The sequence below is a fragment of the Ixodes scapularis genome, unplaced genomic scaffold (assembly GCF_016920785.2).
Source record: "Ixodes scapularis isolate PalLabHiFi unplaced genomic scaffold, ASM1692078v2 PGA_scaffold1__304_contigs__length_218370807, whole genome shotgun sequence".
NCBI classification, from domain to species: Eukaryota; Metazoa; Arthropoda; class Arachnida; order Ixodida; family Ixodidae; genus Ixodes; species Ixodes scapularis.
The window spans coordinates 145,065,542-145,301,511 of record NW_024609846.1 but is presented as its reverse complement, the minus strand read 5'-3'; the positions used below and the strand labels follow the sequence as shown (position 1 = coordinate 145,301,511).

General features: G+C 47.3%; 8 protein-coding genes, 1 long non-coding RNA gene and 4 pseudogenes across 11 annotated transcripts; 4 read left to right on the top strand and 9 right to left on the bottom strand.

Annotated features, from left to right (window-relative positions):
- The first annotated feature begins 22,091 nt into the window (after window positions 1–22,091).
- LOC115315326 lies at window positions 22,092–26,388 on the top strand. Its single transcript, XM_040220775.3, has 2 exons — window positions 22,092–23,615; window positions 25,877–26,388. The coding sequence occupies exons 1-2, from the start codon at window positions 22,344–22,346 to the stop codon at window positions 26,234–26,236; spliced, it is 1,632 nt and encodes a 543-aa protein (XP_040076709.1). The 5' UTR covers window positions 22,092–22,343; the 3' UTR covers window positions 26,237–26,388.
- Window positions 26,389–40,068: 13,680 nt separating this feature from the next.
- LOC8031379 lies at window positions 40,069–42,800 on the top strand. The gene is made up of 3 exons (XM_040210090.2): window positions 40,069–40,222; window positions 40,311–40,366; window positions 42,377–42,800. Exons 1-3 carry the CDS (start codon window positions 40,129–40,131, stop codon window positions 42,524–42,526), a joined length of 300 nt encoding a protein of 99 aa, XP_040066024.1. The 5' UTR covers window positions 40,069–40,128; the 3' UTR covers window positions 42,527–42,800.
- A 4,908-nt stretch (window positions 42,801–47,708) lies between these two features.
- LOC120836335 (P2X purinoceptor 4) lies at window positions 47,709–109,969 on the bottom strand. The gene is made up of 11 exons (XM_040220777.3): window positions 109,669–109,969; window positions 97,724–97,907; window positions 95,944–96,015; window positions 92,549–92,633; window positions 79,402–79,504; window positions 79,220–79,309; window positions 68,907–69,048; window positions 63,834–63,964; window positions 58,068–58,215; window positions 56,573–56,674; window positions 47,709–50,318 (listed from the first exon to the last, which is right to left on the bottom strand). Exons 1-11 carry the CDS (start codon window positions 109,806–109,808, stop codon window positions 50,292–50,294), a joined length of 1,224 nt encoding a protein of 407 aa, XP_040076711.1. The 5' UTR covers window positions 109,809–109,969; the 3' UTR covers window positions 47,709–50,291.
- Window positions 109,970–111,170: 1,201 nt separating this feature from the next.
- LOC121048405 lies at window positions 111,171–112,871 on the top strand (annotated as a pseudogene).
- Window positions 112,872–113,359: 488 nt separating this feature from the next.
- Window positions 113,360–115,458, bottom strand: LOC120836023. The gene is made up of 2 exons (XM_040220778.3): window positions 115,092–115,458; window positions 113,360–114,589 (listed from the first exon to the last, which is right to left on the bottom strand). The coding sequence occupies exons 1-2, from the start codon at window positions 115,346–115,348 to the stop codon at window positions 113,992–113,994; spliced, it is 855 nt and encodes a 284-aa protein (XP_040076712.1). The 5' UTR covers window positions 115,349–115,458; the 3' UTR covers window positions 113,360–113,991.
- Window positions 115,459–124,058: 8,600 nt separating this feature from the next.
- LOC121836162 lies at window positions 124,059–124,992 on the top strand (the record flags this gene model as incomplete). Its single annotated transcript, XM_042290969.1, has 2 exons — window positions 124,059–124,141; window positions 124,392–124,992. Coding segments are annotated over 2 exons (684 nt in total), but the record flags the coding sequence as incomplete, so codon positions are not given.
- Window positions 124,427–128,165, bottom strand: LOC115318424. The gene is made up of 2 exons (XM_042290968.1): window positions 127,127–128,165; window positions 124,427–126,750 (listed from the first exon to the last, which is right to left on the bottom strand). The coding sequence occupies exon 2, from the start codon at window positions 126,531–126,533 to the stop codon at window positions 125,619–125,621; it is 915 nt and encodes a 304-aa protein (XP_042146902.1). The 5' UTR covers window positions 126,534–126,750; window positions 127,127–128,165; the 3' UTR covers window positions 124,427–125,618.
- A 5,904-nt stretch (window positions 128,166–134,069) lies between these two features.
- LOC121048399 lies at window positions 134,070–134,836 on the bottom strand. Its single transcript, XM_042290362.1, has 3 exons — window positions 134,581–134,836; window positions 134,174–134,281; window positions 134,070–134,082 (listed from the first exon to the last, which is right to left on the bottom strand). The coding sequence occupies exons 1-3, from the start codon at window positions 134,808–134,810 to the stop codon at window positions 134,070–134,072; spliced, it is 351 nt and encodes a 116-aa protein (XP_042146296.1). The 5' UTR covers window positions 134,811–134,836.
- Window positions 134,837–170,286: 35,450 nt separating this feature from the next.
- Window positions 170,287–173,527, bottom strand: LOC121836163. Its single transcript, XR_006077811.1, has 3 exons — window positions 173,458–173,527; window positions 172,490–172,693; window positions 170,287–170,374 (listed from the first exon to the last, which is right to left on the bottom strand). It is a non-coding gene; the product is annotated as an uncharacterized LOC121836163 (long non-coding RNA).
- A 1,089-nt stretch (window positions 173,528–174,616) lies between these two features.
- LOC8031375 lies at window positions 174,617–185,853 on the bottom strand. Of its 3 annotated transcripts, XM_040220780.3 has the most exons (5): window positions 177,266–177,377; window positions 177,118–177,175; window positions 176,901–176,986; window positions 176,574–176,835; window positions 174,617–174,768 (listed from the first exon to the last, which is right to left on the bottom strand). In XM_040220780.3, the coding sequence occupies exons 1-5, from the start codon at window positions 177,275–177,277 to the stop codon at window positions 174,758–174,760; spliced, it is 429 nt and encodes a 142-aa protein (XP_040076714.1). In that variant the 5' UTR covers window positions 177,278–177,377; the 3' UTR covers window positions 174,617–174,757. The 3 variants fall into 3 exon arrangements, 2 of the variants coding, with proteins under 2 accessions (XP_040076714.1, XP_040076713.1); XR_005717768.3 differs by lacking the exons at window positions 177,118–177,175; window positions 177,266–177,377 and adding an exon at window positions 185,624–185,853; XM_040220779.3 differs by having other exon boundaries at window positions 177,118–177,377.
- An 8,383-nt stretch (window positions 185,854–194,236) lies between these two features.
- LOC121046503 lies at window positions 194,237–195,863 on the bottom strand (annotated as a pseudogene).
- An 8,094-nt stretch (window positions 195,864–203,957) lies between these two features.
- Window positions 203,958–206,977, bottom strand: LOC121046504 (annotated as a pseudogene).
- Window positions 206,978–207,485: 508 nt separating this feature from the next.
- On the bottom strand, window positions 207,486–210,488 carry LOC115318422 (annotated as a pseudogene).
- Window positions 210,489–235,970: the final 25,482 nt, after the last annotated feature.

Sequence of the window (235,970 nt, the reverse complement as noted above, 5' to 3'; positions counted from 1 at the left end):
CGCGCGCGCGGAGCCCAAAATTGCGGTCTTGGATTGGAGCATGGCAACGATGCGCACGCGCAACGTGGAGCAGGCCAGTTTAACGCAAACGCACAGCGCTTGCGTTTGCTTCTATACGCAGTTACAAGTCAAGAAGGTAGGAGAAGCTCCTCCCACAAGTGTGATGCGCCCGTGTCAAATCTCTCCGCAGTCGAAAGAAGAGTTCACTTGAAACACTCCTTTTTCCGCTTCAATGGATTCCAACTTGTCTCCGATCCCACTTTTTAAGAAAGCGACCTTTGTATTCATCGGAGAGGGAACCGAGCCTCTGAAAGCAGCCTTTGTATCCATCGGGGGGAAGCTAATCCCCGAAAGTCGTATTTGTTTCCGTCGGTGGGGGAGAACTCTAATCTCCCTCTCGTGGCTTCCACAATGCTAACTCAAAGTCGAAAGATAAAGCAAATATGTACAGAAAGGCAAGACCCTCCTCGCGCGTTGGCCGCGACGTCAAGGAAATGGTGGGACGCCATTGGATGCGGAGGTGGCGAAGGGATATCTGACTCCCTTTGACGGGCATTTGCCGCTACCTTCTTAACCTGTAACTGACTTGCGGGAACTATAGACCTTTTCCACAAGGGCGCCGCCATCTTGAATTGACGTCACTTCCAGTATGGGCGAAAACGTAACTTTGCCGTTGCCACGCCAATAGAAGACATTTAGGATATAAGCCTAACCGTCACACATTCTCGTTTTGGCTCGCCTCTATTTTTTTACTAGTTACAGGTTGAAACGTTTTACTTTTTTTTCGTCGCCCATACTGGAAGTGACGACAATTCAAGATGGCGGCGCCCTTGCGGAAAAGGTCTATACACGTTTGCAAGTCCGGTCTCAGGGCGCCGCCATCTTCCTCAGTGGGGTGCGCTCTCGGGAGCGGCCATAATCCGATTACGACGCCTTAGCAAGGCTTCGTAATCGGATTATGGCTCGTCCAAGCGCACCCCAGACAGGCAAGATGGCAGCGCCCTGAAGCCGGACTTGCAAACGTGTATAGGGGGCGCTTTGAAAAACGCGCGTAGCGCCGCTAGCGGAGGGGTTGGCGTTTGACAGTGAGGCGCGCTCAGCAGCCTGCGGCGCCTTTTCGCGTGCGAAGCTGTGGCGGCGGAAGCGCGCACGGACGAAACTTTTGCTTTTTGAGCCGATAAATTGAGGGTGACATTGCATAAGTGCTAGGAGAGATTTAAGAAGGGCATTTAGCTGTTCTCCGCTTCTTATACCCTAGTTACACGGGCGCTTTGAACTGTCGTTGAGTTCAATCACAGTTACCGGCCCCAACTGTGATTGAACTGAACTGAACTGAGATGGTGCTACACGGCTCTCTAGAACCCAGTTGAAGCTAAAACGAAACTAGTTATTGTGCCACGTGATCAGTCTAATTGTTAAAGTAATCTACTCGGAGAAACATATTTTATTTACTATAAGTATATCGTACATTATGTTCAATACTTTGTTGCTTTTTAGCGGCGTTTACATCAGTACAAAAGCAGATTCAGGGCTAAGTTGCGTATATTTTAGGCTAGGTGGAGCTAGCTACCACCCGCTACGATGGGTGCACCTATTACTATCTGTCCATTCACACAGCTGGTCCCGCCGCCATCTTCGCTCGTTTGGTGGCTTGCCGGCTAGCCGGTGTAGGACGCCGATCTCACTACCCCTCCGCTCCGACTACGGTAGTGGTTTTGGCGTACGCCAAAATCAATACCGTAGTCATTTCGGCGTACGCCATTGTCAATACCGTAGTCTTTTTCGCTTACCCCAAACACACTACCCTGACGCCAAATTCAATACCTTGAATTGCCTTGAATAACGTCGGCTGAGCAGGAGTTGAGCTCCGCATTTCGCTAAAACTGGCGGAAGTAACTTTCTGCAGCATAACACCCTGATTGTTTGTTGTTGTTTGTATGAGCGGCGAAACGCGCGCGGCAGGCGTTAATTAATTGTGATTAGCGTTGATACGGCTGACGGCGCGCAGAGCTGAAGGGCACAAGCAAGGAAGCTTGGAGTGATTCTGTGTCTATGTGATTTGACATCGCTTCTTTCTGGTTCTTCGATCATGGTGCAAATGCAGGTTCCCGACTCCCGAGCGATTCGAAGGCAAGAGTGGTAGCCTGTCCGCTGGTCTTTCAATCGCATCCACTGTCGTCATTTTGGGCACAGCGGAAGAAAATAAGACGTTCGCTATTTTAAATAGCGTGCGATCGGCCTGTCTAGGTTCTGGCGACACCGTTTCGGGCTGTAGATGAGAAAATTTAGCCACTACAGTACGACTGCTAGCCTGGGGTCTGTGCCTCACAACAGATCGAAACGGGTAGGGGTGGGGATCCCTGGCAGGGGGACCTTTCGCCGTACGAGCTGCGGTGCGCCAACACACTCGACCTCCGATACCCCCTTGGGTCACAGCGCTTGCTGAAAGAAGTTTGGATCGTTTTACGCAGATTTTGCAGTGCGTACGAGACGCGCAACAGCTACGTACTACGTCCTAGATGCCCAAACTGAGGCTCGCTACTTGTGCGCGGCTGTCGTGATCTGCAGCTGGGAACAGTATGCTCGCCATGAAAACGTTGCAGTGAGAAGTACGGAAAAGGAATACTATAAAAGTATAGTATCTAAAACTGGCTTACATTGTCACTGAACATATGGAAATAAAACTGATTAGGAATGCCGATCAAATGGGTGGGAATGTTATATAATGTGCTCAAGTTATGTGTGGCGTCACGTCGGCACAGGAATTCAAACTGGTTGCCCCCACCCCCGCTCCTAAATTCTTCCAATGCTGCTGGCAGCTTTTTATATATATATATATATATATATTGTAACTTTAAAGGCCCCAACAGGAGCATTACATAAGGAGTGTGTGTGTGTGTGTGTGTGGGGGGGGGGGGGGGGGAAGTACATGAAAAATACAAAAAATCAACACATGAACAGACAGGTGGCTGACACCTACAGTGCTGGTAAGTAATATAAACAGTGAGAACAATTGTGTGTGAAATAAAACTGGTACATAAATACAATAGCAAAAAGAGTAATCGAAGCATTGCGGAACAAGACGGGGTCACCTATGGCCAGGCCCAACCAGGGTAATCACCGACTCACACCAAGCATACCGGAGCTTCCAGTCGAGCTTGGTGTCCTGAAAAGTGCTGCAGCTGCTCAAAAACAAAAGACCCCCAAAGGAGCCCATAGAATTTGAATGGGTACCTGCCCCCTCCGTGGTAGAGGGCAACAAACTTCCTCACCAGCAGGCCCGTGCACTGACTTACCGGGCCACAGCCGTGGAAGAGGTGCAGGACCAACCCATGGTCACCTAATAGGAAATTCTAGTCGCATTCTACTGCAAAGAAAGGCCAAGACTGCCAGCCTCGCATTCTAAGTTAACGCTGGAGGAACAGGTAGCGTATAGGAAAATTCAGTCCGGGTCCTTCCCCCACCCCCTTTTACTCAGTCGCATATGTTCCCCACTCAATACAGTGGGAACTGCCCAGTGTGCCAAGAGATAGGAGCCCTCCGCCACAACATACGTGAGTGTAAATTCAATCAAGACCACCCACCACCCACACCCTTTCCCCTGTAGAGTGATGAACTTGCTGTCCAGCCCCGCCCTGGAGGATCAGCTTCAATTGGTCAACAGGGGCCAGGCAGATAAGGCAGCATATAGGATCTCGTGAAAAGGGAAGCCCTTTCTTCCGGCACAGACCACCGTGCTGAAATGCTCAGAATAAAAGTTTATTCTCTCTCTCTCTTTGATTGGTTGAAGTAGTTTGCGATCCGAGATACGTGACATGGGTGATTTAGTCGAGACGATGCTCTTCAAGGAGGAAGTACGAGTGAGTTATGAAGCATTGGATTATAATGGAAAACTTTATGAAATGGGGTTAAGCATGATATATCTTGTGGCGCGACTTATACAGCGGGCATTTCAGTGCAGAGACACTAGTTCTTCGGTAATGGTCATTAAGAATCGACCTGGCCGTGCGATTTTGAACTGACTCAAGACGGTTAATGGGATAAATTTGATGAGCATTCCAAATTGCTGCTGCATACTCCAACTTTGGTCCAACGTAAGTCTCGTATGCCATTTTCCGGAGATGAGATGGTGGCGTCTTCAGATTTCTTTTGATGTACCCTAGAGTGCGCAAAGCCTCTGCTGAGTCTGTTTCAATGTGGTTATTCCAGGTTAAGTCATTAGGTAGTGTTGCACCAAAATATTTATAGATGGAGGCAGGCAGAGATGATTAGTCCAGAGCCAATGGAATACGAAAAATATGATGTTACATGTTTCCAAGTAAAGCGAAGTAATTTACATTTTGACATGTTTAATGACATTAGCCATTTGGAGCACCAGGCATGAATCGGATCAAGGTCACTCGGAAGATTCAAATGGTCATCAGACAAAGTAATTTTGCAATATAGGACACAATCGTAAGCGAAGAGACAGACTACAATTGATAAGTCGTTAATAAAAATAAGAAACAGTATTGGACCTAGTAATGCCCCCTGTGGAACCCCAGATATAACGTTAGTAATATCTGACATATGGTTGTTAGCCACAGTGAACTGAGTGCGAGAAAAGAGAAAGTCACGAATCCAAGAAAGGACCAAAGGGTCGATACCCAGGATAGAAAGTTTTGAAATTAGATGACGATGGGGAACTCTTTCGAATGCCTTCGAGAAGTCAAGGAGTACAGCATCGGTTTGGCCCTGCGAGTCAAGGTTAGTGATTAACTTGTGTTTGAATTCAAAGAGTTGCGTCTCGCATGAAAAACCTCTACGAAATCCATGTTGATGATTGTAAAAAATATGATTGGCTTCTAAATATGATATGAGATGGTAGTTTGAGTCCAGCACACGATCACCGCTTTTAAAGACCGGAATGACCTTCCCCAGCTTCCAGTCCAATGGTATACTCCGTTCCACCTTAAGTCCGACTGGACGTCGGGAAAAAATCGCGTGACCTTTCGGTTGGCCAGAGCGACGCAGGGAGCTCAAGGTCACATGACACTCTCTCAACGCTGAATTGGCTGGGATAGCTCCTAGCGTTTGCTGCGCTCGGACTGAAGGTGAAACGGAGTATAGGCAATCCTGCTGTGATGACTAAGAAAATATGAATCTGAGGAATTCACAGATATTACTTTGGTGTTGCTAAGAACTTTGGGGCTAATATTGTCTGGACCAGAAGATGATGAGAGTTTTAACCCTTCTATAAGTCAAAGCATTCTGGAAGCAGAAATGTTAGTGTCAATGGGGGCCATGGGCTCAAAACCAGAGCAAGGCAAACTTGGTATATGCTCAATGCTTTCGTTTGATAGTATGGAAGAGAAATACTTATTTAAAGCGGTAGTGCAATGTAGCTCACACGGCGTTTACATTTTCATTCTTTAGTCGGAGAGAATCAGTATTATCTCTGGGTGAAAATACCTTCCAGAACTTCTGGGGGTTACTTAGCAGAATTCTTGCAGGTCCAAGGAAAATAACTTCTTTTTCGTCAACTTTACGCTCTGTACAAGGTTTGAGACATGAAAAATAATCGTCCCAGACTTTGTTATTATTTACTCTTTTAGCTCTTTTATACATGCGCTTCTTTTTGTTATTTATAATGATCGTAAAGTTTTATTGTACCAGCGGTTATGCCCGTCGCTGTTTACAATAACATTCGGAACAAATTAACTGCTGAGTTAGATTATTAAGTTTGTTCTTAAATAGTAACCAGTTTTCTTCCACCGATCTTGAACAAAGGTTTTCGACATACGACTGATAGAACGATGACACGTTCCAATTTATGGGGACGTAGTGATCACCTTTGTTATAGCTCACGAATTGTTTGAACAGTTGGGCTCAGCGTCGGCACAGGGATAAATAACTCGATGATCAAGATGCCGTGGTCACTTAAGCCAGCAACACAGTTGACAGTTTTTATTATTTCTGGTGTGCTTGTAAGGGACCGTACGGTCAAGAATATTGTCGCCACAGGTGGGTTGTTAAACAACTGGGGTGAGGTTAAAATTCAAACATGAAAAACTCTCGCACAGCATTCGAGCTGCTCGTGGTAAGATGAACCCAGTCAATGTTTGGAAAATTTAAGTCGTCAAAGATAGCAAAGTCTCCTTTTGGGTAAAGACTCTAAATGTCGAGCAGTATGGTGCGCAAAGTGTCGCAGTGCTCAGAACCATTGTTCGGTGCCCGATAATACGATGGGCAGATCAAACTATAAGGGGTACTTTATTTGAACTTTTCCCCACAGCCCGGTGTTTACTACCAGAGCATAACAAAGAAATTGAACCTAGTCATCAGTCGTGGGCACGTTAACAGCAGAAAGTAACAGTGTTACAGTTACAGTTACCTAGGGGGGAAAAGTAACACTGTTACAGTGACAGTCACCGGCTTCAAAAAGTAAAATGTTACAGTTACTGCAAAAAGAGTAACGCCGTTACTTTCTCGTCACAGTACAAAAATTGGACTTAAGAAATCACAAACCAAAACAATATTATTTTATTTGTTACACTCTACAGTAAGAAGAAAGGTAAACTGAGAAATTAGAAAAATTTAAACCCAAAGGGTGTTTCTTTTTTTTGTGTGATTCGCCATTTCAGCATTTTGATGTGCATAATTTATTTGCAATAATTGCAATGCTTTTGATGAGCGACATCGAAGATGACGCTCCAAAGGCCGCTTTTTATATGACCAAAGTGCTGGTAAGAGCGAAGCACTCGTATCCAGACCATGCATGACAAGCAGTCTTGGGCAGTAACTAGCTACTAGTAATGCGTTACTGGTAACTAGTTACTTTTTGGTACCAAGTTATTCTTTACTGTTGGTAACTTGTAACTGTAAGACTGTTTCTTTTGTATTGGGTAACTGTAACTATAACTCCACGCATTAAACAAACAAAAAATTGTCTGGTTTAGCACACGACTGAGAATTGAGTCAGCACGAAACCGGGAGATAAAGGAAGCAGCACCCACAGTGGTAGGGGCGGCGAACAATGTCCGTTTCACTGACTTTGTCTCACTCTTCTCATGTGGGGACCATCTGCAGGTGTCGGTGCTTGTGCAATATGTCTCAGAGTGTTCCGACTGGGCTGTGTCTGCACCCCCCTCTCTCTTCGCCTTTGTAGGATGTGCGCTGTCATTTTTACACCCAGTGGGTCACCGTCTCCTCTTCCCTATTAGTTTTCAAAAAAGCGGTCCCCACATTGCGCAGAAAGCCGGCACTTGTTTCACTTATTTGTTCTCTTCAGAGCTGCTCGACTAAACACGAAGGCAGGTTCAAATGAAATTGCCTTTTTCGTTGATAACCTCAAGAAACACCTCAATGGTTGGACACTTTGTTGTGGAACCACAGATGACTTTTTGGACAGAGACCCCGCAGTGGTCGTCATACATTCTCGTTGAGCACCAGAAGGCCTCACTTTGTCTCCTTTCCTTTATATTCTTTCGAAACTGTTTGACCCGCTACGTTCAGGCCTGCTTCCGAGTATATCCCGGGAGGTAATTATGCGATCATCCGTGTCCTCAGTCATTTCGGAGTCAAAAATAAACAAAAACATTAACTGATGTGGGCCAATGACAATTTTGAAAAACAGTTTATTCTAAGTTATAGTCATATGCAAATAGTGGATTTTGAGTTTGAAGCGAAACATTTTGGCCAAATATTTTCAATTTGAATATTGAAAAGTTTTCCCATGCCTTTCACTGCATTATATGCTTAGACGAAAACCCAGCTAAAATCGTGAAGGTTGTTCTACTTGTTCATTTATAAGGTAAGTTTAACTATCAAATATTTATGAACTGTGACCTCAGAAGGTCTGATGTCATGAAATGGCAGGTAAACGACGGATCTGATATAAAATGAATCTTATAGAGACAGCAAATCATACCCAATTGAGTGAATTTGCAAATCTTGCCATATAAAATATTCTTTCTTTAATCTCGAGTTAAAAAGTGAAAGACGTTTACAACTCCCTGTAATGCCGAATTAGAGCGCAGCTCTTGAGGAGGAGGAGGGATGTAGTGAGGGGAAGGTATACCCCTCCTCCCCACTCACCTCCTTATCCTCCTCCTCCCCTCATTCTTGAATCTCCTCTGGGGGGGGGGGAGGGTCATGTGACCTCAGGGGGGGGGGGTCTCGGAGGGGGTCACGTGACCTCGGGAAGGTGGGGGGGGGGGTCACGTGACCTGGGGGGGGGGGGTCACATGCAGCCCTAGTGGTTAGTCCATGCTAAGGTGTGAGGAAATCTAACATGCTGAGCTTGTATCCATTTAGCCAAAAAACCAATTACTTTTATCTAATTGGAGACGTTTGGCTAACAGCTAGGAGGGAGAGAGAGACAAATTTTATTTACAATGATGCTTCGTCCGCATTATCTGCATCTCATTAGCGGTCAAAAAGATGCTGGTAGTGAGGCCGCGGCAGCATGGTCCCTGCGACGTTGAGAATGCGTGACACTAATTGGGGCCCTAGTGTCAGTTGTGCTTCCCGGCCGGTGGGGTGATCCAGCTCTTCCAGCTGACAGATGTGGAAGGCATGAGGAGGAAGGGGGTGAGGTATTATGAAGATGATTGTGCACGGGTACAGATCGGTAAGGGTAGGCATGCACTAGTTATTAGGCACATATTCCAAAAGCGCCGCAAAGCAATATTTAGTTGACATTTAAGCCATTGCACGGTGCAGGCACATAGCCAGGATTTTGTTTCGGGTGGCGCCCGCCCATGACTGAATTCTGTATGAGGGGGAGGGGTGAGAGGTGGTCCCAGCAAAATGGAAGATTTCGGGGGGAGCCTGGGCACCATGGGTCTCTCTGCTGGCTACGTGCCACGGTGTATACATGAGTAAATCGTAGTGCTGCAGGGGGGAGGGGGTATTATTGTGTTGCGAGACTTGAAAAGTTTAAATTTGGTATACAAATCACTCCTTTTTATTATTCCGTATACACTGTGAAAACATTTCCTTGCCATTTGCATACTGTTTGGTATACACATCTAATACATTTGGTTAGAATATTTCTTAGTATAGTAGATCCCCAGCTAAAATTCCCATTAGATCCAATTGGAATTTTAACTGGTTTTAACCAGAATCGATTGGTTTTAGTGGGTTCCAATCAGCACATTGGCCAATAGGTCTCATCAATTGGAATTTAATAATTCGGAGGCATCCGGTTTAGAAAAGCTCGTTTTAGCGAACGCCGTGTTACCGACCCCGGTTTATCGAATCCCTTGAGAACCCAGTTTAGAGAAGATGGCGATGAGCTTCCCCTTAGCAAATTCGGCTGCCATTTGGCACGGATAAATTGGTTGTCTGAAAACCCAACTGGTACCAATTTTAAATTCCAATTGGAATCTAATGGGAATCGGGATGTCATATGCAAATTAACCTTCAGCACCAGCATCTTCTTTGCCAAGCATATTTTGTCCCTTCATCAGGGAAAGCAACCTACTGGTGCGATAGTTTTGTTTAACCGTGTCTTTCATCTATTCTGGGTTCAGGCAGCCGAAGTGAAAACAACCTGGGTCCAAACATTTCGTTGAACGCCGTTTCATCGAACGCCGTTTCATCGAAGCCGTTTCATCGAACACCGTTTCATCGAACGCCGTTTCATCGAACACCGTTTCATCGAAGCCGTTTCATTGAACGCCCTTTCATCGAACGCCGTTACAGCCTGTAATATTTTTGTAATTTATTTTAATTTTTATACACAACGTCATCTAATTCTCCCTTTTTTATATCACAGGGTGCAGTGACGAGATAAGTTCCATCGTGAACATATCCTGCTTCGAGAAGAAAGCCTCCATAAAACAATGACCCCACTCCAAGTCACATAAAACAATTAAAAATGAGACAAAAAAAAAAAAAGAAACAGTGTTGTAAATAAAACTCGTTGCCAAAAATGTAAATGCAGACACCCGTGAAATAAAAAGGAACGCAGGGCCGAGGCGGCCTGCTAAAAAGGGATGCAGTCTCACATGCCGAAGAGAGGCGATGCGGCGGGCGCCGGCGGAACCCAAGGGCGGGAACGCCCGGAGGAAGGAGGACACGTCTACTAGCTTCGGGGTCCAACAACATACTCCTTATTTAGAAGGGAAACAACCCGGGGGCATGGGCCCGATGGGTGTATACTAGCGCCGCCTGGCCACGAGTATCGGTGTGGCGGTTAGTGGTGCCATTTAGTTAGTGTGGCGAGAAATATTAAAATGGAAAAATTTAAATACTACAAACAGAAAGCACGATGTGCTTTCTGGGAAGCGGGTAGTGTTTTATTGTCTGACAGCGTGTACGTGTAACCTTGGGTTATGTGAGGATCCGAAAGGGTTCTTGTCTTCTTTGGTGACAGAGTACAACCAGGGCTTTACTATTGTCTGGTGCGGGTTGGCCTTCCTAAGAAGGGTTCTTGTCTTCTTCGGTGACAGAGTACAACCAGGGCTTTACTATTGTCTGGTGCGGGTTGGCCTTCCTGAGAAAGCGCCCTGAATATCATTCATAGGCCAAAGGGCCGGTGATAAAGTTAACAGTGAAGGGGAGGTGATTCCAGTCCAGGTGTAGCCCGGAACAATGTTGGCTGAAACTTTGTGCAGCTTTTGTCTCTGTATAGTTTGAAAACTAAAAAAAAAAAAAAAAAAAAAGAAGCAGAAACGTTCAATTTGAGCATAAAGCTGATAATCAGAGTATCGTTATGTTTTATTTTGTGTGCTCTCCTGGCAGAGTAGCGTTATGTCATAAGCATGTTGCCCTGGCAGTTAAATGATTTCCGTGAATAAACCTTCAACTAAACGTAAATGTGCAAACGAGCTAGCTGGTGTGAATTGCACATTACTGAAACCCCCAGACTGCCGGTAAAAAAATGACACAAAAACCTAAAAGTGTTTTAAGTGTCGGTCCTTTACCTCCAGTGCCATGTTTTCTGTCGTGTACACGAGTAAAACTTTTTAGTAAGTCGCATACCCATTTGTTTTTATTTCTTTTTAATGGTTTTTATTTCTAGTAGTTTGACTCCACCTTAAACACAGTTTCACAAGTGACTACTTTAGTCTTAACAAATGTAAGGTAAAACCTCTATAAAGCACTGTTATGCCCCAAAAATCGATACAGAGAAATTCGATCATGAAACGGCCCTTAGCGATTCGATGAAACGGCGTTCGATGAAATGTCCATTCAATCGATGAAACGGCGTTCAATGAAATGTCCGCTACCGAAAACAACCGCATCTCCACGTGGTGAACGATGTTGATTGGGGCGAAGCTCTGGTGGTGCTTGTCTGCGTAGACGCTGAGCCGCAGCATGCCGAGCCTTTCGTTAGTTTTCATCCATGTCACGCTGCGGTCAAATGCTCAAATGATATAACCACGTTCCATACCACACATTCTTTTTCTGACATGGATGAAAACGAACGAAAGGCTCGGCAGGCTGCGGCTCAGCGTCTACGCAGACAAGCACCACCAGAGCTTCGCCCCATCAACATCATTCACCACGTGGAGATGCGGTTGTTTTTTGCCGTACACGAGCACGGGAGCATGTGCTCTCGTGCTCGTGAGCACGAGCACCCGACGCCGGACATCGGATGGGAATCCCGGAGAAAAGCTCACCGGAGAAAAGCTCACCGGAGAAAAGCTCACCGGAGATAAGCTCACCGGAGAAAAGCTCACCGCAAAACCGGCGGATGCGGAGGAAAGCTCACCGACTTTTTTTTTTCTTTTCATATGGAAGCTGTTGAATCATGCGTAACATATATCAATTTATTATCATTGAAGTTCGTCAGCTTCGTCAAAAAGAAAATGTCCTTTTTTGTATTATTTGCCAAGCTTATTAAGTATATTGCTCTCAAATTAATAATGGCGGGCCAGTGTTTTCTGCGGCTTACTCTCTAGGCAACTAAAGCCTAACTGACAATTTTATGAACTTGAATAACATGAAAAAGTTCGAAAACGTATGTCTCCCTAAAACCTCAAAATCAAAACTGTAAACACCGAAAATCCGAAAGTGCATGCGCAACAGCGCGGTGCCTCAAATTCTCCTTGAAGTTTTTATTAACCTATGAAAACAGGATAAAACAGTCAGTAGGATATCGAGGCTTCTTTCTTCCGCGGACATGCACGTTTTTTAGCCGTTCGTGCTGGTGTTTCCGCACGTTGCCTTTGTGTGATAGTGCCCTTCTAAGGTGAGCCACTCATGACTTTCAGAGCTGCACACTGGCACCGTTGTTACTCGTGACCTATATAAGAAATAGTCTTCTATAAGGTAGAGAATAGAGCGAGTTGGTAAACGTTATACATGATGAAAAACGCTCAAACGACGACGACGGAGTGAAGACAACAAACACGACAGGACGAAGCTACTCTCGCAACTAAAGTTTTCTTGGTGAAATTAACAGAAAGAAAACAGCGTAGCCGACACTGATTGCATCAAAAAACATCTACTTTACTATTAGGCACTACAGAATATTTAGTGCTGGAACGGTTCACACACCGCTATTCATATTAGTAGCTCACAAAGAACAAACCTCTTTATCCGACAGAGCTACCGACGGCACATCCTCAGTTGTCAATAAATTGTTGTCATTTTACCGGTGTACGATGTTTTGATATAATTTTTGCGGCTTTATTAATATACAGAATGGGGGATTACTAATTTCTGAGGAATTAGTAAATATGCCCAATGACCTTCAAGAATATTACAAGAAAGAGGACATTTTTTAATGAGGTGGCGAATGCGAATTGTGTTAAATTGCCACGTTTGACGCACAATCCGCTAAGTCAAAAAAAAAAATTGGTGAGCTTTTTTCCGCATCTGCCGGTTTTGCGGTGAGCTTTTCTCCGGTGAGCTTATCTCCGGTGAGCTTATCTCCGGTGAGCTTTTCTCCGGTGAGCTTTTCTCCGCCGCCCATCGGATGGACATACGGACATGGCTAGCCCCAGCTTCGCCCCCCAAAAAAAGAAAAAGCGCGCTGTCCCACAAGCCCGCTGGCGGGACAGCGACCTTGGTCGGAAAAGCGTTATCTGTCCCCGCCTAAATGGAGACATCTGGTCACTTTATTGAAGGCTAAACATAAAACAGCGCAAAACAACGAGGACTAGCTCCACAGGACTAGTGCAGCGTTCGTCCTGTGGTGTTTGTTCCTTTCCTTAGTCCTCTTTGTTTTGCGCTGTTGTACCTACATGACGTTTAACCAATCATAAACCTGAAATTTTTTGATCTACTGTAGTTGCCCTTGCAATTGCTTGAGCTCCTGTACCATCTGCTCAGCCTGTGAGTTGCCGGTGATGAGGTGCGCTGCTGACTCAGATGATATTCATGCAATAGATCATGGTAACCTAAAGCAGCTCCGTTGCCCAAACAAACCTTTATTAACACTTCAATTGTGTCTAACAAAGACCATAAATCCTTGATTACTACGCTCGACGACATATGCTATCCCAGCCTTTAGGTGTATAACAACTTGAAATGCTTTTCATCGCTGAACCAGTAAAGCCTATGCGAATTTCATTCCAGGATGTTGGCCATTCTCACTGTCAGTGTTTTTAGCTTGGCTTTCTGGTTGTTTGGCATTGAGTATGGGATCCAGACATAATGGTCCCGGACCTTATGATCCCAGACAATATGGTCCCGGACAAAATGGTTCCCAAGTGCCGCACAAAATGGTCCCATGTTAAAGTGACCAGACGTCCCGATTTAGGCGGGACAGGTCCCGCTTTTCCGGCCTTTGTCCCGCTGTCCCGCCAGCGTGCTTGTGGGACGCCGTTTTGTCCCGCTTTTGCTCCCCGAACCGCGGATAGATGAAAGATGCGTTTAAACGAAAGGATCGCACCGGTGAGAGAGTACTTTCTCTGATCAAGAAACAAGATATGCTCGACAGAGAAGATGCTGAAGGTTAACTGGCGTATGACATGTGAACAGTACTGTGGACATAGTACACAAAAATAAATACATTAACATTAAAGAAATATTCCAACCAATTTATTAGATATGTGCAAGCCAAACAGTATGCAAATTACAAGAAAAAGAAATTCACACGGTGTATACGAAATAATGAAAGGGTGTGATTTGTTACTGAAATTTAAACTTTTCAAGTCTTGCAACACAATAATCCCCCCCCCCCCCCCCGATATGCGTCCCGCTTTGGGGCCCGAGGAATATGGTCACTTTATCCCATGTTGTTTTCACTGCATTTTTCTTTTTTTTTTCTTGCTTTTCACAGGTTTGTAGATTGCATGTATTTATTTTTGGTAAACACTTGTGGGTTATTTTAAAGTTACTTTTTAATTGCTTGGTCTTCACAGGTTTATGTTATTAAATGTATTCGCAAAATACTTATATTGCGAGCCGTTTGTCAATCTAGAGTTTATATTTTTCACGCATAATTTTCGCCATTTGTTCTACTTTTCGTGTGTTCAACTTGAGTTTCAACCAGTCTACCGAGAAATGCAACAGCAACTTCAAACAATCTGCATACAGTACAAACAATTGAGCCGTATCACGAAAGGCGTGGGCCAAGTGCCGTTTCAAGATCGTAGACCTTTTGGACTGGATTGGGCTTTTATAGCGCAAGGGCTGCTGAGGCCAAACAGCATCAAAGAAGGGTAGACCTTTTGTGGGAACGTAATAAAACATGTCATGTGTTCAAAAGCATGTTTATTATTTTCCATTCATATTTTCTAACATTGCATCAAAACATGCGGTATCTGCACGGTAGATTGCCTTTATTCCCCCTATGACAAATCGACATGTGACGAATAGACCGTTAAAAGTAATCGCTGCAGATATCAGTGACATTTTAGACAGTGCGTCAAATGTGTCGGAAATTTTACTCGGGACCATTTTGTCCAGGTTTGCACTTGGGACCATATTGTTTGGGATCATATTGTCCGGGATGATATTGTCCGGGACCATATTGTCCGGGACCATTTTGCCCGGGACCATATTGTCTGGGACCATATTGTCCTACACCCATATATGATATATTTTCCCCAATTCCTGGCCTTTAGATATATAGCTTCTGGCACAGGCTTTCATGGCGATGATTCTGAGGTATACGGAGTGCACCAGAGTCAGCGACCCAGACCGTGGATCCATTGGTATCACAACACATGATCCCTGCATTAAACAACATCATGTCACCAACACACTGATCTCACCAGCTATTGTGCACATGCTTGGTGACGCCATAACTGCTCACAGGGGACAGACGGCCGTGCACAAGACAGGTGGTGTCGTTTCGTGTACTGCACGCACAGGCCCACAGCGGGGTTATCGCGCGTGCAGGGGACTGCAGTTCTCAGAATGAATAGCGGCAGCAGCAGCGTAACAAAACTCTTGAATAGGTCAAAAATATCCTCTCTGGGGCCTCCGACATTTCTACTCTGAACTGCCTCAGACACGTGCGAAAGGGTGAAATTCTATGTGGTCTTTTCTGCCAGCTTCTGGAACATAATTAGAGTCTCCTGCAGGTCAAGAATAGCAAGAGAAGTCTCTGTCCCTCTCTCTCGACATTGGCGGAGCGAACACTGGAGAGAAGCAAACAACCTATCATGACAAGTAGAGGTGGTTTCCTCTTCTCCACTCTTGTGCTATTCTTGACCTGCAACAGACTATAGCGCCCTTGTCAACGCTTGCAACATGAGCAGAACTGTGGGAGGGTTGGGCTCATCCTTGCCCGCAGGAAAGGCAGTCTGCTCAAAATGTCTGCGTTCAGATTCTTCAACGCACAGCTACCTGCAGGCAACACTGAATTTGCCTGCTGGCACCTGTCAGCATCATGGATCGTCTTGATCAGCTCGAGGCAAGGATGCCGAAAACCTCGTCCTCGAAGTTTTCGTGCAGCATGGACTCTGACAAACACTGTTTCAAGAGTCCGCAAAGAAAAAAAGGTCCAAAGCACCTAGGAAGAGGGTTCCTGTTCAAGCTGAGTCAGCCGCAGACACTGCAGTCGCTGACCAACGTGACTGTCAGCTCGGTTTCTCGGCTGCACACGGACATCATCGCCTGGTTTCACCAGATAGATTTCAGGTTCCAGACGTTTAAAGTTGCACCAGGTGAGGCCATCCCATTGATTGTATCCAAGCTACCATCTAAGGACTCCATGTAGATTATGTACCACCTCAAGACCGGCCAAGCTAACAATGTAGGAGCAAATGAAGAAAGCTTTCCGTCGTCGTTACAACCTGGACAACGAAGCTGAGGCAAAACAAAAGATGTTCAGCACAAGTCAGCACTCGGGAGAGTCCTGCACCGACTCCGCCTTCCATTTACTGGAGCTCATCCACGAGTGCAGCTACCCAGAGACGAAGGTGGAGAAATGCAAGGTTATCCTGGCCACACTCTTCCACAAAGCACGAAAGCATGCTTCGACAGGCGCTTCGCTTCGTTGAATGAGTTGCTGGACTCTTTCCTTTGCTTTGACCAGGTTGTCTTCAGCCAACCAAAGACACCGGTTTTGGCTCTCGCTGCAGAGCGAGTGCAAGCTGCGCAGGGACAAAGAAAGCACACTCCGTCCTGCTCTTGAAGCAGGGCCGGCCACCGCCTCATCGGAACGCTGACGACAGCAATCGTCACCAGCACCCTTCTGCAACAGAGAAGCAAAAGAAGCAGATGCGTCGCTTCGGCATGTGTCAAAAACTTCGCGGGACTTTCAATGTTCTTCGTCCCAATACCCTGAAGTTTGCCCGCTCCGTCTCATTTGTAAGAGACGTGGCCACTTTGTCACGTGATGCCGGCAAGAGCTAACCCAAGAATTTCTGGAATGGCAACGGCACTTTCGAGTCTGTTGCATTGTTGACGGAGAAAAGTGAAAACCTGATGCCCCTACCGCCTGGAAGGTGTCATTAGTAGTTTGTTACATCACCTCTGGTGCTGCAGTGGGCATCAAGACAATTAAGCTCAGCAATGCGGACACTGACCCCATTTTCCGTTGATCAAGCCTTTTTTTGTCAGGGGACTTCTGTCTCAGAACCTTGGAAAGTTGTCAACCCTCAGCACCAACGTTGGTGTCAGATTTGACAGCGGTACGCAGCTCGGAAGTTGACCTCCAGACAAATCAAGCTTGCTCAAGAAAAGCAAGAAAGCGACTTTGACAGTGGCACATGTATGTTCTTTTTAAGGACTAGCTCGTGTTGTAGGAGAGCCCACTCATCAGAGTCAAGGCAACACTATGATTTACTGGCCCTCGCCAAATCATGAGCCGGCTCTCTCCCGTGAACTACGAGCTTGAACTCGTGGACGGTACTGGCCGCAATGTAGTGCATGTGGAGAAACTTAAGCCGGTCGTCAAATTTGTGCAGCCTCTACCTGGGGACTGAACTTTGTAAACTTTATAAGTTTTTTTTCTCATTTATCACGTCGTATGTACATCATTATTTAATCATGTGCATACTGCTCAACGCAGTATTTGTTTAATGTTCGTTGCATGGCAGCGTGATATCAGGTCGACACTTAAAACCCTTGGCACGTGACGAGCTGCAAGAGACATCGCTCTGAAGCGGCTCGTGCAAGCGCTCATGATCGAAATAAAAGAAGTAGTTTTGGCATGGTAGTTGATGACGTTGACATGTCTTTCCTGAGCATGGTGCCCATTTATCTTGATGACCGATCCAGATCGTCACAACAGCGTTACCCAGGTAGAATTCCACGAAGGGTTTTCCTGCTAGGACTGTCTCCTTGCAGAGCTGAAAAATTGCCGCGGCAGCCGAAATTTTTAAGAGCATCCTTTTCACTCTGTGACGTCCTTTGATGGTGTTTATGGTGAGCATATCTGCTGTCTCCACTGTCACACACAGCTAGTGGAATGCCTTGTGGCTGGGGCCTCTGCCGTGTTCTGCGTGGGGGTGGGTTGGGGCACAGCGAGTTATCTTCCCCTCTGATTATTCATTGTTTCCATACGTGTATATGTGTTATCTTGAACTTACGACTACAGTTTGTTTATGTTTATACCTACTGTTTATGTTTATACCTACTCAGCGGCGGGCTAGCAGGTGCACATGCGCAAGGGTATTAACCTTTCTGTCTAGCCTCGCACGCCGCTGAGTGGGCAAACTTTCTCGTGCAAATAAAAATTATTATTATTATTATTATTAGTGAGGTTCACTGTTGAAAAAATAGTGCCTCCAAGCACGCTCACCACAAAATTTGTTACAGCCCGCATCAGATTTACCGCCAGTTTTTCAACAGCGTTCAGTGTTGTGTCGGCTCGATTATGCCTTAGCTTTGGAGCATCCGGAGTTCTGCCTCCACTGCGGTACACATTGCAAATGGAACAGGGCTAGCCTTCAAAAAACGCAGTGCTGCATCTTTTTTCAGATCCAGGTTCACCGAGAGTTCTTTGTGCCTGCTCATCCCTGGGTCAAGAACTTCCTCATGTGTCAGCAACGCGTCATCTAGGGTCTTGCAGTAGAGTGCGACTAGTATTTCCTTCTAAGTCACCATGGGTTGGTCCTGCACCTCTTCCATGGCTGTGGCCCTGTAAGTCAGCGCGCAGGCCTGCTGGTGAGCAAGTTTGTTGCCCTCTACCACGGAGTGGGCAGGTACCCATTTAAATTCTATGGGCTCCTTTGGGGGTCTTTTGTTTTTGAGCACCTGCAGCGCTTTTCAGGGCACCGAGCCCGACTGGAAGCTCCGGTATGCTTGGTGTGAGTCGGTGATTACCCTGGTTCTGCCCGGCAATAGGTAACCCAGTCTTGTTCCGCAATGCTTCGATTACTCTTTTAGCAAGTGTATATATGTACCAGTTTTATTTCACACACAATTGTTCTCACTGTTTATATTACTCACCAGCCCTGTAGGTATCAGCCACCTGTCTGTTCATATGTTGATCTTGTATTTTTCATGTACTCCTCCTCCTCCCCCCCCCCGCTCCTTATGTAATGCCCCTGTTGGGACCTTTGAAATTGCAATAATAATAATAATAATAATAAAAAAAAACTGTTAGTAACATTGGAAGAATTTAGGAGCGGGGGTGGGGCCAACAAGTTTGAATTCCTGTGCCGATGCAACTTCACACATAACTTGAGCACATTATATAACATTCCCACCCATCTGATCGACATTCCTAATAAGTTTTATTTCCATATGCTCAGTGACAATGTAAGCCAGTTTTAGATACTATACTTTTATAGTATTACTTTTCCGTACTTCTCACTGCAACGTTTTCATGGCGAGCGTACTGTTTCCCAGATCACGAGAGCCGCGCACAAGTAGCGAGCCTCAGCTTGGGCATCTAGGACATAGTACGTAGTTGTTGTGCGTCTCGTACGCACTGCAAAATCTGCGTAAAACGATCCAAACTTCTTTCAGCAAGCGCTGTGACCCAAGGGGGTATCGGAGGTCGAGTGTGTTGGCGCACCGCAGGTCGTACGGCGAAAGGTCCCGCTGCCAGGGATCCCCACCCCCACCCCTTTCCATCTGTTGTGAGGCGCAGACCCCAAGCTAGCAGTCGTACTGTAGTGGCTGAATTTTCTCATCTACAGCCTGAAACGGTGTCGCCAAAACCTAGACAGGCCGATCGCACGCTATTTAAAATAGTGAGCGTCTTATTTTCTTCCGCTGTGCCCAAAATGACGACAGTGCATGCGATTGAAAGACCAGCGGACAGGCTACCACTCTTGCCTTCGAATCGTTCGGGAGTCGGGCGACCTGCATTTGCACGATGACTGAAGAAACAGAAAGAAGCGACGTCAAATCACATCGACACAGAATCACTCCAAGCTTCCTTGCTTGTGGCCTTTAGCTTTGTGCGCCGTCAGCCGTATCAACGCTAATCAAAATTAACAACGCCTGCCGCGCGCGTTCTGCTGCTCATACAAACAACAACAAACAATCAGGGTACTTTGCCACTTTGCTGCAGAAAGTTGCTTCCGCCAGTTTTAGCGAAATGCGGAGCTCAATCCCTGCTCAACCGACGTTATTCAAGGTATTGAATTTGGCGTAAGGATAGTGTGTTTGGGGTATGCGAAAAAGACTACGGTATTGGCTATGGCGTACGCCGAAACGACTACGGTATTGATTTTGGCGTACGCCATAACGACTACCGTAGTCGAAGCGGAGGGGTAGTGAGATCGGCGTCCTACACCGGGATCGTTTTAGCGGCAGCTCGGACGCCTAAAGCTATTCCTTCCCGGATATTTTGCTGCTGCGATTCTTTTTAGACGCCTCCCCCTGCATTCCGAAACAGTAAGTACCTCGGAAACGATGGACGGCGGCAGCGGTCCCGCGGACAGGCGCCATTTTACCTCAGTTGGGGAAGTCCGTTCAGTTGAACTGAGGTAGGGGAGCTCAGTTGAACTCAACTGTCATTAGCGGCTCAATGACAGTTGGCGCCGCCGTGTAACTCCGGCCGATCGCGATTGAGTCAACTGTCGTTGACTCAATGGCAGTTGAAAGCTCCCGTGTAACTAGGGTATTATATATTGAGTTTGAGTCGTTATTAGGGGTAGTTTCTTTAGTTGCGGTCGGAAAAGGGGTTTCAGCAATTTTCCGAAAAGCAAGACGGCCGCCACCGTAATTGCTCTCAGTGGGAAATTTGTTTCGCTCGTCGCTGTAAACGGAGGACTGCTGGGACGATGATATTTGGAGGCGAGTGAGATGTTCACTAAGTTTGTGAACTAAGTGGTCCAAGTTTTATCAAGACAGCAGGTGTGAAAGTTATGGTTCGAACGAATAAAGGAATAAAGCTGTCAGGAATATCCAATATTGGATCCAAAATGTTGTGTTATATCCGGGCTGTTCGAAGTGCAGATTTAGACATACAGATTCTTGGACATGACAGTAAGTTGACACAACAGTTATAATACCAAAAATAAGTGGCATAGGGAAACCAGGCTGAATTTGATTTGGGCGGCCTAACTAAATAAAAAAAAAACGGTTTTGACCGTGAAAGTGCTGTGAAGAGAATCGTCGTGGGAGATGGAGACTTTACAGGTAGGAAGGAACTAGTGCACTGTTCCTTCCAATTGAAACAACTTTACGAAAGTTGGCTTCAGAGCCGAGAAAACCAAGTTGCCGGCCAACACATGGTTTGGCCGTCAAAGGCTTTTGCGGTCAGCTGATGTGTAGCAATTTGGTTGTGCGAGGTGCTGATTTTCGTCACACAGGTACTTGGACAAGCGTAACTTGACAAAACACTTATTGTACCTACAAGAGGTGGCATAGTTTAACCAGGTGAAAATATTTTTGGGCGGCGTAACTAAATGGGAACTGGTTTTGACCGTCAAAGGCTGTCAAGAGAATTCCACTCATCATGGCCGGGGAGCGCACACTTTACAGGTAGGAAGGGACCACCGGACGGTACTTCCAGTTCGAACAACTTTGCGATAGGTGGCTCTAAAGCCGAGAAAAAAAAAATTGCTGTCTGCAAGACTCGGGGTGTCAGCTTTTCCACATCCAAAAGGAGGCTGCTAAAAAAAGAAAGCACACCACATAAACTTCCATACTCAAACATCGATTGCCCATTGATTCCAAGTTTCATTGTAGTTTTCCTTAGATTTATATTTGTCGCTTTTTGTACCTTCCGAATCTTTCATCATGAAGTACAGACAGCGTGCCATACTGGTCCGGAAATATCATCGACACGTACGACGGGGACGAAACTTCCTTGGAGGGAATTCCTTCAACGAAATTCGCACTGCATACCCGCGAGTGTGGGATGGCATTTCAGTTCGAGCTGAGATATCTAGGCGGTACTGGTACGAAAACAAACGCAGAGCGAAAGCGGCAGTATAGAATATGTCAGCCGTGCCGACACGATCGGGAGACCAAACTTCTCGCGTCCTACGGCGCGGGTCCATCGTTGTCGCTGTCCCACAAAACATAGGCGAGGTGAAAAACTGTTAAACTTTGTCCCCACGAGATACGAGGCATAAATATTGACGCAGCACAGGCAGTACTTCATGCTGTGAACCCAGCGCAACCGCACAGCTCCGACTTCAATGCGTACCAATGTACGCGGCGTGGTTTCGTTTCGCTGGGACTCTCACTGCCTACCTTCGGTAACGGCCGCCCGGCGGCGCGCCGGTCGCGTCGCACGGAGTGTATACCGGCTGCAGCACGACGCTGGGACAGTGAAGAGTGTTGTTTGTGTTGCATTGTCATTGTTTACATCCTGTCTACTCGCTGTTATCAAGCCGATAGCAGTTTCCCTGTTGACGTCACTAGTCGTGGCGTTCTCTATATATCTGTGTTCGAAGCAATAAAGGGGGCGTTGTCCCATACTGGCTACCACCGGAGCGTGTCATACTCGCGTCGCGCCTGGCCGAACGGCGGATGGCAGCTAAGGCGTAACAGTGGCGACGAGCTGAACTCACTCAACGGGCACGACAAGCAAGGACAGCCCAAGAATGGCAACTGCGGCCACGGCGTTTCAAGTTCCCTTCTTCCACGACGCAGAAGATAAGTGGGAAACTTATGTTGTTCGAGTTGAAGCCTACTTTGAAGGAAATGCTATTACCGAAGATAAGAGGAAGCGCGCACTGTTGGTAGCCGCGCTCGGCTCCAGGCCGATTGGAATACTGTGCGGAATATGCGCGCCTCGAAGGGTCAACGAACTGACGTACAAGGAAGTTGTCGGCATCCTGGGTCGACACTACGCGCCCAAGCCTAACGAAATAGCTGAAAGCTACAAGTTTTTCAATCGGCAACAGCGGGAAGGCGAGTCGGTGCAAGACTTCATCGTGGAACTGAGGAAAATTGCGGAAAATTGCAATTTCGGAGACAGCTTGGACCGCATGCTGCGGGATCGCATTGTTTGCGGAGTGCGAAACCAGACAGTCCAACGTCAACTACTGGCAAGGCGAGACCTGACTTTGGCAGAGGCAGAAGATTTAGCTACCGCGGCAGAGGTAGCCACAAAGGAGGTAAAGAACATGGAAAGCCAGGAGGTGAAAAATGAAGCGGAGCTACACAGAATAGCCGGAAAGTCCCGAAAACAGCCAGACCTGGGAAGGAGGTACAATACAAGAAAAGAAGAATGCGAGCGAAGCGGAAGCAGTTCACATGCACGGGACGCGTGTCGGCACAGATTCGCCAGATGTTTCCGATGCGGCAGACAAGGCCATTTCGCGAAGAAATGTGGGGCGCATAATGACGTTGCAACTCCAGGACGACCAATCTCGACGATTGCAGCTGCGACGGTGTCAGAGGGAGAGGACCTGGACTTGGCATCAGTATACACAGTACAACCTCGAACACGGGCAAGTTTTGAACCGCCGGTCCGAAAGCAGATCTTCTGGGGGGGAGTACGACTGACCATGGAAGTCGACACGGGCTCTCCTGTTTGTGTTATTCCCCGTGAAGTGTACAATGAGCACAAGGACCATTGGCCGGCGCTGTCGGCAACCAAGCTGAGTCTCCGATGCTACTTGGGACAGCTGCCCATCCTCGGGGAGCTACACATGAGGGCGACCGTCCATGACGTCACGGTGCCGGCTTCGCTCGTGGTTGTGAACTGCCCCGGACCAAGCCTGTGTGGTCGAGACGTAATCGGCAAACTGAACTTACTGGACCCTCTGGTGTCAAGCGTGGTTGCAGGCTCAACGAGAGAGCTGGAAGACCTGCTGTTGCAGTTTCAGGACCTGTTCGAGCCAGGCCTGGGAACCATCAAGGGGCCACCGGTACGTTTTCATTTGAGGGAGGGAGCGGTGCCGAAGTTTATGAAGGCACGACCTGTTCCATACGCGCTTCGCGACAAAGTGTCAGAGGAGCTGGATCGGTTGGTAGAGGCCGGAGTCATCTCACCTGTAAGCCATTCGGAGTGGGCAGCACCGATTGTACCGGTGCAGAAAAAGAACGGCTCGATACGCCTGTGCGGCGATTTTAAGTTGACAGCGAACATGGCGTGCAACACAGAGCAGTATCCGCTACCTAACATAGCTGATATGTTTGCGTCGTTGCGGGGCGGTTCTTTATTTAGCACCTTAGACCTTAGGTATGCTTACAGCCAGGTGGCATTGGATGAAGAGTCGAAGGAATTAACAGTCATCAACACCCATCGTGGCCTTTACAGCTTCAATCGCCTTCCGTTTGGAGTTGCTTCCGCGCCGGCGATTTTTCAGAGGAAGATGGAGAGCATGCTCGCAGATCTGGAAGGCGTGCAAGTGTACCTGGACGACGTCCTGGTAGCGGAACAACCGGGAACCGACAACCTGAGCAGGGTGCTGCAACGCTTCCGGGACATGGGTGTCAAGCTTCGGCGATCAAAATGCCAATTTAGGAAGCCGGACATCACTTACCTGGGCCACCAGATCGACAAGGAAGGACTACATCCAATCGAGAAAAACTTGGAGGCCATCCGAGATGCACCGACACCGTCAAATGTAAGCGAACTTCGCTCCTTCCTTGGGCTTCTGACGTATTATCACCGATTCTTGCCCAATATGTAGACGCTGCTAGCACCGTTATACGAGCTGCTCGGCAAGGATCAAAGGTGGAATTGGGGACCAAGGCAAGATAAGGCCGCCAAACAGGCCAAGGCCGCGCTGCTGACATCACCGGTCCTGAATTTTTTGACCCTGAGAAGCCACTGCGACTGGAATGTGACGCGTCCCCAACAGGAGTGGGCGCCGTCCTATCGCACAAGATCCGGGGTGTCGATACACCGATAGCTTTTCGGTCAAGAACATTGACCTCCGCCGAAAAGAACTATTCGCAACTAGAAAAGGAGGCACTTGCGTTGATCTTTGGCGTAATCAAGTTCCGTGATTATTTACTGGGACGCCAATTCGTATTAGTCACGGACCATCAACCACTTGTGGGTCTGCTTCGAGAAGACCGGCCTGTCCCGCTACTGGCATCTGGACGGATTCAAAGGTGGGCTCTGCTACTCAGCGATTTTCGGTACAAAATAGAATTTCGACCCGGCAAACAAAACGGAAACGCTGACGCGCTGAGTCGATTGCCACTTCCACGGCAAGGACCACCAGTGGAAGAAGACCTCCCGGAATTTGTGCTGACGTTGCACCGCGTAGACGAAGCATTTATGTCCGCGCAGCGGCTAGAAGACTTGATGAAAACAGACGATACGTTGTTGCAGGTCATCAAGTACGTGCAGAACGGCTGGCCTGCTAGCCTTCTGAAGAACCAGACAGAGGTACAGCCTTATTTTTCCCGGAAGCTCGAGCTGTCTACGTGCCGTGGGTTACTTTACTGGGGCCGGCGCCTCGTGATTCCGACACGGGCCCGCCCGGACATCCTGAAGCTGCTGCACGAATCTCACCAGGGGGTATCAGCCATGAAGAGAAATGCGCGGTCGTTGTTTTGGTGGCCGGGACTGGACCGGGAGGTGGAACAACTGAGCGGAAATTGTAACGAGTGCGTACAAGCCGCCCCAATGCCGTCTGCGTGCTCACCGGTGAATTGGCCAGAAACAAAAGAAAGATGGTCGAGAGTGCACATCGATTTTGCAGGACCAGTTGAGGGAAGGATGTTGCTGATAGTCGTCGATTCCCATTCCAAATGGATTGAAGCTTGCATCATGCGATCAACAACGGCAGAGGCGACTGTGAATCAACTCCGAGAACTGTTCAGCAGGTTCGGTCTGCCCAGAACAATCGTTTCTGATAATGGACCTCAGTTCATTAGTCAGCATTTAGAAGATTTTGTGAAAAGAAACAATGTGTGTCACCTCCGCTGTGCGCCCTATCATCCTCAGTCTAACGGGTTGGCTGAACAGGCAGTCAGGACGATAAAGTTCGGCCTCGCTAAGTTAACTGGGGGAGATTTGGGAAAAAGGCTGGCGCAGCTTCTGATAAATTATCGTCGGACGCCTTTAGCGTGTGGCAAGTCCCCAGGGGAAATACTTCTCGGGTACCGCATTCGTTCGCGCCTGGACATGAGTGTACCGTTCCGGCCTGCGTTATTGTCCGACGATGTGCAGGTTCAAGGAGACTCCTGGGACCTTGGAGCACCGGTGTGGGTCCGCAACTTCGGCCAAGGTGAAAGATGGTCACCGGGGACCGTCCAGAACAAGCTCGGGTCAAGGATGCTGGTCATCGAGACTCCGGAGGGAACAGTCCGTCGACACATGGACCAGGTCCGCGGCAGACAAGGTCCGACTGAAAGTCTGGGTGGCCCTAAAAACGGTTCGGACAACGTCGGGCCGCCAGTGACACTAGGACAGCCGGACAGCCAGGGGCCACCGTGCGAGCAAGACGCGCCAGCCCCCGACGGTCAAGACCAACCAGCCTTACGACGCTCAACGCGGACACGGAAACCGATCGATCGTTTGCAATATTAAGAGGAGAAGAAATGTTGCATTGTCATTGTTTACATCCTGTCTACTCGCTGTTATCAAGCCGATAGCAGTTTCCCTGTTGACGTCACTAGTCGTGGCGTTCTCTATATATCTGTGTTCGAAGCAATAAAGGGGGCGTTGTCCCATACTGGCTACCACCGGAGCGTGTCATACTCGCGTCGCGCCTGGCCGAACGGCGGATGGCAGCTAAGGCGTAACAGTCTGCATTCGGAAACGACATTTGGCGAGCCATGATCGCGAGCAGTTCCGCCGTGCCCGCCGAGCAGGAGAATCGGGGGACCCTCACTAGAGCGCTTTTCGTTTCCGCCGCGGGAGGGCGAGCGACAAGCTGGAGACGCAGACTTACGCCACCCGGTATGAAGAGTTTCTGGCCGGTTCTTTCTTTCATGCAATTCCAATTTCTACTGTAAAATTGAGTAAGCACCGGCAGTGCCCCAAAGCGTCTTTTGAAACGTGGTCTTGAGCTGAACTGACAGCGTTTCAAAACTGCGACACCGATCCGAACGGCCTCCATAACAATCGGTGGAATAAAATTTTTCAACGCTGTTTATTTGCCTACCGCCTGCTTTGTGATCGCTTCATTCCCGAAAACGTCCTGGGGATTTCTTAATCAATTCAGGTGTCTGGTAGCGGCTGTTTCCAAGTTCCAAGCATCAACAATTACGATTAGAGTGGTCGTTTTATCGCTTAGCTCTTTTAATCTTCGCTTTCCTGGATTATTTTTATTATACTTTATCAGCGGGTGAGTAGGCGTGCCAGTTTATTTCGCTAACAGTAATGTGAACTGGTTTCTCGGCGGCTCTTAATTCCAATACCAGTTTGAACGTTCACGAGATCTGTGACCATTTCGACAATCGTTTTCCGTAATTACGCAGAAAAAACCTCAATAAAAATATTTCAGTTGCATGCCAGCCCTAATTACTGTTAAATAACGTTTTCCAAGCTTTATTAGAGTAATACGTTATTGACAGGGAACTAGCTCTGCCGTCGAAGCTATTTGTGTTGTGTTGCCGGCCCGAAATTCACTCAGCTAGCGATAAGGGCAACACACGTTGTCCAACACAAGTTGCTGCTGTTTTTGTTGCCGAAAGCTGTCATACCGAGGCAACATTTTAGTTGTCGTCCACGTTGTGCTACTGTTGCCGCGATGTGACGTACAGGTTTGTCGGACTACACGGGGAGCGAGCAACAAGTTGCCTGACTGTCAGACAACTTGTTGTGTTGTTGTTGCCGTCGTGTTGCCTCAGTGTTACAGGGCCTTAAGGAATTCAAACGAGTAAACAAGGATCACCATGGAAGTGAGTGTACAATTTTTTTTCGATGTACGTCGAACATCGAACATCTCTACTACTCACTGCAAAAGAAGTCGTCTACTGAAGAAGGTGGACGAGGTTGAATTTAGTTAAATTCCAATTACAATCAGGCATTTCCATAGATAGTTTTCTTTCTATTCTTGAGTATTACCTCCAGTCGACAGTTGTAAAATATGAAGAAAAAATGTATATACAAAAAGGGGGAGTGTGCATAGGGTCATCTGTTGCACCGGCATTAGCTGAAATTTACCTGAGCTCCTTGGATTGTGTTTTGTCTGATAGGTTGCAAGAGTCGTCAGAAATGTGTATTGTTAAAAGATATCTTGATGACATATTGCTTTGCTCTTTTCGCGAAGGTCTTTTAAATAGCCTAGAAGCGTTGGTTACAACAACAGCATCTGAGCTTCAGTTCACGGTGGAAAGACCCAAGAATGCAGTCCTCTGGTTTTTAGATTTGTTAATTCATATTAAAAAAGGGCTGTACTGTGCTATCAAAATTAAGATGCCACTCAAAAACTACAAAGAAGGAGGTAGTTGAATCATTAACCAGGAATGCAATAGAAAGGTCTTCTATTCATTTCATGACCCAATCGTTGGAAAGACAGTGAAAAAGATTAAACAAAGCCGGTTATGAAGATTAGTTCACCAAAAGACAATTGTGTCTACAAATCGCAGACAAAAGCGAAGGAGAACAGAAATCAAAGAGCAAGTCTGTTGCAATCCCGTATTACCATAAAATATCGCATAAAAAAAGTTAATGTGCCAACAATGGGCTCAACTGTGCGTCTCCTTTGAGGGTGCGGCTTGTTTTTCGCTCAATGAAGCAACAAGAAGCGGGCGTTTGGCAAACTAAATATGTGTAGGGCTCAAAGTGATAAAAATTTTATTGTGGTTCACCGGTACCACACAGGATTATTGAAATTTAGGGGCAAATATACAATAATGGGGTTAGGTGATTAAGCCACGTCTTACTACGTTGGCATACGCACGTACACTATCTGGCATGTTGGATGCCAAGAAAAGTGCCCTGGTTTTTCTTCTATATCGCTCGAGAATGCTTAGGGTATTGTACATTCGTGGGGAATCAGATAAAAGCTCGTCCACACAGTTGCGTTTGACTGCGTTAAGACTGCTTGCATCGAACTGTTGCTATGGCGACCCTTACGACGAGGCAACGGGGAGGCACTGTGCTGCATGACGCAACGCAGCGCAACGCAACGCGGTCGACGGAGCTGTAAGAACGAGCTTTCATCGAAAACGCAAGCAGCACATTTGGTCACGAAGCAGCTCAATCGAAACCGAAACTGAGTGGCCAACTACGTAGCTCCCAGAGTGCATTGCCTGGCATTTCGCCGCGATGGGGCGCTTCGAATTTTGGAGGAAGTCTATCGTTGAGAGCAAAAGATGCGCTCATTGGTCTTTTAGGTTCAATAAAAACAAACAAGCGAAATGCAAAGTCACTACGACGCAGTTAAAAAAATATTTCAAAAAGGCGTCTTTAAAAGGATACTGAACTGAAATGTCGAGCTCACAAAACATGGCTGGACGGATAGTCGGGACACTCCAAAACCCCAAAACATCACTGGTACAGCGATATCTCTAACAGATCGCCGTATTTTTGGAAAAGAAGTGCGCGATTGCACACGGCCGACGAGGCCGACGAAACAAGGAAAATCACGAATCCCATTCCCTCTCCTGCTCGCTACGTTCCGTCTAGCTGGTGAACCGAAGCGAGGAGGAGAGAAGCGGGTCGCTTCCCCTCAACAACGCTTCTGCGGCCTAATTTTGCGAAATCCGAATTTCGGTTCAGTGTCCCTTTAACTTGGAAAGCCTTCGAGTGGGTAACAGAAAACGTGCGGACTCCACCAGTATAGTGGGAGGTGCGCGCTTTATGCTTAGACAGTTTTTAGGTTCATAGCCCCGAGAGCGAACACAAGCGTCGCTGCGGTCGCCGCGCCCTGATTGGGTGAGGTGTACCGTGACGTCAAGGGGAGGACTCCGCTCCGCGAAATCTCTTCGGCTCGCTTCCCAGCACCGGTTTCCTGGTTTGGCGTTGTGTGCCGCAAGCTCTTCGAGGAGCTGGACTTCCTTTTCCCCGGTGTACAAAATGTTGAGTTAGGCCGATATTGACGTGCTTCCGTACAATTTATAAGCCTGCTTGTCCCTTTTACATTTTAAAATTGGGTTACAAATCCCGAAAGCTATTGGCGGAGGCAATTCCGCCGATGAGCCTCCCCGTCCGTCCACACGACACAAGGCAATCTTGCGAGGGGTCGGTGAAGCGGTGGCGCAAGTGTTTCAGACGCTGGGATTCTGTTCCTTGCATGTTCATGATTTAGGACGATATTACATCCCGCTTTCAGGGCATTTGAAGTGGCATTTATATCATGGGCCTTTGGGTGGTCGGCAAATTAGCTCGCGACTCCGACTCTGCGCTGCCGCTCTGCATACGCTGGTTCGCAGATGTTTTAAAGGCCCTGCGTCTGATGATCTTTAAGGCCGGTTCTCACATGCAGCGAAGCGCTCATGTAGCGCTGCTCACGTGTCGTCAGCTACTTATCGTCTGCCACGAGCAACAGTTTTGACGGTGTGATACAAAGCTGGTGAACGCTACCGTCAGCACGCGCTTAGCGCGAGGTCAGCGCTATGCTTGTAGCGCTCCGCTGCATGTGTGAAGAACAGGGTTGTTTTACATAATTGTAGCTTTTTCGTGAAATAAATATATAGTTTATACATGCACGTATGCCGGAATATTTCTTAGAAGATGCACAATTACTGGAAATTAGTTTGTATGGAAGCAGCAAGAACGGCCGAATTGACCTCAGTTGCCAGTATGATATGTATTGAACTGCCCTAAATATGCACAGCAATAGTGCCGTAATTTGGAATGTTTATAATTTCTTTTTGACATTCTTTATTCCAGCCTTGGGTATTCGGAAAATACATCGGTTAGTCTGAATTGTTATTGCCAATTAAAAGATGCACTGCTGCAGGTCCCCAAAAGCTTCCTTAGCCTCCAAACTCCCTGCAGCAGTGGACTCTCTGACAACAGAGGAAAACAGGAGTAAAAGCCAGCATTCGAACGTCTGTCCAGTGGTAGATGCAGCACTAGTAGCAGTAAATGTGGAACCTGTGAAGGGTGACAGTCTGCGTGAGAAAATTAAGCTTCTGGTATTTTAGCTTCAGGACAAGTCGATTTAAGTAAAATCTCAAGTTTAGGGCTTAAGGGACTAATAACGAGCTAGACACCTTCGCTTACGTTTGCTACACATTACTTGGGGGTTGATATAAACAAGTCCACAGATACCACCCGTGTGGTCCATTCAAATACTATCCGAATCCAGCAAAGGTCAAATGCGAGCAATGCATATAATAAATGTCGCATAACATAACAGCGCACAACTAGAGAAACACTCGCAAACTCAGACACACCATAGTTGTGCGCTGTTACGTTATTCGACATGAACTACCAACTCGCCCAGTCAGCAGTCTTATCAGTATATAATAAATGTTCCTTTTTTTTTACTTTGCCCTTGCACTTGGGCTCTCTTGTGATTCTCTCCCCAAGGCCCAGACTGTATTTAGCATGTTGCTCGAGCAGCATGCAGCTTTTCTGCTTCGGCTATCTTGTTTAAAAACAGAGATACAAAAGAACTAGTATACATAACCTGCCAATTCATTCACACCATCAGCAGCATTGATTGTGCGAAATGTAAATCTATAGTGATGATCCTGCAATTGTAGCCGTATTTCTTTATTTTCATATACCAACTGTGATTCATGCGTTGCCTGCCCTGTCAACCATGCTTAAAATGTTGGTTGAGGTTTCAACTGTAGCTACAGGCCATACATCGATAAAGGCACATGTAAAAATTTACACTTCCTACGAAAAACACGCCAAAACAAGATTAAATAGAAACGAGCGCGCCGTCAGCTAGCGTCGTCACAGCCTCCACAGGGCGAGCGGGGCGAGTCGGGGAAAAATTCTCTCCTCGCCGTGACGTCACCCCAGTTCGCCATAAGGGGGCGCCACGCGAACTTCTCGGGGCTAAAAGCCTGCAAACTTTTTTGGGCTCATGTTTATAATCTGTAGGGCTCGGACCGGGCTCAGGGTCATATTAGGGAGTTTTAGTCGACCGTGTTTCCCCCTCCGCTAACCCTCCGCTACGAAGAAACCGCCACTGCGCCTGCGCACCGATGACCTTGGCTGAGAGTTCCGGGTAGCGGAGGGGCTTAGCGGAGAGGGAAACACGGTCTACTAAAACTCAATATTAAAGGGATACTTCAACGAAATTTGAAATATAGCCGTCGTGTTCAAAAATAGGTTGAATATGATCCACAATATCCGTAAATGACAATCGCACGTTTGTGTTTTGAGCCTGATGGCTGTATTTTTCGTTATAAACCATGGAGAATAGAAGGGTAGGAGAGGGCATGAGGTCAGCCGCGTAGCTTCCACAAGCCATGCCCTCTTGACGCCTCGCCTCTTTCTCATTTTCCTCCTCACTCTCCTCACTTATCAGCCCAACGTGACCACATCACGTGGCCGTAGCTAGCCTTCGTCTAGCCTTTCATCTGATAAAACCTACCGGACGGAGCGCCGGCAAGCCTGCAAGGAATCCTCCTACAATCAACCATCCATCTCGCACGTGACATGTCACGCGCACCAATCGCCAGAGAGATCTGCGGTCACGCTGGGCACAATATCGTTTAAACTTTTTATGACTAGGCTTCACCGTTATTGCAACGTGCCCCCTCCTAGTACTCCTAACCTCCTTGTTATAAACGGCCCACTCTGGCAAGCGCTTGAAGAGCAGCCAGCGGAGAGCTCATGATATCGGACGCAATCGTGACGCAGTTCGTCTCGGGACGAACAAAGCTGCGGCGAGGCTGACGTCGAGAGGATGTCCAAGTCGTTCTACCACCGAAGCGGCGGCTTTTGTACGAATTTCGAGTGACAAGTTAACCTTTTATAATCTTGTAGAGGGACAATAGCGACTTCTGGGACACACAAAAGAGATTCTCAGGAAGAGGGGAGTTTCTCCTTCCTCTCTTCTCTCGTTGGAGCCGGAGGCGAGACAGTTATCATCACTAGCTGTCAAGGTTCCTAGACGGGCATTACAAACGAGGCGTTAGCGACATCCACCAGGTGCTCTTTGCTAATTGTATAGTTCGTTTTAAAATTCCTTTTTGTGTCTTTTTCAACAGGAGATGGGTGTGCCTGATGGGTGTAGGAACAAATGGTCCGGAACTAATCTAGGAGATGGGTGTAGGAACAAACATGGTCCCGGAACCATTAGTTCCGGGTCCATTTGTTCCGGATCCATTCATTCCGGGAACATTTGTTCCGGGACCATTTGTTCCGTTACCCATGTCTGATGTGGTACTGCTCCCTTGAACACGAAAAGACCAAGAAATGAGCGCCAAAAGTTCGTTGTAGTACCCCTTAAAAAAAATTGTCGGGCTCGAGTCGGGTTTGGGCAGTGCCTCTTCCGTGCCGGGTCCGGCCGGGCCTAGAAATTAAATATTCTGTCGGGTTTGTGCCGGGCCCGGATCGCGTCTCTACCGGGCCGGGTAGAGACGCGACCCGAACCTGACGTCAGAGCTCGACTTTGAGTCAAGTTTGAGCCGAGCGTTGACGCAATCGTCGTATCCACTCTGTGCCCAACGTTGGTCTTATCTGATGGCGCCAACTCATTCAGCACTACGGCTCTGTTGTCTAGGAGCAGACTTGGACGTAGTTCAACTACTCTACTCAAACTACTTTAGTTTAACTACTTTTTTGAGTAACTTGGTAACTTTCAATTACAACTTGATTTGGGTAATTAGTAGTTTAACTTAACTACTTTTTTCAGGTAACTTCTACTCAAATTACTAACTACTTTCGAAATTATATAGTCCTAATTTTGTCCATCACGAAAGTTTGAGCGCAGAAATGAATAAGACGCCGGCAGATGAAGTGGCATTCCCGAACAAGGGGCCCCTTGTTCGGGGAGGCGTCCTTGGGCCAAGGTGGCGACGAGCAGCCAAAACATAACACCGGCACACACGAACGCAGGAAGAAATGCTTAACAAACCTTGGTCAGGTATTGACCTAATCCGGTAATGCACGCAGGCGCCGCGTTTCCAGCTGCAACCGTAAAAGACGGGGACCCGAGAGTTGTTGTTTTCGTGTTGTCTGTCTTTAGTGAGTTCTGACTCAAGCGGTAGGTTCCACGGGAAGGCCACTGGAATGACCTCGCAGCTGGGCGCCTGTTCCCATGGTCGCCTTGTCGTCAGCGCATAAGCCTTTGCAAAGCCGGACTCCCCCGCTCACAAGCCCTGGTACGGATAATCTGTTCATGGTAGCGCGTTCCCTCTTCCAGCTGCAACCGTATACGAGCGACGATGCTTGTTCACGTAATCCTTTGCGTCCTTCCGACCATCCATGCCTGGGAGACCTCCTCTTTGTTAAAAACGATTTACTTAATTGTCAGGCGTGTCAGGCACGTCAGAATATTGTAGTCGGCGGCGAGTATTGCGAGTTACACTTGGGAGATCCTTTTGTTGGACCTGGCGTCAGCGGCGAAGTATACTTCGGTTCATCTTCTGTTAAACCAGAACAATTTTTTTTTCTGCAGTAGCGTAGCACTAGCACTACACCGGGACGCGGAGTCGTCCGGATGATCTCATCGTCGTGGCGCGAGACTTGAACCCTTGACGGTCTGGTGCACTTGCTCTGCGTACTCTCAGAACGACGTCGGAATAAAGAGGGGCCAGTCATAACAATCTCAACTTGACGAAGAAAAAAGAAAAAAAGGAGGAAAGTTTGTTATAAAAGACCCTTTACCCGAGGCAAACCTCACATGTTTCGTCATGGGCACCTAAGATGCCGACACTCGCTTACCCGACCCTGCACAGCCTGTTTCTCAAATTCAACGCTGCCGTTCCACCCAGCCCGTCGGTGGAACGTCTATTTAGCTTGCCTGGGGACGTCTTTAGAAGGAAAAGGGGAAAACTCTCATATCAAGAACTTTGAAGAACTGCGAGCGAATAAACTATTTTGGCGAAAACGCAAGCCAGAAATAGACTGCATTTATTTTAGGCTCGCAGGGTTTTTCATTGATCAGAACTGTTGTTCATTTTGCTACCACAATAATATTAAAAAGTAACTTCGAAAGTAACTTCAAAGTAACTCGCTACTTTTTACAGTAGTTAGTAGTTTACTCAATTACTATTACAAATGCGTAATTTCTACTCTACTCCAATTACTTTTGGCGTCGATACTCAGTAACTTAACTTAACTATTTGTACATGTCTGTCTAGGAGGTGTTGCGCTGCGGCGCGGTCGAATGCGGGCGTGCTCAGTTGCCGCTCAGCCGTCGCCGGTTGTTCTTCGCTCTGGGCTTCCGTAGTAGCGGTGCGTCGATTGTGATGAGTGTGTTTCGTTAAAACGATGGATGCGGCTGCCTTGAGTAGTATGGATGTTGTTCTTTCCACGAGTGATATGGGTGACAGTATCCAAGGGTACTATGACAGGCAGAGTTAAAAAAGGGCTGAAAAAAATTACAGGAAGATCCATTGCTGGATTCTTACGTAATGCATTAGCATGACCCTTAGAAAACGCTACACACGCCACCTTTTGGGAAACGCTGACACTGACCCCGTAACGAGGCCAAAAAGTGGCAGCAAAAAATAGAGGAAGCAAAAGAGAAAGCCAGAACAGAAAAGTTAAGGGGTCAGCTTTACCGTTTCTCAAAGGGGGACATGTGTGCCGTTTCCCAAGGGTCATGCTAACGCATTCCCTAAGAATCCACCAATAAATATTCCCTGTAAAATTTTTTATCTGTTCCCAGTCTCGTTTTTTTTTTTGTTTTTTTTTTTTTTCTGTGTTTTTGGGGTAAAGTTGGTCCGAACTTCGTAGCATTTTTGTTCAGAAGTTCAAACTCCGTTGAACTTTTTAGCTTCGCAGGTTCGAAAGTTCAGAAATTGTCAATTTCTTGACGCGAACAATTAATTCTTTTTTTTTTTTTCTATTGTAATAAGTTTGAAACGTTCTGAATTTTTCGAATCAATTTGTTTCAGCCTTTGAACCTGAGGTTAAAAAAATTAAAGACGTTTACGATTCTCTGTAATGCGAAATTAGAGCGTAGCTCTTGAGGAGGAGAAAGGGGGGGGGGGGGGGGGGGGGGGTTACGGAGGGGAGAATATATGTCCCCGCTCCCCCTCCGTACACTCCCCTCCCATTTAGCGAGAAATTTTCGCTAAATTTCCCGCTAAATAGGCCCTTTCCGAAATTCAGTGCCATCTGGTGGCTGAAATGGCGGTGTAACTTTTGCCGTATTAATTTCGGCAGTGAACCTGTAGCCTGCAGTATTTTATCGGGCACCGTCCCTTTCGCAAGTCAGAACGAGAATGTGCTCCCCAATCCCCCCCCCCCCCCCCCCCCCCCTTCACTGTACAGTTCTTTCTCAAACATCTCTTTCAGTGTCGTTGGCCGCAAAGATGCAACCAGTCAGAACGAAGCGCCAACCCAGAGAGACGCCTTGATAATGTTCTATATATCAAGGGGCTTTGAAATCGATTCTGTGATACTAACAGATTGACTGGGCCCGAGCTATAGAAATGACGGCTTACGCAGCTCTTGCATTCAATTCCTGCTTCGCATCGTGCTAACGTCTGGAATGTAAACAGAAGGCCGTAAACGGTTTGATAATTGGGCTAGTTGGTATTTAAACATCTAAACGGTATTACCGCACACGTAGAGAGAAGATACAGGAAAGAGCGCTTTTTCCTGTATCTTCTCTCTACGTGTGTGCTAATATCGTTTAGAAGGCCGCCATTAGTACATATGCCCATTTTTCAGACGATGATGATAGTGATCAAATGGCCAGACTGAATTTCGGAAAGGGTTTATTAAGCGAAAATTTCCCCGCTGAATTCAGCGGGGAAATATTCACGCTAAAATTATCGAGTAGTTTACCAAAAGTTTCCCGCTAAATTATGGGAAAATAAATTTTCCCATAATAACGTCACGTGTGACGTCATTTTGGGAAAAGTCCCATAATGCAACGCGCGATTATGCCGACGCCGCTCAACCCGGAAACGGGCGCCTAAGAGCTGGGCTCTAAAAAATTGGTGACATTTCTAGCAGTGGTGTAGCCAGGAATTTTTCTCGGAGGGGCTCTGTTCTATTATCGCGTGTAGTAGCCGATGTACTGTACGATTCACGGATACAACCACAATCGTTCCTTTAAAAAAAAAAAAAAAAAAAAAAGTTTTGGGGTTTGGGGGGGGAAAGGGGGTTGATTCCCAAAAACCACCTCCCTGCCAACGACACTGATTTCCAGTCTCCTTCACCAAGTCGCAAGACAAATACTGCTTGACCTCATCCAAGAAGACAGTTATGACGCCGTGCTTCAGAATGTGTTGCCTGACTCATATCTAAAACAAACAAAGCAGTTTTTGTGAGAAAAAAAATTATTAAAAGGACATTGAACTTCCCGAAAACATTTTTCTAAGTATCTAAATAAAATTAAAAAACACAAATGCAAAAAAAAAAAAAAAAATATATATATATATATATATATATGCGCAGCATTTGCGCTGTGAGGCACATTTCCCGAAACCGAAAGCAACTTGAATTTCGAGGTTGATTTCTCGACATTGAGAATTGCAAGAAGCGAAAGTATGCATGAGAGTTGGCTAGGAAACATCATAATCTAAACTCCGAGACACGAATAAATGAAATAACAGACAATACTACGCGAAATTTTAGACACAGCTGTGTGTATTCGCAAGGAAACAGCAATATAGCCGTCCATACGGACAGGTAAAAAAATGAAAAAAGACATGGCGCTGCAAAGTCTTGACGGAAGTTTGACAGACAGATTGACCTCCAACGCCACAACAACAGCAGACACCCGCCGCCAAGCCATCCGACATGATAAGTAAGCCCCGCCAAGCTTGGTTTCGGTTTCGCTTCTAATTAAAAATGTGTCTCTTTGCATAGATATTAGGCAAAAGAGAAAAAAAAGTGTTTGAAAAGCTTTTTTTTTTTTAGGGTATTTATTTTATTTTTAGTGCAATATTTACGCCGTGAGAAAGATTTTGATTTCGGAGCGAAACGCAAACTCAAACAAGTTTCTTTTCCTAAAAAAATTATTTTAAACGCCCTGTGGTGCTGTGAAACTCCCTATAATAACACTATCACGTTGAAATGGGAATTAGGAGATAAAAATTAACCATTAAAAAAAGTGGTTTCAATTCGTTTAAAAACAATAAACCTGATTTTTATATATTTTGGACAGGAAAAATAGCCTTATTTCCTCCCTGCCATCGGATCAGAGCAACGAACCAGCAAATTAGATTCAGAGCAGGTAGGTGCCTGACACTCGTCGTGGCTGTAACTTTCGCTGTTTGCCAAGTCGTTATGGTGAAACGGAGTTAAACTTTAGAAAGTGGCTCATTCGTCTAGCATATTTGGACACTGCAGCCCGTCAACTGATCACTCTCCTTGAAGCTGGGGGCAAGCATCGGCATATGATCCGCGAATTCAAGTGGGCGACGTGCGTGATTTTCGTGTTTTCGTCGAGCCCATACATGAAGCTTGGAGCATGACTGCTTCGTTCAAGAAGAACAATAAAAAGAAATAATCATTTTCTGTCCTTACGGTTAGCGCTGCAGTGAGCATTGATTTACATCAAACACAAACCTGTAAGGACTATATTAGTGAAAAGAATGAGTGTGCAGGCGAGCTGTAATGCAGAAAAGAAAAAAAAAATAGCCGAAGGAACATACACAGAAGGGAACGTCTACAAAATTCAGGACGATCCTGAATTTTTCATAACAGTTCTATCGATGACCCGAATTATATGTAAACTCGAATACTAATAAATAATCGAAAGTCTAATCGAACTATTCAGATAATTATTTTATTCGAATACAAAACTCGGTTTCTCGCACATTCCTAACAACGTTGATTCCTAATTTCTCTAGCTTTCCCTAGAGTCAGGGACCATACTACCTTGTGCTACGTTGTCAAGGCTAGCGTTGCTTTCGTACTGCTCCAACCACCAGCTACCACCAACACGTCTGCTTCTCACAAGAGAGACTGGTCGCTGCATGCGGGGCTGAAGCGCTGGAAGTTTCGCTGCCCTTGACAATTGACCCCGTAAGTGACTACGTCACAACATTGCGTCTGGATCCAAACAAACCGTTGCCAGGGGCGTTGCTATGGACTAATGCATGGAGACTCCACATGACGCTAGATTTTTGCTTACAAGTAAGTAAATAATTTTCTGTAAGCAACCTAGCTTCTTGATATCTAATTATGAAGAAGTTCTTGTCGTCTCACTGTCGTACTGCAGCAATCAAAGCCATTTCTGAAATATTACACTCCGCTTTGCTTTGGTAGCAGACGACACGATAGATTTGCTGGCCTCTGTTGCAGCGGGCGTCTTCGTTGAATTGCGTCGGTAGACGAGCGATAAAAACAAGTGCATCGCCATTGCCGTAAAAGTTTCCGTGATGTGCGTGTTTTTTGTTTTTTTTTTCTGTGAAGGACCCAGCTTCGTTCAGAGGGGTGTTAATGCCGTAAAATCAAACCACGTCATGCAGATCAGTTACGGCGACGACCTGAAGTGCATTACCGGCGTAGTGTAGGCCAGTATGAGAAACAAATCGTAAGCCGTCGAGGTAAGTCGTTCATTATTATTATTATTATTGAGGTTGTCAGGTTATTAAAGAATTGCATGTCTATCGTGATTTCACATGCAGTAACCATCGCAGCGATGGTTACAACCAGGTACGAAGCACCCTCGCACTGCGCGAGTCCGCAAACAAAATGTGGGATCTCAACCGATCGCCTGAAGTGATTTTCTCACGTGTGCAATGCGATCTATTAGCAGACGATCATCTCGATTGACGCCCGGACTTTTGATAGACCATATTTTGCATCGCACCCCACTGTGAATTCTTATAAGTGTCTGAAACTCGTTATATTTCAAACAAATGCAATATCAGAATATTGTCTTCCTTCACACGATTCAAACGAAGGCGCCGGTTTGGCCAGCCAGCGTGTGGCAGACGGCATACTTCTTGCATTCGTCGTCTGCTGCAGGCACCTTGAGGACCGGAAGTTGTACTCGTAAATATTTTAGAAACAAGCGATTACCGGCACACTTCTGTCAAAACATATATGACATTCAAGCTTTCTATATCTGTTATTTTTAGAAGTTTAAATTCTACTCCTGATTTTTGATCAGTCGGGTTTTCGTAGCGAAACCTAAACACATGTATTTGTCCATAACAACGACCCTAGCAACGGTTTGTTTGGACCCATGACGTCACACTTACGGAGTCAGCCAACGTAGCCGCCAATACAAAACGAAACCGAAACAAGAAAATAACAAATTTATTACGTACCTCCAACGTATTAATGCATTGACAATTATGCATCTATAACCTATTTTGTCATTTGTAGTTTAGTCTTCAAACAAAGATAACTCTGATTTCTTCTCCTCACTCGGCTACCCTCGATCCAGGAAGCTAATCGACCGCAACATCATCACGCACTCAAAAATGGCGCAAGGCAAGTTGAAAAAGAAGTCGGCTGGCCCGAAAAAGGCGAAGAAGAATGCGGGCGCGCGTTCTTCGCTCAAAGGAGTCTCCAAAGGTACGTCCACGATCGCGGGGCATTCGCCGTCTTTCGAGAATCTGTCGGGGGCATTCCGTGCCGTGTTACAGCTTCTGTGCATTTCCAGCTCGGTCCGTCCCCAAGAAAGCGAAGGCAGTTACCGCCAAACAACAGGTGAAAGTGGTAAGCGTCTTCACCTTTCCCATTCTCTGTGTGCGCCGTGCGCACCTTTATGCATCTTCCTTCCCGAACCGATGAAAATGGCGCACGAAATTCTGTTTTCTGGAGCGTGTAGTGCGCATCTTCGGCGCGTATCACGTGGTGATGCTAGTCGAGACAAAAAGAAAAATGGCGGGAAATGTGGGTTGCCGGCTGGCGGGCAGGGAGGAACAGTTGGCCTCGTTCGCGCCACGCGTGTCCCATACGCTGGAATGGACCGGGTTGGCGTTTTGGCGCGCTCTTTGTGTTTGGGAATCACAAAGGACGCCGAGGTTTAGCGGCGGTTGACGTTGATGAGCGGGAGGCGTCCATTGTGAACTCGCTTTGTAGAGTAGGGACGCCATTTTTTGTTGGAGGGCACGCAGCCACAGCCGCCAAAAGTATCTTTGAAACGCCTAAAGCCAAGTGTACCAAAATAATAAAAGAGAAAAATAAATTTTTATTGGACAGTTATCTCGGGCAGCACGCTTTAAAAAATTTACAAGGAGCGATTAATACCGGTCATTTTATAATAAATGTTGTATAAACGGTTTGTCATCTTTTTCACGTGACAAATTCAGTGACTCACTGAATTCAGTCACTCACTCTTTACCACTTGTAGAGTGGTAAAGAAATAATCGCTTGCGAATAAATAATATTTGATTGACAGAAATAAGAATCTGAACCAAGGGTTTGCTCATTGTGAAGTATGTTTGGATGCCATATGTGCTTGTACCATGATGGAACTTAACCCGAGACTGGGGTAGAAACAGAAACTTAAAAGTAGAAGGGACAGAGACAAGTGAAGAAGAGAACGTCTCAAACGCAGCTAAAAGATTTATTTAGTCCCACATCCTTACATACTCAACCACAAGGTCACCCAAACACTTATAGTTATAATGCACTCCATCAGCATAAGGATTTTCTCAGGAAGCCTCGCACACATCATGGGTTGCACTACGAAAATTATTTATAGACCGTACTTAAAGGGAAGCTACGGAGCTTCTTGAAAAAAAAATGAGTTAGAAGTGAATTCTAGTGTGTATTTACCCCGTGCACCCGAATACCCAAACCATTTGCTGCGCAGGTATTATTGTTAAGCGCAAGAAAACGCGAAAGACAGTCGCTGTATGTGACGTCGTCAACGGATCTTTTGGCTGCCCAAGGCTAGGCAGGCCTTGGGCAGCCAAATGGCATTCCATCCCGCCCAGCTTCAGTCCTCTTTTGAAATTGCTCTTATGGCTCTCCAGCACGTCACAATCAAACATAATTGTGATATCTGTTATTCAGGAAGTCACATTTTCAAGCAGTAACGGTTGCCAATTGCGCCCGATCTGCACGACGCACAAAGACGGTGCCACCCGCGAGATGATCGTTTTTAACCCATCGCCAGCTACATTTCCGCTTACAGCAATATTGTCTCCAGCTTAACCATTTCTAACAAAAATTTGATGAAGCGGTTAGAAAACTGGGTGAATCTTGGCGGTCTTAGAAGTGAGGGGTGCTCAAACCCTGTACCCAACGTCATGAATGCCAGGACGGCATCTAGAACGAACCCAACCGGCGTGTTTGCTAAGTCTTAAAAAGTGGATCTTCGATTTCCGCCTCATGACTATGTTTAGAAGCTTTAGTATGGCGGTGTCGGAGCAGTGGATGTGGCGGGCACCTGTCTTGCTACGAGTCGCTCTACGGCTGGGCAGTCCGTGGAAGCTTTGGCAGCTGGGAGTAGAGATGCTGAGACAACGACACTCGCATTTGCTCATACTTTTTCCTGGGACTTTAAGCCCCAGCCTCTGGGATTGCGACATCTGTGCTGCGACACACCGACTTTTGCGACTCGTTTGCGTCCGCTTTTGATGTATGGGCGAGATGGAATGCCAAACAGACCAGTGGAAAACGCATTCTTGGCACTGTAACGCTAGCGTGATCTTTGGATATTCCCGTCTTTGGCACACACGAAAGAGGGTTGGTGTCTGGCGCTTGCTTGCCTTTCAGGCTCTGGAGAAGAACATCCGGAAGAACATCGAGACTGAGCTCCGGGCACGGGCGACCGACGAGGGCAAGCCAATGGCGACCTCGGCGGGCACGAGCAGCGGCGCCGCCGCCAAGAAGCGCGGCAAGAAGGGCGCAAAGTCCAAAAAGTGAATGGCTTCGCCACTTGCGGGGCACAGCCCTCGTCTGTTTCTTTCCCCATCTCGGCATTGCACCTTCTTCGTTGTAACTCTGATCGCACTCGCAGTACTCATCGAGTCTGCCACCAGCCCTTTACTTCTTAACGAAACTCAGTTGGCAAAATAAGAAATACATATGCCACCGAGAAAGTCAGTCACATTGCATTATACCATCGAACGAATCACCGGGCTCAAAGTGCCCACATGAAACTTGTACCTGGCGAAATAAATTGAGCACTTGCTGTTTATCACTTGTGCACTACTCTCTTCGTCTTCTGCGGCCGGGGTTCTGAAGCTGTTCGATTTCGAGGGATATCCTTCCTTGAATGAAACCAAGGGGCCCCTTACTGTCCCGGTTTGTAGACCCCTGCAGTAAAGTAGAGCACGAGTCTACAGACCTCGTAAACAATAATACCAGGGAGTGTTTAGCTCATGGTTGTTTATGCTTCAATGTGTAATCCAGATCTGCCATGGCCTTTGAGATTTTTCCCGCACTGGCTGTGCTCCTCGGGCACCTCGGTAGTGCTTGCAACCAAACCAAATAAATACAAAGAAATAGCCGCAAATTATCATTACCACCATTATCGTTGATCTACAGAACTTGGGAGCAGCGCCAAATGTGCTCCCCCCCTCTCGCCGCAACACAGGCCTTTGGCAGGGAAGAAGCTGATAAAATTTTGAAGGTTAATTTTTTTTAGAAGCGTGAAAGGTGTAAAACAAATGCCCACAATGTTGTTTTCAAAGAAACTGTGCGTCTAATCATTTCAATCAAAATCGGGAAGGAGAGTCAAAATATACGTTCACACTAAATAGTGATAGTGATTTATTTCGGCTCGGGAGAGCCGCAGCTCAGCAGAAAGGCAATTTTTAATGTGAAAGATTCATTGGCTAAGTCGGCATTTCGTGAAGCCTCGATTAAAGTGTGGCCACAAGGTTCGACCCGATTGGTTGACAAGTTGGAGAACAGTGAGGTGCTCAACGCCAATTGGTCACTCAACCCCTGGTCACATGACCAGGGGTTGAGTGAGGAGGAGAAAGAGGAGTGGGTTAGAAGGTTCTGGGAGATCACCAGGTTTATCATTTTAAGTGTAGACATGCCATGCATTAAATTATTCAGTGAAGAGCGCCGTGAACGTAGGCGTCTGGCTGAACAGGCTAGACGTGCTGCTAAACAATGATGAAAACGTTTGTGATGCTAGAATGTTTCACCGATGCAACACAACTGCTTAGCGATTTGCTGCACATTTTTCCTTCCAGCTTGCTCCACCTCCCCTTCTATCCCACTGCAGCCACAGCAAGCCATCCAACTTCTCTTTACGGCGGCTAGTCAAGCTTCTCTCTTTAGGGATGCAGCTTGGCCGATGTATATCTAAGAGCCTTGGAGTTCCTTTTCCTGTGAAAATAATTTTTGCTGCTATTGGCCACACCAGTGGTTCTATATCGAGAAATGCACATTTCTCTAGACCGAGTGCGAACGAACCCGTCCTGGGATTAATGTAGAAGTGCAGCGCAGAAGTTTATGTGCATAGTAATGTAATGCCCGTGCTATAGTAAGCTACAGTTCAAGAAGGTAGGACAAGGGAAAGGGAGGCTGGGGAGGAGGAACCAGACGGAACACTGGATGAAAGGGGGAAACCATTCTCCAGCATTCCATCTGCTTTCTCCTCCTTGGCCTTTCTTTCCCTCACCATACCTTCTTGAGCTGCAACATACTATGGGAAGTGTCTGGCATATAGTGATCATGCATTGATGGGTGGTTCAGATCTTATAAAATAGTGCTTAAACTGGAAGTACACTTTACTTCGGGACAGATGGTCGAGGAAGTTTGGGACCTTGGGGGAACCCTTGAGGGTACTCTACAGAACTCCAGGGAACAGAGTCCGGGAATCCACAGACCATAATGCACTGGCAGCGTAAAATCTGACCTGCGACGCAGTTCTTGCTTCGGGAACAGCCTAGCACAAAAACAGTGCAAGCCCAAGAACGATGTCACGGTGTCAAGCGCAGCAGTTTTTTGCAGGTCAATAGACCTATTACAAAACATACAGCGCCGCAATCGCAGGGAATTTTGGGAACCCTCGGTACAGATCACGCGCTTTCCCGTTGCGCGACTGTGCGCACGTCCCGGCAGCTACCGCCAGCAGCCGTTGCAGCCATCCCGCCCACCCCCCGAGTTGTACGTCGTTGGCGGCGTACCGTATCTGCGGCAACGTAAAGGCATCGCGACAGGTGAACTTAATTGAATACATTATTCGTCGTAACTTACCTTCACGTACTGAAGTGTCACCGAGTCCACTTACTTTGTGCCGCAACCGTGGCAGGTTTCGACCAGTTTCGACAAAGCATTGGTGCAGCAGACGACAGAGCCGGTACAAAGGGGGATGAGAAAGGGGCAGCCGTTGGCTCGTCGCTAGCCAGACTCTGCTGCTCATAAGTTGTTGCCGTGGTAACCTGCACCTGCTCACGTGGTAGCGGGAGGAGGGGCGTACCAAGGGCTCCTATTATTCGTTGCGCGTGTGCTTTTGGGATTTTTGCAAAGGGTCTATTGCGCGACCCTAGGATTCAGCCATTGAGAAATGCTGCCACGATTGAAAACAAATGTCGATCAAGTCATCTGGCAGTGCTGTCAGCTGTACAACGTGCAACTATGAGGGGGTAGAAGGGAAAGATGCATCTCTCACTTCACACGGCGGGCAAGAGCGGTTGTACAGTTAGTGTCTCGGCGTGCGTGTAATCTGAAAGTCAACACCAGCGCCAGAACTGCTCTTTGCGCTGCATCCGTGATTGTGAACCCTTTCTTTCGACCGCATGCTGACCCACCCTGCAGAGGAAGGGTGGCAATGCTGCTCCCATTTAAATTGTGTACCTTCACCCCATATGCCGATCGATGGGATTGCTGTTGACCGTGCACCATCCCTTCTAGACTACTGTAGAGCAGCTCGGACCGTTCCCTGGCATTCCTGGCTCCCACGTGTTCGCTCATTCCCGCTCCCCTCCCACTTGATCTGACGGAACATTCAGCATCACTCGCTTTGTCAGAATCGTCTTCCATTTCGGGGAGGAAACCAACAGAGAGAAAGATTGGCATTGAACGAGAGTGTAGCGAGCTTTGGTAAAGCATTCACTTGCTCGGTCGGCGTCTCGTGGTTTTAAATGCGTTGGCAGTTATTGCCCCGGTGCATGCAGCCTTCTCTCGTTTGGACGACACGTGCTGTGGTTTGGACTGGACCGGTTTTGAGAGGCTGCAGTGCGGTTTCTGCAGTGCTCTTTCCCTCCGTTTGTTCGCTCGTTACGTCTACTTTCTCTCGCTCTTGCAGGGAATGCGACAGGTGCAACGACACGAGGCATGGTTCACTACGCATGCACTGTCGTGCGTCTCCCAATCACTTGGAAGTGCACACTCAAGCTTGGTCGTCGTGTCGTCTGCTAGCTCGCGCCCACTTTGAAAGTGTGCTCGCGTTAAAGGATTAATGCAACTACACATATCCGAGTGGTACACACGATCTAAAAAGGTTCGAAAAGCTTTCTGCTCGTCATACTCCAACGCAAGATCTACATTTCGCAAACACAGAGCAAACAGTACGCAGACCGTAGGTGGCGATTGAGGGTAGCTGTGGTAGCTGCATCCGAAACTTCCAGTGCCCGGAAGAACAGACTGGCTCTCGGAAGACAACATTATGCAAACGGTTGCGAGGTCAAAATTCCCATCCTTCGCCGAGTCGGAACCCCCGCGCTGACTGCCTACGCGTTTCGTCGAGAATCGGTGTAGCAACAACGGCGATTTATGCACAGAGTTCATATAATGTTCAAGAGGAAAAGGTCCCATGCAATGCGGCCACTTTGGAACAGCGGGGTATGGACGTGGACATCCCGGTGGGACGAGATTGCTGGCGATGCTTTAACAAAGCAGCAGGAAAAAATCACTGGCAAGGTGTTTACCTAGTGTTTCTCTCGCTGCAAGGCATGGAGCTGGGCTAGTTGATAGAGCATTATTGAAAAAAAAAAAAAAAAAAAAAAAAAACGGTGCACAAGACGAAAGACAAGTTAATAAGTACACGCACGCAATGCTGACCGGCAACTGAAAATTTTACTTGTGCACGATACAGCATAGTACAGCAAGTGCAGAAGTAAAATTTTCAGTTGTCAGACAGCTCTTTCTGTACTTCTTCAACTTGTCTTTCATTATTTGCACTGTTTTTATCACTTCAATAGTGCTCAACCAACCCGCCCAACTCCACACCTTGTTGCAGTATTTTTTTTCTACGTCAATCACTTTTATCTGTTCTTCCAATCAAGCCCATCGGGACATGTTAATGAGATTAAGATTTTAGCATGGCACAGAACTAAGACTGCCAGAGAAATTTGCAAGGCTTTTTGTATTGCCAGCTATAAAGCAGGCATGTGCATTGGTGCACGTCGGTAGTCCTGGTGGGCAACGAGGTGGAATTTGTTAATTGTATCTGCATTACGTTATTGGGTTGTTTTCGGTTCTGTCTTTTTCAGTATCATGTTTGCTTGCTGTATCATACAGAAGTAGAATTTTTAGTTGTCAGTCAGTGCTGTGTGTGTGTACTACAAATTGTCTTCAGTCTTTTGCACCAGTTATTCAGTCCAATGTTTTTCTTGCTTTATTTTGTATAAAAACACCGGCTTCACACATTGTATAAAATAAAGTTAAGCACTTGAGCAACTTCAACTTGTCACAGCAAAACGAACACGTCTAACCTACTGTCTGCTTTTTTTCTCCACTTTTTCATCGCTCTTTCCAACTTCTTGTCTCGCAATCACCGATGTCCGCTTTGGCACGTTCTGTTCCTTCCTTACCCCCCCCACCCCTTGGTTTATGGGTACCTGACAAGCATTAGTTCCCACTGGCAGGTTACATTGGAGTTCTGTCAGGGTTGCCTTGGTCAGAAAGTGTTAACTACAAACATAAAACATTTAAATTACTAGAGCTCTATGTATTGTGCAACTTGGCATGTACATTTAGTAACCCATGAAGATTCCATATAAAAAATAATGCAACTTTATTTTTGTCTAATAACCTTTGTAAGACCTTTAAATTAAAATTGTGTTTGTGGCACTTTAATTCCCTTTGTCCTATTGGCCACAAATACTGCTAAGATGCTTCAAGACAGAGAAACAGATTCACAATATTTGAACGAAGGAAATGTTTAATTGTCAGACAACTTATACAAAGCTTGTAAACAGCGTATAAAAAGGAACGAGCAATTTGTACAGGTGACTCGGCGTCTGTCAAGTGCACATCACAGACAACTCTTAGCATTCGCAGACTAGTGTAGGTTCATCAGTCACCATTTTCTTTTCTGTTTGGAATGAGTGGCATAGCACAAAGGAATGGGTCGGCAAATATCCCCCTTGGGTCTAACCTCTCCTAAGCACCGCAGGCTCTTCACACTGCACATCACTGCCCTTGAAGAGCTGTCCCATGATTTGGAAACAGCTCAATGATCATGATACGCCCCGAAGAGCCTGGTAAACAGATAAATGTCACAAAAGTATGCCTCCTGGGTATACCAGACATCGAAAGGCATCTCGCACAGTTCCAATCAGTGTCAAGTTTTATGAAAATGCTTATCATTTGCTGCTGAATGGACATTGATACTATGTAGATATGTTATCCGTTAGCCGCTCCCAGCGTACACACACTCTTGCAATTGTGCAAAAAAGTTATTGTTCAAGCTCTCACATGCTCTCACTTTGTCCTTGTAGAGCTGAAGCGGAATAATGGGCATCTCATAGTATAGAGTACTGTTTAATCTTGACCAACTGGAAACTTTGATCTCGACCAATTGGAACTTGCAGTTAAGTATCACATGCGGAGCCCACTTCCCCAACGCAGTAGACACTGATGACGATCTGGTGCACCCTTCACTGCAAAGTCTTTACGCATTCCGGATCCTTCAAAAGCCGAAAAATGATTGGCCATGTGTCCAGCTGAAGCTCAAGTTATGAGTATGAACTGTTAGTTTCAAAAGATGGTGCAGCCATGTCCGCTTATGTGCAGCAGACCAGCTCGGAAAGATGGGCTCGGAATTTCGTTGGAGTTAGATCGGGCAGGTACGTAATAATATATGCTGTTTAGATAAAATGGTATATCATGCTACTCAACCAAACAGATATTAAAAATAAATCCCTGCTTGAGGCTACAACAGATTCGATTTGAATAAGTGCAACTTAAAAGCTTATAGCATGCTTAATACAATGGAAAACTTGGACTAAATATTGATTATGGCACACCCATATTAAATGCAAGATAAGAATCGAACACCTTGATTAGCATGTACAGAAAGTAGCTTGTAGATAAGCTCATGATCCGAAGTGTGACTTCAAGAGAGCGGAAGGGTAGACCGGGCATCTACAGGGTGATTCAAGGAGACGACAGGCTCTTTAAATCGACCGCAAAATTAGGTTTCTTAACCTATCGCGCTACGACTTTGTGCAGCGTTGCCCACAGATGGTGCATTTTTTTTGTAAAATTTGCAAAGAGCGAACTTACCTGACGAGAAAGTAAAGAAAGAAAAAGGCTTAGCTCCTATGGAAACGCAGCGACGCCACCGGTCTTCAAACAACATGGCGCCGTTCCGCACGGGAGACAAGAGATGGTGCAACGAACGCCGCCAACGAACGAGCATACGGCGCCGAGAGCCGGCGTCTTAGCAGACAATCTTGTCGACTCAAAAGCGGCGCGCGTTCCGCAGGCGGCGACAGTCGCAGAAACAAAAACATGCGCGGTAACAACAAGGAACTGCAGTTCCTTGTCTGCTAAAAACGTTTGTTGGAAGCAGTTGGTGTCGCGACCGCTTGCGCCATCTCTTGTGTCCCATGCGAAACGGCGCCGTGTTGTTTGAAGACCGGTGGCGTCACTGCGTTTCCATAGGAGCTAAGTCTTTCTTTCTTTACTTTTTCCTCAGGTAAGTTCGCTCTTTGCAAATTTCACCAAAAAAAATGCACCATCTGTGGGCAACGCTGCACACAGTCGTAGCGCGATAGGTTAAGAAACCGAATTTTGCAGTCAATTTAAAGAGCCTGGCGTCTCCTTGAATCACCCTGTAGTAACAAATACTAGCACAAAAATAGCATGTTCTGCTAATCAATCGAAAAGCTGTTGCAATTAAATCCCTGCGTAACATGTCATCAAGTCTGCATTTGAAGAAATGCAATCCAAAAACTTGCAGCATGGTTGACAAGACTTGACTAAATCTTATAAAGACCTCACTAAATATTATTATGACACACCCATGTTTGGTTCAACATAAAAAGAGCATCAAACATCTTGATTACCTTCTACCTAGAGGCCAAAGATCTATGTGCTAGAAAACTGATCCCAAGTGTCGGAGCTAGCGCCAAAAGTTCTGTGATCAGCACTCTGCAGACATTATTTTAGTGTCTTGTAAACCGAGGAGAACTTGGATTTCGATGGCCATTGATGGAGGAAAAATAATGCTAGACAAAAGCAATGTATGCTTCGTAAAATAATCTCTTCTTGTTATAATGTTCCAAATCCCATTGCTAGGTGCTCGCTGACAGCGCTTACCACAGAACTTTGGAGACTAGCGAAAACTGCCGAAGACAAAACTTTCTGTGCCTGGACATGGGGCATCTGCTTGCCTTGCCAAGCTAGACTTAACAGGAATTGCAGTGGGACTAGCAAGCCGAGGGTCATGGGCGTGCACTCCTTGAAGAGACTGGCCGACCAGCCGACCCCTGGAGAGCAGTCATGGTACGGACTGGTTTGAAAAGTTCTGCAGCAAAGATAAAATACAAAAGATTAGCAGGAGAATGTATGATGTACACTAGGAAAGTCGAGAGTTTCTTGAAATATTGCGAGTTATTGGTCCAACAAGGGACAAACCAGAGCACTAAACTATTTGCTCGCACCTCCTTGTTTAATTTGCTTCAGACGGGGCAATTTTCCCAGCAATTTCGGTTTTGCTGGCGAATTGTTCCCTGGCGAATTGTTCCCTGGCTTTCCCTAGATCCTCGCGCTGCAACACAGATTGCTGGGATAGAGTCCGGCTTGAAACGGGCGAGCAACTCAGACGTTTGAAGTGGCAGCAGACAACTAGAGACTCAATATTTTCACGTGACTCCACTGTGGTGGCAATGATGACAACTAAAGATGGGGTTTAACTTGGTTCTGGTTTGAAATGGATCATTTCAGGAATAAATCATTCCAGGATGTTGAGTTACTATTCTCAACGCCATTTAAAAAGATCAAAACATGTTTATACCATGTAACTCTGTCTAAAAAAAGCAAGAAAACTCAAATTGAATAACGATGATCGCAAAACGTAGCAATTCAGTTGCTGCGTGTGAATGCGGAGGCACCATGTTGCTGGTGTAGTAATGTCAAGTTGCTGGGAGCAATTGCTCCATCTGAAGCGGGCCTTAGGGAGGAGAAGGTGTAGCTCATGTGCAGCCGACTTAGGACCGCTAGTCAGAAGCATGCAATGTTTTGCACAGGCGCTGTCTTTTCTGCGCCGGTGGAGGGTTGTGCAAGCGACTAAATGTGCCTAATGTGAATTGTATCCCCGACGTAAAAAGCTGCATTTGCCAGCACCTAATTAGTTCAGAATCTGCAAAGGCTTCAAATGCTAGTAGCAAGTAGCTCGAAGAAAGGTTCTGCCGTGCATTTCACATTCTTTTGCTTAAAGTGTACTGTAGTGCACATGTACAGCTGAAGGTAGCTCCTCCAGATTCTCTTGGTTTGGCAGCCAATTTGCATTTCATGTCAAGGCACTGGCTCTTTACAGTTGACCCTCGACAATTCAAAGTTGCTCTATTCGAGCTTTCGGTTAGTTCGAAGCATGGGGCATGCTTATTTCGAAAGATGCTTTCTGTGTGCTTCAGAAGACCGCTAACTTCGGAAAAATGAAAAAGCCTCGCGATTACGCTAAGCGATCTTAAATGGCAACCATGCGGTTTAAGCGAGGCTTGTCTTTCTGGGGTCGAGTGGCACCACTTGCAGCCATCACTTGACACCAGCTAATACATGGGACTCTACGGGAAAAGGAGAAAAAGTGCCATTTCTCCCGTTTCTAAGCTGCTGTTGGCACCAAATCTTTCTGGTTTCAAGAAGCCTGTCGAATAGCTTGTGTACAAACATTAAAACTGACAGCCCTCACAGTTCTAACAAATAAACGTTCTGTGGTCGAGCGTGACTCCGCAGGGTGAAAAATTTAGTACGGCTCATTGAGGGCAGAGTTACCTAGAGTTATCGGGGAGTCAGTGGCAGTTTCGATGAGTTGGGTTTAGCAGATGGTAAGCTTGAAGGCTTTACTATGCAGAATTCGCTCAATCCTGGAAAGCCGCTGTCAACATGAAAGTTTTTCGACATTCATCAGCTACTGGGCTTCCCCAAGGATAGTCCTCTTGATGGCAAGTTCCTTTGTTTACTCCACGACGAGAGCAAGCTTGCCAGCTCCACCGCAGGTGCTCTGGCACGTACCATTTCTTGAATGTGCATTCAAACGCTTGACAGATACCGATTTGATCTCCAAACACCCGATATAATGATTGCAGCACGTCGTAAAATACTCGACTTCGCTGAACCGCCTACAAGCTTCAAAGTTCCTACTTTTGCGCGTTTCTCCCATAGCCTCGCATGTATTGCCTAATGTCAAGTAACGGCCGCTGGTGGTGCCACCTCGTCTGGGTCGTGGTCGTGGGTCTGGGTTGTGGGTCGTCTGGGTCGTGGGGCTGGGTCGTGGCTCTCGATCCACGACCCAGCCTACTACGATAGAGATCAGTTGTGCGTGCAGAGCATTGAGGTAGGAAGCTTCTGAAGGCGACACAATGCCAAGAACGGGTCTCCGATTGGTGCATTTTACAGTACCCTAAAATGCGGTCCCTCGATTTCCGCCCGACAGCAATGTAGAGGTGTCCCATTGTCGCCGGCAACGGCCCTGGCGGTGTCGCGGCGGTAAAGATAGATGGGGCAGACGCCCCGTTTTGCCGCAGGTCGGCTCGACGGTCCACGGAAACTTTGGCAGCCGGGAGTTGGGACTATGCGACAATGCTCGCGTTCGGCGGTACCCTTTACCGAGACTTCTAGTGCCAACCAGCCAGGATCGCGACGTCCGGCAGCGTGACACTCTGGTTTTTGCAGCGTCGTCTGTTACCACCTCGGGACCGCTTTCGACGTGCAGGGGAGACGAACCCCCGCGCGCCGGTTGAAGACACGTTGCAGGCACCATAGCCACGGATGTTATGAAAGCGATCGGCAGCTTGGTCACACGGGGCACATAGCCAGGGAAGCTGCACCGGAGAAGTTACCCAGTCGAAAATGTTTCGTCCATCAAATGTACAGACGTTGGTGAATGTGCCGCTGTCTGTTGTTTGCCTTTGGACAGTGAAACTGTGCAAGTGGTTAGGCCCAGGGACCGCCGCGTCGCGTTACGTGCCGAGCGCCGCCGACGCAGAAACTGCGTTCCGCGTCATAGCAGAGGCGAGGAAAACTCAACAAATGCTTCGGAGCGACTACTTAATCTACAAAAGACATGGTTTGAGTGTGTCTTTTACAGCGCAGCTCTTAAAGGGACACTGACACCCCCCAAAATATTTTTTCCATTTTTTGCCAGGCGCTTCATTATGGTGTCGGAGGAGTACCCAATTAATATTTTGCAACAGAGTAGCGTATTTTTTTAATAAAGCCAAAAGACGCAACTGCTCGAAACCGAAACCGAAACCCGACGGAGGTCGGAGAAGTGGAGAGAAGAGAGCGAGTGGCGGAAGTCACGTGGCTACACCCGACCGTTTTTTTTTCTCCTTCCCGGTAGCAGACGACAAGCGGCGTATGGGAACTGTTCGCCGTGGGATTCTTTTGCAGTTATGTATGTTCCGCTCGTTGTTCTGTACTCCAAGATGAGTTGTTTTGTACATTGAGGAGTTGGAGATGAGTAGTGAGTGCCCGTGGTGAATTTTGATCGGCTCTGAAAAGAATACACCCAAGATGTTGCGTGAAGAGCTGGCTCACATGTCCCGCGTCCGAAACAGAAGTGGCATTGTGCGGCAGAGTTTCCGAAAGATCAACGGGATCGGGACCAATGGCTGGCTGCAATTCCTGTAGACCATTTACGGGCACCTCGGAAAGCGGACGCTACCTGATTTATATGCTCCTTGCATTTTGTGGAAAGTGATTACATTGAGTTCGCAGGTGTGAAAAAGGAAATCCCATACCATTTAATTCAGCGAGGTGCCGTCCACAACATTTGTTTCTTATATTTTTTTTTTGCTTGTTTCTTCAGTAATAATTGTAAAAAAAAAAAAGATACATAGACATAATAAAATATTTAAAAAAAAAAAAGAAAAAAGGTTTCACGGGGAATCGAACTCGGTCCCACCGCGTGTGAAGGGGACGTCTATCCCACTGAGCTACAGGAGCATATCGAAACTGGGGTATCTCTTTCCTTAGTAATAATTCAGCTGATAAACTAAGTTGGAAAGTTTGCTGCCGATTTTCCTCTAGCAAAAGCACTCCCAGGTCGAAGTCGGGATGCACCACGCATTGGCGACACACCTAGTAAAGAAATCGTACGCGTGCATATTCAACTCGAAGTAGACACGTTGCGCTTGACGTTTGCGCGAGCGATGTCTTCAGCCACAAGAAGGGAGCGACGGCTCGGCGACGTCTTCGTGCAAATCGGCTTGGTGGTCGGGCGTGTCGTACGGGATGAATACCAATTCTTTTGATCAGTCCCAAATTTCTTTTTTAACGGTAGACAGAATTCGCCGGTACCGCGAACGACAGTTCTGAAATAGAGGTCCCACGCCCGTCGTCCGCTGCCATTGCGTCCCTGCGAGTCCCACGATAGGCGAAACGACGCACGCACAGAATGTTTCCGGTTGTCTGTGAAACTTTTTTTTCAATCAACGTATTTGCAGCTTTTTAGAAGCCACAAAAAATGGGTTTCATATTTTTTTCTATTTTTAATATTGAGTGTGTGCCTTCAGTGACCCACGACTTTTTATTAAATTTGGTGGTCGCATCGATACCTTAGAAAACGGCCCGTGACCGCGGAAAAGAGAGTGAGCGAGACTCGAACCGGCCAGTTCTTGATCGGCGGTTTTCGGGCGGAAAGAAACCGAATTTCGAGCCGCAAATTCTGTTCTGGGTAGTTGAGCTCTCATATGTCACGTACAACTAAAAACCTCGGCGAGCATAAATACCCTGTCAGTGTCCCTTTAAGCACCCGTTTCCGGCTTGAGCGGTGTCGCCATCGGCATAATTGCACTTTGCATTATAGAACCTCCCCATAATAACGTCACACGGCACCTTAATTTTGCAGGAATATTTCCCCGCTAAATTTGGCAAGGAAATTTTCCCGCTAAATGTAGCAGGTAAAATTTCCCGCTAAATATAGAGGAAAAAATTTCTTTCTAAATTAAGCGAAAACTTTTCCCCGCTATATCTAGCGGGAAAATTAAGTGAAAAAAATTTCCCTGCTAAATTTAGCGGAAAAATTTCCCTGCTAAATTAAGCAGACAAATTTCCCCACTAAATTTAGCAAAAAAAAAAAAAAAAATTCCCCGCTAAATTTAGCAAAAAAATAAACCCACAAAATAATTTTTTTTGCCAAATTTCCCTGCTGAATTTAGCGGAAAAAATTCCCCGCTAAATATAGCAGGGAAATTTTCCCGCTAAATGTCGCAGAAAAAATTCATGCTAAAGTTCGCGGAAAAATTTTCCCGCTAGTTTTGCGGAAGAAATTTTTCGCCAAATTTAGCGGATAAATTTCCCAGCTAAATTTAGCGGAAGAAATTCCCTACTAAATATAGTGGGGAAATTTTCCCACTAAATTTATCAGAAAAAATTCCCTGCTAAATTTAACGGAAAAATTTCCCTGCTAAATTTGACGGGAAAATTTCCCCACTAAATTTGGGGTAAAAATTTTCACGCTAAATTTAGCGGAAGAAAAGTTTTACCTGAAAAAATTCTCCGCTAAATTTAGCGAAAATTTCAAGCTAAATACGTAGGTGGGGAGCAGAAGCGGGGGAGGAGGGGCATACCCTCCCCTCCTCCTCCTCAAAAGCTGCGCTCTAATTCGACGTTACAATGAATTGTAAATGTCTTTCTTTTTAATTCAAAGTTTGCCTGATCTGAAGTGTTTTGCTGTTCCCAAGAGTTACAAATTATCAAGAGTCAACTGTACATCCTTGGCTTTATTGCTAAGGTGAAATAGACCGTGTAAAGCTATTACCTCATACTCGCGGCTCTCTTAGAAGTGCTAATATGAGGGAGGTGTGCATTTCTCCATAAAATGCACTTTTCAAGTCGATTTGTGCCAGACATGACGGTCCCAAAGGAAAGGAAAAGGGAGTGGCAGGAAAGTTGCCTCGTTTTGAGCAGCTCGCGCATACCTCGGCAAACCTCCCTCATGAGGGCCCTCACTCACCCTCATCTCCACAGATGAGCTGAAGGTGAGTGAGGGCCACGAGGACCGTGAGCGCGTGAGGGGTATGAGGGCCGTGGGGGTGGTGAGGGCCATGAGTGTGAGGGCCATAAGTGCGTGAGGGCGGTGAGTAAGAAAGGGGCGTGAGGGCCATGACTGCATGAGGGGCGTCGGGGCGGTGAGTGCGTGAGGGGCGTGGGGGCCATGAGTGCGTGAGGGCCATGAAGGTCGTGAGAGCCACGAGTGCGTGAGGGCGGCAAGTGCTGAGGGCCACGAGTTCGTGAGGGCAGTGAGTGCGTGAGGGCCATGAGTGCGTGTGGGACGTGAGGGCGGTGAGTGGCGCGAGGGGCTAGAAGGCCACGAGTGCGTGAGGGAGAGTGAAGGGCTGAAGGTGAATGTGACTGAGGATGAGGGTGAGTTAGGTGCAAAAGGTGAGCGTAGCTGTGAGGGTGAGGGTGAGTGAGAGGCTTAGGTAAGTGTGGCTGTTAGGGTGAGGGTGAGTGAGGGTGACCTAAAATGCCGACCTCTGGTTCCACGTTCAGATGTCGCCCCGCCCAAACGTAACCAACGCTCACGCTTGCTCTCACTTCTTTCAGCCGACTCACCTCATAGTATTCGTCGCTGCACACAAACTTGTACTTCTTTGCTTTGTAGAGTTTCCTGCGCTTGAGGCAGTGGACCACAACCAGGTCGCACACCACCATGGCCTGGGAAAGGGAAAGCACCAAACAAACCGGACGTTGAGTCTCGCAGCAAATACCGCGGCAGTTTGATTTTATTCCGTACCTCCCCAACCAGTCTGCACTAGGTGTACATCACCTCATTTGGTTTACGAGTTCAGCTTACGCTCTGTGTAGACATTTTCGTGCCACGTCATCGAGGCTAGCGTCGCCTCCACGGTGCCGCAGCCCTGCACCAGCACTGCACGAGCGTGTCTTGGGCTTCGTTCTCCTTTACTCTTCTGGTGCAAAGGAGACGCCAAACAGAGCCACAAACTTGCATGGATAGCACCGACAGCGTCGAAGCACCGTGGAAACTCCGTTGCGCTTGACAATGTGGCACATAACAGACGCTGAGCATAGCCCACAACACATACCGCAAATACACAGCCCCGCACTTCTCTGTGTGGGCGTAGATCGATGCAGATAGAACGAGCTATAGACAAAACGCAAACTGTGCGGAGATGCTGCGTGCATTTCTTCCATTCTTTTCACTTTTTCGTTCCAAGCTTGCCTACGTGCACCGTAAACTGGATTGCATGCCTCATTATTAGAGTGGTGCATGGGCTGCACAGATATGCCTGCAAAGAGGATACAAGGTCCACGGCTCCGCTTAACTACAAGACGCGCACAATTTTAGTGACATTCCATTCGCGTGGAGAGGCTGCTGCTATGCAAGCGGAGAGTTCGAGATTAAATGTTTGTGGGGATTCCTCTGGTCTCCTTTCCCCGATGGCTGTGATAACGGCCGCGGGTCGGAACGCTCGGCCTCCTTCGCCGTGAGCTCCGACTTGTTCGTGAGGCGGAGGGCCGCCTGGCTTGGGGGGCTCTCCTCTCACTCTCTCACCGGGGGAACCTCTTTCCGTCCCCCCGCTCGGATGCAAATCACTGCCGACAGGCGAGGAGGTTCTTTCCTTTTTTTTTTTTTTGTGCTGCTGCGCCTGTCATCGTATGGGGCTTCGGGCTCGTCAAGCCCCCACTGGAGTCTTTTTCCCTTCTGTTCCTCCAATTCATTTGGAAAATAAAGTTATTATTAATGGTCGCACAATGCTCGGCTCGTTTTCAAAAAGCAGTAAAATAAAAGAAGTCTGTACCTCGAAGAGAACAAACAGATGCTTCAGAGAAGACGGGGAGTGGTGAAACGGCGTGGGCGAGCGAATGTACTGGATGTGAATGTCGAGTTTCACTCTTGCTCGTGCACTAGCTTTGACGGGGCTTTCTTTCAGAAATGCTACGGACGAAGACGTTCGTGCTGCCAAGGCACGAAGTGCACGCCAAGTTCGTCTGTGCAACATCATCGTGAAGCAACGCTACCTTCCGTGTTACCAGTGCCTTTGTTGCGACAGTGCGGAAAAGAGCTTGCTTTGCTCGGTTCACTCACCACAACCATCAGGCCCAGGCCAGAGCCCATGTTGATGGCGATGGGGATGGGGCTCGCCTTGCCTGCCCGGCCTTGGACCAACATGACGAAGGTGATGCCGTATGCCTTCACCAGGGTGCGTGTTGTCTCGTCGTAGTACTTGGGGTATCTGCAGCAGCCGGAAATGTGCGTGCAACAGCTGTCCTTGTCAGTTGCCTCCTTCCTTACAATCCTGCTATTTTTAACTATTTCTCGATATACACCTTTTAAATATACACCAACTCATGTTTACAAACAAACCGGAGCGCCCCTAGCGGACGCCGCCGGCGCCGCGCATGCGCGATGGGGGTGTGGGCAAAAAGCTCGCCGTCGCCCATAAACAAACCATTGAAATGCAATGTTGTCGGCGTCAGTGTGAGTCCCCCTGCCCTTTTTCGGCCTACTTACCAACCTTCAAACTTAAGTCTTTTGAGGCCTGCACTTACTTCGTATAGCAAGTACCGGGCCAACATTTAATCTACGGCCGGCGTCGTCTAAGAGAGCAGACAACAAGCAGAAACGTTTGAAAGAGCAGACGACCGTTCGAACGATCAGGCGGCCGTTTGAGCTTGAAGACGCACTGAACGTAGTCCACAGGTTGTCCGCACAACTTGACAGTTTTCTGGCGTTCATGTTGGAACAAAACAAATAAATTTGATGACCACAAGTGTCCGTGAATTCAACCCAAAGTGCTTCCCGCCCAAGCAATCGTTGTCCGAAGGCCTTTTTACGGCACATATCCAGATTCTCGGACGAACCGAGCACCTGAAAACTGACCTTCAAACCTTTCTCGACACTTTTGGTACGGCCCCAGTCGCGGCGTTTCGACGAGAAGGCAGGTTTTTGTCTGGTTCCTTTCAAAACAACGCAGGAATACACGTCTGGCATGGGGACTTCTGCCCACAGCCCCAGACCGGAAGTGCGACCGACGCGCCACCACCGCGCCGTGACGTCACAGAGATGAGTTGGTGCATATGCTGGATCCCGAAAATAGCGTGCAGCTCCATCGAAGGAGACGACACGAGAGCATTGACCCTTACGAATAGTACTCGTGCGAAGGAGGCAGCTTCCAAAGTCTAGCAGACGTGCCTTCGACACCGCTGCACGAACGTTTAAGATGAAGCTGAACCGTCCATATGACTGTCCGTCCATCCCTTTGTCAGATAAGGTGAATCCTCCGATAGTTCGCTTTTGCCAACACTTGCTGTTGTAGGCAGGGTGTCAGACCGGTCATTATTTCGGTTCGGGTTAGGGTTCAGTAGCATTGTATTTTGTTCCGGTTCGGTTTAGGGTAGCGCACATAATATCACTCCGGTTACTGGTTTTAGTAAGTTCGAACCGGTTCCTAACTCCACCTTCGAATATTGACCTAGCACTTCCAGCAGCCTTTTGTGAGCACGAGATATTTGCAATAGACCAATCCCAGAACTACTCCCTCTTCAGGCAGATCTGAAAACCCAGCACAGTGACGTGCGCAAAAGACATCATTAATGTGGCAAGGCTATTACTTGCAATATACTGTTCTTAAGTGAACTACATATAAGCGATCGGCTTTCCTTTTTTATGGTGTCTTTTGCACACGCAACTGTACAGTATTTCAAACACTGCCAGAAGAGGGCGTAATTTCGGGATGGGTCTATAGACCTTTCCAAAAAAAGAGCTTGTGGTCGGTGCCATCTTTAGTGCTCGTGCGTATAGTGTGTGCTTCGCTCGCTTTCTGAAGCTACGAACACGCACATGCTGGGCTGAGAAAATTGCACGCTGGCCGACCAACTCACCGGCCAGCTTGCCACTCTCAACTAGCTCCCCAAAGCGTTCGCTTAGGTTAGCCAATGGCTCACATACTGGCAAACATTGTGTCGACCTTGCCTTACAAGGAAGCCGCCCACCGTGTTCTACATGAATAGTTCTACTCCCTAGCTTCCCAACGAACACAAACATGTGCAGAAGGTATTAGTCTCTAAAAATAGCAAAACATTAAAACGCACCAAAGATGGCAACAACCCTGAGGTGCCCCGTCTCAACTGGGCACCCCTCTCCAGAGGGTGTCGGTGGCTTCTTCGCACGCCAGACAGACAACTATCGGTAGTCAACAAGTTGGCTTGCGAAAATAGAATTTAAAACCATAGAAGATCGTTCAAATTCGTGACAGCCATCCGCGAGGTGCCTCTCACAAAACGGTTTGAAAGACACAGCAAGTTGGGCAGCATTCGCCGGGAGTCTGCTGCTTGCGAATGGCCGAAATAATTTTGCACAAAGGTTACGAGGTCGCCCGTGCGGAGACGACATAAACAATGTTAAAAAAAAAAACATTTGCGTCGTACCTAAACAAATTTTAGAAGTTATTCGGGCCAAGCGTCTTTGTTTTGGCACGGGTTAAAACATTTCGCTCGTATAATAAATTGTGACTACATCTTGACAGCGCTTCGGGTTCCGGTGGAAAAACGCTGTCCTAAAGATCTCGTGGCGATGCTTTGTCTTCTCATTTTTACTTTTTATCGCAAACAACGCTCTAGGCATATGACCCGGTCTGAAGGACTCAGAACCAGTTACACAGCATAAATTATTAGTGTTAAGTGCATGGTAATATTATATAACAGTACTCACATTTGGAAGTGTCAGTTACCAAACAAAATTCCAGTAAAGCCACAACAGCGAACAACGTTTCTCGAATGCTCAGTTGAAGATGATAAAAGAGGACTTTAAAGAAAAATGAAAAAGTGGTTGAACAAGCGGCATGCAGGCCCTTGCTAGTCTGACAAACCTACAAAAAATATATACAAAGGAACATTTTCTTCTCCCTCCCCCTCCTCCCCTCCTCCGCCGGCCTCCTTCCAAGGTGCGGCACGTCGGCGAATCATTGCCAGTAACGTTGCATCCGACGACCCGTGTTTTTTTTTTTTGTTAGGTAACATTTTGAACACGTTGAAGAAAAGATTGTTTTTCATTAAAATGGACCACAGCCGGCCCTACAAACTAGGGTGCCTCCATGTGCGCTTTGCTTAGGGTAGTGGCATTTCGCCATTTTGTCCCACACGTTTATTGTTTGTTCAGAAGCGCATGAAAGAGTGTGTTCCTGGATGCGTTTGTGGCACTGACTGTGCTATGGAGACATTCTGTTTTCGTCGATTCCTTTGTATTTTACCCGTGAGCGCGTGCTGTCAGCATCGGGTACTGCAAAGGGTGGCATCACCCTAAACAGAAGGACATTGAGGCAACCCAGAAGGACATTGAGGCACCCTACTACAAACTATACTGCCGATGCAGCGGAGTACTTGTCCCACCTTCCTTCAGCGTGTCGCTGCACTCAAGCGGAAGGTCACGTGGTGCGCTCTCAGTGCTTGATTGGCTAAATGGCTCATAGACTGCAACTGCGGTCCATCTTGAGGTCAAACATTTGCGGACGCGTAGGCCTCCGTGCCTAGAGTGGCGCAAGCCACTCCGACACTTGGACATTTTGCGGCCAAGCCCAAGGGGTGCTTTGAAATTGCCGCGCTGCTACCGCGCAGCCAGGGTCAATCCAAGAAACAAAGTAAAGTTGAAGCTCTCCATGTGCCTAAGTAGAGGTGGAAACTAAGCGAGCTCACTGACCACGCGGTCTCTTTGTGTCTCTGCTTTTGATGATGATGCATTTTTTATTACACATGCAATAAATGCGAAATGTAAAAATATCTGAGAGTATGTAGGATCAGTCTTGGCAATAGTATAAGAAAGAAATACGCCCGCAACCAATTATTGACAGAATTGGCCCTGAACAACTTTCATTGAACCGGTAACCACCACATCAGATTATGGTTGCGTCACGGTTCGGGTTCAATATGAAGTGTTCGATTTCGGTTTCATGCTTTGAATTTTCCAGATAATTACTAGCAGTGTTGTGCCCATTCCCAAATATAAGTAAGGAAATTCCATGTATTCGTTAGTTTGTCAAAAAGTAGTGTATTACTGAGATCTGTTATTCTTGTGCATATATAACAATACTGTTACTTTGCAAGACCAACAAAGATCTGTTTTTCCACTGCACCAGGAAACACTGAGAAACAGATCAGCAATCCATGGACTCGCTTGCCACTGCATCGTGCTGCCAGATCGCATTACAGTTGCAGAAGCCACAGGGGAAAGGACGTTGAGGTCACAAAACAACCAGTTTCGGCTGGCTTGCAGTTTTCCCACTTGGTGCCATCCATACTTCGGCAAACCTCACTCATGAGGGCCCTCACTCACCCTCGTCTTCACAGGTGAAATGAGGGTGAGTGAGTTTCTGAACCAGGAAAATTCATGAGTGTAAGGGTGAGTGAGGGCCGTGAGGACCGTGAGTGTGTGAGGGCGGTGAATGCGTGAGGGGTGCGAGGGCCATGAGTGCGTGAGGGGTCCGAGTGCGTGAGGGCAGTGAGGGCGTGAGGGGTGTAAGGGCCATGAGTGCGTAAGGGGCTTGAGGGGTATGAGTGCGTGAGGGCGGTGAGTGCGTAAGGCCCGCTTTAGACGGAGCAGCTTTCTCAGCAATTTTGGTGTTGCTGGCGGATTGTTCCCTACCTTTCCCTAGATTGACACAAATTGCTGAGATCGGGTCCGGCTCGAAAGAAGCGAGCAACTCTGAGCAATTCGTAGACTTTTGAAGCGGCTGCAGGCTAAACAGGGACGTGATATTTTCATGTGATACCTCGTGCCGGTGATGATGACAACTAAAGACTTGGTTCTGGTTTGAAATTAATCGTTTTTGGAAATAACCCGTTTCAGACAGATGAGTTAGTATTCTCAACGAGATTTAAATGCATAAAAACATGTTTATATTGCGCAATTGTGTGTCTAAATAGTGCCAAAAAAAAATGTCATGATGATGATGCCAAATTCCAGCAATTGGTTGCTGCGTGTGAACGCGGGCGGCTCGTGTTGCTGGTGTTGCGACGTCAAGTTGCTGGGCAAAACTGCCCCGTCCGAAGTGGGCTTGAATGTGTGAGGGGTATGAGTGCGTAAGGGGTGTGAGGGCCATGAGTGGCATGAGGGAGGTGAGTGAGCGAGGGGCATAAGGGCCGTGAGGGCGTGAGGGGTACGAGTGCGTGAGGGCCGTGAGTGTGTGAGGGCCACGAGTGCGTGAAGGGAATGAGGGCCGTGAGGTTCAGTGAGGGTGAGTGAAGGGCTGCAGGTGTGACTGTGAGGATGAAAGTGAGTAAGGGGCTGAAGGTCAGTGTAGTTGTGAGGGTGAGTGAGGAGCTTAGGTGAGTATGGCTGTGAGGGTGAGTGAGGGCGACCTAAAATGCCGACCTCTGGTGCCATCTCTTTTGCTGCAGTTGCAAATACTATAATAGTATACATTTCACCTTATGTGTGAGCAAAGCCGAAACTACAAGCACAAGTATGCTGCCCTGAACAATGCTTGTACTGCACGAGCGTGCGTGGTTAGCAGGGACACTGAAAGTCTGGAACTCACTCTTGTAGCTTCAGCTATGGTCACACCTAAATTTAAACAGAGTACAAGAAAACTAATCCAGGCTTGTGGGCCATTCGTAGCCGGCAAGTTTCACCCCCCGACTCGAAGCTCACACTTCTGCGGAGCCACTAGTGTTGTAGCCTGGTCACGGCAATAAGCTCGTCCTACTGCAACCATATCTCAGCCACGATCAGGTATGTGCATTTGGGAGCTAGCATCCGGCCATTACTCCAACCAAAGAGCAAGTTAATGTTGATTTTCAACAGCTATGGGCCTTCATTCATTGTGCGATTCTAAGACGTGTCTATCAATGAGCTTGCCTGAAGTTCCAGCCTTTCGCCAGGACAGCATTGGGATCGTCCAGCCTGCTGAAGGTGTACTTAGGTATGCAGTACTTGGCGTCGAAGTCCAGGTTGCAGTCCCAGTTGATAAGGAGCTGAATGACTCCTCCCTGCAGTCAGAAAAGTCCACCCCCGATTTCAAGAAGCGGAAACTTCGGTGCGTGAACTATCTTATTGGCGGATGAATCTAGAATACATTTTTTTTTATTTTATCGATTGTACCAACTGCCCTTTCTGCACTAGAAGCAATGCAAAGTTGAAGGAACAGCATATAGTGACTCTGAATGCAGCAACATTACCTCGGATGGCGTGCGCTTGGCAGATACTGCCAAGGGTACGAAAATGCCTGGCGAGAAGGTGCCTGTATTTAAGATGGCTCTAGCAAACTCGCACAGAGGCTCAGTATTAACAAAAACACACAATGTCACCCGCGATAAATCGCGGCGGGATAGTTTCAGAAAGCAACTTATGCCGTCCCTTGAAATTCAAGATAATTTAACTCCAGACAATCATACAAACTTTTCAATGTAAATTCTTAGAACACATTCCATCAGCTAGAAAATGAAACATCTCTACAGTCAAAGACGTTCATAACGAAGTCTGCGGGACCGGCAGAATATTTCGCAGTACAGGTAACTTTGTTGTACTAATAGTGGAAAGTGAAAAATCGATCGCGCGAAACCGAATTTGTGCTGTTGCATATTGAAATACCTGCGCGGCATTAGAGTTGTTTTAGGAAACAGTATAGCACAAAACGTAAGCATGAGTGGCATCAGAAACAAGGTCTTAAAGGAAAATAGTGACCGAGGTCTGCTATCGCATCGGTGCATGTGGGGCGAAAGCTTGAGCCGGAAAATTCAGGCATCTTGGTCGCGATTACCACTTCTTTTTTTTTTTTTCCTTCTATATGAAGATTGTACTGGGGCACGTTTGTGTATTCCCCACTGCATGACGCAATTTAGATACGCCAGGCTAGCGGTCATACTGCTAGTGGTCATACCGCCAGTATCGCCACTGGCAAAACTTGTCACTCACAGCAGAGACACCAGGCTGCTCGCCGACTGTGTAAATGCTGTGTGCCGCGGAGTAATTTCCCGCATTCCAAACTTCCACAAAACAAACTTGACAGACTTACCAAAACATGAATTGCAATATTCCCCAAACCACCGAAATCGACCCCCGATCACGCAGCGAATGAAAGTCGCTTGCCGACTGGTTAAATTTGGCCTTCTTTAAATAGGGCGGCGGCTTGCGTCGCCACGTGTCTTTCGGAGGAGGCTCTCGAAGCGTTAGCGCTCATGGCCTCCGAGATTCTCGGCACGCAAAGCTTTCCTCCAGTCATTCCGTTCAAAGGGAGAGGCTGACATATACAGTAAAACCTCGTTAATTCAACCCCCGCTAATTCGGATAATTTGAACTGCCGATCCGGTCCTGTCAAACGTGTGTATTAGTGAATGGCACCAAACGCTCATTCATTCGGAGGGAACGCGGTGCGCTACGGTTAATTCAGACGAATTTGGCAGGTGGCACTAGCTACCGTCCGTTCCAAAGGGTATGACCGCTATTCATTCGAGGTGCACACGTGGTTTTTTTCGGTTTTCCCATGATTCTTCGCTCTTCCGGTTCTCCGTGTTTCGCACCAGTTTTCCTCGACATTGCCAGGCGTCAGCGCGCTGCTCTCCTGGCATGGAATCGGCAGAAGCATAGCTGAAATAGAAAAAGAGTAGCACAAGCGATCGACGACCGGAGCGGAAAAATCGCAACACGCGGTGCTATTGTTCCCGAGCGCGCCGATAGCGAGAGTGACAGTCACGTTTCATGCCTCAACGCGGGGTGAAAGCAGCCATCCTAAAGCCCGCATTTTAACAGCTATCTTATATCTCATTTTGTCGCCGGCCACCCCCGCATTGAAACATGCAACGTGACTGGCTCTCTCGCTATCGGCACGCTTGGGAAAAATAGCGCTGGGTGTCGCAATTTTGCCGCTCCGATCATTGGTCAGTTGTGCCTCTCGTTTTCCGTTGCAGCTGTACCAGGCCAAGAATTTAGCGACGAAAGTGGAAATAGTGAGGGCCTTGAAGGACGGCTCCTCTCGACAACAAGTGATGGAAAGTTACGACGTCAAAAGAAGCACTTTGGCCACATACATGAAAATTGAGGCCGAGATCCTACAGGCTTTCGAGAGCGAGAAGTTCAACGCGAAAAGAAAGCGGCTGTGAAAGGTGGTGTACCCGAAAGTAGAAGAGGCCTTGCTGTGCTAAATCGTCAGCGCACGGGATGTGTAGCTCTCTGACAGTGCGAGTGCGGTGGAGCACTCGACCGCGCTAAGGAAAGTTGCCGTCTCCGCCCAAGTGTCGTCCAGAAAGCAGGTGGCAATAACAGATTTCTTCTCAAAATAAAGGTATGTCACAGGGAAACGTTTTCGCACAGTTTTCTTTGTCCTTTCGGTATTTCGACTTTCAGATAATTCAGACATGTTTGCCCATCCCATGAGACCCGAATTAACGAGGTTTTACTGTATAAAATAAAATTGCTCGCAGCTGTTTTTGTTGTGGTGGCGCTAGGTACAGGGCCGCAAATCATCATCATCGGGTTTGCTTGGCTAGCTCTTCAGGTAATAGAAATGCGCTCGTTTGCCCTAATTACACTCGTTGCTTTTCAGTGCAATGCACATTAATGTTTTCAAGGAAGTGGCGGAAGCTGTGTGTTGCGCTCTTCACGTGTTACAGTGCGGCTCGCAACTTCCCTTCCTTCCGCCCCTCCTCACCCGCCTACCTCCCAGTCACACGAGCACTCCCCGAAAAAGCGAAATGGAACGCGTTTTAAATCGAAAAACAGGTTGCGGTTTGTTAGTATTGTGCTACTGCTACCTTACGTACAGTTGCACTGCCTTGCTTGCTATTGGAATGAGCCCTTGCTATTGGAATGATACGCAATGTGACATGTGGCAACGGAATTGCAAATGTATAAAAGACTTTTCTTTACTAAGGTAGCAAATTAGGGCAGTAGGTAAACATTGTACATGATGGGTGTTTACTGAGCTGTGTGCCCTCAGCATGTAGAGGACTTACGTTCACCTTCATATCCTTGGGGGCACGCATCGTTTTCTCCGAAATGTGGCCGCACGCACAATCTGACTGAAATACCTTTGTGCCTTCTAGATTATTCTACTAATACGCGATCGGCAGCACCCCCATTCTCCTGTGCAACAGAGGAGGGGAGAAAAAATGTTACCACGCTGTTACCCCTTCCCCCCCCTGCCCCCTGCCCCCCCCCCCGCCCCCGCCCCCGCCCCCCCATTCACTAGACACTATTCACAAAGTAAAATATTTTCTTTAAGTTAGATAAAGCAAACTTTAGAAGATGTTTAGAATACAGCATTGACCCGGGTTTACTGTTTCAGGGAGTATGGTCCCAGCACCTGATCAGTACATCAATTTGTTCTCCGAGTTACTTTGTTCAGTGACTCATCAAAAGCAACCACCGGATATGGCACGTTAGAGAGGCTTGCCAGTAACTTGTCTTGAAAGTAGGGGGCGATACCACGACATATTGTATATCCCACTTTGTCTTTTCCAAGCTGAATTTTTCTGGCAGTCTCACACATGGGGAACATCAAAGGAAACAGCGAGGCAGACGCTTCCGCTGAACGGAAAGACCCATGAGTTGTTATAGTGTTCAAGCACCACATGATCCCCGGCCTTTGTAACTTCCTTCTTCAATAAAAAGCCACCACCCACGTCTTCACAGAGGGGCTAAGAGCTTCCGTGGCAGTGGTTAGACGCATTGCCGGAGCCCTACAAGCACTATTGTTACCACCGGACAAAAAACACCCGTTGCTGTCGCGGAAGGCAAGTCCGCATTTGTCGCAGTTTTGAAAAATACGACTGAGCTCTGGGAAACGCTTTGCAGGTATTTCATAGCAGTGTGATGTTTCTTACCCTCAAGATGAGTAGCAATCGCCCTATTTCCCATGTTGCTCAGGGAGAACTTCTTGCAGCACATTGCGCAGTGAGCACTATTTGGATCATTTGGAATGGGCCGAATCCAACTCGCATTCGCGCATATGTCCAGGTTTGTCCAGTTGAGATTGAAGGAGCACTTTCTCGACAGCGACATAGTCACTTTCACATACCTCCACTTTAGGAAAATAACAAGATAGAAAGCGCAACCCACAGCCACAAACGCACGTGGCAGAGCTCGTAGAGTACAGGCGTCCAGGTTGCGTTTACGGGGAGACGCGAAAGCACCATATCGACCATATCTGACAAACGAATGGATCGCTAGGCGCGCGCCTCTCAGAGGGTAGATGAATGAACAACGGTTGTTCTTTTTCGAGTAAGTGGTGACTCGCACCACCTAGTATCCGCTAGAGCAACTGTCTCTCCTCGTACTAGAGCAACACCACCTGACTAGAGTCACGAACTAAACAAAACTGCCGCTGCTACTCTGCTTCACTAGTAACTGTGAATAACTCTTTAGCCGCCATACTTTAGCGTTGCTACCCTAAAGTGTAGCTTATTTAGTGGCTTTAGAGTGTACTAAAACAACGACGAGTCGCCAGTTTCGCACGTGCTCTCGTGTGAAGCATAGCGCGTGGAAGGGGTCGCGACGCCGCACTTGACTGCGCTCGTGGCTATGCCTGCTTGTGCCTGCCGCTTCTAGCGTAAGCGGGCGAGCATGGGATAAATTCCCTGACTCTGCAATCTGTTTGGAAATTTTCCTGACAATTCCCTGACTTTTCCAGGTGTCTTAAAATTCCCTGACAATTCCCGGTTTTCCCAGTCGCTAGACACCCTGCATGAAGGCTTTTATACAAATATATTGCATCTCGCTTGCATCTTCTTGAACTCAAAGTAGAGCAACTGCATCATTTCCAAAGTCTCCTATTGCTATGCCACGACTAAAGCTAGGATGTCGAACCGCCAGATGTCCTCTGCTGCTACGACCTTCCCCCGTGGCTTTGTATGCGGCGCAACCAACACCAACACGAGTAAGCAAGATCCGTGGAGGGTACCCAGATAAAGCTGTCGCTTTAAAAGCACACGTCACCTTCACTGCCACTTCTTCAAAGTTGACCCCAGCCTCCTCGACAATGTCGCCCAGCCTGAACACCGGGCACAGCGGGTCGCTGTCCGCGTTGTAACGACAGTACTTGAGGTAAGTGCTGTTGTCACTGGCTTGAATGTTGCTCCTGCATTGCAAGCAAAAAGAGAAGCGCATGAATTATTATCGAGCGGCGGAAAAAAAAAAAAAAATTACACTTGCACACCTTCGCAAATATTTGGGCTCGCTAACACAATGCATTTTCATGGGGTCACTTCAGTTTATAAGGATTATGTTTGAGAGAAATTAATACCGCGTACAAACTACAAGTTCAAGATCTTAAACCAGGATGAATTGTTCCACTTATCAAAAGATATGACCAACTCGAAGAGAGACAATTTCTTTGTTTCAGTTGTCTAGAGCCTACACTTACGAGAAATTCTACTCCATGTACAATACACTCGCGATAATTCAAACTCAAATACTTTGTATTTCTGATTAATTCAAACCAATTTAAAAATTTCGGTTGTCCCGTTATGTTTTCAATGTATTCAGAAGCCGCTTGATTCGAGCGGTGTTTTCGTGTAAATCATGCGTTTTGTTCTCGCAGCTTTGTTGAATGTGCTTTTTTCCTAGCACCGGTGCACTGCAGATAGGCAACACCCACGGAGTTTGCTTCCGCGGGTGTTGCTTCTCCGCAGAGCACCGGTGCTCGGTGAGAAGCACGCTCAATGGGGCTCAAGCGGGGCACCGTGAGCTATGGAAATGGGCACCATGCAAAAATTTCCATAGTAACATGCGTGGACACCGTGACGTGGTGGCATAGCACGAGTCCACTTTGCAGTGTCCATGCAAGTTGCTATAAAAACTGCTGCGCGGTGCCCGTTTTCATATATGTAGCCTGCATAAAAGTTCACATTACACCCTCTTGGGCCAATGAACAAACTTCATTTTGTTTCGAGTTGTCATGTGGTGTCTAAGCGATCCGCGATAAACAACATTTTCGAGAAGTAAATAAACTTATGAAATACATTTCACAAATATTTCATGTGTGGCGTAGCTGCTTATAATCAGTAGCCTATGTAGAGGAAATTATAAAATATATGCTTTGTATGTGTAGCCATTCATATGGCAAATTATAATTTTATCTTGCATCATAGGATTAGGATTAAGATTTTAATGGCACAGCGGCAACGGTGGCCATAATGCGCCAAACAAAATGTGTTTTAAAGATCAAATGAAACAGATGCTAGGCTACAGAAACTTTTTATAACTGGTGTAGATATCCAGTTTTGTTAATAAAATCAAAAACTCGTCTGAGTGGTACTAAGGCATTGTCTCCAAGTAAAAACATAGGATGAAAGGGAAGATGGTTTCTAAAGAGTTCAGGAAAACATGATACGCGCAATTGATGATAAAACCTACATTCCCATAGAATGTGTAAAACTGTAAGTAATTCCCCACAATGGGCACAAACTGCAACATCTTCGCCACTTAGAAGGTATGTATGTGTCAAACGTGAATGGCCGATTCTCAAGCGGCAAAGCAGAACCTCAAGGTGGCGGTTCTTGTGGAATGAACTTTCCCAGATGCCTATCATGGGTTTAATCACGTGGAGTTTATGATTGGTTTCAGCGTCCCATTCTAGCTGCCAAGTCTTTAAAAGAGATTTCTTTAGAAGTGGTTTAAAGTCCTGGTAGGGCAGGCCAAAAGATACTATTGAGTGTGTGGCAGATGCAGCCAGGCGATCTGCATTCTCATTTCCTGAGATTCCTACGTGACTCGGTACCCAGCAAAATTTGATAGTGCATCCAAGGCGAAGAGCTCTGTTTACTTTAATAAGAACATGTTGTGTAAGTATAATATTCTTTGTAGAAACTCTGGAAGAAATAGCAGATAAGACACTTTGCGAATCGACAAAAATGACTGCATTCAATACATTGTTGTCCAGAATATGTTCAATGGCTAATAAAATACCATAGAGCTCTGCGGTGAAGATGCTTGCCATTGAGTCAAGCTGCACAGCTCTTCCAAAGTTACTAGAATAAACTGCACAACCAACGTGACTTAGAGATTTCGACCCGTCGGTATAGTACTTGTTGCAACCTCTAGATATCCTTTCTTGCAAAGATATAAACTCTTTCTGAAGAAACTGTGGAGCAACGATCTTCTTACTGTATTTGGTGAAAGACCAGTCACAACATACGGGTAGCTCGTTCCAAGGGGCAATTCTCTCTATAGATTTTAGCAAGTTAACACCACTTGTGGAAGGGACAGGGAGGTTGAGAGAGCTACAGATACTTTGAACTCGAAAGCCTAGGGGGCGCACAATTGTTGGCTTGTTTTCAAACAATTTACAGAACTGAGGGGTGTGTAAAATACTATAAGCAGGATTTTTGGGATCCGAGAGGACTTTGTAATAATAACACAGGCTCAAGTACTGTCGCCGTTTTCCAAGAGACATTTGATGTGTGTCCACATACAAGCTTAATACGGGTGATGTGCGAAATGCCCCAGTGGCAAGCGGGAGCCCAAGGTGATGAACCGGATCCAACATCCTTAGTGTGGAAGGTCATGCTGAACCATAAACGATCGCTCCATAATCCAGGCGTGACCGAACTAAAGCATTGTACAACCGTAGAAGGCATCGCCTGTCAGACCCCCAAGATACATGTGACAGAACCTTAAGGATGTTAGAGGATTGCAAGCACTTCTGCTTTATTTCCTTTAAATGAGACTTAAATGTAAGCTTTTTATCAAAGATCATGCCTTAACATTTATGTTCGTGCTTCACCGATATTTCTGTGTTATTCAATTGTAAGATTGGATCCAAAGATAGACCTTGTCGCAGGGAAAAGGGCACACACACAGTTTTCTCTGGGGAAAATTTAAAACCATTTTCATTTGCCCACTTGCTCATCCTATTTATCGTGAGCTGCAATTGCCGTTCACAATTAGAGAGGTTGCAAGACGAAAAAGATATTTGCACATCGTCCACGTAAAGAGAGTAAGAAACGGATGATCGTATAACTTGAGCCAGACTGTTTATCTTAACTGCAAATAAAGTGGCACTTAAGACTCCGCCCTGGGGGACACCATTTTCTTGTAAGAAGACACTGGATAAAGTCGAGCCTAATCGAACTTGAAATGTATGTTCACTTAAATAGTTCTGTAAGCAACGGAGCATGCGGCCATGCACTCCACAGTTGCACAGATCTCGAAGGATACCATACCTCCATGTAGTGTCGTATGCCTTCTCTAAATCAAAAAACACGGACACACAATGCTGCCGGTGAACAAAGGCTTCGCGTATGACGGTCTCAAGTCGGACCAGATGGTCCATAGTCGACCGTCCAACCCGAAAGCCACACTGGTTAGTATCGAAAAAGTTTTTCTCCTCCAAAAAAAACATAAGGTGGCGATTTATAAGCCTTTCATAAGTTTTCCCCAAGCAGCTTGTAAGTGCTATGGGGCGGTAGCTTGTAGCCAGAGAGGGATCTTTTCCAGGCTTCAGCAAAGGTATAACGTGGGCACATCTCCAAGTATGCGGAAAAGCAGCAGCTTCCCAAAGGTAATTGAAAAAGGATAGCAGGTGGTACAAGGATTCATGAGAGAGGTGTTTGAGCATCTCGTAGTGAACTCTGTCTGGCCCAGGTGCAGACTGCTTTTTTAAGCTGAGAGCAACTTCAAGTTCACACATTGTGAATGGTTTGTTGTACGTAACAGAGTTAAAGCCTGACATAGTGAATTTCTGTTTTTCAGCGGTAGACCAGAACTTCACAAACTCCGTACTGTAATCGGAAGAGCTACAAACACGCTGAAAATGTTCTGCGAGGACGTCTGCTTGCCCTGTTAGAGATGCTGAGATCGAAGGAAAAAGTGGAATCCTGAAAGCATGGTACTGCCCGCAAACTTCTTTGAGACAATCCCATACTTCTTTAGCCGTGACAAAACTATTTAAGGATGAAACATACTTTGTCCAAGAAGCCCACTTTGCCCGTTTTCGCGTCCATCGAGCTTGTGCTGTTTTTTTCCTAAACTCGATCAAGTTACGGAAAGTTGGATACCGCCGAAAAGTTCCCCACGCCTTGTTCTGGCTTTTCCGAGTGGAAGTACATTCCTCATTCCACCAGGGCTTGCACCTCCGGGGAAGATTTCCTGAAGTCTGCGGAATTGAAGCGGAAGCAGCATTTATAATGCATTCTGTAACGTAAAGCGTCGCATCCTCGGGAGTCATATGAAGAAACAGGGAGGGATCAAGTGCTGCTTCTAAACCAAAAATAGACCAGTCGGCCTCTTCCAACTTCCATCGCGGAAATCGAGTTGGTATTGATGAAACTGGTAAAACACTCTAAAATTATGGGTAGATGGTCGCTGCCAAAAGGATTGTCTAAAACATTCCATGAAAAGCATGGAAGTAGAGATGGCAATGATAGCGATAGGTCGATTGATGTAAAAGTATTGTGGGCAGCACTAAAAAATGTTGGTTCTTTCTTATTTAGCAAGCAGATTCCAGTTGATAATAAAAGTCGTTCAACAACTCCACCTCAGGAGTCCTGACGAGAGCTTCCCCACAAAGGATGGTGGGCGTTAAAATCACTAAGGATTAAAAAAGGTTTGGGGAGTTGGTTGATGAGTGCTTGGAGTTCATGAAGATGCAGCGGAACATTAGGTGGTAAGTAGAGTGACACTAGAATGATGAGGCAGTCAAGAAGGATGCAAACTGCAACTGCCTCAAGTGAAGTTTGTAAAGGAACTTTGGCACATGCCACTCCACTCTGAACCACTGTTGCTACACCACCCGAAGGGCTTGAGGAATGGCGGTCCTTCCTAAAAACTTGATGATGACGCAAAACCTGCGTGTGCAAGTCAGTCAGGTAAGTCTCCTGTAGGCAAATAGCAACAGGGCGGAGCTCATCAAAAAATGAATTGATGTCATCTATGTTACGTAGAAGGCCGCGACAGTTCCACTGCATAATACCTATATGCTTAGCCAGTGCGAAGTAAATATAAAAACCGGTAAAAAGTTAAATGAGATGACTATGGGTTAAAACCTATCTTCTTGCGCGGTGCGTTTTTATTCTTTACAGCCCCTTTCTGCTGGCCAGTGGAGTCACTGGTGGCAGAAAGGGAGGTGTCAGATCCCGCAAGGAGACATTCCTCGCCAGGCTTGGGTCCACTCTCGTCCATAGGCTCCTCAGGGGGAGCCGGGGGGAGACCCGCTGGGGTCGGCAGCCTTAACGGCTCACTGGCTCTCTGCTGGGTCAAGACACGGGGTTGTCCCCGGCCTTTGGGAGGCAGGGAGGCAGGGGTGGCGGGGGGTGCCGTCCCTCGCTTCAGGGTGGACGTTGAAGGAACAGCGTCCACCGTGTGGTTGGGGCGCAGTGCAGCTGGCACCGCTCCCGTGGGTTTTAGATGGGACACTGACGGGAGACACTCTCCTTCTGGAGGAGTCTGTGTTCCCGCCGACGCCATCATAGGCCGTGCGGGTACCCTGCGCACGACCTCGGCATATCCTCCTTTTGATAAAAAGGAAAAACATTTTTTTGCCTCATGGTAGGAGATGTTTTTTTTGGTTTTCAGAGCCAATATTTCTTTTTCTTCTTTCCATTTCGGACAAGAGCGTGAGTAAGCTGGATGACGACCTTCACAGTTGACACATCTTGGATCGTTCTCGCAACAGTCAGCGACATGCTCTTTACTGGAGCACTTCGCGCAAGTATCACTTCCTCGGCAGCTCCGTGACCCATGGCCGAACCTTTGGCACTTAAAGCACCGCTGAGGGTTCGGCACATGGGGGCGAACACGGCACTGGATGTAGCCTGCCTTTATGGTCTCTGGAAGTGTAGTGGCGTCAAAAGTCAGTATAACATGTCTTGTTTTTCGCTCCACACCCTCACGACGAAGGGTGATGCGTCGAGCAGCTACTACTCTTTGGTCTGAAAGGCCTTCGACAAGTTCCTCGTCAGGTGAGTCCATTAGGTCGTCCTCTGAAATAACTCCTTGAACTGTATTAAGCTTATGGTGTGGAGTAACATTTACTTTATAGTCAGACACAGCATTGAGAGAAAGAAGGGCCTCACTTTGCTTTTTGGTGTTGATCTCAACTAGAAGGTCACCGGACGCCATCTTTTTTGCAGAGTAATCCTTTCCAACGATTCCTTCCAGTACCTTGGCGACCAGGAAAGGGGACAGTTTAGAAAGTGGTCTTTCCTCTTCAGAATGCGAGACAAGAAATTTTGGAAATTTTTCATGTATAATGGATGTTTTGAGAGTGACTTGAGCTTCGGTGCGACCTCTTTTCAGAGGCCGATCAAGAAAGTTTTTGTTGCGCAGACCCATATGAGATGGGAGGAAAATTCAGTGCCTGGGTGCACCGCCCACCACGGAGCCCTACAAGGGGGTAGGTAATGTGCCATAGCAAGAAGGGCTTGGCTGACACAATTAATCTACCAGTGCTGCCCGGGCACTACACCCTAGTGTGGTTGCAAGGACAGGACCTGTTTCCACTCAAGGTTGGCCCTTGCCGCCTAAGAAGGTGAAAAGGGAAGGAAGAGAGTGTAGACGAAAAGAGAAAGAGGTGGGAGGAAAAGTGAAAGACGAAAGAAGAGGGTTGAAGAGGCGACTGACTGAATCATCCTGGTCGGGCCAAGCCAGGACACCCGTCTACGAGAAGCAGGGGCCGAAGCGGTGTATTGCCTCGCCCGGGGGGCCCCGAAGGGTCCGAACATACCCCACGCTGAGCTCAACCACCAGGGTCCCCTTTTCCCCGGACACGGGTTAAGCCACGCACAGCCAGGCGTGGGTGGGTAAACCCACATAGCTCGGGATTCGCGGTGGCGCCAGTCACCAAGCACCTACCAAAGTAGGTGCCCCCTGCGTGCGGGTATGGTGGCCCATGTGGCTGGGGTCCGTGGTGACGCTACTCACCAAGAACTTAGCACCTAAGGTGCAGGCGCCCCCTGCGGGGCTCGGGGTACGTGGAGACGCCACTCTCCAAACACCTGCTTTCACAGGTGCCCCCTGCGGGGATCTTGCATCATATTTATATGACGTTTTGATAAATAGAACTTCAGATAATTCAAACGAAATTTGTGGCTTCCTGGAGTTTGCAATAATGAGAGTCTACTGTACCTCAAACTTCCACTTTGCGTTGAAACACACAACGCCCGTTGTAAGGGCATCACATGTGCAATTTCATCTCCCAACTTGAATAGTCCTCCAGCCCCAAATGCCATTCAATTGAATCTGTCATTTAAAGGGGCCACACCACATGAACAGATTTGAATCTAACACTAATGGCAGCTTCTGGCCACGAGCTAGAAGAGCAGGCATTCAAGCATTTTTGGGGTACAATCTGACGAGGCTCATTTCACAGGTGAGGCAAGGAGGAGAGCTGACTTGGCTTTTCATCATCTCTTTTGGTAAAAGTTAACACACCGAAATGCCTAAAATCATAATAAATTCCTCTTCTGTGTTCTTTGGCTATTTGGGATTTAGTGGAGTCACTATTAACAACCTGGACAGTTATTAATGCTGTAGTTAACCCCACCCCCCCCCCCACACTTTTGTGAAACTTTCTGGCCTCATCCTGGCTACGCAGCAATTCAGTTTCCCCACTAAATTTGACAGAAAAATAGATGACACATGACTTGACGTCATGAGACCTACAAACAAATTCAGGTTCCAGGCAAAATTTAGCGAAAAATTTATGTCATGTGACTATGCGTCTATTCAGCTTTTCCGCTGAATTCAGCGGAAAAACTAATGTCACGCAACCTATGCATCAAATCAATTTCCCCGCTAAATTTGGCATAACAAAAATTAATGTCACGTGACCCAACGTCACGAGTCCAACAGGTTCACCACGAAATTGAGAGGAAAATTTATGTCACATGTCCTATGCAGCAATTCAGGTTCCCCGCTATATTTACCGGAAAAATTGATGTCATGACGTATGCACCAATTCGATTTCCCCGCTAAATTTGGCGGGAAAACTGAATTCATTAAATAAAATTTTTACTCACAATTTTTGTCGTAGTATTCATGGTTCAACCAACAATAGTGGTTTACGTGGCCATATTTCATTGTCCCTTTAATTAGAAGCTGGAGCACTGCTCAAAGTAATAGCACCACAAGTCAAAGTGCCGCGTAGAAAGGTCCCGAAATTCGCTAAAAAAAATTTAAATGACCAGCGTCGAAAGCTAAGTGCAACTTAAAAATAATGGCACATAGAACACACCAAGCACCGAAAAAAAAAAAAAAGTCAAAACTAAGCACTGCCATTAAGAATGACGCCAAAATCACCGCTGTCGCTACGCTAATTCTTGGTGAAATGCGTTGTCATTTAGCGCAAGAGTTTGTTGTCTTCGGAGAGCCAGTCTGTTCTCACGGGTGTCGGCGGTTTCGGATGTAGCCAAAAGAGCTCTCCCCGACCGCCGCCACTATCCGTATACTGTTATCTTCCAAGAGCCAACCTTTCCTCCCGAATGTCGGCGGTTTCGTGCAAGCGTCGTCGTCGCCACGCCTCGAATTTACGTTGTCAAACAAGTCGTGCATACTGGGAAAACGAAACGTCATGCCTAGCCACGGTGCCGTAACAAGAGAAGTGTGCGTCAATGGTGGCACGTCCCTGGAAGCGTGCGACGAGACCCTTTCCCTCTTATGCAAGAGGGAAAATGGACGTAACGGGTGAACAAACAGAATGAAAGAGCAAAGCGGGAACTGCGCCGTGTCCTCACGAAACTAGTCTAGTCCAAACCACGACCATTCAGACGAAAGTCGGCTGCATGCACCGGAGCAATACCGTATTTACTCGCACAATGAACGCACTCGCGTAATGAACGCACCCCCCAAGTCGGCTCTAAAAATCTCGACTTTTTTTTTCACTCGCGTAATAAACGCACCCCCGAACTCGGACGTCAAAATTTTGACCACCTCCCCCCACGCGCGCGAAATGAACGCACTTTCTATCCTGGTGCAGCGAGGTCGCGAATGCATGGGCAGCGTGGGCGAACAAAACGCCTTGCAAAAGGCGTTAAAAAAATTCGCAAAGATTCAACGGGAGCAAGAAAAAAAAACATGGAGAGTAGCTTTTCTTTTTTGCGCAGCGCAGTCTGGACTTTGGGCTCGCGCGCCGCCGCGCGCAAGGAGGTAAGAAAGAGAAGCGGAGAAGCGCTCTAAGCGAACAAAACAGCTTGCAAAAAGCAGCAAAAAAAAAGGAACTAAGAAAAAACAAAAAAAAAAGAGGAGCTTTTTTTTTTTTTTCTTTTTCTTTTTTGCACAGCGCAGTTTGGTTACCGGCGGTCGCGCGCCGCGCGCAAGAGGAGCGGAGAAGCCCTCCAAGCAAACAAAACAGCTTGCGAAAGGCGGCAAAAAAAAAACAAAAAAAAAAACACACACACACGGAAATGAGAAACAAACAAAAAAAAAAGGAGCTTTTTTTTTTTTTTTTTGTGCACAGCGCAGTTTGGTTACGGGGGTCGAGCGCCGCGCGCAAGGAGATAAGAAAGATAAACGGGAGCTCTCGCCTAAGCAACGCCTAAGCAAACAAAACAGCTTGTGAAAGGCAAAAAAAAACAACCAAAAAACTAAAAAAAAAAAGGAGTTTTTTTTTTTTTTTTGCACAGCTTAGTTTCGTTACCGGGTCGGGCGCCGCGCGCAAAAAGATAAGAAGTTGGATTTTTCAGGGTAAAAGGTCCGTTCATTATGCGAGTAAATACGGACACAAAAATTTTACTTCGCGTAATGAACGCCCCCCTCAACTTTGCATCGATTTTTCGGAAAAAAAAGTGCGTTCATTCTGCGAGTAAATACGGTAAATGCCAACACATTTAAGAGCAGTGGTGCCATGAAACTGCCGACGACAGCCACTGCCACTCAGCAAGTCAAAAAAATAATTTGAATTTTTTTTTCCTAAATTAGCTGAGAGATGCAGCAGCACTGTTCCTTCAATTGTGCTTCTCATCTCAAAGATGCGGTGCATTTGTCCGACACTCAGAGAAAAGCTAAAGGTCTTCTGCAGCCATTGCAGTTCTCGCACCGACGAACCTTATTCTCCATTACGACTACTGTGAGTGAGCAAGACTAGTACCTACGCGAAATTGATCAACTTGTATGTAGTAGCAGTCATTTATGACTGGTAGACTCATATTTCATTTGTGAAATGGGAATTCACTATTGCGACCACGGCAACATGTCGAAACCATAAGGAAAGGGCCAGGATTGTAGTTCGCTCTCTTAAACTGATATTATCTTATAAAGGTGTGTGACCCTAATACCATTCTAGTACAAGCCACCAACATTGTTTTGTAACTTGCCTTCTGACGTGGAAAAGAGGAAACTCTATGTAGTTTTTGACAAGCACAGTGAAGTTGCGGACATCTCCGAACAGGGCTTGTCCATTTTTCCTGCAACGTGGCAAAAGAAGAAAAAAGATAAATGTGAGACAGCCCAGCAAAACGTGATGAAACAATGATGGAGAAGTTGAGCAGGGTCTCACAGAGGTCCGTAATTCTGCTCCACGGGGCACCAGCCTGCAATCTCGCACACATGCAGGGTCTGGTTGGGCGGAGGTGCAGGCACACACCTCCCGGTCAACACCCCTGCATCGTCCAGGAGTGGAAAAGACCGGTCATTTGAAGCAACGATAAAGCTGAGTAAAAGGTAATTGTGTCGTGCGTTTGTTTAGACAGCAGGAAGTTAGCGCAAAACCCTGAGCAAGTGCCCGCTCAAAACTTGGAGATGATCACACAGAACTGGGAGGTGAGCACTCCTTAGGTCAACAATATGTCAAGATATGTTCGCTGTGCGTTTTCTGAATGTAACAAAATTGAAGGGTGCGCACCGAGGGCGTTTAAAAAGGGCAGGACCCGGCATGACGTCGTGCCCGGTGACGCCGGAAAAGGAACTCAATCCTAGACTGCCTTGCGCACTGACGCACTGTCATCCAAGCTACCATCATCTGCTCGCCGCTCGGTCGCCGGCGTTAGGCTTAGACTATCATGCTCTGTGCCTGCGGTCCGCTTCGTCCGCTCGCTGTCGTGACTGGCTTTTCGATACAGTCGGCGCACCAAAGTAGGTTTCAATGCGAAACTGCACTCTTATCACAGCGGAGGGAAACAAACACCTTCTGGAAGCAGGGCTTGTACGGCTTTCTCAACCCGCGGTGTCAATTCCGGCATTCGCGCGTATGACGACCGACACGCTCGCTCTCCAAAGCCGCACTACGACGACTCGCTCTAGACAACGCTCCCGGCGCGGTGTCGAGAGCGTCCACTACACGCCGACTTCCTACTGGTCAGGCAAGTGTTGGTCTCCAAGTCTCGCCTGTTCGATACCGATTCAATGGACATCGCCATGAAATTATGGGGCAAACAACCGTGTTGCCACGGCAATGCTATGGAAACACAGATGTTTGCCCCCATAGTTTCATGGCGGCATCCATAAACTGGGTTTCCTAATCACGACGAAAATTACCCGAGACTGTGGTACAAAATGGGGAACTTATCAAAAGAAAGAAGAGGCAGGAAAGGATAGCCTCAATAATCGAGAGAATAAGGAGACATTTCGTGGCCAAGCCTACTGTCATTACACTTCGCTCCACATATGGAGAATACAAACGCCACGCTTTGGCCAATATAACCTTCTTGATGGGTACTTATTGTGGAATGGGCGAATGCTCGGTAGTTCATAGAGGTCAGTCCCAATGGACATCTAGTGTCACTGCCGTAAATTATACTTTTTTTTGTCAGTGCAGAGTGGCTGCTAGCCTGCGGTCTTTGCAGAGGTCATCAAAAGAAAAGATATCAGCTGGATCTACTTTCTTACATTTATTAATTAAACCCTAAAGATGTTGATTCGTAAGTACTATTACGGCGAAGTACCGCGTCTGCAATTTATAAACAGTGTCTAAAATGACCATGTGACACCTGTGGGCAGCATGAGCAACAAAACGTCACGGTAGCTATGCAAAAAGGTTGAACAAATAGTATTCAGCTTTAATTTTCAAATAATAAATTGGGAGTGATAAATACATTGAGGTCAGCGTTCTTGTACGAGGAGTGACCAATAACTATTGCCTTGCAGGCTCTAACTTTTTTATTCAGGTATGGAATTGTAAGATGTTACATTCGGATGAAAGCTTGGGATCTGCTCCTTCCCAGGAGCACATAACATTTCAATACATAGTCCTGACCGGCGGCGGTGCACTGCAGCTATAGGCACACTAAGCATGCCATCGTAGATGATTCAGGGCAGCCACTGACAAGACCAACTGCAGCTGGAGGAGCAACAGTTCCAAGATTTTTTAACTCGTTCCCCTTACAGACCGGACCTCGCGCCATCAGACTCTTGGCTGTTTTCCAAGATAAAGGAACATCTGAAGGGTACACAGTTTGCGTGATGAGGTTACCGATGCAGTGCGCCGTTGGTGTCAATAGCCGCACTCAATCATCTATGACGGCATGTGGAGGGTAGTGCACCGATAGCAAAGTGTGTAGCTGCCGGTGGGGGCTGCTACAGTATAGACCACTTACAACGTAACCGCTTATAGTGCAGGACCGGGTATAACGCGGCTTTTTTAAACCACCGGTTCGCCTCCCATAGAACTCCATGTATTTAACATACCGCTTAAAATGCAGGTGCGCGAAGGGAAATACCGGTTATAGTGAGGTTTTTGGAACAGCCCAGCGACCGCGCCGACTGACCGACGCAGACAGCACGCTTCCCTGTGCGACACTAGATAACGGCGCGAGCCGCAGCGGTACTCGCGGGGCAAGGAGGTTGCTCGAAGAAGCGGGAGAAGCGAAGAGAGAGGCTTCAGTTGCCATAACGACGGAGGGACGCACGCACGTGTCGTTCTCGTGCGTGCATCCCTCCGCTGCGTTGGAAACAAACAACCGCAACGACAGACCTATCGCAGGTCTAGGAGAAGTGTTTGCGCGCGTTGCATGCCGGTCGCGGGCCGACTGCTTCTATCCGCGAACATGGCGTCGGTTGTGATCGTCAACGCAGAAGGCGTGGTGAAGCTCATCGTTCCGCGTAAAAGCGCTATCCTTGACTGTGAATTTTCGTTGTGTGTCGCTATGATAACCCAGCACGTACTTGAAGGGAAGATCCACCTACTCGTGCGGCGATGTCGTGGCGGCACTCTCAAGACGGCAGAAACGTCCGTGTCGTCGTGTTCGTTTACTTCGACTACAGTGGTGCTTTCTAGGCATTTGTGTTTTCGAACATCGCCCGGATTTCTTATTTGGAGCATTTCATGCCTGTGGTCAAGTTGAAGGTATTACTGGCGCGTACCGTATAAAGGATGCGAATTTTCACGAGTTTTCGTCGCCGGAAAAAAGTGATTAGCGTTAGCAATCCTGAACGCTCGCAATGTTTGTCCGCAACCCGCGACGCCGTTAAAAAGCTGCGCCAGGCAAAAGTCGCTCATTTCTTTCAAAATCTGTGACACACTTGAGAGAGAAGTGTACTAGTCTGGTGAAATAAAGACTTTCCTCAAACTAAGCCTTATTTTTCATCTAACATAAAATAAATTCTTTTAGAAAGGTAAGTTGCCTCATGGCATGTATTTTGGCCTGAAAAATTGATGTTTTGGTTATAGCGCGGTACCGCTTATAGTGCAGATTTTCGCGACTCCCGCGACATACGTTATATGCGGTCTACATTGTATATTGAAAAGTTATGTGCTCCTGGGAAAGAGGAGATTCCAAACTTTAATTCAAATGTGACATCTTTCAATTCCATCACTGAATAAAAAAGTTACAGCCTGAAAGGCAAAACTTGTTGATCACCCCTCGTGTTAGGTGTACGCTACGACGTCACGGGATCGTGATACAGTCTCGGTTCCAAGCACACCTGGGTCTTCTGTCGATTGGTGACCATCATAACCACGCTGCTCTTCCTGCCGCGGCTTGCATTCGTAGTGAAATGCGGTTGTGGAACTCGATTGTGGATTAGAATTATAATAACACAAAGTTGAGCAATAAAAAATTTAAAGCCCAAGAGGACTCAAACTTAGAACTTTGCGAAATCAGTAGCAAGAAGGGACGCGCACGAGTGATCTGTTGACTATCAGCACATTCGTTTTGGACCTTTTATTTTCGTGGGTGTCCCTAAGACATTGTAGTTCTTCCACGACCGGCTTTGTAATCACAAGTTTTCTATTAAATTTCCTTTACCACGATCTTCCCCAATAGTAACTTGACATGCCCCTCAAGTATGCAAAGACAATTCATTAACTTATATTTCCAGGCTTCTCACCCATGCTCTGCGAGCTTATCAGCAAGCTCGTCGTTTGACGATTGTATTGAAACGCGGCTCGACCAATCAGAGTTGCAAGCGATTGTTTCAAACTCTCCTCTGTAGCCCAACATGCGGTAGCTAAAACAACGTACGGTGTCGGCGTACAACTCGAAACCTCAAGGTTACACCGCGGTGTAATAGGCGACGCCAGAGCTCAATGAGGTCGGCCATCTTACCATTATCTGAGCATAATATCAAACATCAAATGTCATCCGTTGACTCGCGTGCGCCACGTCCTTATGGTGCCGCTGTTGGAGCAATATCTGACACTGACTCTGCCCATCTCAGTCCTGTCTATGTCGCCATTTTGTGCAGACGACAACATTACCTACTGGTTAACTACCGCGACACAGTATTTGTAGAATTGAGGGGGAAGCTCCCTAAGAAACAAAAATTGTTTTGACGCTAGTAAATTAATCTGGATGATTATTTATTTATTTGACATACTATTAGACCAAGTTTGTGGGAGCCTCTGGCTCCCTTTCCCTGATCCGGCCTTCGGGCCGCGCGACGTTGGAAGCCACTTGGCTTCCGACCGGAGCGTACCTTATCGTGGCAAGGAGAGGCAGCCATCTTGGTTGTCTACTCTCGCCACCCCTCCGTCCGCGTCCCTCCCGCTGGGGGGGACGTAGGGAACTTCTCTTTGGCGGGCTCGCCTGCCCCTCCGGGGACGAGGCTGGAGCCGCCAGGGAGAGAAGGAGAGAGAGAGCGGGTCCTCTGGCCGCTCGGAGAAGGGACTGTTCTGCTGGACTTGAAACTGTTCGGACGTGCGGCCACGCACTCTGCTGCCCCACCTCCGTCCAGGCTCTCGGGAAAGTGCGGCAAGGTAAGGACAACCTCCCCCTTGCCGTTACTAGTCTTTATATCTTTGTATTTATCCGGACAAATAAACCCCGGGTGTCCCTCTATTCTGTGTGTCCGTGTACTCCCTTCGTGAGTCCCGGCTAGCGGGTGCAGCCAGCAGTCGAACCCGTCGTAGAGGTGACTCTGATCCGCAGCGGGGTGGTGGTTTCGCGGTCGGCCTCCTATCCGGACGCCTCGCACCCCTTTGAGACCTCCACATTCTGGCGCCCAACGTGGCACCACGGCACCTATCGTTGTCATGGTTTAGCGTAAACTTTGTGGTTGCCCCGCTGTTAGGGTTTCTTGAGCCATGTCCGCGGATCAGCCCGATTTCGGAGCTTTGATCATGTTGGCGGACGTGGCTACGGGAGGGCAGCCCCTGGCCGCCCCACTCCCACCCGACGGCTACCCGGCCACCGGCTCTGTCGGCGGCCGCTGGTTTGCGCCGCCCTTGGCCAGCGGACTCTCCCGTGAAGTATGCACCTTGGCTGAGGACCCCCTGACCCCGTCTCCTTTTAGAGACCCCGGCCAGGCGCGGCCAACGCCCGGCGCTCCTTCCACCCTGGAGGGGAACGCCGTTGGCGAGGTGAGCAGACCACCCAGTGGTTATAGCGCTCAGTCTCTTCATCCGCGCGACTCGGTGTCCCAACGGGCCGATGTCCCGCATGATGACGCTACGCGGGTCTCCCCTTTGCGAGAGAGCATCCGCGCGCGCGACGCCCCGCGCGGAGACCGGCATTTCGTCGTCCCTAATTACGACGGCTCCGCAGTGGATAGCGGGGAGGTGGACAAAGGCCGCTGGCCCCGCTTCGCCGCGAGCGTGTCTGCTGCCGCGAGGAACAGGTGTCCTCGGTCGGCTCCCCCTCCCTCCTGGTGTAGGGTTTCAGGTCGCAGACATGTACCGGTCCCCCAACGTCTCTGCATTGCAGGTCCGTTAGTTTATAGACAAGGCGGGAGCATGTCCCTTTAACTCGGTACGGGCCCGACCATTTTGGCGCCAGCGCTGCTGAGAAGGCCTTGCTTGCATCGCTAAGCACGTGCGCGCGCCTCAGCACGAGGTCGCCCACCTGATAGCGGACGTCTCGATGCGAGCGGTCGTACTGGGCCTTTTGGCTAGCTCTTGCCGCTTCCAGATTTCGGTGGGCTTTAGAGAAGACCTCCGTTATCCGCGACTGGAGCTGCCGTGTGTAATCAGCATAGGCTGGCCGCGCGTCGTTCACCCCATCACTCGCCGCCAACACGCAGTCCATGGGGTTCGGGAGCTCTCGCCCGGAGGTAAGCATGGCAGGGGTAAAACTCGTTGATCGGTTGACCGTGGATCGCAGAGCAAACCCAATCTCAGGGAGATAGGTGTCCCAATCTTTGTGTCGCTCCGCATAAGCCGCAAGCATTGGCTTGAGGTTGCGGTTGACACGCTCGGTCACATTCGGCTGGGGGTGGTACGTCGTGGTCCTATTGTGCTTAATGCCAAGGGCTGCACAGGTGTCCACGAATACCTTTGCCGTGAAGACGCTGGCGTTGTCAGTTATCAAAGCCTGGGGATACCCAAAGCGCGAGAACACTTCCAGTAGCTTATCTAGGATCACTCGAGCCGTCAGCGTTCGGAGAGGAAATAGTTCCACCCATTTGCTGAAGTAGTCCGTGACAACCAGCAGGTACTGATGACCCCTCGGGCTCCTTGGAAAAGGGCCGACGATGTCGCAAGCCACAAGAGACCAGGTTTGCTGGCTTTTGATGGGCTGCAACAAGCCGGGGGGTTTGCCGCCTCGTGGCTTGAGGCTTTGGCACAGGTGGCAGGAGCGGGCGTATCTGAGAACGTCCCTCTTCATATTCGGCCAGGTAGCAGAGTGACACAACTTTCGGTAAGTCTTAGGGCCACTCGAGTGCCCGGCCAAGGGGGTGTCGTGATAGAAGCACAACAGGGCGCCTCTCAGCCCGCGGGGTACCACCACCTTGAACGGATCAGATGTCTCATTCTCACATGGTATATACCGCAAAAGAAGCCCGTCAGCATCAAGCAGGAACGAATCCAACGCGCCAACCACACCACCAATGGCGTTCCGGCGCTCGGCGTTTTCAGCAGTACCAGCTGATCGCCCGGCGGCCGCGGCGCCCGATTCCGACGAGTCCGACTCCTTCATGAGTTTGTCGATAACTTCTCGACAATACGAATCGTTCCGCTGTGCTTCTCGTAGCTCTTGTTTGCCAAAGGGGATCCCCACGCCGCCTATAGGGTCGACGAGGTTCACGGTCGCGTCTGCGGAACACGGGGGGGCCGATGTTCCGTTGGACGGGGCTGTGCGTGGCTCGGACGCAATCACATTCTTGGTTTGGCTTTCCGACTCGGAAGGGCTCGCGCACGCAACGGGGGCCCGAGACAAAGCGTCGGCCACCACGTTCGTGCTCCCTTTCCGGTAGCGCACCACATAGTCGTAGCGCTGTAACGTCAGCGCCCACCTCGCCAGGCGACCTGCAGGCTCTCGAAGGCGGGTTAGCCACCTTAGAGCGGCATGGTCGGTCTCAATGACGAAGGTAGTCCCGTCAACAAACATGTCGAACTTACGGAGAGCAAACACCATGGCTAGGCACTCTCGTTCGGTCACGCTGTATCGGGTCTCGGAGGGCGTCAACGATCGGCTGGCAAACGCAACCGGTCGGAGCGCGCCTTCGTGCTCCTGGAGCAAGGGGAGATCGCCAAATCAGTTCCCGGCGACTTCAGTTTGTGTACGCAGGGTGCCATTTAATTCTGTTAGTGGCACTGCGTGGCCTGCCTCCCGAGGACCCTTCCGCTCTGCAGTTGGGCCGGTTAATGTACGCACACTGTCCGAGGCCAGCTATTGGCACTGGGGATCCGACGGCGAACCACGTTCTCGGCAAGCGATTGCTTTTCCTTTGTTGACAGCGTTTTCGACCGAGAACAGAGGTGCCGGTCCACGCGATTTCCCCTATCCACGGGCCGGGAAGAAGCGCCCACGGCCAAGTTGCGAAAATCAGCCAGAGGATGCCCCACCGGCTTCTCTATGCCTGTTTTTCGCCGCCGCGCGGTTTCGCGCCCCACTTTCACCACGCGGGAGGAAGAAGGGGGAACAGAGGGTAAGTTCTTTCTGCGCACGACGTGGGAAGATGCCCCGATGTCCGCCTCTGAAGTCGGTTCCTTCACCTTCACCTCCTCCTCCTCCTCCTCCTCCTCCTCCTCCTCCTCCTCCTCCTCCTCCTCCTCCTCCTCCTCCTCCCAACGTCTTGCGGGGGAGATTGGGGAAAAGAGAGGAAGTGGTCCAGAACTGTTGCGGCCCCGACTTTTGGGGGGGAGAGGAGGTGGGGTACCCGGGGCTATCGAGCACAAGAAATGACAGAGGACCCGCTGAGTTCTCAGTCTTTCTCTTGCAAGATGAGCGAGCAGCAGCCCGGCACCCAGCCCCGAGCCTCTGAGAGCGGCCCTTCCCGGGAAACGCGTTTTCCTGAACAGGGACCAAGGAGAACCGCGAGGCGAAGGCGTTTTTCCGGCCACGGGCCGCAACGGCGATTCAGGACCTGCCCGGGCCAACACCACCTGTCGGTTGACTGTGGTGGCTATGGGGGCCACCGGGACCGGGTCCGCGGGCCGCCAGGACGAGCGGCTCTTGAGGGGGATGCATTGCCAAGGGCGCGACGAGACGGGGCCTGCCCGGGCCGCCGCCACCCTCCGGTTGACTGCGGCGGTTATGGGGGCCACCAGCACCGGGCTCACGGCCTCACCGGACCGGCAGGTTCCCTCGGGGCTCCATCGGCGGCTGCGGCCGCGGCGGCCAGGAGCGACGCCGCTCTCGGGGCCTGCCCGGGCCGCCGCCACCTTTCGGTCGACTGCGGCCGTCATGGGGGCCACCAGCACCGGGCTCGCGGGCAGACCGGACCGGCGGGTCACCTCGGGGCTCCATCGGCGGCGGCTGCGGCGGCCGTGGACGACGCGGCTCCGGGATCGGCGGCCGGGGCGCCCACCACCGGTGGCGGCGAGCGAAGGTCGGTGCGCCACGTCGCGACGTGGACTTCTCAGAAAGGCACGGAGCCGCCTCGCTGTTATGTCTCGTGGCATAAGTGGTCGCAGCAGCGGCGCCCGCGGCCAGGGGCACCATCAAGGACGGTGCTGCCAGTGTTTTTGGGCCGCACTATGGACGAGGAGGACCGGGAGGCTCAGGGCGTCTGTTTTGCCCCGGATCCCGGTGCCGTGTACTGCGGCGTTTGCGGCACGTTGCGCCTCCACGAGGTGCATGAGGCGTGCCGCTACCACCGCGACCGGGTCCGGGGAACCACGCCGAGCGCCAACCCCACCCCGACCGACCTGATCGCCGCCCTCGACCAGCCCGGCGCCGTGGAGGCGGTGCTGGCCTACATGACCCAGAGGCCAGGGTTCGCGGCGGCCGTGCTGGAGGGGAGCCTGCTGCAGCTCCCGGTGACGCCGGCAATGCCGGCAGAGACCGGGGACGCCTCGTCGGCAGGGGCGTCCTCGTCAACGGCGACGTCCACACCGACCAGCGGGGACCTCGGCTGCGACGACGGCGGTGAGTACGCCGACCTCCCGTCGGGTGACGAACTGATGCTGTTTTAGGCAGGAGGCGGCGTATGGGAACTCTGAGGGATGACGGGGTTGGCGATTGTTTATCTTTTTGAATGTATTTTTTTGTGTTTTTGCTTTTGTTTCATACATTTTGGGGGTATGAGAGCCGGCAACCCTTTCTTTCCCTAAAGGGGGGCCAACAGTTTTAAGGAGGGGGGAATGTGGGAGCCTCTGGCTCCCTTTCCCTGATCCGGCCTTCGGGCCGCGGGCGCGACGTCGGAAGCCACTTGGTTTCCGACCGGAGCGTACCTTATCGTGGCAAGGAGAGGCAGTCATCTTGGTTGTCTACTCTCGCCACTCCTCCGTCCGCGTCCCTCCCGCTGGGGGGGACGTAGGGAACTTCCCTTTGACGGGGCTGGAGCCGCCAGGGAGAGAAGGAGAAAGAGAGCGGGTCCTCTGGCCGCTCGGAGAAGGGACTGTTCTGCTGGACTTGAAAATGTTCGGACGTGCGGCCACGCACTCTGCTGCCCCACCTCCGTCCAGGCTCTCGGGAAAGTGCGGCAAGGTAAGGACAACCTCCCCCTTGCCGTTACTAGTCTTTATATCTTTGTATTTATCCGGACAAATAAACCCCGGGTGTCCCTCTATTCTGTGTGTCCGTGTACTCCCTTCGTGAGTCCCGGCTAGCGGGTGCAGCCAGCAGTCGAACCCGTCGTAGCGGTGACTCTGATCCGCTGCGGGGTGGTGGTTTCGCGGTCGGCCTCCTATCCGGATGCCTCGCACCCCTTTGAGACCTCCACAAGTTAAGAACTTCATTTTATAAGAGAGCAGTTTTGTTTCAGTGGTGGCCAATTTTAAAGACTGCTGTAAGAAGGCAAGTCTTGTATTAGCCTTTTTTAACGATATTGGTTACATGCACATTCCATCGAAGATCACTGGTAATAGTAACACCAAGGTATTTGTAACTCTCAACTCGTTCCAAAAGAACACCATCAGGACAGTAAGGGTATACTATTGGTTTTAGCTTGTGTGTGATGGACATACAGACCGTTTTTCCTATATTAAGTGACATTTGCCATTTCCTGCACCATTCCTGAATTTTATGTAGAGAGGCGCTTATTAGATTTATTTGGTCAGACGCAGTTATGACATTGGTGTTCAAAATACAATCATCTGCAAAGAGCCTAGCTTGCACAGGTATGTTTTTTATAAGATCATTTATGAAAATCAGAAAAAGTAGGGGCCTGAGAACTGAGCCTTGCGGTACCCCAGAGTAAATGGCAGAAGGGTCCGAGTTGCAATCTTTAATACTTACACATTGCTTTCTATCGGAAAGAAGTCCCTCGATCCATCCTAGCAGTGTTTGATTCTTTAACATAGGACTTAGTTTGCACATTAATTTTGTATGGTTCACTTTATCAAAGGCATTCTTAAAATCTAGGAAAATGATGTCGATCTGCCCTCTACTGTCTAGTATTTTAGAAAAGAGATGTACTACTTTCGTTAGTTGCGTAAAAGTGGACAGCCCCCTTCGTAATCCATAATGGCCACAGTTAAGTAAGCCGTGCTCAGCTAGAAATATATGAATATGCTTGGAGATGATGTTTTCTAGTATCTTAAAGCAGGTTGTTGCTAGGGAAATTGGTTGATAATTTGATGCACTGCACGGGTCTCCATCCTTAAATGACCTTACTGAATCTCCAGTTGCTTGGAACTGACGAGCTATCGAGCGATTTTTTGAAAATGAGATATAGGTACTTCGACGACCATTCAGCATACCTTTTCAATAACGAAATTGATATTTGGTCACGTCCTCCTGCCTTAGTTAGATCGATATCAATTTCGTATTTCCAGGGGTGAGACAGGTGAAACAGGTTTTGGAGCAATTTTTGGAGCAGAAAAATCTGGATTTTGGAGCAGCTTAGGAGCACAAAATTCTCGTTTTGGAGCAGCAGTTTATACATTTTGGAGCAACTTCGAAGCACAAAAGTCTACAGTCTGGAGCAGAAAATGTTAGAGAAGCTTATCAGCAACTTACATCATAAGAAATCTGATTAAGTCACATAAATCAGATTTTTTCTTTATTAATCGTTATTTTTGTCCACCCTGGTTACAATAAGTCGTCAGCGCCCATACGCACCAAGATAAAATATAAAAGCAAAAAAAAAGGAAAAGGCAAAACGCGAGTTTCTCGCGCATAGATGAGAACAGGAAACACAGGCTTTGCTGCAAAGTTAGGTGGGCACCAGTTACCTCAAGCTTATACGAACTTCTGCCAAAAAGTGCAATTGTAGTGCAAAACTTTTTAAAGAGGTGATTCAAGAGCATGAACAGGGAAGCATGGTTTACTACAACCAGACATCGATCGGGCGCTCGTAGAAAGCACGTGCCGATAGAAAAATACTCCCCACAAAAGTGATTCACAAGGTAAATAGTGAATTAGTAGAAAAACTATGAGCGCCACATGCACGTTAAATACGGGTGTGTGACCGATTGATTCGATTGCTCACGCACTGGAAGCACGTGTGTGATAACCGAAAGTACTCACGGCGACGGCGCCGTTCATTTTGCTGAGATTACGGACACGAATGAACAATTACACAATGGAGGCGCTCAATAGCACTTTTAAGCAAAGGTTTGCTCTCAAAACGAAAGAAATACTTAGGTTTGCTCATCTTGATAGACTGTGCGTCGTACCTGCCGCGGCCAGACAGCGAGACCGCGTGACAGCGCACCGTTACCATGCAGTCACAAATGACAGCGGAAAGTAGTAGGAAAATCGTGAAAAAACCTCTCATAGGTATAGGAGGGTACAACAGCTGAAATCTTCGAATCCGGTGGTTGCTTGCGCCACCCTGTAGTACCCGTGCCGTGTTTTTACTATGACGAGATTGAATGTTGCCAACCAAGCTATAGTTTCCCGCTAAATCTAGCATCGCCCCCAACATTTTTTTTTTTTTTTAGTTTTTGAGTTACTTTGGCGCAGTGTGGCGCGATTTCGACCGATTTCGCATTTTTGGCGCAATTAGGCACAGAAAATTTGGTTTGTACCATAATGGCGCAATAGGCGCAGATGTCACACCCCTGTATTTCGATAACGACATGTGACAAAAATCCTTCCTCGGATAGTTTCACATCAGCAATTGGTGGTATCGTGGTGAACTCATTGAATTCGGGTACCTTGCCATCATCGCAAGAAAATACTGTGGAAAAAAAAGCTATTAAACGCGTTTGCTATGTCGACCTACAACCTGGACATTTACTAGAAGTTTAGACACTGCAGATTTTTGTGGTGAAAGGTGCTTCCAAAACCTTTTTGGAGAATGCTTGAGAAACCCTGTCATGGTTACATTAAAAAAGTGGTACTACTTGGCCTTCTGTATCACCGTCTTCAGATCTTTACTCAAACATCAACTTATCACGTACTGACGCACCCTGCAAACTGCGAAATCGATTTCCACACCGCGAAACTTTGTTTTTGATGCATTTTCTCTGCTAATCCACAGATTCTTACTGTGGTTTCTTCTCACTTTTTCCAGGAAATACTGAGTATTGCAGCGTGTAACTATCTTTTTAAATGTCAACCATAATTGATCAACTTTTGCTTTAGATCCCAGACTAATCTGCTGGAAGGCGTCGTATGAAGCGAAATGAATGAATCTGGGTTATATAATAAAGAACAAGGATTCCAAAAAAACGTATAGCCCTGAATTTCGCAAAAAAAATTTTCACGACCCCTTTAACGTGCACTATGCAGTAGTGATATGCGACCGCAAGCCGGCACGAGGCTCATCTAGACTGCAACGGGCACGGGTAGGGATTGAACCCAGAATCTCTGGGTTCTGCAGCGCAAGCTTCAGCTCCATGTGCTCCGAGCTGTGGCACGCTAATAAACACAGTCGGCCACCGATGAGTGAGGCAGACCAGTGTTTTGCGAGAGTCAAAATGTACATGGCACACTCACCATTCCCAAGCAGGAGGGCTTCTCCGGGTGTGCAGGACGTAGTGTCATTCACCGATTTACAGTGTGCCTGTTTGACGTTCGGGTCCTGGGAAATTGTTTTCATTTGTAGAAAGATGCGTACTCACTTACTTTGTTTCAGCACAAGTTGGCAGAAAGGGGGAACTACTGCCACAATGAGCCAATCAGAGGGCTGGAGTGATACAAGTGACAACATGCCAATGGAATGTGCTCCTGTGGAGAGCAGCCACTGCGTGCTGTGCTGCAACTTTTGTCTTCTGCAAAGTTATCTTGAAACAACCTATACATTCCTTGCACGTGATGTCGCGCTAGGGAGGGACGGGGGGAACCTACACCATGTAGGTGGTTGACTTCGCATTGCGCGTACGTGCCTACCAAAGCGTAGAATGCCGCCAACTGCTCGGAGATGGGATGTTTCTTCCGTCTCGTAGCTCCTTGCACAGCATCGAAGACAGAGAGCACAATCTTTACGCTTGCCAAAAGCATAGAAAGGCCTTCACGTGTGATCCACAGGAAAATGTGGTCACGGCCAAAGCCGGAAATGCAGCTTTAACTTTGAGTTTTGACACGGCGTGGCGCCACCTTCGCGTAGGGCTTGGTGTGCATTCATGTAAACGTTGCCGCGTTGGCTTCCTTCGAAGGATGATTCGAGTCGATGCGCTGAAGTTGTATTCATGTAAACGTGGCTTATGTTCGATATAAGCTTATACCAGCATATTTGCTCACTTCCTATTCATTTACTTTTTTAGCTGGGTAGCTCTGCTCCATACCAAATCAGCAATATTAATCAAGAGTTCATAAGAATATGCCCTATATTGAACAGAGACAGGGAACACTGTACTCTACACCAATAACTTTTCTTACTGGCATATTTGTTCATCTCACAACCAAAACGGCTCACCAACATCACAAAACGAGACTTTTGGCCACCTGAGCAATCTTCTCCAGTATCGAGCCCACTCATAAACGAGTCGTTTTGCCCCTGGTTGGGAAAGGTCAGAAAATGTTGCCGACAATAGATGTCTAGTCCAGCGATCAAAGCTTTGGTCTAGCTGTGACTTGTGTTCGTTGAATGTACGTGTCCTCCCCAAAAAATTTAGTTTTTTTCCACCGGAACAATAAACTATGCATCGCCAAACGCTCATTCTCTGCTCAAATGTAGCTCTAGCAGCTGAAGCTAGATGCCAAAGTTTCAGAACTGTTTTCTCAGTCAAAAGCCATAGGTAAGGTTCCGTGTTTTTGTATAAACCAGAAAAACACTCGCCGGTAAACTTTTCGTCCATTTGGATTGATCAGATAAATTCCGAATTTATCTGATCACACAGATAAAACAAATAAAAGACGGTATTTTACAATCAAGTTTGATCAGTGCAAAAGGGTCAATGGTCCTGGGAAGATTCCACGACAGTTATCTTTCAAATCTAGGACCATTGTCAAGAGGTCTTACACTTATCTCGTCAAGGTTCATTCAGGACAATGTTTCATTGTACCGTGCGCTTGTGAGAAATCAAAATACGGCTTATCGCACCTAAAAATAAAGTGGACATTGTGGGGAGCTCCAACCCCGTTAAAACATTGCCGCAGCCGTTCGAGCAAGATGAGCAAGATGCCAAAGTTTCAGCACCAACCGTTATCTTATTCAAAAGTAATAAGCGATTTTCTGAAAATTTCAATGGAAGGATGGTGGCTGACGGAGCTCTCAAATACATGCTCTATGGCGCAAGAAACCGAAAACGGGCGAAAAAGGGCCCCATTTTTCCACTGAAAATTTCAAAAATCATTTATAACTTTTGAATAAGGTAACGGTTGGTGCTGAAACTTTGGCATCTTCCTCGAGCGGCTGGTGCTATGTTCTGACAAAGTTTGAGCTCTCCGCGACGTCTAGTTTATTTTTGCAGCGCGAAAAGCCAGGTTTGAATTTCTCACAAATACCCAGTACTTTTGGGTCATGACAATAGCCACTGTTTTGGTTTCCAGTTTGGACCATACTATTTGTGCTTTGAGAGGAAGGAGAGGTTGTATTGTAACAGTGAAAGCTATGGACTATATAGAGATGGCATAAAATGGGGAAGAGGGGCAGTTGATCTTCTCTATTAAATCCTTTACCACCCCACATCGCGCGGCTGCGGGGTAGGTTTATGAAATGAAATGGGATGAATACGAGCTTCCCAGCGACCACCTCCGGGAGTTTTTTTATTTTATGGTGTCGACGTTTATCAAAGCAAAAATTGTGCGCAACTTTTCTCGCGGGCCAAATTAGTATTGGCAATGGCATCAACATCAAATCCAAGTAAAAAAATAATTGATACAAGTGCTTTTTTTTTTTATTATCTAGCATAGATTTACACTCGGATATTATTTACTTTTAATAGGAAACAATGCGAAATTAAACTCTGAATTTCAGGGAATTGGGAATTGAACAAAAACAAACTCTGATAAACTTTGAATCTATGGCAAAAAATAAGCTCAGAAAAACACTCTCTGAATTTGACAAAGGAACAATCTCAGAAAACATGAAATTCTATACTAAGTTACAGGTCAAGAAGGTAGCGGTAAATTCCCCTCAAAGGGATTCAGATATTCCTCTGCCACCTCCGCATACAATAGCATACCATCGTTTCCGTGACGTCGCGGCCAACGCGGGAGGAGGGTCTTGCCTTCCTGTAAATATTTGCCTTATCTTTTGACTTTAATTTAGCGTTGTGGAAGCCACGAGAGGGAGACGAGTTTTTCCCCCTCCGATGGACACAAATCCGACTTTCGGGGGTTAGGTTCCCCCTCTGATGGATACAAAGGCTACTTTCATGGGATCGGTTCCCTGTCCGCTGAATACAAAGGCCGCTTCCTTAAAAAGTGGGTGTCAGAGACAAACCGGCATCACTCTGTAGCCAATATCTATCCATTGAAGTGCAACAAGGGGCGTCTCCAGTGAACTATTCTTTCGACTGCGGAGGGATTTGAAATGGGCACATCACGCTTGTGAAAGGAACTTCGCTTACCTTCTTGACTTGTAACCGACTATAGTTATACGTGATTTTCTCAAAATTTTAATGGGAAAATGGGTCCAGTTTATGCCAGTTTTGGGTAACTGGCGCTATTCAGCTCCATGTATTCGAGATTTCCATCGGCCGCCCATTCTTACCTAGAAGTTATTTATAACTTTTGAATAAGATAATGATTAGTTCTGAAACTCGGGCATCTGGTTCGAAACGCTAGGAAGAGCGTTCGGTGACGCATAGTTTATGTTTCCGGTGAAAAAAAACTATGTAAATCTATTTCTTATGGGACATCTATGTCTGGTGTGAGCAGTGCAGATAAAGACAACAGGAAGCTTGCGCATGTGTAAAGTAAGAGCTAACTTCTCTTTTTTTTCTCACCTCGGGGCACGTCTTCATATGTTGGTTCGGGGTGATGATCAGATTGGTGGTGACGAAAAACTGCCCGCTTTCCTATCAAAGTGAAAAAATGACATGTCAGACACTTATCAAAGACAGGTGTAGAGCGGTCGCTTGCCGGATGAAATCTAATCTGTACTCGCCTCAGGAGGAACAACGATGTCAGCAATGTCATCATCATCATCATAATGCCTTTATTTGTGCCAATTAACAACCAACAAAGGTCTACAATGTGGCACAGTGAAAAAAAACAAATTGCACAACTCTAAAACATGCTCAACTGATAAAACTAGCATGCAACAAAACACGACAGTACATTTTTAGCGACGGAAAATAATCTCATCTAATTTTCTACTGAGATTTACGTAGCTATCAAAAATATCAAACTTTTCATGCCCAAGATTGTTTACACTTGTCTGCATTCTTGTTGTTGGTGATGTCATGTGTTGATCGTGGGGATAAAAAGTGAGAGCTGTCCTATTTGAGCGAGTCGGTACGTTAAAGTTCACTGTGAACAAAAGTGTTGAGTCAATGTCCCCGTGAACTATTTTATACAAGAAGGCAACATTGCGCGATAATCTTCTGAGGGATAGACACTGTAGGCCAAATTTGTCGAGCAGGAGTTCATAGTTGTAAAAATGCCTTCAGCCAAGGTATTTGTCATAGATTATGAGCACAAAACGTCTCTGAACTGACTCTATTTTAGCTGCATCACATAGTGTCAGTGAATTCCACACCACAGAGCCAAAGTCTAGTCTCGATTTGATAATAGAACAAAATAAACGAACGAAACAAGCATAGTTTGCAAACTTTCTAGTTAACCGAGTAATCATTCCAAGTAATCTAAATGCAGAACAGGCAATATGGGCGACATGGCAGCCAAAGGATAGAGTAGTGTCAAAGTACACTCCTAGATCACGAAGCGATGATACTCTTAAAATGCACTTATCAATTGAGTAGGAATAGTGTATAATTTCATGTTTTTTACTGAAAGGCATGACCTTAGTTTTTTCTGGATTGATGATTAAGCAATTTTCCCGACACCAGTCTAAAATATGCGATGCGTCACTCTGAAGAAGGTCACAGTTGTCGATCAAACTAATACTTAAAAAGAGCTTGATGTTGTCTGCGAATAACAGCACGTTTGAGTTTACTACGCAAGTAGATATCTCATTGATAAAGATCAAAAACAATAGTGGACCCAAATTGGAGCCCCGTGGTACTCCCGATGACGGATAAAAAGGATCAGAGAAGTTATTTAAAATGCGTACGACACAATGACGGTCAGTCAGGTAGCTTTCAAGCCATAATAAAAGCACAGGAGAAACGCCATTACGTGACAATTTGTGCAGCAGCAAAGCGTGGTTCACCTTGTCAAAGGCTTTCGAGAGGTCAAAATAAACGACGTCAACTTGACCGCGATTACAAACAAAAGGCACTGAATAATGAAGGAAGGTACAGAGGTTTGTCTCGACTGAGCGCCCCTTGATAAAACCGTGCTGAAAAGAACTGATACAGCGCTTGAAATAAAAGGACAGACGGGTGTGCATCACTATCTCAAATATTTTTGAAAAAGAACATAGCAATGATACAGGGCGATAGTTCCCAACTTGCGAAGTATCCCTTGTATTATGAATAGGAACAACAATAGACTCTTTCCACAGAGATGGAAATATACCCTTACTCAATGAAATATTAAATATATGCTCTAAGATAGGCGCAGAAAGATTCGAGCAACCAATGAAATCTAATCTGTACTCGCCTCAGGAGGAACAACGATGTCAGCGATGTCCCAGACCTTCTTGTAAACAGACTTGTCGGACAGGAACGGGTAGAAATCGTCGTCGGACAAATTCTGCGTGGACAGCACCCCTTTTACCTTGGTGGTGGTGGCAGTGTTGAAGGAACTGAATTGCTGGTAGCCCTTCTTGTAAACAATCACGTAACTGCGGGAGAAAAAAAAAAAAAAAAGAGCAGCCACGTTGACAATTTGGAAGTAGTAGGGGGTAGAGCACTGCACGGGCCCGGACCAGCCCAAAAACCTGAGCCTGGCCCAACCCGCGGGCCAGGCTCGGGCCAGGTAGTACGCATTTTCTCGGGCCCGAGCCGGGCTTGGCATGAACAAAATATTTTTCGGGCCGTGGGCCGTGGCTGGGCAGTCGTGTGCTGCAAATTCTGAATTGTTGATAACAAAAAGATTGCTCAATGAAATGAAAACAAACAAGTGAAATGCAAAATCACTACAACAATGCCCCCCCCCCCCCCCCTCCCCTTCCTCTCCCCCCCTTCAAAAAAAGACGTCTTGCATTTCGAAAGCATTCATGTGGATAAAAGGAAACATATGGATTCCTCAAGCATAGTGGGAAGTGCAGTAAAAAAAAAACGAGGGCACTCCAGTCGCAGCGTACAACATAACTGGCTTTTCCCTCTGCTTTCCAAAAAAAAAAAGAAGAAAAAACGCGAGCTTGACTTTGCACTTTGTGCAGGGGGCCTTACTATGTCACCAAAGATAAGCTGACTACCATAGACAGTTTTATGCTCATACAGCCTTTTGGAGAAGCACTAGCGTGATTCCGATTGCTTCTTCACAAAAACATGTAGAGAGGAAAGTTATCTGTGAAACGAATTGAACAACGAAAGAAATGCATAAATAAAATATTTCCCACTTTTTTTTTTTCTCAAGATCGCTTATGAAGCACACATTTCGCCCCTATTCTTAAAAATACATAGTGGTCTAAATCAAAATATTTATCCTGTCAAAAAAAGAAAAAAAAAGCTTGGTTTAAGTTTAGACGAAATTTATATCAAAGATGCTCGCTTTATTCTTAGAAAGTTTTTACGTTAAAGCCTACAAGCTTTTTTGGGCTCATGTATAGGGTGACCCAAGTCTAGGGTTGTAAAGTACCTAGGTACAAGTAACTGGAAATCGGTATTTAGGTACTTTCGTTGTACCTGAGGTACAAACCTGGGTACTTTAATTTCTCGGTATCTGTATTTGTATCTTAGGTACATTTTCCAGTAACTTGTAACAAAGTGAAGCTACTTTTTACAGGTACTTTTCTATTCACTTCGTAAAAATGGTAGAAACTATAAATCTTGAAGTATTAACACATTACCATGTGCCGTGATTAACGTTGAGTTGGGTACGACATCAGAGGCACTGACTTGACTCTTTAAGCAAGTACCTAGGTGCGTACCTAAGTACCTTTTTGTATGAGTAACTGTAACTGTATCTTAGGTACATTTTTAAGTAACTTTTACCAAATACGATATAGCTTCGCCAATACTGGAAACTCCTTCGAAAACCTATGGGAGCGGCGGCGAACGTGATAGTGGCGCCTCTAGCGGACCCTGAGTCTACGGAAGCGGACAACGCAATGAAAAAGTATAGGCTCCGTGACGTCTTCGAGCTTTGCGAGCCCCGTTTCTTCACCCCAACAGCTGAAACAATTCATTACGGTCAGTCCGCTTGCAAAGCGGAATCCACTGATCGCAACTGCAACGACAAACAAATAACAATGCGCGCATGAACGAAGATAGAGCAGTTTATTTAGAGGTCTCAAACGCCGCTCAGGGGGATCACACGCGTTTAAAACGCATCTGGGAAGCGGAAAAAAGGCGTTTAGCCACTCGTACTACGTCGTAAGAAGTTACTGTTTATCCGTTACAAACTGCATTGTCACAATTTCTTACCTGAATAGGTGATTATTAAATCGTGCGCAAACAATATGTTAAAATTACCAGAGCAAGCGCACCAGCCTCTGCAGCATTACAAAAACAAAAAGTAACGAGAAAAATGACCATGCAAACACTTTCCTAACTTTGCAGAAAAGATGGGGTCTCCATCCCAGACGAAAATGAAAAGAAATGGAGAACAGTTGCGAACAGCGGCCGGCAATTGCAACGAAGAAGTTAGGAGACGATACAAAAATACAAATCACCCAGCAAAAACCTCCTCCAACGACGACGATCGCACGGGGCGCCTGTTGAAAATTAGCAGGTGATGCTCGCCCTCGGTGTTGAGTCTACAACGAGCAAAGCGGAAAATACACGACAAAACTATAAAAAAAAAGAGCTTAACTTCTTTTTTTTTCAGCTGCACGTTACACGTTTGTTTATTTGCTTTCGCGGCGTTGGTAGGAACTAAAAACAAAAGAGCTGCAATCCGCTCCCTGCTAGCAGTGTGTGACCTTTTTTGCTTTCCCTTTTCTTTTCCCAGTGACTTTGGGAGGTTGTTTGTTTGCTCGCTTAGTGCAGCAGTTCAAAAGTACATTCCAGTATTCTTGTTGGCGTACATGTCCAGTCAATCTTTGCACACCGTGCCTTTGTTTTGAGTCTCAATCACCGGCCTCAAGTGTGTTTTCAGCTGAACTTTTGTTTGGTGAAATATTCGTCTGTTGAGGCGTCAGTGGCGATTTTGAAGCCAAACTTGGAAGGCTGTTCCAGTTTAATTTGAAGTAACTTAATTACTCACGTTTGTTCGGACTTCGGGAAGCGGAAGAAGAATTTTCCACCACACATGAAAAACTGGAGATGGCAGGCACGTGGCACGACTGCCATCTCCAAGTATGCGCTAATGTATGCCCGAAGGCGGCCGGTTGATCAACCAACGATGACTCATAGCAGACGTGACCGCATACTCAAATAAAATCCAAAAAGAAATGTATAACGAGCTTACACTCCTTAATATATTTATTAAGTATCAAAAAGTACATATAAAGATTTCGGATCAGAAACCCAATCGAAGGCGAACATAGGAGGTTATCATAGACGGCAGTGGAAAAACAACAACAACAACAACAACAACAACAACAACAACAACAACAACAACAACGTTGCAGACAGCCCTCCAAATGTCCAGGCATAGCGTAGCAGACGAACCGGTGGTAGTAAGCGACGAAGCAAAGGAAAGTAAAAACTAAGCCAAACAAGGCAAAGCAAAATATGCGATGGTTCGAACGTCAAGTAAGCGCAAGAAAGAAAAAAGCAAGCAAAAAACATAAACGCAGGAGGAAGAACGACCGCGGCGGCGTAGCGTCGCCTCAAACATAAAAAGAAAGTAGACTATGAAAAGGAGGTGCACGATCGTCCATCGGCTGTTCTTTTTTGTAACTAGGCTTTTATTAGTTTCCGTAATAGCGTCAGATTTGCATGTGCACAATCGTCTTTTTCCAGAGCATACTGACATCGCAGTAGGGTACGTCGTTCGAAATTGCCCTTTGCTTCTTTATCCGGAGACGATCGGGATATAGCCAGCTCGCTATTCGACGAAACGGTTTTAAGCAATGCAATCATGAGAAATTGAAATTGCAACAACAAAAAGAACTGATCGATATGCACAATAAAGTTGAAACGTAGCAATGTTCTAAAACATTTCTTACATTACCCTTTTCAAAGAAACAGGGCGAAGGTACATTCGTGTCTTGCCTGGCAGACATAAGTTCTTAGTCTTCTGGCGGAATGTTTCTTCGAGAGAGCCCCATAATTGCACCCTACAAGCTGTAACATCTTTCCCTCGCGAAGAAAATGCCCTTGACTCATGAGGTGGAACCTACTTTTTAACATTCAAAGCAGCGAATAACCATGACAATTGTTTTTCATTGCTCACCTCGCACAGAGATAGGCAAAACCAATGCATTGTGGAGAATTTGTCTGCTAGCGGAGACTCCGAGCTCGCCAGGGGCGCTGCGATCACTTTTCGTCCGTGATCCGCGGGAGTTGCCAGTATTGGCTTACATGGTATTTGCTTTTACAACCCTGCCCAAGTCATCAGGCTCGATCTAAAATGGACCGTAAAAATCGACGCCTGAAAGTAGCAATCTAAACTTTTCGTCAAAGGTGTATTTCACAGGTCGGTTTTTAAGTCTAAAATTACAAAGTGTAGCTCTCTTTCTGTAACAAATAGGGTCAAGAAACTTGCCAGGGTCTACGGCGGGCGGCAGCGCAGACGACCAAGTCCAGTAGCGGGGCGTGTTTGGCGTTCGTATTGATAGATGGCGCTATCTCCTTATCGCAACGGCTCGCGACCACCGTAATTTATTAAAATGAACATAATCTTTTCGAAATGTACCTTTAGTTAAAAAATAAATGCGGACAATAAAAGCAAAACTTAAAGGGGCCCTGCGATCATATTTAAGCGTCTACCTTTTTTGCGGTTTCCATGTCTCTTCGGGTTCGGGCAAGTTAGCAGGCACGGAGAGAGTAACTAAATATCAGTGCGTCAAATTTTAACCGGACGACGTGGAAACCTCCTCTACCTACGGGGGCGGCCTGCGGTGCCGAAAGCGCGCAATATGTGACGACATCGTGATGTTTTAGGTCCTGGCCTTACTACTGGTCAGAGCCGCTAAGAGCTTCTTTTTAGTCAAAATACAAAATATAAGTGGCATGAGTCGTTTCAATTATTTGTAGCTTTTATTCAGTATTTTAGATCACAAAAGAAACAAATGCAGTTTATAAAGTACGGAAACAAGAAATGATCCGTCGACATACCCGCCACCAGGCGGTGGTTGATTGATTGATTGATTATTAGGTGTTTAATGGCGCAAAAAGCAACATAGGCCATGCTGCGCCAAAGAGATAATTAAAAGACTCTATAGTAGAAGGAAGGAATTACTATGCAATGCACTATGCAGAGGATCTATAACTGGTGCAGGTAGCCAGTTTTTTTAAGAAAATCTAAAATGTGATCAAAAGGAACTAAAGGTTCATCTCCCAGTAAGAAGACTGGATGAAATGGAAGATATCCAGAAAGTAAAGGAAAACTCGTCCGGCGTTCCTGATAAAAAAATTTGCAGTGCCATAGAATATGCAGTATAGTTAGCGATTCACCGCAATGCTCACAGACTGGGGTGTCCTCACCACAAAGAAGATGTCGATGGGTGATACGTGAATGTCCAATTCTCAAGCGACACATTAAGACTTCATGGCGACGGTCTCTATGGTGCGAACTCTCCCATAACTCCAAACGTGGTTTGATAACATGTAGCTTATTATTTATTTCTTTGTCCCAGTCTTGCTGCCAGGCATAATAAACTGCTTTTTTGAGAACCGGTTTAAAATCTTCTTGAGGCAGCTGAACCGGTGTTTCCAGAGCATCCTTAACGGAGGCTGCTAGCCTATCCGCCTTTTCATTACCTGAAATTCCCACATGGCTTGGTACCCAGCATAGCTTGATATTGTATCCCATTTGGGAAGCCAGGTTTAACTCTACCTCTACTTGTTGCAACGAGCCGATTCTTAGCATCATTGAGGGAACAGAGAGAAAGGATAGCACTCTGGGAGTCCACAAACAAAATAGCTTTCCTGATGTTGTTGCCTATATATATATTCAATAACCATAAGCACACCATAAAGTTCTGCAGTAAAAATGCTGGCAACAGAGTGAAGCCGCCGAGCTTTTACAAAGTGTTCTGAATATACAGCTGAACCGACAAAGTGTGGAGTTTTTGCACCATCAGTGAAGAATTGTGCATAGTCCTTATACTTAGCTTGCAAGGCCATAAACTCTTGCTGAAGAACTAGTGGTGCAACAGATCGCTTATTGTAATTCGCTAGCGACCAGTCACAGGTATAGTGAACCGCCTTCCAAGGAGCAATGCTTCAAACTCTCGTCATCAAGCTACGCTCAGGGAGCGCAAGTTGCAGGGATGTAGACATGCATTGAATGCGGAGGCATAAAGGCCGTCCTATACTTGGCTTGTTCTCAAAAAGACGTGAAAAAGGAGATACCTGCAAGCAGCGATAGGATGGGTGTTCAGGATCAGATTTGACTTTATAACTATAGCATAGGCTGAGGAACTGTCTTCGCTTTTCTAGTGGCATTTGGTGCGTCTCTGCATACAAACTCGGAACAGGCGACGTTCGGAAGGCCCCCGTGGCAAGTCGAAGCCCAAGGTGATGCACAGGATCCAGCATTTTTAAAGATGACGGTCGTGCCGAGCCATATACAACTGCACCATAATCGAGACGGGAACGAACCAGCGAGTTGTAGAGTCGCAGGAGGCATCTCCTGTCAGAACCCCAGGAGACGTGTGCAAGTACCTTGAGAACATTGGCAGATTTAAGACACTTTCGCTTCAGTTCCTTTAGATGGGGCTGAAAAGTGAGCTTCTTATCAAAAATAACACCCAAAAACTTGTGTTCATGCCTAACGGTTATGTCAGTGCCATTCATCTGCAAGCTGGGATCTAGCGACAACCCCCGACGTAATGAAAAAGGCACGCACACTGTTTTTTCTGGTGCAAACCGAAAACCATTTTCATCAGCCCACTTACTCATCCTATTTATTGCTATCTGCAATTGGCGCTCACAAATTGACAAGTTGCATGAGGAGAAAGCAATCTGGACATCGTCTACGTACAATGAATAAAAAACTGATGATGGTATAACTGCAGCGAGGCTGTTGATCTTAATTGCGAACAAGGTAACACTCAAGACACCTCCCTATGGGACTCCGTTTTCCTGTGTAAAAACATTCGAGAGCGTGGATCCCAGGCGGACCTGAAAACAACGGTCTGTCAAGAAGTCCTTTATGCAACGCAGCATGCGACCTCGAACACCGCACCTATACAGGTCCTGAAGTATTCCATACCGCCATGCCGTATCATAAGCTTTCTGTAAATCAAAAAAGACAGAAAGGCAATGCTGCCGGTTCACAAAAGCCTCACGAACAAAAGTCTCTAACCGGACAAGGTGATCCAAGGTTGAGCGACCTCTTCTAAAACCACACTGGTTTTTATCGAAAATTTTCTTTTGTTCTAGAATGTATACTAGCCTTCTGTTTATAAGCCGTTCATAAGTTTTTCCTAGACAACTAGTCAAAGCGATAGGCCGATAACTTGCTGGTAGGGAAGGGTCTTTGCCAGGCTTCAAGATGGGAATGATGTGTGCTTGCTTCCAGCACTGTGGAAAACAAGAAGCTGCCCATAAATGATTAAAGAAAGACAACAAATTCATCAAGGATTCAGCCGACAAGTGCCTCAGCAGTTCATAATGAATCATATCTGGGCCAGGTGCTGACTGCTTCCTTACTGCAAGGGCTATTTCAAGTTCATACATTGTGAACGGCCGGTTGCAACCAGTATCACTTCCAGAAAAATCAATTGGCTGTTTTTCTGCCAAAGACCTGAACTTTTTAAATTTAGTACTGTAATTTGAAGAACTGGAGACCTCTCGAAAATGATCAGCAAGAATGTCAGCCTGATCTTTTAGTGATGGGGATGATGAAGGAAAAAGGGGAATACTGAAGGAGTGGTAAGTACCCCGAATTTTCCGAACACGATCCCATACCTCTTTTGCAGGAACAAAACTGTTCAGAGAGGATACATATTTTACCCATGAGGTCCTCTTGGCTTGTTTTCGTGTCCAACGAGCTTTTGCTTTGCACTGTTTGAATTTAATCTTGTTCTGAACAGTCGGGTACCGCCGAAACCTTCCCCAAGCCTTATTCTGAGCTTTTATGGTGGTCGTACAGTCCTTGTTCCACCAAGGCTTGCATTTCTTGGGAATATTTCCAGAGGTTCGGGGAACTGACAGAGAAGCAGCATTTATAATTTTTTCAGTAAGGTAAAGAGTCGCTTCCTCAGGAGACATAGCTAAAAAAAACAGCGGGATCGACGGCTGCCTCCAGAGAAAATAAAGACCAGTCGGCTTTATCTAATTTCCACTTGGGAGCACAAGCTCGAAGAGAAGGAAGGGATACTGAACTTTCTAAAATTACAGGAAAATGGTCACTACCAAAAGGATTTTCTAAAACCTTCCAAGAAAAACAAGGAAGTAAAGCAGGTGATGATATGGAAAGATCAATGGAAGTAAAAGTATTATGAGGTGCACTAAAAAAAGTCGGTTGTCTCTTGTTTAAAAGGTAAAGGCCAGATGACAGTAAAAAACGTTCTATGACACCACCACGGGAGTCTTGACGACCACTGCCCCACATGGGGTGGTGTGCATTAAAATCTCCTAAGATTAAAAAAGGTTGCGGGAGTTGGCCCACAAGTCCTTGCAGGTCATGTACATGCACTGGAAGGTTTGATGGAAGGTAAAGCGAGACAATTGTAATTAGGCGGTCAAGCAGAACACGAACAGCTACTGCCTCTAAGTGGGTCGCAAGAGGGACAGGAGCACAGGCAATACCACTCTGCACAACCACAGCTACTCCACCAGAAGAGCTGTTGCAAGAAACACGGTCCTTTCTAAAAACCTGATGTCGCCGTAGTACCTGTGTATGTGTTTCATTAAGATGAGTCTCCTGTAAACAGATGGCAACAGGCTGGAGCTCATCGAGAAAAAAGTTGACATCATCAATATTTCGTAAAAGACCGCGGCAGTTCCACTGCATTATACCTATATTTTTAACCATTTAAAACAAAATAAGTATAACATACAAATTCTACTAAAAAGCTATATTGCTTACGATTTAAAATCTATTTTTACACGCGGTGCACTTTGTTTTTTGGGGGGGTTATTCTGCCTCCGATTAGAGTCACCGGAGGCAGAGGGGGTGGACTCTGATCTTGAGAGGAGAGCCTCCTCATCAGATCTCGACCCACCCTCATCCATGGGCTCGTCTGCAGTTGCTGGCAGCTGGCCCTTGGAGGTCGACTGCTTTGGCACTTCCCCAGGCTTCCTCTGGGGAGCAGAGGTGTGGGGAGGTAGGCCCCGACCCCGAGAGGTCGAAGCAGCTGGTTGAGCAGGAGACGTCATCTCCTGTTCTGGGGTGGATGCTGGCAAGGCAGCATTCACCTTGCGGTTCGGAGGCGGTGCCACCGGCGCCGCTCCCGGGGGTTTCGAGGGGGACCGTGATGGGAGATGCAGGTCGTCCGGAGACGTCTGCGTTCCCATCGAAACCATTGGCCGAGCTGGTCCCCTCCGCACGGCCTCGGCATAAGTGCCTTTTGAAACAAAGGCAAAATGCTTCTTTGCCTCAGTATACGTGATGTTTTCAGTGACTTTTAATGTAACAACTTCTTTCTCGTCTTTCCACACAGGGCAAGAGCGGGAGTATGCCGGGTGGTTGCCACCACAGTTTGCGCAATGGGGCTCATTATTGCACGCATCTGTGACGTGCTCCTTGCTGGAGCACTTTGCACAGGTGTCCCTTCCCCGACAGTTCCGTGACCCATGGCCTAACCTCTGGCACTTAAAGCACCGTTGAGGGTTCGGCACATAAGGTCGGACACGGCACTGAAGGTAACCTGCTTTTACAGTCTGTGGCAGAGTGGTTGAATCGAAAGTCAAAATGATGTGTTTTGTCTTCCGTTCCACACCATCACGGCGGATAGTGATTCGTCGTGCATCTGTAACTCCTTGACTAGAGAGGCCCTCAATTATCTCTGGCTCAGGTGAGTCAAGCAAGTCATCCTCAGAAATGACTCCTTGAACACTGTTCAGTTTGCGGTGAGGACTGACGCTTACCTTGTAGTCCGAGACAAGGTTGAGTTTGAGAAGGGCATCACTCTGCTGCTTTGTGTTGACCTCGACAAGGAGATCATCAGAAGCCATCTTTTTTGCACTGTAATTGGAGCCAATAACACCTTCAAGAACTTTGGAGACCAGAAAGGGAGAAAGTTTGCCAAGTGGCTTGTCACCTTCCGAGTGCATTACAAGGAATTTCGGGAATTTCTGCAGTACGAAAGATTCTTTCATCATGTTCAGTGCTTCGGTGCGGCCCCTTTTGGGGGGCTGATCAAAAGGTTTAAGTTTGGAACCCATATGAAGGGGGAGGGTTTTCGGAAACTGTGGTGCACCGCCCACCACCGAGCCCAACAAGGGAATAGGTAACGCTCCATAACAAGAATGGCTTGGCTGAAGACGTTACTCTATTAGTGCTGCCCAGTTTCTATAACCAAGTGTGGTTCTAGACAAGGTGTCTGTCGCCACCCAGGGTTAGCCCTTGCCGCCAAAAGAGTTGAAAAAGGAAAGAAGAGAAATGAGAAGAGTGAAAAGAAGGAGAAGACAAGGGTGAAGGAAGGGAGGGGATAGTAGAAGTGGCGACTAGACTGAATCATCCTGGCCGGGCCTTACCAGGACTCCCGTCTATGAGAAGCGGGGGCCGAAGTGGTGTATTGCCTCGCCCGGGGGGCCCCGAAGGGTCCAAACCTACCCCGGGCTTGGCTCAACCACCAGGATGCCCTTTTCCCCAGACACGGGAAAGCCACGCACAGCCATACGTGGGCGGGCGAACCCGCATGGCTCGGGGTCCGTGGAGACGCCACTCTCCAAACACCTGCTTTCACAGGTGCCCCCTGCGGGGCCACCAGGCGGTGAAATAGGCGGCGCATACTAGAAAGGTGTAGTGGGGGATCAGGCACATACAAGCAGCTAGCATAGAAAAGTCCCGGATGTACACGGCGCCGCTGCAGTCGAGAATCCGACTGGTTCAGAGCATTCCGAAGGCCTTCGGCAAGCAGCTATGGCTTGCGGTTTGGCCCTTTATCGGCATGGCAGTGCAAAGTGGCTCCGGTTCTGAACTGATCTTTATCCTGTGTTTGCTGTCAATTGTGGCCAACGAAGTGTCATGCCGAATTAGTGTTTAATCGCACAGCAAATGCAATGCGAGTCGCCCTGGCTGACCGCTTCATACAGTCTATCCAGAACATGCTTTAGTGACGCCCTCTCAAGCCGTCAACAGGCAGTGCGGCAGCCGTGAACGCTCGCTGAGCTCACTGCCCCTCCTCTAGCTCACGGCCACTCAACCGACCAAGGACGTCATGAAGGAGCTTATCTTTTGCTTGCTTTTGTAATTTTAGTTCGCCTATAACTTTTAAAATAAAGCGAAATGCAAGAAAAGAAAAGTTTTATTAAGTTACTACGTACAGTGCACTCAGGTTCAGTGCAAATTAAAAACCAGTAAAAAAGTCCTTGCAGGGCCCCCTTCAAGTAAAAACAATGCGTCTGCATAATGACGGCGCTTTTGCTGCCAACGGATTTCATCTGTGTGTCGTCTGCTTGCTTTCTTTTGCTGATTGGCTGCACCTTCGGACGCTGTTTCCGACGCCATATATCACTCCGAATGCCAAACACACCCCACTACTGGACTTGGTCGTCTGTATCACCACCCGCCGTAGACCCTGGCAAGTTTCTTGGCCCTATTTTTTACAGAAAGAGAGCTACGCTTTGTAATTTTACAAGAAAACCCCGACCTGTGAAATACACCTTTGACGAAAAGTTTAGATTGCTAAGTGCAGGCATTGATTTTTATGGTTCATTTTAGATCGAGCCTGGTGACTTGGGTCACCCTGTATATAATCTGTCAGGCTAAGGCCAAACTCAAGCTAATATTAAAAAAAAAAAAAAAAAAAAAAAAAAAAAAAAAACATTTTTGTTAGGCTTGGGCCGGGCTCAAGCTTCGGTCTAAAAAATTCTGCCGGGCATGGGCAGAATCTCTTCCGGGCCGGGCCTAGAAATTAAATATTCTATCGGGGTCGGGCCGGGAATGGAAATTCCGGCCCGTGCAGTGCTCAAGTAGGGGGGCGTGCGACACTACTCGAATATCTCACCGGCCGGCCTCTGAAACTGGCGCCTTATCTTTTTTTCAACCATAAGCCATTGGCGTCAACTGGAAAACAGGGAGTGTGGCCCGGAATCTATTCGCAGATGCTGCTCAAGAACGATTTTCCTTTGGGAAGACGGGAGACATTGACGACAAATCTGCAACTATCCAGCTATCGCGCAAAGTTACATCGGCGGACGAGCTGCATTACTCACCCGACGATGTAGCCCAAAATGACCAGTTGGATGAGCCTGTTGAGGGCTCCAATCTTCTTGTTCGATATATGGACGACTTTGAGGGTGTCATATTCGAAGATGTAGCTGACCGTGTCTTTCATACAAGTACCGAGCCCCATCACGCACGTTTCACCCGAAAGCTGCCCGAAAGTGTGCGCCTTATTAGTCTTGTCTTGTCTTGTCTCTGAAAGTGCGGTCGGTGCGGTTCGGACGATTTCGGAACCCGAAAGAAATCATCCCTTCTACCACGTCGGGTGGTATCGGGCGGCAGCTTGCGCCATCTATACTGCACTAATTCCCATATTTTTTTTTTTTCAAATGACGGGAGGCGGACTGAAGTGAGTGAGGTAGGTAGTTAGCGTAGGTAAGTACCTTCCACCCCTCCTCCGCCGGAGTACAACTGGTACAACTGGTAAAACTTCTGGTTGCCTGACATGACACCAGCGAGCTATGCCAGCGAGCGACCTGAACCAGAAGAGTCTGACTACCGCTAACTACCGCTACTTGAGGCGGGTCCATATCACAGGAGCGAATGACATTTTAGCGAACGGCGACATTTGAGCGAATGGTCGTTTTAGCGAATAACGGGGCCGCGCGTTAACCCATCCGTCGCGCTGCGCTTTACGGCGCTTCGCCGCTTCGCGGCGACAGTCTGCGGCAACTCATTACACAAATATGAACTCATTTGGCCCACCCGAAAACGCCGCTTCGCGGCGTCCGACTATTCGCTAAAGTGTCGTTCGATCAAACGTGGGCGTTCGCTAAAACGTCATTCGATCAAGTGAGTGCCTCCCACTTGAGGCACCGCCAAAATCCCGACCGGCGACAACTTTTCTTGGCAATGCAGTGGAAGGTGCGTCCCGCGTCCCCTCTTCCATTTTGAGTGTACGCAGGCTCTCCTCCTCCCCCATTTCCGGGGAGAGGAGGAGGGCCTGCGGCCTGCTTACACTCAAAATGGGAGAGGGGACGCGGGACGTACCTTCCACTAGGGTGGCTACTTCCACTGCATTGCCAAGAAAAGTTGCGCTTTGAGCCAGCCGCAGGCCAGCGCATGAGCCAGCGTACAGTCCAGCGGCTCACACGGCTCACACTTGCACACACGCTGCACACGCACACAATCTCTGCCCTCTCTCAGAGCCCTCTCTCACTGCACCTCTGCCCTCTCTCAGAGGAGAGCCGTCTCTGCATCCATCCATCCATCCACTCTGCTTGATCCATTGCGATCCATTGTCACATTTTAAAGATGGCGCCGCCAAAACATGAACGGATAAACATTTGTTGCGCGTGGCGAAAAGACTTTTTCGGTCACAGTCCTGGTATTTTCGATGGAGATGAAACAGCATGCTGACAGATTTATGTGTGGTGTTTGAAAGGTTTAGAGTGAGCTCTTCCCGCGCACTGTCCTTGCCTCCTTGTCGTAAGAGACTCGCGACGTTCCCTTTCTACCACCGTTGACGACTGCGGCGGCCACTGCGACGGCGATGTCGACGACGACACCCTCTATGCCCTCATCAGTAAAGGTGTGTATCCAATTTCTATTCAAAAAGTTTTCCTCTGGCAATTCAGTTGCTGACCCATTTCGTGCACGCGAGAAGAATGCGGCCGGTAGCCCTCGGCGTTCGGGGGTGCTATGTTGCGCTTTTTGCACTCCCAGGAGACTTGGAAGAGGGAAGTGACGTCAACGACACAGCAAATGCAGATTGGATGTTGACAGAAGAAAACGAAATCAGCCCCCAATCTGCGTTTGCTGTGTCGTTGACGTCACTTCCCTCTCCCTAGTCTCCTGGGAGTGCAAAAAGCGCAACATAGGGTCTACATTTGTCCGTGTGGAGCACGCACTCGGAATTACGTATACTCCGTGTCACTAGTTGCGTGCAGTACAGCCGAAGGCAACACCAGGCGTGGGGAGAAAGGTCAAACACTAGGAAGGCTGTGGAGGAGGAGAGAAACCTCCTCGCCTCTCTAACGTTCCTAATGCTTTCCCTTTCTCCCCTCGCCCACCATTGCCCTCCTGTCCGTCCCGCCTTCCTCGTGCTCTCCCTTCCTCTTCGCCTGGCGTTGCCTTCGCCTGCACTGTACACAACTAGCGACACAGAGTATACATGCCTTGCACATACGTCACATGATGACGTCGAACACCGGTATCCACCATGCTGGTGGTTGACTTGACGGCCCTTCGCAGCGAGAGCAATGGTAAACTGCGCCGCGCTCTGCTGTAGCAATTACCTCATATCCCAATGATTGTCCGATAGTTTCGTCGGCATGCCCATGTGGCAGAGTAGCCGTCAAGTTAGAGAAAGTACGAGTGGCAGGAAAGGGATGCGTCCGCGGAAACAATACAGAAATACATTGGTATAACCACTGGTGAAATTGGATTCAGCCCCCGTTTCGCTGTAGGTTGGAAACGGAGCTCCAGAGCTTAACTGCACCCCAGTCGAGAGTATGTAATTTGGTGGTAGATGCAATACAGATCAAACAGAAGCTCAAGTACCACACACAAAGAGGTGCCTTTGTTGGTTAGGTGGATATGAGCCAGGACTTAGGTCACCTGATCTCAGCTGACAACCATAAATTAGCAAACTCATTGCTTTGTTTTCTGCTGTGTGGCCTGGCTGGCAGCTTCAAGATACCTGTTGGGTATTTTTTTTACCAAGGGCTGCACTGGAGCTGAACTTGCAGAAACCATCGTCCACGTCACAAAGAAGACAGAGGAACTTGGCTTCGAAATTGTGACTGGTCATGGATAAGCACTAGATAAATGTTGCCGCAATGGACATACTGTGCGAAGGGCCTGCCACGATGTCAACTCCACATCCAGCGGACCCAAAAAAAAACAACCTTTATCTGGTCTTTGACCAATGTCACATCATAAACAATGTCAAATCACAATTTCTTGATAAGGAAATTGGTGGTAAAAAAGAGATCTCATCGGCTCCTTTGAAGCAGCTCTACATGATGCAACAGGGATCCACGGTGAAACCAGTCAGGTTCCTAACACGAAAGCATCTGTACGCCTCGAACATAGAAAAGATGAGTGTGAGGCCAGGTGTACAAATCTTCTCCCCACTTGTGACAGCTGCACTGCAGCACATGAAAATAGAGTGTACCAGAGGGGTATGAGTGGGACGACCGTAGCGGTTTTTCTGAAGCGACTTGTGTGGATTAAATGGAGGGTGCTATGAACAAAGTGGCATGGCGCGGAGCCATGCGCAAGTACGCGGAAAGGCTCTGCAACTCACTACCGCATATTCCGCCTGGTATCGTAGATCCGCAATTGGCCGTGGAAATACTAAGGTTCGGAGTTTGTGTTTGCAGCCTCTACAAAGCTGCTTATGTAAAATACTTATTATGCTTGACTAGGACGACGAGTAAACGAGCGCTGCTTGAACAAGTCTGTCGTCAACTGCCGTGCATGTCTATTTTTTTATGTTTCTAGCTTTGTAAAACTTGTGCGCAGCGCAGATACAGCTGTTGCCGGCCTTTTATGTGTACCTCTCAACTGAACTGTAAACAAAAATACTACTATGACATGCAACTCTTTCACTAAGAAATATGGTGGCCAATAGTTGAGCCCAGCACTTCAAAATATGTTTATTCATTGAGAAGGGATTAAATACAATAAAGAAAAAAACAAAGCGGACATCAATTGCACTCAAAATATTTAGACATATACACTGTAAAACAGAAGACTGTCAAAATACATGTCAAGTGTTCTGGTAATAAACGCAAAAACCAATAAACAAAAAAAAAAAATTTGCATGGAAGTGACATGCAAGAAAACAAATACACTACGAGGTAGGAGACTAAACCATGCATCTCAGCGGAACTATGGCGTCGCTTGAAAGACTTCATCATTCATACACCACATCATGTGCACCTACGTGCCTACAAGTGCTGTACCATTTTTCGCCTTTCTTCTTTGGACCTATTGATACCTTTGATCAGAAAGTGGAGGCGTGTGACAATATAGAACTTTACAATGCTAGACTTAACGTCTGCTTCGTGATCAATGCAGCCGAGTGTTTTTTTCTTTAACCCAAACCAGTGCCAGTACATCCAGGATACTGTTTGCATGTAGTCGACTTGTGCTAAAGCAATTGGTGAAAATGTCCTCCAAGTAGTTTTTGAAGTCAAAAAGCTCCTTTGAGGGATACATTAATCCACCTCTGTCACAAAATCCCGTAAAGCCAGAATGCACGTCTGTTTTGCCTTCAGAGGCTGGAACTAGCAACAATACACGACATATGTTGCATCCGGACTTTCCCACACATTTTCTGGCAACATAGCCAGCCATATGGTACACTAGGCGTGCATCACTCTTTTTTTTTTTACGAGGCTGGAATGCTCCTCAGAGAAGGAATCGCTATCTTGGCAGGCGGTACTCGTTAAACCATCAATGTCTCCTCGAGAAAAGTATGTGTCAACAGTTTGCTGCAGGCTTGTGGACTGAGATGAGCACGTGTCTCTGGTGTCAAGGAGCGCTTTCAGCAGCAACGGTTCAACACTAGTGCCTTGCACTGGCTTAGCCAGACTGTAAAACCTTAGGCAGTTTACAGTTATCAAGAACTGCTTCGGTGTTGGGTGGTCGTTGCAGCCAGATGACTGACGAACAATCCTAAATAGGTTTTCAATAGGGTCTTGGCTTAGGCAACAAGTCATCAAGTACCGGTAACCAAGTTCCTTGGTTACATGCTCCAGCAAAGCTAACACACTAGTCAGGGTGACTCTGAAACCAGGAGCAGTAGATTTGCTGATGAATCCAACACCGTTCTTGGTGTTCTGCTCCCACTTGGTTATATACTCGAGGAAGCTTGTTAATGAGGCAGGACCTGTCGAGTTAGGCCACAGTGCTCCCGACTTGAAGCGGGAAGTCATGAGCTTGATCAGCTCGTTCATCATTCTATAACGAAACAATAATCAAACATTTCACTAGGGTAGCAAAAGCTATAACTGCTGTCAGCTACTAAAAGGTAAAGTTAATATATTTGATATACCTAATGATTATGCCTTCAGGCTATTTGTCTCCATACATTTCATTTAATGACGCTTAGTAGCAGTTTCATCGAATGCCCATTTATTGAACGCTGTTTCATTGATGCCGTTTCATTGTACGCCACCTCAATTAATAGAAGGTTTCAGTAGTTTCTTTTATTCTTTTTTTACTTGATAGCTGCATCAAACTATTTGTAGAAGCCTTAAGTTTATTAAAGTTTTTTAGAAGACAGTGCTTTTCAAAAGCACTGCAAAGGTTAAAAATATTGGTAAAATATTTAGTGAATGACTGAATGATATTTAGTGAGCAACTTAATGATACATAGTTGAATGAGATGTCTTAATTGATGAGACATAGATGAAATGCCAAATATCCTTCTCTGTCACATGCGCAGACAGTTAACACTAACCTGAAGAATAACTCTGTACCATCTAATGCTCCCTTGCCATGGCTTGACTCGATGATGTCCCTGTAGTGGTGCAGACCTCGCAGTGCACGGTCCTCAAAAAGCTGGAATGCAAGGGAAACCCTCATCTTCCCGAAACCGTTTGGGTCAAGGTGGCTAGCGGTCAGCCCTGGCATTGCCTTCAAGGTGATGTTGTCCTTGTCGTGATTGAAGGCTTCACAAACATAATATGTGGATACCTGCAACATTAAAAATGTCATAAGTCATTTTAGATCATATGCAATTTCAATTAGCATAAGGCAAAAAGCCGTACCCGTCCACTTGGTGTGTTGAAGCCGCCTTTCAAGGGGCACTGACACCCCAAAGGTCGCCCCGCAGAGGGCACCTGTGAAAGCAGGTGTTTGGAGAGTGGTATCTCCACGGACCCCGAGCCATGCGGGTTCGCCCGCCCACATCTAACTGTGCGTGGCTTTCCCGTGTCTGGGGAGAAGGGCATCCTGGTGGTTGAGCCGGGCCTGGGGTAGGTTTGGACCCTTCGGGGCCCTGCCGGGCGAGGCAATACACCACTTCGGCCCCCGCTTCTCATAGACGGGAGTCCTGGTAAGGCCCGGCCAGGATGATTCAGTCTAGTCGCCACTCCTTCTACTATCCCCCCCCGCAGGGGGCACCTGTGAAAGCATGTGTTTGGAGAGTGGCGTCTCCACGGACCCCGAGCCCCGCAGGGGGCGCCTGCACCTGAGGTGCTAGGTGCTTGGTGAGTAGCGTCACCACGGACCCCAGCCACATTGGCAACATCACAGACCCTGAGTAAAAAGTGGCTAAGACCCACCCACGTCTGGCTGTGCGTGGCGAGCCTGTGTCCGGGGAAAAGGGCATCCTGGTGGTTGAGCTGAACCCGGGGTAGGTTTGGACCCTTCGGGGCCTCCCGAGTGAGGCAACACACCACTTTGGCCCCCGCTTCTCGTAGACGGGTGTCCTGGCTTGGCCCGACCAGGATGATGCAGTCAGTCGCCATTTCTTCTACTATTTCCTCTCTTCTTTCTCTTTCCTCTTCTCTCGCCTTTTTTCCATTTCAACTTCTTTGGCGGCAAGGGCTAACCTTGGGTGGCGACAGACCCCTTGTCTAGCACCACACTGGGTTACAGTGCCTGGGCAGCGCTGATAGTGTAATGTCGTCAGCCAAGCCATTCTTGCTATGGCGCATTACCTATCCCCGTGTTGGGCTCCGTGGTGGGTGGCGCACTCGGGGCACCGAAGATCCTCCCATTATTATGGGTTCCAAGCGAAACTTTCTTGATCGGCCTCTGAAAAGAGGCCGCACCGAAGCTCTACTCCTTGAAAAAACACTATCTACGCCTGAAAAATTTTCAAAATTCCTCGTAATGCATTCGGAGACCGAAAAACCTCTTGCCAAACTGTCCCCATTCCTCGTCGCGAGGGTGATAGAGGGAGTGGTTGGAAAAGACTTTCATGCCAAGAAAATGTCATCTGGTGACCTCCTCATCCAGATTAACACTAAACGACAAAGCGACGCCCTCTTAGCGCTAAACTCTATCTCAGACTATAGGGTCACTGTCACAGCACACCGCACCCTTAACACCGTTCAAGGCGTCATCTCTGAAGATGATTTCCTTGATACGCCGGAGAAAGAAGTCGTTGAGGGGCTGGCCACGCAGGGAGTGACGGCTGCACGGCGGATCACCCTGCGTCGGGACGGTGTAGAATTGAAAACAAAACATATTGTTTTAACTTTCGAATCCACTTCTCTTCCCGAAGTTGTTAAAGCCGGCTACCTCCAGTGCCGCGTCCGCCCATATATGCCAAATCCGCTGCGCTGCTTTAAGTGCCAGCGGTTCGGGCATGGGTCGCGGAGCTGCCGGGGGACCAACAAGTGTGCCAAGTGCTCCAGTAAAGAGCACGTTGCTGAAGCATGTGAGAGCGAACCTCTGTGTTCAAACTGTGAAGACCACCACCCTGCCTATTCCAGATCCTGCCCTGTCTGGAAACAAGAAAAAGAAATTCTTGTACTAAAAATTAAAGAAAATATAAGCTACATTTATGCAAAGAAGCGCTTTGCATTTATCTCTAAAAGGTCTTATGCCCAGGCCGTGCACAGGGGTCCGGCACGGTCATTGGTGTCGACGGGAACGCAGACGTCTTCGGACGACCTGCGTCTCCCGTTAGGTCCCCCTTCCTCGGGAGCAGTGCCAGTTGCAGTGCCTCCAAACCGCAAGGTGGATGCTCCCTCATCAGCGTCCACCTCGGGAGCGGTGCCCATGGCACCGCCTCCAAACCGCAAGGTGGATGCTGCTGCGTCAGCATCCACCTCAGGGCAGGGTATAACCTCCCCTGCCCCACCTGCTGCTTCGGTCCCTCGGGGCCGGGGCCTCCAATCCCGGAACTCTGGTCCTCGGAGGAAGCCTGGGGAGCCCCCCAAGCAGTCTACCTCTGCAGGTCAACCTGAGGCCATTGCCTCCCCAACAGAGGAGCCAATGGATGAGAGCGGACCCAGATCTGACGAGGACGCCCTCCTCTCGGGATCTGAGTCTTCCTCTTGCGCTCCCAGTGGTCCCACTGGGAAACAGAAGGAACCTACGAAAAAGAAAAATACCTCGCGTATTAAGTTAGATTTTAAGACCTGAAGATCCCTTTTGATCAGTATGTTCTCAATTTTTTTTTTCTCTTTCGAGTTTTTTTAACTTTTTAATATTTGCTCTACTGTTTTTTAAATAATGAGTTTTATGCAATGGAACTGCAGAGGTCTTTTCAGTAATTTAGATGATGTGAAGCTCTTGTTGCAGAGGCATGAACCCTCTGCATTTTGCCTGCAAGAGACTTACCTCAAACCACCGAACAGCAACTTTCTTAGATCATATCAAGTCTACAGGAAGGACCGCGTGACTACCTCTAGCGCTGCCGGTGGGGTTGCTATTGTCGTAGACAATGGCACTCCTGCCTATGAGGTCCCCCTAGACACGCCTCTGGAGGCCGTTGCGGTGAGGTTGTTACAGCAACGCCTTATTACAATTTGCTCCATTTACATCCCCCCTTCATTTGCCTTGGAACTCGCCCAACTTGAAACTTTAGTGGATCAGCTCCCTGAACCTTTTATTTTAATGGGCGACTTTAATGCACACAACCCCCTCTGGGGCAGTGTCCGAACTGACACTCGAGGTGCTGTTGTGGCGCGTTTTTTATCTCTAAGAGAAGTATGTGTATTAAATACAGGCGAGCCAACATATTTCAGTTTTGCTAATCACTCCTTTTCTTGCATTGACCTCACTATTTGTTCCACTGCACTTTTCACAGATTTTATTTGGAATATATTGGATAACCCTTATGGAAGCGACCATTTTCCGGTGTATCTTGCTCCCTTAGAAGTCCTGCCCAGGCTGCCTTGTCGTTCCCCCTGTTGGAAGATCTCTTTAGCAGATTGGAACCTTTTTCAGTCAAATATCCCTTCTTCTCTGGATCTTTCGCAAGCGCCCTCCGTGGACGAAAAAAATGCTTTCATAACAACAGCAATTGTTGAGGCAGCCCGTCTGTCCATCCCACAGACATCCGGCAAGCTGCCGAGACGTCCTAAACCGTGGTGGGATAATGAGTGTAAAGAATCCCGAAACCGCCAAAACTGTTCTTGGGCAAGATTTAGGAGGTATCCCACTTCCATAAACCTCCTGGCATTTAAGCAATTACGTGCAAAAGCCCGCTATATTAGGAAACAGGCGAAAAGGAGATCCTTTTGCTCATATGCATCTTCTATAGATAGTTTCACGCCAGCGAAGATTGTCTGGGACAGAGTAGATAGAATGGATGGTGACTACCATCCTTTCTCAATCCCCTTGCTGTTAGACGAGAAGGGAGAAGCATTTTCATCATTATATGAACAAGCCAACGCACTGGGTAGACACTTTGCACAAGTCTCTAGTTCTGAAAACTACACTGCAGAGTTTCTGCAGTTTAAGTCCAAGCGCGAGAGAATTCCAATTCGTAGGTCAGAAGATTGCACTGAAAAATATAATTGTCCTTTCTCCCTCGTCGAGCTTCGTCGAGCCCTTGCTGCTGCAAAGCCTACATCCCCTGGGCTTGATGCAATTCACCCTAGCATGCTTTCTCATCTACTTAAAACATTTCGAGTCATTCTCCTCCAGTTTTTTAACATCATCTGGGCGAAAGGAAAGTTTCCTAGCACCTGGAAACAGGCTATTGTCATTCCCTTCTTAAAACAAGGAAAGGACAGAAGTGAAGCCACGAGCTACAGGCCAATTGCCCTTACTAGCTGTTTGGGGAAAACTTTTGAGCGGCTGGTTAACAACAGGCTAATCTACATACTAGAAGAAAAGAACCTACTAAGCATTTTCCAGTGTGGTTTCCGCACTTCCAGGTCTACTGTTGACCACCTTGTACGTCTTGAGACGACGGTCCGCGAGGCTTTCATAAATAGGCAATTTTGTCTGTCTGTATTTTTCGACCTTGAAAAAGCTTACGACACCGCCTGGCGATACGGCATACTCCAGGACCTTATGTCGATGAACATAAAAGGGAGAATGTTCAACTGCATTGCTGACTTTCTGCAGGATCGTAGCTTTCAGGTACGCCTGGGAGCTACAATCTCCGACCCTTTCCCCCAGGAGAATGGCGTGCCGCAGGGCTGTGTCTTAAGCGTCACTTTGTTTATTATAAAGATAAATTCTCTATCTCAAGTAATTCCGCCCACAATCACTCATTCTCTTTACGTTGACGATGTCCAGATTTGTTTTTCTTCATGTAACTTAGCCATCTGTGAGCGACAAGTTCAACTTACGGTAAACAGGATGAGTAAGTGGGCTGACCAGAATGGTTTCCGGTTTTCTGCCGAGAAGACTGTGGCTGTTTGTTTTTCTCGAAAACGAGGAATGTCTCCGGAGCCATCATTGTATATTAAAGGTACACCCATTCCGGTTAAATCGGAGCATAAGTTTTTAGGCCTAATATTCGATAGTAAATTAGCTTTTGGCTCACATATAAAGGAACTAAGATTAAAATGTCAGCGAAAGTCGAATCTTCTTAAGGTCCTTGCACACCGTTCTTGGGGTTCCGACTGTGTCTGCCTTTTGCGAATCTACAGGGCCTGTGTTCGCTCAGTTTTGGATTATGGAAGTATTGTTTATGGTTCTGCCAAACCCTCTACACGCAAAATGTTAGACCCAATCCGTCACCAGGGAATCAGACTGGCAACCGGAGCCTTTCGAACGTCCCCCGTGCCCAGCTTGTATGTCGAGTCAAATGAGTAGTCGCTTGACAAACATAGATTTTATCTTAGCACGCAGTACTATTTAAGACTCCATACTCTTCCACAGCACCCAAATTTTTCTTTGATTGAAAGCATAAAATATGAGCGGGCCTTTCAAAACAAGCCATCCGTAACGCGTCCCTTTGCACTTCGTGTGAAGGATGCTGCAGCGACTTATAGTTTTGACGTATCTTGTTCTGTCATGGAAACTGAACAAAGACTTGCTTTTTGGGATGACCTAACTATAACATGCGACCTCTCTTTGACAAAATACAACAAGAAAGTGGCCGCCGCTAGTGTTATAAAACAAGAATTTTTTGGGATTGCTAGTCGTTACGAGACGGACAAAAGTTTTTTTACTGATGGGACGAAAGGTGCTGGGGGCTATGCTGGCTGCGCTGCGTTTGGGCAGTCCTACCAACCTGTTATTCGAATTAATGCCAATGCATCTGTGTTTACAGCTGAGCTTCATGGACCCTTAGTGATTGTAGATGAAATAATCAAACAAAAATACAGATTATCTGTGATATTTACAGACTCGCTCAGTTCCCTCCTTGCCCTTAACTCTGCAACATCCTGGAAGCATCCCCTGGTTTGTCTGCTTCGTGTTAAATTAATAAATGCTATAAAGCAAAACATCACTATTCACTTTTGCTGGGTTCTTAGCCATATAGGAATACACGGCAATGAGAAAGCCGACCGAGCCGCAGGTGCCTGTGTAAACAGGTCCATTGAAATTCACACCCTCCCAGTGACAGACTATAGAACTACACTACGAAATAATATCAAAGGCTCCTGGCAAGTAGAGTGGGACTCTGATCCTCACAATAAGCTACATAGAGTTAAACCTGTTTTAAGTGAACGGCGCAGCGCCAGACATCGAGAAAGGTTCTATGAGGTCATCTTATGTCGACTGAGGATAGGCCACACACACTTGACTCACAGCTACCTTTTAAGAAACGACGACCTACCGATGTGCGACTACTGCTCAGAAACCCTAAGTGTACTTCACATCCTTTTAGTTTGCCCACAATTTAATAACGAACGCCGCTCCTACTTTTCTATCTTTTTTTAGAAAACAAATACCTTTCCACTTGGCACTTTTGCTTGGAGACGAGCCTGTTACTCCGTACAGACAAGTTTTTAACTTTTTAGAAAAGTTTAATATTTTACATAGACTTTAAACTACAGTTTTCTTTAAGTGATATTTGATATTTTGATCCGCTGCAATAATAAACATTTAGCCTTGTGATATTTCCTTACCCTGTGTTTGGCACACTGTGGCCTATGTTGCTGCTGCGCCAGAAAACTCCAAATTCATTCATTCATCCACCCATCTCCTTAAAAGGCCAAAGCCGTGGTGGAATGAAGACTGCCGAGAGGCTAAAAAGAAGCAAAACAGAGCGTGGGGAATTTTAAGGCGATATCCTACACCTAGCAACCTTATTAATTTCAAAAGAATGAGGGCACAGGCAAGGTACATCCGAAGGCACGCTAAGCGGCGAAGCTTTAGTGGATATGCTTCCTCTATTAATAGCAGTGCATCCCTGAAAGAAATTGGGGACCGAGTGCATAAAATCGATGGTTCTTACCGGGCATTTTCTGTCCCACTTTTAAGTCGAAATGGAATATGCCCTGCGAGTCTGAAAGAGCAGGCAGACATCCTAGGGGAACACTTCGAATTTGTATCGAGTTCCGAGCATTATACTCGAAATTTCTAGTGACACAAGTTGCAGGCTGAAAAAAAGACCGTGACCACCTTTGGGACTATGGGAGAACCATATAATGCTCCATTCACACTACACGAACTTCAGTCGGCTCTTTTATCCAAGCAGTCTGCACCTGGACCTGATGGGATTCATTATAAAAATGCTCGAACATCTCCACCTGTCCACCCTGGAACTTATTTTGTACCTTTTTAATAGAGTTTGGCTCGAGGGTCACTTTTCATCCTCTTGGAAGGTTGCTATCATCGTACCAGTGCTAAAGCCAGGCAAGGATCCCTCATGTTCATCTAGCTTTAGGCCCATAGCTTTAACTAGCTGTGTTTCAAAGCCTATGGAGCGAATGATTAATAAGAGACTTATGTTTTACTTGGAGAGAAACAACCTACTTGATAAGTACCAGTGCGGTTTCCGTTCAGCCCGGTCCACAATCGATCATCTAGTTCGTTTTGAGACCGCTGTGCCGAAGGCATTTGTGAACAGGCAACAATGCCTTTCTGTTTTCTTTGATTTAGAGAAGGCTTATGACACGGTTTGGCGTTTTGGCATACTGCAAAACTTGTTCAGTTTCGGTGTTCGAGGTCGCATCTTAGCTGCCATCCAAAGTTACCTGGAGCACCATACTTTTCGTGTGAAGCTGGGGACAACACTTTCAAGAGAGTTCATACAGGAAAATGGAGTCCTCCAGGGAGGCGTGCTCAGCGTCACTCTTTTCATCGTTAAGTTAAATTCAATTACCCGTGTACTACCACCTTCAGTACAATATTTTATGTATGTTGATGACTTGCAGATCTCCGTCTCGTCCTGTAACTTATCGATTTGTGAACGTCGGGTTCAACTTACGGTTAATAACTTGATCAAATGGGCTGATACAAATGGCTTTAGATTTTCGCCCCAAAAAACAGCCTGTGTTTGTTTTTCTTGTCAGCGTGGAATTCGCCATGATCCATCTTTAAGTATGTATAGTACTCCGATTTCCATAAAAAGTGAACAAAAGTTTCTGGGTCTCATATTTGATTTAAAACTCACGTTTATTCCACATATTAAGAGTGTTAAACTGAAATGTCTGAAATTTCTCAACGTTCTTAAGGTTTTATCGCATGTGGCATGGGGCTCAGACCGACTGTGTCTATTACGCATCTATCGCTCTGTCGTTCGTTCCCGGCTTGACTATGGTTGCATAGTGTATGGTTCTGCCCGGGCATCGGCTTTGAAGATGTTGGACCCCATTCACCATCAGGGGTTGCGTTTAGCTACTGGTGTGTTCCGCACCTCCCCAGTACCTAGTCTGTACGTAGAAGCTAATGAACCATCCTTGGAGTATAGAAGGTTCGCACTAGGTTTCATGTACTCCATTAGGGTCCGCTCGGTCCCTGAGCACCCTGCCCGAGATAACATAGAAAACATTCGGTTCCAGAGAACATTTCAAGACAAACCCTCCATAGTTCCTCCTTTTTCAATTAGGAATTGTAGTTCAGCAGAGTCTGTTGGGATGGATGCAAAGGCCCCACTAGTCTAATACCCTCCACATATTGCCCCATGGGACTACAGCAACATTCACTGCGACTTCACACTAACGAAACATAGTAAAAAAGATGTTCAAAGGAAGTCATGAAGCAGGAATTTTTGAAACTTCAATGTAAATATCAACAGTATACAAGTTTCTACATGGACGGGACAAAACACGATTCCATTGTGGGATGCGCTATGATTGGACCATCCGTTAAGCGAGTAAGGAGAATAAACTCAAACGCCACCATACTCACGACAGAGCTCTATGGTCTGCTATTGGCGGTCGACTACATAACCAAGAAAAGGTTTCCTCGCTCAGTAGTATTCACTGACTCTTTGAGTTCTTTAAAAGCAGTTTTGTCGCTGGAACGGGTCACAAACTCGCTTGTTTCTGAATTGCAGAGTAAGATTATTCTAGCCGCAAACAGCAACATTCGCATAACTTTATGCTGGGTGCCTAGCCATGTTGGCATCCTGGGAAATGAAGCGGCTGATTCTGCAGCACGTTCTGCTAGCAAGAAACAAGTAGACTTGCGTGAAATACCTTATAGACCTTTTCCCATAAGGGCGCCGCCATCTTGAATTGTCGTCACTTCCAGTATGGGCGAAAACATTGTTTTGCCGTCGCCACACCAATAGAAGACATTTAGGATATAAGCCTAACCGTCACACATTCTCGTTTTGGCTCCCCTCTATTTTTTTTGCTAGTTACAGGTTGAAACGTTTTATTGTTTTGTCGTCGCCCATACTGGAAGTGACGACATTCCAAGATGGCGGCGCCCTTGTGGAAAAGGTCTATAAAGACTATCACACGTCTCTAAAACGGTGCATTCGGTCAAAGTGGCAATTTCAGTGGAATACTGAAATGAACAACAAATTACATGCTGTAAAACCTTACATAAGTGAATGGGAGAGTGCCCGGCATCGGGAGCGCTTCTGCGAAGTAATCCTGTGTCGGTTACGAATTGGTCATACACGTCTCACACATGGGCACCTTTTGAGTGGGGAGGATGCTCCAGTATGTGAATACTGTAACATAACCTTAGGTGTTTCACACATTTTAATTGAATGTCACACATATGATCAATACCGTCAGAAACACTTCTCACAACTATATAGAGAACATGTCCCACTGCACCTAGCTCTGCTTCTAGGTGATGAACCACTTATTTCACATGATTGCTTATTTAAGTTTCTCACTGATATCGGCCTTATACACCGACTGCGATTTTATTTTCCACCCCAAACTCATGACCATACCTTTTACACTTATACAAATGCGTGTCCTTATTTTTATCACATCACCTGCTACTATAGCTCTTTCTTCTCTCTAACCCCCTACTGCAATAGTTCAGACTCTTGGCACATTATAGCCTTAGATGCTGATGTGCCATAAACCCCCAATCAACCAATCAACCAACCAACCCAAAGGTCGTATTCTTTTTTATTGTCTAAAACGATGCAAGTTGTAGTCATAAACACGCAAAAAAAAATGCATTGCAAAAAAAAAGTTCCTTGCGCACGCGCGCGCCTTCTTATTTTTGACGTTTATATCTCCCGCGCTCACCTCCTTGCTTCTTTTGATCGGCGACGTCAAAAATCTGGAAAATTAGAAGCTTTGTAGGCGACATTTCTATAACATTTAATAACGGCAATCGTAAAACATGTTTTTTAACGCAATTGCGAACACACTACGGTTTTTCTTTTTGAAATACCAAAAATCAGATTTCAGTGTGATGTCGGTTCCTGGATTTGTATCCTCCCTCGGAAAACTTGGCGGCGCTCAAGCAGAGGGTTATCGGCGAGTTGGGGAATAAACCGTTTTTTTCCCGCGCCGGCACCCTTCTATCCCGCCTGCTCACCTCCTCCTCGCTTCGGGTCGCAGTAGCAACGGTGCTTTGCTTCAAAGCGTGGAGCGGAGGTCCGAAAGAAAGTCGAGTCGTAGGAGACCGCAAAATGTGACTCACTGCACTGGTGCGGATCGCGCGGGAACTTCAAATTCGGCATTTGGAAATTGTTTTTTTAATTCAGAAATACTGAATTCCCAAGTTTCGAATTTTGAGGGTAATGTCCCAGCATCATTTTCAATTGTTTCGGATAATCAAATAAAATATGATTTTGATGTGTCAGTGCCCCTTTCAGTAGAGAGTTCCGAAGGCACTTCCCTAGATGGGAGAAATCCGAGAGGAAGTGAAGGAACCTCTTCGGGTCAACAGGATGCTCCACCTTGCAGGTGACCTTGGTTGCAGTTGCCTGAATGCCCATTAGTTTCCACATTTTTCTGTTCCATGAGGCACCGTCACAGGTCATAAAGTCCACAAACAGTCCCGCCTGCTCTGCTAGGATTGTGGCCTTGACCACTATTTTAGAGAGAAGCTCGCCCTTAACATTTCCATGTGCAGCAAACACCCCCAAGATCTGCGAGAATTTGCCAGCGAAAGGCACAAACATCACAACCATCCCATGGTCGCATGGAAGGTTTGCACCTTTAGGCTGCGTGAAAGGGCCCAAATCCACAAATCCTTGCAGTTTCCCGGACTTTACAATACACAGATGTTCGGATAGTTTAATTTCATCAATTAAAATACCTCCATGACACCTGAATGTTTTCATTGTGCTTGTTTTCTCCTTTAGGGTTTGCAGAATTTTCTTGCTGAATCCGAAGTCGCTCTTGTATGTTGAAGTGTATTTCTTCAAAGTTGTGTTGCTTGGGAGAACAAGAATGCCGTGCGTTCTTATGTGTCTATACAGCTTCGGACTTTTCATTTTCATCAGAATGCACTCCAACACCCAATCATTCGTGAAATGCATGCCCCTGGTGCTTTTTCTCCTTAATGCTGCGAAGCAGTGCCGCACACTTTCCTGCTGCTTCTGAGATAGCATTGCAATTTTCTCCATCAAGGTTTCTTCCTTCATTACAGCATTTCGAGCTTTCATGCTTTCAATTTGTCCCTTTAAGCTTAGTACCTTTCTGGACAATCTCCTATGCTTCTGCAAGGCTGACCTAAGCTTCTGGGCAGCTGATGAAACTTGTCTGTGATGTTGATGCTTTGCTCACGAGGATCGAGAGATCCTCGTGAGCAAGGCCTTGCGTGAGCAAGGCCTTGCGTGGGCAAGGCCTTGCGTAGGTATCGACAGGGTAGGCATGGTGTTCCTGAAAAGAAGGGAAGTATCGTTTTGTTAAAAAGTGATCTCATACATAAACTCTCTGAAAATTCAAACATGGGTTAAAAGTAATCATTATTTTACCAATAAAAAAATGGGCACAGCTAGGGTGCTCCATTTCCCAAATTGTATTCTGCTTCTCCACTAGCCTTGGCCCTAAAAAAAGTCATACAAACTATTTTCTCAGCTCCTCTCGACTAATTACTAGTCCTCATTTATGTGGTCGCTGAAACACATGCCGGCCTGCATTCTTTCTGTTTTGAGAATGACGGAAAAAGACTTCTGTCATTTTGTTCAAACATACAGAATTGCAGTATGTGTTAATAATTTAAAAGCTTGTGAGTATAATTTGTTTTCAAGCTTACCTCTGGTAGCTGTCATCCCTACACATCTCTCTTAGAAGTCGGACTGAACGACTGTTATATTGCTTAGTAGCTTGTTTGTCAGATCTTCTTTCAACGTTGCAGAAGAGCACATTGCGCCAGGGCGTTTGAGGAATTCAGAGGCACGAAGAAGAACCCGTTCCGCTTCTGGGACAGTCATGACAGCTCCTTCAGCAATCATTTTCCCAATCAAAAATGTCTTGAATGTGACCTCTTGCATCGTGCTGACACCGAAGAGGACTGTCCTCTCCGAGGTGACTGTGCCAGTCCCGGCTTCAAGATCAAAAAGGGCGTACACGGCGCCTTCAAAAATAGCAAATTGATGAACCGATTAAGAGGCTGACGGAGTCTTGAGGTGTTACAGCTTCTCAACATCATTGTAGTTCGGCGATTGATCGCCACCGCTTCCGTGCTCACCTTGTGTAGGGGTATTCGCATCTGGGTCTTCATCTTTTCCCTTCTTGCAGCTCAGGCTTCCGAGTTTTGCAGACGCCTCCCGTTTCCGAGATGCACGTTTGGGTGGGGCTCTTGTGCTCAAGTATTTCGGAGCATTTGGCAGGATTGTGAAGACTGTGTCGGTTGTTAGCGTCGGCACTCCTCGCGGGATCCTCACCTCCTTGCCATCCGCAACGTGCACATAATCACAAAGAATGTAGTGATCCTCGAAGTGTAGCTCACAGACCCCACATTTGTCGTCAAGGGGCTTGTCACTGCGATGAAGACTTTTCTGCCACAGTTTCCGATGTGCTTCATCTTTGGGCACGCTTAACAAAGACAGTTTCTTTTCGGCTGTGATGCCTGCATAGCCTGTGCGACAACCAGGCGCAAAACAGTGGCACTGCCTTCCTTTCGGCATGCCGCCAAGACGCTAATTCCAGCCCACGAGAACACAAATCGGTGACGTGCACAGACATACAAAGAAAGACGACTGTACCATCAAAACTTCAGCAGCAAAAGGAGGAAAATCCGCCTCTACTGCCGCAGTCACAAGCAGAACACTACGCCGCGACCGCTCCGCATGCCCAAGCCACCTCGACCGCAGCGCCGCCACGCTAGCTTTCGACACACAGCGCTCCTCCTGAAATCATGGGTGGAGCTGGGGGCTTGCCCCACTTATACCCTCCAGTTAGTACACTCCACGGTGCAAGAAAGGACTTTTAGGTGATGAAACTCCTCCGGCGAACGCGGCCAGATAATGATCGGAGCCTAGCCTCGAGCCCGTAGTCGCCCGACTGGGCCAACGTAGGGGGCGCTGCAACATCGGGGGCTGGAAGACTGCGCAAGCTGCGTAGCGTGCGCTCTGACTGTGTTACCTGCGGGGATCGTTTTCAGCATTCTTTTTCATTTAACGGCCTGAAAACATCGTCGACGATTGTGAAAACGTGCTACGGCCGTAGCTTTAGGTAGCGACCGCGGTGGAAGCGACGAGGAGCCGAAAGAACGCAAGCAGGGGCTCAGCGCAGCGGTCGCTCCGGTGGTCCGGCGGGCAGGTTCTTTTGCAGTGCATTCGAATTGTTTTAATTTTTATCTTCGACGATACTGAATACAGTGGAGACGTGGTCTGTGCCCTGTTGACGGTCTTCGTTGTTGGGTTGTGTGCCTAGCGCACCGTGGCCTGGCGGCTCTGTCGCTTCGTAATGCTTGGACACTGTTGTGCGGGTGTCTTGGCTGTGTACTGCTGCGTGTGCTTGCAGGGTGCTTTTCGTATTTTATGGGAGCAACCGAATTTCAGTGTAAATTTCTTGGTGTCGGCAAGAGAAAATTGCACGAAACTCGGTGACGACAGCTACCACGCCGCTGCCACCAAGTCCCCTCTCAAAGCCCTTAAATCGAGGATACTTTCATTCAAGTTGCTAATGCTATCCACGTTCGCGCCCCTTAAACCTCAAGGGGTGGCATTCTATACATTTTTGAAAAACCGGAGACGACGGACGAGAAAAAGTTTTTCTCGTCCAGTCTCCGGTTTTTCAAAAATGTGTAACGTCGACCAGCTCGCCTGTCTACCACGGCACCGTGCTGTCTACTCACTCTATCTTCAAGGCATTTTATAATTGTTTTGTCTCTATACCCGGTTTATCAACCGTTCTTTGCGTCATCCTAAAAAACTACTGATATCAAGCTGAATTGTTGGGTCATATTTTTGTGGTGGCTTCTTTTGGTGCTTTTGTGATGCTGGTACTGCCATTACATAAAGCTGAAGACTAATTTCTGAAGCATTCCCCTTGCTCCGTTTTTTGTTTTTTTCGAAAATAAATGATTCAGTGGAGCCTTAGACTGATTCTTGTGTGTCTAAGGGTGGAAAGGTCTGGGTGAAACATGCAATACCACCTGGTGTTCTACTAGGTACACAACATTTGAGCAGAAAACATGTTTATTTGTGAAGGCAAGAAAAAAAGTGACAAGTCGAACCATTGAAGCAGTTACAAACTGTTCCATGGTCTGCAAATATCCCACCGCATTGTGTAGTGTTGGCTCAACGCCAGTGTAACGCAATGGACAACAATGAAAACAGCCAGGCAAGTAGGATATGTTTGTAAACAATAGTTGAAACTAAGGTACAATCAAAATTCTCATGTCCACAAGATGGGGTCGTCAGACAAAAAAGAACTCCGATGACAGCCCTCTTACAAGGAAATGTGGTTGTGCAAATGGCAGAAGTTATGTGCAATGCAGTTATCACTCAATATGCAGTCAGTATATTAATAGGCGAGGATCAGTGGCCGAGTGGGCTAGCGATTCTCAGCTTGGAGCACATGGAGCAAAAGTGCGTGCTGAAGAACCCAGGAATCCTGGATTCAATCCCCACCCCTGCCCGTTTCGATCTAGATGAGCATCATACCGGCACGGGTTCTCATATCACTACTGCGTGGTGCACGTTAGACACCAGGCCAGCGGTCGTACCGCACTGGCTAAATTTCTCATCTACAGCGAGAGACTCGCCGCAACTTTGCTATGGCCGACCAACTTCTCAATGTCTACATATCCACACAACTCAATTTTTTTTTGTATTAAAGGGGGGAAACAAGTTGGGTCGTGTGTTATTAAGACAGCTCGACTTTGGTCAGCTTTCGCAAAGTGCGACAAGTTTCTCGCTGTACATGAGAAATTGAGCCAGTGCGGATGACTGCTGACCTGTAGTCTAATGATGCTCACAGTAGTGATACACAAGTGCAGCCAATACAGTGGACTGGACTGACTAGATTTATCACCTGTGGCATACTTTGCTTTTACGACAGAGTGATTTCCGACATCTTACGATCTTACTGGCATTTCCTAAAGTGTAATAAACCTATCTAAGATGAGCACATCTTGGCAGACTTCTTCTTTCTTTGAGCTTCTTTCTTCATACTTTGGCTAATGTGCTTACTGTGCTGCCTCATCCACATGCTGACAAAGTAGTGCAACACCTGGGCAACTGTCTCTTCTTTATGTTCGGCACATGGAAATGTTAATGTGCACACGTCAAGAATGCTCTCGATTGTCTCCCAGTAGACGGTCTGGAGTTTTACATTTTTCACAAAAATCTCCTCAGTTTTCTTCAGCTGGTTAAAAAGATTTCGGTTTGGATGAACTAAGCCTCCCCTGTTTTGATGTTTGTCAGCGCTGCCTCAGCGGACATGTTTGGCTCGATGCTGAAAGCAGAACGGCACGTAGTGCAGCTTGAAGCCTTTCTCATTTTCCTGCTCAAAAAACCTGCTAAATAATACAGTACGCAATTTGCAACACTGGTTCCTTCAGCATTCGTTTCGTAGAAAACGTCCTCGCACTCCCAGTCATCAACAGAAATGAGATTGTCAAGTTTCTTCTTTACTTGGTCGACGAAGGGGGGAGATGACTTGCTCTCATTGTCTGCACTGATAAGGGCTTTGAAGTCTGATGGGTCAAGTAAAGGTTTCTCTCCCTCGACGACTCTACAGTTCCCAAATTTTGGGGGCTTCAGAATACTGTACATACTCAATGTCTGGTACAGCTGGAGGAATGTGGGCATCGATGGGTGGTCGTTCTGACTGCCTGCCATTCTGATCTTTCCAAAGAAGCGTTCAATGGGATCCTGATTTATCTTGCTTGTGAGGACAAATCTGAAATTGTACTTCTCCAACAGGAGCTCAGAAAGTTCCCTTGTAGATCTCAAGGTGACACGAAGTCCTTCAGATGTTGTCTTTGTTAGAAACATGTCCTTAATGATCGCACCACTCTCCAGCTCCTTTTCCCAGTTGTCTAGCCATTCCACACCACGTTTCAGGATAGCAAGGTCCGGGCTCCTTTTCACGATGCCTTCATCTGGGAAACGACGATTCATCGCGTCGAACAGGTCATTCAAGATCAACGTGAATTCTTCGGTTCCTTCACTGTTCACCACAATGTGCACACCTCGGCCCCTGTAAAACTGAATTCCCGAGGCCATGGAGCGACTAAACACTTGTGTAGCGAGCTTGACACGCATTTTCTCACAGGTACTAGGGTAGATGTGTGCATGCGTAGTCTTGGGACATGCCTTTAAATCTCCAGGTACAACGTGGTCTTCTTTGTAGACAGCAGCGTAGTCCTCCCACTTTATCCAACGCCCGTCCTTCTTCAGGTACCTCTGTTGTTTAAGCCGATTCCGGATGCACTTGATCAAGTGTGGTGCATCAGAAAAGGCAAACACCTTCCTATCGGGGTCGCTAGGATGTGTAAATGAGTTGCAGCAGTCTCCGAGTTCTCCACTAATGCCCAAAAGTTTCCACGTCCTTCTGTTCGTAGATGCGCCGTCACTCACAAAACCGTGAATTTTCGCACCAGCGTTTTCCATTAGTACAATGGCTTGTATCAGAAGCTGTGCAAGCACAGTGCCTTTTGTTGCACTTTTAGCTGCGAAAACTCCAATAGGCTGCGTGTAACTTTCGCCAAACGGACAAAACATAAAAACCAAAGCATGATCTGCAAGTTCGTCAGAGTGTTCAGCATCTGAAATCAACCCTACATATGTCATTGTCTTCGTGTTGACACGCTTGCTCTTTCGGACTTGCATTTCATCAAACATGATTATGCCATGTCGTTGGAAGTCGTCCTTTTTCTCCATTTTCTTCTTCAGGGCACTGAAAAACTTGTTGTCGAAACCAGACGTGAAGCCTACCATCTCAATGTAGCGACGTATTGTTTGTACCGACGGTAAGGCCAGGACTTCATTCTCCATGAGAAATCGATACCCGGCAGGTGACCTAATGTGGAGGGGGAGGCAAAGTAGAATTCAATTGTCGGTGTATCTTTGACCCTTTTTCGACTGAGCCTTGGCTGCCGCAACACACTCCTTTAGCACAAGCTGCTGGGCCTCGGGTAGATTTGCCTCTCTGGAGAGATGATCAAGGGTTTCATTGTTTACCTCTTGCAGTTTGGCTTTACAGCTAGCCAACTCTGCCTCCAGCTTCCTTTTTCCTTTAAGAAGACGCACTTTGGATTTACGGCAGGCAATCCTAGCTTTCCGTATTATATCCACACGGGCTCTCTTCGACGGGCTAGCCAGAAGCCGGATGCGTTTCATTTCACCCTTCTTCTTCCTTCTGGCGTCGTGAATTCGAAGAACATCCTTTAGTCTCGTACAGGCTTTGCAACTTTTCTCTTCTGTGAACAATGTGCATTTTTTGTGCCGCCATGTACCGCACAGGTCAACATCCGCACACTCGGGGTGAATACCACGGTACATTTCATTACATGGGCCACCAGCACACACATGCATTTCATGAAAGTCCTGAATGGCGCTTTTCATTACACTGAGAGAATTCAAAGAGATGTCTTGGCTTATGCCCTTGAGGGTGACAGAATGGCCGTGAGTAAACGTCCTCACTGACAGAGAGGCATCCGTTGAAGCAGTCACTTCAAGCGCCTTTCGGGTAAAAAGTGGCTGATCACGATCTTTTGGCATAGCTGATTCAGTGAATACGACAGATATCACTCCAAAGCCATCAAGTACCTGTGCAGCCCAAGCTCTGCTTGGAAGGGAAAGGCTGGATGCACAGCTTAACAAGAGGGAAAATGTGAGATGTTCTTCTCCGAGGTGTCTGCAACCAGTCAGTGTGGGAGGCTGCTTGTCCGTCGGTGCAGCATGACATGGCGTTCCCGAACACTGTTGGTTTTTCAGGGAACCACGGCTCGAGCAGTCAACCTGCGTGGTAAAAGAACAGGGCGCTTCGAGTTGAGAGATGGTTCCACTATCAGAAGCAACAAAGTGAAAAGGTGCGGTGGTCCCCTCTTACCTGGCCGCAATCAGTCAGTGCGGGAGGCTGCTTGTCCATCGGTGCAGCATGACATGGCGTTCCCGAACACTGTTGGTGTTTCAGGGAACCATGGCTCGAGCAGTCAACCTGCGTGGTAAAAGAACAGGGCGCTTCAAGTTGAGAGACGGTTCCGCTATCAGAAGCAACAAAGTGAAAAGGTGCGGTGGTCCCCTGTTACCTGGCCGCAATCAGTCAGTGCGGGAGGCTGCTTGTCCGTCGGTCGAGCGTGACAAGGCGTTCCCAAACACTGTTTGTGTCCTATGGAACCACGGCTCGAGCAGTCAACCTGTATGGTAAAAGAACAGGGCGCTTAGAGTTAAAAGACGGTTCCACTATCAAAAGCAACAAAGTGAAAAGGTGCGGTGGTCCCCTCTTATTTGGCCGCAATCAGTCAGTGCGGAAGGCTGCTTGTCCGTTGGTCGAGCGTGACAAGGCGTTCCCAAACACTGTTTGTGTCCCATGGAACCATGGCTCGAGCAGTCAACCTGTTTGGTAAAAGAACAGGGCGCTTAGAGTTAAAAGACTGTTCCACTATCAGAAGCAACAAAGTGAAAAGGTGCGGTGGTCCCCTCTTACCTGGCCGCAATCAGTCAGTGCGGAAGGCTGCTTGTCCGTCGGTCGAGCGTGACATGGCGTTCCCAAACACTGTTTGTGTCCCAGGGAACCACGGCTCAAACAGTCAACCTGTATGGTAAAAGAACAGGGCACTTAGAGTTGAGAAACGGTTCCACTATCAGAAGCAACAAAGTGAAAAGGTGCAGTGGTCCTCTCTTACCTGGCCGCAATCAGTCGGTACGGGAGGCTGTTTGTCCGTCGATGCAGCATGGTATGGCGTTCCCAAACACTGTTTGTGTTCCAGGGAACCACGGCTCGAGCAGTCAACCTGCGTGGTAAAAGAACAGGGCGGTTCACATCCAGTGTTGCTTCCTTTATTAAAAGTAAAACCATAGTAGTGCAGTATGCAATTCATTTACTGCATTTAGATTCCAATTACAGGTGCTGGTGACTGGAATATCAATGCTACTGGTCATAAAGGAATGATACTAAAGATAATTTAGGGTGCTGCGAGAGTACAGTAAACACTGAAGGCAAGTATTTGAGTGGTCAGTTGTTTCCATGATTGCTATATAAAAGGCATTAAACTAAGGACATTCACTATAAAAATTCCACAACAAAGTTTACCTTTGCAACATCTTGGTGAATTCCCCCACAATGTCCTCCTCCTGCTTCAGGATCACCATGTTCAGGATACACCACGGGTGATGCAACGCAGCTGGGATTAAGGCGTCGTCTCTCACACGACTCTGTTGCTGCTCGGGGATCATCACGCTCAGGACACAGTACGGGTGACGCAGTACTGCTGAAATCAAGGCGTGGTCTTTTACACGATCCCGCTGTTTGTGGATCATCATGTTCAGGGTACACCACTTCCGCTGGCGACCCGGCACTGGTTGAGGAAGCCCGGCTGGACCCCAAGGACACATTAGTGACAGATGACTTCGAATGACGTCGTTTACAAACGCTCGTCGTAGCAGGTACTCTTCTTCGAAATGCTTTTCTGGGCTTCTTGTGTCTTGTTAGGTACGTTGGGCAGCCCGAAAAATGCTGGGTACAGCGTCCACTGACAGCACGGGCTTCTTTGGGGCATCCAGAAGAACTTTACCGTCCAACAGTAATACGATCTTGACACCATCTCGGGAGGAAAATGCTTCGCGCAGACATGGTCACTAGACAGCACTATCCGATCAGCTCTCGGGATTGCACGGCGCCACTTTTCCAGGCGGGCAGGATCCGAAGGAGCTCTGAACACGGACACAGTCTCCGCACACGACCGGTAGCCCGAATTGCAATTCGGAACAAAACAATGCTTGCCCATTTTACGACATAGCAGCAACTACCTACGTACCTCCAAAACGTCCACCGTAGCTCCGTTCCCCGTTTCTATCGTCGCCGCTACCTCGAGCTACGCACGTAGCACGTTTTTAATTTCGAGGACGATATTCTCAGGCCCTCGAATGAAAACGAAGCCCACTGAAAGCGGTCCCACCACAGTTACATGTCACATCGTCAACGTACGCGGCATACCACGCCTTTCTTGCACCGTGATACCGAGTCCGCGGTTTTGGGCACCTGATCTCGCAGCGCCCCCTAAGTCGACGGTGTCTGCGTTCGAGGCACACAGTCCTTCTTGCACCGCGGTTCGAGGATATCCCTGAACATTATGTGACCGCGCTCGCCTGGCGAGGAGAGTGGTAAGTGTCATCACCTAAAGTCTTTTCTTGCACCGTGGTACACTCTAATGAAAGACCACGCTTGACACACATGCGACATTGAGTTTGCTTCAGTGGGCCCAACTGTGGAGTTTATCAAGATGATGTGCAAATGGTTCGCTGTCATGGATGGGAGCAACACCAGACAACATATCCACAAAATTGACCCAAACAGTCGATACTTTATCGACATTGAGGATGCAAGGTTGGAGTGGCTCGAGGTCACATTCTTGGAATAGCCCAAAAAGCTGAAGACGGAGAGTCACCCGGACAACTTCTTCAGTAAGGAGACTTACCACACACTCGTTCTCACGACTACATCGAATGTCGAGTGCATTTGCTTCCGAATGTGCATTCGCACGAAGATGAATTTCCTGAAAGGAAATTCATCTTCGTGCTCGAACAGAAGTTTTGAATGACCCAATTGTGGCATTGTATGGGCTTCTCCGCAGAACCGCAGGCCATAACGATGCCATGGACATGACTAGTGTTATGTGCGGACTCGAAAAAAATGTTAAGAACTGGAATTGTCTCTTCATCTGTGCAGAGCAACAGAACTGCTCAACATATTTCTGCAGCACAAAAGGAATTTCTAGTGATGCCACCCAAAATAGCAGCCATAGTTTCTTTCCATCAGCAGCAGAAGAAAGGCTTCAGGAACTCTGCACAACTCCAAGGCAGTGGATGCCGAATCCTGAAGTGGCAACCCTTGCCTTGATTGGTGGCTACTTAGCTCATGTGGTGACAAAAAAGTGAGCTGCGAAGGCTGCGTCAAACTTGTCGAAAAGTCCGAAAGAAACGCACTTGTGTATGGGCTGATCGAGTACCAGGACCGAGACGGTTTGAAGTACCCCACAAAAGAACTCGTCTCTGTGTTGATAGGTCTCAAGAGGTTCGTGGACATAATGCTCTTTCACAGGAAGGCGATCACAAAACCACTTGAATCTAATGTGGAACGTGCTGTTGCAGTGTTGGTGGACCTTCCTCTTCTAGTTTGTAGTAACCGCAACTCCAAGCACAGGAGGATCTTCCTTGAACTTTTAGTTCAAAAGTTTGTGAAACCTCTGCTGAGCAACCACGTGCTTAACATCAGAAACAAAAGCTTTGTTGCAAAACTGTACCTGAAGAAGCCACTTTCTCGTAAAGTGCTGAAGATGTAAATAGTGTTAAGGCCCGTTCACACACTTGAACCGGATGGGACCGACAGAGACAAGATGGGTTTTTAAGCCTTTTGCGACGGCATAGGACCGTATGCACTTCTGCGGAGGAGGTCCTAAACAAAGGGCCTAAAATCTGGTCTTGTCTCATTCTGTCCTACTCGGTTGCAAGTCTTTAAAGGGCCCATGAAACGAATTTTGGGCTGGAATAAATCAATTTAGATTGGAATTTTACTAATAGCACATCGTTCAGTGAGGTCAAAGGAAAAAAAAAGTAGAGAGTCGAAAGCCTGACTTTCGGTACGAAAATTTTTAAACACAGCGGACTATTTCGTACCTCCTTTCCTTCGTCAGCTCTCTGCCTTTTCATTGTGATACCATCTGCAGTCCCCAAAGCACGTCATATGACACCGGGCCTCACTTATTCCCTTCACCCCTAAACTGACATTGCAGTGGAAGCTACACGCTTGCCGGACCAATCAGCCGCCTCCCTTTCATCACCTGACCTCATTCTCTGCGCGTGAGTGTGCGCGAGAGAGCGTGATGACGTGGCAAAAGTGTGGCTGGCCCAACGAGCACGTAGCTTCCACAGCACTGTCAGCTTCGGGGTGAACGGGGTGGGGAAAAAAATTTTTTCTGAATTTTGAACGACGGGCTAATCTTCTAGGGGGAGAATGGCAGTATCCAGGTGCACAAACAATAGTCTGAGCAAGAGAGGACTCCCCCCTTTCCGTCTTCTTGAACTGTTTGGTGCAATGTGCGGTTTATGAGTTGAGGAGGAAAGCTAAAGAGGAAAAAGTTGTAAAATTGTTTCATGACCCCTTGAAGTCTTTTAAGGTTGCAAATATTTGTCCATACATCTTGGTAAATATTTTTCTTTAAAATCTTGTATATAGCTTCTGTAGATATTGACATATTGTTGACATTGTAAAAGTTCTTTGTGTATGTAGTGAATACTCTTGACGGTTGTTAATAATTATTTTCTTAATCCTCTTAATAAACACTTTAAACGTTTTCAGTTTTAAGTGGTCTTGCTCTTGTGAAATATATTGCAAACCTAACATTCTCACGTTTTTGTATCTTGGAACTTTTATAGCTCGAACAAAGTTATTAAATATTAATGTTTAGTGCAATTAAAATCGAGGGTTCTCGGTCACTAGTACTTTTTAAATTACCTTGAAAATCTTTTTATATAAAATAATAGATCTTGTAGGAAGCTTATATTTCGCTGTTGCCCTCATTGTTATCATAAGCTTCACGAACGGGAGCGCGATAAGACAAGCTCATCACGCAAATTTATTGCCCGCGATAACAAGTGGAATCAATGCTACGTCCAATCAAACGGAAGCATGTGAAGAATTTTCCAAAAGTAGCACTTCTCTATATTCCCGAAATAATACATTCTTAAACAGTGGGAATAGCATCTCGTTTCCATATTCGTCAAATGAAATAAACAGTTCAATGAGAGCAAATACCGGCATCCGTGAACTGCGCCGAGTAAGCAGCTTTCCCACTCACTGCTGGAGCGATGTGTGTTCGGGCTGCAGCGCCACGTAGCGGGAAACGAGAGAAATAGGGGCGTCTGCTGGGACCCATTGGGAAGCGCACGACCTGACAGGCATTACCGTATAAAGGAAGCGTTGAACTAACGGTCCTGAAACTCCAACGGCAAAATGGTGGCCGACCTACCGTAAAATCCCGAGAGATAGCCCACCTAACATGAAGAGCAAATCAGGTGAAAATATGTACAATCAAGAAAAGTTTAAAAAATTGATATTTTAAGGTCGTGTCCCTTCCGGCAACGAAGCGAAGATATCTGTACTTCCCACTCAGCAATGTTCGCGTATATCCTACCGTAGCTAACTAGCCGCATTTACGCCGAGGCCATCACTGATCCCAGTACTACGATTAATAGGAATGGGCTATCTTTCGGTGTTTAAAAAAATATAGCAAATCAAGCCCAAAATAGGGTTGGGCTATCTTTCGGGGTTGGGGCATCTGCCGGGATTTTACGGTACCCAACAATTGACATCATCAAGTCGTACCGCCCGATAACAGAAGCAAAGGTTGGCGGAATGGCCAGAAGGAATACAAATTCTGGAAGAGCTTCAAAATGGATTCTGAGGAGACAGAAGGAACAGAACGCAAGAGCGCAAGTGAGATGGTGTATACTGAACATTTTGAACCAACCCGAGAATGAGACCTTCTTCTCTTCTCCTGGTGTCAACTTTCATATACCACAGTCTCGGGCTGCTTCAAAATCTTCAGACAGTAGGCTAGAAGATAACCTATTTGTCATCACTTAATGTATAGATAGAGCAATGAAGGGCCATAGCCTATTAGGGTTAACTTATTTGGACATCAAGGGAGCATATAGCAGTGTGAACCAGTAAAAACTCTGGGACCAGCTGAAGGGGTATAACTTCGTTACAAATTTGACTAGGTCTCTTCAGCAGGTGTACACAGACAATACAGTAGTTATAACATGAGAAACAGAAACTACACAATCAGCAGCAATTAAAGGGACACTGACAGGGTATTTATGCTCGCTGAGGTTTTTAGTTGTACGTGACATATGAGAGCTCAACTACCCAGAACAGAATTTGCGCCTCGAAATTCGGTTTCTTTCCGCCCGAAAACCGCCGATCAAGAACTGGCCAGTTCGAGTCTCGCTCACTCTCTTTTTCGCGGTCACGGGCCGTTTCCTAAGGTATCGATGCGACCACCAAATTTAATCGAAGTCGTGGGTCACTGAAGGCACACACTCAATATTAAAAATAGAAAAAAATATGAAACCCATTTTTTGTGGCTTCTAAAAAGCTGTAAATACTTTGATTGAAAAAAAAAGTTCCACAGACAACCGGAAGCATTCTGTGCGTGCGTCGTTTCGCGTATCGTGGGACTCGCGGGGCCGGCGATGGCAGCGGACGACGGGCGTGGGATCGCTATTTCTGAACTGTCGTTCGCGGTACCGGCGAATTCTGTCTACCGTTAAAAGAGAAATTTGGGACTGATCAAAAGAATTGGTATTCATCCCGTACGACACGCCCGGCCACCAAGCCGATTTGCACGAAGACGTCGCCGAGCCGTCGCTCCCTTCTCGTGGCTGAAGACATCGCTCCCGCAAACGTCAAGCACGACGTGTCTACTTCGAGTTCAATATGCACGCGTACGATTTCTTTACTAGGTGCGAATGTCCCCAAAGCGTGGTGCTTCCCGACTTCGACACGGGAGTGCTTTTGCTAGAGAAAAATCGACAGCAAACTTTTCAACTTACAGTTTACCGGCTGAATTATTACTAGGAAAGAGATCCACCAAGATACCGATGCCCCAGTAGCTCAGTCGGAAAGACGTCCGGTTCGTACGCGGTAGGACCGGGTTCGATCCCCCGTGAAACTTTATTTTTTTTTCAAACATTTTCCGATGTTTACATATGTATATTTTTACAATCATCACTGAAGAAACAAACAAAAAATAACAAACTAATGTTGTGGACGATACTTCGCTGAATTAAATGGTATGGGATTTCCGTTTTGACACCTGCGAGCTCAATGTAATCACTTTCCACAAAATGCAAGGAGCGTATAAATCAGGTAACGTCCACTTTCCGAGGTGCCCGTATATGTTCTACAGGAATTGCAGCCAGCCGTTGGTCCCGATCCCGTTGATCTTTCTGAAACTCTGTCGCACAATGCCACTTTTTTTCGGATGCAGGAAATGTGAGCCAGCTGTTCACGCAACATCTTGGGTGTATTCTTTTCGGAGCCGATCATGGAAATTCACCACGGGCACTCACTACTCATCTCCAACTCCTCAATGTAGAAAACAACTCATCTTGGAGTACAGAACAACGAGCGGAACAAACATAACTGCAAAAAAATCGCACGGCGAGCAGTTCCCGACGCCGCATCGCACGCCGCATGTCCTGTCGTCCGCTACCGGAGAGGAGAAAAAAAATAAAAAATAACGCACGGTCGGGTGTAGCCACGTGACTTCCGCCACTCGCTCTCTTCTCTCCACTTCACCGACCTCCGTCGGGTTTCGGTTTCGGTTTCGAGGAGTTGCGTCTTTTGGCTTTATTAAAGAAATACGCTACTCTGTTGCAAAATATTAATTGGGTAGTCCTCCGACACCATAATGAAGCGCCTGGCAAAAAATAAAAAAATTTTTTTGGGGGGTGTTAGTGTCCCTTTAAAGGGTAACTGCAAAGAAAAAAATGTGTATTTTTAAACAGCCTGATTGGGACAAGCGTGTCACAAAACAAATTTTCTGCCAAAAACAAAATTTTTTACAGCAATATTTATTGCGTGAGACTCATTTTAGTTTGTGGCTATTTCATCTGTTTCAAATTGCGCGCCACAAAGTTGGTATTATACGTCACAAAGTGGCTGCTATACGTCACGGAGTGACGTTAAACAGATTTCCAAAAAACACTCGACCCCAGGGGCAACAAACCCTTTTCCAGCCCAGTCACTGAGTTTGAGGCTAGACTCTCACCGGTGTCCCTCCTAACCCTAACCGAGTGGACTGTGATTTCAATAGGCGCAGCCTGCGTAAGTGCAGTTTCAAATGCTGCTGGCGGCTAAATTCTCGTCTTTTCCCGCTATATTTTGTGTTTATGGCACATGTATTTTCCCGAGGACATAGAGAAAGCATTGTGCCACATTTGAAAAATTAAAAAAAGCAAAAAAAACCCTAAACTATCTTTTTCTGTACGCGCGCGAGAAAACGAATGCGACTGGAATGTATAGTTCTAGTTATTTGTTTATTTCTTACGATAAGTTTTGACGGCGCCGCGGGATTCGCCGCAAGTGAAACAACAAAGCGCTTTGCTGACAAAAATAAATTGCAACAGAAGAGGGCCGAAAAGCATGTATTTTTCACGCTCACAAATAATGTGTTTACCGGTGGACAGGTCGAACAATATATCGTACGTACCACACGATGCAGCGTTATCCGAAAAGAATTTATTTGAGAAAGATCTCAAATAACACAGTCACAGTCGACGACAGTCACATCTTGATGATCGAACGGAATCCGAGATGACTTCGTTTTGGAGCACGTGTTGGGGAGAGGTTCCTTTTTTTACAACCGCACCAAGGCAAAGAAACAAACGCGATTGACCCGTTTCTCACCCCAACCCGGACAACTATTTTTGGAGATGACTGAGGATTCTACGCGGATTATGTCGGGGAGGGGGGAGAACAATGTTCGCAAAATCGCGTCGAGGGTTGTTCGACGTCCTTCACCTCCTTCGTTTCCCGTGAATGTCGAGCAGAAAAGCTTGAATGGCAGGCACTTACCAGCCTTATTTCTCACAATGGAAGATAACACAAAAAGGGTACGCAGCAGACATAAAAAAAGTTAACTAAAAACTTTCAAGAGGGGCGAGAAAACGTTGAATGCAAAACCGCAACAACATAGGTAGAGAACCACGCTGAGCGGGCCTTCACAGTCCCAGAGAGTGGCAGAAAATTTCTAGCTGATAGAGGGTGCGAGAGTCGCACCAGCCGCATCAGCATCAACATGGCGGCGGCCTAGGAGCGTTTTTTGGAAAGGTGTATAGCAGCCGCTCCGCGCTCGTCGAAAGAGCGGGAGTTTCAAATGTGGAAACGTTGTGACTCCGACTAAATTACGTCCTGCGGCGTAAATATTGCTAGTAAAAATTTGTTTTTTTGCGGAAGATTTGTTTTGTGACATGCTTGTCCTAAATAGGCTGTTTAAAAAAACACTTTTTTTTCTTTGCAGTTATCCTTTAAGAGGGCTCAGACAAGGCTGCCCACTGTTACCCCAGCTCTTCATGATATACCTAAATGAAATATAAAAGAAATTTTTTATGCGAGTTATATGTAAGGAGGAAATGTATTACAAGCAATCCCAAAACTAATGTATGCAGACAATATAGTACTCATGGCAGATAGCTGCAATATATTACAGGAACTAACTGGAATATTTGAAGAGGAAGGGGATAGCTTGGGCTTAAGTTTTTGTATTGACTAGCCTGGAGTAATGTTGTTCAACAACGAAAAGGGGAGCCCCTGAAAATAAAAGAAAGTGCAATAGACCATGTAGAAAAATAAAAATATTTGGGACTATGACTCAATGAGGAAAGGAAATATCTAGAGGAACATGACAGAAACATAATTAGAAAAGGTGAAAGAAACTCGGCAATTATAAAACTTGAGGCACTACGAAATTATAATAGAAATGAAGTGGTCAGGGGTATATAAAAGAGTGATAGTGCCAGGACTGTCTTTTTTGGCACTGGAGTACTGTGCATGAGATCAGAGGTTCAATCAGGATTAGAAATTTGACAAAGGAGCATGGGCAGGTCAGCACTGGGAGTGCATGGGAATGCACCGAACGAGGGAGTGCAGAAGGACATGGGCTGGTGGTCCTTTGAAAGCAGAGAGGCAATTAGTAATTTGAAATTTGAAGAAAAATCAGCTTTAACAATGTATAGGTCACAAAAACAGGACATAAGAAAAGAAAAAGTGTTTGATAAATAATATGGAAGTTCTCTACTGTTCGAGGTGAGAATTGGAGTGTTAAGAACAAAGCCGTATAGGGCTAAATTTAAAGAAAATAGACACATTATGTGCTGTGTGCCATAGTGAAGGGAGAGTGAGGCACTAGAACATTTGGTTTTGAAGTGCACGAGACTTCGCCCTACCTTACCTGAAGGGGAAACGGAACTTTTCTGGCAAGGATGGAAGAAGGGAGGGGAAAAGAATTACAGTTACGAAGAGGAGAAAAGACTGCAACTGTGCAGGCAGGCTGGTGGTAGCTAATTGTGTCGTTGAACACGTGAGGCTGTGGTGCAGAAAAGAAAAAAAACTTTTAGTCGGAGGAACAGGCACAAAAGGGAACTAAAGGTTTTTCTTTTAGTTCCCTTTTGTCTCGGGTGTTAAACGACACGACAGAGAGGAGGTTAGAAGATTAGTGGAAGTTATCCAGGGAAAATTTAATGAAGTCAAACTAACTAGCACAGCTAGGGACAGGTGGGAGAGAGAAAAATTGGGACTCCCTCCCGCATGGCTCCGGCCCAAAGTCTCTACCCTGTTTCTCAGCGGGCCCGGTGTCGGTTGGGGTAGCACTGATTAGGTTTGACCAGAGGAAGCTTTGTGACTCCCATGCTGGGGGGAGAAGGCAAAGGGTGATATTTTTAGCTTTTGGCTTGATCCCCCGAAGGTCATCCTGGTAATATTTCACACCGTTTGGTGATAGTTACAAAAATGCAGAGGGGAAGCAAATAGGCTTAGATGGGCAAGGAGAGGAATAATACTTTTGTTTCTAGGCTAGGTGGCACAAGCTACTGCACCTCACAAAAGGTACAGCCATGAGCATCCATCCATCCATCGAATGCATGAGCTATTTACCAAAAACAGGCAAAAAGTGGATCTATTTTTCCGTTGAAATTATCAAAAACCGAATAACTTTTAATTGAGATAGCGGTTAGTCCTGAAACTTTGGCATCTGGTTAGGACCGCTAGCCTTTTATTTGGGCAGAGTATGAGCTTTCGGGCAATTCATAGTTTATTTTTGTGGTGAAAGCAACCCTGTAAATTTGGGGGGGAGCCACCCTGTATAACTCAAAGCGTGTGCTTTCAGTTATGAGCGCATAACCAGAATTAGTGGTAGGACTAATTTGATCGCCCTGTGTAACGTTACATCCGACGTGACCCAAAATTAAAGTTACGTCCTCCTTAACCCAAAATACAAATGAGAAGTTACGCCCACTGTAATCCTTAACAAAAATTAAAGCTATGTCTACCGTGACCACAAAATAAATATTAAATTTGTGCCCACCGCAACAATAAAAATAAAAATGAAGTTACGTCTGGCTCTGTGGAACCGGAAAAGAGGATGACAGTGGCAGCAGCTTTGGTCAACGTGAACAAGATCAAAGTCGGTTGACAATTTTCCTAGAATGCCTCGTGCCTTTTCTTGTTGCGTCTGCTCGGTGTTGCTCGCTACGGCGTCAGCCCGCCCTATGGACAAACGATGGAACCTGTGGGTTGTGGGATGCACATTGCCTTTCTTTGAAAGCGATGGGTTTTTTATGATATGCATAAAGTTTGCGCAAAATATGGGAAACGGTCCCTCTCCGTTGCCCATGGAGGCGTTGCTGATGGTAGCGCTAGGAATGCTATCCAGCCGTACCTGCTTGCGTGCGGGCAACAGAGAAGAACAGTTTTCGTACGACCTTCTTTCATGGTGCCTTATCAACTGATAGATAAAAGAACGTTGGCTGTGCGCCCTGCCATCCGGCTGCCCGGCCAGTCCGGCTTCCTGCAGGCACTCGTTGCGACATTGCCTTCTTTCAGACACTTGCTGAGTGTGCACACTCACAGCGTGTGAGACGACAACGCCGAAGGGCCAACGTGTTATTGAACCCTTTGTGCTGGAGGCAGGACTGCCGAAAGACCTCCCACCTTGAGTGGTGTCATTTTTAGAATTTGCTTTCCAAAGTGACGGACCTGCACGAGCTGGGCTGTAAATTTTGCACTCCAATTGTGTGCCGGCCTTCTCTCTTTTAAAAAGAAAAGAAGGAAAAGAAAGCTGTGTTCATTATTGAGTTGCCTGTTTGGAAGTCGTTTGTAGCAGTCACCTTGTTCTTGTTCTTCATGATCGACCATTTTCAGACTTCAGTGTTCTTGAGCTAGTGTTGGTGTTTGCGCCACCTCGCAGTTTGCACCTGCATTGACTACCAAAACCTCTCGAATCAATAATTTCTAAAAGAAGGTGAATTGCTCCGATCTTCCTTTGGTGCTCGGGCGGATGAATTTCAATGTTCTCTTAGTTTTCAAAAGCACGAACGCAAACTTGACTGGCGCTCCTATGCAAGCGCACAGGCGCTCGTAGCTGTTGCTGCATAGCCTCACAAGGTTGTCCGGTGACCCCAGTGTTCCTGGGCTGCCATAGCCGAGTTCGTTGCTGCCCAGTGCATGCTGAAGGCAAACTTCTGCCACGCTTCCTCTACTTGCGTTTCACAAAGATTGAAGATCTGACAAGTGGGGCCTCCAGCCACTCTACAGTCAGTGTCAATTTAAGAAAATACAACCTCCGACTCCAGCATGTGCTCATTGCCTTCCATTGTGCTTTGGCTGTGCCTGCTCACGAGACACTGAAGTGTTGTTCGACGTGGGAAGCTTGCACTAGAGGTGGAGCGTCTACGTCCTCATTTTGTCGCCAACTGCCGCAGTAAGTGGCACATCATACCGGAAAATATCATTTAAGACGGGGCAAGCCTGTAGCCGGGATCTTTTTTACATACGAGGCTTTTTGATTCCATACAAAGTGGTTCACTATGCACACACATTTGAACAAATCATTGCAAAACCTTTAATCCCTTGCTTACTAATAATGAGTGTCAGTCATGCCACTCTTTACGAACCGTAAAGTCAAATCACGAGTGTTACTTGTGTTTTGATTTCGGCACTTGTTTAACACGCTCTCTGGCAGATGGTGCAACCACCTGTATTGCTCCCCTTACCTCGGATTGTTTGCTTGTCTATTTTTTGCTTGGATCCATCCTTGCTTCCTTGTGACTTTGAGAGTTTGTCCTTCACCATGCTTTTTCTAGTCTTGGAGTGACGTGAGCTATCTGCAACTTACGATGGCTTAAACCGTGGGATGATAGTTGCCGCCAGGATCAGCTGCCGATCGTTCATGAGATGGGAAAAGCTATAAAATATAACAATAAAAATCGAACTTCAGTAATTAGTTTTCTGTTCACATCCTCCCTGACTGCCATTTCAATTACATGCTACTTCTGAATAAAAATAAAGTTTGTAGCTTCAACTTTGGTACTATTAAAGGTGCACTGGGGCAGGGCTTCCTGACAAACCCCGAGCGATATTGTTTTACAAACCCAGCTCTAATGAACAAGAAAAACACAAGGAGGGACATTTTCCGGTAAAAACGTGAACATTGATACAATATGCTGCAAATGCTTACCTTTTCTGAATACCATTCAAGAGAGTGGTGACAAGAGGCGTGCAAAATACAAGCACCTTCATTGCGTCATACTCCAGCTTGGAGATGAGCATCGTTAGCGTTGGTAGCTGGTACCTGAGAAACATGTGCCGTTCGAACCCGTTTTCCTTAAAGCCCATCCAAAGCGCAAGCAAGATGCTTGATGACCTGTGCGAGAAAGAGTTTTCTTTACGATTGCTTCTCTGTGTGGGAATCATACATGCACCGAGTATTGGGCATTCCGGTATACCATGGGCATGGCAGTATTCACATTCATTGACGAGTAAAATTATGTACTCACGCCGCAGTACTCTTCAATGAACTTGATGTCGTTTGGCCCCTCCAGTGCTTTGGAACATTTTGTGGTTGTCTTTCCACTTGTTGAAAGCCTTCATGATGCGCTCCACTGCCTGATAAAAAGAGTTCCTGCGAATTGGAACTGGGTGCAACATGTATATGCCACACAACGTTTTCACAATGTCAGCGGCTGGCGTTGATTCCCCTTCCTTGTTTCACAAGGAGTTGCTCTTTTTTTAACATGCTTCTGGAAGCTTGTGTGTAGCACTCAACATTCTTCTCCGCTTGCAGAGCATCTTTTGTTACTACAAGGGTCAGTGTATGAATGGCGCAGCGATGATGTGGTGGCAGTTGCCTTGCAATCATAGCGTCATCCTGATCGTCAAGCAGCTCGGTCAACTCTTTGGGCTGAATGTCGCTGCCGTCGTCAGTTGCTTCTTCGTTGGCCCTGTAGATCCTGCCAAAGAAAGAAGAGGTGTTGAAAATTTGATGTCTCGTGCATTAAAACTTTTAAAAGACAACAGCTACTCGAAAGTTGACGTCCAGTACTGTCAGCCTACAGTACTTTTGACAACATTAACAGATGCTCACCTGAACGCTTTAGCAAAATTTGTAGCGTCGTCAGTGATGACTTTTCCGGCAATTCCATACTTGTAGAAAATATCAATCAATTCATTGGCCACCTGGTCACAGATTACTCTGCCCATCATTCGACAGCAAGCCAAGGTAGCCACTCGGCGCTCCCATGTCTCCTGTTCGAGCCACAGTGCCATCACACCCAAGAAGTGCCTGAAAATACTGTATACACGCGTGTAAGGGCTGCACTTTTTTTTCAAGAAATGAGGACCAATTTTTAGGGTGCGGCCCATACACGCGACGTGCAATTTTTAAAGTAAAAAAGTGAAAGCCGTTTACAAATCCCTGTAACGCCGAATTGGAGCGCAGCTCTTGAGGAGGAGGAGTAAAGGGTACTGAGGGGAGGGTAGACCCCTCCTCCTTCTCCTCCTCCTTCCCTCATTCTTTAGTATGCTCCGGGGGGGGGGGGGGGGTCACGTGACTTCGGGGAGGGGGGTCACGTGACCTTGGGGAGGCGTGACCTGGGGGTCACGTGACCTTGGGTGTCACATGGGGGTCACCTCAAGGTCACGTGACCCCCAAGGTGACCTACACGTGACCTGGAGGGGTCACGTGACCTTGAGATGACCTTGGGAGGGGTCACATGACCTTGGGATGACCTTGGTTACGCCGACGCCGATGGCGACGCCGCTCAAGCCGGGAACGGGCCCCTAAGAGCTGCGCTCTAAAAGAACGTACCAGATAGCGAACGAAGAGCGTTTATTGCAGTACACGGCATATGGGCTTAATCGTCGTCGCTCAACGAGTCCTCAGACTCGGAGTCCAAGGTGGTCTGTTGCGCAGCATCGTCCTCCCACAAGCAGTCGTCTTCAGTACCATCGAAGCTGTTGGATATACCGGTGACCTTAAAGCTTCGGGATACAACGTCCGTCAATACCGAGCTCCACGCTGACAGGATCCAACCGAGAACAGTCGCAAGCGGTGCCCTCTTCAGCCGTCCGGTTGGCGTCTGCTCATGGCTGCCGCTTGCCCTCCATTCAGTGTAGAGCCTTCGGAATTCAACCTTAAAAGGTTGATTTACGCTGACGTCCAACGGCTGCAGCATTCCAGTGAGGCCGCCCGGAATCAGGGCCATGTCTGTACCGACACGGCGCAGCTGTTCCTTCACCTTATCGGTAAGGTGACCGCGGAAGCTGTCTAACGCTAAAAGTGACCGTTTGGCCAACAACGCTCCCAGTCGGTTTTGCCAAACACATTTCACCCAGTCGAGCACCAAGTCATCATTCATCCACCCCTTTTCTTGGGCTCGCACTATGATTCCCTTGGGGAACTCTTCGTTGGGAATCCTCTTCCTTTTCAACACAACGTACGGGGGTAACTTAAGCCCATCCGCGGTCACACAAAGCATCATGGTGCAGCGTTGGCGCTCAGCGCCGGTGGTCCGCACGGCGACGCTCTTCTTGCCTTTCAGTTCGACTGTGTAGCTCTCCGGACAGTCAAACCATACAGGAGTTTGATCAGCGTTCCCTATTTGCGAAAGTAGATAATTATGTTTATGGCGAAGGCCGATGACATACTTATGAAAACTAAGCACCTTGTCGTTGTAGTCTTCTGGCAGCCGCTGGCTCAACGTGGTTCTTCGCTGAAAGGAGAGCCCCTTCCTTTTCAGAAACCTTCGCGCCCAGCCAGCACTAGCCTTGAAAGTCCCGGCCGGTATGTTCTTCGCACGTGCCGAGGCTAGTGCCTTCACGCGCAGCATGTCCGTTGTGAGTGCAAAACCATCGTTCCGCACTTCAGTCGCATAGCGGAACAAGTCTTCTTCCAGTTCCGGAAACTTGCATGGCTTTCCTCGGAAAGCGCGCTTTTTGCTGTTGGTGTTTTCCAAAGCTTCCTTTTGAGCGCACCATCGTCGAACACACTTTTCGTCGACGGCGAATTTTCTGCTGGCAGCATGTTTCCTGTTCTCGAGAGCAAACTTGATCACCTTTAACTTGTAGTCAGCCGTGTAGCTATTCAGGTACTTGCCCATTGTGCCACAACGTAAACGCTCGGTAGAAGACAAGCAAACATGAGAGACAACACGGCGTGCACAACTCCAGCAAATGGCCGGCTGAACTGACTGAACCAAACAAGTTGGTGATGCTAATGCCGATACGGATAGCGCCATCTATCGACTACGCTTAGAAGCTAGCATGCGGGCGCGCATTTTGAATGCGTATGGGTCAACGAAAGTGTGGGTGCGGCCCTTACGCGGGTATTTTTTTTTACGAATATGTAGTTCAGAGAACCGGGGTGCGGCCCGTACACGGGTGCGGCCCTTACACACGTGTATTCGCGACTCGAGGTGACCTATAGGGGACGCCACTATCGGGCCAATATGGCGGTCAAATCCAGGTCGTGTCGTGCCATGTGCCAGCTGAACGCACAACGCTGCGGCACCAGCAATTAAGCATTGGACTCAAAATTGGTTCCCTCGCGTTTTATCCGCCACGTTTCGAACCTGCGGTGATGTGTTGGGGTAAGCGAACTTCCAGAGGCTTGACTTTCTTCGAGGAAACGAGGAAAGGACTGCCCACTGACCTTCCACGGTGCTAATGAACGTTGAGAAACGCAGAATGTCTGGCTGAGGCGGTTACATTGGTTGTGTGCAGAGCAACGTGGGTCCCAAAGCGATCCTACGGTTATGACACGGTCACCGGTAGAGCTGTTCTGTCGTGCAAACCACCGACAGCATGGAAACACGGAAGCCAGAAGAGACGAGCAGAAATCGCCAAGGGACCTGTTCCGGCCAGTTCAGTGTTTTCCCTCTAGGTGCCGTTTGTTTTGCTGGAGTCGCGAATACGGTATACAAAATAAAAATGGGTCAATTCAAGACGAGTTGGGAATTGACCCATCAAGTTGGAATAATTTGTTGCCGATGCGCTAATCTCCTTGACCTTCGGCATGCAGAGCAAGCATTTGAAGATGATGCAGCCACTGTCTTGAAGCTCCTTGGCCTCAAATAGCAATGCTAGCTGAGGCCACGGAGACATCACGGGCGGCATCACTGCTTGCTTGTCGGTCGACGACTGACTGCCCAAGAGTTGCCAAAACTTATTCATTGTATAAAAAAAAAGATGGTCACGTGGTCTGCCAGACTGCCCTTATACTCAACAAGCCACAGACCCGGATTTTCCAGCCTTCAACCCTGATAGACAGGCGGGAGGAAAGATGTTTCACCGCAAAGATAACAAACAGTAGTCTTGATCATGATGTTAAAATCCTGAGACTGGGCAGGAAAAATGAACGAAGAGTTGTAAGGAGACACAGAAATAAGGGGACAAACAAACGTCTCAAACTCGGTAACAAATTTTTATTCCGTCCACAGCTTTTATAACTACCTCCCAAGGTCAGCGCCGACGCAGACCGATACGCTTCCCCCTTTCCAGTACAACCACAAAGAAGACCTATATCCCAAGGGTTCACCATTGTACTCTTTGAGGACGTTCTTAACAAAACAAAAAAGAATGGCAGCAAACGTCCCAAACCTAAGACAGAACCGCACTCTTCATACAATCACCTCTCGAAGAATACAGAAAGCACACTCCGAAGTTGTCATGTTCTGGAGAATTGCCCCCTCGACGTCCCCCCGAGTATGCCCTAGTCTGGGATTCCCCTTTCTTTTGCTCTCTGTTTCTACAGTTCAAAGTTGACAATGGGTTCTGTGCCTTCCTGTGTTCGCAACCTCTGGGTTTACATTCGGTTCGTACCCGGTTCTAGACGGTTCAACCAATGAACCTTATTGTGTTCGCTGGGTGAAGGACATTCCCAGCTGTAGAGTTCAGTACAGCAACAATTATCGCTTGGCACGTCAGCTGAACTGTTCGATTGACGTGTTCAGCGATATACAATGGGAAGTATTAGGGTGTCTACCGACTGGGAAAACCGGGAATTGTCAGGGAAATTTTAATTACCTGGAAAAATCGGGGAATTGTTAGGGATATTGTCAAAAAGCGAGCCCAGATAGGGAAAATGAGCCAAAAATGCCATTGAGTTCCCTGAGCAAAGACTTGAGGACTTAGGGGCAGAAAAATAGGCAATCAATTCTGCAGAGTGGAGAGCGGGCTCTGCTTACCCTAAGTAGAGTCTGCTACACGATGCATAGGGAACAGTAGACAAATCCATTCCAAGCCTTGGATTGGATTGGTGTGGATTGAAGGCTCGACACTAGGCTAGATCCAGTTATAACTACTAGATTTAGTAACAGATTGAAAAGCCACAGACCACAATCCAATCCAAGCCCTAAGCCGAAAGTATCCGAAAGTGTGCATCTGGCGGCCATGCGGCCATGCTGCCATTCGGTAATTGACGTGTGTAGTTGAGCGTCGTGTTTCAATTCCGGAAGTGGCTTCTTCGCCGACGATGTCGGCGGCAAGTATGTGCTTGTTTAATCCGGACTGGACGAACCCAAACGTTTTGGAATGTGCAAGTTGGACAAAGCCCGTGCAAAATGATTCTCACAGTCCCCAATGCTCAATGCCTTGGGTTGTAATGGTCTTACATATTTAACCTCCTCTACAGTGGTCAGGGAATTTCACCTGAAATTGTCAGGGAGAACCTGGAAAAGTCAGGAAAATTCAAGATAATAATTTGCTAGACACCCTGTGTACTGTCATACTGTTTAGTTGTGTTCCGAGTTGCCCACCTACCGTTCTCACAATAGACGCATACTCAGGTTAGAGTAAAAACAAGGCCGTTCAAGTGGTGTTGTGCACGTTACTCCTCAAAGGTAACAAGATACCGTTACTTGGCCTTAAAAGTTATAAATATGTTACTCGTTCCTTTTCTAGAAAAGTAACTAAATACATTACTTGTTACTGAAAATAGTAACGAGGTAGAAGTAACTCGTTACTTGTAACGCATTACATACGTGTCTGCCTGTACCCACGGGAATAAATAGTTGTATGAGAATGACAGTGCCTCCCAACAGTGCATGCCTGAGGCCCTCTTCGGTTCCTATCCGACAGCAGCAGCCTTGTCCGTCCTGGGAACCCCTCTGACACAACTGGTGGCAGCTGTGGGATGGACTTGGGCAGCGTCGGCTGTGGACGGTGGGTGAGTGCTCAATCTGACTTTAGGAATGCCAGAATCCTAGCCAGAGTTTTCTAGGACTAGTGAAGGGGCTGCGCTCAAGCAATGTTCTTTAGGGTACTTGAGTTAGCCGTAAAGAGAGAACAGGTTGCACTTAGCATGAATCTCGAGCTACTGCATTAGCCGTACTTGCTTTTAATTTGTGAGGAGCTGGGGATCGATGCCAGGAAAATTCAACCAACGCCACTCCTCGGGAAGGCGATCCATTTCAGCAGCGCTGATGATAAAGAATTAAGGGAATCTTGAGAATTGTTCCAGGAGAAGAGAACCAGAGCAGACTGCAAAGCGGAAAGCGGCGCGCGAAACGGAGCGCGAAATGAAACGAGTAGAATTCGAAATGAAGCGTGTCGAGGTGGAGCGTACTGGGAAGCATGTTTTGAATCCCAAAAAAGTGAAGACCTTCAAAATTAAAAACATAATGCAGCCCTCTAAGGTCGGAGAAGATATTGGACTTTTTCTGGTCAACTTCGAAACGACGTGCGATAGGATGGGTTGGTCACGAGACACCTGGCGTCAGCTCTTGCTCACCTTGCTTCCTTGCGAAGCGGCCCAAGTTGTCGCTAAACTAAAGACGGAAAAGGCGGCAGACTATGACGCAGTCAAGCTTGGCCTCCAGAAAAAGCATTGCTTGTCTGCAGACGCCTTCCGACAGCGATTTAGGAATGACAAAAAGGGGCCAGAATAGTCGTACGTGGAGTTTGCTTACAGCGTTCGGTCAAATCTAGTTGAGTGGCTCAGAAGTGCGAAGGTTTGCGGTGACCACGGTCGTGTTGCGGAATGCTTTGGTCTCGAACAACTATACAAAATCATGCCGGATGCCACCCGGTACTGGGTTCAGGATAAAAATCCTGACACAACAACTCAGAATGCTGTCAAACTCGCCGAAGAGTTTGCGGCATGCCCCAACAACCCCAGAGCACAGGTGCCAAGGAGCAGGCGGAGACTACCATGGGAAAGGGTAAGTATTTTTTTTTATAACAATTTTGACAATAGGTGGCACACGCAACAATAGATTGTAACATTCATTAGACAACATATGTTTGGATTGCATGATGATAGGTGGCGATACCCGCCTGCCTCACGGAGGCAGGGTGATTCCATACCAAAGTTTCAGGCGTGACGCTCGACCCTCGCCAATATTTTCGAGAAAAATGGTGTTCCAGGTAGTCTGGAATGACAGCAAAAGATCTGATGGATAGCCCTTCAAAGCTTTCTGTCATACAGAAATAAACAACAGGGTGGTGTGCAGCCTCTAGGTTGACATAGTGATAAGACTGCGGGGCACTTCTAGCAGGAGACTATTTCTCGGCAAAATCCAGAAGCATGCTTGCCTCATCTTTTCTGAGCCCTGCTTTTAGCTCTCGCAAGTAGCAGGCTTGTTGTTTACTTGATAAATAGAGACCATTGATTTCGTTCAATGTGTCCAGAAGTTTTTCAACGAATTCCTGCAGTGTTAACAGAATTCAGTTAACAGCAGACAAGTGGCGTGCGTTGCAAGCTTGCAACGCATGCCACTCGTCCACCACTGAACTTGAACATTGTCGACCTGATTGGTGTCAAGGGCATGACTTTTCTGGAGCAAGGTCACAATGCCTTCGGTACCAAGGCACATGTCGGACTTACCAAACATACAATCCTCTTCATCAACTTCACACGCTGTGGTCGCTAATAATTCTTCCGCGGTCTCCTTGAGTTCACTAGCATGTAGCGTCAACTTCAAGTTTTGGTGCTGCATGCATGTGCAGACGTTGTGCGTCCCACTTTCCCCAGCTAAAGCACAGTTTGGAGAGCACACATTGGCAATAGTTGAAAATCCACAGTTTAGGTTTGAGCCTTTCTTCCATTCTTGATGGATGTCTGTTTGGTTCATCAAAAGTAGCCACTTTTGACGGCCACATAGCACATCTCTTCTACCTGAGAGGCAATAGGAGACCGAGTCTTCTCTAAAAAGTAGGGGTGTGCGAGTAGTGAAATTTTTAGTTCGAATCGAATCGAATAGTGCCGAATAGTAGCTAAAAATATTGAATATTGAATCTAATATTGAACACCAAAGCTTTTGTTTTTATATTCAAAGGAACACACACCCTGTTACACAATGAGAAACTTGTGTCCTGAAATGCACTGAAAACACCTGCTATTAACAGAACTGCAAATTATCATGCAGATACACTATCTGCTCCACGTGACCTGGCTTAAGGCACTCTCAATGCGATGTGACTGTGTTTCCTGCAGTAGAGAACATTCGTTCGCTGGGCACCTCCGTCGCAGGGATGGGAAGGTATCGCAAAGTGATTTTTGCGATACCCGGGTAGAGCGCAGCTCCTTGTGTTTTCCAGTACTCCACAGGGTCATCCTTCCTGGGGACCAATGGCTCATTAAAGTACCTTTGAACCTCTTCACTTTAGGGTCCGTGATTACTGTGATTGTTCTTTTGTAGTGCCAACAGTTCAACAGTCTCCCAGACTGTTTCCAGGCGTTCTTTACTGCAGTCATGACTGGTTGATGGCTTGGAGTGAAGTTCCTGCCTCCGAAACTGCTGTGAGGGAGAGTCTATGCGAGCACACCGATCAGTGATTTCTGCTGCCAGCAGCTCAACAGCTTGTGCATGGTCGAACGAACTTGTGCAGAAAATGGCCTTAGATCTTGGATCACACAGAGTGGCGAGCATCAGTTTTTTTTGCTTCATGAAGAGAGGGAACCGGGACTTCAAACGTTCTAGCAGGTTCTTGGCAAACCCTGCTGCTTCGTTCTCAATCGTAGAGTGCCTCTTCAGGATTTGTTTTGTACCATAAAGAAATGGCACCACCGACGACAGTGTTCCATACCTCTGTCCACTGCAGTCGCATCTGCAACAGGCTGCAGGACTTGCACCAGGCTCATTGCGGCACTCCATTCACTTGCTGAAAGGCAGCTGACATTGGTTTCCGACGTTGCCATTTCAAGTGAGACAGCATCTTTCAGCTGTACCAACCGGCTCATCATTGCATGTTCACTGTTCCACCGTGTTTCGACGTCTTGAATAAGACTTGTACTCGGAAGCTCCATGCACTTCTGGCAGTCCTTAAGTCGGGTCGCCTGAGCGCTGTGTTTGTAGTGCCCCACTAGTGCTCGTGCCTTCTTGCAAAGTGGTGACACTGCAGGGGTTTCTTCTTTTGCATTCTTGATTGTAAGTTGAAATGTATGTCCCAACCACTGGAGTGGGATCCATTCCATTTGACGTACGGCTGCGCAGATATTCCGGCCATTGCCTGTGACTCACATACGTGGGCAGGCTGCTGAGGTCAAGAAACCAATCCTTGATGATTTCAGTCAAACAGCTCTGAAGGTTGACAGCAGTGTGGTTTTCTGGCAGATGAGCGCACGCCAGAGTGAAGGCTTTGACTGTGAAATCCTGCGTCATATAGTGACATTTTAGGGAGATGTACCCTTCACTGGCCCTGGATCACAATCACTACATGTCTGTAGTGAACATGATCGACTCCAGTGCAGCTGCAATGTCCGACGAGATCTCTGCCTTGAGCGAGTCGACTGTATTTCGGTAGAGTTTGGGGATCACTGTCCTAGAAAAGGTAGTCCTGTGTGGGATCTTGTACTGGGATCTTGCCGCATATTTTGTTTGCTTTTCTGGTTTCATTACGGGTTGTATGAAGTACCCTGCACCTCCACCAATTTGTAACGTTTTTATTAGGTTGCGGGAGGCAAGATGTAAGACGTAGGGTGCGCTTTCAATAAGGTTGCTGGCATTGCCCAAGGAGCGGCAACTTCGACGGAACTGCGTGGCCGGCCTGAAGGCTAACGCACTGCAGTAGTCTCCATTGGAGGACCGAGTTCCGAGAGGCTAAACAGAATTCTCGTTGCCGGGCGTACGCCTAACACAACGAGTCCGCTGTCGAGCTTTCACTGCCCAGTCGCTCACAGCCTGCGCTTTTTATAGCCGGCTCCCAATGTCCCGAGGGCGTAGGGAGATTAAAGACTCCCCACCCTTTAGGGTCTGGAGGAGTTCCATGTCTCGGGACCTCGGGAAACCCGCTTGGCGCCTCCCGCCCCCTGGTGGGCAGCCAGCGAACCAATTCGTTTATTCTCTCGTTACATTCCTCCCCCGTACAAAAGCTGAGTGCCCTCACTCACTGGAAACCACACAGGGCATACTAGTAATATAAAAAGTCACTGTCCCTTCGTTGTACTGGCACTCGTCGTAGACGGTCCGGAGCATCACTGAGCGCGCTCTGCAGCACCCTGTCCTGGTCAATGTTCACTACGTTCTGGGGCGCTGTCTGCTCACCCGGAAAGAACTCCACGGCGTCGGAGAACTCCTTGTCGTCGTCTGTGTCGAGGTCCAGCGCAGATGTCACAGCTGGCTGGTCTGTTGGCGTGCCGTTTGTCGGCGGAAGGCTTGCCGTATCTATCGGCATGTCGTTGGCTTCCTCCCTGGAGATGTATGGTTTCAGGCATTCAATATACACAATGTCTCATTTTCCCCAGCGGTTCTCCAACTCCGGGTCATTGTCTGCTGTCTTTCTCACCAGCTTGTAGGGTCTGTGGTACGGGTGTAGCAACTTCGATGTCTTCCCTCGTTGATATGTGGGTTTTCGCACACAGAGAGTGCCTGCGTCCGTCATCTGGTCATACCGCAGCCTGTTTTTCTCTTTGGCCCGAACCTCTCGCTTGGCGACCAATCTCCTGGTGTCCTCCCACCGTCGTACCACTTCGTCGTTGGATGGTGACTTGGCTTCACCCGGTCTCAAGTGCAGGCAAGCATCGCTGGAGAGCGTCCGTTCGTATCCGTACAGCAGGAAAAACCGAGAATACCCACTCGTTTCGTGGGCGGAGGAGTTATAAGCGAACAAGACGTATGGCAGGAACTTGTCCCAATCGCGGTGGTTCGTAGAGACGTACTGGCTGAGCATGTCCGCCGGCGTACGGTTGAAGTACTCGCATAGGCCATTAGTCTGGGGGTGGTATGCCGTCGTGCGGGGGTGGTTCGTGCTTGCTAACTTGAAGAGCTCCTCCATCATGTCCGCCATGAAATGTTTTCCTCCCCTGTCCGTGATCACTCTCCGGTGCCCCCTGGCGCAGCACCACCGCTTTCAAGAAGGCGTTTGCAGCACACGATGCAGTCGCGTCCGGTGTTGCAATGGCCTCTACCCATTTTGCGTGGTAATCAGTCATCACTAGACATATTTGTTGCCTTTTTCTGAAGTTGATATTGGTCTGCGGAAGTCTATCCCAATCCTCTGGAAAGGGTGTTGTGCAGGGGGCAAGGGCTGGAGCATTCCAGCTGGTTTCTGAGGTGGTGTCTTTCTTGTCTGGCAGTCCGGGCACGACAGCGTGTATCGCGTGATGTTGGTGAATACTTTGGGCCAAAAGTAGTGCCACCGGATTTTCTCCATGGTTCTCCGGATACCGAGGTGTCCGGCCGTGACGTTGTCGTGACACGCTGTCAGGATTTCTCGCCTGAGCCCCCTTGGTACCGCCAGTGCCAAGATCTCCTTGGCAAAACCTTTGGCCGTTCAGTGCATTACATTCTCGATGAGAGTAAACGCCCGTGCCGCACGTTTGATCTTCCTTGTGGCTGTTCCATCAGGGTTCCGTAGACGCTCTCGGATAGGTTTCAGAAACAGGTCAGCCTCCTGGAGAGCCGCCATGTCCTTCTCTCCTCTTGTCAGCACCAACAGCGGTAATGCTTCTGCACTGAATGGAGCCGGGTCGTGAGGGATTCAGGATAGAGTGTCAGCGTTGGTGCTCTTCGTTCCAGAGCGATGTTTCAATGTGATGTTAAACTTTTGGAGTAGCAAGCTCCAGCGTATTAGGGGATTGTTGGGATTCTTAACTGTTATAAGCCATGTTGGACTGGCCTGGTCCGTGGCGACCATAAAAGGTACGCCGAAAATGTATGGCCGGAGTTGTCTTGTGACATACACAACAGCAAGGCATTCCTATTCTGTTGTGCTGTAGTTCTTTTCAGCAGCGTTCAGATGGCGGCTGGCATACCCGATGACATGTTCGCTTGTCCAGCGCCGATGCCGTAGCTGCAGGCGTCTGTGTGGATTTCGACGGGTAGGCCTTGGTCAACAGCTGAAGAACTGGGGCACTGGTAAAGCGCTCCTTCAGCATGTCAAACGCTCGCTGACAGTCCTCGTCCCAAATCCAGGAAATGTCTTTCTTAATAAACTCCGTAAATTCCGTCAAGGGCCGGGCGAGACAAGCAAAGTCCTTTACAAATCTTTAATAGTAATTGCACTATCCCAGAAAGCTTCAGACCTCTTTTGCATTTGGGGGTGGGCTGCTTTCCTTGACGACACATGTTTTTTGAATCTGCTCTGATGGTTTCCCCATCCAGCACATGCTCCAAGTAGCGGATGCTGGTGGTGGCCACGTGGCACTTCCGAGCCTGAAGCCATAGACCTGCTATGTCCAAGGGTTGTAAGATGTCCTGTAGATCCTTTAGGTGCTCGGCCAGCGTGGATGAGAAGGCAGTTATGTTGTCTAGGTACGCCAGGCAAGTCTTTCAAAGCTGGCCCGAGAGTACCTTGTTCATCATTCGCTGTAATGTGGCGGGAGTGTTACAAAGGCCAAAGGGTACCACTTTGAACTCGTACAATCGCCCTGTCCGTAGCAAAGGCCGTCTTTGTCTTCTTTGATTTGCACTTGCCAGTTCCCTGATGCCAGATCCAGGGTGGTGAAGTATCGGGACCCTTGAAGTCAGTCGATAATGTCACCGACTCAAGGCAGAGGGTGGACATCCTTGCGTGTCACGGTGTTTATTCGCCGGAAGTCAACGCCAAACCTCCATGAACCGTTGTGCTTGTGTACGAGGATGACTGGTGAAGACAAGAGCTTGAGGATTCCCAGATTACTCCTTCCTGCAGCATCCTGGCGACCTGTTTGAGGATGGTGTTACGCTCGAATGTCGAGCTTTGACACGGGTACTGACGTACAGGTCTGGATGCCCCAGTGTCGATTTCGTGCTCCACCAACCTGGTCCGTCCCATGGTGCTCCCGGTGTGGGAAAAGAGGTGGGCGTAATTCCCAAGCGGCTGTTCCACTTGTTGCTGCTCCTCCGACAAAAGCTCGGGGTCGATTTCCACCTCTCTGGAGCCGTGGCTTGGAGCCTTGGCCGCTGTTGCGCATAGGGCAGTATCGTGGAGGCCTGTTGCCCTTCTGACGGCTGCACCACGAGGCATGATCGGGTAAGGGGATGGGTTGGTGTCACAAACGAATGCCACACCATCATTGACACTTGTCAGAGTCTGAGCCACATTGATGCAAGAGGTTTTTGAAGTCCCTGTTAGGGGTTTCACTAGGTACGAGCCTGTGGCAGCTATGCCAACTGCGAGGATAGTTTCGGTGCGAGGCGGTAGCCTGACCTCGTCGAGGCAGTAGGTGTTGACGGGGGTGTTCATGGGGTGATCGTTCTCAAGACGGAGCCTCACCCTCACGTGATGTCCCTGAAGTACAGCCAATCGCCTCGGGAAATCGATCACCATATTTGTCGATCGGCAGAACGGCAACCCACACAGCACTTGATAGGGAAGACCCTCAATCACAAGAAAGTTTGTCTGAATGTCCATCTGCACCACGGTCACATGAAGTTCAACTTCACCACAAGCGTTCACCATGTCACCACTGACACTGCGTATAACCGCTGTAGTCGCTTGAGCCCCTGTTCCCAGCCGCTGGTGAAATTCGGGGGGACCGTGTTCACAGCAGCTCCGGTGTCCACGATCATCTCCACGTGGTGGCCGGCTATGATAGCGGGCATGGTCAGCATCTGTGACCCGTGGTACGTGGCGTAGACGGCGTCCCTTGTTTTTGCGCAGGTAAGACTCCAGGACCCGCATTCACTCATTTCCTGACGGATACGAGTTGTTTCCGGCTGGGGCTGCTGCCTTGCCTCGCATTGGCACATGATGTGGCACAGTCTGCCGCAGCTGTAGTAGATGGCTTGGCCCGCCTGATTCTGTGATCTCTGTGGGGGGAATCGTCGCCTCTGTGATGTCATTAGGTGTTCCACAGCTGTGGTCAGCTCCTAGATGGAGTGCTGCAGAACTCCGATCATCTCCGTTGTGACTTTGTCGTGGGTTGTAGGCACTCGTGATGGTCCCTTGATATACAGTATCCAGGAGGCCTCTGGTCCATGGTTCGCCACAGCCCCGGGGCTGGCTTAACAGGAGGCAATGAAGTGAACCCAGGGAGCGGGCGGGAAGGCATTGAGAGGAGTGCGTGGCGGGCCATGGCTCCGATGCGCATAAGCCGCTGTAGGTGGCATAGGAACTCGGTGGGTGTTTGAGGGTTCGTGATTGCCACTCTCTCCATCATTTCAAGTCGGAGTCCCCGCAGCAGGTACCGGCACCGCGTTCACTTCAGACATGTCAGGTTCCGCCCGGGCGCAGAGCTGCAGCATTGACGGGACATATACTGTTGAGGCGTCTCTCCCAGCTGTTGGCGCTTTTTCTGGAGCTGCAGGAACGCCCAGTCCTTGACGTCCTCACCCGCGAAGTCCCTTTGCGAGATTGTCTTCCACCCGTTCCAGGTCTCCAGCGCCAGGCTCTGTAGCATTCCGCCGTATTATCGCCGTGCTTACTGTTTCAGGACAACGACCAGGTTGTCAGCTTTTTGGTCGCCAGACCAAGCCAGGGCTTTGGCGTATCGGTCGTACACCCGCAGCCAGTCCTCCAGGTCATCCTCAGCGTTCCCCTTGAATTTGGGGGGGGGGTCGTAAGGGCGCATGATGTATTCGGCAGCGGGAGTATCGACGGGCGACGTCATACTGTTTCACCTGACTGTTCTGTTTCGGAGGATACGTTCGTTCTCTCCTGTCATGCACCTTATTTCTTCTCGTTATACTGCTTGCATAGGTTGAAGAGGTCCTCAAATCGCTGGTGGATGTTCCGTGCCGCCATTTCGTCTTCAAAAAGTGTCGCCTCATTTTGTGGGCAGCGGGATTCCTGCAGCTTAGTGCGCCGCGCTCACCTTGCCGCATATTTCGTTTGCTTTTTTGGTTTCATTACGGGTTGTATCAAGTACCCCGCACCTCTACCAATTTGTAACATTTCTATTTGGTTGTGGGAGGCAAGGCGTAAGACGCAGGGGGCACTTTCAATAAGGTTGCTGCACTGCCCAAGGAGCGGCAACTTCGATGGAACTGCGTGGCCGGCCTGAAGGCTAATGCACTGCAGTAGTCACCGTTGGAGGACCGAGGGCCGAGAGTCTAAACAGAATTCTCGTTGCCGGGTGTACGCCTAACACAACGAGTCGTTGTCGAGGTCTCACTGCCTGGTCGCTCACAATCTGCACTTTTTATAGCCCACTCCCGATGTCCCGAGGGCGTAGGGAGATTAAGGAACCTCCCACCCTTCAAGGTTTGGAGGAGCCCCATCTCTTGGGACTTTGGGAAACCCACTAGGCACCTCCCTCCCCCCTGTGGGCAGGCAGCGAACCAATCCATTTATTTTCTTGTTATAGGGCAACCTCTTTTTTTTTTTTGTGGACTGCATAGTACTCTATGCTCTTTGATTGTTTATGGCCTTGAGCACCTGCTGCTTGAATGCCCAAAAACTTTATAATTCTTCCGCGAGACCAGGAACGGGTAAAAGGTGTCATTGTTAACAACTGAATTTTTTTTTCGCGTCTTTCTTTTTGTGCAAGTTCATTTGTTAAATTGTTTGTTGACTGCACATAATCAGAGAATGCGAAATCTTTCCCTGTGTGTCACAGCAAAGTAGATGGCTGGTCAAGGCCAAGAGATTGGCACAGTCTTCTCTCTGCTTTTTGCTGAAACCTGGATACTTTCTTCCTCACATAGTATTCTTGCCTCCACTGTGGTTGCTTTCTTTTATGATTACTGAAATCATCACTTCATCAACCCTCCTGTACCCACTAGGAACCAACTTGCCAGTCTTTGTTAGACCCACTGTGTCCGACCAAATCCGATCAACTGCCTCGCGCTTCGACACCAAGGTGGTTTTTGTCTGCAGGTTCGAGGCGATCTGAACCAATGATTTTATCTATATTTTAAATGTTGTTGGTGTCAGCTATTTGCGGTGTTGTACAAGATACTCGACAAAAGTATTTAAGACGAGATACTAAATACCTAAATAAGAAAGTGTTTCGAGTAGTATTCAAGTTAATTTTACGCCAAACTATCTTGAGTAGAGCACAAATACTTTGAAAAATAATTGAATTACTTTCGAAGACACTTTATAAGCGCGTGACGAGCTGAACTTATAAGAACTAAAAAAAATGAGGCACCCTGATTATATTAACTTAGCTGAAACGCATACCGTTAGATGACCTCCATATCGTTAGATGACCTCCTAGTGTACACGTCATTTGTCCCCCTAGACATCTGCAAAGAAGAAAAAAAGAACATTTAGTTTTAGTACTTCCCCTTGGGGACAAACCTCTTCATATGCCGGAAAAAGTGTTTAAGATACTGAGTGGAAGATACTAAAAAATGTAGTTAAGATAGAGTACTAATTACTCTGAATCAAATGTCTTCAAGATTCCAAAATACCGACAAAAATATCTTAATTACAGTATCTTGAGTAGAGTATTTGAGATACGTACAAGTCTTGCTATTTGCTTGTTTCAGGCGAACCTCCTGCCATCATATTGCTGGCGACACAGGAGAAAAGTGGTCCACCCGCCCTCTTGTTTAACATACCCTAAAATACGCAGTATAATTACGAAATATTTACAGATATTTTTATTGACACGCGTATATACATATACAGAAAGCTAGTACACAACTGTACTGGAAGCATACATCTTTGTACTAACGTTACCGCCGTCGATAGCTGGTCGTCACTTTTCAATATCTTACAAATAAAGGTAAAACAAATAAACAGTGAGCGACACCAGTCCAAAATGTATAATGCGGTAAAAAAGTTCCCGTGCGTCTGTGTTTCTCCTAAACCATTGGAGAGCCAGTCCCTGTAAGCTACCTAGGTTGCTCGGCGAATGACAAAGCCATTAATATGTTTAGAGTGAAAAATAGTCGCCGAGGGGACACTCGGAGACGTGAACGACTGTTGTCTGTCCGTCATAAAGACATCATTTTAGAGCGAAACAATAATTCGGATTCGCCATTCGCCGAGCTTCCCCCGCGGCTTAGAGATTGATCCTCCGCTCTGGTAAAAGTAGACGCGCAGGAAGTTGTGCGAGGAAAGAGAAAAGGTAGGGAGTGGCAAATATTTGTGATTTCATGTGCCGGAAAAATATTAAAAGAACCTGAACAATACTTAAAAATTCAAAAATGTCGACCAGCCAGCAGATTTCACTGGGGCCTGCATTTTTATTTTAGGAAATTCCGGCAAATTTCAGTCGTGTGGCCTTTAGCCCCACAACTTTTGCAACTGTGAATCCGTGGGGGTCGAACAACTCCAGGCCGCTTCTTCACCCATGGCCCAAAAGCGACGCTCAGAGCGCCCACCAGGATTCCAGCCAAGGTCGCTGTGCCGGGGCCACCCAATACATGATACTTGTCCGCTGCCAGCTGGCCTGTTATCACCTTTTTCTCTCGGTCGAGGAATTTGTGCTCAAAACGAACAGACATTTAGTGGATGTCTTTGGACAAAAGCAGGCCTATTCCACTATAGTATTGCAAGATTGAACCGCTTATTATGATCATGGTTAATGCTGTTTCATTAGAAAGGCCACGCAACGATTTTGCTACTTTCACCAAATACCGTTCCGAATAAATACTTGAGGTTCATTATGGGCGGAAAGCATGTGGCAACCCTCCACAGACCTTGTTTATTCATGTTGGTCGTGCTCTAATAAGTGGTCAATGGGCCATTGTCCGTGTGGTCCTGTGCACCACGTGACCACGCTGGAAAAAGCTCACCTTTGGTAATCACATGACCATGTTCCAGGGGGGTCATGTGAACATGGTCAGTTGGACCCCGCCCACCACGTGACCAAACTGCTAATAGCGCACTTATGGTGGTCGCATGGTCACGTGACCTTGTTTCGTGGGGTCACGTAATTACGCAGCGACGATTAAACTTGTAGCTCATTGGCGTTGTGCATGAGAATACTTGCGTGTCACTTATGTCAGTATGGTTGTGCACAGTGCCTGAAATTCAAACTCAAAATCGTTTCAAAGCCCCTTTAAACCGCGTGGAAGCAAATTATAGTCACGGCTTCCGGTTTTAGCACACGTGCCCAGCTTTGTCCCTACAAGAGGAGAAATAAAAGCCAGTAGTTCATTGGAGGATAAGTGAGTGAAGAGAGGACGGTAGCTGGCAGGTAGACCGGCATAAAATACTTGTTTGTCGTTGTTGTTAAAAACATCTGTATTAAGTCTAACAAAGGAAAGATAGAAAGGGAGAACCATGGGTGGCTGCCCCTATTCCGGGTCCAATTAAATTTCTACCGAGGTGCGCGCTGTCCGAGAAAGAGTGAAAGTTTTTGTGTTCATGGCTTTTATTTTTAGCACTCTAATAATACGAATGTTGAGGGCTCAAATAAGTCACTAAGATTATAAAAATATTTTTACTGCTTCTCCTGGCTCATGCAGATGTACTTTACCATTTGTGAAAATCAATGCCGCTATTCGCTTGAATGTAATGTGTCAAAAAGTAGGCGTAATTTGGTTAGACTGAACAGAATTGCATGTAAACTCCTCTCAATAGTGTTATGGTAGGTCAAATGATAGAGTTAGTATGCCATATGATTGCTATATTTTCATCTAATTAGTTGCTTAGAACATCTAACAATCTTGCCTTTGCAAGAGACGAGTGATTTTATGGGAAAGGGCAACTCGGAAAGATACAAGCTTACATCCACAGTAAAGATGACCAAGTTCTGCTCCTTCGTGCGCTTTATTGCATGTGGCAGTGCCTTGTTAGAGAACAGTACTTCGGAGTCAACTGCCCTCTTCCGGAGTTACGGTATGAGCTTGTCACAGAACACGGAATCTGCTCTTTGCCTGAGCTATAGGGCAGTTCCTAAAAGCAAAGTCCAGATGCTAGCTGTACTTTGCAAAAACACGCACACTTATTGAATCATCGGAAAATTGTAATAGCATTTCTCGGTAGAAAGAACACGAAAATATGAAATTTAGCCAAAATATGTAGACACGTCATGTTTTTCTTTGGGATCTAGTATAAAACTAAATTAACAAGACCTTGAGATAGTTGCATTGCATGATTTTCGTTTTGCACAACAAACTTTGATGTTTGCTTCAAATGACTATTGAAGGTGTCCAAAAAAAAAAGCGGGTTTACTACAGTTGATAAAACGCCGTTTTATCGAGGCTCGTTTTAGCCCAAGAGGTATGGTTTATCGAAGCACGGTTTAGCGAAAATGGATATGTTTTATCGAGGCCTCCGTTCAAGAAATGCTGCTTGTAGGCGGCGGCAAGCTAGGCTTCCAAACAGACCGCGCTTCGTGCGGTGACCCCTTGCTGTTGATCGGGGAGAATTTAATATAAGCTCGATCGTGGATCTCCAAGTGTTGGTTAGGGTTCGGCAAGCTAGGCTAGCATGTCCGCGGTCGCATTTCCTCGAAACGGCGATCCAACCTACTGTTGTCGCGAAAACGGCGTTCACTAAAACGAGCTTCCCTAACCGCACTTCTCCAAAAATCAGCATACTGTTCTCCATAGCTTACAACCATGCTGGCATGTACTTACCACAACTTCTTTGACCACCGCTGACCCCCGTCGCCATACTGCAGGTTGTTTCCACCTACGTAGACTACCGCAAAGTCCAACTTATTGAGAGGCAACCCGCTTATGTTCTCCTTGAGAGCCTAACCGTCGCTCCTGAGAAGCTAAATGTGCACACTTGTATGCACTTATCTAAAAACAAACGGTCGCGGCAAAACCATTTCACTTGGCTGCTCCCGAAGATTGCACCTTTCATGTTCGTCCGGACCTCAATGAAATCTTCTAAATCTCACTTCTCTGTATGCCAGGGTCGAACGCTAGAGCACGTCTTTTGAAAGCGATACGCCACAAGTGCACACAAGGAACTGAATAAAGAACCAGGATGGGCTGAGTGAGAAACAGCTAGCTAGACTTACTTTTGCCTGAAACATGTAGTCCATGTTTCTAGTGCAGGCCACTAGACTTCCGAAAAGTAGCTCCTAAGTCATTTTTATGGAACATGCAGATGGTCTTCACCGGAAAAGGAAACTGTGGCGAAGCGCTTATTTGTATGTGTTTTACTTGTTTTGATGTCTAGCATTCAACAATGCTGCGGAATGAACACCGTGAAAACTAACACTAAACAAAAACTAACCCCAAACAAACCAAAGAGCCAAAACCCGTGCAAACTCCGCGCGAGATCTTTCCTTCTGTTTTTACTTTGTGCATCGTTCTTGCTACCAGCAATTCATGTCGCAGTGGGTCGATACATGTACCCTATACACTGTCAGCAGTGCCAGGATTGAATTCCAGGCTTGGGATGGATGGAATTCCAGTCTGTTTTTTTCATTTCAACTGAACTTCCGAAAGTCAGCCCTTGCGAATTAATGCCAGATTCGGTAATTTGGTGCTGAGGACGTCCACCATATCTGATGCACATTTGATACCTGATGTAGCTGGCCCTCGAAGGTTGTAAACTGTTGCATCATGGTGCTTTACGAGGCCTTCAATTGCATCGTAGGCGTTCTTGCCTCCCAGTAGCGGAAACTAGCCACTTGCCTGACAGGTACTCGGTCTTAGCGAGCCCATGAAGTTGGTACCTATTCTTGAATTAGCTTTCTCTGCCGTCACTGATTTACATAAAATGTGTGTAGAAAGGAGCAACGTCTTCAAGCCACTCGTGAATTTTCCCAAGGCCGTAGCATGCATGGGCGGAATCGTGGCTGGTGTCATCACTGATCAGGGCGCAGCTACAGGTCCCTTTTTTGGTTTTCGCTACGGATGTGAATATCTTCCGACCGAATAGGGTGTGCCCTCCAACGGTTTTGCCTCCCTTCCTTTTCCACCAATCAACGCACCCTTTTTTGTGATGTTATCCTCTGGGTAACCAATTAACCAAAAACACGAAAGATGCAGCTACACTAACTAAAACGTGGACGGGAAGGAATACACGACGTTTTGGGCGAACGCCCTCCTTCAAGTGATAGATACGAAACATGGCGAGGAACAAGGAAAGGGTCATATACGTCACAAGAAAAGGGGGCTATGCATGTGTTACTCACCAATTTTTTGTTTCTTACACAAAGAAGGGTGTCTGCCCGAAACGTCGTGTATCCTGTATTCCTTCCCGTTCACGTCCTTTTTATTGTAGCACAATCATATCTCTTTTGTGATTACGTGTCCAAGCTTATTGTTCTTGGCAGCCCCATTCTCCAGTGGTTACACGTCGAGATAAACATCTGCTATCTGTGGTTGATTCCTTTGCTTGGCATACACAGAGACGCCACACGCCGACTACTGAAAACGTACCCTGTGAAGCGTGCGACAGGCTAGCATCTCTCGATTGCTCCGGCTCATGCGCATTCTTTTTAATCTTGTACAAAGAAAAATAACTTGCTAAATATTATCACTTAGAAATTATCGCCCACCCCTGTGCTGTCAATCTGACCACTTGGAGCACTTTTACAAGCTGTAAAAATTATGAACTTGTCAACTACGGGTATGTATAAGACACATAAACAATGCAACATATTTTTGCACATCATGTTAGTAGATATCATTGGCGTTCATTTGGAAGAGGTGAAGAAATCAAAGATGGCATATTTTTTAAATTGATTTGCAAAGGTAGGAATATTTAGTAAAATGCCCCCATTTGAGCGTTTCTCGTTAACTTTTCCACTAACCAGGACAACAGTACTTATAGCCTAATAGAGGACAACACGCTGGCAAAGTTTGAAAATCCTGGCTTAAAGAAATGCGAAGGAAAAAAAAAAATTAGAACTTAGGGAGTATTGCACAATGTGCTATCTATGCGGTTTTTTATTTAAAAATAACGACGTCGATATGTCGTGATAAATACTTTGGGTCAATCATCCCCATACTTAACTTGTCAGTAAATATTTCTGGGCCAGAAGCCACAACACATTTTGGGGGAGAGTTGCCTGAAATGCCATTTTTGCGAAACCTACAGACAGCGCTTCAGATCGAGGAGGTGTTTCTGACTTTTTTCCTTGAAGGCAACTTTGTTTTTTCTTACAACAAAGACGGGTTTCATTTTTCTGGGCATTGAGGCAGCAAGATGAACTTTTTTGGTCAAAATTAAAAACCATCACCGGACACAGACGGCCGTTCTTATCTGAAGACAGTGTCGTCCTAGAGAAAACTGCCGCGGCATAACATATCGACTGCGTGCATATTTGACGCACAAATATCAGTAAGCTAGGTGGCCTCTTTACGTTTTATTTATGTAGAATACGCTTGCAGCATCATATTTTAATGCATTCTTTTAGTGGGCCAGAGCAAAAAGGAAAATCGGACCCTTCACGTAACATATTTTTGTAGCTTTACTTTTTCAAGTACAAAAGAGGGATCTTAGTAGTTGAGGAGAAGTAACCAAACTTAGGAACGACTATTGAGACACGACATGAAATGTAGAAACGAAAACTGGTAGTCAGTCAAGTGCAAAACAAGCACCCAGGAGATTTTATTGACATTGCACGGTCACAATTTAATATTGCAATTATGAAATTCAGCTAAATTTGGAAAATAGACGCAATTGGAAACACTCTCGAGCACCTCGATTGAAAGAACGCATGTTGTTTCTCTTCTCACTCAGATCACTGTAGTGGTACTTCGTCCTTCCCCACAACCCCAACACAGTAAAGACGATAATGAGTTAATTTTTCAAAGGCCCGCGCATAGAAGGATAACATTATGTCCCTTGATTGCAGATTAGCGCAGTCTTCATGCACGGGACTGCCCAAGTTGAAGCACTGGAGGTGGTCACAAACTGGAGTCGATAAGACAGTTTGCCAAGCCGACCAAGTCTTGCTCTAGAACATATAAATAGCAGATTGGTTAAAAGCTGAGTCAATAATTCTGTTCAATGCAGGACACCAAGTGACTGTTGCGAGCTTTCATGAGGATTCCAAACTAGGCAATGATAGCGACGTACTTCGTCTCTTGAACACATGCGCATCTGGAAGCAACCTGTCTACATTAGAAGTTATACGTTTATTCAGTGTGTAGTCCACACCAACCTAAAGTATACAAAGTGACTCTCAATTGATCGTGGCAATCGCACGACTCTGATAAAGTGAAAATGTACATCACTCGCGACAGAAATCATAACTAAATGAGGATGTCATAAAAAAATTCCTTATCTCTTGATTTTGGTTCTTCTCTTTGGGAAGGCCAGTCAAGTGACATATCGCAGCTGAAAAGTCTAGACTTTCACAACCAATAATGACCACGACCACAACACAGCGATAGAGTGCGAACAGCCGTCACCGCCACACAGACAACAACACATCGGCGTTCAGAGTTCTGCAAATCCTCCGGAGAAGTCACTCCCCGCGAACACACACCTACCGCACTCCTCTAGCCCCTCGGGGTGACTGCCGCCCCGCGGCTCCGCGCCCCTCCGTCATGGGCGACCCGGCACCCGGCATGAGCCTCATCAACCCGCGAATCCGCTGTGAACATTGAATGCGACGTCATCACTGTCATTTTACGTCACCCTACCGAAGAAGATGTCATTTTACGTCGCCCAATCTTGCAACACAGCCGTACCCTTCCACACAATCAATTCCGTCTGCTATGCTACCTCCACGATCGCAATGTGTCTGCTTATGGGCACTTAGGAGCCCATCATTTGCAGCGTAAAATCGTTGAAACACTTTTTCCGACTGCCATCTGCTAAGAAACAGCGTGACGATCGACACCGAGAACTGGAAGAAGTCACCTCGGTTGTCAGCATCCTATTCAAGTCTTCCCTTGATACAGTAACCTAGTTTCCAACCTTTGACGGTTGGAACAAGGGCACAAGCTCGAGCCTGAGACAAGATTGAAACTTCCCGAGCGCGAGGGGTGACTACGTTTGCTTTGCTGATTGATGGCCGCCGCGCCCCCCAAACCGTTTTTGGTGAGCATTGAGTTTAGCAAACGACGCCTCTGGAAATAGTGTCGTCTCTTGCTGACTTGCAGTCAATGTCTCGTTGCCATGGTGATGGTGGCAGTAGCAGACAGACTCTGTACGGGGAAAAGCACAGCAGTGTTGTGAGATCAGGTGCATGTTAATGTTTTTTTCACAATGCGACGGCTGCAAAACGAAAAAAAAAAAAGAGTTTGAAGTAAGAACTGAATGCCAAGGACTGGTTTCCTCCAAACCTTGACTGCAGGAAACCAGTTTTCGGCGTTAGGTCTTTATCTTATTAACATATCGTCGCACCTTGCAGGCAAAGCATACTTTTTGGTGCTCCAGCGGCTAGTGTTTTTACATTGGTGTAAAGTATCAGTCTGCCACTCTTTCTTCACAAAAAAAAAAAAAGATGAACATGGACTGTTCAATCTGGCTACCTTGGTATTTTGCCGGATTTATACTGCATGCGTAAAATTTGATGACGTTGAATCATTGACGGATTCGCGGAGAAGTTTGGCCGAAATTCCGCTTTGCCGAATTACAAGATTAGGCAAAAGTTTGGTCCATCACTGCTTGCACCCTTCAGAGTGAGTGTAATAAGCTTAGGGCACTGAACTAACCGTTATAGTCCAAAAGTATTGAAGCGTCTTTAAATTTCTTTGTGTCGTGTGTACCGGCTGGGTAGTGCTTATGCAATTATTCTCGCAGTGCCTAGCGTTGTGTCCGTCCGATGGAACCCGAAATAAGAATTAGATTTACGCCCCATGTAACTTTACCCCAAGGTTTCAAGTTACGTTCAACCTAACCGAAAATGAAAATTATTATGTCCGACGTAACGGCAAATAAAATTTAGAGTTACTTAGCCATATGAACTTTGCTCTCAGCACGAGCTAGTACATTTAAGTGCAGCTAAGGCTACAAGCTGGCATCACAAACTTGGCAAGGGGTGGGAGGGGGGGGGAGGGAGGGGGGAGGTAGGGGGGGAGGAGGAAGGATGGGATGTTCTGTTATTTTGTTAACCCTATATTTCATGATCAAATATTTTGAGTGGATATAAATTCTCTCCTATTGGAGACTCAAATACAAATGAGAAAATTACATCGCTAAAAATTTACATGACAGTTTAAATGAGTTGTCAGCTGATTCTAGTTATGTACCACACGTGCTACATCATGCAATTAAGGTTGGTATAACTTGTAGTAAAACTACTTGGAATGTCTAGACATGCAATAAACATTTGTTTATTATACAAAAAATGTTTCTAACAAAGTTAAGAGTTCATGATTAAATATTTTGAATGAATATAAATTCTCTCCTATTGGAGATGCAAATACAAATAAGAAAATTTGATTGCAAAAAATTTACATGAAAGTTTAAATGAGTTGTTAGCTGATTTTAGCTACGTACCATACATGCTATATCATGCAGTTAAGGTATAACTTGTAGTCAAAATACTTGGAATGTCTAGGCACGCAATAAACATCTGTTTATTATACAAAAAATGTTTCTAACAAGGTTATTTGACTGAAATGAAATTGTCTATACAAAATGAAATGCAAATTGTCAACACTCGTAATATAAACTGTGCGTCAGCAATTTGGTTGCTTTCAGTCTTTAATAAGGTCCTTCTTTCAAGCGAAATTAAAATTCCAAAATGCAGTGCACTTACCTTTTCTTGAAAAGGGCCGCATCATGTAGATTTTCAGTGGAAATGCCTCATCACCAACAAAAAAAGCAAGTCCCCTCTATCCCAACGTTTTGGTCTGGTGGCACGCCCATCTGGCCTTGCAGCAGCCGCTCCTGAAGCTTGCTGCGTGAAAATATGCCTCCGTCGCTCTCGCTCCCATGATGGCCAAGTTCTACATACAGAAACCTAAACAAAAATATAAGGAAGTAAAAAGGACTTGCTTTAGTTTGTCGTTTATGTTGAGGCCTATCTTTTGTTTTGCCCTAGTCTCTGCGAACTGCATGAAATGACCCACACATCCTTGCTGTTTTGTTTTGTTAAACCTCTGGCATAGTAAAAAGAAATGGGCCGAGTGTGATCATGCACACTGGCAGGAAAGGCATGGGAGATTGCGGTCCTATTTTAGTGAACGCGCTTTCTTTAACTTGATCAGTGAACGTAGCCCTCGAAATGCACGTGGGAGTCACTTCTATTTGCACTGAGCAGGTGACACTCTTTCATTCCGGGAGGCATCGCAGCGCATCCCAGTTGAAAATTCCCATTAGGTTCCAATTGTAATTTTTCCATTGGTACCAATTAGGTTTCTGGACAACAAATTGGACACTGCAATGGGAACCAACAGGAACCATTTGGGACCCATCGCGGTTCCAAGTGGAAAAATAATTCTAATTGGTGAGACCCACTGGCCAGTGTGCTTCCAATTTAAACTTACTAAAACCAATTGGTTCCGATTAATACCTGTCGGAATTCCAATTGGATGTAATGGAAATTTTTAGCAGGGATGCCCAAAATGTCACTGAAGGCATATGGTGCAGAAGAATTGAATAACTTAAAATAATCAGTGCACAATTTTTAAACATCACAATCGTTGTCCTGAACCTCTTAATAAATAAGTACGGATGATGCTGACTGATCTTACCTAAAGTTGCAAAATGGAGAGGTGTACTTACCTATAATGTGCGTCACTAACGGCAAGCATAGACTTGCTGACGTGCCTTTATAATTTCTATCGAGGCTGCCAGGTTTTTGGGGGCATTCCACGGTGACATGCTTCCCGTCAATGGCTTTCAGGCAATGAGGGAAATTCCAACGTTCCTCAAAGTCGGAAGCAACCTGTATAACGAGATTTCAAACAGTTCACTTTCTCAAAAAATACATAGTAAGCATGCTCGTCTCTCCTGGTTTTCTTTTTCTTTTCTTAGGTTACAGAAATAAATAATGCAAGCGAATTGTCACTGGAATGGTAAGCATGACCACAAAAAGCATTTTCTGTTTTTCACCCATGCAGGTCTGCGTGCGTTTTCCAGATTTTCCAATGCCAGATTCGAACAGTTACAGTATACCACATACACTTGGTTGGCTAGCAAACACTTTGGCCTTCTCCAACATCAAATAACTGTAAAAGAAATGCTCCTTTACAGTTGTGCCTTAGTACAGTCACGGCGAGCACGGACAAGAGTGATGCGCCATTTCGATTCAGCATGTTCCTCCAATGTGTTTGGAGTTTAGTTTGATGCGCCTTGCATTTCTTATTATGACTTACCCATGCTTTCCAAAGTCAAATTTGAGGGTTTTACAAGCTAAACCAGTGACGGGCATCTGGCATGCCCCAGCGGAGTACTGAGGATTAATTTGGACCACCTGGGGATCTTTTGATGTGCTACCGAAAGCTCAGTTACACGGCGCCTTCTCTGCAATAAGCGTCAGTCAGATTGCGGGCACATCGGCCAGGGTTCGAACCTGCCACCTGGGGATCCGTAGGCCGGCGCTTTGCCTCGGAGCCACCGAGGTTGCTCGTGCTTTCCGCTAATATAGTTGTAAATTGGCATGTAATATTGGCACCAGCTAAATCACATCCGTTGCATGATCACATTGATTTAAGCAGCACTCTGGTTTACATGTTTTTTCTTGTGCCCTGGTCTGAGGGCAGGGCCAGCTGGTATCTGTCTTTGCTCGGTCGTTTCAACTTATGTTGTCCATGACTGTACACTCCATAACAGTCACCTTTTACTGCTCCACTTTAAGCATCTCTTGTTGGTCTGCAGAGGTCAAATACACTCAATGCTTTTAGGCTCGTGATAGTAACAAGACCTTGTAACATACCCTGAGCCATTCCTCAGCTGTCTGCGGGCAGATCAGGTGCACGGGCTGAAGTATATCCCATCGAGCATCGCAGACATCGGACACCACGCGGCATGCAGTCGATCTGCCCACCAGGAAGTAAGTTCACCATCCTTAACGTGAGGCTGGCTACAAGGAACCTGCCAAGGCAGATGTAACACTTGTGACAAGCAGTTGATAACCTGACTCACTAAACCCTGTATACAGTAATTATTGCTGGTGGGAGTCAGTGGATAAGCAATTATTGCCACATTGAAAAGCAGTTGTATTTGTTCAAGTTTGTGAAGGGAACATCCAAATGTTGTCTACGCTATTCACACATTGTGTAATAATGTAGATCCACAAAAAGTGTACTGCACTGTGTTAGAAAAGCCGAGAGGGAAAATCATTGTGCAAGTCCTAATTCTGGTGATATTAACAAAACAGTCCAGCTTTTCACTTCAGGCAGCTATAGATAAGGTTCCCATGTGAGAACGATAACGTTCTCACATGGGACCAGAAATACCAACACCAGAAACGTGTTCCTACGTATACGGGACAGCTTTACCCGTAATAAAGACAGAGTATTATCATGTGTCCTTCTTCGTGAAGGCTGCTGTAAAGGGGCGCAAAAGGCAACAGGGGAAACACATTACTGAGCGCTTGTGGCACAGATGCAGCAGCTTGTTTCTGCCACACATCAGCTCTCATATAGCTGCTAAAGTAATTTTTTTTGTTTGTATTGATGCCTTATCTCGGAGGTCAAAGCCAAACGATCAGTCGGAGAAATCGCCTTTTGGTAGTTGGTGTCCTTTTTCGCAATTCTTTCAGTCAACAGCCCTAGGAGGGTGTCGAACGCCTGCGGCGGCATTCTAAGGAAGCTAAGAGAAAATATGAATATAAGCATGTGACAGGTAGTTAACACGAAGTAAAGAGAAAAGCTCGCGGTAATACTCATTGTCCCACACTCGGAGCTTGGTAAGGAGTCGACCTGCGTGGTTAGCGACTTCCCGTGAACGCAGGCTGGGGCGCATACACAGAAGCTAGGATTGCCACAACTTCCTCCTCTTTGCTCAGCCGGTCAAAAAGATCCATGACCGCAAGAGGAACCGATGCGCGGAAACGAAAACGAAAAACGGGATGGCAGGAACAGCAGAACTGGCGACGGCTTCCGAGAAATATTGTTAAGAGCGAGATCAGGCGAAAGTTTTCAAGAAGCAACCATGAAGCAATTCGCTCATCGCACGCGCCGGTGTGAACATCTAAACATCGGGCGACTAGATCGCATTGCCGGTGTAAATGCGCCTTTAGAAGGTGCGAAAGATGATATCTGGTGAGAAGCGAAATGGTAAGAGGCCATGGCGAATGTGAAACATAAGCAAATGCAGCTTTTAGCTCAGCTAAAAAAAAGAAATATGCAAATTCGAAACTGAGAAGACTTCTGGACATGTGCACTATGTTAAAGAGTAGAGTTTCCCCCTTCCAAAAAACAAACAAAAAAACTTGGCTTTGCTTTTGTGAGATTGTTGGCGCACGCTTTATGGACAGAAAAGTGGGTCAAGAGTAACAGTAAAGACTTACATCCCATAAATTTGTGGTTAAATAAACCATGCCTTTTTTGTCTACGCTTGTTATTTAATATTTGCATGCATTCTAGACTGATTTGTTATATTGGACGATTTTCCTGGGGAACGGAGGTGACCATATTGACGAGACTGTATAGGCAAACCTTCTTGTCGAAAATGTCATCTCCTACACTAATCTAAAGACAGAAGGCCTTTTTCCGCTAGGTTCTTTTTCTCAAATTCATGAAAGACCTTCATCACTTCATGCTTACAAAGGCACTTCAATTGTGGTGGAAGGGCCGCCAGCTCATTGGCAAAATAAAGCCCTAGTGCCACGTCTGGGCTCGAGGATTCAATGTGTGGCCTGTCGCAAGTCTTGGCCATTTATCTTGTTGACTCACTGAGAATCTTGCACAGTGATGCATACTCTCTGGCATCACGCTCTGAGGCGGTTGCCTTGTGGCCTGGCTTTCTTGAAGGTGGGTCTGGAAGCACAGCAGGTGAAACCGTAGCCTGCGTCGGTGCTGCCACTGGAGCCACTTGAGGTGGTGACACCGGATGAGTCGGCTCCAGCCGAGATGTGCTGGGCAGCTGGCCATCCCCCTCCAGCGTCAGCAACATCTGGCAGGTGTCTGTTGGCTGCAGGCTATGGTCGAGGGAGTCCTACAAAGAAAACAGGCACATTGCCGCACTGCACTTAAAACGGTGCTTCAAGACAATGCACTTACGTCATCTAGGGGGGCTTCGCAACTGTCCTCTGTCACGTCTTGAATGCCACTTCCCCTATATGGAGTGTAGGTCTTCATGAGGAGATCTGCATGTTGAATATGAATGAGCACAAAATTCATGGAACCAGTCACGCACCAGTGCCTAAATGTTCTTTGGTTTCTAAATTGAGAGTAACATACTTCGTTAAAAGTCAATGTTGTCTGCTATTTCACATACCCCTTGATATCTTCACTACCCCTGTGGCAGGCCCAGTGCTGCCAACCGTCTTGCGGGCCTTGGTTATAGTGGAAAACAGCGTATTGCATGAAAACAAATAAATTCTGTTCATAGTTGCCAATAAAGCTTTGTGCAGAACAAACAGTACCCTCTGCAACATATCTGTCCAGCTAAAAATTGCGGGTACGGGTAGAGCTCTCAGCTGGGCTGCTGCACATCATCTTGCCCAGCACCACTCCGGCCACAGCTGGTTCTCGATTCCCTGCCGTACCTCTCATATTTTGTGCCACATGTATGCAGTCTCTAGGATCCATTTCTGTAATAGAATGCCAAATATTTTTCAGCATGTAAGATAGTGTGCTAAGGGGAATGACAGGAAGTGCACGGCTCACGTCAATCCCCAACAATGGAGATTTCAATTCAACATATGAAATTTCAGTTGGTGTTGCACAACCATTTCACTTGGTATGGCACAACCTTTATTAACAGCCACTCGAGTTGCATACCAATGCTTAAGAACTTGTTAGTAAAACTTGAAAAAGAAATACTTTGATGTTTTTTTGACTAACTAATCTCAAATAAAGCTTTACGCCACGTTTCACCCCAAAACCAAACATATTTTCAAGCGCGTGGGTGACAGCTTGCTACGCTTGCACCGCATGATGGGATGTACTACAAAACGTAGAGCTTTCATAATTGTTAGCAGTCATAAAGTGCAGGCGAGCTGGTGAGGAATTCAGCTGCATTTGAGATTTTGTTGTTTTCGTCCGTTTTTTTATTTTCCTCCAACTCAGGGTCTACAAGTATATCCATAATTGTTGCAACTTCTGGTGCCAGCATTTTCCGGCTGACTGAGTTGCGAGTGCACGTTGGTCGAACTGCGATTTTTTTACACACTCGGACTGTGTGTAGTATGAAAATCGGGCGATATAGCTCATTTCCGCTCTTGTACCGCAGCTCAGAATACACCCAATACACACCCGAGATGAATTTTAGCTTCCCGTACACATTTTCATTAACGTGCGATGTAAAAGAGAACAGAAGAATGCGACAAAACTTATTCAGAGAGGCCCTGATGGCATTCATGGCATTCCAGGAGTTCTCCTTTACGTTTGGCAACCGGTATTCCGGCCTTCGGGCGCCCCAAAGCCATGGATATTTCTTCACCTCAGCAATGAGGGCTTGCTGAGTTGACAGCAGACCGACTTGCGCTGCCATTTTGAAAAGTGCCTAGTTAATATTGCCTGGAGGGTTCATGACGTCTTTGTAAAGGCTCCTGATTACCTCAGAACTTTCATTTTTGCTGGCTGCAACAGCTGCCTCAGCAGCTTGTAACATCTTGTCCATGTGGCCATTGAAAGTTTTGTGGTGGAGGCCCCGGTGAGACACGATCATGCACGCCCAAAAGTCGGTGAGGGCAGCCGACCCCTTCCCGATGCTTTGCATTACCTGCATGTCCCTAATTTTCACCTCAAAAGGTGTAATCTTGTTGGTGCCGGACACCTTTGGCGATGAAAAGCGGTGCTCGCGCACCTGGCACATTGAGCACACCAGTATGAGCCTGTGCGCCAAGCTGTAGCCGGACCCGTGTTTCTCCAGGGTGACGATGTTCGCACCACACTCTTTGCAGTTCGTACGCTAAAAGGAAGCGTTTAGTACTTGCATGCTCACAATTATGATCCCCATTCCGCCCTCAATTTCGGTTCTCTCCGGATCGACCTTGAGCAGGTTGAACTTCCGCTGACTCACGGAGTGTGACACCAAATGGCGCTTCTTTTCTTCAGCTTCTTTCAAAGCTTCGGACTCCTTTTCTGCAGTGTAGTAAGTAGTGTCAATTCGGTTTCCATTGAAGCCCAACGTAGCCGCTGTGAGCAGTCAAACGTTGTGCTTCGTTGAGAACGAGCCGATCCAGCCAGCGAACTCTGCGGCCCTAACGCGTCGTTCATCCCGGAAGGGGATTTAGAGCAGCCGTCAGAGAGCCCTGCTTGCCCCGGGGGTCTGTTACAGCTGCGGGTCTGGGAGCGGGGAATGGGGAAGGTGAGAGTGTTTTGTTGTGGTGGCCTTCTTCGACGTTTGTGGCAAGTTCCGTCGTCATGGGCCTGGGGGGTGATGTCTTGATGTGGGCAGGCTTGAGACGGTCCAAACAAATCACCTCCTCTTGGCCTCTAATCTGGAGTGTGATGTGTTTTGGTCTGCGTTTTAGCACGCGGAAAGGACCAGCATAGGGGGCCTGAAGTGAACGTGTGATGGGACCGTGCCTGACAAAAACGTGCGTGCAATGTGTCAGGTTCTCGCTGACATGAGGGCGGCTGCTGTTTGGTGTCCTGGTGGCCTCTGGCCGAAGGCTGTCCATCATTGCACGCACTTGGTTGACATAGTTTGTTGGTTCTGGCAGTCGGTCTTGCACTTGGTCGAAAAACTGCCCAGGCAGCCTGAGAGATGCTCCGGCTCCCCTCCAGCACGGAGGGGAGCCGGTGAAGACTGGGGATGAGGCGTCCCCAGTCTTCACCGGCACTGCCGCCGTCACCGGGATTTGAAGCAGGCTCCCCTCCAGCACGGCCGCCGCGAACCCTGACTTCGTGGCCATGTAGGCCAGCACTGCCTCCAAGGCGCTGTGCTGGTCGAGGGTAGTGTGAAGGTCGGCCGAGGCGGGGTTGGAGCTCGATGAGGTCACCGGGACCGGGCTCCGGTCCTCATCTTCCATGGTGCGGCCCAAGAACACCAGGAGCACTACCCTCGACGGCATCCCTGGCCGCGGGTATCGGTGCTCAGACCACTTCCGCTACGACACGTGGCAATGAGGCGAGCCGACCTGAGTGTGCCGCCGGTGGCAGGCACGGTGGCCGCCGATCCAAGAGCGGTGTCGTCCAAGGCCGCTGCGGTCGCATCCGCCAATGGAGCCGCGAGAGGAGCCGCTGGTCCGGTCCACCCCTGAACCCGATCCCGGTGGCCCCCATGACTGCCGCAATCTGCTGATGGGTGGCGGCAGCCGGGCAGGCCCTGTCTCGTCGCGCACCCACTGATGGAGCCAATACAAGAGCCGCTCGTTCCAGCGGCCTCCGGACCCGATCCCGGTGGCCTCCTTAGCCATTACAGTTGGCCGACGGACCTGGGTGGTGTTGGCCCGGGCAGGTCCCGTATCGTTGCTCTCGCTGCGGCCCGCGGCCGAAAAAATGTTCTTGCCGCGAGGCCCTCCTCGGTCCCCGTTCGGGAAAGTATGTTTCCCGGGAAGGGCCACTCTCGGAGGCTCCGGCTGGGAGCCGGGCTGTTGTTCGCTCATTTTTCAACAGAAAGACTGGAAACACAGTGTGTTCTTCGTCATCTCCTGTGCTTGATAGCCTTCTTCAGGTCTGTCTAGTAACTGCTAGTGAGCCTTCTCCAGGGCTGTCTCGTGGTATGAGATCCGAGCTGAGACAGAACCTCGGTTCCAGTCTCCAATGCCAGTCTTAGTCTCGTTTTAATCAAGTGGCTCGGTCTCGGTGAGAGTACCGCTCAGCCGAAACTGTCTCAGTTTGGGTCTCTGACCGTACTGGCAAGCGGCCCCGGGTTTTGCTGACCCATGAAGAGCTCATGGACTGCCTTGTATACCATTTCATACTGTTTCATTTGATTGGTGGTTAGGCTGAACGAGAGCGAGATATATTCAGCTTTATCTCCCATACAGTAAATTATATCGTTCACTTCTACATTGGTTTTTCTTCCATTGACCATCTGAAATCTTTCCAACCGACGGATCCACTGGGGCCAGCCTTCCGACTTTGAGAAGTCATGGCAGACAGGTCAGCATTTGAGTCGCCATCTTGGTTCCAAGAGTCCGAATGTTGAGATGATTCAGCCTGGAAGAATTGCTGGTTGTCCCTGGCTTTATTGCTTTGTTGTGGTATATTTGTAACTCAACTTAATCGTGGTATTTAGAACGCAACTGTGTAGGATGGTTGTACCATCGGGTGGAGCTTTGTGCATTCATTGATTCCTCAAAATGGTTCCCCGAACAACCTCAAAGGCATATTTGCTTCTGAAGCCAGATGCACGGTGGATGCCAGCCATGGTTTATCTGGGAATGGGAGTCCAGGCCCATGTCAGGGCTAGTCAGGCCTTACGACTACCTTTACGGGCTTAGACATGCCTGGAGTTGACGATCCCCTGCATATGGCGCATGATGTAATTGGCCACGACAAGGGCGGGCTCCAGCTGCGACCCATCGGCATCGGCGCAGACATTGAACGACAGATGATACTCTGACGGATTCTGCACTAGGTGTGGCACGCTTCTGATTTTCCTCTCCACCACCTTTTCATACTGGGTCTGGCTGACCTGAAGTTCATCCACAAATGCTGAAGCATAGCAATGAGTTTCGGGTTATACCCAATGTCGTAAAGGGCAGCATGAACAGAGGCGAAAAACGAGGCATGGTCAACACAGGCACTGCCATGCACAAGCATGCCAAAACCCTTATGAGTTCGCCGAATGTCCTAATCTCCTGGCCAATTCTTACGTTCCTCCGGCGAAGGAATTGCAGACCATGACTGCCAGTCGTCGGGATCCCTGAGGATGGGCAGGGTAGGGGTGATGGTGGTTCCTCTTCATCATCCGCTCCACCCAGCCTCGGCTTGCGCGGAATGCCGAACAGGGAATTTGCATCCGTGGGGCGATTTCCATAGCCTTCCTTTGTATGGAATCAGCCGTGACGGCAAAGCCGCCACAGAGCTCCTTCTCGCTGCTTCGGTGCCGGCCCCTGCGCGGTCCCAATAACTTTTTGCGGGTTGCGGTGCCCTTGAAAATCCGATCCCGCTGTCTCCTCTACCGAATCACACATGCTCTGTCCACTCCGAACTGTTCAGCAGCACCATGGTTTCCGTTGTCTTCCACGTAAGAAATAACCGTTCTATTGAACTTCATCGTGTATGAAGTCCTCTTTGCGCTCATGGTGGACGACTTCCGCAAACCATGTGCACACAGTGAACGGAGTACGATTGCGAGACCAACGCGGACGAATAGGCTTAACAGACTAAACCGACTGCAACAAACGCTAGGAGACCAAACAGACAAAACATCTTTGATAGAGGGTACAGCAACGCACCACGGCTCTGCAATGCACCTACACTTCCTACACTACCTGCACGGTTGAGAAAGTGGAAAGTGGCACTATGTGCTGCCAGCTATTAACTGACGTTCAAACCAGGCGCCAGCAGCCGTTCACGATTCCGGCGCTTGGCGATACCGGCGTCTCCGATCTCAAATTTCTTGTTGGGAGGGGGGTGCTTACATTCGCATACAAACTTTTTTTCAGGTGTTTATGTTTGAAAGAGGGGGGGAGTGCTTAGAATCGCGAAAATACGGTAGTCTTCACAGCGTCGTTGACCCGCACTGACATTTTCCTGGGGTGGGCTTTTCTTGCTTCAAAAACTGCAATCTGCCTTGCCACCAAGTTGTGCGCCTCTGGCAATGTCATGTCACGCACTTGAAAGCTCAAAGAAAGTTCCGAGAGCTCGGCCAAGCTTTCAAGGAGCAGTGCCAAGTTCTTGACAAACTCAACTGACAGCCTTTTCGCAAGCCCTCTGTGCTGTGCCTTCTCTTTGGTGTCTCGCTTGGGGTCCTCGGAACACTTAATGAAGTGAACGTATAGTGAAGGGTATGACGTTATCACAGCATTCACAGTCTTCAAGCTTGACGCCACCCACCTCATATCCAGGACCTTAACCACACACAAAAGGGAGGCATTCAAGTCCTTTGGACAGCTTTCGACTTCTCTGCGGTTCTTTGGAGAGCTGCTGTACAAGCAATACAGTTTGTCCACGAAAATTTTGAAGTGGTTGATACCTTGCCTGTTGCGGACTGTATCTTCGACTGGCAGCTCCAGCCAGTGCAGTGCGATGGGATTAGGTTAGGAAATGTATCCTTTAGAAGCTTCGCAACTACCGAAGGTTTCCCGAGCATCACCGAGGCTGTGTCGGAAGCAAAAGTAACTAGCTTGTCCTTTAGCATGTTCTTACTGTGGCGTTCGACTTCCGCCGCCCGCTGCAGGGGATTGACCAGATGACTCATTCCGTGGACTTGGGCAGAGTTTATTACCATGACTGGCTGACAGGAGCCTGGACGATCAAAACAGTGTTCATGGCCCGGCTCGGCAGTCCTATCTCTAGGCAGTAACAAACCCCCCCCCCCTTGTTTCAGCACTCGCCGCTGCGTGGCAGGCTGAGCGCCCCACAATACTTAAACCGTGTGAATTCAGGCAAGTCAGCAGGGCCTCCTTCATACCAACCGCCGTCTCATCTGTCACTTCCACAAGGTCCAGGACGACAGTAACAGTAACTGGCTGTATGTGACTGAAGTCGAAGCGCAGGTATATGATCAGCTTGGAATGCTTACTTATGGTAATGCTTCCGTCAATCAGCACAGAGAACTTTGCGCCGTCTTCTATAAGAGCTTTGCACATGCTCTTCTGCATTTCATTTCCAATGTGATCAACAATGTTTGTGCATGAGACATTTGTGTACAAAACCCTCCCTAGATCCATACCATTCGCAGTCTGCACGTCAATCTCATCACTGAAGTCACTGAAGGGACGGCTGTTTCTTGCTTGCTTGTACGCGATTCGGAATATTTTCTTTGTGGCTTCCTGGTGTTCATTCAGCTGCTCAGAGAATGCTTCTTCAAGCTTTCTTCTCTTGGCTGTCCTGTCAATCTCCAGGACCTTGACGTAAGCATCCAATTCCCTGTGCTGACAACTTTTTTCCGCAGAGCTCTTTGTTGCTTTCGTTTGCTGTCCTCGGATGCCCTGACTCCTCCCTCTGTCCATTCGAGGGTAATTCAATCGAGGCTGCCTAAATGCTGAACTTTTGAGCATGACAGGCATTTTAACTCTTCGTCCACAAAGCTGAGCCGCTCATTTTCTTTCTTGAGGAACTCGCCCTGCTCCAGGTTCCAGCACTCGGGCAGGTTTGAAATGCTAGTGTGACGGCGCAGTGCATTACCGTCTTTAGGGTTCACACAGGGCGGAGGAATTCACAACACTGATTGCAGGGTTAACTTTTTATGCATTTCTTCGAATTAATTAGACACTAATCAGGCTTTGATGATACAGGGCTCACATGTCCTGCCGTGCATTTCTTGGGGGCTTGCGGTGCTCACAGGGGTTCTGCAGCAGGCCCGGCTCCTAGGCGATGTCCTTCTTCCGTCTCTGACTCAATCTCTTGCGTCGTCTCGCCTCTCGCGGGGTTCCCTCCCCAGCGGCCTTGCGTCCTTGGAGTTCTTCTTCAAACTCCGCACTTTCTCGGCATCCCGCGTGTCGGTCTTCTCCCCCGTACGGCAATCTGCTTTTTCTTGGGCTTCCCTCGACGCCACCCCGCCAACGACTGTCTCTTCCTTCAGCAGTTCATCCTCCCCCTCTCCCCAATTCCACGAAGTCGACGTCGCCTCCATCCCGAAACCCCCGGTCTGCAAATGGGTCCGTCCCGTCTGCCAGAGTGTTTGGACCCGCACCTGCAAGCCATTACGGGACCGAGGAGAAGCTGGACATTTGACACCTAACTCTGGCGGCGCTCCGGCGGTGGTAGTGCGACTTGTTGCTCGGCGGGGCGGGGGGGAGGCAAGCAGGAATGCCGTGGTCGAAGCCTCCAGAATAAAACCAGCACCAGAGTTCAGCTTGTTAGTGAGTCTGGAACTGCACCTGCAAGCTGTTATCGGCTGCGAGAAGCAACGGGACGTTCGACACCCCTCAGGCAGCACTCGGTCGCTGGTGGTGTGACCCCTCCCCAAATCGACGAGGTGGGCGAGGCCAGCTGTAATGCCGTGTTCGGAAGTCTCCCAAATAAAGTCAGGACGAGACACAGAATATCACACTAGCGTTGCTAAAGTGATCACAATTCGTTTTGGAGGAAGGGTGCGCTCCTTCATTAGTTGCAGTCGTAGGTGCTTGATTACTGTCCTTGGCAGCACGATTCACAGAAACAGCCCGTGGCACAAGGCTAAAAAAGCTGGTTAGCTTTTTGCTGGCTTTCGTAGTCATGATATTAAAAGTTCAGCATAGCAAAATTTAAAAATAAACTCACGTGTCTATGGCCTCGAGGTAGTTGGGTGTCCAAGAAAATCATCTAAAGTGTCTTGATATGTGAACACAGGGTGCACACAAAGACATGTCAGACACGAACAAGGTTCAATTCACAACAGGTTTATTCTCTCTTCTGACGCGGTGCGCAGAGCTGGCGTGATCTTCACAACTCTCCTGTTGGCTGAAGAAGATGTTCAAGGCAACCTTCATCACTCTCCCCCCTGGCCGAGATTCCTTATCAGCTTCTCCAGAAACCCTTCCTCCTTTCTGCTCAAACGAAGAGATTTTTGGCTCACATTGTTGTCGCTCCTCTCAATAAGGAAAGCCTCCACCACCTCTCGTGCCAGGCAGTCAGTGTGCTATTTATAGCCTCAGTTTTGTCAAAGATTTTAATTTTTATTCTCCACCCTGGTTCATGCTACTTTCAGGTTGCATGCAACTTTAAAATGATCTTACCGGTACATGTTGGTCAGATTTTCTATCTTGTGATGGACCTGGCCCTTGCTTTTCATGGTCTCGCAACGCTGCAGCTCCTTCGAGATCTCCTCGTAGACGCCTCCGTTTCGCTTGGCACGTCGGAGGTCTTCGATACAGCCCTCCCAGAGCCGGTGCTGCGCCTAGGTCTCCTGGGAAGTCCACATGATGCGCAGTTCCCTTCGCATCCGACGGTGCCGCTCCATTCGATATGGCTCATACTTCGCACGCGTTTTAAGACAACTTAAAACACGGTAAAATATGTATGTACAACAAAAGATATAGTATTACATATATACAACACAAGAATAAAAGACTATAAAACTATGATAAAATATTAAAAAAAAGAAATCAAAGATGAGAAGTGTAATTGGCAAAAGGAATTGGAAAGCAAAACTAATTGAGGTGAACGAGTGAGCGGACAACAGGACAGGTTAGGCTTACTGGGCAACTGAAACCACGAGTATATTAAACAACTATATCGCAAACGGTGTGCGAAATGTACACGTCATAAGTATTTCTTACTAAAAATAATTGCTACAAGCATTGTTTTCAAATGTATTTCGATTATTTATAATGTTTTATTTCAATTCATGCAACTTGTGCAGACCGCTGTTGATGAGACCACACATTTACGAGCCATAAATGAGTTTGGGAGAACTCAGTTGAGTTCGAAAAGCATTTAATCCAAAGGTCATTTGAGCTGCCATGTGGCACTGCCTAAATGACATTTACACTGAATGTCATTTGGGATAAATGTCATTTGAGGTGCCCATGTGACAAGTATTATAGGGTAAGGTAGCCACCCTCTCAAAAAGATTATGTTAATAAATATATGGCATGATTTTAGGGGCATTCTAGCTGGAAAATAGGATGGAATCTCCCTTAGCATAAATTTTTGCCTGTGTAAGCAATGCTGTATTTACTCGCATGATAAACGCACCCCCCCCCCCCCTTCCCCTTTCAAAGGGCATCAATATTTTGATTTTTTTTTCCCTCCCCTAATCAACGCTCCTCCAATTTTCGGATGAGTCTTCAATTGCGTCCAATTTAGCAATCCACCAAGCCAGTTTTCTGGCCAGGTCAAGCCAAGCTGCTCTCATAGTAATGGCTGCAAGTGCGTAGTTGCGGTAGTTACGGAAATGATCAACCGTGAAACCAAGTGTCGCGTACACTTGACGAAGCTTGGGTCGAGGAATTGCTGAGCCCCGGACATCCTTCGCCTACCGGATGCATTAATGTCAACAAACAAGCCGTTGTCTGTGGTTTACTTTCGGACAGTGATATCGTGAAAGTGGTTAGGCCTAATTTCACACACTCCAGGTAAATGCATTTATTTAATCCTTAACAGAACGGCACAGCGAGTTGCACGCTGCGCTGTAGGCTGAGAGTGCCTCTCCGTGAACCAAACTTGACCCGTGCGAGTGGACTTCGGGCCTAGCAGTTAGTCTTCGTACGAGTTCTTGTCTCCGTGAACGAAACTTGATCGCGGATATACCTGAGCCTGCCCGCCGGATACTAGCAATATATATCGCTTAAGAATGGTCGTGTTGCTTTTTGTGCTGAGTGAGCTTCGTAGGGCGGTTTTCCTTCGGCGAAAGGCACCCCGAAAGCGCCCTAAAAAGGTTTGCATTTTATAAAGCATGGTTATTGTGGCGCGCCCCCGACCAGCCGTGGGTGTGCCTCCATCACTGGAGACGTGCCACAGTACCTTGCCGTGTCATATAGGCACCTAATATGACATTTCCACGAAGTGTGAAATACAAAAATTTTACCCCGTGTAATGAACCCCCCATATGTGTCAATTTTTCGGGGAAAAAGTGCGTTCACTATGTGAGTAAATACAGTACATAGACAAGCCTTTGGTTTTCTGTGAATTATACTTTCACATACAAAAAGAACTCCAGCCCAAAGAGAACATTGGACTAGTTATAGTTTTTAAATACTGGTGTCTTAGCTTCATGCAAGAATGCAGTTAAATGCATCTAGTATGCCGACCTTATTGGTCCTTTGATATGATTCCGCCGTTACTAATAATTTTATTCAAAATGTGCTACTTAAAAGGACGTCCTGTCCCAATCAAACATACCATGTTGTTGCATTCTATGGCAGTGAGTCTGCCGTAATAATGTGGTTCTGTCCTAAAACCAATTCGATAGACCAAATGGTGTGCGCAGTTAATATTCCTGCTGATTAGCACGAAAAATTTAAAAAATTTACCGAGGCACGAGAAAATCTAGCTGTTCATCTGCAGTTCAATTCCTCTCCTCCAGTACATGCTGACCCTCGGGCACTTTATATGCCCCATCACAGCATGTGTATTGTAAAGCTGCTTGATTTTTTCGGGTATTGCATTCAGCAGTTTCCCTGTTTTGGCTAAACAGTACCAGTTCTACAATTCGACCCCCAGCTTGAAAAAGCTCTCTTGATAGTATGTTTTGAAGTACTCAAATGGTACTTGAGGTGATGGACCAATGCATTCTCCATTTAAAGAAATTTCTTCTGACTTTTTCTGGAACGATTTTCATCTCCATAATAACCTTTTTTGTGGAGCTTCAGATGGTGCCTGAGCTGTTTGATTTGTTCTGGTCAAACATCTTGGTTTGTCAGGGGTCTGATAACCAGTCGCTTCTTCGAAGCTTTGTGGCACGGCATGTTAAGTACCGGTGTCGGCCTCCACGTCGGGTCCTTAAAACTCTCATCTGAGGACGCACCTTCAATATCTGAGCCTTCCAAAATCTTCCATATTTCCTTCATGTACTCTTCGTTCTCAGGGTCGAGTTCTCCTGCAAAAACGTACAGCATATCAAACTAGAGGCAAGACATGCAATGTCAACAATTGTCCCTAAAAAAAAAAAAAAAAAAATGTGTGTTATGTCAAATATTGGCATTGTTCTAGATACACAAGCAAATTGTGAGACCTGAGTCATGAGCCACATAAATATGTTGGTGCGAATGGAGCGCTCAATACCATTGGCAACACATCACTTAATAACTTGAGATTTTCCAGGAATATGCAAAACCAAATCTAGTCATGTTTTCGGTCGGTAGGCCAGTAGGAGTTCAGATGGTGACTCTGTCTTTTGCCCTGATGGTGTTCTGTGGTGGGTCAGCAACGATCTTGCCAGGCTTGTCATGAGGCTTTCCCCCTGTCATAAAATTCTAGCTCTTGTACCTAGGAACTTCGAGCAGTCATTCACATTTGGGCACTTGATTTTCAGTAGTGCATCTTCGCTGTCTGTCACACCATCAGGGCTGGCTGCAAGGGAGTGCTGGACATAGCACAAGCCTGTTTGCTTCACTGTGAGTGAAACTCCCGCCTTGCTCTTGGCTCATTCCGGCATCCCTGCTCCGTTGCCCGATTGCCTCTGAAAGGATGGGTGCAAGATGTCTATCACAGATTTGGTGGGGTCAGTTGATGGCCTCATAGGTACTCGTTTTACCATGGATGAGGTAAGTTGCATGTGGCAACTCTTGTGCCACAGACTGCTCTCGCCTTGCTCGGCTGTTCTGCTACACAGCAGCTCTGCTCCTTCTGCAATGATGTTCACGAGGTCGGTGTATACCTCCCAACATGCAGGGCAGCTTTGGGGGAGGATACTGACATTCTTATGGCTGTTGTGCCTGACAGCAGGAGGCAACACCTTGCACTCAACTGCTGCAGTGAGAAGAGCTCTTGTTGCAGCAGTCAAAGTTCTGTGGAACAATGTCCCCAGGATGCTCATCAGTCCAGCAAGGAGACTGTTTTTGAGGCAACACCTTGCACTCAACTGCTGCAGTGAGAAGAGCTCTTGTTGCAGCAGTCAAAGTTCTGTGGAACAATGTCCCCAGGATGCTCATCAGTCCAGCAAGGAGACTGTTTTTGACAAGCTCGACATAGTCCTTGCGAGTCTCAAACGCAAGGGCCTGCACAGCCCCATTTATTTCTGGACCTTGCTCATTGCCGGATGCAATGTTTTCCAGGCTTGCTGGCATCGCATTTTTCTTCGTTCTCCTGTTCCAGACTGTTGCTTCGTCTGTGTCATGTTATTTGAAAAGGCTTGCACCATCTTCCAGAGTAGGACACCCATGTGGCTTCATACTCTTTCCTTCCCCGCCATGCAGGAGCAGCCTTCAGTCACGACACGGTCATTCTTGTGCACGTATATCCATGCCTTGTGCGAGGCAGCGTTGGAAGGACTGTGATCGTCCAACCTCTGCCTTGTTATATGTCAGGTCACTGTTGGTTCCGTGATGGTGGACTGTTCTTACCAATCCAGCTGTCAAGTATTCATAGGAGTCAAGGCTCTTGTATGCCCTCACATCTTGCAGATCGCAAGCCTTCGAATTTAGCAAATAAAAATCAATGTCCGGCTTCTCTACAGGTGCCCAACACTTAATGTCATCGTCCCACACAGACACTTCTTTTGGGTGCACGTATATCATTGATTCCGCAAAAAAAATATATATATTCATACAATTTGTGTACAAGCAAATACCAGTGCAATCAGAATGAACCAAACATACCTTTTGGGGTACAGGGTTTATGATAACACAGTACAGCCCTCAACATATTCTCAGCTGCACCTGAGTTTGTAAAAAAAAGGTTCTTTATCACCAGCTTAGGTAATGTGTTCTTTCAAATAGCCGTTTAAGTGCACATTTATTTCTGCATTTCCAGTGAGGAAGCTTTTATTACATGCTGCTTGGTTTGTGTGGTGGCGCCGGGCGATGACGAGGTTCGGCTGGTTGAGCAAGTAACGACATGCGCGGTGGATGGACGCTGAACACCCTTTAATCCGATGATGATGTCTTATATACAGATGTTGGCACGGTAACCAGCACCCTCTATATGCAACATGTTTCCCCCCTTAGGAAAGAAAAAAATACTGTAGTTAAGTACACAGCTAACAAATGCAATGACCATATTTTATTATTAACAAAACAGCCCGGAATGTTTACATTATCAATTCACAATCAATTCAGGGCGTCGTCTTCATATCTTTGCGGCATTCTTTTTCTCTCCTGGGGTCGGCTGTGTAGCGATGGGGCGGCGTCCTGTTCGACTTGCCCTGGGGCCGGCACTGACTCCGCTGGTGGAGATAGAGCCTCAACCTCCTGACTTGCGGTGTCTGATGTTCCCTCGCCGCTCTCTGCGTCAGGCCCACATAAGCAGGCGGCAGCAGTGTCCCCTGGTGATGGTGGCGGTGGCGGCGTCCTTTCCTCAATGTCCATTTCTAGAGAAGAATTTAGATCGAATGAGGTTCCAACCACTACCTCGCGTTGCTCTTTGCACTGACGTGGTGGGCCAAAAATGAAAGCTCTTCAACACCAAAAAGGCACTTCTCTTGTTTAGCAGAAGGCGTGCATTGGCCATCCGTTGCAAGACCTCGCGCAAGTGACAAATATGTTCTTCCTTACCGCCGTATTCTTAAATGCTACTCGACTCGACACTTGACTCGAAACTCAACTTAAGGGTGGTTTTGCGATTCATAAACACATCTCCACTTAAAACTCCACTCGACTTGAGAAAATACTCCAAAATTTACTCGTCTGCTTTTAAGCTACTTTGAGTGGCACTGAAGAGTCGGAGGGGGGTTCACTCATGGCGACCAATGCATCACCAATGCTCTTTCACATAGGTACCAAGCAGCGCGTCTCCAAACAAGAAACTCGGTGGAACGGGCATTTGGTGTGTTCAAGAGGCGCCTCCCGTGCCCAGATATGAGGTTGCAGTATAAGGAGGGAAGGTCGGCCTTTATAATCCTTGCCTCTGCTGCTGTGCATAACCTGGCTTGCCCACGGAAAGAGTCGTACCCACTTGCTCCACCTCCTCCACCAGTCCCCCGACGACGCCGGAGGCCCCACATCCTGCCTTCCCCTCAAGAGCCAGTTGACACCGTTAACGGCTCGCGAACACATGCACGCATCATAGCACAGTGTTTCCAGTAGGGACATTTCCTCAGAAGTTGAGGATAGATCATGTTAATCACATATGGTATTTTATATTCCGTTTTTCTTGGTTCGATTTGATATTAGTGTTACTATTCGGTAATAGTAGACCCCTACAATTTTCTTTGACTTGAACAGCAAATGTTTACTTTCTGCACGGGTTACTTATTTGGGAATAAAGTAATGCTTGAATGTTTCCAGTCATATCTTGCAGTTGCAATGAATATTATCATGTATGATGCATGCAATAGATCCTGGATTATTAGAGTGGACGCTGTAATAGCTTTACGGTTCCTCAGGGAAGTTCTCGACATTCCGCGCTTCACGCCTTCACTTGACTCAAGAACCGGTATGCAAAGCTTCCACTTGTCGGGCGAGACAGGTTAGAACAATGGCTTACGGTTATTTGGGCTGCACGACGGCGCCGGTTGCCGAACCAGCCAGGCCTTAGTAGTGTTTGACTGGCTGCTGAACCAATGTTTCAGAAAGCAGCACTGCCTGGCGAAACATTCCAGAAATAAGGTAATCATGCTCCTGCTGGCAACCGAACATTTGAAACGGCTTAAAAGCCGCTGTACAGACCGGCCATTCTGCAGGGAAGATAAACCCCCTAGCTTCCTCTTCTCCTGCGAGGTAGTGGAGGGTGGAAAGAAGGGACTAAGTGGGGAGATACTGTCCCCGCATTGCGGGAGGAAACAAAGCTGCCGCAGTGCGTAGTTCGGGGAGGGGGGATGTTGATGCGTGAAGAATGGGCCTGTCAAAACGTGACCTCGGACGCCGGATGATGTGTAGGTTTGAGGATTTGGCGAAATTATCTGCGACTTGAGGCGGCACAACGAGACCGGACACAGCGACACATTCTTGGAGCAAGAAAGTTGAGCGGGACGTGAGGGGAGAAATTTGGTTTTCTCGTGCGACCTTTGGTATTCTGAGTATAATTAGGAGCATGCGTCTAACTTTTACCCAAAAAATAAAGTAGCTGACATGTTAATATGTTTTTGCTGTTTACTATCGAAAAGAAATGTTTTGAGTCTATTTTTTCTAGATATTTTGTAGCCTTCCAAAACGCTTGAAGGATAAAATTTGAAATAAATCTAGAATCCTCAGAATAGAACGATAGTACTTTTACTTTCGGAGAAGTTACAATTGTCCCAAAAGTGGTCGGTAAAATGATTTTTTTTTTTTTTTCGTGCTTACGTATTAAGCGCCGTTCACACTCTTGCGACCGAGTAAGCCCAAGAGAGACCAGACCGGTTTTTAAGCCTCTTGCGACTTCTTGGGACCGGATGCACTGCAGCGGAGCTGGTCTAAGAGATCACAAGAGGCTTAAAAACCGGTCTGGTTTTTAAGCCTCTTGTGATCCCGCAATACCCGCGGAGCTTATTTTCGCAAGTGTTGCTTCTCCGCAGTGCACCGGTGCTCGGAAAGAAGCGCACTCAACGGGGCTCATGCAGGCACACATTAGCAGAAAACGGCATTCACATTATGTGCCTCAAGACTAGCAATGATGACCAAGACGACATCGAGGATGAGGAACAGCTCACTGGCATCATGCTTTCTGGCCTTGAAGCACACAGTGTGAACGCCGAGCTGGCGGAATATGCTAGTCTTGACGACGATGTGTGTGTTTGTCGTGATGACTCATTAGAGGACATAAGGAAGTAATGCCAGCACAGTGCAGCAGTGAGAGTAAAGATGATGATGAAGAAAGGGATGACCCACTACCAACTGTCACAGCCGCAGAGGCCTTTGAGCACATCGCTCAGCTCCGGAAGTTTCTGTCTGCAAAGGAAGAGTCCCGTAAAAAGCTACTTGCGTTGGCTGGTATTGAAAATTTTGTTTTGAGGTCTCATGTACTGACTAAACAGTCCACAATCGACAACTTTTTTGCCGGATGAATAAACTTAACGTCACAGCTCTTTCACCAATGTGTTATGCCTGTACTTGCTTATAATTAGGCCTATGTAGAGGAAACTGGCAAAAGTCTGCTTTGTATATGTAGCTATCCATGTACCAAATCATAATATTGTCTAGTATCATATTTAGATGAATTTCTGATAATTCAAACTTCTGGTAATTCAAACTAAAATCTGTGCTTCCTGGAGTTTGAATTAATGAGAGTCTACTGTATTAGACAGTATGTATGTAGCATGCCAGAAGTAGGGTGCCTTCATGTGCACTTTGCCTAGGGTGATTACATCTGATAATTTTGCTCTGAACGCTTCTGTTGTTTTTGTTTGTTTTATCCGGAGCGCGAGAAAGCATGTCTCCTGGCACGACCTCTTCCCATTGGCAGTGCTACGACAGCATGTTGTAGCCGGCTATTTCTTTGTATGTTTTTCCGAGAGCGCGTGTTGTCAGTATAAGTGCTAAAAAGAATGAAATTACCCTAAATAGAAGGACATTGAGGCACCCTAGCCAGAAGAATAAAATATGTATCCTAACTTTATAATATGGCAATGGTAGTCCATATTGTTACAACAGTTACTACTGTGTTTACAATACTATAAGTTTCCGTAAGGAGCACTAGCAGTTCCTTTGATGAAGTCAAGATTGGTAGTTGTTCCTGACTTACCAACATATCGGAGGGGAATTTAATTTCATTTAGGCCTGATGGCAGAAAATGAAACGGCCGAATAGCGCGCGCCACTACGACATTGCGCGCCACTGTGACACCGCGTGTTTACCATGCGACGCTCGTAATTGGAATCGCGAGTTCATTCGCCGATTTGTTTTATGTCATTCGAATAAACTTCCCGTCTTCCCGTATTAGACCTCTCTCTCGGTGTTTACAACACCCATTACAAATATCAAGGTTACGGGAAACATACTCTGTGTTCAGGAGCCATTTTCGCGGATGGGCTCGTTTGTCGCTTGACTGATCTTGGTTTCGTCCAAGGCTGCAGTTTCCAGAATCATACGGCGGATCTCCTGAATGAAACTAAGAGGAAGAGAGTTATTAAAAAACGTGACTATTGACACATTCCGCCAATCTACAAGTGTTTATTTATATAGATGACAACCTGTTTTATTATGGGTGTTATTAAATTTTATTACCTGGGATAAAGCTATAAAAATGAATACTAATAAATATTTAAATCAGTTTGTAATAAATGACAACGCCTAAATTGTTGTCTAAAAAATATTTTACTATGCAACTTACTCTGGTAGCTAATAAAATTATTTGTCATTTATTTTACATTACTCTGTTCGTTCATTTTCTCGAAATAATCTTCACAAGAAATGTGACCAATTGTTTACGTGAAAAAATAAACGACATTCCTGAGTCTCGGGATATCCTAGATCTCCTTTGAGGCCGTAGCCAGAGCTCAGACATCTTTGTATTTATTAAAACCGTGATTTCCTGACCTATATCAATGGAAAATGAGGAAATGAAGCGTTACCAACAAAAACTGTCCAAATACATTTGCTCTGCGCCACAGTTGTTGTAATATTAAACTCTGCATGCAAAAGGAGATACCGAGTGTCAATATGCTCTGGGCCTAATAAAGTAATACGGAAATAAATCAACTATTATTATAATGCAATTAAATGCAAAGGTGCAAGGGAGCTGGACAAGAATACTGGAAATAATCATTGGAGAAGGGGAACAAGAGGGACAAAGGACAAACACAAATATTCAAAAACAGCTATGGCTTACATTTATGATGGCTATTCAGTTACTTAGGTATTGAGTACTAAAGTAATCTTATTAATAATTTGTGATACGGTCTGATATTAAATGTGACAAATTATCTTAATTGGTAATATTTGACGAATGCTCAATAAAATACTTCAACGTAAGATAGCACTAAGTTATTGCATGGTCCTACCTGAACATCTTCTTGGAGTATTTTTTCTTGCCACCGTGGCGATCAGGGTGACGGGAGTCCCTGACAATGTAGGTTGACATCCATTGTCGCCCCCCACATGTTCGTTCCAGTCCAGAACTGCCAGGCTTTGTCTTAGGTTGTACGAGTTATTCGGTATTCTTCAAAATTGTCGTCGACCTCAAGAAAGAGGACAAAAGCTTCTCCGCAACAGGATCCTTAATCAGCAGCGCGCTGGGAACATGTCCTGTTGTCTTGCAGGGAGAGTCCTCCACGCAGTTTCCATGACGGCCACAAAAGTGGTCCACGCAGTTCAACAGCGTCGTCCTCAATTTCGTTGCGCTGCCTCCGCATGTCACCTTCGCGAAGTAGGCATGGTTTCTGACTAATTTACACTTGTCAGAAAGCTGAACGTGCCATGTCCTCCCTTCGTTTTTTTTTGGGACCGAATGCGATAGTTTTTATGCCTTTCTAAATTCGTTTGGCGGCGTGCCATCTGTTCTTGGAGTTTGTTGTTCCGTTTTGCTCCCGTGTTAGTTTGTTAACCGTTGTGTTGCGGTCGTGTGAATGATCATTCACGGTGATATTCCTTTCTCTGAAATATTTGTACACATTGTCTAGTACCAAGAGCTTCGCTTTTGCAACAAAGGCTCTTCCTTCTTTGTCACGTGAACAATTCCTACTACCTTGTGGTGCTTCTGCCCCAAGGCAACGACGTCAGTATGGAATGAGTTTTTTCAGCAGGCGTGCCTGGGGTCGGTTTCAATGCTCATTGATGTCAGGGAGGAATCGCGCTGCTCTGTTGCCCTGGCTTCCTCTTGTTGCACTGCTGCTAGGGAATTCATTTTTAAAATCTCCACTGCCGCTCCAATGTGTGTGGCAAGCTTTTCCAGCGAGCGGCGAGAATACGGAATTGCATCAAAGTTACAAAACTTCTTAAATTGAGTTCCAAGCATGCTGCTGCACACAAATGCGACTGCAATGAAGCAGTCGACGATGCGGATCTCTCCAGCACTTGTGCTCGTGTCAAAAACTAGAGTGTGCTTTAGACATTTGCACTCCACACGTGCTGCGAATCCCCAAGGAGTCACGTTCACAACGCCGATATCTTCTGGACATCTCCGAGTAGGGTTTTGAACAGCATTTATGATCGTGGAGAGGGCTGCCTTGTCACACAGTACGGGGGATGCGTCTTCACTAGCTTTCTCTTCAATTACTAATGCTGCCTTCTTAGTTCTCTGGTCCTCCTCTTGGACTAACATCCGCACTGCTCGTGCGATAACAGACGCCAATGGGTCGCCCTTGTACACGCACTTAGCCTTTTTTAGCAAGTCATCAAAGTCGCTCATTTCTTCTTTGTTGGAGAAAGTTAAATTCAGTGTTCGACGGAAGCTTTTTCTAGAGCAGATGTATTCTTTTTCAGTTCCGTCACTCAAACATTTTTTTTTAAATGAACTGGGAGTTGGCCGATTCTTCATCTACCTCGGCCATACCGTTGGTCAGAAGGGGAGCTGTTAAAAATAGAAAAAAGTACATGTTTCGATTAAACTTCTTTTTTAATTATATGTTATAAGCATCATTACCGTGTAGAAATGCATAGAAACAATGTACAACTATGGGATGCAAAGAATGCAGTTGGATAATAAATAATTGAAGTCACACATACCTTGCGTGATTGATGAGAGGTGTCTTTTTGTTCTTTCTTTTTTTCACCGCATTTCTCAGATGATGTTTCTAATAATCAAAAGGACAAAATACTGGCTACAAAAAAGTTTACCGAGGTTGCGATGCACACAAAGTTTCCACCGAACTAGCAGGTTGTGCTTTGCGAGTTATCGCCGAAATTCGGGGACCATATACTAAGTATCAGTGCGTGGTGCATGACAGCTTTCAAACTGCTTTAGGGCACCAGCATTGTGAGCTGAAGAGATGCGGCAAAACGGGTTGGCTGCCCACCTCCACCCTTTTCTCAATTAGCAGCACGAAGAGAGTCAGCCACAGAGGGGTCCCTGCTCTTCAGACTAAGCCGGATACAGTCGAACCCGTTTATAACGAACCCGGTTAGAACGAATTATGGTCTATATCGAACACACGAAATTTTAAGATCAATATTCATGAGAAATATACTTTCTATAACGAACAACACATCGGATATATCGAACTGCGAGCGCCCGCTACCGCCCCCGTGGAGACGCGCGGGCTTCCCTGCAATGCACAGAGTGACAGAGGACAAGAGAAAACCAAGAAAAACACGATGGCCCTTGAGAAGATGAGTCACAAAACCGACTGCGAACGCCCGCAACCGACCCCCGCGGAAGCGCGCTGGCTTCCCTGCCATGCACGGAGCGACAGAGGACAAGCGAAAACCAAGAAAAACACGATGACCCTTGAGAAGATGAGTCGCAACACCGACTGCGAACGCCCGCAACCGGCCCCCGCGGAAGCGCGCTGGCCAATGATAGAGCAAGCGTGCAATGACGTTCTGATGACATCATCCTGCAGCCGTACCAGGCCGGACATGGCTCTCTTGTTCCTAGCGTTTTGCCGAGGAGGCTCGTTGTTCTTTGTGTCCTTCCTGTTCCCGCAAGAGATGGCGACCAAGGTGCGTTCATCGTTACCGTTCTCTACCAAGTTGGAAATAATCCGGCGCGTTGAACGCGGCGAGAAGTCAGAAGTCGCCGCGTCCTTCAAGATCGCCAGAAGCACGCTGAGTACGATACTGAAAAACAAGCCAGCGATCCTGCAAAAGGCCCGAGATCGATCGACCGACCGAATATGTTTCAATATTGAAATTTATTGATAGAAATATAAATACATATGTTCCATCATGAAAGCTGCCTCGCGATAACACGGCTCTGAGCGCCGGCGTGAGGCTCGCTACGCTCGGCAGCCTTCGCCGCTATTCCGCGCGGTTTCCTTTCATCTCTCTCGCTTTTGCTGTCCTCACGAAATAGCGATATTTGCTATAACGAACTACTTGATATATCGAACTAAAATGCGTGTCCGATGGAGTTCGTTATAAACGGGTTCGACTGTAAAGAAGCCGCCCTAATATCCCCTTCGCTGAGTACTAATAGCTAACCGCTCGGGGGAGGAGGTAAATGGGGGAGAGAAGGGCGGGAGAGGAGGTTGGGCGAGAAAGTGGAAAGAGCAAACTTTACAGCGGCCTTTAAGGAAAGATTTTACGCCAAGAATGTCGGAAACCATGCCCCAAGTAGCAGTGCGGGGCCCTGGCGTTTCACTGTCTGTGAAACGCCAGGGCCCCGCACTGCATGACAGTTGTGGCGGAAGCGATGGCCGATGACATTTCATACATGAAAATTTCGTTGAACAACATTCAGTGATGATAGGAGTAGGATAGGAATTACATAAATCATAACAAAAGAAATGGGGCAAAATGTGGTGAAACATCACAATGTTGAGCACATTTTCTCCCTTTATTAAAAAAAGTTGACTGAAAGAATTGCAATTGGGCGAAAAATCACAGTTGGCACTTGTTTACACAAACTACCATAGTTACTAGATATTTAAGGATGGCAATACAAAAGTGAAGCGTAACATAATCACTTTTTACTATTCTGACGTACAAAAATGAACACTTGCGATTTGCTTACAATCTAAATTGTCAAAATCCTTCACAAAACGCTTCTCTTATTTTGCCATCTTTGGTGAAAAGTAAAATAAATGAGAGGGACTCCTAAAACAACAAAATTGCCCTGGATGAAACTAATATCGATATGACAATAACCAAGGATGTTTTGAAAAAACATTAGAAAGTGTAAGCTGTCATACTGCACTGGATAAATTGCTTGGATGGATGGATGGATGGATATTGGCTGTACCCTTCGTAACGTGCGGTAGCTTGCATCATATAGCCCTGGATTAAATTTACCCCTTCAAAATAAAAAAAAAATAGGAAAATTATTAAAATACCCACATTGTTTTTCCCTCTACTTCCCTGCGACTATCACCCGAGCTTGTACAGTAATTACCAAAAAGAACTTTGGGGAATCGGGAAAAATGAAAGTTAACAATGCCCCCTACATGAGCCATGTTGTCATGCATTGCTATACCAAACTTACACTGCCCCAAACACATATTTTTTTTTGTGTTAATACCAGGGATAATAAAACATTACATACGTATACATTTCGCAGCGCATTTAATATACAAAGAAACAAAACACTTGTGGCTGGCAGCCCAGGGCTGCCAGCTGCTGCTTCTTTATCTTCTTCTCGAGCTGTAGCAGCTCTAGCTCCAGCTTATTGCTGCGTCGCTGATGAGCAAGTTGATTCCGAAGCAGCCGCATCTGCAGCACATCTACCTTTTTTCGTTGCTCCTCCTTCTGGAGGGCGACGACACGTGCCTCGTACTCGGGGGCAAAGGCTCGCTCTAATGCCGCAGTGCGGCCACCAGCCCTGCTTGTACAAGCCACAGCTGGCGGCTCAGGACGAGGGCCAGTCGTGGCCCTTGCTGGTTTTGTAGCACTCGCAGCTCCAACGCTGCTTTTTTGTGGGAGTGGTGCAGCATGTCGTGTGGCAGCATCTGGGCATGGCGGCATCTGGGCATAAACAACACATTGGCACCGTGAGTGCTGGAGAAAGGATGAGTGCATAGGAGTAGATGTACAAGCTGTCACATTTGGGCCTTTCGCAGAAAGTTCTAAGCTAGGTGTTGGCAAACTACACAGCATGTTCGATGGGCGATGCTCTGCGCTACTCCTAGAGTTAGGGTTAATTTACAGCTGCATTATCATACTCTTTGTTCTTCTGGATTTGAAAGTAAACTTCCGAGAAAAATCTCTCTAGTTGGGAAACACAATAATTAAAGTATGACAACCAACCAAGTCCTAAACATGTTGGAGCCCTACGTTTCAAACCTACTTGGCTCTTTGTCAGAGGCGACTGTGGCTGTTGAGGAGTGGTGTTTTTCGGTCTTCTTCTTCTTTTAGGGATGTGGCGCATTTCTCGATCATCTCCTTTCACAGATATGGCGAAGCCCGTTTAGATACATTAGGTAAAGCGCCAAGGCACCTATTTATGTTTCCTGGCGTCGTTTGAATGTACCAGGATTCGATGAAAAGCCTATGTTGGTTGTTAGTCTCTGCGTCGATAATGCTGGTGTTGTTGAAATCTATCCGGTGGTCTTTGACTTCGCAGTGCTGAGCGACTGCGCTATGCTCGTGGTCTAAAGTTCTTTGTCTCGCCGCTGTGAGTGGCTGTACAATCTGCACAAGGAATCTTATCAACCACGCCCTGCGTTTTTTCTTTTGGACGCCAATCTTTTGGGTGGGGCATGAGTAACCCAAGAGTGGACATCGGCTTTTGGGCCACGCTGATTCCTTCTTTGGCTAGCACGCGTGCCAGCGCCTCGCTTGTTGCTTTGATGTAGGGTATGCAGATGCGTGAGGTTTAGCGTGGTTGCGTACATGCTTGTGGTTGCTGGTGTCGGTGATCTCGAGCTTGACGATGGGCTATGCGTTGGATAAAGGTGTTCGCGTATCCATTCTTTTTGAGATCAGCAGAGACATTTTTTTTTAATGAAAGAATTTGAAAGAAGAAAAAGGGGACCGAAAAATGCCGCTCCTCGACGGCCACAATCGCCCCTGACAAAGAACCTAGTAGGTTTGAAACGTAGGGCTCCCACATGTTAAGGACTTGGTTGGTTGCCATACTTCAATTATTCTTCTGGAGTACCTCTTATTTTAGTGCTTTGACCAGAGGAGACTTGGTCTCAATAACTTGCTTTTTCCGGTTGGTTAATGACAGACCTTGCCGCTTCAAACGATGTGACTGATAAAGTCAAATTGCTATTTGATAAATAAATAATGTGAAACCTCCTCAAAGTCTGAGACTGCCGTTATGGCAATACACTTTGTCACGAGATTTGCACAAGGTTGTCGCCAACTCAGTGGGATTCTTGCAGTCAAATCTTCTTTTCGAGAAAGTCTCGATGCCATTGGCTTTAAACGTGCCTCCAGCAGAGAGTGTGAAATTGTTATACTTCTTCGAACGAGTCGCTCGAGCTGCTTCGCAAAAAACCAGCATTTTTGTTGGCAACACTGACAACAGCGGAGGCTCCGACGCCACATAATGCAAAGGAAGTGCCTTTTGCCTTTTCATTACCTGTATGAAGCAGTGCGAGCGCTACGACGTGGTTCATCGTTGCTGTGCTAGGCCTACTAGATGTTTTTCATAAATGGGAGGCGACATTTGTTATGGTATTATCATTTTTCTCACTTTTGCGCGAGGTGTACAGCGGTGAATAAAATCAATTGCCATAGCGTGTCGGGAGTACTGGATTTCCTCGGAGCGGTACACTCCCCCCTGTACAGTGAGCATTTCGGAAAATGAAGCTACGACCTTAGATCTAGGCTTGCGGAAGAATATACCTTTAAAACTTTTTCGAAAATTAAAATGTTCCTGACGGCGGGGTGCAGCACAGTGCTCTCTGGATACTAGTTAACCACCAACTTTCGGTTCCAACTGGCGCCTTCAGTTTATGAACCACCCGTCACGACCGTATGCTCTGCTTGCATTTTCGATTCTGCAACTTTCCACAACCTTAAGATACCATATATGTTGCCAAGCAATGAAGGTCAGCTTCAACACCTTTTTTCTGCATCCAGCATGATAAATTATGTACAGAGACAGGTATGATGGCTCTCATCTCACAACATGAATCTTTGAATTGAATTTTATTTACCACCAAATTTTATTTACCACTGCAATGGGAATGGAGGGGGTGAAGAAAAAAAAGCCACAATGGTGCGTCTTCACAAAGTTCTGTCCCCTCAGCGAACAACATTTGTGGCAAAAAAAGACACAGAAGGGGGAGGACGTTCTGTGAAGGAAATAGCAGGTGCAGCACAAAGAACAGCAATAACATCTGAACCTCTCCAGGATTGGAGAGGCTCAGATGTTATTGCAGACGACACCATCTTCTTCAGGAACACCCTCTGCATCCTGTTCAGGGCGTTATGCTCTAGCAGCCAAATCTGCAGACATGATGCGAGCACTCCTGAGTGCAGCTTGCCAGTCATTTCTAGAAGCAAGCTCGGTCGCCAGCATGTGGTTTCATCAAGGTTGCCTTTCTTGGGCACCGGGATCATGCGGGATTGGTGCCACGGGTCTGAGAAGGCCCTGTACTGGAGGCAGCTGTTAAATGCAGTTGTGAGGAAACGACAACCAGGGTCGACGGCCAACAGATGGCGCCAGGTCAACCTGTCATCCTGGGATGGCGTGTTCTCACAACCGCAAGTTCTCTGCAGCACGTCGCTCTTAGTCATGGGGTCAAGTGATGTTCTTAAATGTACAAATAGCTCAGTGACATGTTCAGAGTAAAAGACTGCTGACTTACTACTAAACTTAATTGGTGCTCACATGGAGAATAAATACTACACATGCCGTAACCAAACAAGTCAGAGAAAGAAAGCATACAATAGGTAGAGGTCAAACGTTTCTAAAGCCACTTGTGCATGGTGGCCTTATCCAATTTTAAAAGCAACACTCCCATCCACCAGAAAGTGAAGAGGTGCCGATACTGGCCCTAGTTGCCTGATCTCACAGGTCTCTATAATCTCACGGGTTAGTTTCTCCTTATGTTTACTACTGCTCTCTATCACTCATTTGGGGGTATGAATCTTGGGTATAGGACATTTCGGTGTAGGAATTTTTGGTGCACGAACATTTCGGCATGCAAACATTTCTGTGCGTGAAAATTTCAATGCACAGACGTTTTGATGCACGGAGCACGGACATTTCGGTGCTCAAACATTTCGGTTCTTGAACATTTCGATTCTCGGACATCTTGGTGCGCGGGCATTTCGGTGTGCGGACTTTTCGGTGTAAATCTTATTGGTGGATATTGTTGTGTTGTGTAGCGAGGGGCGACTTACGGGAGCAAGACAGACACACGTGCGACGCTTAGGCAGCCATGTTTGAAGAATGTTTATTTCTACCCGTGTTGCCAGCGTCTTGGGCAAACCTGCTAGTTAACCTATGTGTTCACAGATGGCAGCACTATCCCACAGATATCATGAAATTCTAGTGATCTTTTGATTGCCTTTGATTGTAAGTCGCAGATAGGTTTCTCCCGTTGGGTGCTCCGAGCACAGATGACCTGATGGTCATCTGTGCTCCCAACTCCCAACTCTAAACTTTGTCAGCGACATGACGACGTGTTGTTTAGTAAATTGTTTTAATTAGAAGTTCTGGGTATCACGAGTACAACCAAAGACAAGTCTGGCTCCCAAGTCCGTTTCTCCTCATCTCCCCTGGTTAAAAACAGGAGGAGTAGGTACAAAATTTTGTTGAAACCAGCAGTTTAGTTGGCTGGGCCTAGGCCTCCCACGTGGGGACGTCAAGGTCTTGCCTCTTTGCCGCCTCGCTGGCTTGCTGGGTAGCCCAGAGTTGGTCGTCGAGGTGGGAGCCGCGCAGAGTGGCGTGCCATCTCGACGAGAGGGTCATAGTATTAATTGTCGGATATTGGTGTTTACATTCCCATAGCATGTAAGGAGTGATGCTACCTGAGTCTTACAGATCTTGCAAGTGCTACTATGGTAGATGTCTGGGTAAATCCTGTGGTAACGTGTTAGTGAGGGGTACGTGTTTGTCTGTAATAGGCAAAGGGTGGTTACCTGTGCTCTGTTTAGCTTGGGATGAGGGATGGGGAAGGTTCTTCTTTCGAGATAAAATGATTTCGTAAGGTCGTTGTAGCTGGTGAGGCGATCGCGTTCCGCAGGTGCACCTGCACTGTCTCCGGCACGGTTGACTAGGCCACGTGCTACAAAGTGAGCGACCTCGTTGAGGTTGGTGAGGTGCAGATGTACGTCGCCGGCGTGCGCTGGGAACCAGACGAGAGTGATTTGGTTTTCAGGTGAGTGAGGGGCTTGGTGTAGGATGCATTGTGCTTGTTGTGAAATACGACCTTTGATGTAATTGCTGATTGCCGTGCTGGAATCGCTCACGATCGTGTGGCAGTTTGGATCAAGGGTGGCCAGGGCGATGGTCAGTTCTTCGGCCGTCTCGGCGTTTTGGGCTATGATGCTGGCGGCACGTTTGAGCGAGCCGCCTACTGTGGTAGCCGCCGCGAAGCGGTGTCCGTCTTGATATTCGGCTGTGTCGACGAAGGTGAAGCCTGTGGTGTCGCAATAGGCTTTATGAGGGGGGCAGCCCTTACCTTCCGACGTTCTTTATTGTAGCCCGGGTGCATGTTTTTGGGGATAGGGTCGACATGTAGCCAAGTCTGTGCGTCGCGTGGAATTGGGTGTTGACGGTGGTAGGTGATGCCGAGTTCAATTAGAATGTGCCGGCCCGTTTCTGTTAATGTGAGACGCTCCAGGTGAGACCGATGTCATGCTTCGATTAATTCGTCGAGGGTGTTGGGGAGTCCTAATTGGAGTAGAAGTTTCGTGCTGGTGTTGTTTGGCAGTCCTAAGGTTAGCTTGTAGGCACCACGTATAATGATGTTTCGCTTTGTACCATTCATGGAAGGTGGCAACGTACGTGATGTGACAGATGACAATCGAGTGAACAAGGCGGATGAGGTTTCCTTCCTTCATGCCTTGTTGCCGGTTGGTCATTCGTTTCAGTAGCCACGACGTATTGGCCGTCTGTCGGAGGATCTTGGATTTAGCCGTTGGCTTCGATGGTCATGCTGAGGACCCGGATGGTGGAGACCACGTGTATAATTCCAGCATCCTTCATGTGGAGTTGGTTGGATTTCCTCGTAGTGGCGTTTGTGCATAGAGCCTAGTGGTGGGCGTCCACGGAGCGTGGGGCGGCATAGGAGGATCTCTGACTTGTCGGGGGAACATCGGAGTCCTGTGCCTTGGAGATAATTTTCGATGGCATCGATGGCGTCTTGCAGAGCGATTTTAATTTGGCCGTCGCTGCCCGCTGTGGCCCAGATGGTAATGTCGTCGGCATAGATGTTATGTTCAATGCCGTCGAGCTTGACCGGGAACGGCCTGCTCTGGGTCGGGAGCGGGAGTAGGAGCGGTGTTTGCTGTCCATTGGCGGGAAATCATCTGGTTGAGGGATTGATTGCTGTGCCATACGTTGTTCCCAGAGGCGTTTCTGGATGACGTATGGCGTTTTGTATTTGGCCGTGCACCCTTTGTCCGCTGTGGGGTGGGGTCCACCGCACAACGTGCATTTGGGGGTGCACTGATGGTCTTGGTCGGGATTGCGGGTGCCGCAGCCCCTGCAGATCTTGTTGTTAGGGAATTGATAAACGTCCATGCAGTGCCCGAGACGGCCACAGTGGTAATATATGTCGATTTGCTTGCGGTACAAGAAGCAGCAGCTAGGGGACCAGTGTTGCGCCGTATTGGACCAGGTACAGCACACTGGGTCCGTCGAAGGCGATGACGACGGTGCGCTTGGCGGCCAGGGCTAGCGGATTGTGGGCATTTATGATGTTAGCGTCGATTTTCTAGGCGCTGTCGGTGGGGGGAATGCCTCGGATAACTCCTTTGGTAGTGTTGTTTGAGGCTGCCTCGTATGCGTTGACTTTGTGGATGACACCATTGATGTGGATAGATTTTATGCACATGTACCTGTCAGCATTGTGCGGTCGGGACGTGCTGATCACGACAATGCTTTGTTGAACGTTTGGGCAGATAGTGTCGTCTTGGCTTTCTTCCGGGCTAAGGTGTGTTGCTTGGAAAATAGCTGCAGTCACTGTGGGGCTGCCGACTTTGGGGATATTTAGTGCCCCTTTAGGTCTGACAATGGTTTTAATTTCATTCTTGGGTAATTGGGGCATGTGTCTGGCCTTGAGGACTTGAGATTTAACGTCCTTCCTGGTTTTAGAGCGAGAGCGGGAGTCTTTCGATTGGGGTGAGTCGTCGTGAGATGAGGTTTGGCCATGTTTCTCGTCGGGACGACGGGAACGGGCAGTGCGCCAGCTCATTTCGGTGGTTAACTCTTCTGGGGTGATGTCTTCACTGATTACTTGAACCTCTATTCTTCGCTGGTTGAGTGAGAAGCTTGCACGTCGATGAGGAGTACGCGCAGGACCATGCCACTTGGCCGGCGTGCAGTCGGCACACTTGGTGGGCCGAACACTTCGCTCGCGCGCTTAGGCTTAACGCGGCGACGGCGTCGTCGTGGCACAAAAATGTTCGTAACACTGGGAAAAGAAGTGTCCCACCTGAAAACTAGGTGTCCACGGAATTCTGGTGACTTCACGGACTGAGGGATATAAAAGTCGGGCCAATATTTGCCAGAAATCGCTGCGAAATCACTTGGTGAAGCCGGAGCCGATATGGTACATCCGCATGACTCGACAATCGTCTTCTTTTTCCGGTTAAAAACAACACTACGGAATTATCGCTGTCCTCCTTTTTCTCGGTGCTGTCCCCTCATTTGTCCCTCACGCTGCTGGTCAGTCCACCACACTCTCTCCTGGTCATCAAGTTCGCAGCTGCATGTTGCACACGTCGCAGAGGGCGCACCAGCCCGAGGCGCTGCAGCACCCCCGGCGTCGTGTTGCCGCAGAGGTCGCATTCCTTGTCCCAGGATGCTCGACTTGCTGGAGTCAAATAGGCACACACAACACAGACCCACATCGGCAAAAGGGGGTTCTAGCTTTGGCGTAGTTGTCCATTGCTTCCAATCTCGGGTGTCTCGCCTGGAGAAGAGTCGGCCGCGTCTGTTGCCTTTGCCATTGGCGGGCGCGGCACTTGAAGAAGCAACAAATCACGTTCCGCCAGGGTTGTCCCTGACAGAGTGTTCGGGGGGGTACCCAACCCATGGGGAAAACTATTGCCTCCCCCGCCCCACGGCGACGTTGTGAGACGGTCCGTCTTAACTCCCGTCCTGCCAGTGCCCAAGAACGCCTGACAGTCGCATATTTCGTTACCATACCTGCCAACCTATGGACTTCCAAATTTGTAAAACTGCTGCAGCCGCGAGGGGGGAGGTGTAGTAAGATTTGATTGGTTATCTGTGGCTCGCACATATTCCTGGCGTTTATGCAAAGCAATGTGCAGCTTAACCTCCTCAGAAAAAACTGTGACTATATTTTCAAAAATTACACTTTATTCTTGTATTGGAGGTTAAATAGAAGGAAAAAACAAATCTGTAAAGCAATATCTTATTATGGTTGGGCAGAATCACCAGGTACCCAACTGGGTACTCCAGGCTTCAGCGCTTGTGGAAATCCATGAAACAGTTTCTATTTTGGATGCAGAGAAAAACTTTGCACTTTACACAGCGAATCCTGGACTTCCCAGAGCATCCTTGTTTCCTTCACTTCATTTGTGACTTAAGTGTGACATGCTCCGGAAAGTGGTCTGTCCTGTCGAGCCTGACAGCATCTGCTGGCAGAGGTACAATTCATTGTCTCTTTGGCGTCGTAGAGCGCACCACCTCTTCTTCGCTGCTTTCAGCATCAGAAGCATCATCTTGCCTCCCTCGCTTTCGAGGCTGTTGCTTTTCGTTTCCATATGCCTGGTGAGGTGATAGCATTTTAGCAGAAAGAATAAGTGATTCTGCAATTTGGAGCTTGAAGTCCAGAAGGTCAAGGACTTTCTTCCTTGGCATGCCATGCTGAGCGCGGTGTTCCTGGTATTCGACCCACCCATTGCACACAGCAGGATCAAAGAAATGTGCATACACTCGAACGGTCCACTTCCTTGTGCGAATTTTTGTATGGTAGTAGGCCGTGAAACGGTCATTCAGGTCAACACCGCCCATGTTCGTGTTGTATGACTTGATTGCTGCAGGTTGCGGCACGTCAACCTTACAGACTGCAGGGGACGCCTCGGCGTCAGATGGTCCTACTGCGCACGGTATGGACGGCAACTACATAGTAGCTGCGAAGACGAAGACGCTGTTGCACACGACAGGTAATGCGGCGCGCTGCAGGAGCTGAACGTAAATGGGGTCGCTCACAAGCCCGTTCCAAAACTCAAAGATTTCCTTGTCCGGCCAGGGTCTAGAACAGCGTGCCAAAACCCGTCTAGGCCAATCAGGATTCGACCCTGGTGCCATTGGCTAGAGGAACCAACACACTTTCGACCAATGGGGTGAGAGGTCATTGCTCCGAGAGTGAACGATAAGCCAATCCTTGGTTTTCGGAACCCGAGGATAAAATACGACTTATGGCTTTCCTATATGCCACAGAAAATACATATTCGCGAACCACGGTGAGAACCACCGAGACATGTCAACTCGGACACGTCTATGCCACCACGAAATTCCGTTGGACACAAAGTAAAAAAAAGGGCACGCCAGGCATACACAGAATATATGGGGAGTGCCTGGTCCCCCGTGCATCAGGCGGAAGAGTTCTGAGGCACGACTCCGAGAGCTGTGAAGCACTTTGTCCCCCAGCAAACGACCTGGCGACCGGTGACATGTTTATGTTTCGGCCGTGGGACTCCGGCAAACGTTTACGTCTGGGCCTGCGTTTTAGTGTCAAGGGGTAGACGTGCGCGGCACTGAGACAGCAGCCTTACATTGGCAAGTTAAGTGTTTTCACGTGTGTTCGAAACCGGGTTTCCGCACAAAATGCCAAGAGGGCGACATGCCCGCGGTCATTTCCTCGTTTCCGGGAAAAGCTCATAAACAAGCAGAATTCCGACTTGTAACAGCGCAGGACCCCCTGAAACGCGACACTCTTCTCCCAAAGCGCCTCCCCATTCCCGACAAAGCGCCGTCAGGCGGATAAACATGACAGAGTGGTGTATGTCGGTCCTGGTGGTGCTAAAAAATTAACAAAGAAAAGCAACGACCTCTACACGTCCCTCCTAAGAGTGAGCCAGGACTTCTTCGACTGGACAGCAGTTAAAACAAACAAGAGTGGTTGGCAAAAACCAAAATACAAATGCAACTTATACAAACACACTTGGAAAAACAAATTAACGGGACTTTCCGGCAAAACCCAAAAGATAACATGGTATAAAAGCTACCAAGGAAATGTAACCATGAGTAATGGAAGGAAAACACATGTGGCTATCAGAGAATGAAGTTAACTGTGCCACTTATGCACAAATATAGATGCTGGACGGGTGTTCAGAAAACACTTACTAAAACAATAAAAATAGACAAAGTGCACAACAAAACACATGCACAAGAAAAAGGCAGTACTACAACAGTCATTGTGCGCGGTGATAAAAGCAATAACGCAGTTGTGACAATAAGTTCCCACAGTCTCTTGTAGATAACACTCCTGCAGACAACACAGTTACACAAAAATGCTACAGCCCTGTGATCTTCCGGAAATGTCACAACAGTTCAGGCACGCAGTCTCAGGTGGTCCACATGCTCATGGTAACCGGAGATGGCCCCACCCGTCTGTCGCCATGGGGGACACCGTCATTTTATGCGTGTCACCGCCTTCCGGGTTCCCAGGTTACTACCCCGCGGTGACTCGTGTACTGAAGGCGAGACGTCCCCCATATGCTCCTGCGGGCGCCCGAGCGGTGCTGTTGGGTTCCCCGAAACGCAGGTCTCAATGAACGTGCCGCGCAAAGCTAGACCGGCGTCGCGCATCGCCGTCGCAAGCGTTAGGTCGTCCCTTTATGTTCCGAACAACCCTGACCGCTGTTTCGCTTTACTGGGAGTCGGCTCGTCATCGGTCATTTGCAGCTGGGCGAGAGAGTTTCTCAGCTGACCGGCGTCATAACAATTTAAGGAAGGCTCCGCGCTGTCCAATGCCCTGTCCGCCCTGGCCGCTACTTGGTCTGCACACACCACCTTGTCGGGGTGTGTTCTCCCAAAGACATTGGCTCTCATCCCATTTGTGTCATGCTGCACACCGGTGGAAAGTGCCTCCCATGCGTCTAAGGCAAGCAAGCAGTCGGTGTGCGGGGCGAGATCATTCGTCAGGGCACACATTACCGACACCGTCCCGCACGCCTCTTCGAGCTCCAGAGCATCCGGTTTTATCAGAGACATAGGAAGAGTGACCAATTTGGCCTTCACCTTTTCACCGAAAGTGGACTCGAGCGTTACGGAACCGCTGGGCCTCACCTGCCCGATTGGCAAAAGGGACTCCCGCACGACCATGATTTCGGTGCCCGAGTCCAAAATAGTCCAAATCCCCTGTCCACCGCACATCACTTGAATGTGCATCGATGCAGAAGGCTACAGCCACTCCTTCCATACGCTTGCTGCTCTCATAGTCAGTGGGTCCGGCCGAGGTTCACCTAGAACAGCGTTTTGCACATTCGCGTGAGACGTCGACGCCTTCGTTTCGCGTGTCCGTGTGCATTCCGCTGCTTGGTGTGAGGGGATACTACATTCGTGGCAATTATGCGGGGCGTGTGGGGTGGCCTTGCAGGCGGTTCCTCGTCGTGGCGGCAGTTTTCCCCAGGACCTTCTCGTTTCTTCCTCTTCTGGGCCTCGAGCAATGCCCTTCGTTGTGTTGTAGACTGCCAAAAGGTTGGTCATGCCCGCCGGGTTAAGCTAGTCCTTGCCCTCTCGGAGGGTGACATACTCCCGAGTGCTCTGCCCCATTGACTCTTTCATACGGTCCGCAACCAGTAGTGACGACAGCTGAGAGAATTCTGTCACCCCCTTAGCCTCCCGGTAATATGGAGGCAGCTAGAGGTTCTGGTAGCACACTGCTTCCACGTCTCGGTCACGTCTTTTTGACGCAGCGGTAAACCTTCTGCGATACTCCTCTGCCGAAAGTCGTAGTTCGGCAAGCACCACAGACCTCAGGCGTCCGAACGTAAACTCTCCGTCCTTCATGCTCGCGCAAAGGTACGCTAGCCGAAGGGCGATCAGTAGATAAGCAAGATGTGCCTGAATCTCGACGGGCATGGCATACCTTTGAAAAAGGCACTCTACGGTCTCAAATCATACCGGCACTTCGGCGTCATGGGGAAATTTTGGAATTGCTCCGTGGAGCATTTTGGAATAGTGCTTAAGCGCCTCCCCCCTTTCAATTTCAGGATCCCACTCATTCCGCCCAGCCCTCGCCCCACTGTGAGCGTTCAGCTCGGCCAACTTTAACTGAATTTCCATCTGCCGAAGAAGGATTTTTGCCCTCTTAAGTTCTAAGCACCCGTCCGTCCCCTCTACTTGGGAGTTCGACGGCGAACCCGCTCCCTTATTCACCTCCATGTCACTGCTGTCCGCAGCACTAGTCGGAACAGTGGAAATTCCACTTCTCATTTCGGGCATTATGCCTTGCTCAGACAGTGTCCCCCAAAACACTGACAGAGAGGAGAGACCACCTACTTGAACTTTAGTAGCCGCTCTAGGAGTGTCGTCGCCTCCCGTCGATGGGGATGTCACCATGGGTTCCCCCGCAGCAACTGCTGGCGTCATCTTCTTGGTGGCGCCTGATGATGCTTGAAGGTGCTGACGATGTCTACAATCCTGTCGACTGCGCCAGTGATGTTAGGGGGTTGTTTTCCCCGACCACCATAGACTACCTTGAGTTGCAGTTGAGGACCGGGGGATTGTGGATGAAGCTAGTTGCTGGAGGGCAGGAGGCAACCGACAACTCGTTGGGTTAACGAGATTGACAAAACTTTACATCGATAAAATAGGAAGAATCAAACAGTTACATAAAAGACGACAAGTGTGAACAGACCATGTGCTGTAATAAACTGCCGCGCACGACTTAGACTTCAGGGGATGCCTCGGCGTCAGATGGTCCTACCGCGCACGGTAAGGACGGCGACTGCCTTGTAGCTGCTAAGACAAACACTGTCGCGCACGACAGGTAACGCGGCCCACTGCGGGAGCTGAACGTAAGTGGGGTCGCTCACTAGCCTGTTCCAAAACTCGGATTTCCTTGTCCGGCCAGGGTCTAAAGCAGCATGCTCGAACCCGTCCAGGCCAATCAGGGTTTGACCCTGGTTCCATTGGCTAGAGGAACCAGTGCACTTTTGACCAATTGGGTGAGAGGTCAGAGAGTGAACCATAAGCCAAGCCTTGGTTCTCAGAACCCGAGGATAAAATATGACTTATGGCTTTCCTAATTCGCGAACCACAGCGAGAACCGCTGAGACATGTCGACTAGGGCACGTCTATGCCACCCCGAAATGCCGTTATACACAAAGTAAAAGAAAGGGCACGTCAGGCATATACAGAATATATGGGGAGCGCCTGGTCCCCGTGCATCAGGGAAGAGTTCCGAGGCATGACTCCGAGAGCTCTGAAGCACTTTGTCTCCCAGCAAACGACCTGGCGACCGGTGACGTGTTTATGTCTCAGCCGTGGATTCCCCGGCAAACCTTTACGTATGGCTCTGCGTTTCAGGGTCAAGGGGTAGGCGTGCGCGGCACTGAGACAGCAGCCTCTTGTGTGCAAGTTAAGTGTTTTCACATGCATTCGAAAAGCCGGGGTTCCGCACGAAATGCCAAGAAGAGGGCGACATGCCCGAGGCTATTTCCTCGATACCGGGAAAAGCTCATAAACAAGCACAATTCCGGCTCGTAACAGCGTGGGACCCCCTGAAACGCAACACTTGTCTCCCCAAGCGGCTCCCCATTCCCGACCGAAGTGCCGTCAGGCGTGTAAACAAAACAGAGCTGGGGATGCCGTCCTGACGGTGCGAAAAAAAAAAGGACAAAGAAAAGCGACCACCTCTACACCATTCATTCTGGTGGTGAAGTTGTAGATCAGGGGCTTGTGGCTTCATGATGTGCAATGGCCTACAGTGAAAAAGCGCTGAAAAATACACGGACAGACAGAAAGACAATAGGACAGGGCACATTCTCAACTAAAGTTTATTTGAAAAGTACGGACATATACAGGGTGTTTCACGAAAGGTGAACAAATTCGATATTGCAAAAACTATGTGTCGCAATAAAAAACGTTTTGTGTCGTTTAGGTCCTGGGCCAGGAGCCTATTAAGGAAAATGATTAAAGTCCGGGATAATTAGACTGTTAATTATTTTTGCGTAATTAACTTTTTTCATATTGTTTGTGTATAAGGGCATGGTTTCAATTAGGAAATTGCTCAGCATCATCAAAAACTCTAAATGAACAAATTGCAGAACAATAGAAGGCACGCGCTGCATTTTAAAAACCACACAAATTTGACGGGTTTTTAAGTTTCGGTTTGCTATCGGAGCGCATCTCCGAGCCCCGTGTAGAAATACATGGGTTTGCTGCGTCGCGCGATGACAGCGCAGCAGAGGCTGGTTGTACTATTTTTCCACGGGGCGCGGTGCCGTCGGGGCCGAGATGCGCTCCGATAGCAAACCGAAACTTAAAAACCCGTCAAATTTGTGTGGTTTTTAAAATGCTGCGCGTGCCTTCTATCGTTCTTCAATTTGTTGATTTAGTGTTTTTGGATGATTCTGAGCAATTTTCTAATTGAAACCAAGCTCTTAATCTTAATATTAAAAAGTTAATTATGCACAAATAATTAACAATCTAATTATCCGGGACTTTAATAATTTTCCTAAATAAGGCCCCTGGACTAGGACCAAAACAACACAAGCCTTTTTTTGTTGCGACGCATAGTTTTCGCAATATCGAATTTGTCCACCTTTCGTGAAACACCCTGTGTACCCAACAGGCATACTATTATTCCTCATCTTTGCCCAGCCCCCGTTTCAAAAACTCATATTCATCTGTGGAAAGGGATGAGGAAGCTTCGCTAATGTAATCACTCCCCGTTCTTTCAATCTCGAAAGCCTCGCGTATTTCCCTTGACACTTTGCTTTTATATTTGTCTAGGATTTTAGTGTTGTGGAATAACGGTGCGCAAGGGCACCTGCTGCAGTGAACCGCGAGATGTCCGGAAGGTGTCGTCTTTGTTGACGCAGCGTGCTCTCGCGCATGGTCATTCACGCATTTGCCAGATTGCCCCACGTGACTCGACCCACACGTCAGCGGAATTTCGTAAACTATGCCAGTTGTACATTCCATATACTTATACCTGTGCTTGGTATCACATGGATCTGCGATCGGGCATGGGTTGTTGATTTTACTGCATAGCCGCCTCAACTTTTTGGTGCAGAAACTATCGGAACCTCGTACCGCTGTGCAACTTTCCTCAGATTATGCGCGACGGAATGCATGTAAGAAATAACTACCGGCCTTAGATTTCTGTTTTCACGGCGTGGCTTCAGCACCCTTTTTTAAACTTCTTAATTTAACTACCTGCCACTTCTGCCAGTGAACTTACTGGATGGAAACCCTGCCCTCTGCAGGCGGTCAGACTCTTTTTCAAAGCTCTCTTGCACACTATTTGACAAGATTTCCTGAGAAAGGCCTTTAGGCAAGAAGACTGTCCCTCTTAGAAGTGGCGGACATACTTGACTGCCGTGTAGACTGCCAGAAGCTCGCGTCCATAGGTGCTGTAGCAAGTTTTCGCAGGTGACAGGGACTTCGAGAAAAATGCCAGAGGCTGCCAAATTTTATCAACAAACTGCTGCCACACCGCACCAACGCTGCCATCAGATGCGTCCATCATGAGGCGTGTAGCTACATCTGGTTGAGGATAAGCGAGGAGAGCAGCTGCCGCCAGGTTTTCCTTGATCTGCATGAATGAGGCCTGGGCCTGGTCCGTCCACTCTAACGGAGTGGTGTTTGGTTTCAGGGATGACAGGAGATCGTTCGGAGGCTGCATGTGTGTGCGCAACCTGGTAGGAATATTCGGTAGAAGTTAATCAATCCCAGAAATTGCCAAAATTTTCGGTTGTTGCCTGACTGAGGGTAATCCCGAATTGCTTGAACCTTATCGCCGAGAGGGTGAAGACTGTCGGAGTTAACCATATTTTCGAGGCGAGTGAAGAGTTGTTGCAGGTATTATGCATGTTCTTTGGCAGAAGTGCTGGCGATGAGGATGTCATCAACATATGCGTAGCAGAAATCCAGGCCTCGTGTTATCTCGTCGATAAATCTCTGGGAAGTCTGCTACATGTTCCGAAGTTCAAAGGACGTCCGGGTGTACTCAAATAACCCAAATGGAGTAGTGATGGCATTTTTTTGCAATGTCAGCTTCTTTCACTGGTATTTGGTGATATGCTTTGACAAGGTACACCTTGGAGGACACCATTGCCCTGTGAAGCGTGGCTACGAAATCATGGGTGTGGGGCACAGGATAGTAGTCTGGTTGGGTCACATGGTTGAGGGAGCGGTAGTCACTGCAAAGATGCCAATCTCCTGGGGTGGACTTGGGGAGCATATGCAGTAAGGACGACCATAGGCTTGAGGATGGTCGCACAATCCCGAGTTCAAGCATGCGCTCAAACTGTCGGCGGGCCTCGTTCATTCACTCAGGTGGTAATCGGCGAGGGTGGTCCCGACGTGGGTGATTGATGGGGAGAGTTATAGTGCTTGATGGGGAGAGTTATGGTCACTGGGGACGTCGGGGAACAAAACTCGCACCAAATCCTCAAAGTCTGACCGGACTTGTGGTCAAAGTAGTGTCGAAGTCACCGCCCCCGTGGCTGCTGCGATGCTGTGCATGGACAGGAGCGTTGTGGCGTCTCGTAGCCGGGTGTTGCACATGCCAACGAGAAGACCGAACTGAGAGAAAATCAGCCCCAAGGATGGCGTGACTGACATCGGCAGCCAAGAAAATCCAGCAAAAAGTTTGGCTTAGACCGATGTCCGTTATCAGAGAGCACTGGCTGTACGTTGCAATTTTTGTAGCATTTACAGCTTGTAAGTTGTAGCTTGGGCACCTTCGACGATTGACACAGGAAGCTGGGATTGCAATAAACTCTGCACCTATGTCCACCAGATAGCAGGTTTTGGATACTTTGTCCACCAGATAAAATAGGCGGGGCTGAGAAGGCACTCCTGATATGTGAGACAATTTTTGAGGTTGAATTTGCATTTGGGATGGCACCAAATGTTCCCTCTTCAAATTAGTTTTGTTATAAGAACTGTCCGTTAAAAGCTTCCCCCTCTGCTCATTTGGGCTAGTACAGCCCAGCTGTACAGGTGGAAGATGGAGTAGAGCGGCGCGCTGTGAGGCCAAGAGCACCGGCCGCTTTCAGTGCGTGGCCTGGATGTTTCCCTGTTGAGCGCAGGGCGGGATGCACTTGGTGGCGTTGTCGCCAAGGCTGTGGTGGTACCAGCAAACTCCGGTATTCATGCGCGCGCGACGATCCACGAGGGCGAGAAAAGAAGCGAGGGTGTCTCGGCCGTGGGTTTTCCAGAGTTGCGAGCACCTGCACGATGCCCTGGACTTCGTCGCGCTGGGCTCCGAATTCCATGAAAGAAACCAGTTTTTTTTACTTCATTTGGGTCTAGAAGCGCTTGGACCGAGCTGTCGATGGCAGAGATGCTGGGTGAAGCAACTTCCACTACCCTATCCACCAGGGCAGCGAGATCGTCAAGCGTGATGTCTCCGGCACCTGCCAACACCCTGTACGCATTAGCTGGTAGGCGCTGCAAAAACAATTGCCGAAGGAGCGAGTCGTCGATTGTTGCAGCCTTCTCCGCGAGCAGCTGGTGCATCCTGCGGAGTAACTGGGGTGGTTTTCAGTCCCCCAAGTCCTCTGCAGTTAGGAGCTGTTGCAGGCGCTTCTTCGGAGAGGGTGGTGCGGTGGACAGCTTGAGTTTCAGCCGGTCGAATGGGGGGTCGGCTGGCAGAGAGTATGGTGTCGCGCACCTCTGCCGCTTCCGACTGGTTGAGGGCGGGAACTACGTGTTGAAATTTTTGTTTTTGGGAAGTCATACGTCTCGTCGCAAATTGGGCTTCAACTTGCGTGAACCAGAGAGCTGGGTCCGCCGGCCAGAAGCACGTAAGCTTGAGAGCGATGGTGGAGACGTTAGAGGATAGCGGTGCTTGGGCGGATGCTTCAGCTGCGGAACAGTTGGGGGAAGTCATGCTTGCTCACCGGTGGTCGCTTGGGGTCGTGTGACCGAGGTGTGCTGTCCGGGACCCGGGTCACCGACTATGTAGTGGGAATGTCCGTTACATAAAACTATTTATTATACGTAGCTACACAAGGCAAAGTAATACATCTCCATGTTGGCCCCAATGCGGCCGCATCCCTCCGGTTTCGAAAGTGAAACCCTTAACTGTTTACGCAGACGCCCGCGCCCTGCGGTGGCATATTGCTGCAGGCTCTAGTTGCCAGATGCCTGAGGCGAAACAGAAAAAAAACGTGTGATGTCCACACCACAAACCCAGCATGCACTTGCTGATGGAGTCATTTAGCAAATGGTCTATTGCTTCACGTGTATTCTGAGAGGATCTTCATAATGCTGGTGACAACATTCCTCGCCATTGAATAGAGTCTCTTAACTGGAAGCCTGCATTGCTAGCAGTCACTGGTAAAGTTGAACAACTCGTGAGAAGAGCGGCACATCTGCCTACCAAAATGTTTTCAGAGGGTTTCTGGAGTGGGGCTTTACGAGTGGATGGAGGTAGTCCTTCACCTTCTCGACACGAAAAATGTGATCGCCAGGGGCAGGAACAAAGATTATAGTGTGCTTAAAATTACACCCCCAAACAGTGTAGACGAGTGCATCATGCGCGACGGGCCTGAAGTTGTTGGCAAGGTTGAGGGATGCAACACGCGACTCTCTTCCACTTGTTTAGGACTTGTCGAGACACTCCTGCTGCACGAAATTGCCCTGAAATGCACCATTATGTAGCAGGAAGCCCTTCTGACACTGTGAGAGAAGATACTGGTTGTACAGCCAAAGCTGCAGCCAGACGTGAAGCATCCTGCGTACAGCTTTGCAATTGTGCAGCCGATGATCAAGTTCTAGCTAGCGGATTCCTACCAGTCATCCTTCTTGTGAATAGGGATTGTCCTCGACTCCCTCCAGCCATGACAAAAGCAGATGCTGAATCCAGCCATGAAAGAGGAGACATTAGGGTCAGCTCCAGGAAGAATTCTTGAACAGTTTCTTGAAAACAAAAGATGAAATCAATCTGCAGTACAAAAACCAAAATCACAGCAGATTGAGATAATTGACTGCTACCATCTCAGTGTTCTTGATATGTTTCATTAAAAGAAATGGCCCTGCATAAACAAGGTCCAACCTTAGAATGAACTTTTAAGTTATTTTGTTTAAATACTGCAATGGCAGCAATTACTTTTGGTTCTTACATGTTGTATGAACACACGTAATCTCTGGCTGCTGCGTGGCACCAGCGTCTACGGAGCTTGCGAATGGCAGCGAGTCCCTGAAGAAGTGTTTTAAAGAGTGTAGTGCTAACGCAACCTACACAAGCTGGAAAACCCAAAATGAAATAATATCAACATGCAACAATATTTCTTTTGCAAAAGCTTGTTTTAAAAGTGAATGCCGTGAAGTGCTTTGCTATGACAGCAGTGATGTGCGCTCTCATACTGTCCATCGTGAGAAGGCCCTTCTTTATCTCGAAAAATCCATCTGGTCGCTGCGAGAAGCATTTGTCCAGCCGCAGCCCCATCATTTCTGCGTCCATCCAGCCTTTTACATTGCATTGGATGACGGCTCCGGACGGAAAGGGATCCTTGGGCATCGTTTTCCTCTTGAATATGGTCATGGGTGGTGGTTTGGTGCCATCAGCGCAGCAGGCCAGAACAACGGTGAAATGAGATTTCTCATGGCTGGTGGTTGTCACAGTAATGGTCGTTTTGCCCTTGTCGGCAACACTCCTTCCCATTGGAACGTCGAATGTCAGAGGGACTTCGTCCATATTCACGATGTGACTAGGCCCAACATCATGGTCTCGAATTTGTTCTCTCACAAATTCCTGAAAACTTTCCATTTTTTGCTGGAAGTTGTCCGGAAGCTTCTGACAGAGTGTTGTGCGGGCTGTGATAACTAACCGGTGGCATCTCATAAAACGGAAGCACCAAGATGGCCCGCCAATAAAGTCCACCAAGCTCGTGTCTTTCGGCACTGTTTGGGCCTTCAGACGTACCTGCACTGTGGACAGTCCCCTGCTTGCTGTTCAAGAATTAATGTTTGCAGCCGATTCTCTAGCTGGGACCAGCTATCCTTTTTGCCGCAGTTAGCTTTCTTCGTGCTCTTCATTGACTTCAGCTTGCTCGCAGTTTTCCGCCAGTTCGGACGAGTTTCTCGCTGATGTCAAAATGTCTTCCTGCTGCATGGTTGCCGTTTTCAATCGCCTACGTGACAGCACTCAACTTCAATTTTGCCGTGTAGCTTTTCCGTGCTTTCGGTGGCGGCATGTTTGTATGTCATCGATACAAAGTGGGAACACAGGCAGCACAAAGGATAATACGGATGTTGTCGCAACGAGATAGACCAGAGGCGGATGCCAGAAGTCAAGGAAGACAGCTGCGCCTCCTGGAAGGGACACCACCACCTGTGGCTACATGGTTACGGTGCTCTACAAAAAATAACGTGCAGCGTCAAAAAAAAAAACTTGTATAAGTTGTATCGTTGTATAAGACGCATCGCGAGAAATGGATGGAAAAAACCGTGACTTATACACCAGAAAATACTATATAAGAAAAGACAATTAAAAATGAAAGGTGGATAGCTCCAATACTGCAGGCATAGAGCGGTCCGAGCCAGTGGCGTACGCAGGATTTCACTTCCGAGGGGGCCGGACCAATGAGAGTGAAGGGGGACAAGATAAAAAGAGTAAAGAAAATCCAGAAGGAAATAAAAGCATTTTCTTTTTTTTTTTCTAATAAACTATGCATTCTTCTAAGAAATAATTAAAATAAAGTTGTCATAGTGGTTTTGAAATGATTATGTATGATACGTAAAAAAGATGCCCCGGAAATTCCTTACCAGGAAGGCATTTGCCTTTTACTTTTTTTTATTTACAAGTCACATCAACAGAAGGCACCAGAGTTAGCAGAAAACAAGAATCATAAAAAAAAAATATTTTTTAAAGCACGGCTCAAATGCACGAAGCCTCCAGTCATCGGCGCTGATAAAACAATGATGCATAAGTAGAAACGCGGAACACCCTGATGGATAGACGATAAACCCTGGAAAGCTGCTCCACCATAAATTACTCCCTATCTTAACCTGATCTAACCAACAAAAATCTCACATAATTTGTTCGTTGTTGTTCATAATGTAAAAACAGCGCAAACAAACACGGACGAAGGAGAAGAAACACGCAGACGGGACAAGCGCTGACTCGCAACTGAAACTTTATTACTTGAAAAAGGAAAAAAGAACAAATAAGATAAACACACACACACCAGGAAGACCCCAAATCAGCACTCTCACTTAGACATGTATGTGTCAGCCCCTTCCCCTATCAGCACCATTATGATCAACGAATCATTATTTATGATCAACGAATACCAACTAGCCCAACTCTCGACATTAATTCATTGTTGTCTATTTCTAAGGTTTCCGAAGTCCGTTCACAAAAGAAAATCAAGGCGACGAGCTGAGGACAGTGTGAAACGGCGAATCACCTGTTTGACATCAGCCGTCACTTCTCGTTGTGAATACAGAAGGGCAAGTCCTACAAGCCTCGGTGGAGAGTGAGCGCTCAGCGTTCGCCATCGTGACGGAGAGCGTGACCAAGATCTGAAGAATTCTTCAAATGTTCGGGTAGAACGGGGAGTCACACGCTTCGAAAGCTTGGGAGGCACTTGCTGGAGCATTTGTGTCATTTTGCCACTTGTGCCACCACAGCCTCAACTCGCCAATTGCCTGGCTTCTGTCAACATCTTCCACATAGAAGTCGAGAAGTGTGTCTTCAGCAACTGGGTCTTGGAGGTTGGAAGCTACTTGCGAAGGAAGAACGCAGCTGAATGAAGATAGAATGAACTCATGTTTTTCAAATTTTGCTTTCAGTTGGCTGTTAATTAAAATAGTCCAAGAAGGGTACGCAGAACTGAACCCGATAGAACGACTCAGGGTCGTTCAATGTGCTCATGTTACTCCAGCGTCTTGGCAGCTCTATCACTGTGGCAAAGAACTCCGCTGCTTTCGTGGCTCCGTCAGTTATGCTTTTGAACTCGTGTTCCACCTTCTGCCGCATTTGTCCTAATGCTGAGTTTTCTTCTTTTACGTAAGAAAGGGCTGATGGCCAGTTGATTGATACAGCCTGCAGTTCCTTCAACAGAGGTAGTGTCGATGCACGAGCCTTAGCTGCTGTGTGCGGGCTGATTAGGAAGGCACTGGATGATGTTGAAAGCAAATGCATATGTGCCCGAGAGGCGCTGTCTGAAGCTCCACTCTCGTCCAACTGCTGGAGAGCGGCAGCAATGGGTTCCAGCAGCTCGATGATTGTCAATATGCAATCGTCTCTCCACCCATCTCGTCTCACAAAGCGGCGCGAGGCGCCTCTTCTGGTACTCCGGGCAAAGGGGTCCAACCTTGTCTACCCGTATTTTACTTCTGATTGGAGAGCTGCGGAAGAATGAGCAAGCTGTGCTCATGCAGTTCTTTATATCGGGAGCTGTGGCTGCCTCACATAACACAAGGTTGAGGCAGTGACTTGCGCAGTGCAGGAACAATGCCAATGGGTGCTCCTCCAGTACCGCAGCTTGGACCCTGTTCAGTCGTCCTGACATTGCTGCGGCCCCATCGTAGCCCTGGCCTCTCAGGTGTTGCTGATTAATTCCCACGCCGCTCAGAAACTTGATGATTTCTTTTGCCAGTGCCCAGCCGCTGAGATCATGCACTTGAGCATATCCAAGGAACTCTTCACGAACCTTATCATCTTGCATGTATTTGACACACACGGACATTTGCTTGAGACCCCCGATATCCATTGTTTCGTCAGCCAGTACGCTAAAAGCCTTGGCCTCGTTGACCTTCTTAACGATGCTGTCTTGTATAATATTTCCACAACTGTCAATTAGTTTGTTCTGAGTATGAGGGTGATCCCAAGGAAGTCGCACAACGCAACAAAGGAACAATGGAAATTGGTTTATACATTCACATATGGCACTTGGCTCTCGGCCTAAGGCAGCAGGTCGCACGCTCATGCCCCTATCTCGCGCGGTTCGCAAACTGCCAATGACAACTTCAGTACTCTAACCTTAAACTGCAAATCCCGTGCCCTTAGGCGCTTATATTCACTTTGCTAAGACTTTTCCCGCCATCCAAGGAGCCAATGAGATATTGCTCTTCTTAGGCCCAATGGGAGCCACGCAGTACAAAACAAACATATACAATAGAAAATTCAATTAAGAACACAGAAGTTTCGGGCACATACGCCCGAAAACTTCCAAAAACCTTCGCCCTAACTGTCGATCATCAGCGGGACACTGCTTCCAGGAAAAACCCCTCGTCGGGGTGCAAGAACAGTACTGACGCTTGTTCTCAAAATAAAAAAGTCTACACAACATTGAGGGGCCCCGCCTCGCTCGAACGAGGCACAGCGCATGGTATGCACCCAGAGTGGGGTCCTCTAGGGACAATTAAGACGGGGGACACGGGGGCTGCTTTGTGGCAACTACACACCAGCCCTGGCGGCTCCGCGAAAGGGACATGGGGCACTCGTCAAGCAATAAAAGTAGAAGTAAATAAATATATTATCTTTCCTGAACCTTATTAGCATGAATGGCGCCGCTGGTCGGCACCGCTGTCTGGTGTCTCAATGCGAGGAGTCCACATTGGCCTCCGTCTTGCGGGCGTCACGTGACAGCACTGGCTCTCGCGATTGCGTGCACGCCTCCCGTCGGATTTTTCACTTTTTTTCAGCTCTCATTTTTCGCATATATCAGCATCGAAACCGCACTCGCTGCCTACGTGCTAGGTGTCCATGATGACCTGGTGATCAGTGTGAATATGATTATCCTAGCCTGTTTGTTGATCTTGCGACGTCACCACGCTTTCAATGGAAGCAGGCGCAGGTTTTGGGTCCGGCAGAGTTGGTTGTACCGAAACACCGAAAGACAGGTCAGTGCCTTGCTGCCCCGGCGGTGCTCCAGAGATGAAGGCTACTTTCGACAGTGTCCCCTAATCAACACGACATCCGTCACAACACAGAGGGCATGCAACGAGTGCCACATGCTCACTTGAAATTCAAAATTTCCCTCCTATAATTTTCCAGCGGTTTTTAGCGTCCTTATCTAGGTAGTCTGGCTGCGTCTTGTCATATAAAAAGGGAAGCAGTCGCACAGTTTCGAGGACCCACTTTGTTGGGAAAGGCATTGGGGGAAATAAGAATAGCAGACGAAACGAAACGATGCTACGTTCCTTCGGTACGTGAAAGACCCGCGGAGAACCGGCTTGCGCGTTGCCATGGCATCGCAACGTCACTATCTACGCCACTTCCCATCAGCTCCTCTCTTCTGCGGTGAGGAGCGGTGAGCTCTGAACCGCGCAAGGACCGGTTGGCCATGCGCATTCAGCGGCGCTGTATGTCGTGCCGCTGAATGCGAAAACTGGTTTTGGTCGGCAGCCTGCGGCGCCTTGTGTCGCTCAACAAGCCTCTTTGACGGCAATGTGGTCGTGCCTTAATGCTACGCAGCGCAGCCTACCTCACAATTTATTTAACAAATTAGATATGCGGCCAAATATAGGCTATATATATATATATATCTCTGTGTGTGTGAATCTTGCAGTGCCGTCTACTCTGCAATGACCGTTGTATAAAACTATATTGGAACAGAAAAAAACGCAAAAGCGACAACACCCACATACACAAAAAGCAGATTGCGGAGGCCGTGGCTTACACGCCCAATCACGCATCCGCAGTCCTTGGTTACATTTATCGCGATCTGTGGGGTCTCCACAAGCTGGACCCTTCTTATTAAATGTTGGATGTTTTTGTGGTTGTTTCTTCTTACTAAAGGTTGTGTTGTATCGTTTCACATTTTCACATGCGTGGAAATTCAGCAAAGCGTTAAATAATAAGTCGGATGCTTCCATAATCTTAGTGCTGTGGTTTGTAAAACCTTTGGTCCTACATATTTTTGTTATCTCGCACAATCTATGGCTTTCATAAAGCTTTGAATCTTGATTGGAGATGGGGGTTCATTAACAAATTAATCTGATTGCTACCCTTTCATAGAATAATCAAGCAATAAATTTGTTAATTGATTATTCTTCAGTCATATACATTAAAGACGTTAAAACTACACATTTTTAAAATTATTTTTACTATGTCATAAATAGCATATTGCATTCCCTTCCTTTTTTATTTCCTTTTTTTTTTACAACTTCTCCACGAAGTTGGCTCCACTGTTTTAAAAAATATACAACACTGTATTGATATTGATGAACCCAAAAGTCAGTGACCACGCCCACTCCCCACCCCCGCTCCCCTCTCAGAAAATGCGGTGGGGGCCAGGGCCGCTTCGGCCCCCCCCCCCTTCCCTGCATACGCCACTGGTCCGAGCATCTGCTCTCATCCACCAGGCTGGTGCTGTCGATGGGCAGTGACCCCAGGAATCTTTGTATCTCCCAATAGAAGGGCCAGGTGAATCTCTAAACCCAGTGCTAGTGAAGTTCCGCTCATGTTTCCTAGAATATTTAATTGCAGTGAGTCGCAAGTTTGTAGTGAAATTAGTCAACATATGTGAAATACTCTATTTGACAGGAATAACTGTTAAAACAACTTCAGTATAAGGTTGCACACACATTATGCTACTCATTCTATCCTACTCACATACGATGCCTGCAAAATGAAACTCGTTTTCTCTGCACCACACAAGACACAAGGAGCCTGAAGGTGTTGCAATGATTGTGGTAAGCGCAGGCCAAATCACAAGCGAGAAAGCGCTCATTCTCTTCGCATGTCTGGTTTGAGTTGAACACTATGACAACATGGCCAATGTGATTGGGAACTCGTCCAACGTGGGTTAGCAAGTGGTGATGAGTTCCTAACTTTGTTAAGTTTCATATTGTTTTAAAGTTGTATATGTGTCGACACAAATGTGTATCGACGCATATTGAGTTCCAAATGATGTGGAACTTAAGAGCCACAAACAATAGATATATTAACTCACTCATTTTTTAAAATTTCTTAAAACATCACAATTCACATCAAAGAGTCGGCCTCAGGTTATGGTGACCATTATATCCCCTACCTCCATAGCACCATCTATTTTCTTCTTCTTCTTCCCCTACCTTCATAAAGTGAACAAATTAAACCCTCGGGAGTATTTTGCATTTGAATAGCAATTGTACAAGGCATGCTGCCAACGTCGGGGGCTGTTCTCACCAAATGCTACTGGAACTATTTCATAGGCAGCCTACATATGGGACTTTTCTAGTATTTCGAGGTATGTAACACAACGGCGGCCCACTACAGTATGCAAGACTAGTTTTGCAGGTAGGTGAGCCCCACCCCGGTCAGCTCTTCTGCCACTTGTATTGCGTGCGTCCTCACACTACCAAAGTCGGTGACGAGGAGAGAATGGCGGAGTGTCTCTTTAGAATTTCCCCAACTGGGGAGATAATAACTCCACGGCACCGGTTCCCTGCTGAGTGTTTGTATAGCTGATGTGGGAGTGTCTCCTCCCGTTTTGTATTTCTCGGACCCGGAAAAGCTTCTCAGTCACGAGTGATCCTCATGTGGTGATGGCAGTTGCATTAAATTTTTTATTTCAGTGGACCGTGCAGTCTTTTGTATTGCCAGTCCCGGCCTGTTTGACGGCTTCACTGATTTCTCGTTCAGTGAAGGTGCTCACTTCTTTCTTTCTAATGGATGGAAGCACCGCAGTCTGCGGTGGGGTGAAAATGGGTGTTGACCCTTCCGCATCCTTTACGTTTCTGCGGCGTAGCTGGCAACTCCGTTCTGTGCAATGTGGACTGTTCCGTCTCCCAGGATCCCGCACTCCTGCGTCTCAATTTAAGCCGCTGCCATGTGTCTTGTTGCCACACCTGCTTAGGTGGGCTGCTGCGAATTGTGGAGACGGCATGAACTGCGCCATCAGCTGGTTTAGTGCCTCGAAAAATACCGGGGTCCGCTCAATTATAGACACTAGTACAATTAATGTATACTTCATGTCCTGAGGTGGTGGTGTCTGCAATTGTTTGTAGTGTGGTGGAAGGGTTACTTGGGCTCCGTTCCGTGTGGTGGCTGCTGTCGACCGAAGCCGGTTGTTTCTTCCCTGGAGGTAGCTGGCGGGGGCGGCAGTGGGTCGCCGCTCGGGTGGGGGGGGCGCTAGGCCAGAGCCGGTGCCACGAGGGCCCCCTTAGGCCGGCGGAACAAGCACCTTTTGAGAGTGGCGGAGTAACTCGTCCAAACTCCTAAACTTTTTCGACTCCCACTCCTTCTGTATTTTTCCTGTCGGGTACTATGATAGGCTACGTTCAACTACAAAGATAACTTACCGGTACAAGTAGTGTAGGTGTTCTGTTATGTTGTGCACTTGACTCACAGTCTCAAAGAAATCCTGGAACTCCAGTTTTGCTTTGACGAGTGCAGTGAAACTGGTGCAGTGCTGACCCAGTACTGGAGAAATCCCCTATCTCTTCATCCCAGTTCTCACTGGTCTATGTGGCAAGGTAATTGAGGATGCTTTTTGCAACTCCATAGACCGGATCTACAAATTGATTAATCGCCATGTGGAGTCCAGCTGTCTGGTCGATTAAGGGGATAGTTGGACTCTCTCTTACGGATAAAAGAGTTGGATTGTCTCGAAATCATGAATGTTCTTGAGTCAAGATAGGCCAGAAGGCGCGCGTGATTTCTTTGCTGCCGCGAGGCTCTGTCTGCTCTACGACTTTCATCTTGACCCGCTCTGCTTTTAGAAATAAAACGGAAAATGAGGATCAGGATCGTGTAATTCGGAGTGACCCTGAACAAGCGCCGTATAGAGTCCAAGGACCTGTCATATCACTTCTAAAATTTCTTATCCATGTCAGCGTTTTTGATATTGTGCATGTGATCCACAATTTAACCTGGCCTGAGCTACAGAAATTTTTTACAATATTATCATTCTCATGATTGTTGTTTTAACAGGATTGCTTGAAGGGCTACTCCACCGATTTTTTCATTGTCTCCGATTTGCTTGAAATTTTGCTAAACTAACCAACAAACATCGCGAAAATAGTATCCCAAATATTAGGTCAAAATATTGTTTTTTCGCGAAGTTATTGAATTTACAGTTTTGGTCCTCACCGTGTTTTTCAAGCTCGAAGTCTCTACTGGCAACAATGAAAAAGTGACGTCAGTGGAAGGCAGGGGTTCACTCTTTGGGCTGTAGATTTTGTTTTAAACTGATTCGAAGCAGTTTCATGGTGTCAAATGAATGCTTGGGAAGCTCGCTGCAGTACCCGCGCTCCAGCACGGAACAAATGATTGGCATTTTCTATTTTTTGGCTGCTTGCTCGACTGGCAAGCCTGCCTGCCACTGACGTCACGGCCCTGAAAAGCGCGCGTATATTTGAATGTTGGGTTTTGCATCATTTTCATTTGCCGATTTCGCAATAACTATTATGAATTTCGCGATTCTAAATAGCATACCGGAGAGAGTAAAGGCCGGGGAGTCAGAAAATATAGTTAGTTGAGGTAGCTCAAAAAATCGGTGGAGTACCCCTTTAAAGGGGCCCTGCCATGACTTTTTACTAATTTTTAATTTGCACCGAACCTGAGCGCACTGAACGTAGTAACTTAGTGAAACTTTCCTTTTCTCGAAATTCCCCTTATTTTAAAAGTTATAGACAAATTAAAGAGTTACAAAAACAAGCAAAAAATAACCTCCCTCATGACGTCCTTGGTTGCTTGAGAGTGGCCGTGAACTAGAGGAGAAGTAGTGAGCTCATCGAGCGCTCAGGGCTGCTGCACTCCGTGTCGACGGCGCGAGAGGGCGCCATCAAAGCATGTTCTGGGTAGGCTGTATGCAGTGGGCAGCCAGAGCGGCTCTCATTGCATTTACTGCACGATTAAATACTAATTCGGCATGACACTTCATTGGCCACAAACGACAGCAAACACGGGGTAAAGATCAGTTTAGAATGGGAGCTACTTTGCGCTGCCATACCGCGAAATGGCCAAACCGCAAGACAAAGCTTTTCGCCGAAGGCCTTCGGAACGCTCGGAGCCGGTCGGATCCTCCTGCCCATACGACCGCAACGCCGCCGCGTACATCCAAGACCTTTCCGTGTCGGCGCCTGATCCCACTATTCTTTTCTAGTATGCGCCGCCTTTTCTACCGCTTGGTGGCGGGTATGTTGACGGGTCATTTCTTGTTTCCGTTCTTTATGAACCGCATTCGTTTCTTTTTTTATCTAAAATACTGAACAAAAACTACTTTTTGTTCAGTATTGAAACGGTTCGCGCCACTTATATTTTGTATTTCGACTAAAAAGAAGCTTTTAGCGGCTCTGACCAGTAGTAAGCCCAGGACTAAAGACGTCACATTTTGCGCGCTTTCGGTACCGCGGGTCGCCCTCGTCGGTGGAGGAGGTTTCCGCGTCGTCCGGTTAAAATATGACTCACTGATATTTAGTTACTCTCTCCGTGCCCGCTGGCTTGCCCGAACCCCAAGAGACGTGGAAACCGCAAAAAAGGTAGACGCTTAAATATGAATGCAGGGCCCCTTTAAAAAGCCGAGAATTCACAACAGCCAAGACCAGGATATATCTTGGAGTCAGCAGGGCTGTTTATAGACATTTTCACCCTCTCTCACATGGGTGCTGCCATCTTGGAATCACGTGACTGATTGCCATAATTTGGCTTCAAATGGTCGCTCTACTGTTTCCTCCGTGCTCTGGCAAAGGCGTTGTATTCGTGTTTTTCGTTGCGTTCTACCACACATTTTTACCTTGCATTGTGAAGTTTTGTCTTACCTATTTTTACTACTTAACTGCATGCCATCATATAATTTCTGCACTTGATTTATAGCGTGATTTAACTATCTGAACCGTCGGCGTACCGGATACATGTGTAATTTTATTGAAACCACGAGACATTTTAATCACCTTATTTTGACCATACCATTTGTGGCAATATTTTAAAGAATATTTATTGTTTACAAAAAAAAAAAGTAATTTAATGACAGAGTGGTGTCAACAACATGCATACTAATTTAGGACATATAAAACCTCATGAAACAGTTCCTCTTTTTCCAAGCAGAGAGGAACATTGCATTTCTGGCGTGCCATGAAGGATTTTACCTGGCAACTCGGCAATTTGCATCTTGCCCGTGTCTCCATCCAAAGGGAGAAGTGGTCCGTCTTATCCAGGCGAACGTCCTGCGAGGGTACTGCAGCTGCAGGACCTCGTCTCCTTTTCTCGAAGAGTTGAGCATCGACTTCATTGCTCGGGTGCCCTTGTTTTCTCTTGGCAGGTTTTCATGCTTTGCAGGGACCTTCAGCTACAGACAACTTCATCAGCTAGCGGCATTCCTTTGCCTCCAGAGGTGCCAAGAGTTTAGTACTGCCAAATCTAGGATATAAAAAAAAATAGCTTGAGATACCGTTTTTTTATCTGATTTCAATTCTGTAAAGCACAAGCATCGAGTCCAGAAGATCCACACAGCCTATGTAGCTATTATATACTTTCACCAACCACGAGCATGGAACCATCTGGTGTTATTTTTTTCTTTTTCAGTCATACCTCCCAGCTTCAGCCTCTGGGTCACTTCCAGCATAGGTAGACAAACTGGTCACCACCTTGTCATACAGCGCCACAACACGCACACATCGACACTGTCGACTGTTGCGGTTCGATCAGTCATGTTGCCATGTCCGTTGACTTTCAGCTCAGCGTCTTTTGGTAGCTTGCACCCAGGCAATCTGTTTGCTCTCACTGTTCCTAAAGGAAGCAAGCCCTTCGTGGCAAGTTGAACTGCAAGTGGCACACTGGTGAACCAGTTGTCAAAAAAAAATGGGGTTCTTTTGCTCAGGAACAGTCTTGGCACAGCCGTAAGGCTACGTTGCTGCTAGCGCCGAGGTCTGGACACCCAACCGGTACGGTGTTGTTCTGAGTGCCAGCAAACTCCTCAGTGTTATAACTGAATCCCGATATTGCACTCAGTACATATGCCTTATATCCCCACTTGTGAGGTTTTTGGGCATTGTACTGTTTGATTGATGATCTTGATTTCGTCGGGATTATTTGCTCATCTGCCGCCAGATACTCCTCTCTATGAATCAAGTGCAGCTGTGTGTTCAGCATGTTCAGAAGCAGTCTGATTTTGTGTAGCTTGTCGTGGGATGGGTGACCAATGGGGACAAATATGGTGTTGTCGTTAACATGGAGGAACCACTTCAGTTTCTCCCAATGGTTGCACGATAGAATATCCGAAATAGTGTGCTGCCCAACAGGACTGCTCCCATAAAGTCTTGTTGCTGGGAGCTTCACGATGGACATGGAGAGAATTGTTCCAAAGAACTGTTCAAGTTCTGCTCCAGTTACAGACTGGCTCCTTTGGCTCACACTGTACTGAGTAAAGGTTTGTCTGATCGACTATGTGCTTCACAGTAATAAAATATCAAGTGTTGAAGAGGTGTGTCGAGTTTAGTATCTTATCGTGGAAGTATGGTATCACCGGAAAATTTCACAGCGCTGGATCAGTGACAAATTTTTTGTCTTTCCAAGTTTGGGTGTTAGTCTGATTTTTGATTCTTGGGGCTGGCAAAATGTTTTCTTAGTTGGGGTATTTTTAATGGTGTGTTCTATTTCTGAGTATGTAAAGGGTTTGTCGTCTTCGGTTTGGGGGGCTTGTTCTGTATATATTTTAGTATCTCTTTGCTGTTTTGTATATTGTTCTGGTTGGTCTTTCGGAAAATGGCTATTAATTATGGTTTCAATTGATTCTTTGAGGGTAGTTGATTTAGTTCCATCAGCTTTTTTTATAGGGGGGATTATTATAGGTCTCTTTATTTTGTTAAGTGCTATTTTATATGGAATGTCAAATAGATTCTTTTTGGTGGCTTCTGTGCAGAAGTTTTGCCAGGATTCCGTTTTCGCTTTCTTTATGTTGTTTTTGTATGTTTTCTGGGCTTCCACATATAAGCTTTTGTAATTTTCTTTTAGTTGGTTTTGACATTTCTGATATCGTCGTCGATGTGCTCTAACTCTTTTCCTTTCGGTGTCTAATTCTGGGGTCCACCAGGGGTTTTGTCCTGTTGATTCTTTAATTTTCTTGGAGTGTTTTTTGTACATTTGTTCTAATCTCTTTAGTGTCTCATTTATGATTTGTTCGAGGTTTTCTTTGTTTTTTATATGTTTCCCATTGATTTTGCTTAGTGTTCTGTCTGTTCTTATTGATTCTATTAGTCCTATTTCGCCTTTTTTGGTAAGCTTTTTGACTGTTTTGGATATTGATTTAAATATATCTATGTTTATGTAGTTGTGGTCGCTTGCTGTAATTTCATCTAGGATTTCCCAGTTGTTTATTTTTTGTGTTAAATTATGGGTTGAGAGCGTTAGGTAGATCCAGCTGTTTCCATTTGCCGATGTGAATGTGGGTGGTGAGTCTTGGTGGTTGACGAGGTGTAGGTCTTTTTCTATTATGAAGTCCCCCATTTTTTCCCCTCTTTCATCGATTTTGTTTCCTCCCCATGTGGGGTTTTTTGAGTTGAAGTCTCCTACTATTAGTGTTGGTGTCGTTAAATGTTTTTCAAGAATTTGTTCAATTTGTTCGAGTGTGTAGTCTAGATTTTCTTTGGGTGCTGAATACAAGTTTATTAGTAGTAGTTTTTCCTTGCTTGTAGTGAGTGTTATAGCTATTAGATCCCTATCAACCTTTACCAGGTGTATATCAAATATTTTTTTATGTATTACTATTGCTGTTCTAGGTTTTTCCTTATTGTGGATGATTATGTCTTTTACTGAGAAACCAATGATTTTGTTGTTTGAGTAGTAGGGTTCTTGTATGCATATTATGTCGGATTGGATGTGTGGTTGATTATTCTTGAGGTGTTCTGTTGCGGTATATGAATGGTTTAGGTTTATTTGGGTGATTCTAATGGATGTGTTGTTTGTTTTATGTGTACCATATTTCTTCACTTTAGCTGTTCCCTCTTCTATCGTGTTGTCCTCTGTTCTCTCGCCTCTCCCCCCCCCTCCCCCCCTCTCTCTTTTGTTCCCTTAGTGTGAAGTTCTTTGTCGGATTCTTTCGACTTGTGCTTTATATGTTGGGCACAGCGGGTCTGTGAATTTGTGGTTAGTGTCAAATTGTGATTTAAATTTTTCGTTGCTGTTGCTGCAGGCTTTGCATTTGACTGTGATCACCTCGCATTCTTAGTGTCTGTGTTCTCCGGCGCACTCAGGGCACGTCGCTCTGTTTTGGCATTGTCTTTGTGTGTGTCCGTATGATGAGCAGTTGAGGCATCTTGGGACATATATATTCTCTCTGACGGGACTGGAGGTCCAACCTATCAGTAACCTTTTCCTGTTTTTTAGTTGCCTGAATGCGTTTGCAGACAGATCAATGATCTGGGTGTTCGTGCCGTCGTTTGTTCTGAAAGTTCGAATTATTTCTATTTCGTCCTCTCCTGCTTCGATTTTGTTTTGGTGTATGATTGCCTTCGTGATTTCTTCTTCTGTTAGCTCTCTTTCTACTTGTGTTATGGAGATTTCGTTCTTTGGGTTTTTTGTATTCTAGTTTTTCTCTGGTGTCTTTTGTTTCGTTGATTTTCCTTTCCAGTTTATCTATGGCCTCTTTTGAGTTGGTAGTTATGGCCAGTCCTCCCCTAATCGGTTTAAGTCGGACGTCAGTCAGCCCGACGTCCGCTGGGTCGATTGATTTCTTTAGGAGGTTGCCCACTTTGATGTGGTCGTCTTTTTCTTGACTTCCTTTAAGTGAGAGTGGTCGCTGCCCCTGAGGGTATGTGGCTCCCGTGAACAGCGTGCCTCGTGGCGGCCATTTTCGGTGTCGTTCAGGGCCGCCATGAGGTTGGTCACATGCGGCGGCACGAACCACGGCTGCCAAGAAACAATGGACAGGGTGAGTCATGAATTGCGCATATGTTCACTGGCACTCGCAAGCTCCTCTGCTGAGATACTGCAGATCAGCTCAGCGTCCGCTGTCGTCCTGCATCGTGCCGTTTCGCAGGACACAGGCAATAGTCGACACCGGTCTAGTGGTCGTCGCACATTCCGAGGCGTCTAGGCATGAGACTTGCGGGTGTCAGTTATGAATGCTTGTCAGCAAGTGGCTGGCTGGAGTTTGTGGCGTTAATGGTTCACACATCCTCGGTGACGAACCCCGTGGCCACGGCCCACCTTAAATGATGCGGCCAACTGCAAACGGCAGCCCTGTCTACTCCTGTCGATAAGTGTACATGGCGGTAATTGATGGCATGATTTCTGGTTCTCGCATCAGTCGCCGGCGGCATAATGGTTTGGCAGCAGCGGCTTGCACCTCCTGTGATGGGCACTATGGCCACAATTTGAATGATGCCGCAAGTGGCCGCCAAGAGTCATGCCACCGACGGCAGACACATACTCTCAGGGACACCACCATTCTATGCCGTGATCCCCCGAAATGCTCAGCAGCGATCGCTTAATACACTAAGCTGGCTCAGCCACTCAGCCCAGAGCAGCCAACCCCTTTTGGCTGGCTCAGCGTACTGCCAATCCGTTGAATTATATTTTCGGCCAGCTGTGCTGCTATCTCCTTGCAATGCTGTGCTTTTTTTTTTAATTTTCTCCAGATCCTCGAAGACAGCGGCTAGCATTTCCAAGTACTTCCAAGCAGGGCCGTACCCAGAAAAAAATTTCGGGGGGGGTTTTTCGGGGACAACGGCGGCCATTTTGTCTTATTTTCGCCTATGAATCATGTGCATCGGTGGCATATAATGGAGAGTTATAGCAAACCGAAGAACCGGTCCCGGTTTGGTACCCGGTAGCCGACCGGCGCCACTGCGCGTGCACAGAGGTGGAGATTAAAATCGGCTGGCTGCAAGTGCACCGACCAGGGCCGTACCCAGAAAAAAATTTCGGGGGGGGTCAGGACCCCCTAACCCCCCCCTGGTTACGGCCCTGCTTCCAAGGAACTTCTTCAATAAACGGAGATTGAGCACAAAATGTGCTGTACAGCGGATGTATCCCCAGGTTCAACAACGCTTCCCCCGGTGACTTTCTACACTGAATGACGATGGCAATCGTAGCCTTGTGGTGGCCACACTCGCAGACCCGGCAGGAAGCGGAGATCCAGGATCCAGAAAATTGTTACAAGAAATCATTGGTTGGCACTATGAGGTATATATAAAGTTGCTGAAACCACGGGGGACTATTTCAATATTTTATATGCCGTTTGAAGGGCAAATCAACTCTGAATGAAAATATGATTTCCGATAATGTGTAAGAGCTGTAAAAGGTTATATCCTTTAAGAACTTTTCAGTTTCTATACAATCAAAGTAGTATAAACAGGTCATGCACCCAGCCCATCTCGTGATTAGCTCAAATATAAATATACCACTCTAGTTTAGGATAACAGGACCAACACAATCTAGGAGCTCCCAGACCTGCTAGTATTTTAAATACCATTAAATAAGGATTTTCAGAAAAGATCATACGTTCTAAAGTGGGAAGAAGGTCTTCCACAGCGACAGCCAGCCGTGCCCTCCCATGCTCCACTTGTGCTTGTGCTTCATCTGCCCTTGCCTCGGCCTCCTGCGCCCTCGCCTCGGTCTTCTGCACCCTCGCCTCGGCCTCCTCCGCCCTTGCCTCTGCCTCCTCCGCCCTTGCCAGGGCCCGTTTCGCCTTCTCTTCGGCCACCCTTGCTCTTTCTTCAGCCTGTCTTATCTGTAGCTCACCGAAGGCAGCTTCAGCTGGCTGTTCAGCACCGTTCTCAGCTGGAGGTGCATGCTGGTATTACAGTCGAACCCGTTTATAACGAACTCCATCGGACACACATTTTAGTTCGATATATCAAGTAGTTCGTTATAGCAAATATCGCTATTTCGTGAGGACAGCAAAAGCGAGAGAGATGAAAGGAAACCGCGCGGAATAGCGGCGAAGGCTGCCGAGCGAGGTAGGAGCTGCCAAAACAGTGCGGTTTCGTCGGTATTATAAATATCGCAGGGCCTGTACTGCTCCGTAATTGCTGGCCAGTTTTTGGCGATCCACTTCTTGACGCTTTCATTGTCGACTGCTCGACTCTCGCCGGCGACAACTTTGCCGACGATGTCGTAACGTTCCTTGAACTGTTGAAGCCATCCGGATCCGCCACTAAAATCTTGAACGTCGAGCAAAAAGGCAAAGTCTTTTGCTTTCTGCTGTAACATGGGGCCCAAAACTGGAAGGTTTCGAGCGCGAATATCCAAAAACCACGCGTACAGCGCCTTTTCCACTCTGTCAAAGGCAGGCGCCCGAATGCGCTTTCCGTCGGCGTTCGGTCGATCTCGGGCCTTTTGCAGGATCGCTGGCTTGTTTTTCAGTATCATACTCAGCGTGCTTCTGGCGATCTTGAAGGATGCGGCGACTTCTGACTTCTTCTCGCCGCGTTCAACGCGCCGGATTATTTCTACCTTGGTAGAGAACGGTAACGATGAACACACCTTGGTCGCCATCTCTTGCGGGAACAGGAAGGACACAAAGAACAACGAGCCTCCTCGGCAAAACGCTAGGAACAAGAGAGCCATGTCCGGCCTGGTACGGCTGCAGGATGATGTCATCAGAACGTCATTGCACGCTTGCTCTATCATTGGCCAGCGCGCTTCCGCGGGGGCCGGTTGCGGGCGTTCGCAGTCGGTGTTGTGACTCATCTTCTCAAGGGTCATCGTGTTTTTCTTGGTTTTCTCTTGTCCTCTGTCGCTTTGTGCATAACAGGGAAGCCAGCACGCTTCCGCGGGGGTCGGTTGCGGGCGTTCGCAGTCGGTTTTGTGACTCA

Bases quoted from the DNA above. Each gene is read 5' to 3' on its own strand.
- LOC115315326 (XM_040220775.3), top strand. From the start codon at position 22,344: ATGGCAACTGCGGCCACGGCGTTTCAAGTTCCCTTCTTCCACGACGCA. The intron at 23,616-25,876 runs GTACGTTTTCAT...GACGATGTGCAG, and splicing joins GAACCATCAAGGGGCCACCG to GTTCAAGGAGACTCCTGGGA.
- LOC8031379 (XM_040210090.2), top strand. From the start codon at position 40,129: ATGGCGCAAGGCAAGTTGAAAAAGAAGTCGGCTGGCCCGAAAAAGGCG. The intron at 40,223-40,310 runs GTACGTCCACGA...GTGCATTTCCAG, and splicing joins GCTCAAAGGAGTCTCCAAAG to CTCGGTCCGTCCCCAAGAAA. The intron at 40,367-42,376 runs GTAAGCGTCTTC...CTTGCCTTTCAG, and splicing joins CCAAACAACAGGTGAAAGTG to GCTCTGGAGAAGAACATCCG.
- LOC120836335 (XM_040220777.3), bottom strand. From the start codon at position 109,808: ATGGGGCTCGGTACTTGTATGAAAGACACGGTCAGCTACATCTTCGAA. The intron at 96,016-97,723 runs GCGAGTACAGAT...TCACTTTGATAG, and splicing joins ACATCGTTGTTCCTCCTGAG to GAAAGCGGGCAGTTTTTCGT. The intron at 58,216-63,833 runs GCAAGCTCATTG...CGGCTGCTGCAG, and splicing joins GCGAAAGGCTGGAACTTCAG to ATACCCCAAGTACTACGACG.
- LOC120836023 (XM_040220778.3), bottom strand. From the start codon at position 115,348: ATGACATTTTTAATGTTGCAGGTATCCACATATTATGTTTGTGAAGCC. The intron at 114,590-115,091 runs GTTAGTGTTAAC...GTTTCGTTATAG, and splicing joins GGTACAGAGTTATTCTTCAG to AATGATGAACGAGCTGATCA.
- LOC115318424 (XM_042290968.1), bottom strand. From the start codon at position 126,533: ATGAAAGCTCGAAATGCTGTAATGAAGGAAGAAACCTTGATGGAGAAA.
- LOC121048399 (XM_042290362.1), bottom strand. From the start codon at position 134,810: ATGATGATCCACAAACAGCGGGATCGTGTAAAAGACCACGCCTTGATT. The intron at 134,282-134,580 runs GTAAACTTTGTT...TTTACCACGCAG, and splicing joins TTCACCAAGATGTTGCAAAG to GTTGACTGCTCGAGCCGTGG.
- LOC8031375 (XM_040220779.3), bottom strand. From the start codon at position 177,277: ATGTTGCAGAGGGTACTGTTTGTTCTGCACAAAGCTTTATTGGCAACT. The intron at 176,987-177,117 runs GTATGTGAAATA...TTCAACATGCAG, and splicing joins GGTAGTGAAGATATCAAGGG to ATCTCCTCATGAAGACCTAC. The intron at 176,836-176,900 runs GTAAGTGCATTG...TTTTCTTTGTAG, and splicing joins GCGAAGCCCCCCTAGATGAC to GACTCCCTCGACCATAGCCT.